Source organism: Poeciliopsis prolifica, unplaced genomic scaffold (genome assembly GCF_027474105.1).
Source record: "Poeciliopsis prolifica strain line A6 unplaced genomic scaffold, Auburn_PproV2 SCAFFOLD038, whole genome shotgun sequence".
NCBI lineage: Eukaryota > Metazoa > Chordata > Actinopteri > Cyprinodontiformes > Poeciliidae > Poeciliopsis > Poeciliopsis prolifica.
In genome coordinates, this window is record NW_026562413.1 from 3,383,749 (window position 1) to 3,626,781 (window position 243,033).

The following is a 243,033-nucleotide window of genomic DNA, read 5'->3' on the forward strand; positions in this document are numbered from 1 at the left end:
ATTGTTAAGTGGGCTTGGATACAGCTAAGAGCCGAGAGCTGGTGTTTAACAGGACTATTAACAGAGAGATGGGAGATCAATACAGCAAGGTAGAGAGGAGGCCCCGTCTCTGTCACCATGATGTGTTATTAGTGCCTGACAGAAGAGCGATCTGGCTTCCTTCCAGTTCCCCGGCTTTGACACGTACTTTGCTCCACAGCAATTATACCAGAAGCCACTCTTTCCTCTTTAAGCTCCAGATTTAAAGCCTGTAAATAACCATTTCATAAATTACAACATACATTAACAAGTGTTGGAGCATGATGGGCTCCCCTAGCATAACAAATAACACCTTTACCTCAGAGATCTTTGCTCTGCCTTTCGAACAACTGCAGTATACAGCTGTGATGCCTCCAAGAACCTGTATAATGCAGATAGTCTCTCTCTCTCCTACGTTCATACTCACAGCCAGGATTTTAATGTCTTTCCCCACCTTTAGGTACCAAATGATGGTACAGTATACCCCAAGGTACCAAGAGGCTTTATATGAATCCTGTTTCTGATAAATACAGCAGGCATCCCAGGAAGCTCAGCTATATTCTCATTCCTGAGCTTAAGCAGGAAAAGCACAAACCTGCTGCTCTGTTTGACTTGTTAGAAGATGTAACCGCTGGCAAGAACTAGTTCACTTTTCACTTGTGCACAGGATTACCTTTAAGTGTTACATTTTTAGAAATTCCTGCAGGATGTCAAGTGAGGTCAAAGAATACTAGCAGGAGGTCACGGTGTGTTACGATTAAACCCTTCAAATAACCCAGTAAAATTATTTAAATGAAACAAAAAAAAAATCTTGAATTTATGCTGAAAATTCACTCTCTTTGAGCATTATGTAACAATATTATAACTTAACATTTTTGCGCTATTTTGATATGTATGCAGAGCCTGAACAACATAATACAACTGTAACATTTTGCAGAGTCCTAATTACAAACCGTCACAGTTAACAAAGATAATATTTACTTTCCCAACCAACAGGCGTCATTTCCACAAGTGCAAAAACTAATTTGATCTTAGTTACAGATCCCCTTTGTCTGCATTTTGTCACGCTATAAGCAAAAACTGTAATATATTTTATTGGGATTTCATGTGATAGGTCATCATGAAGTTTGTCATACATTTGTATTCAAGCCCCTTTACTCTAAAAATCAGTGCAACTATTTTCCTTCAAAAATCACTTAATTTGTTTACCTATTTGTAATTGAATCTTTGCATAAGTACAGCCGTTCTGTGGAACGCTTAGAAAGCAGAACCGAACAAACAACATGATGAAGAACAGAGGAGTCGGATCAGGGATGAAGTTCTTGCAGAATCCAGTTTATCTGAGAATGGAAAGGGCGTGACTCAATGGTAGTCCAACCAAAACATGACCAGCCACCTGCACGAGCAAGGAAAGGATTAATCTGAAACATGCTAAATCAGAGAAGCATCCAAACAGACCAAACTAATTCTGGAACGGCAGCAGGGAAACTCTGTTAACAGAGTTCTTCTGCACGGAACATGTAGAAGAAGATGTTCGATGATCACAAGATGGATGGAGCTCAAAGGAAAGGGGATCCTGGAAGAAAATCAGTAAGAGCGTGTGAAATACTTGAGGGCAACAAGATGGCCCAGTCAACATCCAGACCTAAGACCAATTAACTTGTATTGGCGTAGAACAGTGGGAATAAATTTTGCTCTAGATGTCCAAAGGCAGTGGAGAAACCCATCTGGTTTTTCTTTGGAAAGTACTTCAAAAACCATGTTTGTCATTCTGGTTGATGGTCTATGGCACAAAAACACACATTCAAGTTAACAGTTGTAACATAATAAGTTGTGAAAAAAGTTCAAGGCTTTGAATTCTAATTAAAATAATCAAATGGAACAAAAGGATGAGTCATAAGGAAGGATCAGGAAGGAGTTAACTCTGCATTGTGCTTGAGTTAATCATTTCATCAATAATCTTATTATTGGCACATCATTACAGTAAAAATTGATTTGACATTTACCATTTTGCATTTAATTACATATGCTAAAGGTCCCTCCTGCTTCTTATCATGTGCAAACGAACCCAATTAAGAGAGTCCAACATAATGAAGGCTGGAAGAATAGAAAACCTTAGTGAAAGAAAAATCAGACACACTTCTGGCTGAAGGTTCTATGAAAAAATACATACACTGTTTGTTTCTGATTCTTTTGGTTGCCAAAGCTCGATGTAAGAGCTGCAAAAAGGATGAAACGGAATGGATTTTCTGCTGGTTTCCCTGACTGGATCCTATTGACTTTTCCCAACATGTAAGTTATGGATGTGAGAGGCCTGGGATGATTGTGCCAGTTTCATGTGTCTGTGTTGTTAACGCTGCGGCTCAGACTGCAGCATTGTTTGTTTGGCACATTCCCTCGCACTGCTTTAACCTTTTTGGAGCATTGTACAACTAAATATTTGATATTATTGTTATTTTATTTGTTTATTTTAAGAAAAGTCAAAGTAATTCCTACTCTTTCCATCTTGCCTAGAACAGAGTGCAGCTCCGGTATGAGTTTGTCCTCCAGATGTCTCTGTGAACTCCAGATGCTCTCTGACGCTTTTTCTCCCACAATCATCCCTCTTCATTCCCACTAACAATTAGATAATGAAATATTGATTTTTAGTTAGATTCATATTGATGCTATTAGCTTTGCATTGATAAATTACTGATGCTGGAGGCCAGAGCAGGAAGACATTACTGTGTGTTAATCTGATGGATATACCTGCTTCTTCCTGCTTGGCTCTGATCGTGCTGCCACAGCAGTGGGTTGTTGCTGCATATAAATGTCTTTCATAACAATACCTCCACTAAGCCTAACCTTGGTCCAGCTTTGTTTGATTCAAAGTTTTGTTTTACGAATTTACAGATCGAAAAATTAAAGAAGCAGCTGTTGCTGAATGTTTTATGCTACTGAAAAACTCAAAGGATGTATATTGTGTTCCTGACGTTCGGTAAATGAATTTTTGCTTTTCTATTTTGATTTCTTTTATCCTTTTGCAGGCTTTTGTCTGCATTAACTGATAAAATGCTCCAATCTATTGCTCAAACATGACAGAAATAATTCTTTGAAAATACATGTATTTGTGTTTTACATATGTGTATCAATCACAAAGTATTTTACATTTACTAATGTAAAATACTTAAGTGCACATGGTTGTAAAGTGTAAGAAAATTGTGCACATTTTTCAAGTTACTTTGTAAATAAAAATCAGAAGGTCTGCAATTGTATTATACTTCTAAATAGTATCCAGAGAAACCACATGTTAGTGAATAAATCTTAGTATTAATCCAGCTGTCCTCTGAAAATTTCAGGCATTTGTGAGAGAAAATTACTGAACAAACAGCATCATGAAGATAAAGGAACACAGCGACAGACACCTAAAAATATAAATTGTACGGCACAACTGCAGAACTTCTGAGTCAGAACAAGACAAGAAGAGGTAGTTGGAGAAGAAGCCAAGGGACTCTTGGATACTTTGGAAGAGCTGCAGAGATTCAGGAGTCCACTGGAATAAGAATTAGTGCATGTTAAAAATAGGATTATCAGTTGCGTGATGTGGTCGGTGGAATCTACTTCTTGCCGGAGCTTCATTGATGTTTAAGGATCTTAACCTGAGACGGTGTCACTCCAAAGCTAATTTGTTTAATCAACTCTGATACAGTTTTGTTCCACAAATATTAAAGAGTGCACCAAATACTAGTTGAACTCAAAACATCAAAAATGACTTCCAGCATGGAGGAAAACACTGACTCTTGAACTAAACCTTTTGCTTTTGCACAAATACAAAATGTAGGGAATGGATGGTGACAGCTGTCAGTCCCATCGGCCACCAGAACATCTCCCCACTCAGCTCGGCGACGTGCAGGCGTCTCCCTGTCAGACGGCATATACCACAGCAGCTCCATCCGCTCCGAGTAGCCTGACATTATCTACTCCGAGGCCCTGTGGTCGGCTCCGCGTCGCAGCTCTCTTGCTGGTGGCACAGAGAACATGATCCGTGATGTCTCGCAGGCAGCATAACTGATGCTGTCACTCCACCACGATATAACACAAGTCGCTGGCAAATGCATGGTGACAGGGACATGTGGGCTCACCAGTGGGCTCAGGGCTGCACTTGGATGTGAGTCATGTGTGGCACCATGTCTTATGAGCTCGCCAAGTAGCAACAGCAACTCCAGGTGCTGAACATAATGATGAAATGTACAATTGAAAACTAACTTTGAGGGAGTCAATGTTGATTTGGTTTTGAATAAGTTAAAGGTCGAAAGTTTGCGTTTTTTGCAAAACTGTAGAGCAAGAAGACTCAAATCATAGATGAAGTCCAAGTAAGGGAAAATGGTAAACTCTGAGTGCAACGTGAACTGGAAAGCTTTTGCCTCATTTGTTGAAGTAGTCTGCCATCTGCTGGTGGAAGTAAAACTGCAACAAGGATGAACCTCCTAATCATTACTATTATCTTAACATCTTTCTTTAGCTTATGTAAAAAAGAAAGTATAATCCTCAGTTATTATTAGTAAGTCAGTAATTATTTGTATAATGATTTGATTTTGAAATCAGATTTCTGATTTAAAAACCGTAGAATGTAATGTTACGACATGAACTACAATATGGATATGTGGATAGATCATCAAGTTGACTTTTTTATTTTTAGAAAATATACATATTCAATTATTTTTTGTGTGTTAAATAGACAGAAACAAAAATTTGCTGTTGGGTTATGTTACTAGCACATATAGTACTTTAATCTGGTCATTTAAGAATTTGGCGCAAATGATTAAATGCAGAAGATATTGACATGACATATTTACACTGCATTACAAACACTATTGCATTTGCTCTTCTAATATTACCTAAATAAGGATACACGTATTTATTATAAAACGTACCAAAAACACTGTGTATATAAATCAACATTAATCAATTTTATTCAAATAATTTTACAAACACACTGAAGCTGTTGAAAATATTCCTTCTGATACCAACATAATTTCCTACGAAACATGTTTACAGTCACAAAAATGAAACCACTCGGCTCAATTTCAAGCTTAATGTTTGCAAAAAGTTTGGATTTGTATGAAAAACAGTGGCACGCCATTTCCTGTTGTTCCAGAGAGCGGCCCTCCACAATTTTTGTTTTCTCTACAAATATCAAGTATCTATGGGTTCTTAAATTTCACTTTTGGAAAAGAAAAAGCCCCTGCAGTAAAAGTCAGTTTACAATATTTATCAACAAGGAGAATATATTTTCTGCTAACACTCATTGTAATAATTGTGTGCTCTTTGGATCTCCCAACAATCATACGCTTATGGCTTTATGTCAAATGCATAGACATTTTATCTAACGGAGAAGATAAATGAGATGTACTAAAATGTAAACATACTAGAAGAAACCAGCAAACAGAGTACACATGGAACACAAAAGGGGACTAAAGTGAATTATTAAAAATTAATACATACCCTACTTATTTTTTCAGAAGCTTGACTAGCGGAGGCTTGTAGGAGTCACATCAGTACAAACTGTTTTTCATAACCATTTTTACTTCTAGAAAAATAAATCACAGCATTCAGTCGCTACGTCACATACAAAGTATGAAAGACGACTAGATGTTCACAGAATAAATCTAACTGAAACACAGAGGCAAATACTGCATTTGTAATTTAAATCTGAACGTATAACAGCGGGCACCTTTTTGGACGCTACAGACTAGCTGTATGATGGGCAGCAATCTAAACAGATTGGGTCTAAAAAAAAAAAAGCTTTCATCTTGTTCTGCCTTGTTATCCAGTGAGACTGTAAGCTAATATCACAAAATGGTTAAACACCTTGTTTATAGTGGGTTTTTTTCCTAATTAATGACTGAAAAGAGACCACTTACCTATCTGAAATTAAACTAAAATTATAATTTGTTTTGATGTCTCAATTTTTACACAGAAACCATGCAGTACCACAACTATGCCTCCTCTAAAAGTGAATCATAAACTGGCACATTGAGCCGTACATCCCTCCTCTCATGTCAGAATTTATTTGGTGGACTTTGGTTCAAATCTGAAGTGATGTTAGTTTATCTGTAATTCTGAAAGTGGTAACAATAACAAACTTAGCAAAGATAACAATATTAAAAACAAAAACATTTACAGGAGTTGAAACAACAAAACGAAACATGACGGTGATACACATTGAAAAGTATTACATTTTTGCAGTATGCATGTTTTTCGACGCTTTCATGGTATGCCTTTTCTGTTGTTTTGACAAATCTTTTTTTTACAGTATCACTACAACTAAAGACATCTTCTATGTAGCTACATGACTGAAGCAACACATTTTATTTCCATCTGGACAGGAGCATTATCTCTACAAAGTTTCCAAACACCTCACCATGTGTGCACATCAGCTATCATCATCTAAAGGTTTACCGAGCACAAAAAAAAAAAAAAAACATGCGGAAGACCTCAAATAAAATAACCATGTTGCAAAGTAAAGAGTTGACCTCATTGCTTCCAATAAATTGTGCATTTTTCACTATTACCTCTGCATTTTTGTCTGCTTCCTTCAAAGAACAACATATGTTTTTATTCAGTAGGTAGGATGGTGGCAGCGGAGATGAGCAACAGCAGCAGCACCTCACGTTCCTTTATGCAGAGATCCGGAAGATGGAGTGGAGTGGCTGCTCTTCTGCAGGAGACAGACGGAAAGCTCAGAGGTTACATCACACACACATCTGTGTTGGAATAACTGTAAAGCACAACATTTGAACAACAGCTACTGCTGTTTGGACAAAGACTGCTCCACACTAAGAGCGTGGAGCGTGTGCCCTACGGCCTCAGCCATAGGCATGTCAGTGGTTCTGGAAATTCAGCATACTAATTCTGGACAGGTGCAAGTCATTATACCCTTTCACCACCGTGCATTTTCAACATGACTTTTCAGAGGAAAAGCTCATGTATTTCTACGTTAAGGAAAGTGTTACTTCAAATGAGGCAGCTCTGGAAGTGGGGTTCAAAAATCTAGATGAAGGTGGATGGATTGGCGTTTGGCAGAGTTTGAACTTATTTCTAATTCAAAGCTCGAAACTTAACCTTACACAGGCTATTTATTCCTGAGTACGTCTCCAACATATTAGAGAGTTTTCCTAAGAACTTGCCTAAGAAATTAATTAGGAAATTTCTTAATTAACTGCCTAATTAAGAAAAGACTGTGCAAAAAAGTAGGACCATGGTAAAAAATAAAAAAATGTATCAACTTGCTCTGGGTATGTGTGTGCCTGGTCATTTATTCTGTGTGCCCTGTGATGGACTGGCAACCTGGCTCCTAGTGACCATATGAAGACAAGTGGGTGCAGTTAAATCATGGATAGCTGATCTGAAACATTGAAATGTGACAAAAAATGAAATCTATGAAGGAGAAAAGCTTTCTTTACAATACTGTACATCATATTGTTCTAATATTTAATAATTATTTTTGAAATAATGTTCAGTCTCTCACATTTCCCAAGCCAAAACAAGAAAAAGAGAACTTATTTGTTTATTCATTTGCAATTAAAGTGAAACCTGACCCACCTGTGTGTCAGCATGGTTAGGAGAAATGTCTGCCTTCATGTGGAAGCAAAGGCTGAAAAGTTTGAGACAAACTGATTTAAGGAGGGAGGAGAGGAGAAAGGAAGCAGTTGTAGGTGTCATGACGGTAGGCCTGAGTGACAGGCCTAACTGACACAACATATGGAGACGCCGGGTGAGTTTTACCCCGAGGGGGGACCGACGATGTCTTTTTATTATTTGTTTGCCTCGTCCCTGACAGCCTCCCTTACACATGGTGAAGGAAAGCGGCAGCCAGGTTGCAAGAGCTGACAGCTACGCACACAGACAGAAGTGCGTCTGTAGACACGAGTGTGCACGGGGATGACAGGCTGTACTCGGACAGAGACGAAGCACAGACAGCAGAGCAGGCACACAGTTCTGCTGGAGAGACGTTTGAGGAAATTAGGGATTTCTGTGCTGTTCGCTAACCCAAATCATTAGGATGTCTTAGAAGGCAAACATGTGACACAAAAATGATAACATATCTGATTTATTTTGATACTCCATTATAATCAGTAGTTTAATTTATGATACGTAATGTGGAATCTGACTTTCATCTTAAATAAAAGGAGTGTGTTTTTCAATATCAGCTATTTTCACAATCCCCAACACCCTGCAAGTCTAGATATAACATTCATTTAAGTTAAAAATATTTTATGATATTGAATTTAATAATTTGGACAAGAAATAAGTTCAGTTTACACTGTTGCTTTAAACAGTTCACTGGATCAAAGCATAGATATGTTTTCTCACACTTAAAAAATATCTGAGGGGTGAAAACCACCAGTGCCACTTCAATCTTTCTCAAGTGCCTTATTATTCTAAACACAGTTATTAAGCACTCGTCATCAAATCCACACCAGCCCACATTCTGCATGGTCTGAATGGCCGCAGAGTTGTGCCGCTCTTATGCCAATGCCAGGGTGTTATGTTTTTATACAGTACAGTTCCTAATACAGAATTGGAAAGATATAAGCTGAAGATTTTTTTTAATGAATCATTTTTAAAAGTAAAATTATTTTAAAGAAAAAGTTCTACCTGAATGGTGTGATATTGTGGTCAGACTGAGCACAAAAATGATTCTTGAATACTTTTACAAGTAAAACTGACGTAAAAGCATGTCATCATTTGTCTATTCTATTTTAAATAACAGTTTTATTTTAAAACATTCAAATTTAAGGAGTTTTGTTTAGAAAAAGTGCATAAAACAAGTACCTGTTTGGAAGATTCAGTGGAAGAATGAACTTCATTCCCAAAACTTCCATTCAACTGCAGTGTTGCTGTAAAAGGATTTTAAAACAGCAATTAAACATAAACACTGTATCTCAAATCCTGCATGCTTCAGAAACATGCTGACAAACTACAAGACATTAATAGTGATCTACATACACTAAAGAAACAAAACAAACAAAACAAGTTGTAATATTTTAATATTTTAGCCCAGTGTCTTGCAAAAGTATTTCTATCCCAAATATTATGGTCACATGCCTTGGTCCATTTTACTGGGATTTTGTGTGATGGAACACAAAAAAATGCAATTTTGTTAAGTGGAAGAGAGTTTTGTTCTTCAAAATGTTTTACAAACAAATTCAATTAAATTCAATATAGGGCCATGTCACATCAAATGGTCCGTTATGGCACATCACATATAAAAAACAATTTTTTACAGAAACATAAAATCTCTCCAATCATACCAATATATTTAAAGACATTCTAATTTGATTGTGTTTTCTTTAGTTTAATATTGAAATTGGTCAAAAGTTTTCTATATGAAGAAGTCTAGCAGACTCTACTGGGCCTCTGAATTTTAGCAATCATTCATGTACCAACAATTGATAGTCAGTTGTATTAAGTTGTTAACTTTGCAGCAATTTCACAGATTCGTCATTACTGATTTTGAGCTGTGTTGCCAATAATTGACAAAAAATTCATTCGAGATGTGCAAAGTTGGACACACCTCAAAAGACATGCAGCTGTGACTGTAGCAAAAGGTAGTGCGACAAAGTACTTGGCTGAATACAAATACATAACTTTACAGACTTTTTTGGTAAACCATAGTTGCATGCATTAATTTGTGTTGGCTTATCAAATCTCACTATAATAAACTGAAATTGGTTACTATGACAAATGAGGAAATGAGTGTAAATAGTTGTAGACACAGTATATGTTGAATAAATCTGAGCCTTTTTCTTTTACATCTCTCAGTTATTAGTTTGGCTTGTAAGACACTATTTACCTTGTGGATCCAGCCTCGGATCGACATATCCCCAGTGCTGATAAAGAGCTGCCAGCTCAGGGGAACTGTAGCTCTTCAAAAGACTTAAAAGGTCCATCTCCTTAGGGGTGTCTCCTGTTGAGTCACTCTTTCCCTGAGCAAAAAGGTGTGGCTCTAAATATGCTTTTCCATCATGTAGTCCCCACATGTTCATAGCTGCCCAAAGATCAGGGCCTTTCAGACCAGAGGAAAAGTCCCATGATTGCCTTCGGGAGTAGGTTCTGTCTGCTGCTGTGTTAGAAGAAGTTCCACTTTGATTTCTTGCTAACATAAACCCCAAACCCTCCTGGGGTAAGACACCCTCCACAGCAGCTCTATTACCTCTGTGTTTGGGGCTGCTTGAAGTCTGGAAGTTCGAGAGACTCTTGGTGTGCACAGAACTGTTTATTGAAGTAACTTGGGCAATGGAGGCTTTACTTACATTATCTATGACTCGTTTATGTTCGCCAGACTTCCTTTGAGGTTGGATCACAACTTTCCCACGAGAATGTGTTGCATCTGAGGAATGTGAGTCCTTCGGGTGATGCTTGGCCCTTGGGATGCTTGACTGGATTTTTGAGGATGAGACCTTGCTGCTGGTTTGGGCTGTGACACCCGGAGGCTGTGTCCGCTGTGTTCGTGGAGTGGGTAAAGCTGGGCAGTCCTTGCCTTCAAGGAATGGTGGAGGTCCTGTGCGCCTCCATGGAGAAGACCCCGCTTTCAAACTCTTTAAAATGCTAATGCAGGGTGCCCACTTTGGTGCTACAGAGCTGTTGCCATCCACCCTGTGAGTGACACGCTGATGAATCCACAGGACTTCTGGGTAATTGCTAGTGTGCGAGCAGTATAGACACTGATGTTGCACCAGGCCCTCAGTTTTTGCCAGATAATTTGAAGTTTCAAGAGCAACAGAGGATGAAGAAAGGTTAAGAAGACTGAAAGTTTCGCCACCAGTGTGTACCTCCTCTTTCATCTCAATCCCGTTCGAGTTTTCCATCTTAATGTTTTCCTCTCCAAACTTCTGACCAGGAGGGTATGTGTACTGATTCCAATATGGCTGACTGAGCAACACACTCCTGCTCCTGAGGTAGTCCATATATCTCGAAGAACCACTTTCACTGATGTTGCCAGCAGTGGTGCTCTGTTTGCTGCAGGGGGCAAGGCGATGGCTATATAGGTGGGACCTGAGCAGCGAGGAGTCAGCAGTCTGGAAGTCACAGTACTCACAGGAGTAGGACTTTTTATCTGTCAGAAGAAGAAGTTCAAAACAGTTTTATAATAAGCCTAAAATCAAGTCAGTTCCAGAAAACCAATGACTTTAAATTGCCTCCTATTTATGATAAATGGAGGGATTAAACATGTAGAGCCACATATTAGCTTCAAACTTGCAACAAATATTGCATTTGCTTGTTATTTCACTCTGAAAACAGGCTCAAATCCATCTGTGCAATGCTGCAGCAGCTGGTGTAATTCAATTATAAATCCACTAGAGGACTCTATCTACCCCTTCAGTGACAAAAGACTACACCATGGTTGATCAAGTTTTGAAACTTCACCTTGATGAGTGTCCCAATCTAACCTAATCTTACAGAAAGCAGTGTAACAAAAGATATTCCTTTTAAGTAACTGTTCTCATTGCAATTTCAACCTTGTGAACCCATTTCAGGATAGTGTGAGTGTTTTTCTAGGCTCACCTTCGTGCTCTTGGCTCCTGACGTTCTTACTCTGCTTGGATGAGAGTTCTCTGACCTTCTTTGTCTGCAGTGCCTCATAAAACGCTTGACCAAGTCCATTCAAAATGATACGGTCTTTTTGGAAAATCTTTTTTTCTCCACTTCTGCCGTGATTCAGAGAGTTAGGCGTGTGATCATTGCCTGCATCACCCTTCTTCTTCTTGACACTAGAGTTGGAGCTGTCAGTTTGTTTCCTCTTCTTTTCCTGCTTCAGGGGTACATATTCTCCTTTCTCTGTGTCATATGCCACTTCTGCATCAGCCAGCCTCTCCTCCCATCCCAGACATTTTTCAGAGGACTCCACTAGTCGTCCCCTTGTAGCTAACTGCCAGGCTTGGTAACTACAAACTGGGTCGAGCTCTTGAATTCTCCTACCCTGAAAGTTTTCCTCAGGTGGTTCTTTAGAGTCAACACTTTTGAGGTTCAGGAATTCCAAAAAGTGCTTCTTATCAACTTGCAACTCATAGGGCACCTGGTCTTCACTTTTTGGATTTGGGCTCAGTTTATGCAGCTTTTCGTGAACCCGCAATGTCGTGCGGTCTTTGAAGAAGTTCCCGCAGCCGGCGCAGAGCTCGTAGAGGCACTCTTCGTTTATCAGTGATGCTGGGTCCTGAGGAGTCCCATTGATCGTGGCAGGCAGCTCATTGCTTTTACTGCCTTGAAGCTGTGCTTTGACCCGATGAATGTGCATGTGGCTTTGGAGGAACCATGCTTGGCGGAAGCGTCGTCCACAAATGCGGCATCCGTGATCCTGGGAACTGTGATGCAGCTTAATGTGGGATTTAAGGAGCAATACCTGAGGGAAAACTTGGCCGCAAATGATGCAAGAGAAAGGCCCATCTCCAAACTCAGCCCCATTTTTACTTTTAACTTTTTTCTTTGTTACTTTCTTCTTCACCTTTCCATTGATGTGATGAGTTTTGTCAGATGTGCTGATGACTTCAGGGGGGTCAAGAACATCAGGCTCATCTTTCTGTTTCTGATCTTCTTCCACCTCATTGTCTCCAGGGGTTTTGCTGAGTAGGCCCAGTTTATGGCTTCGGATGTGAGCCTTCAGGCTGCCTTTCTGAGCTGTCCGGTGCTCACAGTAGGGACACTTATATGGCTTCTCCCGTGTGTGTCTTCTCATGTGCTGAGAGAGAGAGCTGAGCAGAGGAAAACTACGACCACACACTCCACATGTGTGGCACGTTGTTGCGTCTTCTTCCACTTCTTTTGTGCTTGAAGCTTGTTTTTGTAATGCATCCTCTTTCTCCTCCGTCTCCATTACTTTTTGTGAAGATCTCGCGGGTTAACAGCTGTGTAGTTAATCTGATGACTCTTCAAGGTTTAACCCAGAAAAGTCATTAAGTTCTCAAAGCTGGCGCCTGGAATCTGCAAAAAGTCATTTCTTTAAGGTCCATCCCGACCTCTGAAGAAAGTATGTTCCAGTAATTTACCTGAAAATAAAAGAATATTAATGTTAACAGCCTGGCAGATCTTAAAGTCTGAAGGTGAATACAAATGTCACTTCAGATTTGTGTAGAAGTAACTTGATAAAATGTGCAAATGTTTAAACAGCACTGTTTCCAATGATTATCTTCATCACTAGCATAATCATCACCATAAAGTAAAAAAAGAAAAAATCACAACTGTTTGAAGTTTTAAATAATATGATTTGTGTAAGATTAACATTTGTGGTTCAGAAGTCCCATACACAAACATTTCAACTGTTACAAAACAGTATATAAAAACATTGGTATCACTACATAATAGTTACAGAACAATGTTTTTTCCTGCTTTTGATGTTTGCACTGTATTTAGCTATTTGAATGGCCCTAGGTCAATTCCAACAAGACAAATGTTTCTTTAGTGGCTGACATGCTAAAGCTTATGGACAGTTGTGGGTTGTTTAATATCAAAGAAAGAAATGTCTCCAGAAAATGAGGCTTGATAACAAATTGTTATGCATATATTTAAATGTGACTCTGTCTGTATGATTGGATTGATTTGGTTACATCTTTTCCAGAAAGTGTACAGCTCTATTGTCAGCAAATACACCCAAACAAGGACAAAAGCAATTTTATGCGACTGCATCCAACTGTTACTGGGACAGGATTTTTGTCCCAGAGTAGATGAACGATGCCTGTCTGGACATATTAGAGCGCGGGTCAGTGTCTCAACATGCATGTCTATCAGTCCTTTGGTTTCCTATGCCTAAACTGAGTGTGTGAAGTGAAGCATGAAGAGATGTATTCATTCCTGGCCCAACCAGGATGAACCCTTAGGGGCCATCCACTCTAATTCCCAATCAATAAACCGCTATCAACAAACTTGATTTCAGGAACTCACAGAGTAAAACAGACAGAGTGCTATTTCTGGAGCAGCTGCTGTGAAATGGTGACTTACTCATGAAGACTAACATTAACTTTATTCACTTAGTTTTATTATTTACTAAATGTCTTCATTTCAAAAAATTACAGCATAGAATTGCAAAATCCTCTAATCAGCATCATTATGGTACTCATCAAAAAAGTTCTAACCCCGAAAGGCTGCGTCGACATATATTTTATGCAATTATGAGCATTTGTTGGACTGTTGTAGTCAAAGAAGATACTTTGTGGTGTACAGCCAGCCAGGCAGTCAAAAGAGAAACCTGCTATTGTGTTGGCAGTACCAGAACTGTCACATCGCCTCACGTCTGGCCCTCAGCCCTCATTAGGGGGTCCAGGGCGTTATTGTTAAATGAAAGAGGCCCGGGCCTCTACGTCACTCTCTTCCAATACATGTCTGAGCAAACAGGCGGAACAAAAAAAAAACAACTCTTATTTCAGTTCACAAATGTGAGGGAAAAAAAACAAGATTTGTATTTGTAACTTTGAAGTCTTTTGGCTGTCTTATTATCTGCATCCACAGGTGCATCTGCCTACATGCATGTTGTCATCTATGCTGATCCGCTCACACTGGCATGGGTGGGTGGAGGGGTTCAGAGGGTGTTTTTGGATATGGCAGGTGTTTTGTAGGCAGACGCTACCAGATTAGTGCACAGGCAATGCAGCACACTGTCTATAAGAGCGCTGGGGGGCATGTGCAAGAGAAACTGGAGGGCGGCAATTAAGGATTTAATGTTGAGGCGAATAAAATGAGTTAACACAATGGGGATAAAGTCAGAGGGCTGATGGCAACAGATGGGTATAAACAGGCCATCAGTATGGAGTTAGGCGCCTTGACAGTATAACATAAAGACCTTATGTCTTTATCACAGCAGCCCACATTTACATGTACAAAAAAAAAAGCTCTATTCAACTATCCACTTCCTCTCTTTCCACCCCATAAACATCAAGTGTTCTCTGAAGGATAAAATAGGTAATGCACACAGCAAAACGTGTTGCTTCAGGGCTCAGCTAATTTCTTTTAGAATCCCTTGCTCCCCCTTTTTTTCCTCTCTCTTTTCTTTGGCAGATGAATAGGCATGTCCAGTCAGCTGTCCTCGCATTGATTCATCCTGACGTCCCAACCAGCTCAGCACAAACTCCCTATGGTCAGGGCATGGATGCTGAGAGCCTGTGTGCTGCGATGTGTGTGAAAATATCCGCTATCGGTGGGTCGTATGTTTGTGCACCGCCTGTGTGCCCGGTTGCTGCTGTGGACAGGAAATAGCATCTCCCCTATTCTGCATGACACTCCCAAGAATGAATGAATTATATTTTATAATAAATGTCTCTATTTTATTTAACCCAGGATTGGCATACAAGTGAAAAAAAGATGCACAAGTGTTTGCTAAAATGCCCCCACAATGAGCCTGTCTCAGTGCCTGTGTGTTTGTGCTGAAGTCGTCCAAATATTCACATCCACAAGCCGGTGCCAACATACCCCTGACTGGAGATAGCATGTGACTGTCCTTATGCTAGTGTTCAAAGCCATAGTTGCTCACTGAGCCTCACCTCACATCTACGCTTTGTGTCCAGTAATCCTGCCCGTTTCCACTAACACAGCTGAAGCAACAAACAAAACCAGCACATAAAACAAGAGTGAGTACTTTACTAAAAGCAGTCTCAAGAGTGAAGGTTAGATTTATTTATCCAACTTTAAGCTCCATTTTTTTCAAATTTGGCAAATCCTCTAAACTGCACTCAGTCCACCCTCAGAAGGAAAAGAGCCTGCTTACAGATTTCTTCTCTCTTTTCTTAGCTGATTGCTATTTTGTGATAAAAAATATTTTTCATATGAGTCAGAAAATTCTGATTTGAAGTGATGACATTTATTTATTAATGGAAAAATTTTGAAAGCTGAGTTCAATTTTGCCAGCTAGTCTGGAGGGTTGATACTCGCCAGATTTGTAGACAAAAGAATGACATAAAGAAACATCTCTGACAATAAAAAGAAGGCTAGACTATCCCAAATACCAACACAACAGGACTTGATCTGATGAAATTTAGGAACAATAAATATGAATCTTCCTTGGCAAATAGTTCCAGGATGTCACAAAAGAACCAAGAACAACATCTAAATCCATACTTCACTTGCTTCAGTTATGGTCAATAGTCACAGCTGCTTTATTACAGAGAGAAGACCAAACTGATCTCCATCATCGGGTTTTGTGCTCACAGGCACTACTAATCAAAAAGAACACACTAGCGACTAGCCTGTGTGACATTTGCCCTACTGATCCCCAAGATGTCCCAATACAGTTACTATTAAACAGCATTTCAGGTATTGTAGTCACAAACAGATGGGAGTTCAGTCTCCTACGAGCTGTCAGTTTGTAAGCACTTAGGTCATTCTTGTTGTCGCCAAGAATGACATAACCATTTACTACATTTAGGAAGGAAGTATTTATTACATTGTATTGGTTTAAATAGCTTGATTCATTTAAAAATTAAATCATTGTTTAAGACATCCTTTTTGGATTTACTCAATAAATCTTTGTCTGAAAATAACATTGGATTGAAAAGCTGAACTATAAAAGCACAAACAGAGGAATCCTTTCAGACTCCTGATGCTGTTTATTAAACATACTTCTTTGTTATACCTCAGAGGACTTTATGCCACCGCAGGATTTACATTAAGAATAAATTACACACTAATTTTCTTCTACTAATTAAGAAAATTTTGAAGATAATTGGATGCCCTGAGTTTTATTCAGGGATATTAGAAAAATAATATTGAGTCAAATGCTAACCACTCTTCAGGTTTTTATAAATGCTTTTGTGAACCATCCATCTCTTCTACTTAAAAATCAGGTAATAAAATCTATGAAATAAATAAAAGATTGAGGTTGTAATGGAGCATATTAAAGGTCCAAAATGTGTAAATGTTCTTCCAATGCAGTGTATCTTTTTGGAGTATCAGTTTATGATACCTAGCTGGCCTACTTCAAACTGACTTCTTTCAGATGAAGTGAGTATAAAAATGGTTTCGTCACCAGTTGTGTTCAACATCACATATCTGCACAAGGCCCAAGAACTACAAAAATGCTTCAATAGACTTGGTAATGGCTTAAATTACCAAGTCTATGGGTTAATATCATCATTATACTCAGGTGACATCCTCAAACATTTGAGGATGTCACCTCAAATGTTTGAGGATGTCACCTGAGTATGTCAAATGTTTGACATCCTCAAACATTTGAGGATGTCACCTCAAATAGTAACCTCAGTATAATAATGGATTTTCCTAAGATTTCACCAGGACTTATGGTTTGTACTGCCTTTTTCTTATAAATACATCAAAAGCCTACTAAGCCATAGTAACAAGATGTTTTCTCTGTTCAGTCAGCATCACATTGTACAAAATCCAGGTAAGGATTGTAACATATTTGATAAGCACAACCCAAATTTCCTGATTGCATTTTATTGCTGAAGATATGCTATGTTTCTAGAGTGACTTCCTGTAATTGAAAGGTAACAGTGAAGTAGTAGTCCACTGTTGGTGAACAGCCTAATGTACCTAAAAGATTAGACAGCCATGAGCTCAGCAGTCACAGGCACGGACAAACTTGTGCACACTGGTGCCCATCCCCCTCCTCATGCAGCTCTCCGCTCGGTTACACAACATATATAGGGATTACTCTTCACTGCATGACATGAGCTTCTCCATGAGTGGCCTTTTATCATGGATGCCCCCTTAGTGCATTAAAAGGTATCCATAACAGGACAAAGAAACAACAGAAAATACTCACTGCAAAGGTTAGACCGGATAGCCAAATTTCTGATGCAAGGCAGATTGCAACCTTAGAAATTCACAAAGGACTGGCTCTGAAAGCAGAAAAGAAAAGATGGAAGGATAACTTAGTTAAGGGTATTTTCAAATATTAGAATTCACCTGTGGTGGGTTGAGGGATCCACTGTGGACCCACTGTTTTCTGTGCGTATTGGCTAATGTGGGAGACACTGGAGTATAATCTGCTAGCATTAAGTTGCTCTCTAAAAAAAGCACTCTCGACAGGGATTAGATTATCATGCCAAGGTCAACTCAGACTCACACTGTCTCCCTTTATGTGTCTCTGTCACTCTGGTTTCTGTCTTTTTACAGCATCCCACCCCCAATCCACTACATCCACACACAATCATCTGTGCTCCTATCCTCAGGGAGAAATCTCAAGTCTTTTCATTTAAGGTCATGATGTTAAAAGAGAAATATAGACAACCTGCCAGAGATTAAAATTACAGAATACATCTCACAATGTAAACAGAATTCATCCTTGAACTTATCTATGGCAATAAAAATGGATTGTCGTTTTACAACTTCCCCATTTTTCGACAATATAAGGATTAATCATAATGTAAACATTTAAGTATATTAATAAATCACTTTGTACAAAAACATTTGTCATTAAAGTACCTCTTTTTTTACTCTGAAATAGCAAAGCATTTGCTTACCATCAGTTATGTATATGCATTTCTTATGTCTAGATAATTCAACATAATTCCTATTAATAATGCATTGGGGAAAAATGCACTTTTCTTTTAACATCATAAGATTTAAAGACAAGTGTTTCAGCTGCTCTTCCCAACAACAATTGAGGACAGACAGACAGGAAACTGAACAGCATATTCAGCAAAAAGAGAGGCTCCTCCGATCAACAAAACAATATCAACCATCTAAAATACACTTCTTTTTTTTAAGTGTCCAAATAAAACTCAGTTGCATGCCATTCTGGAAGTGAAGCTGACAAATCAGACCATATATAAATATCACTTTAGCCAGGTCTGATGTTATAGTTTACAAGTAATTTATTCATTTTCGGTTGTTTTTTTTTTTTTTTCTTTAGTTGTGACAGCTCCAGTTTTAACTTAGCTTTTGGAAGTTATTTATGAATGTCTCTTATTCTTGTGTGTTTGATGTTCACCAAGAGATGCTGGCTTTTGCTTTGCAAATTTCTAAATCCTATTAAAGTGTTTATCTTTCTTGTGGCCCAAAATTCAGCTGTATACTGAGATTAACCGTTATTCTGCATGCAAAAGAACATGCAGATTACTAAAAACTGCGGCCTCTGCAACCCGGAATCCCAAACCGAATCCTACAATAGCAATAAATGGAGGAAAACTTCAAAATACAAAAATGCATGATAATTTAAGTACAATTTTTTTTAATACTAAATCTGTTTTCAAATCCTTTAGTATTGCGAATTCAAGTTTCACTGTCTGCTCTTTGACTTCAGCATTTACTTTATTTTTCATTTCTTTTCAGCCTGATATGGTTTTTTTGAACTTTGCTAAAACAAATTTTAAGTTAATACTATATGTTGCAGTGCTGCTTCACACAATTCCTCCATAAATGGAAAAACAAGTCAGTGTCTCGCGCTTGTGTCTTAAGAGGATTAAAATGACTTTAATGCCATTGTACTTGTGATATACAACAAATTGCTCTCACAAAACTCTCAAGTTACAAAGTAAATGCTGATCTGTAAGAACATGTGAGTAATTTCCCAATTTCGCTCATGATTAAAGTAAAGTTTTAGGAAAGGTAAGGTGATAGCTACTCTGCGATTTTACCCAAGAGCAAAAGAATGACAGCTGGCAGAAGGGTCCGGATTAGGTTTCCCATTGGGGTATTGCATCTTTTACACCAGCGTTTCTCTGGACTAGAATGGGCTGATAGTAACCTGATTCCCTCAGACCCATCCAATCTCGTCTCCCTCTGTCTCAATGGGACCAAACAGAAGGGATCTGTGAACGCCTTACTCATCCCTTCCATCTTCCATCTGGACACTATGCCAGTGTTTGAACTCCAGCTCCTCCGCTGGAGACTTAGAGCAAATTCCCCTCCTTTTTTTTCTTTTCCACAAGTCTGCGCATTAACTGTTTTTCAGAAAAGCTAAAAGCCACCAAGCATAAAAACATTTTTTGCAAGATTGAGCAAGTCTTTTTCTTTTTTTCCCAATCTTGTCATTTTCATCAACTGTTTCTAATCTGATACTTCGAAATGCATGTAGATCTTTTTCAGTTCCTCATCAGCACTGACCTTTGCAATTTTTGAACTAATGTAATAAATGAATTATCCGCTCTGTTAGTTTAGTCGGTGCAAATGAGTAGTATTGCACTGATATGTCAAATCTGTATTTGAAGAAATTAATTTATTTATTCTTATTTTACATGTGCCAGTCGCTTAGCTCATTTGGAAAATCAAATCGCTTTTAAAAGGAAACAGGTTAAAGTTGGACATAATGTTGTTAAAATTTCAGAAAAAAGTCAACTGGGAAACATCATTAATTCCTTGAAGAATAGGTGTATGTTGTATGTTGTTGTACACATAATATTTCTTAAGAGTGGCCAGGTTTAGTGGATGGATAAAGAGAAATACATGGCGTCTTCAAACACAAAGCTCTATTTTCTTTTTCCATACTTATCTTGCTCTGAGATACACTTCAATTAAATTCCTGGATAGAAACCTTCCTTTCTAGTTTTATGTTAATTTTTTAAAATTGATTTTTGGTATTTTTCTCTGGATCTATGCTGCATGAGATGTGCTGAGTAAAGTGATTCTTTTGGTTTGTGTATGATGTTTATTATCTTTTTACTGTCTTAAAACAGATGTAGTAAAACAATGAAGTAATAAATTCAGTTACTTTACTTTTATAGCACTGCTATAAAACAGAAGTCAAACCAGGCCACTTTACAGAGAGACTTACCAAGTCAAATTCAATTTTCCATTATTTTCCATAACCCTGATATCAAGAAATGATGGCATCATTCTTATCTGTACAATATTATAATGAATATCACCAATAACCGATAAGTGGTGTGAGTGTTTTTTTGTTTCTTTTCTTTAATCAAGCACTCCCACTTCTGCTTGACACCTGCACAGTGTTCATTTGGTGTCTGTATAATTGGGGAAAACAACTTTCTGATGGGAAATAAGTCATTTGCAAACTTCCTCATGTCAGATACCAGCTCAGTCACAATTTTAATAACAATTAAAACGTACTATGCCAATTACCCCAGGGTGTTTCAGACAAACATCAGAAATATAAATATTTTTTAAAAATCATAAAACACACCAAAAGTAGGAACTGGGAACTTCTAACACCATTTCTGTCTTATAAGTATGGGAAAGGTGTAATAGCATTCCTTCAGTAAGCTAACCAGTAGTGTGCAGCAGGTTTAGAAGGGACAGAACTATTTTATGCTTTGCTCCACACAGTTTAGAGAGAACTCCAGTCACTCTAGCTCCTTCTCTGGAATCTCATTAAAAGGACTTTAAACTATCAGAAGGGTATCAAAATATATCTTTAAAACCTTGCTATACTTTGTCCTGACCATGCCTACCTGATAACAGTGGTTGAGCCACCTTTAAGGAAGGTAGTAAGATTTTTGGAATAATTCAGAATTTGCAAAGCAATATGGAGCCATGTTTAGAATTTAAACAATTGTATTCATATCTTTTTGAGGTCAAACTCCTTGGAATAACAAACTACAGTCTGGCTAGTTTGCCTAATTTTGATATCTTCTGTAAATTAGCGTTAAGTGCAGCCTATAGTTGAACTACAATGCAACTAACTCAAAGGAATATTTTGGTCTGTTTCACCAACTTTTAAATCTACTTTTATTGAAGCTGTCTCCATTAGGATTTCAGCTTTCAGTTAGAATTTTAAAGACTGAGACACAGCTAACTCTTACTTTTAACCTTTTTGCCCAGTATCTATAGCAGCAGTCTAGTCTCAAGCACCATACTGCCAGTTGCTGTTGTCTTCATCTGTTCCTGAAACCAGAATGTTTCAGTCCATTGTCACCAAACAGATCTTGTTCCAAAGTCGAGATGGCCTCACCCCTCACATCCTCCTGTCGCCTGTCTGCACCCTCCCCCTTTGTCCAGCCCCTTCGTCTCCTGACCTAATCTAGATGATTAAATCATTTTTCTTTAACACAAATTTTGTCCCCCTCCCCACAACACAACTCTTGTCTGGTAGTCAGGCAGCACACCCTCCCCTATTGATCGTCATGCTGAGGAGATTACCCTAATAGCTGGGATTACCTCCCCACATGTTGGTCAGCCACATACTGCATGGGAGGAGGGGAGCGCTGGGAATGGTGCATGTTGTGCATGATGTGCAAATTTACTCAGGGGAGGGGAGGAGGAGTAAGAAATGAAAAATCTGGGCCTATTTGTTTATTTCCAGTGAGTAGTGGATTGTAAAAGGCCACAACTAATATAACATCTGGATGTTTTGGGAGTATAAATAAGAGTTTATGCAAGCAATATGTCAGTTTTTACACTCCTATAAAAACTTGTTCTAGAATTCTGTGAAAAAAAGCCTTAAAGCACCAAGAAAAGCAGCAACAGCAATAAACAAAACTGAAACCTTTGTTGTTCTTTTTTGCATTCGATATTAAAGCCAATTAAAACTATATCCATAAATGGATAGCTTATCATTTTTGAATCTAAGTTAAATATCAGTAAATATCTTACCTTCTGTATGTAACTCTCTTTGCATCTTCATTTAGTATAAATCCATATTTGGAGATCCAAGACTAACAGTTAGTCCACATGAAAGTGGAAATCTACCATTGTAAACAAATTCCAACACAAATAAAAAGTAATTTCAAATTATGCAAACTGTTTTTGATGATCACGCTCCACAGTTTGGATATGCAAGTTAATGACATGGGAAATGACATGGGAAATTAAGATACGAGGTAGTGTAACACAAGTGATAATACTGTGTTGAACAGGTAAAGAAAACACATTATGTAAAATGAAAATAAAGCAAAAAATATTGATGGTTTGTAGGTTCATAAAACAGCTGTGACACAAACTTTTGCAAAGTTCAAAGTTTGAAGTTCAAGACATCAGGCTCAAGATGATCTTGGACCCTCTGTGACCTGTCATTAGCTCCAGCCTCTGAGCACAATTGCTCTGGCTTTATGCTAAATAAAGACACCAAGAGAGTTATTTACTGATGCAAAAAAGCCTGACCTAGTCCTTGAAGAAAAAACAAATGGTCAAGAATCCAAAGCAATTATTTTCTGTAGACCATTTACAAACTTGTAAGAGCATCATGACAAGCATTACTTAAGGCGTTTTTACTTTTATGATGAAAAATGCTTATTCAGTTCCAATTGTCGGTCTTCAAATCAGTAAGAATGTCAATAGGATAAAAGTTCCACATTTAGATGAGACCACAAGTACACTTTGAATCCACTGCAGTTGTCATGCCAGGGCACTATATGGCACTGTAATTTCTGCATGTCGTCAAAACATGCATGCACTTTTGACCCTTAGCTTCCACCTCATTTAGAAAACAGTAATCTGCCTATGATGAGCCAAGTCCTCATGATGCTCCATATCACAAGTTGTGTTAAACTGAATAGGTTAAGTGGTGCAAACACAACAATCCTGTTAGCCATTGTTGTTGTAGTCTGCCCGTACATGTACAGTACAAACCCTTCTGTCCTTCCTTTACTTTCACATCTATAGAGCACTTCACACCTCCACAGGGGTGGGTCCCGAAAAGTTAACTCTGACACTTGGTTTAAAAAAAAAACATTGTCAGAGACTCTCCAATCATTTGATGTCTTTGGAGACGTGTAAATCAGCGATTGGATAGCAATTAATTATGATTCCACTGAAAACCGCCTCCGTTTAAACGAGAATGGAGTTGCTGGCTGCAGTTTTTGTTTAATTCAGTCATCCCCAACTGGTACCGGTCCGCAGCCCCGGTACCAGGCCGCGCAAGAAATAATTAAATATTTCTGTTTTATGTATTCTGGAGGATCTTTTATTTTGAAAATCTTTCAACCTTTAATTGAACCCACAAGCAGCAAAAATGAGTAAGAAACAGATCAGATGTCTTTGGAAAGTTTCTTTGCAAAGGGGAAAAAGCTCAGAGAAGAGACAGGAGAATGGATTTATCCCAGTAAATGATTCCCACATTCCAAACCCGCTCTGCATGATATGGTGGCCATCTTGTTAATGAGGTAATGAAGCCTTCAAACTGCTTCGCCATGTAGAGACCACACACCCTGTGCATAAGCAACACTTCGGGTGTCATTGTCTCTCATCACTCCCAGATGGGACGGTCTCGTTGCAGAGAAACAAGCTCAGGGCTCCCATTAGTCATTATCGTAAGTTAAAATTTTCATGAAAGTCAAATGTTTGTTTTTGTGGCGCATCTTTATCTTATTTTGAAGGGATATATAAGGGAGATGGTACCATATTTGTCACATTCAACAGGCTGCGTTCTCGAAACCCCATTGGCTGCAATAATCAGGCCAAGACAATGTAGAATATGCCTGATTTTTAATCGGGCATATTCTACATTGGGGCAAAAAAAAGAGGTTTTAGCTGGAACACCAACATGCAGAAGTATTATCTGACGGTTCCTCGCCCCCAGTCCATGGTAAAAAAAAAAGGTTGGAGACAACTGGTTTAATTTGATAGATGTTACTCTAAAACCAGAAACACCCGCATATTAATTAAATATGGTGAATAACAAAATAGGAATTCAGAATTCATTTTTAAATTATTTACTTTGTCATAGCTGGGGCACAATATCAAACTTTTTAAAACCAAACTTAAGTTCCAAAAGTCAACCAATATGTCGCTTCAGTGCACACGCCTTTTTCACACTAACTGTTCAGTCTTATAAAAAGATCCAAGGAGAATGCAAATTCTCTTTTCTTGTTTTAAAAAGTGAAAATACAATTTTCTAATAACATTTAACTAGATTTAAAAAAAAAAACCCTCACTGATGTCTACAATTTTTGAAGAGGGATCTGGCAAGATAGCGACACAATTTCCAAATGTATTTGTGATAAACTTTCACCTTTTGCATCAATGGTGGACTTTTAGAAAACAGTTAAGAGTTTAATAAAACCACTGAAAAAACAAGAACATTGATCAAAGAATATTAACTGAGTGATTCATGGCAAAAATCTTAAAATATATAGAAAACTTGTCAATTTTGTGATAAATATACTATTTTGGATCACAACCTTTTAAACAAAACTCTAGTATTTCAGGAATTTGAAAATACTATAACTTCATTTCTAAATCTACATGTTTTTGACTGTTTGATAATTATTGCTGAATCCTGAAGACTTTTCACATTGAGAGTACTATAAATAGTATTTCACACTATTAATCAGTTACCAAATAAGAAAAATGCACATTAAGTTGCAGTTGTAAGCCTTCTTGTGTTTGGATGACATTTCAGGGGAGCTAATGCCTTTTAAAAGCATTGTCCCCATCCACGTTTCCCAACATCTTCATTTTGACGTCTACCAACTGTTCAGTGGGTGCATGCCTGCTGGCGGAGTTCAAGTTTAGTTTCTGAAAAGTTCAAGAGGTGAGAGCTTCTCAAAACATCCAGAACCGACAGAGACCAGAGAGAGAGAGGCTGGAGGCCGTTCAGACAGTGCAGAGAAAAGGAATTCCGTTAATCCGCCTCTGATCCGGTACAATGGCAGCCTTGTTGTCTGTCCCGTTTGTGCTCACCTAACACAAGTTCAAGCAGCGTTGAACATGTTCGGCTCATTGCTGGAACAACAAAGACGCTCATAAACGTGTGGTTAATCACCAATTATTCCTGCAACGGCTGTTTGCTAAGATGGGACTTCGCCGAGTGCCGCACTGGTTAACTGACATCCGTAATAGTTAGACGGGATGTTGTAGTTAACTTTCGCCGACACTACCTCTAATAGAAAAGTGTCCCAGCCACCACGTCGTCCTGCGCCTTAAGGAAACACTGTGTTTTGTCAGTTAACTGTCGCCTAGCTTCAGCTCTTACCTCCGGCGGGGGAGTTAACGTCAGGCGGCAGGTTGCTCCTGAAGGAATCCCATCACAGATAAAACAATGGCGAGCTTCCTTCAGCGGATAAACACTTGTCGACAAATCGGAGAGCTGTCTTTCAGCACTGTGCTAATCTCCCCCTCGTCTCCTTCTCTTCTCGCAAGGCTAAAATAAACTTGGGGTGTTATTTAAATCACAGCGGTGCACCTGAACCGCAGTTCCGTCCTCAGGAGGCTCCGCAGCGGCAGCGGCAGACCGTTGTCGTTGGGAGGAGGGTGAAGCTGGAGGGGGAAGGTGGGGGACGTGAGTGACGCGAGAGATAACGTTATTAACGTTAATAACGAGCAACAGTGATATATGCGTGAGCGCGCGGGTCTGTCCCATTCGCTGAGGGGTGAAGGGTGGGCGCGTGCGCGGAGGTTCAGATTAGATTAAGGTAGTTTTAGAACAGCAGTTCCAAAACATGGGGTGGGAATCCCACTGGGGGTCGTCAACCTTCAATTAGGAGGTTATGAATGTGATCCCTAAATAACAAAACAAATTGAAAGAATGTTGAGCACTATTGAAGGTCAACTATGCTACAGTTTATTAAATAATAAAGTTACTTCATGAATAATTTAAACGGTATCAATTATCTCCTACAGTTTTTATTATTATTATTACTATTATTATTATTATTACTATTATTATTATTATTATTATTGTTGTTGTTGTTGTTGTTTTCCTTTTAAGCTTATATTGTTAGGGAGGGACAGGGAGTTCTATTGAAGATCAAGTCATTTCCTATAAAGGTGCCAGATCACAGCAGAGGTAATTTAACCCTCTTTAACAGAAAGTTAAATTAGGTGGCAGGTTTAATTCCTGCTCACAGTCGTTGTGTCAGGATGAGCATACCAGCATCTCACTGAAAGTACAGTAAAAGAAAAACATTTTTAATTTTAAAAAAATATGGCTTTATATTTGAAGAGATTTCAGATAAAGTTCAGGAATGAGTAGAGTTGTATTAGCCCCACCTCTCTAAACGTATAGGCACGTCACGCAAAGACAAGTTTCCTTTGTCTGTTAAATATTATTTAAATACATAAATAAGACCAAAAAAACTGAGTAACATTACAATTATTACATCAGTAAAACATGTGTTTAGCAAAGTTATATTTGCTGAAGTGGACATGTAGATTAAGTTGTATTTTCAATTTCTGGGAGTCTAAAAATTGTTATGGAAGTAAAATATGTAAATGTCAGCAAATATTTTAACAGATGTGTGGGCAGTTCTCAGTGTCTCATTAATCTCAACTCATAACATTCACATACTACACCAGGTACATGCAGAATTATATAGTTCTTCTGGCTATACTGTGGTGTTGGTGTCATTTTGAAGTAACTGGCGGTTGCTTCAGACAACTGTTTATTAGAAAGTAGTTGTAGTTTATTTAGAAGTAGAACAAGTTACATAAGTATGTTAATCTCTTCCACTGCTGTTTTTGTCCAGTCACCTTGTTATCTCCATTGGTTTCTTTAGCTGCCTTGGGTCAGCATTTGGGGGTCTGCTTCAAATTGTTTAATTTTGCCTAATATTTTTTTTTACATTCTGCATTTAACAGTGTGATTTAAAATCAACTAGTGAGCCAGCAATGGCTTCCTTAAACTAATGGTCCTTCTGCTTGCTTTCTGCCTGGCAATCAAACTCAGAAACTCATTCCATTTGAGGAAGCCATTTTTGAGTTTTGTGTATAACCCTAAGATAGCCAGTAGGTGTCACTGTTGTCTATTGAATAATTGAAGTTTAAAGCAGACAGGACCTTTCATTCAGAGAGCAGGTGTTGGATGCCTGAGGAGTTGAGGAGTTTTTCACTGTTGCTGTTCGTTGTGAACTGTTGAGATGAGCTCCAAGTGATTAGATTAACACATCTGGATTAATGGGACCATAAATCATTTAGTTTAATTTGTGTCAACTCCAACATTTCATCAACTCATTCATTTTACGTACAACATTTATTGAAGATGAGCAAAACTTTAAAAAGTCAAATAAAATTCCACCACTTTCACATTTTTTGGTACACAGAATCGACGTTTAAATAGCTAGTTATATTAATATTTGCCATGAGCAACAATTTATGGTTATTAACAGTCAAACTAGACCCAGTAATGTTGTGCCACAGTAGGGTCCAGTTCTCAAAAAGTACTGTTGCCACTTTTTAAGAAAACTCATGCAAATCATTTATTGGATACATTTTTTTGCAATCATCATTGTATGCAGTGTGAATGTTGCTATTGTCGGAGCAGGAATACGTTAAAGCGTTGTTTTTAAGGGAAAAGATTTCTGGCGCCAGAAAGGTCGATCTGACCCGATTTTATCTGGAAAGTACAAAATGTTGGACCAAAACTCGGGTTGGAAAGTACGCTGTTTAGATAGATAAAAACAACTACTATTTTTAATTGACTTGTTTTGCAGTTCTGATATGTAGCAGATGTTTAGATGAGAGGTCACTCAGTCAAAGGGCAGCCAGAATCCTGACGCAAACCGACGTCATTGGAAGCTATAAAAATGTCTGTAGACAAAGAACGGAAAGATTTTGGGGACTTTTGATTTTGAGACTTTGAGATTTGAGAAACTATGTTTTGTACGATGAAGCCGTGGTAGAGTGTGAATAAAATCTCCCGACCCGTCGTGGCTGGCAGTAAGAACTCGTCTCTGTGGTTTATGTTTATCTATATATTTGAGAGTTTTTCGCCTCACAATTCTCCAATACGATTGTTGTATTTTGTAAATTGGTATGCATGTGTGTCTTTGTGAAGTGATGTCGGGCATCTACATGTTTGAATGATCTGCAGAAAGGGAACCTGCTGTTAAACAGCAATTTTGCTGGGCCAGGCCCAATTCTTTTAATATTTTCCTGTTTAAAACAAATAAATTAATTAATAAACAGATTTTGGGGTCACAGACAAGGTACCAGAGAAAAAGGAGTTGCAGAAAACTGTTTTAGATGTTACAGCTGACATCTAAAACATGCCAATTACACATTTGGTGCCGAAACAAATATTACCAAGTTATGATTTAGGTCTGTTTCATCTCACAATTTCTTTAATATTGAAGTGCTGATCATAAAATGGGTCTTCAGGGGCGAAAAAATCTGGTCACTTGTTCGCTCCACTCCGTACAAAACCGTTCTCTGTTTCAACGTCATACTGAGAAATGCACACAACAAACGGTCCTCTCCACAATTTTCTCTATTATTACATTACTTTAAACTATAGGAATGGTCTGATTGAAAAAATGTTAGTTATTCACAAACAGTAACTTTGTAAAGCCTTAGTGTACCTTGAGAACAGTCAGTGGTCTATGCCTTCTTGCAAATAGGCAGAAGAACATGGTACCATCAGGTGTCTGAAAATTGAACTCAGACATGTGAAGGTCTAATTCTCTTTATTTTGGCTTATGTAATTAGATTTTTTTCAATGTGAAGAAGAAAAATGTTTAGGGTGTTTCTTTAAAACAGATCAGCAGGAGTTCCTCAATCAGAACCTTAAAAACATTGACTTTATCACCTGGGACTCCACTGATCTTTTAGAGGTCTAATATCACATCATGTCTTAAATTAATTTCTCTAGATATTCTCACATTTAGCAAATAGACATAGTTTTGCCCATCAAACAAGACAACACGTCTATTGTTGGCAACATGTTTCTGCGGCATGTTGCCGGCAGAAAACTCAGGGAGTGGCATGTTTTCTTCTGTCCATTTATGAAAACTCTGTGCATGCAGACCAGTATAAATCAGACTCTTCACTCTTCCGCCTTTTGCATCCTAATCTCATTTAGTCATTCACTGCTGATGTTCTTTCCACTATCAGTGTTTTATAATGAAGAATCATTTCTGTTGCTCAGTCTAATCTGAAAGCAATGCCTTTCATATAAATAGAGAAAAACAAAATGCAAATCAAATAAAACGTAGAGTTGTTATTCTTTGCTACACTTTGGTTTTTAATGTATTTGAATGTTTAATACTAACAATATTGGTGTCTGTCATGGAGAAAATGTGTAAAGCTTATTAAAGTGGGATTCCACAACGCTAAGATAAAGGTCAAACATATCTAGTGGTTAAAAAAACTCCATATTTATAGAAGTTGTTTCTTTCTTGTTTTTGTGCTTACCCTTCTGTGTTTTCAAGTCTTTAAGGGTTTTAGAAATCACAATATTATTATCAACAACCGTCTTGCTAGAATAACTCTTGGGGATTCGACCAATCTGTTTTGAGTTAATGTAAAAGAACACAATCTCTCAAATACATGCTTTTTTAACTACGGTCTACAAATTTTCAACTAGAAAAATTAGCAATTCCTGCCATAATGTTTTAAGTTGAATATTTTCAGTGAAAATTACAGAGGCATTTGAAGTCAATGGCAGAAGACTTGCAGAAATGTAGGTCATAGGCAGAAGCAGCTGAATAAAGCAAAAGCATGCAAAACACATATAACTAAACCATAGAAGCGGAGTAAAAACTTTCAGTCGATGCAAAAAAATAACACCTGAAGAGTATCAGAAATTTGTGCAGAACACTGTTTACATAACTAAGCAGTAAGGCCAGGACAGTTTATAAGCTAAATGAGCTTAAAAACCAAAGCTAGCTGAGAGTTAGGCCATAATGACATACAGCCTGATATGAAGTCTTTTCGCTACAGGAATTTGAATTTGCTTCAGCTTTGTCGTACAACTTTTAATCATGAAGAGCTAAATTATTTTTGCTTAAATTCTGTGGTGGCTGTTTATTTTTTTATACTCTGTCTGTAACCTCAAAAAGTCTATCAGAGTTCTTTTGGACTAAGGATTGGAAAATGGTTTGAAATTATGGATGGAAAGAGGGTTAGAAGGGTCAGGGATTCTAACCCTCCATCCAGTTCAGCTGGAGTCAGAAGGAGGGTTGGAATTAGGGTCAGAAATTGTTCTGTAATTGAGTTTTGTCATTCCCAAAACTTTGCACTTGAATCTAGACCGATGACACTTTGCAGTGCATTCATTGTCTAACTGCAGGCAAAATACTGCATAGCAAATACAATACATATACTTATAGAATTCAACTGTGCAGGAGAATAAAGCACATGTGGCAAAAGTCTGGTGTTTAAAGAATTAGTTTTATAAAAAGATGCTGTTGGTAATCATGGATGGAAAACAGTACATCAGTGCACTGTTTTTCATCGACTTCCAATGAAGTTGATCGAATTAAAAAGAAATAATAATCATTTGAATTTCTCTCTTAGACCACAACCCACTTCCTCTTTTATTATTATTATTATTATTATTATTATTATTATTATTATTATCTGACTTATTATCTGACTATAATAATAATAGTATTAATAATGCCATATTATAATTTCCTGCAAATAAAAAAGAATTGGATCTTTTCACTATCAGAAGATTCCCCAGTATGGTAACACTGTTTCAAACATACAACTGAAAACTCACAGTACATGCAGTGCAATTCAAATATTTATGTATATATAAAACTTCACTGCATAACAGATAATCTTGTGAAATGAAGTGCATACAGACCAGCACAGCGAACCAGTACTTAAGTATCTGTACATATTTGCTACAGGATATCAATCTAGCTGTGAGTGAAAGAGGTGACGCCTGCCTCATCTTTACTCTCCAACCTTCCCTTGATGTCAAACCATGTAATTGTAGCAATAAATTATGCCTCAAAGAAACCACAGTTTGATAACGCTAAAGATAACCTTCATTCGCAGGTAATTTCGGAACTTCCCTCCAAGTAATACAGTTTCTTGTTTGTTTATGATAGATCCATCTGTCTTGATTTAATCATTATAATATGGTAGTGATTACCAATAGCTTAATCTTCAATTAGCTCCAAATATAGCTAATCACTTCCAATTGAAGTGTTAATGTTTGATTTTGAAAACTAATCGAGATAATAGAACACATTCCACTCATTCCTTTCTATAAAAAATGTAATTATCCCAGACAAAAATAATTTACCCTTCAAATTGACATTTGACAGTTTTTTTTTTTTTTGTTTATTTAACAAGACTGATATGATTGTCGATACTTAAATATTAGTAGGTTCCTACAGTTAATGATCAACCATTTATGAGACCCTTGTTGATTCTTCTCTGGAAGGTGGAGCCTAAAACAAGGGAACAATAAAGATTGTTGTTTTCCGTGTTCTTCAGCAGAGCTCGTAGCGATGACAGTGAGCCCAGCTAAAGGTTTTCCATCATTCATTTCCCAGGTAAGATTTGTCTTGTTTGTGTCATGGAAAATAGCAATAGAAACTACAGGCAGATGTAAAGCTTGTGCTTATGAGGTGCGTCATTTGGTTTACATTCGAATGGAATCCTTCATTTCTAGTCAAATTATTTGAAATAAATGGAAGTTTAAACTGATTCTGAACACTAGATGTGCCGAGGTAACAGATTTATGTCAGTGATTGACTGTGTCTTGCTCAAAGTTGCAAGACTTTTAAATAAAGCCAAAAGATTTAAAACTGGGAGAAATTTAGATAAATAGCTTGATAAATGAAAACTGGATAGATAAATAAATAAGGCAGTAAGTAATGTTAGAGAGTTGCGTTTTTAATTTCAAACAAGAAAAAGACAGAGAAGAAAATTAGAGACAAAAAAAAGCTATAGATTTCAATGATAATATTAATTTAACATCTTCAAGTCAAGAATTCTTTATCTGGCAGACCTTTGAGGAAAACCCATTTGGATTAGTTGGCAGATCTTCTCTTGTTCAAATAATGTGATTATTTTGAAGTTGAACATCATAATCAGTTAATAGAGGATGGATGTTTCTATGTCCTGTGAATTTTTTTAAGCACATATGGTTAAAAATTATACTGAACAAATCTTAAAGTTTTTTTCTGTTAGGCAATGAAATCAACCACAAGACTTTGATCAAAAACAGATACTTTGTTTCTTTCGTTAACATGTGGGCAGCATGATCTGACCCTGTGGCTGACACTTCAGTATAATTTGTTTATCTGACCAAGCTAATCCACTTATTTACTCATAAACTGCTGCGTCTATGATGTAATTATAATTTCCTCTTCCCTTGCAGGAGCAGATGATTGTCATCTAATAAACGTGCAGCCGGAACTTGCCTATCTGATTTGTAGTTGTCTCAGAGAGGGTAAGCGGAAACACCTCCAACTCTGAAAGACCAGGCTACCCTAAAAAAGTGAGTTTTAGAGGTCAAAAACATGTCAAATCCTGATTTGAAGAGGCTCGAGATTTTCTACAACCTCCTGAACAGTTGTAGTTTGGGTGCATTTTGCAACAACTCTCTGCTGTCATTTCACAATTCAAACAATGAGAGTGGGATGGAGAGTCCGGATGATGGAACGCTGAGAGTGTTCATCTCTGTGGTCTACTTCATTGTGGCTACAATTGGAGTGTTGGGCAACTTGCTGGTCATGTTCCTACTTTATTCAACTCACACCATCACCACAGGCACCATCAACTTCTTTGTTTTCAACCTAGCTTTGGCCGACCTGTTGTTTTCTCTTGCCTTACCCTTTTGGGCGGTGGACATTGCTCTGGACTACAGTTGGCCTTTTGGCTTAGCCACATGTAAGGCTGTGTCATTGCTAACTGGACTGAATGTCTTTGCAAGTTGCTTTTTCCTGACAGCTATGAGTCTGACACGCTACTGCTATGTGGCAACAGCTCTCAAACCTGGATCATCCCTGTGCAACAGATCTTGCACCTTCCCGGTAACCACAGCTATCATTTGGGTAGGGGCTCTCGTCGTGGCGGTACCCAGGGCTGTGTTCGCAGACCTCAGCCGTGTGGGCAGTGGAAATGACGCAGCATGCTTGCTCCGCTTCCCAGAAGGCACGGCTTGGCTCGGCATAAACCAACTCCTGCGAGTGGTTCTGGGATTTCTGCTACCCTACACCATCATCATCCTCTCCTACTTGCTCTTGCTGCGATTCCTCTGCAGGCACAAACTGAAAGGCAGCAGCAACACTCGGCGAAAAGCTGACATCTCAAAATCTGTGGCTGTGGTGGTGCTGTCCTTCTGTGCCTGCTGGTTTCCCTACAATATCCTCACTCTCTGGAGCGTCCTGATACAGCTTGACATCATCGATATGAGCAAATCATTCTACACTGCTCAGACATACTTCTTCCCTTTGGCCAACTGTTTAGCTTTCACCAGCAGTTGTTTCAACCCTGTCATCTATTGTCTGGTCAGGAAGGAATACCGCACAGCTCTGCATAATGTTTTCTTCAAGCTGAGTTTGGCCATCATGTCCAAGATGCCCTATGCGCTTAACTCCGAGGAGGGTTTAGGGCAAGGCAGTCAGCTCGGTATTCCTCTCTGCAACGTCTACAGCCAGACGTGCCAAACTGACTCAAGGGGCTACACACCGCTGACAGCACTTCCAGCTGGAACATCACCGCTGTAAAGTCTCAACACAAAGATTCCTCAGTCTTTTTCTGCGATAGTGTGTATTGCTTGTGTTCTGTGGGGACATTAGGAGCAGATAGTATCTTGCCTGCAGCCGCAGTCTGAGACAGAGCCGCACAATTTTGAAAAGCATTGTGAAGTGCACAATTCAGAGACTGAGGTCCAGACAAAAGTCAGGGAGCAAAAACAATCTTTAATACATCTGCAGACGGAGAGCAAGAAATACACTGCATTAGGCACAAATTAGGATCCGCTCTGAGGAACTCAGAGTTGCATAGTTACTTTATTCATCTCTCTTTACTACCGAGGTGGAGACTCAGTCTTCTAAGACCAAACAAAAGAAACAAAGGAAAACATACGAAACCTTGTATGCTCATTCACTGTAGTGTTTACGGGATGTGAAAACTAAACACTTTATCTCCATGCAGGGAAGGCCACGGGAGAAACAACATGTTCCCAGGGTTCAGCGACCCTGGGAAACTTACTTCAGTAGACACATCTTGGTTCATTAGTTTGCACAGCTTTTCCAGCTGCACAGGAAAACACCTTGACTGAGATACAAAAAACGTTAGATTTATATGAAACATAAAGGAACATCATTTAATACGAATAACCCTTCTTCACAGCATCAATTGCAATTATTTTTGAGAATGCACCAAGATCAGTTTTGCTAAATAAGCATTATCCTCAAACTTCTGTTTCTCACTTGTTTTTATGATGATTCCATCAGTCCATGTCCTATCAGGGTTGAGCACTGACTGTCTATGGTTGAAGTGGTGCAGGGCAGAAAAACACAGACAGGAAGTCACCAGAAGTAACCTTCTGCTCCTACCACACACCACACTTTACTACCCAATAGGGTGAAATGCAAAGTTATACATGCGACAGACTGGTGACCTGTCCAGGATGACCCAGAACGTTCGCTGGAGATTGGCGCCAGCACCACTCCTGACTCCACTAGGGACAAGGGCATAGAAGGGTATAGAATAACCACTATTAGTAATACTAGCCAATGAAAATAATGCATGTTTTTGTTTATGTATTCAAAAACATGTCTTGTCTTGAACTGAGACTGTTCAGCTACCTGCAGCAGGTAAGATACTGAATGCTCCATATGAACTCCAAAAAGCCTCCCTTAAAGAAATTCATGCTGTTCTTTTAAGACTTCTGACTGCATGTTGTACTGTTTAACATTTAACTGTTCCTCCTAATGGTCAGTAGTGTCAATATGAGAATGTCAATGTTGATGCAGGTGCTTCTGCATAAAAAAATGAAATGTTTTGACATTTTTCAAAGTTGCATATGCTAAAATATTACCTAAAGAGATTGTGCCAGCATCTTTTCTTTTCTTCTTCTTTGTTATTTGATTTAAAAGAATAAACAATATTTTGTAGTTGTTCTTGATAACGTTTGTGGAAAAAAAATCTTTCCCCTTTTGTATTCTGCAGTTGCAGCAGCTGTTTATGGTTGTGATTATTTCATTTCAGTGTAAAGTGTGCAAATGTTTAATTGAAATCTTACAATAAAAACCAACTGAACGCAACCTGCAATTTGTTCATCGTTTGTGTTTTTTGCCTCACACTTTGTATCAGCAACTTTTGACTCTTTATAGAACAAAACTGGTCAGTCAAATATTATTAAAATGTTGAAATATTAATTGCATTGTATAACTACAGAGCCAAATACATTTTAATTACACATTTGTGTTTTAGTCCTCTGAGACTTTTTTGAAATATTTTAGAACTTTGAAAAAAATCTCAGTCATTATTTGCATTCTCTAGTACACCACAAGATGGTGTGGGTACTCCTTTTTTTCAGTCAGGGAAGATGTGCACTACAAAAGCAATGGCTATTTAGAGCTTTTTCTCAACTTGCATATAATTTTTGTCTGTAATTTTGCATGGTTACATTAGCATTGGTGAATCTGCATTCCTGTTTTTCTTTCTTTTACAAGACAATATGTGTGAATCAATTTTGTATTTATTATTTTTGGTCTTTGTCTCTCTTTTGTGTCCTCTTTTGTCGTAAATGAGCAGGTTGCCTTGGTAACGTTATGGTCGAACCATTTGTGTTTTGTGAATTTTATACATTACTTTGTATTTGTACATTAAGTTTCTTTGTCATAGATTTCTGTGGAATCTGTGCTTATATGTGGATTCCATTTTCAAAACTTTGGCGGTTTTACAATAATGCCGTAGAGACCACAAGTATTTAACTGTACAAATTTTTGTCATGGGACCTATTGACAAGAAATTGTAAGCCAGTTGTAAATAAGCAATTATTCCCAAATGAGAAATATAGTCACAAATAACTCAAATTAGGTTATGGTTATTGAAATGGTTAAAAAAAAATAATGGACTGAATGTGTTGTTTGGGAGTGAGTGTGACTTGACCCATACTTCCATAATGACATAAAAAATATTGAAGGTTCTGGTGATCTCCTTCATGCACATTGATCTTCAGCTCTTTCTAAAGATTTTCAATTAGTCCTGTGATGGACTGAACCAATCTAGATTTCCTGTTTCTACAAGACGCTCTTGACTCCTGGACAACTCTTGAGGCATTTGATTTTTATTATTTTTTTTACTCTTTTACTCTTTACTCTTCAAAACACCTATGAGAAGAACCTGGTGATGGGGTATTTATAGTTAGATGATGTTCTTTCCTCTACCCAAGTTTAGAACTACCTATGGCATCTTTTGCTAAATCAGATCTTTTATTGTCCATCACAAGAATCTTTTTCTGTGCTGTGAATTAGGACAAGGTGCCCAAGTTTATTTCTAGAGAGTTACTATTGTGTAACTCTTACATGCATCCCTTCTACAACACACCTGAATCAAATGAATGCCTCATTACCAGGTCTCTGCAAAGCTGATCAACTAATCAGAATCATGCAGAATCAGGATGCAAAGAGTCTGCAAAGCTCCTGAGCAAAGGAGAAAAGCTCAGGAGCAAAAACTGAATCAGTTTTTGATTCAGATGTGTTGGAGCACATGAGAATGTACACCAAGTAATTCTTAAGTACTAATCTTTGGCACCTCTGAAAGACTATACCAGGCAACATTATTTGTTATCAATAGGGGGCAGAATTGCTTTGAAAACTGTAACACATTTCAGCCAATTTCCTATCTTATTTTCATAATGAAATTTATAAAATTTGTTCAGATGAAACCGTTTTTATATTTTTAGATTTTAATTCTTATGAGAAAATGCAGCACCATTGTTGGGTGTACAGAGATTTTATTCTGAAAAGCCTAAATAACACACATAATGGAGTATGACTGCTGTTGAGGACGAGGAGTAAGATCTATGAAACTGATCCGCCTTCATCCTCTCGCAGCCTGTCAGAGTCCTGGCTGGTGTTCATCTGTTGTCTCTGTGTGGATCTCTGATGGGAAACAGCTGACATCTCATTACTCCTACAGCCACCGAGATGATGTGCCTGAATGCTAAGCCACGTTTGGATGAGTGACTCGTTCTGGCTTTGATTAGCTGCGGCACAGGACAAAGCTGTGAGCTGATAGAGGAAATATGCTTGGTGTAGTTTCCTCACGTTTTCATTCATTACAAAGAGGCTGTTGAGGCTTCCAGGAGTAAAACAAGGAATCACTGGAGGTGTTTTGTTGCTGCAGTGGGATCCAGGTTGTGTTTTAGGGTTGAGTTGGGACCCATCCCTCTTGTAAACAGAAATGAGCAGCCAACACCAACATTACCAGGTTGTGACGGTATTGCAGGAAACATACTTGTTTACTTTTTTGCACAAAATTAGTAAGACCACTTCCAACCAGTGACTTTAGTTACAAAACATAAAAATAGGCACTGACTATGTCTACAGAAAATCCGCCTCTTATGTCCAAAATTTTAAAGCTAAACTTTAAAATTAGTCTAATTTCCCAGTAGATATGATAAAACAGAACACTGCTGACTTTAACCAAATATTTCAATTGGAGTTGACATTCAGACCCAGACAACACAAATGACTGTCTACATGCTGCCTACTGTAACATCTCTTATCTAAAGTCAACCTGAGTACCAGCAACCCTAAAATCGCCCTAAAATATTTTGTACCAAAGATTTTAAAAAATGCACTTTCTACATTCAAATAGAAAACACAGAAAATATAACTTGTACCCATAATGGAAATGCTTAGTATCTGCCTTAACATTTTAATTACTACTCTAGAGAAATGTAGCTCATTATCTACCAATAATTCAACATAAACGCAATCTACTTACATTTATATTGGTTTGATCAGGATTGCTAATGTTGTCATATGGCATAACGGAAGAAAACAGAATCGGATGGCTGCAAATCAGAAACAAAATTAATATCAAAAAGGTGCAATACAAAGATTTTAGAAGAAGTCAAATTACATGTGACATTTGAGCAATTTTGAAACCAGGTAACAGCCTACAGCTAAGGATAGTTAAGAAATGGAGGTAGAAAGGGACAGAATGGCAACAGGCAGATACAAAATAGGGAAATAAATTTGTAAAGGGGCGAAGTTGCCCAGCTCCAGACACTTGTCTTGTGAAACAAGAGATGATCAAGAATTAGGGATTTAATAATTTATTTAAATCACTCAGAAAAAAATCACCTGAAATATGAATACATTCCCTTTGTTCAAAACAAGTCATATCAATCAAGTATACTTACACTAATATTAATTACAAGCGCAATCATACCTACGATTACTACCATTATAAATAAAATTACCAACGTTAAACATCCACCACACAACATCAGGGGTCTGGAGGGTATGGCTTATCAATGGGGCATGGCTTATTTCAAAAGAAACCTCAAGTAAATTAAGGTATTACATCCAGGAGGCCTAATTCAAGTCAAAAATCCCACCAACAATATATTTGTGGCACAGTAGATCAATTGTGCAGAGTAATAGCTGCCAAGAAAAAAATAATTTTTCCACTCCATAATGCTATACATCCATTTTAGAAACATGAATAGGCTGACTGATGTTGTATATTCTTTCTTAAAATATATAAGATAATCTTACTCTGTTAGGTCTTGCTTTGCCGTCAGGAATATGGCAGTTTCTCTCCACCTCCCTTTATCTCAAAAAATTTCATAAATTATCTAAGATTTCACAATTTTGCAAACAAACACTTTTCAATAGAATTCTCCATATAAATTCTTAGAATATATTATTACAGTGGGTCTTTTTTTTTCAGTTATTGTTAAACTTGTATGCCAACTACTGGTCCATCACAATAATGTACATGGAGAGAACAAAGAGTGACTGAAAGTAAAAGGGTTTCATATTCATGGGCATTTGGATTAACCAAAATTCTCATCTGCAAAAAGTCTCTGAATGTTCTGTAGCTATTTGGGCCAATTACTTTTTCAGATTTTTAAAAGCTGACCTGCCATATCAGCCAGACATTTTGACTGAAAATAGTGCTTGCTCAGACCTTACAGATGTGCTTTTGCAGGCTTATGACCTATTCAAATTTTTTATCTCTAGATTAGTGACTAAAGATCAACTTTTTCTGTGTGTATCCTTTTTTGTTAATTTAGTAGAAGTGCTTTGTTTTGTTTCCTCTGTGCTCATCATAACACCTGAGAGTATGACAAATTTGTGGAATGCAAATAATATTAGTTTGACTGTGATGGTAGCGGCACTTAAATATGAGAAATCTCAGAAAGTGTGGAACATCCAGAAATAGCAATAAGCAAGCAATCAAGATCTGAACCTGATTTATTTCCCTATTTGGTTAGTCGTAAAGGTTTAACTAGTTTGTACTTGGGGTAATTTAAAAAAAAAAAAACAAGTTGTTCTAACCAAATAAACAAAAATATTTCCTTACTTTGTATGGTATAAAGCAGACAACTGGCAAGGGCTTTATTTAAGAGATAGCCCATTGCAGCCAACACAGATAAACCTTCAATAATATATAGGCATAACTTTAAATAGTTTATATTTGCTTTCGTTGAAAACATTTCTCACAGACCAAGGATTGCAGCGTCCAGAAAAATAAAAACAGATATGAAATATAATATTTTAGGATACTGTATTGCAATGCAGGCCAAGTAAATAAATAGATACATATTTCAAAAAGAACTTAAAACTGCAATCCAGCATTGATGAAAGCACCACAACTGTTTTGGTTACACAACACAGGCGAGCAAGTATAATAATTGATCATCAATTCCTTCGGAAGAAAAGAAAAACACTCCGCCCGCAACTGTTGTTTCTGGATTGCAGCATTAAGAGTCATCCTAGAATATAAGAATTAGTTTTTGCCACAACTTTAACATGCCTGAGGGCCTACCCTTGATTTGAATACATTTTACATATAAGAATAGATATACATTAAGCTATTTTATACATTTCTGTTAACATAAACATGTAATTTTTTTTATAATTTATCTTGAAGTAAAATGTATTTTTAAAGGCAAGAGGTTAAGATAAAATATATCAACCATGAAATTTGTAATGTAAATGATTCTAATAGAGTTAACCAACACACTGCTTATTAATTCATCACCTGACTACAAAAAGTACATTTAATATACAAAGTTTACAGTTTTTTTTTTTTTTTCCTTTTTCTTTGTATTGGTTTTGTTATGTTTGGGCCCTGTATTACAGACTGTAAGGCAGTCAAATCTTATGCACATATACTACATATCCCTGTTTCTTAGTCTTTTAATGTTTTAATCAGTCAGTTTTTCTCCATCCGTCATGTAGCTTTAATGCAAAAGGCTCAGTGCCACACTCTTCCGAATAAAAACTGGAGGAGCTAGCAGGTTAGCTTAAAAATATGCCTTACAATGATAAAGTTGTCTCAAAGCGTGATAATTGTAGCAAAATCATAGAATTACTGACTTACTTTTTCTTGCCACCAAAACCACATGCAAAATTGTTGCAGATGTATGCGTCAGAGACATTTAAAAACAAACAAACAAACAAAAATGTGAGTATCCCAATGCTTGTTCATGTGTTAGCGGTAAATTTATAGTCAAAGCTATTAACATAAAATCTTATGGCACATTTTCAAAACAGCGTTACAAAGTGACTCGGAGTCAAGCTAGCAGCTACTCTGAGTCAAGCTAGCAGCAACTCTGAGTCAAGCTAGCAGCTACTCTGAGTCAAGCTAGCAGCTACTCAGAGTCAAGCTAGCAGCTACTCGGAGTCAAGCTCGCAGCCTCTCGGAGTCAAGCTATTAGCTACTCGAGTCAAGCTAGCAGGTACTCGGAGTCAAGCTAGCAGCTACTCGGAGTCAAGCTAGCAGCTACTCAAGTCAAGCTAGAAGCTACTCGGAGTTAAGCTAACAGCTACTCGAGTCAAGCTAGCAGCTACTCGGAATCAAGCTAGCAGCTACACGGAGAGTTGTTTGGTTTGGAAGGTGATGGAGTCTGCATCTAATTATAAAAGGGGCTGGGTATAACTACTAAATCTGACACTTAACCTGTCCAAAAAGATTTGAGTATGTGTTTGATTTGATCCATTTCTATGATACTGTGTTAGCTTTACTCTCCCATACTCCAAAGCGAGTCTGTTCTGAAAAATGCATACAACAGTTTTGATACAGAATTCTACATTGTTATCACCCAAACCATTTTTCAAAATACCCAAGGACACACATATGACAAATTTTAATTTGGTTACCATTCAAACCACCTTTGGTTCCAAGACTCCTTACATATGTGCAGCATCTAGGTACTGGATAAAATTGTTACAATACACTTTTACTGTAATGTGTTTAATTGGGCCAAAATGTTCCTTAGAAAAATAGCTATCTGTATCACTGTTTTGAAAAATCACCACGTTGTCATCATGTCCATCACCTTTATAAAATGAGTGCCCCCATTATTAAATGGGTTGAGAATATGTACTAATACATTTTTTTTTACACATTGAAAGTCAAGTTTTAGCAATATCTTCCAAACTTAAAAAGTTAAATCACAGGCCTCGGATTGTACTCAAATCAGCTGATTGTAGAACTTGTCTGGCTTTTTAAGATGAGATGGCTCTCATATAAAGAAGAAAAATAATAAAAAGCAAAATTCTACTAAATCTAAAGTAGAAAATATTTAATGATTCAACAACATGCTTGTTGCTTGCTGAAGGAGTCACCATGAAGGAATATTGTGCCTGGTAAAAGCCTCTTCTACACATTTCATCGTCAGCCACTGAAGTGGGAAGCCTCTTGCAGAAGGGGGGGAAGTAATCTTAAATCCATCTTCATCTCACTGTTTTCCACAACTTCTTCACCACAGTTACAAAAACTCTTTAGGAACAATATTGTCGTTATTGTGGCACTGGCTTATATTTCAACCAAACCGTGCAAAGCATTTGCTGCAAACGTTGGTCCTCTTGCTGAGTTGATTGTCAAGTTCTGTTACAGGCTTAGTTTTAATATGTGCAACAATTTTGAAAATATTTCTTAATGGATAAAGTGGTGAGATGACACCATCGTTGGTCCTTTGTAGGCCGTTGACTCGAGTCAGTCTGCAGGAGCTGTTTTGATCCACCTTCTTAAACCCGAGTGACCATCATGAATTCTGGTCACTTCGGAGCTAGCAGTCAGGATCCAGGGAGGCCCCCATAGACCTGGTTGAGAGACTGCAGAAGACAAAACAGATACAATTACCGTTTTTCCACATTTGCAGCTGAAAGGTGAGAAACATTCAGAATCTTGGTTTCAAGTGAGGTTTTTCTTTTACATTCAGTAAATTTGACAGTCGAATAAGTGTGATGCTAAGACATAACAGCTGGTTGGCTGAACATGTGGGAAACTTCGGGGTCGCCAAGTTCACCCAGGCCGAGTTTTACTGAAACATTTAAGTGTTCCCCTGTACATTTAAATAAAGTTAAGAAGGCTAAATTCAGACAAAAATATCTAAAATTTGAGGTACATAAAGGCCTTTTCTTATGTCGCATCTAAATGTGTGTTACGCTTTTCCATAATGAAAAATTAGATGGGTTATTTCTGACAATGAAAAGAAGCAGAGAGGTCTTCTCTTTTGTTGTCCTAGCATTAATGAGAACTATTCTCCAGTCCACATGATCACCAGATTCCTTCACGTTTCAATATTTTAACTTGACATAAAAATTACCAATTTACTTTTTGGAAAATTTTGGCCTGATAACTTAACCCTTCAACAGAGGCTTAAAGGGCTTAATAGCAAGACTCTGAAGACAGAATGGAATGACATGATGGGGAAATAAATAAACATGGTTTTGATATGACAAGAAATGTGCTGTGATATTATTTTAAAAGGCACATTTCTTAGTTGAGGATAAATACATTAAATCGACAAATAATCCCAAACAGCAGTACATTGATTTTTGCAGGGAGATTGTGTAGGAATATGTTCGGGTAAAGTCTGAGTTCAAACTAGATAACATCACTGAGAAGACTGTACTAATACTAATATAAAAGTTCTTGATGATGTACGTCACACCTCCAGGAATCTGGAAACCCAAAGATTAGCCAGACTTGTGGAGATTCTCAATTCTCTACCTAATACCTTTTCTGATTTTTTGGATTATTTCATGACGTTATGAAAAGGAAGCAGCCTGCGTCAGTGAGGTCTTTAAATCTATCTACATCGAAGCCATTATTTAAGTTTAAAGTTATGTGTGGAAAGTGAGGGTTAAAATAGGATCTAATCTTTATAGGGTGAGTGTTTTAATTTGAAAATGTATTACTGGTAACTTGATATAAAAAAGAGAATTTTAACAGGTCTTAATAAAATGACGGATGATTTTAATTCTACAATACTCTTCTTCTGACAGGACTTTAAACCAAAGATTGGAGGCTAATCCAGCAGAGTCATAATTAAACTCTTTCACCAGACTCCAAATTAGATTGCACAGTTTGGACGTTTAATCTCATCACATTTCATTTATTTTAGGTCTCTGGTGTAAAAACTTCACAGCAGGCCCGGTGCTGAGACGTTTCAGTATTTGGCCGTCTTTCAAGACACAATTTGATCGGTTTGCTTGTGCTCCCTGGAGCTGCAGAGAAGTTGACAGTATATTTCAAGGATAGCAAACGTTTCCTTCGAGTTATTTAAGCACAAACAGCCTCTTCACCTGCGTCACCAATCATCCCACATGGTGCATTCAGCAACTTGAATTGCACTGACGCTGCTGGTGAGTCACAGTTCCTCAGTGATAAATGCATTCCAGAGAATCATAAGCTCTTTGAGGTAAATAATATCTCATTTCTGCTCTAAAGATTTGCTGTTCCTTTGCAATTTTTAGGATTCGTGATTTGTGCTTCTCCCGATCCTTATGCTCACCCACCAAGTGTGTGCAAGATGCGGTGAAATGTTGCTTTTTGATAAGACAAAAAGTGTGGACTGAACAATGGAGGTGGCTGACGTATGTGGAAGCTGCTGCAAGCATCTCAACGTGTGCTGGCTTCTGCAAAAAACGCTTTTGGATGTGATGTAATAATGATTTAGGACATGACTGGTGGTGTAGACACAGGCACTAACCTGGTCTGTGAGGATTCGAGGCTTAATATCAGGAATGGCACCCCCTCTCAGCTCATCTTCCACAGCCATGAGTCTGACAACAGGGAAATAGAAACAAACAGACCGGTAGACAAAAGTAGAGTTATGAAGCCGGTGTTCTTCAGATGTACTGTGAGATTGTGTAGCCATATGATGATATTAAGGTCCTGAAGTGTTCCTAGGCATCCTGTGAGGTGCCCAAAAGTGAATCTAATCTTTGTTTAGGTGCAGAAAATGTAAAATGGAAGACTGAAGTGTATGGTCACTATTATTATTATTGCTATTATTATTGTGATCATTTCTTCCACGTATTAATTTCTATGGTCACAATCAGCCTGTCTAGGTTTAGATAATCTTTATTTTTTACCTAAATTAGAAACTTTGCCACAATTTCAGCTGTATTAGTTGATTCAAACTGATTATTCTGGCTGAAAAAAGCAAAAATCAATTGAAAACCCTTAAAGTGACAAGACTAGACGTTACAGTCTGCTCTTTGAAAGCAGTACATAAGTCAACAACATAAACATACAAACGTCAATGGCAACCAACAAAATATGAAGGTAATTCAAATCATCATGTTGAAAATGAATGAACATGTTATTTTAAAGAAAAACTAAACTGATTTTCTTCAGAATGTTTTTGATAGTGGGATTACTGGGATGTAGAACAAAATGTCACCTTGGCTTTAGGCTACACAAAAATAGTCACAACCCTTGAATTTCAATTTCTGTGTGATAGCCAGCATGAAATAAGCGATTACTGCAAAGTGATAGGAAAATGAAAAGTGGCTTTGCAGAACCAGTTTTAGCTGTAATTCCAGCGTCATGTCTCTCTGCTTTATACCTTTGGAATGTTTTTATTTTTGTCTGGAATATGCATCTAAAAATAAAATATGTCTCGCCACAAAATAATATAGGTGTGGACTTTGACTGGTCCATTCCAAAACATGATCTGGCTTTAGGACACTGGGATTTGTGTCCTAAAGCTGCAAGATGTTACTCTGTTTCAATACAGCTGAATCAAATAAGTTCAGAAGGTAATTCAGCAGTTTGATTCATTGAACCAGGAATGTTTGAGCTGAACTACTCCATTGTAATTCTGCCAGGAAGTCTGGGGTCGTGTTGCCGCTGGAAGGTCACAAGTATTGCACAGTTTTTTCTTCCAAGGCTGCTCAGTATTTATCTAAATCTGTCTTCCAATCACTTTTAACCGGCTCAGCTGAAAGGCAATCAAACCATTTCAGGCCTTTACTGAGTGGCAAAATGAACACAGTTATTGAAAGAATAAGAAGTGTTGATCCCAGTTTTCTACACCTCAGTTATGGACACCAAGTAAAGAAGGTCAAATAAGACCAAAATTACATGAAAAACACTGCGAGCCACACAGAGGACATCAAAATGAAAACTCTGGTCAGAGTTGATGGAAAGGTGGATGGAGCTACAGATTGAATCCTGGAAGAAAACCTGCTAGAGCCTATAAATGACTTGAGACCAGGATGGAGTTCACAACACTAAACATTCAACGAGAGCTACAACGAAATGGTTTCAACTGAACCATATTCAAGTGTTAAAATAGTCCAAAGTTTATATCAAACTCCAGCATAGAACCTATGGCACCTAATATTGTAAGTATTTTGTGTTGCTTTAATACATTAAATCCCAACAAGAAATAATGTTTGTAACTCAATAAACTTAAAAAAAAGTAAATAAATGTTCTAGGGATTTGAATACTTCTCCGATTCAGTGCAACTGCTGAAAACTGCATTTTCATCCAAATGGCGCTGGAGATGATAGACGTCAGCTTATTCCAGCCAGAACCTTGATTCAGCACACAAGTTTTTACAGGTTCATGAAACTCCATCCCTGAGACAAACCTCCACTCCAGCCTCCCTAAAGTTTGCAATCCGTCATTTGCACATGCACACCCCCAAAAAATGAAATGACAGCAAATAAACACATCCTTCCCATAAAGTGCCTTCAGAGTCCATTTTTTCCATCTAATCAAAGATTAGAGGACAAACAGATTCACCGAAGAAGCCGCATCTGAAGCTCGTCGAGCTTTTGGGACTGCTTTGGGAGTTTTGTTGCTGTAAATGCTTTTCGATGACTGTAGCTCAACATTTGGCAACATAATCTGAAACATTCTTGTTGGTAAGCTGGCTGATAGTCCTCAGCCTCTGCGTAAATAGGTTCTTAATGTTCAGCTCTCCACAACAAATTAGCTGAGCCCCTCAATATGTTTCCTCTATAAATGCAGTTCAGTCCAACCAAGACACAAAATTCTTCATACAATTATGAGGTCTTGAGTCAAACCGATACATTCGAAACACATAGAAACTTAAATTCAGTTTAATCAATTATAAACTAAATACCCTTCTTCTTGCTACAGTGCCATGGAAATTTTAACATGAACATTCCTTGTCGTAAATAATTGTTTATGATTTTTGAACTCATTCAATAATCACAAACAATTATTTGCGATTTTGACAAAAAGGCAAAAAAACAGCGGAAATTTGTAAGCCCCAAATATTATTCATTGCATAGTTTTAAAAGAAGCTACATTAATAATCTGTGAGTCAGTAAGTATTATTTCAGTAGCTATTCAAATGGTATTTGAACATTTTAAGGAGATCTGCAATATAAAGTCATGTTCAAGAAATCATGATATGCGTTCAGATTGCCAGATTAAAAGGACTTTTAACACAAATTTAATATCATCGCTTATTTCTGTAGTAAAAATATTTTTTTTCTATGTCTGGCATGACATGTTAATAAATGTAATGTTTTCATTAGCAGTAAGCTGGAATTTGTTACATTTAACAGAATTAAAGGCTTGAATACACCAGTCTGTGTATAATTATGTGTTTCATATAAATTTAGCGACAAAAATAAATATACTTTTCAGGAATATTCTAATTCATCAAACATGATTGCATATTTTTTTAATGTATTTTCAAAACATGACAGCTGGCAATTCTGAAGAGGGAGACGACGCCTTCAGGTTCTCATATTAGCATACGCCAAATCAGAGCTACCCTGCGTTTCTTCATCTCTGCTGACCTCTCCTGGACTGAACACATAACAGCGGCCTTTAATAGGACCTGTCTTCTATTTCCACACAGATTTCTAATAAAAACAAGCTGAATACAACAGCTCATTGCGCTCCACTGCTCCTGCAATGAGAGAGCAGAGATGACCTTCAGCTGCACTGAAGTAGAAAGCAGGAGGCTAGAGTTTCACAAGCTGGCCTTCTCTTCTCCTCTGCCTCTCAACAGGGAACCCTTACATGGCTTCCCCTCTCCTACTGACAGCCACTACAGGTTCAATAAAGGCACTTTAACCACTGATGGTGCTTCTTCCACAATGTCTCTCTCACACACACACACACCTACATTACCGAGCCGTCAGGCATGGATAAAGCGACATCTCCACTCTTTTTCTTTAAAAAAAACTCTAATATCCTGCCATTAACTCACATTTGCATAATTATGCATCTTTTTTGTGTTTTCATACTCTTTAAGTTATGCTTACCTCAATTTTATGTAAATAGAACATTTACATTTTAAAGGTGCAGAGTTTAATTAACAAAGAAGGTTTTGTGTTTTATCTTCTTGCGTGATTATGAGCGGCATTAAAAAGGATTATGTTTCTGCAGGATTAAAAAGAAATCTTATGTTTAACACTCCTCATAGGAGTTAGATATGGATATTTTGTGGATCTTGGCTGCGCCAGACAACGTGCGACACTCACCTGAACAAATGCACGTTTGTTTTGTGAAGCAAACATGACGAAACAGAAGAAACCAGGTATTACTGCCTGCTCAACCTGAAAGCTAATCACCTGCTGATGATGCCTTTGATTTGAGAGTCTTTTTCCAGCTGCTGCTGCTTCAGGCGCCGCTCGCTGTCTTCGAGGCGGTTCTGGTACTGCTGCAGGATCTTGCTGGTCTGCTGCTCCTGGCTCAGAAGCCTCTGCTCGTACTCTTCCAGTTTGCGGTGCGACATCTTCAGCCGCTCCTTCAGAGAGTGAATTTCCTCTTCATATTCCCTCACCTGAAAGGTGAACCAGATATTACAAAACATTGCTTTGGAAAAGTATTCATGCTTCTGAAAAAGGAAGTGTTTACATATGAAAAAGTACGGTACACTTAAAGAATTATAACACATGTACCCATAAAGCATTATGCGGCCATCGCCATGTTTCACTGTGAGGATATTGGTGACATGTTGTTTTCTAATCAATCCCTGTTTTAACTTTCTCTACAACTTTCTTTTTCTGAGATACTGAAATAATGAGATCCTAAAAAGAAAATGCCACACTTTTCCAATTTGCATGTTTGAAGAAATATGTGCTAGATTCATCTTACTTCTAAATTATATGCTACTCTGTATTGACCGGTCACTTAAAATCCCAAGTTTAAACACTTTTGCAACGGTCTATGCATGAAGCTAACGCCTATCTGACTAAAACCCCATAAGGCTCCTCTTTCGTCTCTAATTTCTAAAGTAAAAGTCATTCAAAACACACGTTACTCACATTACTACTGGTCTGAAAAAACAGTTATTTAATCATAAACAATAATAAAACATTCTGACAGGTGAAAAAGCAGCTGACCCTTTCTAGTCGTGACTCATCCATGCTCTTAGAGTACTCTTTCAGCTGGCCCTCGCGGTCTGGCCGTAGGCTCTCGATGTCGGCAGACAGGTGCGGCATGTTGGACACCCAGGCGACCGTCCGCTCGTTCATTCCCTGGCTGTTACCCTGAAACACCAATCAAGAAAAAAAAAATTTTAAAAAGAGATTTCCAATCCTGTTTTTCCTATCAAATATTTTAATCTTCAAGATTTTTTATTGCTTTTGTTTTGGGACTTGCAGTGTTCACCTGTTTGTTTGCGACCGGTTTCAGTAGATGCTGCTGCGGCGGCTGCAGCTGTGACTGCTGAGGCTTCTTGGTGCTTTTTGTGGGCGTGTCTGTGGACTCGTCTGCAGCTGCTGCCGGAGCCTGGTTTTCTTTAGCGGAGCTCGTCTGGTAGGGCAGCCCTGGAGCCGGACTGTCAGTAACCGACAGCTGCCCGTCCTGCTGTGGCGGCGGCTGCTGTTGCTGCTGCTGTGTCGCTTGCTTCGATGGGCGGGACTTTGGCTGACTGCCGCTGAAGCTTGCATCCGAGGAGTTGAGGAGGAGGTTCCTGCTCTGCGGACGAGCTTTTGGAGGCGTGGCAGTGGCAGGCGTGTTGATGGAGCGCTGGGACTTGAGGTGCTGAGCAGCGATGGATGACTGGCGGGACGGATGAACCGTCGTCGGAGGTGTAGCCAGGGAAGCAGGAGTGCCTGTGCCGGTGCCTGTCTGAGATGTGACTCCCATCAGATGATGCTGTTGCAGAGACTCCTGAGAGGGAAATGGACGCAAAAAAACCCCAAAGAAAACAGTAATGAGTCTATTTTGAGAGGAGTGTTCATTTTTGTTGCTGTGGTCATGAATTCCTCCATACAGCCATAACCAAAAAATAAATAAAAAAATAGGACAACCTACAACAACCTGAGTGCTTTCTAACATATTAACTGAAAAAAAATAAAAATAAATAATAATAATTATGACATTCTCTATAAAAATGTCATTTTAAAAAGATACATTTTCTGGTAAGTAATAAATTAAGCCACTTAAAATGACTGCAACCAAACATAGGTCTCTGAGTTTTGAAGGTTTCCCTTGTTAAATCTCAGACATTAAGTTTACAATTGAAATGCGAGTGAGATCCAACGAAGAGCTGATCATTGAAAAAGAAGAATCTAGCGGCTGATTATTACTTTAAAGAAGCATCTAAATAATTTGAAAACGGTCTGCAAGTGGAGGAAATCTGAAACAGCCCCACTTTGCAGTTGCTGCTCCAAGCAAGTTCGCCCTGACAGCAGACCACAAGATGCTAAAAGACATCTCCAATAACAAAGGGTTACTGTCGATGTGAAAGTTCTTTCCTTTACAAAGAGAAAACTTTGCTTCCTAAAAGAAAAAAAAAAAAACATTAGGACCAAAGTGATATTTAATGTTTAAAGGTATGTCCCATTTTTTTCAAAATTTATCTTTAATGTGAGGGATGGAGCAGTTTTGCTTCAAAACCCTACAGTCAGTTCATCGCTTCTGTGTATCTTTTTTTAAGTGTAAAAGTGTTATAAATACTTCCACCAGACGGAGCAACATAATTCAAAATTCAAGATCTTTCACCTGCTTATAAGCTGCTTACACCTTAAGGTGCCTCCGACTGAGACCCTCCATCTGTTCCACAATCACAGTTGACGACAACTGGGTCAGCAGATGCTCATGGAGACGCAACCTTTTTGATTTTTTTTTTCTAATTTAAGATGACGATACTTCAGAATGATCTCTGTTTTGCTCTCATATGTGTGTAAATGCAAAGGAATTTGCAAGTTTAGTTTTGATTTGCATCCTAAATAACTGCAATCATTTGTGACGGATGGATAGATTAATCATTAATTCTTAAAGCTCTTTCCTGAATGCACCATCTGTATAAATAAGCAGGTGGCCTGTGATGTTTGTTCCATTAAAGCCCACACTGCGGGACAGAAATAGCTCAAGACGACACGACAGCATCATTAAGCACCGTAATTTTACATCCACGCCTCATAGTAAGCTTATCAGCCTGACGGATCAACGGCCCGATTGCACACCGACTGATCCTCAGCCGCAGGGTTCATTTAAACATGCATCAGAAAACACACGCTTCTCTTGACCCCATCAAGCAGTCTAATTAAAGCCGAAACGTTTTCAGACTGAAACTTCTCTGTCTTTCCTCTTCAGTGGAGGCGCTGCACCACATCTGCAGAACACGCGTGGCTAAGAAAGATAATGATAATGCAGCATCAGCAGCTCTGACAGCGTCATCCGCCCGGTTGGCCGACAGCTAATAACCAGAACTGTTAAAACGAGGACGCGCAGTGCAGCGGCTGTGAAGCACTCTCCCAGAGCCCAGATGAGGCGGGCACGGGACATACATCTGGATTCAGAGGGCAGCACAACGAGAGCCTCTTACTTTACAGTAGGATTTGCTTATTATGCTGCTCAACCAGAGGTCCTCGATCAAACATTTCATGTGGTTGCTGCAGATTTCAGTCACTCACATTTAAGCTGACTTATTCTGTAATTAATAAATGCCAAATTATGCAACAGAAAGCCACAAAAATTCTCACATCTCTATAAGCATATTACAATGATTCCAGAAGAGATGCCACACTGATCCGTTTAAGCAGCTTGCTTTTCTTTTTTTAGATTGGAGTAGATTTGTGGAGATAAAATGAGCTAATTAAAGCTGACTAAAACAACATGCAAAAATAGGTACCCTATTAACAACCCCAAACATTTAGTGGATAGTGTAAAACAACATTTTAAATGATGTAACTGGATTGTTAACTGCAGTGCTTCTTTGTGTTTTCATTGATTTAACTTGACCAAAAAAACTCAGTCGAAAATAAAGCACGTTATGACCAAAAAATGTAAAACATGCATGAAAACATGTTTTGAATGGAAGCAGAACCATTGATACATTTAGCACAGTTCATCAGGCACATGTTCGACTATTTTTGGCTCATCACAGAAACAATTTTGGGACCGTTTTGTATGAAATAGATGAGTCATATATTGGTGCAGCTCAGCAGATCATACAAAAAAAACACTTTACAATTTTCCCATGAAAAAAAGGACATTTCACATATTTGCTGACTCTGAAAACAGTTATTTACAGAGACAATATAAAAATATTTATATTGACAATTTACATACATTACTGTAACATCACAATGGTTTTAAGCAGGTTATAAGCCCAGAAGACTGGAATATCAAGGCAAGAAAAATGCAGCAGCTGCTTGAAGGGACCATTCAAACATTCAGGGGCCCCTAGTAATTTAATTTAATTTAATTTAATTTAATTTAATTTAATTAATTGTAACACAGACCATATATCTGAACCTGTAGCCTCATTTATAGAGGATGTCGATGTTAAAATATTTTACTTAATGCATTCAGCTGAGAAAGAAAAATACATTTAGGATTTAATTAGGAAGTTTACTTTGTAAAAGTTTAAAGAATCATCTTGATAATTTGATTGTTGTGTTACCATGGCTACAACATGCTGTAACGTTTGTGTTTGATTTGGGTTTGTTCACAAATACATCACAGCAAATATCCAATCAAACTATTGAATTAAATGTAAGCATTTTAACGTCGACAGTTAAGTAGTTAACTTGTAATAAATGATTAAAGCTGGATGCAGACGCTTATTCACAGCGTCAAACCATCATTCTGCATGTGTGAAACCAGTGGAGCGGCTCCTACCTGCACCTGCAGAGACAGCTGGTGCCAGGCGTAGTCGTTCTGATTCTGCCGGGTGAAGTCATCGCTGTAGCTGTGCGAATGTACGATGCTGGGCTGCACCAGGCTGCTCTGCGACTGCAGGGCAGAAAGGTCCTCGCTGCGGGAGAAAGCGCTGTTGCCAAAGGCAGGCGGGTAGTCGGGGTGGCCGTTCTCAGCCTCCGGGGTGAGGAGCAGCGGAGGAGGGGCGGCGGCTGGAGGAGGGACCTGGGACTGAGCCGGGGAGTTCTGGGCAGCCAGATGGAATAGAGGATTCTGGAAAGAAAGCGGGAAATGCATCGCTGCAGCTGCCTGCTGCTGCTGCTGGGAGATGGATTCTGTTGGGGCCCCTACGTGGCCCATCTGGCTCAGTCTGAGGCCAGAGCCGGACGACCCTGGGGGCAAGTGGCCCCCCATACGAAGCGGGGCGCCCAGGTTCCCGAAGCTGTGGCCGAGGCCAGCAATGGAGGCCTGAGAGGAAGCTAACATGTCTCCGACGGAGTTCAGGTTCGAGATGCTGTTCATTCGGGAGTCCTGAAGGTCCATCATGGAGACACTTTTGTTGACACTGTGGACCTGAGAGAGAAACAAAATGAATGTTCACTTTTTTATCTGCATCAGAGACACTTATTTATATGAACCTTTCAACAAAATAATAGACACAAATATTTACAAATGAGATATTTTGTGGTAGGATTGTAATGACAGTGAAAGTGGCAATGAAAACTATTTATTACTTTTCACCTAAAGAAGTGTAATTTGTGTCTACACCTGGATTTGATCCTATTTTAAAATTTATTGAAAACATTTTCATATTTTCACAAAAATATGAAAACATTTTCATGAAAAGATTTTGTTCTCCACTGAATTAACAGTGGAGAAAATACTTAAATGAACTAACTTCTTTAAAAACATCATTATAAGGAATTTAAATCAAATTTCTTACAAGAAATTGACAATGGCAGATGATAAGTTTCAAACTTCAACTTCAAGACCCTTGCTTGTGAATTAAAATCATAGGACTATATTTTTTTAAATTTTAGTAAATTCAATTTCATTTTCTCCTGATTAGGCTCAATTCTAAACCCAATGAAATAAATTTTGGTTTCATGTAACATGAACCCAAAGTAGGGACGCAGACATTGTGAGTACATTAATATTTATTGAAACTTCACTCTTTCCCATGTTTTAAAAATTAATAAATGAAAACAAAAACAGTATTTCTTAATTTCAAACAAATCCTAACTTTTAGTCAAATAATTCTTGCTACAAAATACCATTTACTATTATTTTTCTCCTTCAAATTGGGCCATTAAACTTAGTGAATCGCTGAAATGCTTTTCCCCCCTAAAACTTTATAATCTGTAGAGAAAACAGCAATTAAAACAGGTAACAGAGCTGGTTACCAACAGTGCTCTGTTGAAACCTCTTGGGCTTAATTTAGTTCTTCATTTGGAAAGTAAACTGCTGCCTGGCAATTTTTTTCTCACACTGTTCTCTTGTTTCTAAATGAGGAGCTGTTCTTGATAAATGTATTTCATCAAGATTTTATGTGGCACACCAACCACTTGTAGTTGTGTTACTTGGCGCCACTTTTCTCCAATGCTTCTCTACAGTGTGAACAAAACAGGGCGTCGCCCCACTTCATATGGAGCAGACAGGCGGATAAGCGACAGGAAGGTTTGGAGTGGTCATGGTGACCTGGATGGTAAGCAATCATTCGTTAATTGATTGAGTCATTGACTGGCTGATTCATTGATTGCAGGAGAGCTTTAATTAGGTCAGAAGCCTGGAGGTCTATGACTCTGCTAAAAGAAACACTGAGATCCAAAACCTGGCTTTGGCGATCTGTCGACAGGATGTTTATTAGTCATCCACTGCAAAAATCTGATCGCCATGGAAGGATGAGTCCCATTTGAAGCAGTTAAATGTTAAAGTTTAAAGTTAAAGTGAAAGGAGGGTTTTGTGTTGGTCATTCACTAAAATGCGCTGATGTCTGTTGTGTGGTAGCAAAATGTGAAAATGTTCAAACAATATGAATGTTTTAGCAAGTCACAACGCCTCAGCGGCCATGAGAAATGTGGAAACTTTCTTTTCAAATGCAATCAGAGATTTTTTTTAAAAATCAATGAGGCTAGCCAGATTAAAACACGGCAAAGATCTGGATGACATTTAACTTTAAAAAATAAATAAATAACATCGACTTTCAATGACTTCTCAATGTCAACTGTTTTTTTTTAATCTTTTGTAATGTAGCATGTGTGAAATTGAGCACATCACGCCATTGAGTTGAAAAAACACCATCACACACTCTACCTTCGGATCGGGTTCTGTGATGTCCGAGCTGCTGGTGCAGTACGCAGGGCTGGATCGAGCCAGAGGTGGGCGGGTGACGTAGAACACCTCCCTGGACGAAGAGCGGAGGTCTCGCTCGGCCTGACGCCGCATGTTCAGATTGGAGGAGAGGGATTCTACAGCTGAGACTCCGGTCGTGGGCGACGGGAGACGCGAGATGTCTATCGAGCTGCAGACGGGCAGAAGAAGAGACTATACTGTGGAAGGATGTCCCTCAGCTCTGATGGATTATGTGCAGCCTGATGTTAGTCACTTATTTTGGGACTGAGGCTGAAGAATTGCTTGGTTTTGATCCCACACACTCGTCTGTGAGCCATCGATGTATGTGCGATTATATAACAAGTGCCTAATCGGGTTCCTACACAATTTTTCATGCAAAATATTTTCACACATTCAAAACCCAACTGTCTAAAGTTCTCAGTACTTGATATTTATTTCACTATGATTAAATGGCAAATATTTCTGCAGACGGAGGAAGGCTTTCATATGGAAAAACATCTGAAAAAAAGGAAGAACGCAAGGAATAAAGGAAAGAACAGATCATTGGAAGGAAGAGAAGTAGGCCACAAAAAAGAAGTGAAGGAAGGAAAGAAAAATGCATGAAGAGAAGGATAAAATAATAAGAAACAATACAAAAACAATAGACCTTCGCAGCGCTTTGCTGCTCGGGCCTAATGAAACACAAGAAAGAAAAAAGGAGTGAATTAAAACAGGAAGAAATACACAAGGAAAAAGAGAAAGAAGAAGTACACAAAGAAGGGTAGAAGGCAAGGAAGACGACAAAGGAGATAAAATTGAATTTCACTTAGTTATCACGGTAGAAGCCATTTGTTTGTTAAAACTTAATCAAATGTATTTGTCCTATTTAACGTTCGTTGTGACGTTTACTGCAAACGAACGACGTGATTAGTCCAAGTTTGTCGTTTATTGAACGTTCAGAAACTCCAGCGGCTGTCATGAACCACAGCAAAGGTCAACAACGGTGAAACAACCCGAACAGGAGACCCACTCAGAACCACTCAGAACCACTCGCACCTTTTTACTCTCTCTCTTGTTGAAAGCACACCCGTTGCCGCGGCAACCGCCTGCGCCCCGCCGGCCCAGCAGAGATTGCGCTACAAACGTAACATTCAGCCGGTTACGATTTCAGGTTTCCAGGCCTGATATTTATTTCTCGATTATTAAAAAGCCCCTCATGAACACAGCGGTGGTTTAGCTAATTTAAACTCCGGCTCGTTTTTGAGTCGCCTTTTGTTTGTTAATGGAACCGAAACGCACTGAATTGCGCAACACCTAGTTGAAACAATAATTACTCAGATTATTAATTTTAATATTTTTTTTATTCATTTTTTATCATTATTATTTTTCTTTAATGAACAATAATTATCCAAACATTTTGGATCTTGGTGAATATTTTTGTTAAGCCTGTCAGAAGAGGAAGTGCTGATCTCAGCGTCCTGGCGGCGTTCAGTTTGTCAGCTACTGCCGAGATCGACTCAAAACCTTCCCGATATGAGCCCCTTGCTCTAAATGATCTCCTTTATTATTGTTATTAAAACCCAGTCCAGTGCAGAAATTGTCTCCTGACAATCCTGGAGAACTTAAAAAAAGAAAACAAAAAGAAAAAAAATCTAAATCAAGGTGAGAAAAACTCTGGGAAAACAGATGGTGCTGGCAATTAGGGAATGATGAACCACTCTGAAAGCCGGTTGAGGTGCATTAGCATTAGCATCACGGGCTTTTAGAAATACACCAGGGTTGTAATGAGCTGCTGAACTCTCACTTCCTGTGTACACTTGGCCTTTTTATGAGTCCCTGTTAATAACACCCTTGTGGAGCTGTAAATCCTCTCTTTATGCAGCCTAGGTGCACATTTGCAATCACAGCCATGCACCGGGTCTTTATAGAGCCACAGCGGGGACCAATCCTGCTGGCGCTTTGTTCTATTCGGGGACATGCAAATGCAAGTTTTGTGCCCAGAAGTAATGACAACAGAAAATGTGGAAAAACGACAGGGGGCCATGAGAAGATACCTGTTTAAATCACGCATCATAAGGCTTTGGAAATCAGAGGACATAAGGCGATTGAAGGATGGGCGGGAGAAGAGTCTGTCCTTCGGTCTCTCCGGTTGGTGGTTTGTGGGCATGTGGAGCTGCGGATTCCTCAGGGCAACGCTGATGTCGTTCAGCAGCCGCGGCAGGGGTCCGAGTTTCAGGATTGCGTCCTGCAGGGAGATTTTTAAGTAAAAAAACAAGAAAATACACTCCTTAACCTTTTGTTGGAGCTACAAACATAAACAAGCAGAACCAGAAAAGAATAAGTTAATACAATGCTGTTATCAGTTCGAGAAACAGGTCTAAGAAGAAGGATATTTTTATTTGCTCAATGCAATAAACAAGAATTCAAATTCTTCATTCAGTGAGCTTTTACATTCTGAGCCATTTTATTTTATTTTTCAAGCAAACATGGAACAGTGGTGAGCCTTCACAGGTGTGGCCGGACTGATAATAAAATTGGACCCACCTTACTGAGCTGTCCCATGACTTCCCACAGCAAGCTGTGCAGCATGGACAGCTCCCTGCCAAGGTCAATGTAGCCCTCAAAGCCTCCGGCGTTTCCTCCAGTGTCCATGTTGGAGATCTCATAGAGGAACTGCTGCATGGAGCCCCACTCCATCTCCAGGAACTCGTTCATGAAGTACATGTATTCCTCCTTGGGTCCGAATCTGAAAATGTGATAATTAGAAGAGCAGTGAAGAAATAAAAGGGACATCACATTGCATAAACGTTCATAACTATATAAAGAAATTATTGACTTTGACTTGTAAGTTAGTTTTGTCCTATTTCAAGTGTCCCGAGATATTTGTACTAGAAATTAAACAGAAATACATTCTGAGATTTTGTGTTTTTGGTGGATGGACAGGTGTTTCAGAGTCTTTATTTCTGTTAATTATGATGATTTTCCACTAACATAACATTTAGGATTGGAATATTACATCAGAGTAAAAAACAAAAAAAATTAAAAAACAAAAATGTGAACTTAATGAAAAGTCTGTTTAATACCTGCCAATAAGTTGCTGCTGTCAAATGTGACTTTTACTTGCATTTACTTAACTTTCTTTGGATAAAAATACTTTCAGGAGTATTTTTACTGCGGCATAAATTTGGACTTTTACTTGAGTAATATAATGACAGAGTTTCGCTGCTCTTGAGCAACATTTTCAGCTGCTCTGCCTGCCTCATCAAAATGAGCCTCGCTATTGGTGAATAAATAATCCTAAAGTAATTAGATATACATCTCAGAGAATTCAAATCTCTGACATGTAATTAGATTAAGGACTGCCACCATCCTGAGTTTAGGAAGAGACCAAAAACATTCATGAAGCCCAAAGTCTTGCTTGGCGAGCCATCAGATTACCTCGAGCCTCCTCCAGTTGTGCTGGAAACACCCAGGCATTTCTAACCTGGTGCTTTTGTTCTTGTTTGTTCGTCCTCTCACCTCCCAGGTGGACGGGACAGACAGAGGCTAGTTCTGATTCTGCTGGAGTGAGTTTCTCCTTCTACCCCCCTCTCCGTATTGCCGCGCGCCCTCAGGATGAGATATTAAATCGAAAGGATGATTCACACAATCCCTCCTCTTTCAAACTGCCGTTTCATAATTATACTAAATAAATACATTAATTGAGGCTTTTTCTAACTGAAGAGGCTCACAAATGAATTTGATGAGACTGCATTTGGCTGGATCTCAATCAGGTTTATTTACTTTATTTATTATCTACAGATTAATTTGTTTTAAATTAGAAAAATCATTTAAACTAAACTGAGCAGAGTTCAACTGAATGTTGGATTTGACTCCAAAAGAAACATATTCACATCTACATGCTGCATTATATATAGTACTGCAGAGTACTGCAGTACCAATGACATTGCAGTGGCTTTATTTCAGAACTGCTTGGACATAAAGGTGTTTTAAGGACCTTTAAAGCAAATGTGGGATGAGTATAAAATAGGCAGCATTGTCAAAAGTATTTGACCCCATATGAGTTTTATTTCTTTTTACTTTATTAAGTATCAAACAAAGATAACCAGAGGAAAATGGAAAGGGGAGTTTTCAATGAGGATTTCATGTATTTGTGGTAAAAATTGGTCACAACCAATAAGGCCATAATTGAAAAAATAGCATTGTTAAAATTAAAGACTGTAACCTAGTAAGTCCCTGCTCCGCAGAACACAAATCAATTAAGTAGGACCTGTCTGATAACATGAAGTAGGTAAAAAGATATAAAAATATAAAAAGTAGAAAAAGAAAGAAGCAAGTCATAAACAGATTTTAAAGAAAATGAAAAACCAGATCACAAAACAAGTTGCTGGCATCTGTCTGGAAAAGTTCACCAAGTCATTTTTAAGGCTTTGTGACTCCAGTAAACCACAAGGAGAGCCATTTTCCACAAATGGAGAAAATGTGGAACATTTCCCAGAAGTGAAATCTTTTTGACGTTATGTATCCAGTTATATAATATAACAGTTCAGAAGAATAACATCATAGTAACAGTCAAGCATGGTAGTGTGATAATCTGATCCCGCTTTGCTGCTTCCTAACCTGGATGTCTTTTTAGTATTATCTAAATCATGAAATCTTCCCTGAGACAGCAAATCCTGAAGTACATCCACAAAGATTCACATCATACCCAACAGTCTTGCATCTGAAGGGCTCAAAAACCCTCAAATGTGGCTCACTCAAAACGAAATCTTCTGAAAAGTTGGCCAAATTTCCTCCACAGTGATATAAAACACTGTTATTATAAACACTTGATGCAGCTGCTGCATCGAGTCAGTTATCAGTTATTTATAATACAATAACTTTATTGACTTGGTTTGGATAGTTTTTCTCTGTGACTAAATAAACTCATTATCATAACATAACATAAACTGAATAAATCGGGGCAATAACTTCTTACACTGTACCCTTAAAATCAAATTTTGTTTCGTGTACATCCAGTTAAGCACAATAAGATAAGTGTGAGGAGAAGTTTTGATGTTCTTCGACTGAGTTGGATAAATCCTTCTGATGACGTGCAACTAAAGCACAATAAACACATCAGTGTTCTCGTTTTAATCAGAGTGTCAGTAAAGAGAGCAAACTGAAAGAAATGTGTCACTGCAGAGAGGCTCTGAGCTCACTGCGTGTGAGTAACAGCTTAAACCCTCGCAGGCAAAACCGCAATCCTCTATTTCGGCGAGGTTAGGCCATCCCACCCGACAGGAGCGCCGAGCGTCTGCGGGTCTAAAAATGAACCGCGTCGAATCAGCGCAGCAGAGCCGAGGAGACTCACTTGGTGAAGCTGGCCAGGTTCTGCATCACCTTGGCGATGAGCGTGAGCGTGCGGGACGTGCGCTCGGCCGGGTACTCCTGCATCAGGTTGAACAGGGACGGTGACATGATGGCTGGGCACATGAAGCGCAGGAACAGGGAGGAGCTGATGAGGCTGTCGGCGAGATCCTCTCTTCCTCGCTCGGCGCATCTGGCTCTCCAAGAGGCAAAAACCTCCTTCAGCTCCCGGGGAAAGATGCTGAAACAAGAACATTGTTCTTATTACAGCAGCTGTCAGGGAGAACAGCGAGGCGGAAATGCCAGGAGACTGAAAGTTATAGAAAGTTACCCAAGCATATTACTCTCTTCAAAGAGGAAATGTTTCTCTTGAATACTTCTTTTTTTTTTCTTTCTACAGTGAAGTCTTGTGCTGTTGTTTTTCATACCTCTTTGTTACACAGATGAACGATTTCACTTGAAATCAAACACTTCTTAACCTTATCTTGAAACATGCAACATCAAAACAGCATCCTGTGTGTTTAATCAGTGTTACTCCAACTGAAGTAAAAGCAATTGTTATAAAAACCATTAATCTGAACACACGTAGAGGAAAAAGCTGTAATTTTGCAATTTATCAAAATATGTGGAACTGAAACCATTGTTGAATGTACACTTGATCGAAGTGAACGTAAAGCCAGTAAAAGTTGAATTGTTGAGAGTGCAGCACATGGCCACGGAGTCTTGAAATGCATATAATCATAAATTCATCCTCAATAATGAATACGGGATAAGAACTGACCAGAGGGAGTTGATGATCTTGCAGAGTAAAAGCTCGCAGCACATCCGGAGGTTGGCTTGGTGGTCAGCGAGGACTGATGGTGGGACACGCATTGGGTCCACCTCACAGTTCTCCTCAGACTCATATAAGGCTCGAATAAAATCACCTGGAAAGTGGACAACACAGATCTGGGACTTAGAGGAAACTCCTGAACATGCCAAGAGGCTAAAAAATATGCCTGGTAAGGAATGCCTGATCGTGCCTAAAGAGTTAGGGGGCAAAAGTTGAAGAATGACAAAAATGGCAATGTCTGGGTGATGGTCTTGATTGAAGTAAATCCTTCTTTTATTCAATGACTCTGACTCGGAGTCTCCTCACATTGGCATTCTTTAAAGGCGACACGAACCCCACTGTTTACACTTCAAGAGCAAAACGCATTGGTTTTTAAAGAAGGTTTTGATATCATTTGAATTTATGTAAAAGATCACCCATAAAGTACTAACAAGTGCACAATACACCTCAGTGTAAAAACAGCTCATTGCATTTCTCCTGCATGTCAAATTCTGTCTTCATAAATCTTTCCTTAACAACCAGGGGAGTCCAGGCCTGTCCAGCTTGCATGGAAAAATGCCATCAACTCCAGCCAAAAATCATCATTAATGCTCTTTCTTCCTCTTCTCACCTGATAGATATACTGAGGATGAACAGAGATGGGTATGCTAGGATTTATATATATTATTACTAAGGCTAACTCAGTTCGAAACAAGGCTTATTGTTAGGGCTAGTAAAACGTAGCAGTGCTTTTACTTTGAAAATTAAAGTTGAAAGTAACCATCTCATTTTTGGTCATTTTTAAATGAGATATTTCTAACACCAGAGCTACTGGAGGTCTTACCTATAGCTTCTTTGAGGTATCTGTGACCTATTAGTTTGAGGTACTCTTCCACAGCCTTTGTAGCGAGTGTGTTTTCCCGAAAGATCAAATGTTCGCGGTCCATGAATCGATCTACCTCGCACATCGCCATGTCTGAAAGAAACTCCTACAGGGAGACACAATGTGAAGTTCACTAAAACAGAAAAGTTGCAAGTAAGGGAAGTTTATAGACTCATTAATCTCAAAGGTAATTTAGTTAGAGAAAAATATACTTTAAGAATAAAAACATTGCAAAAACAATTTATGAGTAATATTAAAACATAACTATTTCATTGAGAATGCTAATTTCTAAAAAATAAAATATACCTATTTATAAGAAAAGTTGCAGTAAACAGTAATGTTTAAAGGAATAAATTTGTTGATTTGTTAATAAACTGTCTTTTCAACAATATTTGCTAAAAACAGCCCAAATATTTGGTTGGTTCTTTAGTTACCTTTGTTTTCCCTGTGCTCTGAAGAATGTGCACCAGAGCAAACGCCACCTCCTCTTTACTCTTCACGCTCAGCAGCGGCTCCAGCACCGCGCACAGTGTTCGGTAGTTGTTGGTGATGTACTCAGCAAACTCCTTGTACAGCTCCATGGGGAGAATATTCATAGTCTGGTAGCGTGACTTGACACGCAGCGAAGCATTGATCACTTTGGCACTTCCAACGCCGCCACTTTTGGCTAAAACGCTGGACTGTATCACCGGGTACCACTGCTCAACAAACTGCCGGCCCGTGATGCTGGATATTGGGATGCTGACAAGGCCGATGTATGTGCTTTTCTCCTAATTTGCAGACAAGATGCTTTTTAACCCTGATGTGCTTTGTATTTTTTCAGATCCGACATATAAAAAGCACTGAAACGTAATGCTTACCTTGCGCCTCTTTTTATCTGTCTCTTTGTAGAGGTGCAAACGAAGGCTACGAATGGTTGGCAAATTGTTAAACTCAAAATGTTCCCCCCAGAAGACCGTGTCGGTGCGGGGTTTGCTGGTGGTGCGCGCGTACAGCATGTCGTCCAGACAAAGCTCGCAGTAGTAGCGTTTCTTAGCTGGAAGATCTCGGGCCTCAATTATCCACAACTTGAGCACATTCTCCACCCGCCTGCTGTTGTCCTGAAAAGAGTGCTATAACTGCGTTAAACAACCCAGGAGGCTTAAATGTTAAATGGACACAAAAAGTAAATAAATCCACTGAGAATACCTTGTTTGGTTTGACCGCTCGCTGCAGATTCTCAATCCATTTGTCTCTTTCAGAAGCCGATCGGCAGGCAAAACACTTTGTCCCTGAATTGGTGGTTACCTGAAGACCAAGCAATATTTATGACACTGATGTCTTTGCGACTCATCTGTTTTTCCAATCCACGTTGTGAGATTCAGAAACACATAGGGGTAAAGATGCAGATTGCAACTAAATTAAAATACTCCCTGGAGGACAGACAGGCTTATTAGTTTTCACTTCAGTTCTTTTCTTTTTATCCTCCCCTGATTATAGAAAGTGTAAACCAATTTTTTTGGCTCCTAAGAGGCTTAAGTGAAATCTGTATATCTCTTGAGTGAAATGCAGCTGTTCTGCTGAACTAAAAATAGTATGAAAAGCCACTCTTACCTCGGGGACAAGCACAAATGTGGTAAGAGCACTTAGAGGGGAAAGAGCTGATCTAGAATAGAAATTCTCTAAAACTAATTTTTGAGATTAATGAAACCTATTGCTTGTTCAATACCGGCCCCTAAACTGATCACAAAGTCAAAAAAATACATCATAAACTGAACTTTACTGCATTGTGCTGCATCTAGGCTGCACGGTTGCACAGTGTCAGCATCGTTGCCTTGCAGTAAGAAGGAGCTTGAATCCCAGTCAGAGGCCTTTGTTAATGGCATTTTGAAATTGTTGCTTCTCTGGCTTCCTCCCACAGTCCATAAATATGCACGTTAGATTAATTAAGCACTTTAATTAGCCCGAGGGGATCTGTATTATCCTGTGATGGATTGGCAACCTGTAAATAACCCCAAAACGTCACGCATTTAGTAGGCGTGGGGGATGAATTACACTTGATTTAAATATGTTTATTTTATAACAAAGATTACATAAAAACACAAACCCCCCCAAACCTGCAAGTTTGAGCCTTAATCTTTAAATATCTGGGCTCGACAAAACTCGTAACTCCAATAATCTGTTTCATTATATTTGCTCTAATTAACTAATGAACTGTATTTATCGAAAGCTCCAGAGAAAAATGAAGAGGCTGTGCAGTCGTAGCTCAAATGTTACATAATTTCAGCTGGAAAAAAAAAATAAATAAAAAGTGACAGGCAGGCAAAAACACAGAAAAGGAAAAGGTTGAAGAGATTAACACACCTCAAAGCAATACTCTTGTCCTAAAATGCTAGAGTGGACAGGCTTGATAATGGCATCTTCATCCAGAACTAGGTCTAAAGCCTCTGCAGCACTGCTGGGGGAAAGGAGGGACTCATGGGAGTGGGATTCTTTGAAGCTTTGCATCAAGCGAGTCCTGGTGAGAAAAGGAGACATCGACTTGTCTTCAGAATTCATATGGATGCTTTTACAACATGAGTCACAGCAGAGGAAAATCATTGAGTGTTGGTGTGTATTTCAGAAAATTTCACAGAACCTGCTGATTTATTTTACCACTTGCAAACACATGCAAAAATGTATGTTTCGAATGTTGCATCAGTTAATCGCGGATGACATTAAAAAAGGAAAAATAAACTCATCATTGCTCTGAACGGCCTGGGATTTATATGAACATTACTTTACCACTATCCTACAAATCCTTAAAAAATATATATTAACACCTCACACGACATTCACAACCTTTAGCATATTTCATTAGGTTTTAGGATCAAAAAGTAAAGATTGTTTTTCTGCAATAACAATGTGTCCATCTGTACCTCTGAACTTTAACATCTTAAAAACTAAAATAAACAGGCTGTGGGGAGAAAACACAAAGACATAGGGAGTGATTAACAAATGAACAATCTTATTCTGCCATAGACTGAAAGTTATAGTTTCTGATATTGCACACATTGATATTAAAATGATCCAAGTGATTAAATATATTGTGCCACTTTAGGACAGGCTAATTACAAAACAGTTATTTTGTTGTTTGGGCAGTCAAACCAAACAACAAAATAAGAAATAAAGCGATGTATGGTGTGGTATGAAATGTTGGAGAAAATGAACAATAACGTTTAACTGCAGCCTCAGTGTGTGTGCTTGTTTGTCCTTGGCAAGTTGTGTCAGACGTCCTTTATTCACTTGTGCTTGGTTTTAAAATTGCTCCATATTCTCAGCAGGACAATGTAGTTTTTCAGCATCATAAAAAGGCTGTGGAGCAGCAGAATCATAACAAAGACACCTTGATTTCACACAGAATATGACACAACTGCAGGATGCCCTGATGGGTAAGAGGTGTCCTGAGGTAAGCCTGCACTATAACAGGCAGAATGAGTTATTGTTGTGGCTGATGCTTAGTGCAAGAAAATAGCCCGCAGTGGTTGCTACTGTGCTGATGGTTGGAAAACACACTTCTCTGATTTCCTTTCCCCCCTTTCTCTTCTAAGGGCAAACGAAATGTTTGGATTTTAGCTAATAGTAGCTCTGAAAAAAAGGGGGAAAAAACAGCATTGAACTGAAAGGTTAGTTACCACGACTAGTCTGGTGTGTATGCTCATCTTTTTTTAAAAATGATGCCCGAGCGGGACAATTATAACCATTGAATCGACTCGCATGCCTAGAAAGGCCGTTCCACGATTAAATAGTCAATAATCCAAAAGTAGTATACAATGAAGTTTGCAGGTGCACTCAGAGAAATAGATCTTAGCTTTGGAGTTCTGATCTTTGCTTTTAGTTGATGAAACTAAACTTAAAGTGTTTATTTATTGACCATTTTTTTATTTGGACAAAAAAGGGGTAAACTTACAAAGCTGAGAACAAAATCCCAAATGTGAGGGTGGCAGCATTATGTTGCTGAGCTGTTTGCTGCAGGAGGGACCGGTGCACTTCACCAAATAGATGGCATCGAGAGAAAATATCTTTTTGTGGAAATACTGAAGCAACATCTCATAGAGAGCTGCAGCTTTCATGCAAACTGGTCTTCCAAATGAGGAATGATGCCTCATTGTCCAGTTTGTTGCACAGGGGCTTCAGGAAAATAAACTCAGTGTTTGATCATTTCAAAAGCTTGATTTTAGTTCCATAAAAAAAAAATTGAAAAAATAAAATACTGCAGAAAGGAATAAGCCAAGATCTCAGCAAACTGTTCTGAGAAAAAGGGAATTTATTAAAAAAAGCAAATATAAATAATTTTGGTAATTCAAACTGACCTAAAACAGGAAAAGGGCAAGTCTGATGTTGGGGTCTAAATAAAAAAAGCGTGAGTGTTCTTTAATATAACATCGTCATTTTGTAAATCCATATTCACTCTTGGAGTTAAAAACTAACATCCAGGTAAGTTTAGGTATTTTAACGTGATGTTTCGGAAATCCTCTTTTGTCATGCATTTTATGTTGAACTGGTTCTACAGTCAAGCCTGGCATCTTCTCTTCAACGCAGAGAGACATTTCTGTGCTCTTTTAAAGTGGACACTTTGTCATCATTTTGTTGAAGCTTGATTTAGAAGTTGTACTGGTGCACAGAAGATATATGGCAAGGTACATGCCTTGAAAAAACTGGTCTGATCTCTGAGGTGGAAGTGGATGCACAAGGACGAACCAAGCGGAAGACAATAAACCTTATTGTTGAGAAAGGATGGGAGTGGTGTCATTTCACTGACCCCCGAATCATTTCAGGGTCAGGTGAATCTAATTGAAATTCAATTCCATCTCACACAGACTACGATAAGGGAATGTTTTCTCCCTCATCTTGTTTTCTTATTCGAAAATGTTGAAATTTAAGTTGGGTTATTTAAAAAAAAAAAAAGGCAGGAGGACTGACAGAAACGAACACAAATACCTGATAAAACAGTTGATAAATACGCAGATTTAATGCCGATCATCACCGAATAATAATGACCGCCGCGCATAAAAAGTGCTCTGATAAAATCAACAGACTTTGGCAGCCGAGCCGGAGCAGCTGCGTCGGAAAGCTCGAGTGTGAAGTTGGATGCCGAGGGCTTACAGGAAAGTCAACTTAACGCTGCAGAGTGAATTAAGCGTGTGTGGGCAGGACTCAAAGCGAGCTGTGCGGGCAGCTGTCTGAGGCAGCGGTGAGAGGGGCGCGCCGACCTAAACCCCAACATCATTTAGCTTTCGCTCACGGGCTCCATCCCTGCTGCCCCCACACAATCCGCCGGGTTAATTTATGATTTATTTCGATGTCTGAAACATTGCATTTTAGCACACGAGGTTTTCCCACATCCTCTGCTAAATGACACTTTCCTCGTTTTCCCATGTCGGACATCCACACCAGAACCCAAATAAGTCTGCAAAGCGCCTCCCGCTGTGACGGGAAAGTGTGCCGTCAGCGATACATTTTTACTCCCTCTTGACATTCTTGAATTTCTCCATGTGGGCTTCGTGACTGGATTGTGTGAAGGTTGCATAAAATTTTGAAGCGCCAGATCCAGCTGAGGATGTGACCCCCGCCCCCCAACCAACACACACACACACACACAACCCCCCACACACACACGCACACAGACACACAAACAAAACAGGAGAAGAAGCCTGTCATGAGACGCTCCAAAGCTGCTGCATCCCGACAAAATGTAAAAAAAAGAAAAAGGGCTAAATAAATAAATAAAAGTCTCTCAGACAAGATAAATGTAAGCATGTGGTGAAAACAATCCCTCTGGCATCACAAGAGCTTCACTTTGTTTCTATTATTTTAACTAAATTAAATTTCATTTTGAAAGCATAACTGATTAAAATTCTTTTATCAAGAAAAAATGTATCTCAGTTGCATATAAAAGTATTTAACCGCCCCACTGGAAACTAGTTTTAGTTGCACATGTAGTTCAGATCTTTGCAATTAAAAAAATGACAAAAGAGTTGCTTAAATAGTTTGAGATTTTGTCCATACTGCAAAAGACGTTTAGCGAGACCTTATGGCGGCAGTCACCGAGGTTTCAAATTCAACCAAAAAACTATGAGATAAAGGCAACAACAGCAGCTGACTTGTTGTGAGTAAGTCAGCTACAACTTGCTCACAACTCTACAAATGAGCAACAACTTTACAGAAACGAGTGATTCATTCTTTTCTGTAAAGGAATGAAACAAAACCTGAACTTTTCACGCCTATGGATCAGTAGTATGCCGGGATGAAGACGAATAAAGCTTACATTGAACAGAATTACAACCCTAGAGTAAAACACATTGATGTGGGATTTCTCTTCTTCCCCTGGTACCGGTAGCCTGCAGTGAGTGTAAAGCAAACGGATTCAACAAGAATCCCGCGGTTCCCAAGCTTATCTCAGAGTTCACCAAGGCCCGGATTCAGAAAACGTTCTGTGTTGCTTTCATTGTCGTTTTACTTAAACTCTACTGAAAATCTCTGGTGGGATTGGAAAAAGGTTGCGGCAGCACGGAAACTGAGGAATATAAATGAACTGAAGTCCATTCACTAGTGAGCTTAGATTCCTCAGGGATCCTGCCAGACTTTGCAGTCCAGGTATGAATCACATTTGCAGCAGGTCAAAGGAACCAAAGGTTCACACACACAAAGGAAAAGTTGATGTAAGAGCCCTTTTGGGCTTTAAATATGCTGATCTTGATGGAGTTGAATAATTTTGAGGCCGGTATTTAAATTTGACATTTTGAGTTGAATTGGAAAAAAGCATTTGTACAATTAGTCCAGTGCTTCTTGTTTTATTTATTTTTTTGGATCTAGCATGTATATTTCGAAACCTAACAATTTTAGGTGTGAATGTTGCCTCTCAAAAGTATTAACATTTTGACTATTGACTTTGACTAAGCCAGAAGTGAAGGGAATGTTTTCAAAAAAACCTCAGAAACCTGTATGAGTTTTTTGTTGTTTTTTTTTTGTTTTTTTGTTTGTTTGTTTCTACAAGCCAAACTTGTAAAGCTTGCAAATTTTTCACAGTTTCGGGGCTTTCGCTTCACGTCCTACCTCTCCTGGTCAGCACTACGAAACCGGGGCAGAATCATCTGTTTGAAGCTGCTGGTCCGGTCCAGCTTCGGCTGGCTTTTCGCCCTCTTGATGGAGCCCTTCAGCCTCCGATTGAGAAAACTCTAAAGATTAAACACAACAACAACAAAAAAAACACCAAAAGATCCCATAAACAGCTCAATGAATCTGTACCAATAACGCTCATCCTGGTGTTTCTGCTGAACTCACCGGCTGCCTGAAGGGCTGAGGGGTCGTGTTAGGAGGAGTCTCCATACTCGACTGCCTTACAGAGGCAAAACTTGCCCTGCGGGATTGGTCTACAAGAGGACAATGTCATGAAAAAGGAAGCAAGGAAAACAGTCATGAATAAGATTTACATTGTCTGACAAATCAGTTGTGCTCTTTCATGTTCTACATTATATTAAGAATAAATCTTATTTATAAAGGAAGGTGTTAAGATGCCACATATTTTAAGTCTGACAGTCATTGTCAACTTGATTGCAAGATTTCAGTGCGTTTTTATGGTCTGTTAGACCTCTTTGTTTTCAATCTTTGTTGAAGTGCATGACGTTTGATTATTGCTAATGAAAGTTGATCACTGACTACTACATTGTTCATTAAAAATAAAGCGTCCGTTTACATACAAAATACAAATACAAAGTAAATAAATATATGTATTTCAACAATTTCAAAATACATAAAAAAGCATTTTCAAGTTGCTGCAACTAGCCATTTTAGCAAAGCTGAGTTAAATTTTAGGAACCACACAGCTTTAATTTATGCCAGAACTTTACAATGACAAAAGCATCCAAATTGTTCTGACAACATAAAGTTGGCCAACAAATCCCAAAGGAACACATCACAGCCACAACTAAAACAGATAAGACAGAGAGGATGAGACAGCTTTTATTGCCATTCTATGCACAAGGCGGGCGGTACAAAGAAATTTTCTTGGCAGCATTCTGAAATACAACAAAAACACACAGTGACAGAGTGGATTGAATATAAACATTTACATTTGTGGTACAACCATTTCAGAGAAAAACAATAAATCAAGTCAACAGTCGGACATGTGGTGGTGGTGTGATGGTCTGGGGCTGCGGTGCAGCTTCAGGACTCCAGCGACACAAAAAAGCGGTCAAAAGGTGCTTGCACATATCGACTGTGAGAAAATGATCAACGTTTGGCCGAGGAAATGTTTTGAACTGCACAACTTAGTGTAAAATTATGCAAAGGAAAAGTTGATGTAAGAGAAATACTGAAGGTGAAGCACACAGTCTGTGATGACTCATCTCGATAGCTTTAGTCTGTCCTTATGCTTGCACAAACTCAGCAACATGGTGATGGATTTATGAAAGTATGAGCAACTATCTACAGAAAATCTCAGCTGACGCTTTCTCTGTATGGCCAAGAAAGATGATGTCAACGTAAACCTAAATGAGGAGGGTGCAAACCCTGTTCACATATAACTATTTTTTCCCTTTTACGCTGTCTAAAGGCTGAGCTAAGCAGGAATTTAAAGATAACCGTACAGCGGTGAGTAGTTCTTACCCTTACTAAGGTAAAATATGTTATTATTATACTGTGAACTTTAAGATCACTTTAAAATGCTGCTTCTTTCACACACCCATTGTGAAACATGGCATTTGAACACATCAGAAACAGTTTTCCTCTCATAATGTCAAGTATAAATAAAGGCACAAGTCTTAATAAATGTGAGATGACAATAATTCCTGGACCTAACACTGCCTATTGTCCTCTCTTCCCAGGTTCATATCTGACAGTAAATTCTTAAGATGTTTGAAAAGTAATAACGTTTCCACCAGAAAAACATTTAAAAACTGTAAAATAAATAAAAGTCCATTATGTCACTTTAAAAAGCTCTTTCAGCATCATTCTAAATATCTGAGAGGAATCCAGGAAGGGAAACAGCTTAACTACACAAACACAGACAGTTTTTTCAACAGAAATATTAATACCATGTTTTTATTTATGACACAATGCCCCTATTGCTGACCTCTGGTTAGCCAAAACAGTGGTTTTCAAAGGGAATAGGAATGACAAAAAAAATACAAAATAAAAAATATATAATCTAATACAGTTTTTTAAAATCAGAAAATATAATTTGTTTTTAATCATTATTATAAAGTTTTTCTTAAAACAACTTTTTGAAATGTTATTTGCCAAGCTCATCTCGTCTGATTGGTTGAAAATTCCTTTACCACTGTAGCTCCTCAATCTGGTGAGGCAAAAGCAAAAAAAGAGCAGAAATAGAAGAAAAAGAGAGAAAGAAAGAACCTTTCAACAGCCCTGCTGGAGGACTGACATGAAAAAAATCAGAAAGAATGGGGCAGCATTTATGCTAAACACATGTAATAATTATTGAATAGTAAATAAAAGTGAGGAAAAGAAACACAGCATTTGTCATCTACTTTAGGTTGGCAGGCAAGTTTTAAATAAACGATTTCTTGATTTAACAGTCAGTATCAAACCAGAAAATGTGATTAAACAGTTTAAGTTGTGGTTTAACACAGCAGTCAATTTTATTTATATATAACACTAACTTGGTCACAATTACTGGGAAACTACAAATATTTCAGAGGGCCTTCAGCTTAACTAACGTAGAGCTAATTGACTGAACAGAATGGATGTCACTTAATCTGCAGTTCAAGATTTATTTATAAATTTATTAAATTTGCCATGAAACACAAATAAGCCTATTAAGTACAAATGTGAGTATAAGCTCAAATTCTTATAAAGAAACATATTTGCTTAATTCCTGCAGTTTCACACCTGGATTATTCTGGTTATGTAATAAAACGTGCAGATTCATCTGTAATGTGTCGGGGGGGTTTCTGCTTTTTTTAAATCTAGACGCAGGTCTGATGTTTTTCACTCCTCAGTTCTATTTTCGGCAGTGACTGATCTGTTGGGTTTTTTTTTTTTTAGAGCTTGGCCATTACCCTGAGGAGCTCTTTCATCCTTTTTTTTAATTTTTTTTTTTTTTTTTTTGCAAAGAGAATCAAGACACGCCGTCATCCTATGAGTTTGATTTCCTCGCTCTCAGTGCTTGTAAGTAGGCTACTCTCCAGGTTCTATTCTGAATCGCAGATAATTGTTTGGTACCCATGGAAACAACTCCAAGGGCTTCTGCTTGAAGTGTAAAAGATATTGGCACAAAAAAAAAAAAACTGCACAGCAACGATGACAGAGAAACACCAAGCAGCACGGCGCGAACAGTTGCATTTCTTCAAATCAGATGTGAAGAAAAGGAGTCTATCAGGGGCTCTGAGGGGCAATCGCCCTCGGCTGGGGGAAAGACTTCAGATTTCTGAGAGTGTTCACATGGAGCTGAATCACAACACAGCAAATCGATCGAAAGACCTTGCGGGGAAAAAAAAAAATAAGTTTTGCATGCATCTACAGCAATGATGCTCGCAATGAGGATGGATTAAAGTAAACGTGACATTAGAACACATGGACGTGTTCGATCGGGCCATTCTGCATGTAAATTGCTCTCAAGACGGAGCATGTGGGAGGCAACAGCCTCTAGCTAACTATGATACAGAGAGAGAAAGACGGAGAGAGAAAGACTAAGAGTGGGCGTTAAAGAAACATAGTCAACCTTTATCATATCTATTAATAAATGTAGGGAAACTTTGCATTTTTGACTCTTTTGTGCCTAAAATAGTGCAACAGATATTGATTCCACAGTTTTTAATAGGATAGAAGACATAAGAACTTTAGCTACTATGATATAAAGTCCAAGAAATTACTTTTGATGCATTGTAATTAGGATTCATACGTAGCAGGATAATAATGTGATTGAGTTTTTAAATTTAGGCACAAGTGCCTTGCAAAAGTATTCATATTGTTTAATCTCGTAGCCTCACATAAAACAGCTGAGTCCAGAAACATGCAAAAGGCCCAAAGGTAACTTTGGAGTAGCTGCAGTGAGCTACAGCTCAGGTGAGCGAATATTTTGATTGGAAAACTTTTACCTGTGAACTCCCCAAAATCTTGGCGCTTTCCAGCAAATATCGAGTTATTACGGTAATTTCACCCCCTGCAGTGGCAGGGAGTGCAATTAATCTGAGGGGCAAATTGTAAAAATAACTTAGTAGATTTTGAACGTTCTGATTTTCATGGGTAACTGGGCAAATATATTTAATCACAATTAAAATAAGCAAAAATATCCACATTTGAAGCAAGTCATACAGGGTTAAACTGAATTTAAGTTAATTGAATTTAAACAAGAATGCGGAACATAAACTTGTTAGATTAAATCATACTGTTAAAAAGTAATTTACACAACTCAACATCAAACATTCAATAGAGGCTCAAAGTCAAACAGATAAAGAGCCAAACCAAAGATTACTGTATATCTGGTAGGTTCTGATCTAAAATATGTTGCAATTCCTGTGGAGGAGGCAGAAATGTTATTTGAACTTTAATTTGGGTAAAGCATCTGGACATTCTTAAACTATTTTAAAGTTAAATGTTTGATTCAAAAAGGCAACTTTCGTTTGTAATGCTTTCAGGCAGACAGAACCTGTTAATCTTATCATATACACATATGCATCATTTATATGTAATAATTTTAAAATTGGTCGAAGTTCTATGTTGTACAATTACAGGTCTTTATGCAAATATGCCTGTGTAAAAATGTATTCTTTTAGCAACTTCAGAGGCGCTAAAAGCTGCAATAACATGCAAAGTTGATTTTCCAATTATTTGAATCCCTAGAGAACTTTTCCCACAAAAACTGGCATATTAAGATGAACCAAATATGATATTTAGAGAGTGTCAGTATAGAGGACTGGGGTTTTTTAACTACAAAAGTAGCAAAGGAAGTCCCTGTTCTCAGGCCTTATTAAAAACAAGTCCCAAGATTCAATGTGATCAAGTTTTCACACAAATTGTAGAAGCTGTTAACCTTCTCTGACTGTTTCATTTGCTCACAGTGCTATCAGAGTTTTGGGTTCTCTGGAGAAAACTGCAAAAATGAAATTCTGGCCCAAATTCCCTGAGAAAAACAGACCAGTTTCAGCAGGTTGGGTTATTACAGACAAAATGCAACGAGATGTCTCCATTTCAGCAAAGTGCAGTCATTCATGATATGTCTTTTATTCCAAAAGACTAAAGAATAATACTTAGATAAATGCTATTAAGGTAATGGATCTTAGTAAGAGTGAAATAAACTTGATTGTGGCTGCCTGATTTGTTGAATGGTGTATTTCCAGTCACAGGCCACAAACATGGGATCTCAGTGTGACTGGTCTGGACAACAACAGGCCTCCAGTGACTCAGACTGCCCTGTTGGGGCAGATACTGCATTCCTGTCATATGGAAGTGTCTGTAATTGCCATATTTCATCTATGGCAATTACACACTTCATGACAGCAGATAACCGGCAATTATGGGAAAACAATTTGCTCTTGTTCTGATAGCTCCAATCCGCAATGTAGGTCAATTAGGTTACCTTAAAATATATTTTCTATCCGTCTACAGTTGGGAAAGTAGGTTTTGAATTCAAATTACAGAGCAAAAATAGTTAACAGCCGAACCCGATTTTGTCAGTAAACAGATTTTATGATGACGTGAAATTGAAGCCAGATGTTGATAATGACCCGAGTGAAAACCCACTCAGGAACAAAAACAAATACATCTATAAATTTGTATTAAATGAAAAGAGTTTCCTTCCTTTACCTCAGGAACATTGCCAGATTTAGAAATATCTTACCTACCTACTAAAACTGCCCACATATAGTGACTCCCATATAACTTAGCCACATGCTGAGTTTGCGCGACAGCTAAGAATTTTGAGGGTTTTTTTTTTTTTTTCCCCAATTTCTGCTAAATTATGTTGGATTTTCTGTTTGTTTTTGATGAGATTTGCCAGCAGCACCCACCTCTTGGATGTTTGACAAATTTTCCTCTGGGAACTAAACGCCTACTGGAGACCACGATTGAACACGCTTTCTCCGTACCCATTTCTTATCCACGAATAGACTGAATTGTAATTCATTGCAATAATAAGTATTAAAACATTGCTTTAAAATAGTGCAAATATTATATACCTTTCCAGGTGAATTGTGCCCCTCTTAAGCTCTATAATACAGACTTAAGCTCTGTAATACAAAACAAACCACAAGTCTTATGCTGTAATTATTTATTAAAGAAAAATTAAGCCAAAATAGATTTTGTGATAACTAATTTAAACCTCAAATTCACGCTAAACAGCCGAAGCTTTAGAATTGAAAGGAGGTCAAATAACGTAATAAAAATCACTGTAGAGAATTTTTTTTTTTATGCTTTGTAATTATGTTACATTATGGATTTTACCTGAATAGCTCTACTGGATATTAGGTTCTCAATAACTAACATAGTAATTAAACACTAAAATGTGTAATTATTTGCAACAGCTTGAGCAGGTTTGAATATTGCTGTACAATGAGCAAGTGTGTGACACATCAAGTAAATATCATTTCATTTATTTTCTACTCTTTAGTTAATGATCACTGAAAATAGCAATGGCTGGGAAACATCTGCACACACCTGGACGCAGTTTGTTAACTTAACTTTGCTTGAAGACTAGTCACGATTTGAAGATCCTACTTCTAACGGGTTACATTTGGATTTATTATGATGCTGAAGCTTTGGCTAGACATGTAAAAAAAAAGGCTGAAGATTACCCGTCTGAGCTCTGCCTGTCAAAACTGAGCCGCTTCGAATCTGAATGCCTCACTGCAAGCCATATTTTTAGACCAAGTTGGCCCATTCAAAGTGACAACTTGTTTGAGTGGATAGTCACTGCAGGTATCCAAATAAATGTGCTTAAGCAGAGTAAAAAGTGTTATACATTCACTTCTGGTGCAGAAGTTTGAGACAGAACTCCACGAAATTTGGACAAAACAAAGAATAAAAGTGTTTTCCACTTGTGTGGGATTTTTGTCCTGAACTCCAGTCTTGAATAACTCAGACAAAAGTGGCTGTTCTCCAGATTAAAATCAGCAATCTTTTCAATTTAAAACCACCAAATAGGTCAAATGTGCTGAGAGTTAAAACCACGCCATGAACAGAGCTGTCCAAACAATCAGCATGACTGACAGGAGGAAAACCGCCCGGCAACCACTTAGTGGCTCTTTGACAGGCCGGCAGCAACACTGCAGGGGGTTTTAGTATGAGCTGCGATTTACAAAACACAGACTGAAATCGCGAATGCCAAACGCGCTGTAACCGTTCAGAGGAAGAAGTGCGATGGGATTGCGTCTTGCTGAGCATTTTAGATTCGAAGAAAATAAACCCTCATAGGGTAACAAACCCGTAATGTGAAGAGGCAAACGTTGACATAAAAACATCCTAACGCTCCAGTTTCATGATAATCATCTTCCAAAACAAAGCACAGAGGTGCAATAGTGTGACGAGGTGAAACATAAAACTGTCACGTAGTTTCAAAGGACCATGAACTCTTGGAAATACCACGAGATGTTTATGAAAACTTTGGAGGATTTTAGCAGCAAATGGAAAATAGATCACTTCAACACTTTAGCAGAATAAGGATGCCAAACAAAAGTGGTTCACTATGAAATAATAAACCTTTTTTTAAAGGTTAGGCTGAGTTTGCAGACCTTTGTCCAGTAGAAAGCTTACAAGATGAGATGAGTATAATAAAGGGACACAATATTCTAAAAAGAAAACTCAAAATAGATTGTGAAAGTAGGATTGGTCAATGACCCTAACTCTGGGATTTTTAAAGAAAGTAAAGTGGACAATTATGTTTACGTAAATAAAAAAAACAAAATAAATAAAAAAAAGGTCCACCTCTGGCTGTAGTCAGAGCCACTCCGGTGCTATGTTTAGAAACATCACTGTAACGAGGTAAATGCACACTGCACAGAAGAGGCAGAGTGGTGGGATTTAAAAGAAGTGGTGGGTGGCAGGGTTCAGGAAAGGGGGGCACTGTGGGCGGGAGAGATCCACAGGAAAAAAAATAAAAAATGCAATCAGTCTGAATCCCGACAAGCTCACAAACACACACAAAAAAAAAAAATTTGGACTTGCAGCGTTTTGTGACCAGCAGCAGCTACGGTGAAAATCCTCAACAGCAGCCTAAATAAATAAGCAGAACTCGTTTTCCATCATGTGTGTTTTTTCAGCATTCCTGCCTCCGAAGGGGAGTGTGGCCTCGTTACCATAGGAACATGTTGTGCACCGCTCTCCATCAAACTACCTTCGTTTCCACTAACGTATTTAGAAGCGTCATTACTGTGCTTGTGAATGGACGGATCCAAATGAAATGACGAGCGTTCGGCAGAAGTGACTCTACAGATGCAGCAGATGTGGGAGCCAATGTTCGTTTTGGAGGAGGAACCTCAAAACTAGAAGCAGCAGCAGATCGACACGCATCTCTGTGTGTCAGACTGTCACACAGAGATGAGCATTTAAAAGTGGATGAGGAAATAGACAACACATGAAATAATAAACCACTCAACAGTGCATGAAACCTTCTCCATAAATAAGCAATGCATTTATTTAAATAAACATTTTGTCCCATCATTTAATTTTTGTCTGAAAAACGAAAGGCCAAGGCGAGTTTTACGCCTCCCTCCTCACGTCCTCCTCTCTTCATTTAAAAAAAAAAAATTATTTAATAAATTTGATTAATAAACCAGGACATTAACGCTCCATAACGTTCATTTTTTAACTCATTTTTTTTCTCATCTAGCAACGTGGAAGTGAACCAACAAATATAATCACATTTCACCTCGGCCATCATTATGGTACAATATCGAATGTTGTATTAAATACTCATAACAGATATGCTAACATTAGCATGCAAATTACAGTGTGAATCATGGGGAGCAGAAAGGAACAGAAAGGATGAAGTGAACACCCAGAAACAGTTTTATTATTACTGTAAGTAATTGTGTCGTTTGTTGTTGCCCCCTCCCCCAGGTGGCGCCACCGGCATTCAGATTCTTAAACTCTGGCGCGAGTTAGAAGTTTGACATCCATCCTGCTGTATTATGTCACTGAAAAGCAGCTCAGACAAGGTAAATTCACAGAGCAGCTGGAAGCAAACAAACAGTCTCTAGTTTGTTTCTGCCTTTCGTTTTTTTAACTGTTATTTTAATGTTTTGATATTCAAAAACAACAGGTTTATGCGCTGTGTTGACTGTCCTGGAGCCAATTGAAGAAGACGTTTTAATCCACGGATGGGAGAAGGAAGACTTGGAGTGTATCAAAGAGAATGTAAAAAGGGAATGGCACCATCTAACCCAGAGGATGGCAACATAAAACAGAAGGAGTCTGTCAGTGTGAGGCTCAGAGGAAACTTGATGCTCCAGTGGAGGACAGGGAAGAGGGTGGGGGAAAAAAAAAAAAAAAAAACTTCAATGCACAATAGGATTTTTTCTGAAAAAAAAAAAGGATTGAAAAGTCATGACATGAAAAGTAAAAGTCATACGGGCATTAAAAACCTTTCACCACAGAAAACAGAGCAAACAGCAGCCTTGCGAATACATACAAAAACACAGATAACAGAGAAAGAAAAAAGCCTCAGCGGACCACAAGGCACGGACTGGAGGACGAGGCTGGGCAACGACACAAAGCTGACAGGAGCAGAGAAGCAGACGGGTTCGTGTCTGGACTGACTCACTTGGCGTCAAAACTCCCGGTCCACCACAGCAAACCTCCGCTTGACCAACCAAGCCAAACTGACCTTGATGCGGCAGCCACGTCTTTGAAGAAGTGTCCATGCAGCTATACGGCACAGACACAAGTAGAGTTCGCACTTTCAGTTGTAATGAACCAACGACCTCAACAGTCACATAGATATTAGGCAAAAAAAATAAATAACACATAAAATGTGAGTAAAATCTTTTTTTTTTTTTAAATGCACTTTTGAGCCTTGGCAGATTATATTTTGCTATCACAAACTTCAATGTGTTTTAATGGAACGTCATCAATAAAAGTGGGAGGAGAATGATAAATGTTTTCATACTTTTTTACATTCAAAGTCTTTTACGAATCTGAAATGTGCATTTGCTTTCACTACCCTTTACTCTGATACTCCTAAATAATAATAAAAAACAAAGTATAAAGCACCAGTAAACAAATGTTTATAAAAAGTGATCGGAGCCGATTACCTCAGAGGCTGTCAGACTCGGTTGCAGGTTACCGGTCCCCATTTCAACACACCAAGCTAAATGTCTGATTACCTCTTCAGCATCCAATCAAGCTCAACACAGTCCTGCTAATGACTCCATTATTAGATTCAAGTGTGTTAAAGCAGAGAAACATCTTCACTGGAAACATGAACTGCTTCTCCAGGGATCTCAGACTTCAGTCACATTCCTGCAACTTTTTGGTGCATTCCTGCTCAAAAACACACCTGAATCAAGTGTCTGATTTACAGACCAGATCATCGTTCATTCATTTCACTCAGATGTCGGAACCGGCATGCATATGAAAGTAGAAAAATGGTAGCTTTGAGTGGCCGGAGTTGGAGAAGCAAGACGTATGCAGGCCGTGAGAGTAAATCAAGGTTCTGAACACTTCTGTAGATTAAATATTAATCACACTTCACTTCTTTTTAAGGTTTAAGATCAGTTTTTTTTTACCATTTGTAATTGGGCAATCAAACTGAATGAATTTTAGAGCGCTTATTTTACTCAGATACATCTGAACAAAGAAATGAGAGAAACTAAAAAGTGTGCAGGAGGAAATATTGCATAAAGAGACCAACAGAGAATCTGTGACAACCTGAGAATTGATGTCTGAACTTCAGCTGTTTTGCAAAACAAAACTTCTTAAACTCCTCAGTGCATGTTTTTATTTTCCTTCCTCTTTGTTGTTAAGCACATTGTTGTCTCACATATAATTTTCTAAATGCATTGACGTTTGTGATTGTAAAATAACAAAATATGGAAATGTAACTTTTTGCGATAAGCCTATGCTTATCTGAGTGAGTTAAATGAAATAACATACGAGAGGTACAATCAGTCCTGATTGCACTCTGAAACATCATGTTTTTTTACATGCAGCCTTTTATAGTTGCCCTTTCCAAACTAAATGTCACCAAGCTACTCAACCACAAGCTGCTACCATGATTAATTGATAAGCATTCCTACAGACACATCAACGTTTTGAGATTCCCTTCTAGTCATGTTAGCAGGTGCTGGAAAACACTTTGCTTTGAATTTTCTCTTATATCTGTTGTAATATTTGCTTTGAAAACAGTTAATCAAAATGCAATATTCTTCTCTTTGCCTACAGAGAAATCCAAAACCAGGATCAATTCATTAGATGCTGAATATTTCTTGTGTCTAGAGTGTTTTTGCAAAATGCAGGAGACTTTGATCTCTAAACAGCACTGAGTGAAATTGTTTTATTTGACCAGAAGTGTCTGAAATAGCTTTGAGCTTTTGGGTGGGAACATTTCAGAGGTGAAATTCTCAGATATCAGTGTAAAGTAGTTCAGCTTTTCTAACATCCAATTGGGACTTGGATCAATATCTTGTCAGTTGAGAAAGTGTGATTACTAACCCATAAATTCTAACAATTCTCCGCCGAGTTCAGCATTTTGTGCACCAATTAAAGGCTTACCAGTTTTCATTACTTATTTTTATGTTGTATTGAATCAATTACAAGCATGCTGCATTCAGAACAAACCTAGACAGTAACAAAGTCTTTTAAAATCGGCCGATAAAAAATAACAAACAACCTGAGAAAGGTGTAGGTCACGTCAGCGCTGGACCATTTCGAAAAAGATTTCTGTCATGGGAGATTTGTATCTGTATTCCTCTGTCTTTTTAGAAGGACATGGACAGAAAGTTCTCCAGACCCAAAATAAAATGGACCATTTGGACTGTTATCGTCAACAGGTCTAAATGCCAATCTTTGTGGGAATACATCAGAGCCCTAAGGGAAGCTATTCTGTCACTCTTTGCTGAAAGACAAACTGCATTCTCTTTAAAACGGCTGTTACCAGGAATATCCACACATATTTCATTGCAGATGACATGTTGGCGTATTTTTTTTTCATATCACAACAGCACAGCTTCAAAAATAAAGAACTACATGGGTGACGCTGTCCTAAGTTGTTCCTTCCACAGAAAGGATTTTTGTAAGTAAAACATTCTAAATCACCTTATTTTATTGCACATATCAAAACCATGAAAGGGAAAATGAGAGAGTAAAAAATATTTTACAAGACATTTCTACCAGCAGATCTTTGGGGAAAATATTTGGGAGAAATTTCACCATCATCTTAGTCAAGACTTTGCAGACCTATTATTTAAAATCTGAAGTACATTAGCAAACAATTGAAGCTCCTGTGAAGTACTTTAGGAAAATGGGCACAAATCAATGAAATAAAGTTTTTTATTGCTTAGGTTATTCAAATTCAATGTATTTATTTTTTTACATATTTACATCAGAAAATGAGAACTGTGTTTAAGTGGAAAACTTTTTGGCTTTTGCTCATGCTTTGTCATTCTTTTTGTAGTCTGAATATTCATTTTGATCACAGCGTGTTGCATCTTTAAATGTCTAGTTACTTTGATGATTCAATGCACACATCTGCACTGCAACTGAGAAGCTTTCACTTAAACTTAATGAACACTTTTTGTTTGTTTGTTTTTGCAGCTCCAGTGCAGATTCTGCACTTGACAATGAGAGGCGAACGTTCTCCAGGGAAACAGTGGAAAAGAGGCAAAGTTCTGACTGAAATCTACATCGTGACGTTTACGAACACGCCAGGTTTACCTTCTACACATGTGTCTGTGCTCAACTAGATCTTATAATATGGTCTTACATTTAGCTGGAACAACCTGATGCTGTCCTGAACATTCAATGAATTTAGAAATGATTCAGAAATGTTGTGCTTTAAGAGGCCCGTCTGAAAGTAACACTTTAAAACGAGCCATAATTAGTCACCACTTAACATGACGAACATGGTAAACCCGATACAATGATTAAATGTTGAAAACTTTGCATGTGAATTAGCTTAAGCTCAGCCTTTACCAATAATAAGACATTGTTTACAGTTTTGCTTCTCGCTCTTGTCCAAGGAATGTAATTGAGGAAGTAATAGATTATGTTCCTTGTTGGTGGAAAAGTGAAAAATGGCCACACATTCTCCAAAGTCCACTCTGATTGGCTCTCAGCAACCTCATGATGACTCCTTCTCTACTGAAGATGTAGCCGACTTCTCGGAGTCAAACAGAGAGAAACGCAAGCAGCAAAAGTCCACAAAATAGTTCCAACATCCAGCAGCCTGCGGCGGACAAAGAGCCACTATCATTAGATCGGTACAAACAGCTGCAGTGGGATTTATTTCTCCGTCACGCAGGCTGAGAATCAGACGTCAGAATCACAGGTCAAGATGTTGAATCTGGACAATAAGACTCAGATCAAAGTAAGGTTTCTTCTGACTCTCCACCTCAAATTGACATTTTCTATGAACCCCTTATTCTCCAGAGAGGCCTGTAAAACCTTTTTTTTTTTTTTTGCTTAAAAATAAATTCCCTTCATCAAAAAATATGACGACAAAAGAAATCTTTTGTGTTTTTCTGTTGTTTTGTGTCATTTTTTAAATGCTGATGGGAGGTGAAATAAAGCTTTGATGCAAGAGGAAAGAATTTGAGCAAACTCCAGGAGAGAAAGTTGTTCAAATAGGTTTAAATTTTATTTTTAGAGGAAATTTAAGCAGACCGACAGACCCTTTCTGCTCTTGGCAGAGCGATAAAGCTCTGTCCATGCGTTACACTGACAGTGGCTGAAGAAGGAGAGAATTATGTCGGAAACTCAGTGCTGGAGGAAAGTCAACGCTTTGCCGGCTGTCAGACTCTCAGATGACAACTGCGACAGAGACGCAAGCAGTCCAGATTCTCAACAGTTTGCGACGAACTGGGAGAAATTAATAGATGTCGGTGATTCACGCCTTTTTATTACAGCTCAACCAACAAAATCACCAAGGCATGCTGACAGCTGCTTCATGAGGGAGAGGAAGAGCAATCAGGAGTTATCCTGTTCCATTAAAAGAAATTACTGATGTTTCATTAACAAAAGTACTTTTTCCTTCTGGGTTTTTTTTGTTTTGTTTTGTTTTGTTTTTAGGTTAAGATGGGAAAGCCCACTGTGTGCAACACAATGGGCCATGAAGATTGTGGCCATCCAGAAAACCCAAACATTAGCTGCATGTGACGCCTGCTGAGACGGAGGAACTCTGTCACGGCAGAGTTTCAATAATTCACTGAATAGATATCAGCAGTAATATCCATCCACTGACGCAAGAAGCTGTTCTGCTTGAACATTTTCGAAATCGATGGCTCATTCATTTTTTTACCCATGTGCTGCCAGGATGCATTTTGACAACAAGCTTCCTGCTGGACAACTAAAACAATCCTGAAAACATTTTGTTGTTTTGTGTGAGTCAGCTTTTCCACTAATTATACAGCTGACGGAGGCCCCCTGTGGAGCCTACAGGTGTCAGCGGAGCCCCCCGAGAAAGCCAATTAGTCAACTTTAAGCATCAAGAAATAAGAACGCCCCTAGCATTACAGCAGATACGTAAACAGGTGCAATACAACAGTGGAGCGCCCACAACTTTTCAATTGATGAACCGGTCGTTCGCAGTCCATGGGCGCAAGTTTATTTCCTGGGCTAACTAGTTGCCAGCAAACTGTACTTGTCTCTCGATGGAGAGCAAAATATGTAGCATTTTAAAAGAAACATGTTGCTGAGAAAAATTCAGCAATATTTAATTTTAAGAAATAATTCTAGAGTTTGTCCTTGTACAAGTAATAACTTAATGGTTCTTGATTTCAAGGTCTTTTCAAGGTCTTTTCATCCACATTCAACAAAACAACTGTCTGTCAAATTAATAATTATTATGCTCCCAGCAATTTGATTTTTTTTTCCATTTGTTCTTTGTTACAGTAAAATTGTCAAGCAGATAATATGCTAAAATACTTAATTCAAGATCATTTCTTTGGGTCACCCTCCAGATCTTTGAGAGATGAAGATGCAGCAACATCATCACATCATCCCATTTCAACTAAAACTGTTGAAATTCCCAAATGTCTGATCTGTTTTTGCTCGAGAAGATAACCTTTGCTTCATAATGCATGACGCCAAAGCACCGACACCCTCTCAGGTGTGGCATTGAATATTTTCATAAAAGTAAAAAAGGTTAAAAACAATTTAAACTTAAACCGAAATGTGGAGATCACAGCACAAGCTGTGAGAATTTGCCAGGTAGGCAAGTAGAGAATTACCCTCTGAAAATACATAACTACATGAAACCAAGCATGTCCAGAAGTTGTGGCCTGAAGTCAGCCAGAGCTTCATGAGTTACAGACATTAGTTGCACTAAAATAGCCCACGCTGACTTGCTAACGCTGGTGTTAGCATGCTAGTGCTAAGGTAAGTGGTCACGGTGAAATTATGATGAAATACATTTTACAACTGAACAGCGCATGGCCATTTCCTCTTCTAACTTCCTGCGCCAGCTTACTGTACTGCAGTATGAACACTAATATGTATGTAAACAGAAAATAAATCTATTTGTGTTAACCATGAAATATACTTTTTTAATTTCTCCATAGCAAATAGCTAACAAATGATGTTATTGTTCTGGTGATCATTTAAAATCACAAGTTAGTCGTACTTTACTTGAAATGTTCCTAATGGGCAGCAACAGATCCTCCTGCAACCTTAATACACAAACACGAGAGCTTATACCAGTCAGCTGTTTTGAACTGTTGTTACATGTGATATTATAGGGTTTTATGTGTTTAATCGACAACAGAAGGCTTCTAAAATAAAAAGCTGCAGCCTGAAGACTTCTGTACAACAGAAAATAATGTTATTGTAAGCTGAACGGCTGGGAAAGCAGGAAAAAAAAAGCAGCTGCTGGGCATTTCTATACAGCTCTCGGCGGTTTCTTTTCTGCACTGACCTGTAGTCTGAGACCATCTACCTACGCTGTCCACATACAGGCTGGAAAGGTTTAACACCTTCCTTAGAGCTGCTGATTTCAACACTCCCTAAACACTTCACAGTGAGACCAAGCATCACTGCTTGCCACTTCTTCTTTTTTTTTCCTTTCCTTACTACACCCACGTTTGTTGGCACTTACCCAAAAATACAGGACTTTCTGGAGAAGAAATCAGAACATCTGGGAGTGCAGGCTGGATCCAGGTGGGTCTCCAGGGCACTTGGTGTAAGAGGAGCGTTGCGAGGCTTAATTCCTTCTCGGTGCGCTGAAGGAATCAGATTGCGAAGGCATTACAGAGATGGTGATCCAGGTATGATCTCTGAAAGCTTGACGTTCTTCAATCATCAGGACAATTCGTTGGGTCTCACTGCAGCCTCACCTGTGCTGCCGAGTGTCCAGAGGTGTTTCTGTTAAAGAATGAAGGCTCCTGAGGGAGGAAGGATGGGGGAGTGGAAAGAAAGAAATGAAACTGAGGCTGTGACTGGGATCCCTTTCGCCTCCAGATCAGTCCATCACTGAAGCCACAGCTTGCCAGTCAGCGGCGGTTCGGCTGCTCTCCTCTGCTTCTCCTTCCTCTCCTCCTCCTCCTCCACTCTCTGCAACGCAATCCCAACGCAGCTCGCTCGGTAATGGACACAATCACCCCTTTTTGTCATCTTAATTGTTTGATCTGGGCGCACGAGACTCCAAACTGCCCCTCTGTCTCTGGATAATAATCTGATCACAGCAGCATCAGCAGCAGCAGCAGCAGCAGCAGCAGCATCAGCCTGGTTCACCGTTTCTCTCGCACCTTCGCGCTTCAAAACGGCAGGGAGCCGGAACTCGTGCCAGTTACATTAAACTGAATGTTACCAATCAGATGATGATGATGATGATGATTATGATGATTGCGGGGTTTGCCGATAACTCTGAGCTGCAGACAGCCCCGCTGCTGCTCCCTGCGCGCTCCAGCCCCTCAAAAAGCGTCCAAAAATTAAATACGGAGAATATTCACAGAGGAAACGCGCAGCGAGAAATTCAGAGGAAATCGCATTCACGCACGCATTAGTAGTTTTGCTGTTGTTGTTGTTGTTTGTCTAAATCGTGATTCTTTCTTCTACCTCCGGATGATGGTTGAATTTTGGCAAGCGTCTGCGGTTGGCACGCACCGACGTCCCCATGATCCAAAAAAAAAAAAAGAAAAAGAAAAAACGAGCTGCAATAAAGAAGCGGCTTGAATCTCGATGTTAGTTGACGCCGAACTGGCCTTTTGAGCGCCGCAGTCGCACCTAATTTAGATTGAACGGCGGAGCTTGGAGAGGAGGGGGAAGAGGGAAAAAACACACTGCTCGGTGCGCGGAGCAGAGAAGTCTCTTCCCCCGGAGGGTGGAGACAGCGAGCAGGAACCGTGCAACGCCTCCAAGCGGAACCGAGTCCGCCCGACTCGGAACCAGCTGTAGAGAGGTTTGCAATCATCCTCAGGGCGCAACAAACGCTGATGATAGAAAAAGAAGACAGGCGCATTAGGAAAACCAGTGAAAAGTTCCTCCAGTTGTTTTTTTGTTATTCATTTTTGGTGATCATGACATGAAGTTAATAAAAACCCGGCGATACATTTTATTAGAAACATTGCATTAAAACAATTAAATGATGCTTTTTTAATACAGAAATGCCATGGCCAATGGATGGCAGAAGGCCAGCAGATTGTCACTGAAACCCTCCACAAGGAGGAGAGGTCACGGAAGGACACGTGGAAAGTTGCGTGGAAGGAGAAAGTTTGGAAAAGAAAAAAAAATCATCTGCCACTTTATTAGTATTGTTGTTGTTGTTGTTGTTGTTGTATAGGTGGTGGTATTGCAAGTTGTATTAGCTATTTTATTATTAGGCTGTTTTTAAATTAAACATTTTCATTATATAATTTGAATTAAAATGATTTTTTTTCTACCATCGTTATTATTTAATGGAGGTTTTACTCATGCGTTAGTTTTTCATTTCATACTTAACTGATGATGATGATGATGATGATGATGATGATGATGATGATGATGATGATGATGATGATGATGATGATGATGGGCTACAATTATGTTTTCAATGAGTTTGATGCACACCCACAAATAATTACATAAAATATCATTATAAAATATTCTAACAGAAGTAAATTCTTAAAACAGATCTCTCTGTGTGAAAAAAAAAATTTATTTTATTTTTTTATGATAAAACACCCCATCATTAATATCAAAACCAGAATCCATCTGGTTTTTAATAAACTGGTGTTTTAGTTCTGCGAAACCTGAAACTTGCTCAGATTTTCTCGTAAGCTCCAACAAGTCGACGCCACCGGCAGCCTAAAAGTTTACTTGAGACAAAATGGGAAATAACTGGACAAAAACAACCCGTTGTGTGTCAGTAGGCACTTCTGATTTCTGATAACAAGATCCCCAAGGAGCTGGGAAGCTCCAGGCTCGCAGTGTTAAAAAAAAAAAAGAAAAAACAGATTTGTCATGAGTTCATCTCGTGTTTGTTATTTAGGAAAGTGGACTCAGATGCAGGACTACAGCATTTAGCATCAGTGTTCACTTTCAGATTAATTTAAAGTGCAGTGATGTGCTGTTTATGTGCAGTAAACTCCACTGAGATTACAGGGATGGAGAGGCTGGTCAGAGAGGGGAGGGATGGATCTAAATCTTTCTCCAAAACAGAAACTAAATAAAAACCTCCAGCAACTCCTGACGTGTTCAGGCTGTGATGGAAGTTAACCATCGACACCAGAGCTACGAATAAATGGTGTCAGACCAAAGAATACACAAAGTCCAGATCAAATCAGAACATATAGCAGCTTTTGAAATTTGATTCTCTCTATGCAACGTGACCGATCTTCAGGTATTTTGCAAAGAAAATGGTCAAAACTTCACTAGCTGTAATGTCACTGAAAGCTGGATTGACAAGCCAAACTACACTTTTCAAATTTAGCCTTCCACTTTACAATTATGCCACACTGTCTGTCTGTCTGTCAGTGCCCAAAATATGCAATGAAGTTGGTGGTTCATATCATAAATATTCAGACAAAATCTAAATATTTCGCTATCAATTCAGATTGTTGATGTGAGAGTAGAGAAGCAGGTTCCAGTCTCTGCAGAGGCAGAGTGCAGAACCAGCAACAGGCACGTCTTCATAAATCAGACAAAACTGGCGAGAAATGTGGGGAGGGGATTATCCTTAAGTCTGTTGCAGCTGGGAACCCAGAATGTCCAGTATCTGAGTGAAATGAAAGTGACCAGAGGATAAAGCACTAGATTTTGAAGTCTGTGCTCAGTGTGTGCAACAATATTCTCATATTCAGCACTTCTATTTAGAAAACCAGTTCCTGGATCCACAACTCTTTATTTAAAGACGCGCGACATGAAATGTTCCTTTAACCTCAAGGAGAGAAAATAATGTGAAGTTGCACCAGTCTAAGTTAAATGAAGTGGGACTTTGCTGTTTCATTCGCGCATTAACTGCAGTAAAAACACAACACAAAAGCCCATTTAGACCCAGCAAATGCAAGGCTTCTTTTAAATAAAGACCACTAAGGACATGTTTTCACATCTTTGCTAAAAAGGATGAGCTTGGACTGAAAAATGTAAATATGTCACTTTTTGCAGTTCAAAGAATCCCAGCAGCCCAAACACAGACTGCTAATGAATAATCTGTTGGTGACTCATTTTGAAAAGTCTAATGGGTTTCTGTTCTCATCACCGAAAGAACAAAGCTGTCCATTTAGGTCCAGATGTGAGGAGGCAGCAGCAATTGTTCTGTTGTCGATTCCGACATCCGCTATGTAAACACGTTACATAAATACCAGCCAGTGATTGTCATATCTTCAGGATGTCAGAGATCATTTTGTGGGTATATGTAAAGATGGTGTTATATAAATCCCTGGAAACCAATTTGCGACCCCATTAGGGCATTTTATTTTATTTTATTTAACCACATTTATATCACAAACAAAATGTGACCGACAATTATGGACGTGAGACAATAATGAGATTCCTTGTTTGTGAATGGTTGGGAAGGTTTGAATGATTTGAAGTTGAATCTAGAGAAAATAAAATAAAATTAACAAATTCAAATCTGTGAATTGGAGAGCTGATATTAATAGAAAGCCCATGTGAAAAGTCAGTGTATTTTAACTCTACCGTCTTGTTTGTTTCATATAAATCACAAAGCAAAAATCATTTAGACACTATATAAAAATGTAATTAAACTGCAAAATATACAAATTATCTCTGTTATATTTCACCTATTTATTTTTTGGGGGGGTTTAAACATGTGAAAATAGAAATAGTCTATTTCCAGGCGAGATCAAACACAACAGGCATTCATCCTTTATTGCAGTGGCACAATGTCTCGTCAGAAAACGGAGAAGAAATATTATGCTACTTTATACAAATTTGAATATGTAGGGGAAAAGCTCATGCTAAGAAATTGCTCTGAAAAAAATTAATAAATTTCCTTTTCATAGAGATCAACTGTTTATTTTTTCTTACATAAATAAAAATACAGACTGGCTTTAATTACAAAACTGTACTTTCACATTTCTATTGGGTAAATCTGTGAGGCAAAGGCTTGATTCCCTTACAATGGAAAAGACAGGAAAGCAGGGATTTAAAAAAAAAAAGTGTGTTTGACGTAAGAAATCAGGAAATAATTAGAAAACTGCTTCTTACTTAAATATCCCTGCCTCTACCGTCAAACTAAAAATATAAAACTGGCGAGTTCGGTAGAGGTCTTATGTTTATTTTGCCACCGTCCAAAGAAAGAACTAGTTTAATCCAAGCATGACAATATGCTGCAAAACTCACTTTTAAAAAGCTGCCGCAAAGTGTCTTATTCTGGAGTAAAATATGAATTTGTTGTAAGGCTCTTTTTTTTTCTTTCTTTTTTTACACATCTCAAAGGCTGCAATAAACGTAGAGATCTCTCTGAATGGAAAAAACTTTGAAAAACAGATCAAATATCAAATATTTTCACATATTCGAAAAGACAAGGAAAAGAAAAGGAGATGTGCACGTATTATTATTATTATTATTATTATTATTATTATTATTATTATTATTATTATTATTATCATTGTTATTATTATTATTATTATTATTATTGCATTGAACACTAAAAATGTAAATCTATCTTGGGACACTCGACTGCTTGATTTAAACTGCACCATCAAGAGCAAACTGGAAATGAGACACCCTTACTCTTTTCACTCACAGTTCTCACTCAGTCACCATCAATGTGCACACACTGAAAAATCTCCATGGAAACTGATAAAAGAATAGCCTTTGTGCAAAATGGAAAGGACTGACAAATCACAGGACAACTTGGGTCGTCAACAAGGAACAAACCAGTGAAATAAACCTGGGAAAAAAAATAAAAATGCATTTCAGGATGTTTGTCTGGAGATTTAAGGGGAAATGTGACAGCATTTCCACACAGTTAACTCTTACGTCGCAGTTGTGATGTTGCATTAGCGTTTCTAATGAAACTGCTCGTTTTAATCTTGCTCATGTCAATCTTTTCCCAGCGTAGTCTCACGTTTACTGCAGCTGCGATGGATCGACCTCTGAGTAAATATGAAGGACTGAAAGTTGCACGAATGTTGCAGATAGCAGAACAGAGAGGGTGGGCAACAGAGGATGGGGGGGGGATGGCTAGAGGACACAGAGAAGGAGTACAGCACGGAGTACACCACCTACACTCCTCTCCATGGCAACTGCCACACTAGAAAGAGCCATAATGCAGCTCGCTCTCTTCCTTTTCTGCAAACTGTTCATTTAGTGCCATATGCAGGGTGCAGTATGTGGGAGACAAAGCATTCGGCGTCCTGTTTGCAGGAGAGGATTAGAGGAATGTGAAAAGCATCTATAACACACACAAAAAACCCCACCACAGACTGAATGTTTGAATGCATGTATGCATATGAATGCATATGAATGCATATGAATGCATATGAGTGCATATGAATGCGTTCGTCGCTCCAGCAGAGACGCTGGCACAGCTTGACGCCGAATTCGTCGTCAGGCACTTGAAGGGACGGCTTGTTATTTTTGAATCAAGACGTTTGGTCTTTTTTATCCCTCAGCAAAGCAAGTGACAAAGTGTGTGGGAGGCAGCTGCTTTCAAATAACCGGTGTTGAGGTTGCCGGAGTTTAAAAGGCATAATAAAATCTTCCATTTTCAGCCCCCCTCCCTCAGTGCAGTCCATGTTTGTTGGAACAAGTGCAATGTGACACCACAATAACACAGTTTGGTGTAATAGTTCCTCTGGTGTCTGATATGTGTCAGCATTCAGCTAATATAGCCTGGTGTGATGCACTCCTGTGAAGAATGAACGGTAGTGACACAAAGCATGCAGTGTACTTACAACGTGAGCTAAAATATATTTATAAATTTAGTAAAACTCAAACATCCAACTTTAATTGGAGCCACATCCTGATCTGGATTGATTATTTTGTCCCTGGATAGTTTTCTGTTTGTATCTGAGCAGAAAAGATTTGTTTTACTTTCCAGTAAAATCACATGAAAGTTCCACGTCCTTCATGAGTCAAACTGCAGGAAACTGTGTGAACGCAGTAAAGCTCAAACCATGTTAAACACCTGCAAGCTGGAGCGACGACTCCTCCTTGACTTAACATGAAAAAAAGCAACAGAAAACCTTCCCAAGATGCAGCCAACACAAAGGTTTTTTTTATTATTATTCTTTTTATTTCCTCTGCCTTAATGCCAGCTGCCTCCATCAATAACCACTATTGCTGAGAGAGGAAATAAAAGCAGGAGTTTTTGGCAGTTAACAGGCGCTGAGTATCTAGAGTGTTAAAATTAAAAAACAACAGCAGTAATATTAAAGTAGCTGCTGCTGCCCATCAATCTGGGCCCGTTAATGCACCAACTGAAGTCCAAATCCATCTGAAGTCCAGCTTTCTGGAGGAAAAAAAAAAAGAAAAAAGTTTCCAATTTGAAAACATTTGAAGCAGTTACCAATGTCCTCCGGGACGGTTGAGGATATTAAGAGCAATAACAGAGGGGAAGAGAAGGAGCTCCACTCCAAACTCTACAGACCTCAGTAAAACACTGAGTTAAAGTCAATGCGACTAAAAAAGAAAAAAGTTAGATCTCTCTGAGAAGAATCTAATAACAACAACTGGCATTGTTCTTCTTTGTAAAGCTGGAACGAGATTCCTTGGAGTGATGAAACTAAATCTAAAAACATTTAGCTATATGGAAAACGCACCGTGCAAACGGGAACGCTTTCAGGTGGAGGATTTGCGATGAATCAAATGTGAATTTAAACCAGACTCTTTCTGTCTGAAAGTGCCATTTGCTAAATGACAGAAAGAGGAACGTCAGAAGCATCTATAATCTCAGATTATAGATGAAAAAGTTAGGTTTTCATCAAGACACCCCAAACATAGCAGCAAATTTACACCACAGTGGCTGTAAATACAAAATAGCTAGCAAAAATATCAAATAAATAATGACATCATGATCAAACTGCCTGCCTGGTGAGCCAAAAAGCAAACCTCCTAATTTACAAAGCTAAAGTCTTTCTACAAGTTTGTAATCTCTATAATCTTGGATCATTAGGTCTGTGATAACTGTGTAAAATCCACAGCAAATGTTTAACTTAATCCAAAGTTAAGTCATCATCAAAACAGTCGAAGTGGATTCTGATGATTTTGACAGCAGCATCAGTTCGGGACTAATGAACATTTGACGACAAGTTACTACTTCTCTCTGATGCAAAAAAAAGATTACAGAATAAAGAACAAATGTCTTCAAGACCAACTTTCTTTGACAGCCAAAGCTGGTCTGGATGGTCAAAAAGCTGCTGGAGTGATTCTTGGTCTTGAGAGGTCAAAGGTGAAGCAGTTCTGAAATCACGCTGAGGGGAAACTTTCTTGCTCGGTTGTTGTACACTGAGAGCAAAAATAGAAAAGCTAATGTGAAGCCCCTGAGGGATGAGCACAGCTCTATTGTTCAGGACTGAAGCGCAGGCAATTATCTGCTATTAACCATAAAGCAAGCACATTTTAAGAATGTTTGCTCGCTGTCTGCTTCATTTAAATGCAGAGTTCTGCGGGGCAATACAGCGAGCGGTGAGACTTTAATGAAAAATCTTTTCCTATCGCGCTAAAACACTCAGAAAGAAGAAAGGTAAAAAATATCGCAAGCAGTATTATCCTTGTATCTTTAAAGGGGATGTATTACGTGAAATCAACTTCTTTTGAGCTTTATATCATGTTACATTCCTGGAGTTTTGTCTTGATTTTGTTCATGCATGTTTAACAAAATCTCCGTGAATCTCCTGTGGAAATCATTCCGGTGTTCCTAAACGTCGGCTTTGCTTTCATTTCAGACTTGATTTTCAAAATAAAAACTCTCCAGGGTTTTAGTTGGAAGACTGGCTGACTTCAGTCGCAAACTGCAGAATAAATTGTTTGAAGACGCATAATTCAAACAACTGATAGCATGTTTGTTTGGTGTTTCATCAGTTGTTACAGCTGTTACACCGTATTTGATCTGCTTTACGCTCCAAACATATTTCCAATCCGTTGTTTACATAGAACTTGAGGAACTTAGGCATTCATATGCATGCTGTAGATTGCAAATGTTTGTCTTCACACAGAAGGCTGAGAAAAATACTCTGCAAGGTGTTTACATGTCATGTGATCCTGTTTTTTGTTGGGTTTTTTTAAATCCAGATCCTGCGTGGAATTGGATGATAGAAAGGTGGAAGACTGTTACTATTTCCTATTATCAGTCCATCACAGGGCAGCACAAGAGACATACGGGACAAAAAACATGCACACACGCACTTTGAGCCAAGGCTAATTTGAAGATCAGTTAACCTGTCATGTTCTCAGACTGAGGGAGGAAGCTGGAGAACCTCGAGAGAACACGAAAACTCGGGATTTGAACCCAGGACCTTTTGGTTTAAGAAACCAGTGCTGACCACTATAAAGCATAGTCAAGTTAGCAATGAAACAGATTTAACTTGAGATCAAAACTGTTAAATTTCCTAAACGTGCACATCCAAATTCATTCAAAGAAAAACAATTAACTCACACTTTCAACTATTTATTTTTTTTCTCAGTTATCCCACTTTCTCAAGTACAAAATAGTTACATGTAAAAAAAGGTGAAATTTTAAGTCAAGCAGCCTTCAAGTTGTGGGTGTGCAGACAAATGAAACTGAAATTTATGAAAACAAACTGTAATCATTTTTATGTCAAAATTATAGACTTTTCCAGACTGAGCTTTCCAAAGGCAGCAAGGAAGGAAATAAGAAAGATACAAGGAATGCAAGAAGGAAAGAGATACAAGGAAGAACACAAATAAGAAACGATGGAGATGAGCAAACAAGACCCAAAGCTAGAATGAAATACACAGAATAGGGAAGGAAGTCAGGACGTGCATGTATTTTTTCATACATATCTAAACGTTGAAAACAATTAAATACAATTCCAGACTTTTCCAAACTCTGTTGGAACTTTGTGCGCTGTTCTTAGCCGCTCATGCCTGAATATCATCAATGAAATGTACTTTTTCTACAGAGATCCGTTAAGGTAACTTTTGCACAGCGGAGAAATAAAAGCAACAGCTTTATTGAGTCAAAGTTGTGCTTCGGTCCAGGCGGCGCGTTCCACTGTGTGAAGACAGTTTCAATTCTGCTCAGACATGAAACATAGAAAACAAACCTTAAACCCACTGAAAGCAAAACAAGGACACTATGTGGCAAATCCACTTTGCTTGACAACCATTTTCTGACGGATTCCCTTCATGGAAGAGGAGTCGCCTCCCGCGCTTCCCGCTGAGCTGCTCGGAAACCCGTGAGCCGCCACGTATTTGCGGTACGCCTCTCGGATGATGCGGAAGGCTCGCGCGTTGGCGTAGGGAATGTCCGTGACCGGGTCCCGGTACAGCGCCGCCTTGTGCGTGACGGGGCAGATCTCCTGAATGGGAATCTGAGGGCCGGGCTGGGCGGCGGGAGGGAAGACTGCCTCGAAGGCTTCGTCGTCGCTGAACGTTATGTAAGTCCGGGAGCACAGTCCTCCGGTGGGCTGCTGGGACGGCGTGGTGGGATTCTGCGGCGCCGTCTGAGAGACATCCTGATCCAGCCTGTGGAAAACGAGATTACATTGATTAGAATCAATAGATGCTGTATGCACTTTATTTATAAAGACTAGGATTTACTTTAATTTTTTTTTTTTTTTATCTCTTGCTTTGATGAAATCCCAACAGATACCTCTACAGGAGATTTAAAAAAATAAAAAAAAAGAAAAAAGAATTAAATCTTCTTACTACATTGCATAACAGCTAAACATGATATAATGTTTTGGCATACGTTAATCTAGAAGAGATTAAATATTTATGGAGCAGATTATACTTGATGCAGACAAATAAATGCATATATTAAAAAGGAGTCGCCTTTATGTCTGCAAATCCACTTCAGAGGTCATCAGAGTCAGACTGATGGCCACACTTACCCCTCCACGTCGACATTTTCTTCTTTAAGGAGCGGGTGAGAGACCAGGGGCATCAGGACCGAATGGTAGCGGATGGTCGGCCCCTCGAAGCGACGCTTCTTGTGGACCTGTTTCTTCTTGTCTGCTTCTAGACGCTCGTAGTTCTCTACAATGAGAAACCGGAAACACTTTAGGATTCGGACTGTAGGCAAAACGCCTGAGAAAATGAGTTTGTTGGGTGGAAGAAAAACATTTAGTTTATAACAAATATGCATCACAAACAGGGATCGCAGGGAGCTTAAGAGGACTGTGAAACAAAGCCCACTCAAGAGTCAGGGGGAAATTTACCAGGCTGGACTGTAGTTACGTTAAAAGCCACCACAACAGCGTATCTAGAGCTTGGACTAAAACCGTTGAGCCAGACATGAGTCTGACAATATGAGCTCATGAGAAAAAGGACCAAACTGTTGCTCAGTGGTCCAAGGAACTATTTTCAGAAAAAAAGTAAAGTTCAATGTAGCATTTTGAATATTTGCTCTTATTAAAGTCCAGAGCAGATTGGTAGGTTTATATAAGCTGATGCTTCAGCCTTTACTGTTCGTCTGAATATACTTCATATCTTTATTTTAAGAAGACTTTTATTTTTTTTTTTATTCAAGAACTATCACTCCTTTTGTCGAATCATATTATTTTAATTCACTTCATTTCTAGCAGGGAAAGTACTGAATTTAACATTTTCATCAACTGTAAATAATAATCATCAAAATTAACAGATGTAAAGACTTTAATTTTATGTCACTTTGTGTGCCATAAATGTGTAGGACTTTCACTTTTTAAAGTTAATTATTGGAAGAAATTTACTTTCACTTAAATTCTCATTTACTGAGATGCACATGGAGCATTTGCTTCAATGCAACACAAAGGAATATTTCAATATAATGTATTAAGCAGCGTCTCTGCTGTCATTATTTTCATCTATTCGCATTGCTGCTCCTGCAGAGTTTGAAAAGGTTCTCACCCAGCGACCGAATGTTGACCTCAGCTGTGATTTTAGCCTCTGCCAGCAGCTCCTCCTGGGTCAAAGGTCGGTCCCGGTGAGCGCCTCTCCGTCTCCTAGGAGCATCCTGACGCTCCTGTAGGCGAAGGTTGGTCTTCCTGGTGTGTTCACTGGTGGACTGTCGCACCGATTTCCGAGCTACAGAACACCAGAGACATCATTTAATTACAAACCCAAAACTGACCCATTGAAGCAATTCTCATACAATAATCAGGTGCTTATTATAATTATTTGCGGAATTATTACTTTCTGGGATTATTTACTAAAATAACTTGGATTATTAAACATAATTTGAGGGGAAGAAAATCATTTTTGCAACTTACGTTCAGCAAAATCGTGAAATTCTTGAGGAATCCTCCTTTTGAGCTCCACTTTGGTTTTCTCTGTCCTCTTCTGCTCCTCATTGGGTTTTTTAGGTTTGGGTTTTGCCACCTTTATAGGTTCCTTGGAATAAATATATACCATACTAATTACTAACACCCAGATGTAAAACAGAACACACTCCATATCTGCTTGCGGTTTCACCTGTATATAGTGGAGAAGATGTCCCTGCAGATGATAGTGATGGCTGATAGTGGCATTTGCGCCATGCTGTTAAAATCCTGATCTAGAGCAGGCTCCTCATTTTGTTGCACTAGTGCCTGTTTTCTATATACTCCTATTTTTTTTCACAGCAATCTGTTGAAGATCTCAAAGAGATGCTGTAACATTTGGTGGAATCTCATTCGTAATGGACCACAATGAAATTATAGTTAATTTAATTAATCACATGAGCAACACATATACATGAGGCAAAAAATACTGTTTTATATTCAACTTATTCTTTTAGACTATGTTAGTGCTCGTAAAAATGTGAGGAGAAATGTTTGTTTTGAAAATGCTTTCAGAATGTTTAATTTGTAACCAACTTAAATGGCTTACAGGCTTAACGCTGAAAGCTTCTAAAATACCTTGTAAGCTTTTGTGACGACCCGACTCTTCCTCCGTGGAGCATCTTCCTCCTGGTCGCTGTCGGGCTCCTCACCCTCGTCGATATCGAAGTCGCTGTCCACCTCATCCTCTGTGTCCGAGTGCTCTCCGTGATATTCATCATCTCCCGATTCCTGAGGGGCAAACAAATGGGGCCCTTCACATAACATGATGAGAAGTGATGGATGAGAATTTAAAATAACGTTTCTCGATCAGGTTAGTTAAGCTTCTCCAAGGTTTAAGGCGATGGCACAATTAAAATGTGGTCAAAAGTAATGTTCAATAAATGATTAGCAAAGGAAAAAACAACAGATTTTCAATAAGCAACTCATGATTCATAAATCATGAAAAGCATTGTTGTTTAAACACTGATGTCTGCGCTGCTATAACTTTATGTACAAATAAATTATTGACTATCTTCATACATTCATGAGGCTCAAAACTAGTTAAAATTTATACTTTCATGTTTTTATGCTCCATCTTGCATATCTGTTTAATTATCTGTGGAAATAAATGTTATTTATATAAACAGACTATGAATCAGTTGTTACTTTCCCTATAGTCTCTTACACTCTCATATAGGAAGGAAACAAAATTAGTTGCATTTGTTTCAAACACAAACTATTTTAAAAGTGCCTCAGTTAGATGTTTACTTCCCGTAACTGGGTACTTCTAAACTATGATGTATTTATCTCTTTTTTTTTTTTCTTTTTTTGGTATAATTGCTTACATCGTTGAAGCCTCCGTATGTCGTTTTGTAGAACTCATCCTCTTCTTCAGCGTCCAGGAGTTTGGACATGCGGTTTCCCGCAGTCTTCCTCGGTTCGCGTCCAACTGCCAGGCTCATAGCTCCGAGCAATGCTAACCCACCTTAGCTTCTGTTTGTGCTGCTTGCTAACACACAGTGCGGTCGTTTTGCTTTGATAAACTACACTAATCTTTTTGTGGCCATGTTTATTTTTATGATATACTACCACCCTACGTCCACCTCACCAAATATTATATTATATTCGATTTATTCAATAGACAAACTCTTTCGAACAGGATGCTAACTGCTAACCTCAACCGTAGTAGCAGAAACGTTTTACTTCCGGGACACTCTGTGTACGTCAGGCCTACCGGATCATGGAATTTTCAAAATAAAGGAACTTTGGACCTTGCTGATTTATTTTCTAATTCAAAATATTAGAATATGCGCTACGACGAGGCTCGTTCGTCAAATAAACAAATAAAACTTCTAAGCAGTTAGTAAGCATACTTTGTAGTGGAACGTTTACATGTCTTTAAATGTCTTTATCATAGTAAATATAAATGTGCTATAAATATCTTCAGTACTGTTTTCGTATAATAGCGGATAATCATCATAATAGACAGAAATAAAGACTTAAAGTTGTCAGTTTGTGTGTAATTAATCTATATAAAATGTTTAATTTAGTAAAATATTTATTAAAATAAATGTATACTTTTCAATAATGTTTTGATTTGTTGAATGGGTCTGTTCTGACGTTGTGTTGCGACTAAAATGATATGAAAATGTAAATGCAGTAGTTTCATGATTGATTCCCTTTATTACCTTAGTAAGTGTAATAAATAAAGTCACTGTGGCTTTGAATATCAAAAGAGAAATATTAAAAAAAACAATTTATGCCATTTGCATCTTTGCAGTTTTTTGTAACTTAAAAACTTGCACAGCAGGTTACCTATTTAAATCTAACCCCATGGTATCCAGAAGTTTAAAAATATTGCCAGATGAGATTTATTTACTTATTTACTGTGCTGAACTCCAAAACGTTCGCTGCAAAATATCTTATGAAAATGTTGAAATAAAAATGTACATTTTTTATAATATTTACTGTTCATTCAACCTTCACTGCAAGATACTTTTTTTAGCTCCTCTGTTCTGGAGGCGTCTGTTGAACGTTACTCTGGAAACAACTCGCCTCTTCTCTCTAAGCCCTTTGCTCGACACTGTCAGAGTTACTGTATTGTCATGGCAACAACATCACTTTTCCAACATCAGAAGAAACAAAAGCTGCCAGGAATATGGGCTGTGGTTGTGGTGGTAAATGAAAAGCATCACCAGTCAGTTGTTAAAAGCTTTATTTTCACAAACACATGTACGTCATTAACGAAGCGTTTCTGTCTTCACAGCATGTGCAACTAGCTCCACTCTCTGGCGGATGCCTCTGATCACTGCTGTAGTAAACATGTCCTGAAAATGGGAGCAGAAATTGAAAGTTGCAAGCTCAGAGCCGATGCAGAGCAAAGCAACGTCTTCTTTCCCACAGTACTCACTCTGAAACTCAAATGTCCATCAGTGGAAATAGACCCAAATCAATATTTTTCAATGTAGAGTCATTGCAATTCATGCAGGTATTAAAAAGAAATATTGTTCCATAAACATGTCGAATAATGTACAATGCATGTGACAATATTTAAAAAAACAAACCGTAATCATTGAGAAATACCATAACCTTAATATAAGGTTATCCAAGATCTAAAAAGAATCACAAGTTACATTATTGGCCATTATATCCCTCCATTAAAGAACAGGCAAAAACACAAGTAAGCAAACTATAGTGTTAGTTAATCTGGCAAGTCTATTCTCTTGTCGTTTCTTTTCCTTCTTTGACAGCCTATATAATTATTTGGTAAATAGTAAATATGTGTGAAAAACCTTAAAAATTTCTTATAAATTTCTCTTACTGCAGCACCATTTCACAGTTCCAGTTCTAAATGTTTAACTTTGACTATAAGTATTTGTATGATTAGGCACAGTTTTGTAGCCATTTTCCTGACTTATTAATATTAACATAAGTGATTCATTTGAATGACATGTTTCCCTGTGTTTCCCATTTTTAAAGGCAGCTAAGACAAATCCACATCTGTTTTATAGCATATTCTTACAAACAGAATTCATAGATGAGAAGTTAATCAGCATTATTAAATTTTTATAATTCTGAAAAGGTAAGTAAGGCATACTTTACATAAGTATCCTTTAAGTAAAACATACTTAAAGGATGCTTTAAGAAAAGGATGCATTAAAAGACTTGCTGTTCATTTTATAGTAGTTGCATAAAATACACAAACTGCAGGATCCAGTGATACGTGAGAATCAACTAAAATGGCTCTTTAACAGCTGAAACCAGAAGTTTACTTACTCTGAATAAAAAGACTATTTTCTGTCTCACTGTCTGGAGTTAAATCAGACCAAACATTGTTTGTTTGAGGTCAGTTAGAATGAGAAAAATGATGTCTACGGGCTAAAAAACTGCAATATGTCATTTCTTGCATTCATTAAACTTGTCAGACACTGCTAAAAGTACCTGGCAGTTAGTACAAGGTAATCATTCCTTACATTAAATCCAAACATTTTAGGTAGTCAAACGCATTTTATTTGTTCTCATCCTGCCATGCTTTATGCTAAATATTTTTTTTCGGACTCATATGAGTTTCATGGTGAACCTGCTCGTCTCCATGTAGTTTGACGTCCCCGTGTTGCTGTTGGACATGGCGCTGCGTGGCACATAGGCGATCGTTGCTGTGTGCTTGATTTGCCCCTTTCCTTTGCTCCAGAAGAACATGAAAACGAAGCACACCGACACTGAGCCGAAGAATGAGACGAATCCGATGGTTGCTGCTATCAGAAGAGTCTTCACATCAAACGGGAGCTTCTCATCTCCATCCACTCCAGGGGGAGCGGAAGGAAAGGCGGGCCAGCCTTTAAGACGATAGTGTTTTTTAGGAGATGATGGCAAGGCTTGGACATGAAGGCTGACGCGCAGGCTTTCATTTCCCGCTGCATTGGACGCCACGCAGATATAAGTGCCGCTATCATGTGGCTGAGCGTAGCGCACCTCCAGGGAGCCGTTGGAGAGGGCCCGTATCCTGCCAACAGGCGAAACCTGCCTTAGCTGGGGATTAAGCCAGCTGACAGATGGCTGGGGGTCACCTTCTGAGCTGCAGTGAAACACCACAGAGTGTCCTTGATTCACTCTCACATCTTGGGGCCTCCGGTCCACAATCCGAGCCTGCCGGCAGGTGAGCAGGCTCGGTAGTTCGTCATCGGAGAACTCCAAAAAATTCCAGCCCTGCAGCTGAGCGGAAGTCATGCAGGTCGGCAGAAACCCGCCAAAGTTCACATAGGGCCGCCTTCGAGCCACCCAAAGCAGGCGGCAGTCACATGTGAGAGGGTTGTTGTCGAGCCCCAGGCTTTTTAAGGTGACCACTGAATGGAAAGACCCTGCCTCGAGAGTAGTGAGAAGATTTTGTGAAACATTCAGCACACTTAAATATCCCAAACCTTTAAATGCTCCAGTTTCGATGCTTGCCAGTGAGCCACCGACGAGATGAAACTCTTGGAGCCGGAGTAAGTCTCCAAGCAGGTTCCCATGGATGTAGGTAATAGGGTTGAAAGAAAGGTCAATGGACACGAGGTAAACAAGGTGATGCAAAGCAGTGTATGGAACCTCTCTAAGGTTGCAGTGCTTGATGGATAAGGACGTAAGATTGAGGCCGAACAGACTGTTTCCTGACAGAGTCTCCAGCCTGGGGAAATATGCAACGACGAGCTCTTTTAGGTGCAGCAGAGGGTAGAAAGAGTAATTTGGCAGTAAGTTGAGATCCAGCTGGTGAATCTGAAGGCTTTTTAACCCACTCAGCTGAGTGAGCGCCTTGGTTGGCACAGCAGTGAGGTTAGAGCCGTCAAGATCCAGCCTCTGTAGGCTACTCAATCCAGCGAAGGCTTGATTAGATATAAACACAAAGTCGTTCTTGTCTGCTAGGAAAACCTGCAGAGATCCTAAGTCTGTGAAAGTAAAGTCTAAGAGGACAAGAATCTTATTGCTGCTTATATCTAGCAACTGCAAGTTCATCAAACCGGCAAACACTCCCACAGAGATAATCCTGAGGTGATTGCGAGAAAGACGCAGCGTGAGCAGATTCTGCAGGCCAATGAAGGCTTCCACTTCAACCAACACCAATAGATTGTCACTTAAATCGAGGTGTAAAAGCTGAGTTAGTTTGTGAAACTGCTGATTCACCAGAGTCTTGATCGTGTTGTGGGTTAGGTTGAGCAGCTCGGCATCTTGGGGAAGACCGTCAGGCACGGCACTGAACTGAGCACCGGAGCAGTTTGCCTCCAGAGCAGCGGCGTTGCAGCGACAGGATGGTGGACACAGCCAGAGGGATTCGGACAGCAGCGCCACCCCTGCAGCCAGCAGGTACACAGCCCTCCAGTACAAACACAGGTGGGCTGCAGTCCCCTTAAACATCTGGAGACCTGCCTGTATGTGAGAGGAAAAGACAGTGACACCTGTTTAATTCATGTCAGAATGAAAATACATCTTCTTTACCCTTTAAGGTGTCGGAGACGAGATATTGATAATTTCTTCGTGACTAAAAAAAGAAATTATGTAAAAGACGTGTAAATAAGGGTCACTAAGTTTATTTTTTTTCCAAATTTCCACAATTTTTCTGGTATATTTAAGCACAATACTGATCTTTAATCTCTGACAACTAACTTTTTACACTAAATAGGGACTACAGTCAATTTAGATTTTTCTTGAAGACTTACAAAGCTGTGGAAAAACTTCTTGTCACCTTATGGATTTCTTGTGCTTCTGCTTTCCGTCAAAGTAAATGTCACATTTCTGTTTTAAATTATCAAACTAATTTTACATAAAACAAATATAACTGCCAAAAAAAAACATTTAAAACTGATTCTAATTATTAAACTAAACTACCGAAACATTCTAATCTGACTCACCCATCCCATGTTAAGATTAGCACAAACATAGTGAAGATCTTGGCTAATATTCTGTGAACTGACAAAAAAAAGGGGGGATTGGAGGCATCCTGTTATATCTGATGTAAAACAAACACATCATTTAAAGATAAAAAAAAAGCCACTCCAACAGACTAGCATGGTAGTTGCGGTATGATGATCAGGGGGTGTTTTGCTGATTCAGGATCTCATTCATGTTTGATGGCTGAAATCCTGAAGGAATATGTGCGGACATCAGTTTGTGATCTTCAGCTCAACCAGATTCTGTTTATGCTGCAAGAAAATGACCCAGAGTACAAATGCAAGTCTGACCCTGAATGGTTCAAAACATAAGCAAAACAACAAAATGAAGATTTTGTTGTCGTCTCAATTGGCCGAGACGTTGTTGGGGCTTCAGTCGTTCAGAGCTGCTGTGGTATTATGTAAAAAAGGTGATTCATCCTTAAAACTGTGGTTGCCAGTTTTGCTGAATCTAAGTAAGTTGGCCAAAATTCCTCCACAACGTTAAAATGACTAATTTACAAACATGCAGTCTTGAGGGTTAGGAGGGTTTCTTACCCATTGATATATCTCATCATTATTTGAAATCTCTTTTGTTCCAACTCTGTTTATTTTCATCAAATATTGAAGTTTGGTTCATGATCTGAAACATGCAATGGGCAGAAAGGCAAGAAGGAGGGGAACATTTAGGATGGGGGGTGAATTTAACAGCACTGTGTTTATGAAGTCAGCTTTATTAAATTACAAGCAGGAAACAAACCAGAAAGAAATAAAGAAGAACTCAAGATTCCTGCAAAGTACTGCATGATCTTTCCATGCATGTACCAACAGTAAGATTTTATAGGAAGCTGCTACTTTGATCATCATAACACATTCAACAAGAAAATAAAGCACTTCATGCTGAGAGTGACACATTTTATGTTTGTCATTAATTAATCACTGAAAAACGCAGGTAATTTTACTCTTAAAAACCCTTTGACAGCTGAGGGGTATTGAAACAGTTTTCCTGTTTACCTTCGGTCCTTAAGGAGCTGCGGTTAAAAAGAAGTAGAAGACAAAAGAGTAAAATGAAAAGTGGAGATATATTATGCATTTTTATTTGTAAATTCCAGGATTCAACATGAGAAAGATGACCTAAGGAAGTCACTAAATATTCTGTCGTGCTGAAGGGAGATAACAAAAGCCTCAAGTCAAAGTAGATTAAAAAAATAATAATAATAGTTTTTGCTACAACTGATGGTGGCGAGGTAACCTTAGCAACACGGATTGAGGCTGCAGTCCAAAGGACGGTTTTATTTTAGCTTGACAGCTCGTGCAGGATTTATAAGAAAGAGAAAACAGTAAAACAAAGAGCAGGCTGTAAAGCCAGTGTGCTCTTGTTTGATGTGTGCAGTGATAAAGAGAGTCGACCGGCGCCACAGGAGGCTTCACATCGAGCCTCTGTTTCACCTCTTTAGCCATCATTTCATCTCTTCAAATCTTTCAGTGCTTTTGTGAGCTTTTTTTTTCTTTTCTTATTTATCTGTGATGCATATGCTAATGTCGCAGCTTGAGAGTTTGCGCTGGCATTTCTCAGTGCTCTTCACTGCGAAGAGCTTTGTTAGTTTTTAAAGTTTGCGATTTAAACAAAACCCATGTTCTCTGCATTGTTGTAGCACTTAATTAGCATATCAGTTTTAGGTTTAGCTGCAAAATTTAATCAGCACACTGACGGTTTTAGCAGAGGCACCGGTGTACTTTAGAGCTCTTCTAAAAACTGTTTAATTTATCATCAGAAAAATTGAACATTGAGGTTTAGTTGCAGTGAAGAGCACTCAGTGGCCTTAGAAAATGTAGACCACAGTCAGCATATTATCTTATCATTGTGATTTTAGAACAACAATAGGCCATAAAAAGTAACTTTTCCATCATTTAATACAGCACTTATGTATAATGAGAGAAAATTAAGGACATATTTCAAAGCTCGTACTTTGTTGAAGCACTTTTTCATTTCATTTCAGCATTCAGTTAAGGAATCGATCAACATCCCACCTCCTGACTTGGCAAGGTTTGCAGTTCTACCCGGCGAATTTTCTCCAAATCGGTCAAGTTACAATGATTTGTCTCATCCAAAACCCACTTCAGCTGTCGAGCCGAGAAGTTTGTTTTGACAGAAAAATAATTCTTTCTTCATAGTCCAGATTACAGGAGATTATTATCATATATACATAAACGGCTGTCATCTGAAACTCCTGCAGCTTTGTCAATGTTGCTGTCTGCCTGTCAGCCCATCTTGTCATTTCCTCCGGTTTGGAGAAACATCCCCTTTCTGTAATGTTTCTGTTGCGTTCTTTTCTCAAATTAGTCTTATAGCCATGCATAATTCTGTGCATTTTGTACTACTGCTCTGACTGATATCTTTGTAAAACTGACATCTTTTCTATTCTTTTGCAGCCTTGCTACAAGTGCAGCTGACCTCTACTTCATCTGATTTATCATGACTGATAAGTGTGGGCTGAATAATACTGACTATTGAAACTGTTGTACTTCGACAAGGTGTTGATGCATTTGTTGTCTGATATTTTCTCTCGAACTGTACAGAATAATAACTGCTTGTAAAAAGTCTCTAAGTAATTTATTCCAGTGAAATCTCCAGCAAAAACCTCTGATGTGAACAGAGATAATTCACAGACACTGTCATGCCACCAGTGCAGAGCTTGCTGGAAATTAGATGTGGTTGCATCTTCTCCAACAGTGACGACTTTTGGATAATTATCCTTTGCTCAGTTTTGTCAAAAATCACTGAACTGTGCAACAAATCAAATGATATCTTCCAAAAGCAAAATCTTTCAATTCTCCAGGTGCAATTCAGGTGATCTCAGTGTAATTATTATTGTAACAGTTTTACTGGTTAAAGTTGTAAAGGCAGGGTTCTATAATCACAAAGTTATAGTTTAATGGATGTAGAGAAGGAATCTTAAATTTTTTAGGACAAACAAATGTCTGTTTTTATGGGTTTTCCAATGAAAGCCCCTTATTGCTCAACAAACCTTTCAAAAGAAATCTGAGCTTATAAAGGTTAAAAAGCAGAATATTTTGTCACAGTTCAAAAATACTTAAACATATATAGAGTCACAGTGGTAGTTAGGAAAGAGTTGTATTGCATAAAACATAAAATATGTTTTATGTCATGTTACTTCATGACGTCATTTATCCACAATCAATGCAAAAAACACCTGTGTTGACTTTTTTTTATTCAGACATTAATCCCTATTGTCTGAGTTAAAGAGTCTAAAAAATACCCTTCATGGGATATAATCCTCTTGACGTAAAATGTCGCGTTAATGCGGTGATAGTTGTGGGCTGAAGTTTGGAGCAGAGATCGTGGCTTTATTATTCCTAGAACTATAATCATATAACAGATAAATATGTGCCATAATATCAGGAAAGCCTGTTTGAGGTTCTAACATTTCTTTCCTCGACCTCTGAATCCTCCTAAACTCTTTTCATTTATTTATTTATACATGGTCGGGCAATTGCAAAACCCACCAGCAGGGGGCAGAATAAGTAGAAGCTTGTATGCGAGTTTATTTCAACAGCTGAGATGATCTGGTACTGGGAAAAACGCCCAGTTTCTGTCACACACACCCACACACACACACACACACGCACACAGTGAGTTATCCCTCTTGTCTGTGAGTGTGATTATTCCGTGTGAGCACGAAAACAACAACAATCTCTTTAAAAGCTGAACAGAGCCGTCAGATATAGCAAACTGACTGCAGGTGTGACGGAGTTCAGCTCATCAGAAAATGTGTGACTTGCTGGTAAAAATCTCTTTAAGCTGCCAGAAAAAAAAAGAAGAAAGAAAGAAAAAGACAGAAGCAAAAACAAGTGACACATAAAGTCTGATCTGTGTTGGCAGCTCCGCTCAAAACTTCCAGTGCTGCACAGAGCACACCAGAAGAAGAGACAGGAGAGGAATGGGAAATTCTTTCTAAGCTTTTGCAGAAATAATAATGCATCTCAAAGGACATAACGGACATTTTACCTCTCGCGTAAATTTCTCTTCCTTGTGCAATGCACCTTCCTCCAAATGCATTAGTTTAAAATCTGTGCTGCTTCTTTTGTCTTCGAAGATTTTCTCCAGGAAGCTGGAGTAGTCCAGATAATGTTTGCAGTTCGGATGAAGCACCTGATGATGATGATGATGATGATGATGATGATGATGATGATGATGGCAGCAGCTCTGCACATCTCAGAGACCATTCCACAGTTTGAAAATGTGTTTACTGTTGCTGTAGTTTCTAACATAAATCACAAGGATTTTTGGAGTAAAGAAAAGAAAAAAAAATCAAACATGGCAACTCACCTTTTCTTCAAATCGAACTGCTTGTCATTCTCGTCGCTCACTTTTCCAACGCAAATCTCTTTCCTTGCTATTGTTGTCTGTGGCGAGCATGAGCAGAGGTGATTCAGCCAAGTGAAACACGCAGTTTAAGAGAGCAAACACGCGAGGAGCAACGAGAAAGCTCCCTCCTCCTCCTCCCTGCCCCCCCACTGCGAGAACGCAAACTCCCGAGGAAGCGTGATGCTGCAGCTCGGGTGCCTCTCCGTCCTCATGGCAACAACAACAACCCGACTGTGGACGTGGAGAGCGTGCAGGGGGATTATATGCACTCGCTGCTGGACTCCCTCCAACACACGGCTCTTGGATGGCAGGATGAAGGTCTGCCCGTCGCTTGGGATGGAGAAGAGTCCGAGCAACAGGCACCTGAGAGCCGACACAAACTTTAGAAAGTTTACAAAATTGATTCAGACTGAAAATTGGGCTTTTTGCAAATGCATTCTGGTTGATCTGAGCTTTTTGGTCGGGCACTAGTAGTTAGTAGTCCATCTACTAACTGAATTGGTGTTGAATGATTTTCAACACCAAATAGGTTTAATAATTTTGTGTGTGTGTGCTGTGCTGAAGGTGGTGGAATGAAGCGAAAATCTTAATATTTAAGAGAGAGAACCTCTTGGAAAATGGGTCCAATCTTTACACACACATAATTATTGAGGCACTTGACTTTTCAATCAAGACCTTGTTAAATTAGACGACATAATCTTTACTCCGGATGTAAGAAACTATGTAAATCCTGTGATGTGAACTGAAGTGGAAGCACTCAGATAACAAATCTGAAAACTGTGATACAGGACGGGCTGTTATTGTTTGATTCTCAACTTCTTCATACTTTATTGTTCCTGGAGCTTCATTTTGCTTTACATGAAGCATAACAAACCAAAACAAAACCAAGAAATATGAACATAATTAGATTTAAAGTTGATAATTGACATCAGCAGACCTGGCAAAGACAAGCAATGTTTTATTTTTGTTTGTTTTGGGGGTTTTTTAAGAGAAAGAAATGATGCTTTGCCTGACTTTCACATTCATATTCCAATCTGCTGAGAAGGAATGAGAGCAGCTCATTTATTTCCTCTTAGAAAAAAATACCGATGAATTTTTCTGCACAGACGCTTTCTCAGTGTCTACCCAAGACATCTGTCTAGATTTCCTTTTATTTATTTATTTTTTTATGTCACATCCACATTCTGAACATTGATACTTATATTTTTCAACTGCACAAATAAATAGCCAGACTGCAAATCTACAATGGCAAATAAAGCTTTGGTGGATTAATGAATTGAGGTCAGCAGCCAGGAGGCAAGTAAATAATCCGAGAAGGGAATCGATTGAGACCAACACAACTCTCAACAATATGCTGTGAGACAGGGAGTCATCTTCAAGGAGAAACCAATCAACTCTTGTTTTTGCAATAAATTGAGATTTGTGCAAACTCTTCATATTGCGTCAAGTGAAAGTCATCTTTGTTTAGACAGGAAAAACGGCTTTAGAGATGGCCACCATGCCTGCATGACGCCATCTTAATGAAGGTGTTAGATCCACCTGTCTCTTCGCTCAGCTGCAGGATCCTGAGGTGCGTTGACGCACAAACTATCTGGGATTTCTGCACAATAAGAGCTTGTGCTGAGTCAGAAACTTACCATCTGCTGCTATACCTCAGGGAACCTGCGCTCATCAGCAAATCTCTTTCCAAACCCGGATTCAGGAAGGGGGAAAGATCAGAGGTGAACTCCTGCAGCAGTCTGAGCCAAATCAAAGTTCGGCGATGCGTAATGTCATGATGACGTTTGTTTCATTACATTTGCTTCCTGTTTGTCTGGTGTTGTGGCTGGATTTCTATGGTACTGTTGAGGACAATAAACAGTGAAGTGAAGCGAATGAAAGGAGAAGTGTGTTGGAGCAAGGTAAGCTGCAGCCAAACAAAAAAAACCAAAATCTGTATTTTAAATCTGAATATATTTCTCACAACTAGTCTTCAGTCTTGCGTTTTAAAGAACAAACTTTCACTTGTTTCTTTTCTCACTGTGACAACACAAGAACGTTCAATGTGCTGTGAGGTAAAGTATAAAAAGAGACGTTTGTGTGTCCAAATGCATTCAAAACCAGTCTTTGTTTCGGCCAACTTCAACTTTTAGAGTTGAAGTTCTCATCGTGATCATAAACACCACATTAATATGAGTAAATAGAGGAAAAATGACCCATTTTCAACTACTTATTTATAAAACCCATCCATCCATTCATTTTCCGGTCACCCTTCTCCCTAACGGGGTCGGGAGGTGCTGGTGCCTATCTTCAGCTGCGTCCCGGGCGAGAGGCGGAGTTCACCCTGGACAGGTCGCCAGTCTGTCGCAATTAATTATTAAACCCTAGAAGAAATTATAAGTCAATTAAGTTCAAGCTCCTGCTGTCTGGATGTGTGGGTGATTAAGCTTGGAAATGGTCGGTTGTTCCAGCCTCAAGTGAAAATTTATCATTTGCAATGAGAAGTCAAACAGCTTAAGTGAACTTGACTAACAATGGCAAGAAGAACGGTCACGTGTTCGATATTATTTTTGCCAAAAATATGAGGTAACACTTTATTCGAAGAGATGTGCATGTGCATTTGTATGATTTTGTAAATAATGACACTTCATGTTCATAGTAGATATTATGTCATGTTTATGACAGTGTCGTGTCAGTGTTAGGATCAGCTCTTCAAATAAAGTGTTACCACATATGTAGATTGTTACAGAAAGTTTGGTTGAAGTGCAACTTCTCAGAGGATATTTCTCAAAAGGCATGTCTGGAATTTACATAAATGTTTTGGGGGGTTGTTATTATATATGCGGGAAATCTTTTTTTATCCATTTAACTCTCCAAAAACACACACACAATTCAAATTCACCATTAGATCTAATGGTCCCAAGTGACTGGATCCAAACCACTTACTGTATTTCTTCTTTTTATACGTCAGCATACAGTATCAGACCATGAGTCAGTGTGCCAGTAAACAGCAGCCTTGCACTAATAAAACTACTAGTTTCCTCTGAATTTCCTTCCTCAACTTCTGCTTTCTCAAGACTTGCTTTTGATTTGCGTGATGATTTGCAATACCTTCATGTTTCTCAGCTGCAGCACTTATACTGGCAGGTTATATTGGGCCAAATGCAGCTGGTAGTAAATGAGATTCACATGACGAGCCACAGATCAGATGTAACAGGAAACAGGACTTCTTCTTTAACAGAGAGTCCGTTTGCTGGGTCTCATTTCTTCTTTGGACGTTAGCAACTCAAGGATTGATCCCGTCGAGGTATGTGCAACCCTGGTTTTGAGTTTGGGGCGATAAAGAGATGAGCTGCTTGGTAAATATAGCGAGCAAATGAAATTATTATGCAGAGATAGGATGGCTAGGAAAGTAGCCTAGACATGCTAGTGAAACCTGTTTTAAGTTCCCCTTTGTGAGCAGATGTAAAAATACACACTTTATCATTTGCAGAAATATTTCACAGTTGTCCTTTATTCTCATAAGTTCATGTGCACCAGCACCAGTGATTGTTTCATTTTGCTTGAGATGCTCCATTTTTAGGTGTTGAATTGTTTATTGGCTTTCTGTCTCAGGTTAATTAAAGTTATGCAAAAACCAGTTTAAATCCAGTTCAAACACGAGAATAGTTTTTAAACACATTGATGTAACTGATGTGAAAAACTGAGCATCATTAATCTGGAACCGTGTATTTCAAAGGTCTGCACTCCCAGGTTTTGTGATAATAAAATAGGACTGCGATGCATTATTTCACAACTTTTTTCATGTTTAGTGTGAAATTCATTCAGCAAATTTCAAAGAAAACAAAAATATGAAAACACGTCAAAAAGTGCAAACGATGTGCTCGCACAAGTGAGCAGAAACTTAGCTGACACTCCACACCATTTGTTTATTGTAGTGAATCTGACTGACTTAAAATAACGTTTGGCTATTTCTATTTGCTAAATTCAAGATTGAAAAGGGAGATTATTTTGTTACTTTTTCAAAAGTGCACACCAGTTTCACTTGTTGCATTTTAAAATGATGACATGAGTCAAACTTTTTGATGGGTCTTTCGCAAACGTCTCCACCTGCTACACTCCTTCTCCTCTTTAAAACTAATGTGGCAGCATAATAAGAGTTATTGTTCATTTGGAGGACCGCCTTGTGCAAAACCCTTCACTTCATGGCTGATGTCCAAACAGGAAACTTTAGTATTTGGTACACTGACCTTTGAGGTGTTGTCTTGAAATGCATTCACATGTGAGCCTGCATTTAACTAAAACGATATGACTTCCTTAACAGATGATTAGAAACCTATGAAGTAATCACCTGTTTTATTTAAGTTTTTAAAAAACCCTCATCTCAATATGCTGACAAATAATTTTCTCAATCCTCGCTTATCCAGACTAGAAAACCAGATTATTTTAATTTAATTCTTAACAACAAGAAAAGTTTTATATGTATATTAATATACAACTTTAGAAAAAATGAAGAGACTGCTGGCGAAATCGAAACCTCCAGGTTTTTCCACCAAATATTGATTTCTGAACTGAGTTAAAATATCAGTATCGTTGTATTAATCTAAATTAATATGAACTTGTTTTCTTTGCATCATTTGAGGTTTGAAAGCACTGTGTCTATTTTGACCATTTCTCATTTTCTTCAAATAAATACAAAATTTTTGCTTTGAATTTCAGAGACATACTGTCAGTACTTCATAGCATAAAATAACAATGTTCATTTTACTCGAACATATGTCTACAAAAAGTAAAAATCAGACAAACTGATCATTTTAAGTGGTTTCTTAATTCTTTTCAGAGCTGTAAATACTGAAAGTTAGCTACAGTTGTACATATTTTTATCAAAATCTGTAATTCTGGGACGCAGTGACAATTTCTTTTCGTGTTAAGAACATAAAATCAGTGGGTAAATTAAGAGAAATCTTCTCACCAATATTGACAACAACACAGTTGATTTATGAGCCATAAAGAGTTATTAATATTAAGTTTCAAAATATCTGATCAGTCAAATAATTCCCCAACTATAAGTCCTTGATGACACCTAACCGTGTAAAATGTTTGTTTTTTCTTCTAGGATGCATGTCTGGTTGAGGGCCGTTTTGCTTCTGGCGGCTGTGATCCTCTGCTGCTCTTCATCGGCCACAAACAGGTTGTGGGACGACTGGAGAACTCAACATGGCAAAGCCTATGACAATCAGGTCTGAGTTAGAAAGAAAAAAAATATTTAAAACATTCAATACATTTCTGGCACAAACGTGCAAACGTGTATGATGCCACCATTTCAGACTGAGCTGAGCTTCAGGAGAACCGTGTGGGAGAAAAACCTGCTGTTGTTGCTCAGACACAACCAGGAGGCTTCAGCAGGAAAACACAGCTTCACTCTGGGACTGAATCACCTCGCTGACATGGTAGGACGAGGGTCCGGAGCCGGGTCCCGCACGTCTGCCTTTCTGAGGCCGAGTAAATGAAGCAGAACAGCAGTGATCTACACAAAACAAATAAGAAATAGTTAGAAAAATATAGTAAAACTCAGCGATAATTAATGGCTAATCAAAAGTCTGCTTTTTCAAGCCATAGACAGCATCTAATCCAGAGGTCATCAACCTTCACAACCCTCAGAGGGTTTGTTTTATCTGCTTAAAAGATGGCGGCAGGACAGACGCATGACTGTTTCAAGCAGAGTAGCTTGTTTTTTGTAAATTTGTTTGGATTTTTCTTTTTAAATAAAGTAAGCCATTTCATTTTTGTATTTAAAAGTTTCGATTACATAATACAGAAAAGCATACAGTTTGCAAACGTTATAAATAATGTTCCTAATACCTGTTATCACTCTTAGGGGTAAAGCTGCGCATACAAATCTTATTAGAATGAGGCTGAAACAGGCAGAAAAAGGAAATTGTAGATTTTTTTTCCACTAATAAAATGAACGATCAAAAATCATAAACAGATATTCAATTATAAAGATGAAGAACCTGAATATGCAGGGTATTTTTTAAAGGATATCACAAGGTGGTTTTCATTTGGCTGGGCAGCCTGAGCAGAAATGCCTGGATGGGTGTAGCATGTCAACGCGCTGCAGGAGTCTGGCTCCAATGTTTAGGACGCTCACACAAGCTTTTGGCTCGCTGTCAGAGGACAGAGCACCGCAGTTACATTGGAAAGTGCCATCACTGTTCAGTAATATCCAGGAATAAAAGAAAACAGAGTGCAGGATGGTATTGAAGAATACAGCCAAAAATCAGAGCAGAGGCGACTTAGACTCCGTTTAGAAATGGGATTGATTTTAATCTTCTTCTTCTTCTTCACACACAAACACAATGAACTGTTTCACAAACACTATAAATGCTCCACCTTGAAAGGTGTCAAAGTCAGAAATGCAAAAAATTCTTCCATCTACACGTTTTTAATATCCATAAACATGAAACTCAATTTAAGCTGTGCAAGCTTTTACAAATAGTTAGAATAGAATAGAATTCAACTTTATTGTCATTGCACTGTCACATGTACAAAGCAACAAAATGTAGTTTGCATCTATCCAGAAGTGCTATACAGGATATAAATATTTATAAACAGTTGTACAAAGATATAAACAGAGAATAATGACGTGCTATAAATGTTTTGTACAAATATAAATATGACAGCTATGTACATATTACATAAATTACACAGATTATACAGAATATACAGGAATATGAAGAATGGATTGTATATATATATATATATATATATATATATATATATATATATATATATATATATATATATATATATATATATATATATATTAGTTGTTTTATAATACAGGATAAGTAATGGCAGATTAGATTTACAGATTATATAAAGATTATATACAGATCGTGTATGTGAGGGGAACAGTCCGGGGATGGGGGGGTACAGTCCTTATAGTTTGTGTCAGGAGGCGTTCAGGAGCGTGACAGCTGTGGGGAAGAAGCTGTGGGGAAGTTCCGGTGCCTGGTGGTTCTGGTCCATAGGCTTCTGTAACATAAGTTGTAATTTGATGTAGGATTTGTTAGTCTTACTTTTTGATCCACTCGTTGTCCCCTGAGTTTGATGTCCTGATTATTTTGACAAACACTATTCTTGTGCTTTGTGTCGTGTTTCTGCTTTAAGACAGCGGAGGAGATTAATGAAAGGCTGAACGGTTTGAAGGTGGAGGAGCCTCTCGATCTCAGGAATGACACGCTCAGAGACGCAAATGACTCGTCGCCTCCCACAAGTGTCGACTGGAGGACAAGCGGACTGGTCGGTCCCGTCAGAAACCAGGTACTGAATGAGATGCTGAAGGGAGACCAGCAAAACCTGGAAGATAGCAGAAGTCTGAATGTCCTTTTTGTTTTTTATTCAGGGCTTGTGTGGCTCATGCTGGGCCTTCAGTGCTCTGGGAGCTCTAGAGGGGCAGATGAAGAAGCGAACGGGCGTCCTCGTGATGCTGAGTCCACAGAACCTGGTGGACTGCAGCGCTAAGGAGGGAAACCTCGGCTGCAGGGGAGGGTACATCACCAAGGCTTTCAGCTACATCATTCACAATGGAGGCGTCGACTCAGAGAGCTCGTACCCTTACGAACATCAGGTCATCCTCTGAATGCTGACGCGGGCCTTTTTTTCTTTCTTCTTCTCATTTTTTATTCTACTCATCAAAAACAGAACATTCTAATGTCCTTTTTTCTCTAAGGAGTCATGTAGTGTCGAGTTTATCTTCAAGACAAAGATCATAAACTAAACAGAGAGCTATGATAACAGCTTGAATCAAAAGATTTTCTACACCTCCACATTTTGCATCTTGTTTGCAGAATGGAAAATGCCGCTACTCGCTCCAAGGCAAGGCGGCTCACTGCTCCAACTTTCACGTCCTTCCCCGGGGGGACGAGTTGTCTCTGCAGGCTGCAGTGGCAGCAGTGGGACCAGTTGCCGTGGCTGTGAACGCCATGCTGCCGTCTTTCCATATGTACAAAGGAGGTGAGGATGCTGACGGCTCTGAAATCAGGACGTTTGCCAGAGCTTGCATTTTCAAGTCAACCTTACTACATTTCAAATCAGATTTACGATGAAATGATTTGAATAAACTTCATAGATAAAACTGCAAATAATGTGCAAGTTTTCTTATTTTATAGTTTGAAGGTGAAAAATCATATCGTTGTGAAAATTACTGATTTTGTTGGTAACTTCCTCCCACATGGCCAGCCCTGGTAAAACTGATTAAAACAAACATTTTTCTCCGACAACACTTCACAAGGTTGTGGAGTACAGAAATGGATTTTTGACTTTTCTTCTGAGTGCAATCTATGTGGTTTCTCTCTTAAGCTCTTCTTTTGAGCTCACACAGGATGTGGGTCTGTGGACTGGGAAGTTCTTGGAAAAGGGTTCGTTTTATGTATGGTGAACTATTTCTGTGTTGATTTAACCAAACGATTTTAGTCATCCAGCTGAAAGAGTCGTTCATCGTCCATTTGCAGTTGTTTGGCAGAGGTGAACATTTTTGATTTAAAATGATCTTGTGTTGCTGAGTTTGTGATGCCATGGACCCTAAAATGGTTCCAAAAGTATTTTGGACTGGCCCGCAGCATCACAGAACCTCCACCAAGTCTTATGTTTGCCCTTTGTTTTACGTCAAACCCGACCTTTTGTTTTTGCTGCTGAAATGCTCACCTTTTGATTTTCAGACGTCACATGTTTATATTTGTGATGGTAGGACAGAAAATAGTTATTTAAAAAAGTAACTATTCAATATTTTTGCTGTATCAAAACGTCATACTCATAACTATTTCAGTTCCTGTTGCTAAATAAATGATTCTTGCAGGTTTATACAACGCGCCTGACTGTAACCCAAAGCTAATCAATCACGCTGTGTTGGTTGTGGGCTACGGCACAGACAGAGGACAGGACTACTGGCTGGTGAAAAACAGGTAGGAATGTTGTCACATTTACTTTTTTTTTAGCATTTGCTGTTTAATAAAATGATATGACGTGATATTTCTGTGGTTTCAGCTGGGGAACGGCTTGGGGAGAAGGAGGATTTATCCGGATTGCCAGGAACGAGAAAAATCTCTGCGGCATTGCGACGTTAGCAGTCTACCCAACGCTGTGAAGTCAACTGAGATTTATTCTGTTTTAATTTTATATTGATGTTTTTTTTTTTAAAGAAGTGCACTGTGCTGTCAGAGCACTACAGAATCTACTAACAACACTGTTGGTTAAAAAGGTTCTGAACTATAATATAGTTTTTAAGGATTCTGTTCTGCTCAGTGCTGCAGGTGGGAGCATTGGGTTCAAATCCTGCACTGGGGTCTTTCTCTTGGTGGTTTGCATGTTTTTCCTCCACATGTGTCGATTTTCTTTACGTATTCCACCTTCCTCCACGTTAGAAAAAACATGTTATGTTAATTGGTCTTTCTAAATGAAAGTACAAGTAGTTGTGTGTATTTGTGATGAACTGGCGACTTGTCCAGGATGTATCCTGCCCACCAGCTCCCCTCAGCCCTGCAAGGACCAGTGGTTGTGGACAATGAGTGGATGTTAGCTTTACATCTAAACTGCTCAAATGCTCTGCAGAGGGAACAGAAACTATTATAAAATTAATATCTGGACCATCAAACTTTACAGATTTGTTTTTACCTTTTCCAAATTCAAATTTTTACTGTTAACACTTTTGTATCAGGAAATGAGAATTTTCCCAACACAGGGCTATTTCTAAGTACAGATAAAATACTACAAAAGGTTGATAGTAAATTCTTGAGTTTTTGAGGAATGTTTTTGTTTTGTTTTGTTTAATTATTCTGCGTACATGGAATTCACAAAAACTAGTCCCTACTGACAAGAAACTTCCCTGTTCGTCTTTATTTATACAAACCCATCAAGTTTAGATCTAGACCGCAATATAATTTATAGAGATTTCATCTAAAGCAAAAACACAAAGTAGCACATTATTGTGAAGTCAAAGTAAACGAATACATTGTTTTTGAAAGATTTTGCGTGAATAAAACTCTGAAAAGTGTACTTCACATTTGCGTTGAGTCATTTCTCTGCCTCCCTGCTCCGCCGTGCCTTCAGAGGGGTTTCAACGATGACCACCAGCATGATCATTTTGACCCTTTTCCTAAACATGACGTGAAGTATATGGTATAATCCCTGCTTATGTTTCAGCAAATCCTCTTTTGACTGGTAGGGTTGTGCTTAAAGAGGAATTAAAAGTACTTGGGGTCTGGTGCAGAAGGCAGGACCTTAAATCCTTTAACAAACTACGAGCTAAACACAAACATTAAAATCTGAAACTGTGTGCAAAAATGATGGGTTTCAACAAACAGATGCGACAACTCTTTTAATGTTTAAATGTCTGGCAAAGGTCACGAACGTCTTTTCTTTTGAATACGATCAAGACGTCCGTCCCTTTCAGTAGGTTAAAAACATGATGGTCAGCTAAATGATTTAGTGTTTGGAACCAGACAAAATAAGCTTGACATTCTTCTTTTAAAAACTGTGCAGTATTTTAATGCAAAAAAAAAAAAAGGTTTTCTTGTTGCATTTTTGGTTCTCAGTGCAAATTGCATTTATGACAAAAATTTTCTAAAACATTTTTCAAAGGTGAAAAGATTTTCAAAAAACACAAAGGAATTGTTTTTGCAATCCGTTTTCAAGAAGTATTTGTATCATAGCGTGATACATTTTCGAAGTAAAAACAAAAAACTTGTGTTTTAAAAACTGCTGTTTTAACTCGATAAATAAAAACCAGATCTGTCTCCATCGTGGGCGGTGACTGAGGACTCGCTCACCATCTCCTCCTCCAACTCTCCAAGGTTGCATTCCCTTCAGAAAAGAATCTTAAAAGGATTCAGTAATAAAACTGTGTGGATTATTTAAAGATAGCTGTAACTGGTGCCTTTTTAATTAATCTTTTTCTAGATTTCCAAAACTATATACATTTTATTTGCATTATTATTCCCTGACTTCTGTCGATTGTAAAATAGTTTTTTTTTATTTTTTTTATCAAATTGACACATCAGTTAATCTAAATGAAACTATTCAGACTTCTATGACTATTTGATGTTCAATTTCCTGTGACTGAATTTTATTCAATCATCACATAACAGCATTATGGCTGTAAAACACAAACCAATCTGTGCTGCAAATAAAGTGACAGACATAAACACGGATGGGTTTTAGATTCACTGGAGCTAATGTGTCTTTTTTTCATCCAAAGTTGTGTATAAAATACTAAATTATAAAAAGAGCAAAATAATATAGAAGTCCTTGGAGCACAGGAAAACCTTCCTCCATCTCATGTTCCTCGGTGGATGATCTGGGATGCATTCACGGCTTGTTTTTGCTGCCACCAAGTGGACAAAAAACGCCTAACAACTAATGTATAATAATTTGCAGATGTGAAGCAAGAGTGGAGATAAATAGATGCCTAGAAAGAGTCCATCACTGACCTGCAACTGCACAGGTCAGTGATGGTTTAATGGTATGAAGTGACCACTTCATACCATTAATTTAAGTTAATTAATTAATTAATTAAATTAATTCTCTTTATGAATTGTACATGCACATTTTCTACAATTTTATTAAGCGTCTAATGTCCTCTGGTTGATTGTTTTGGAGTTTTTTTTCCCCCAAATTGTCTGGTAATAATTGTTAATAATTTGACTTTTATTGCAAAATGCTTATACCTGCTCCTTCATCAGATCTTGACAAGTTTCAGAGTCTGATTTTCACAGTGTTTTGTGGCGTCACATTGACCTCTACACAGTCACATTTGGACCAGCACTGGCAGCTGTGGAAGAGAACCCATAACAAGCTGTACGCTCATCAGGTAACAGATTAGTTTTTACCACCATTTGTTGGAGGTTGAAGAGTTGGGTTGCAGACAGTTATGGGAACAGAATCTGGAAATGATAAATGTCCGTAACTTGGAGACTTTCCTTGGCGTGCACACCGATGAGCTGGGAATGAACCATCTGGGGGATCTGGTGAGTCTTTAGGCGAAAAAGAGTTGATAAACTGGGAGATTCTGACCTTATTTGCAATAATGACTGTTGATGTTAAATCTCTTTTCATGACAAATGCCTTCCAGTGTGTCATCAGCAACAAAGGTATTAGCTCTGATGCTCTTAATTGCATCCTAATGTACTAGATATAATGGCTATGAAAATGTTCTACCAATTGCCATGGCTCGCTCTCACACATTCCTGTATAGGCTTATAACTTCTGATTAAAGTTTGTTATTTCAGTGTTCAGGTCAAAATGTGAGGAAAGGAAGCAGGTTTTGTACAACTTCGATTCCTGTCACGTCTTTCAAGTGTCACTTTTGATGCAATCCTCTGAATAAGTGCATGTGTATTGGAATTGAATGTTTTCCTTTGGAAAGAAGTTCGGCATTGCCATCTTTTATTATGTTCAAATTATGCCTGGGCATTAAAAGTCATGCTGAGCAGAATTCAGCTGAATCATAAAATGGCTCATCTTGAGGTATCACTTACCTTTAAATGCAAATGCAAGACATCATTTTGTTTTTGTTTTTTTTTGGTTTTTTATTTTCAGTATAATTTTTCCTCAAAGAACTGGATAACTGGCACAAATGTGCAAAACCCAGCATGATGAACAAGTCTCACAGAAAATACATACAGCACCTTTTCAGCATCACCAAAATAATCTCAATATCCATGATAATAAATACTATATTTACCAAGATTTTCAGTCTTCATTTACAAAACACAAAGACAACACATAATAGATTTTTTTTTCATATTTAACTTTTTAGAATCGTTTTCTTGAGCTTTTTTTTTCCCACAAAGTCCATACTTTTACATAGAAACATTTACAGTTTCCACACACAATACACTGAATTTTGAAGTGAACTTACATTTAGAGAAGAACCTTTATTAGTTAATAAACAGATCAGAGTCAAACTGAATAAAACACAAATGTAAACTCCTGTTATCCCACAGAAAATGAAGGATTCTCGCTGTTCTCTGCAAATGAGTGTTGTTCCGGGATGGGTTGATTCCTTTTTTTTTCTTTTTTTCGGTAAACAAGTCATTCAGAACCCATTTGAATGTTCATATGAGTTGATCAGACAAATATCATGCCATGAAAACACCTTTAACAGACCACCATAATCAAGGCAAGTAATTCTGGTGTCTATATGCTGCCATAAAACTCAAACCAGAAATAAGTTTTTCATTTGTACATGTATAGATTTTACAGATAGCAACAGTTGGTTACATTTTGGACAGGAGCTTAAACTTTAACAGGAAAACTTTTTAATAAGTCATGGCCTTTCTTTTTGCTTACCTGTCCTCTTTTATTTTATAAACTCAAACAAGTAGGTTCATGTGACGTCTAACTTTTTGTTAATTTATGCATATTTTTGGCTCCCCGTTACTATTGCCTCTTCCCGGCCTTCCCTATCTTGTATATCTGACAAGATTGATGTGTTTCAAGCAGCATCATACTCAGATATTTATTAATAAACAATATGAGTGTCTTGAGGTAACTTGGGTCCAAGCTGTACAAGGAGCACAGTTACCATCGACTGACTGTCACATAAGTTCAACCAACGTTGACCCCAGTTTGATAAAGAACAATCATTGCAAGCAACATACCTATGTCATCATACAACAAAAACACTGCTTCTCTTGCTTTAGACAAAAACAGCTGGCATACAGAACATCCAAGAGATTAGACAATACGATACAAACATGCGTCAAGATCGGCTGCATACAGAAATCTGACGGGTAAAAAAGAAAAAGGATTTTAGCACAGGTGTCACCAAGTCACTACTTTGTAAGTTTTAAGTAAGTTTCGGGTCTTTGTCCTCAAGTCGGGAGCTTGGAATTTCAAGTCGTTTTTTAATTTTTGGCTTGTTTTTTTTTTAATAATGTTCCAATTATGCTAAATGTAAATGATAGACCATGTGTCATCCAGAAACACCCACAGCGTTACGTCCTTACAATTGTACAATTTTTTACTTTCACAGCAATTTCTGAAGGATAGCAAGATACCTGGGTTTTGATTTGTTTTCTAGCAAAATTATACCACTAAGATATTATATCACTTGGAGATGGTATTTCAACGACCATCACACCGCTATTTGAAGAGTTATAACTGTAAAAACAGTACAACACACTGGCTGCAGTAAACACTTGCTTTGTTGTCAATAGTGTTTTTCTCAGCATAGATTGTCTTTAAATATACCCCTACCTGTCAAATTTTGGATTTGGGAATATTTGCATTTTTTCAAGTCAAGTCTCATGTCTTGATTTCAATGAGCCGAGTCCAAGTCATGCGACTCGGGTCCCCACCTCTGGATTTTAGTCACGGTGTTGCCTTGCGTTTAATCAGTCAGGTCATGTCTCTGAAGTCGGCTTCATTTAAGGCCTTTTCAAAGACATTATAATCTATACTGATGGAAAAAATCTAACTAACTAAACGTGTGAACCACCAAGTTTAGTGATTTTGTTTTCCATTCGGTCAGTTTCTATTGAAATAAGCTCCAGTATTCGATTCAATAAACAGCTAGCTTCACTTAGCATTGTAGTTGTAAAAAATAAAATAAAATGTTTTAACTGAGGTTTGTCAAAAAAGCTGGTTTTATGGGAGGTACAAAAGATGCTAAAAAAAAATTAATACATGGAGCATGAAGAACCTCAATGACTTTTTAAGAAATAACTCCTGTCATTTTTATCTGCTGCTTTCACAACTTGCTGTATTAGCTAGCTATGCTACATGGCTAACGCTGGATGCACATGAACTAGCAACAGTTTTTGACCATATGTGAAAGAATAAATGTAGTTTTATAAAGTTACTGAACGTCTGACAGACTTGCACTTCCAGTGCTAATATGTTTGCACCACATTTACTATGCTAAGCTATGCTAACAGAAGTCAGTAGCGGTCTGACTTTGGAATGACATTAAAAATAAACAGTCTGTAGTGTTTATAAGTTTATATTGTGCAGTTATTTCCTTTACTTTAAGCCCTAATCTTTTAAAACGTATTCTTATGTTGTGTTTCAAAGATCATTTAGATTTTGGGCAAGTCCACTTCGCTAATGGAAAAAAAAAAAGTATAAGCTACTGTTGAGTACTTTTATATCAATATAATATATTAATACAACTATAAATAGAAAAAATAGAGGAATTTAAAAACAAGTTTATGAACTACATTTTTTTCTTTACTTTAAAAAATATGTGTAGTAGTAAACAATTATGTGAAAGTAATTATCTTTATTCGTAATAAGAACCTTCTCCTACTTGTTAATTTATTCTTTTAGAAATTCACCTCCTCGTTCTTTTGCAGATTTAATTTCATGCCGCCCGCAACTATAAAATAACAGTACGCTACTAGTAAACACACGTGTACAATTTAGAGGATGTGTTAAGGTCAAAATCTCACACTCACTGATTGTCAGCACACATGATGATGTAAAACGTCAAGACAAACGACGCCAAGAATCAGCAATAAGTTCAATCCGCTTTGTAAGTTGGAGAGCGGTGGAGTGAGCGAATATTTTTCAACAAAAAATTTGTACGGTGAGGAATGACTGAACAGGAGCCCTTAAAATTAACTCATACCTTCCTTATATGCTTTGCTGCCTGTTTTTTTTAGTGTTGGTCCCATTGGTTTAATGAAGTTAAAAGGTGATAAGGCAGGACTTGATCTGATCCCAAGTAGAAACTGCTGCGGTTGTCTGTCTGTCTGTGTCATGTGGCATGCTCTGCACCATGTGCTCAAACATTAGCTAACAGCTTTCCATGCCAAAGAAAGAGCTGCAGCAGTACTAGCTGTTGAATAGTATGACGTTTGAAGCGGCACATCCTGGACTGGTGCGCTCGTAAGTGTCATCCTGAATAGATTTTGGGTTCTGTTTTACTGGAATTTAAAGATGCAGAGTTTTATTTGCAGTTTTAGAACTAATTGTAATCATTTTAATATAATATCACAGTGTGTCTTGATATCTGCAAATCAATCACTGACCTCAAGGACAAAAAAAATCAAATTGGGGAATTATGAACACAATAAGAAACAAAACAACTTCAGAGTAAAACTAACTCGACCTGATTCAGGCCCGGGATTTCCTCCTGAGTCTGAGGACATAAGATGACAAAGAGAGTTGTATTGAATCTTTATGACTACAATAAATCAAAATATAAACACATTCTGCCTACATAGAAACAAGCAGTCAATCAGATCGATGTACATTAACCTTTCTGTGAAGCTAACTCCAAAACCTGATTTTCACCTAAAACAAACATTTCAACCTCGCAGTTGTTCCATCCACAAAAGCTCAAACACAAGTGGCTCCCTTAAAACACACAACTAATGCAGACAAAAAGCACACCACAATGTTCTCCTCTCACACATAAACATTTGACCCAAATCCATCCCTCTCACCCATGAACATCCACACACTGTTACACAACAGGGAGGGTAAACATCGGCTTGACACTGAGGAACCGGATCTAACCAAGAATCCTGTGAAATGCATGTCCGTCTGTCTGAGGAAGTCAGCTTTACTGAAACGTTTTAGTGGGTTTTTGTGGGTAATACCTGCTCCCAGTGGGTCTGGCAGTGATGAGCTGAACTACTTTGACAACAACGAAATAAGTAACAGCTCTGTAAACCAGTCATGGAGATTAAGACACACGAGTAAAGAAGAACGCTGCAATTTCATCTTTCCACCAACAAATGCTTCTTCTTTTCAGTTTTTTCTGCCATTCCACTGTGACCACATCTTAGTACAAACACATATTGAACCACCTTTGTAGGATTAGACTTTTGTAATACCTGTCAGAGCAGCTGAAAATAAGCCACAGGTATTGAGATTTTGTGCAGGTTTTCTAAAAAAAAAAAATAAAAAATGTTGGCTCTTCTTTAATACCTGACATTGAACGATGCGATCCACATTTCAAAGGATTCTGGGCTCACAATAGGGGGGCAGGCAGTCTCTGCTGTTGCTGTGAAACGAACGGGCAGCGCTGAAGCTCTCTGGGATGTTCAGGCCTTTCGCTCTCTCTCTCCCTCCGGCCGAACTCTGCTGCCTGCTGCTGGTCGTCGGCCTCACTGCAACACCTGGCCTCTCGTCTCAGGCAGCTTTGTCGCGAGGAAACTGCCGGCGGCGAGTGCTCCGCCGGCGAATAAGATGGGCACGGCCTTAGTGATGCCCACGAACGACTGGAAGATGCTGATGCCCAGAACAGCTGCCAGTTTGCAGAGGGCGTTCAGGAAACCGAACGCTGTGGTCCTGAAGACAAGAACAGAGAGCAGAGTATTTTAACATAAAGTTTTGTGCAAAAGTCCTAAACCATTCCTCTTTTTGCATCTGAGTATTAATGCTTTCTTGTCATCTCCTTAAAAATCTTTCCTTAGGCTTTCTGAAGGTCATTTCATGATTTCTTCATGTTTTGGTTTTTTTTCTTTGCAGGAGACTTAATGCTTTTTCCCCATCTTCAATCCAGTACCTGCCAATTTTCAGAATATTTTTTTCTTTTCTACATCCATTACTTCTGACCTATGACTCATTCACCCAGAAAAGGCTCCGGTACTGAAATCCTTAACCAGTGACGTTTGTATACATGGCAGAAAATGCTCCAGTTTGGTGTCATAATGATGTAGCATAAAAATCTGTGAAAACTTTTTAGATGTAAAAACACTTACCAAACATCGTTTTAGAATCATAGACTGCTCGTTTTAAGTGTAAAAAACTTCAGGATTTATCCCAACAAAAAAGATTTAAAGCAAATGAATAAGTTTTCACTTCTGGTACCTCAGTCAGAGGGGTTTCCATACTAACTCCGAAGCTGTTTTGTGCTGCTGTTGTGCTACCTTTTATCTGAGGGGTACAGCTCCACCGTTATCACATCCAGGGCGTTCCACGAGGCGATGCTGATACCACCAAACAGACACAAGAGGGCGATCATCCCCGACTCGCTGTTACCGAATATCAAGAAGAAGCAGCTGACGCAGGATATGACGCTAGATCCCGCTGGGGAAGGAGAAAAAAAAAACAGAACTTTGAAATCAATTTTGCAGACATTCCAAATGTAGACATTCAAACTGGATTGCGTTTTCCTACCCAGCATCCTCAAACGGCCGATTTTGTCCATCAAAAGCGCAGACACAATGTTCCCGGGGAGCACAGCTAGTGTGCCAAGGAAGTTGACAAAGTATATCATGTAGGCGTTGTTGAAGTCGTCGCTGAAGTCCAGCATGCAGCCCTCTTTGTTGTGGAGGAACGTGCTGTTGATCAGCTTGCAGTTGATAAACCTGTACTTGAACAAATCTGAGGAGAGAAAGAAGCTGCATAATTTTTGCAACCTCAGAGACTCACATCTAAGGCGAATAAGAACGACTCTTAAAATATTGCAAAAAAATACTTTGGTGCACTCCCTATCACATTTTTTTTTAGTACGGCAAGCAGTAATTTGCATTTTATTTTAAAAAATGGGAATGACTGACTTGTTTTTTGACCTTAGATGAGTCAATAAACTGCCTGTCGTTGCTTAGACAGAAGTTGTTTTAGGGTTTAGAGTACATATGTGGGTTTTTATGGAGCTTTTATCTAAAGTCAGTATCTAACCAGAAGAAGACATCTCTCTCAACTGATTGGATGGAAATCAGAAATCAAGCTCCCCTTTCAAGTCTTGCCACACATTCCCAATTGGGTTTATGCCTGGACTTTAATTAGGCCATTCTAAAACAAAATGCTTTCATCTAAAACCATTCTATTGTCTGTGTAAATTTATGGTGGCCGTCCCACTGGAAAGGGAACCAGCGGGATGGTTCTGGCATCCCTTCAGAACCATCCCGCTCACTTCTGATTCGTTATTTTCATGAACAACCATAGCAACGAAAAGCTGCCATGGTTATGCAGCAGCCAAAAATACCAGAGTAATTTAAAACTACAGTCATCCAGTGCTTAAAAAAAAAAGCTTTTTGGACGAGTGACGGAAATAAAAGCTGTTGTTGGCTTCAAGCGTGAGAGGAAAGAGGTTGCTGCTTTCCCTGAGAAAAATAGGCGTGAATAAATCTGCCACAGCTCAGAATGAAGGGCTACAAAATGTTGGCGAAAGAAGCGTTAGAGGCTCTCAGATGTGATTCCCAGCTTCAACTCTGACACGTTGATTTAGACCTTTGGCAGGAATCAAAACCACGAGCAGAGGACGGTCACAGGGAGTCTGTCTCCGCCCACACGGATAAGTTTGTCTCGTGTTCCCTGTTTGATTGATGCTCTCTGAAGCTCAAAGAGCTGCGTCTCGTCCAATCCCTGTGCTGGATTTGGTTACGATCGGTGCAGCTGAAGAGTAACCCGGGGTAACAAGCATCACAAGGTTTCTGTTGTTGTTTCTCGCTGCTCTTCTTTTTCTGGGTGTTTCACTGTGAAATCGGATGATTTGTTTATGTGTATTAATTTGGAGCAATCTAATTTCCATGGATAAATGTAAACTGTAAATGTAAGTATTTGTTCCCTTTGTGTTTATTTTTTAAAAATCCAGAAAACAATTTACTGACTTGAGTAGAATTGGTCTTCCTCTTGACTTACTGCAATCCTTCTTGTTTGTGTAATATTACATTATTATTATCAGTAATAGTAACATTCCAAATAAATATTTTCTCAGATCTTCTTTTCTATACTAATTTCCATCTTGATGAATTAGAGAAATAAAAAAAAGACACACAGTCTTGTAAAATAGTACGTGTTTTGTTTTGTTTTGTTTTGTTTTGTTTTGTTTTGTTTTGTTTTGCAGGGGAGACTTAAGGGATAAAGACAAAATATCACATTGACATTATAATTACATTACAATAATTACATTATGTTGTCTTGAAGCATGACCGGACAACAGTTTTAACATAAAAACCACACTCCCCACCAAATTCCATTGAACTAATATTTGCTATATTTACCTGTGTTGTAAAACAAGCTGGCGATGAAGGTGCAGTTCCTGAAGAATGTGTGTGTGGAGGTGACGTCCTCAAAGTAGCACTCCTCAAACACTGAGTCTTCAAACACCATGGACTTCATCTTCAGGCTGAGGAACCTGCACAGACAAGCTTTAAATAACTCAGTTGCACTACACTTTTGAATAACTAACTTATATTAGTTATTCCACCTTTAAGAGTTGGACTTTTCAGACAAATGTGTACATTACATTAATTTGACTAAATGTAATGTAGTCAGATTACATTTTGGAAAAAGCATTCACAGCGCGTCAGTGCTCCTATCCCTGTTTTATTATGTTAAATCGTGCACTTTAAGTAGGCTGAATGCATCAAAATGATGATTTTCGCAAAGTTTAAAAGCTTTTGAAATGATTCATAATTGATTTATGATCAGTATAAAAGTTTACACAATGATCCAAAAGCTTTAAATTCTCAATTGTCTTTTTCTTTCTCAGTTTCTGGCAGAAACATAAGAATCTTTGGCCAAGTATTCTCTATGATTTTAGATTATTAGCAGCTGGAAGGATTTTTCTTGATACATTTTTACTTATGGACACTTGCTATGTTGCATAATCAAAGAAACAAGGTGGTTTACAACTGGGAGAGGCTGATGTCCCATTTGGCTACATGTCAGAATAAGAAGAAAGCCCTACTTGTCATTAAAATAGTATCCATCGCGATGGACTTGGTTTTCCAGAGTGAAGTTAAAAGTGACATGCTCCACTCGCTCCTTGGTGAAGGTCTTTGTCCGTGATTCATATTCCTGCTTCTGGATGTACTTGATCATGTCAGGGAACCACACTGTCAGCCCGTAGTAGCTGCAAGGTTTTTTGAAGACAAGACAGATGGAAGATGCACAAAAAATAAGCATGATATATATGAGACACTACATGAACAGTGACGGGTCTCTTCTGTTTACCTGAAAGACATGCTGAACCAAACAGCCATGAGCATAAAGGTGGTCCGTTTGTATTCAGGGCTAAAGCAGGCAAGAATGTTGTTCCGTATCTGCAGCATGTGACGAGAGAAGAAACAAGATTCATTTAAAAGAAATAAAGCCGTATCTCTCTGAAGATAATTTCTAAGCTCTGCATGCTTCTACGAGAGTGAGAACAAATTTTGAGAATCAAAACTGAGTTCCAACCCTCGTTGGTAAGTGTTATTTATTCAGGACGGAGGGTGTAGGCGTCGCATTTAGCAGAGAGTAGGCTGAATGCATCAAAATCTAACAGAACTGTGTCACAGTACTGTGGTTGTGCTGCAGAGTGTGACAAAAAAAAAACAGCCTGGGTTTTAAAAAAGCACATTTTTACCTCTGACAACAGGTTTTACTGACCTGTTGGGAGAGACTCATGATCTTCAGTCTGTAGCGCTGCCAGACGGGGGTGTCTGTGCCAATGTCCACAAACTCATCAACCTGCTTCACAGTCTTTATTGTGGTGACCTTGGAGTAATCAGACACAAGACAGTGAGAGGCTTTCATAGTGGCCAATTTAGGAAATATGTTTGGAAACCTTGCTGGCTTAAGCTTATCTCATAAAAACTAAGTAGAGAGAAAATATTTGCCTCATTAAAATTCTCTCTTTTTTTTTTCTTGTCAAAGTTACATACTTCAGATCTTCACTGACAAAAAGCAGTTTTCAAATGATGGTCTATAGTTTATTAAATGTTAACCATCTTTTTATGTTGATATAATTTGGTACCACACAAATAAAAACCAATTTGATTTGACTGATAAAATAAGATTTAAGCTCCTTACTGTAATCTTAAAGTTCAGTTTCTGAGCCTTCAGAGTCTAGAAGTCAATCAAACTGTATATATGCAAAATATAAATTATATGACACAATACATTTTGAATGTTGCACTATAATGATTCAGGTAAGTGCCGGATTACAAGATGTTTTTCCCAGCCAGCATTTCTGAACTGATGTTTGTTGTCCGTCACCTTTGCGTTTTTTTAACTTTTGTTTTCAGTGATTGCAGCAATTATTTCTCAAGGATACTCACAGTGAACACCTTCTCTGGGTATCCTTTGGCTCTCATGTTTGTGTCATGAACTTGCTTCAGAATCATCCAGCCTTCATCATGCTTCCCATTCTGTTTTGAGAAAGAAATTAAAGACGTGTCACTTCTGACGAAGAAAACTTAAAATGCATCGATATTCCACCAACTTTTTCATCGGTAAAATCTCAAACAAGGTGTGGAGCTCTAAACAGACTGCCTGTCATCTGTTATGCACACCTCTAAGTAGAAGCGTGGGCTCTCAGGCATGGCGTTGAGTGCAGCGATGGCTGCAACAGAAGGAAACGCACAGACCAACACAAACACTCGCCAGCTGTGGAACTGATACGCTGAGCCCATCTGGAAGCTCCACCCTTGGAAGTAAAGACAAATAACAACAAAAGATATTTAACCAAACAAAAACAGGAAAATTTGTTACAACCAAAAGTGAATATAAAGTCAAAACTTGTATTGGTGAGTTAACTTGCTGAAACCCAATATAAATACAAAATATCTTGTCATTATTTGCTCATAGGAGTGAGTTTGAGCACACAAACAGTTTTTGCCAGTGACTGTGTGTAACATGCAATAATTAACCAGATGGTGTTTGGATGAAAATGGATCTCTGCAAAAATACCGCCTACATGTTTTGGATCATTTGGTGAGAGTAAACCAGATTTAGCAGCTCCACATATTTGATGTATGTTCACGTTACTGAGTCACTTGGTTAGTGGGTGTTATAAGTACCTCCATTGTTTGCAATAAATGTGACACTTGCTGAAAAAAACAAGCAATGCTGTTTTTGATTTTGAGTGAAAATGAGGGGTCATAGAGTAGGCTAATTAAACTTGCCTTACAACCACAAAGGGCTACAATGAGTTGAAAACAAGGCAAACCAGGATCCTTGCAAGATTACATAAAAATTATACTAATTTGCAAGTCGTAGTGCAGGCTTTAATCTTCCTTAAGGCCTTTGGGTGAGAAGAATTCTTGCATGTAAAACTAAAACAATTTTAAAAAGAATCACATCTAACAAAATGTTGGCAGAGTAGGGCAGCAGAATAGAGGTAACCTTTATACAAATGTATATATACATTCCTGTGTCTTGATCATTTGTATTTCCATGCTCACCATAGTGTGGGATGATGGCCCAGGCCATGGCGGACGCATAAATTCCTCCAATCATCCAGAACATGCAGAGCCAGCTGAGGTGCTCGCCGCGCTTCTCTTGGGACAGAAATTCAGAGTAGTAGGAGAACACGATGGGGATTGAACCACCAATTCTGTAAAAGTTAGAGTCCAAAGGTCAGCATTGGGGAGTACAGGAAAGTATAAATATTTTGAATTTATTCACTTTATACCCCAAAATGCCAGAATGCATTTTGGGTAGTGGTCCTTATTAACACTGCCACTGTCCTGGGTGTTTTCAGAAATTTTCCTGCTTCATCATATTTGTTTGCGATGAATGGATCAATAATCCATTTCTGCTTAGCTTGCTGACAGATTGAGGAGATATTCCAGCCATTTTAATCAGAAATGTTGCAGCAGGAAGTTATTTAAGACCACCGATATTATCTGGACTAGTGACACAAGACAACAGTGACTGTTGGGCAGTGAGAGTTTGACTCTTATGGTGTTTGTTTTGCTGTCTCATTCTGTACCAAAAAAACCTTCTATTGTTGCTTTAAATCATTCATAGTTGCTATTTATTCCGCTGCCAAGGACACAGACGTTTCTGATTTTGTTTAAAGAGTAAAACTTACCATGACTTCCTGGGCGTCTTTAAAAGGTTACAAATTCTTTTCAACTAATTTACCCTGAGCTGAACATCATCCAATGTTAATTTCCAGTCTGCTCGTAATAAATAACTTTATATGCGGCCTGTTTTGTCATTGACCTTTAGGAGCTTTGTTACTAGCCTTGTTGTACAGGTACATTATTCCCAGTGAGAGTTTTTTGTGGCTCTTTGCGCTAATAAACAAAAAGAGACAAGCAAAAACCTGAAACCCAGGAGCAGCTTGACCTTTAGATGATTGATCTGCCTGGAGCCTCGAAGAATCAATACAAAAATGCTGTTCTTTTTTAGTACATACCAGAATGTATCATTGTTGCTATTTTTCATTTAGAAACTCAAAAAACTAGGAATGAATTGAATATTGAATATTTATTACTGGCTGCCAGTAATAAAGTGGTTAGAGATTTAAAATCAATTCTTCTCTCAGTTGCCTGTCATGTGTAGACACAACAGTTTAAGACCATAGTCATGTCTGATTTATGGAAGAAAAACATTCTTCTAAGCAGCTTTAAAAATGAATGATGAAGAAGATTTTATAGGATTACGAAGTCTGGCTGCTTGGAAGCAAAATATAAAGACATAAGGGATGACTCGAGCTTCTTCTTCTGCCCTGTGTGCTCACTGAGTAGGTTATTGGTTGTAACTCACTGGGAATGATGTTGACCTTTCAATTCACCAGTTCAGTGAAGTGGAAAATACTGGAATAACAATAAAACTCTACATGACAAATACTGTTCTCTTAGGGGATATTGTAAGACAATTTTACATTGATTTGGCGTCATAAACTGGACACCCAAACATCAAAAATACTCTCTAGAGAGAGGAATTCACAAAAAGAGTTAAAGGTGCAATTACCCAACACCTGAGAGGAGGCGGCAAAACAGAAAAGTGCTGTAACCCTGAACGAAGGACGAGAAGAAGGAGAAGATGCTGTTGATGGACAGAGAGATGATGAGGGACTGCCGACGGCCTATCCGGTCCGCCATCGCCCCCCAGAGGAAAGCCCCAACCATCATCCCAAAATACACGATGAGGCCTGTCAGGAGAGCAAACAAAATGTGTTGGCTTTCAACATTTGATGTTTACATACTTGTTTCTATCAGCCAATTCTGAGCAAAATTACTAATTCGCTGTCTTATTAATCTTTGATATTATGTCCTTTACTTGTGTAGTGTTTGATTGCTACCAAGTGTGGTTGGAGCTTATTTCTAAGCTGAATTCTTACACTGGGGTTTATTAAATAAGGGAAGGTATGGATTCAAAACTCATTTGAAAGTAGGTTCTATACATTGAATAATGCTAATATGGTTCTGTAAATGCACTGTAAAAAAAAAAAAGAAGAAACTGAGTTTAAAGATCAACCGGGATTTCAACAAATAGGCCAAGATTTCTTCTTGATTGGGATTTTCAGTTTCAAATGCAGTTTCAAATAATATCATTTGCTGTGAAGTTGTTTGAATCTCTTTCCTGAAGCATCTTACACCAGCAGTTCGAAGGGATACGCCACATTTGAATTTAACAATTGAAATATTTGCCCTTACAAATTTGTTGTTCTGCATCAATTAAATTGCCATAGCTGGCTTGGCAGGAAAACAATCAGTAATATTTGGGAAATTACTTTTTTATCTTGCTCTTGTTCCTTCTCTAGGTTATCTCCCAATATTTTCACAGTGCATAAACCGAGATGGATCTATGGGAATCTATTTTTCAGGAAAGTGTGCGGCATCATTCCTGACAACGTAAGTCTCTAACCCATTAATTATAAATCAAACTAAGACCCCTGACGCAGCTAGAGTTGAAAACTCCCCAAAGACTCTATTGGTTTATGTGGAACCGACTCAAAATAATCAGTACACGTGTGAACAGTGTGATGAAGGAACATGTCGCCAAGCGCAACATTGAGTCACTGAGGTGTTTTAAATAGGACTTGAACAGGTACACTGGTCTCTGACACACAGGAGGACGTTCCCTCAGAAATGATCACCATTAGAGTCTTACCAAGCATGCTTTTGCTGGGCTCAGACAGACACATGTCCTTCTCTGCACTGGGGAGGACAAACCCCACCACGAAGATTTCCACGCCGTCGGCCATCAGTGCCAGCCCCAGCACGAAGTACAGGCTCCACTGGAACTTCCCGTGGCCACATTCCTGTAAGATGGTCTCGTACTGCTGAGCCAGCTCCTCCTGGTCCTTCCGCCTTGCCGCCTCGGACGCCCCGACATCTTTGAACTGCTGAGCCCCGGCTGTTATTGATCCAGGACCTCCGGCCAGGTCGCCTTTCCCAGAATCGGCCCTGGGGATTCCTTGGTACTCCCCCTCGTAGATCTCGTCGTCCTCGTCGTGGCCCTCGGTGGAGTCACTGTGGCCACCCTCATCGTCGTTGGCGGCCTGGCTGTCGCTGCGGTAGTAGCCTCCATCCTGGCTCCCCTGCATAGGGTAGTCATCATCCTCGTCCTCTTCAAAGCGGCTGTAGGACCTCCTGCTGTACTCGTCACTCATCCGATCCACCGAGCGGCCGACTTTCTTTGAGGCCTGCCGCTTGACTTCTTTCGCAATGTCTTTGGCACCTTTTATGAAAGCAGTCCGGTTTTGATAGCCGTCCTCCATTTTAAAGACAATTTAGAAGAAGCAATGGAGGGGAGAGGCCTCTGAAGGTGATGGGGGCTTCCTGTGTTCAGGACAAACCAGGAAGTCTACTCCCAGCTCACTTGATGTACTCCTGAGGAGACACCAGATATAAAGTGAAAAAAGGTTTTACACCACATAATTAAACCGTAGAACAATTGGACCTCTGCATGATTGAGAAGTCCTTCAGATGGCACCAGATTATGAAAACAACATCCCTGGGACTCCTGCAAGTCACCACATCATATCTGGATCAGTTCCAAGAGCCATTTGTAATAAGGGGGAAACCAGCTGCTTTCATAAGCGTGATCAGTGTGGCTTATGCTGATTGCCAAGGCTACTCAGGTTAGCTGAGATACAGGGGGAAAAAAGGCGGGACATTCAGTTTGGCTGTGAGAATCCGGACGAGTTTCCCCAGCACCCAGCTAATTCTGAGATGGGTTAGATCCTGCAGACTTTGTATCTGAATACCGAAGAGGTTAAGAGCTTCTTCTCTTCAAAGCTTTATAGATTACTTGCCTTTGCGTGTTTGCTGTAAGCCTAAGACTGTAGAGTTTTGCGTGGTGCAGCAGTGTGATAAATGTACCTGTACAGTATGAGCCTGCTGCGCCATAAAAATGAAAAAAAAAAAGACTGAGTTGAGTTCTGTAGTTGCATCATTTAGTAGTGTTTTTCATTAGGGCACACAAAATAACACAATCTTGCTTACCGAATACAAATAATTTCTAACACGTTATCTGCACAAAGCAAAATGTGCAAAACTTGTGCTCTGTTGTTACAAATTCAAGTGTAGGTTTAGCTTCTACATGCTAAGCCTACCGTGTAAAGATGATATCTTTGTTCATCCTCAAGCAAAGCTATAAAGTCTGCCTTATCTTAGTTGTGTTTTCCAGATAGAACCACCTTTAGATTAAACCTGATGCTTTCTCGCATCCACACAGTGTCTGCCAAGGTCTTAGCTGTAATTGCAAGCCAAATCATCTGGCCTCAAACAGTACATGGTTTCTGATGGAAATGTTGTGGATTACTCAATTCGAGGTGACAAGCAACGGTGGGGAATTCGAACGAAGCACACTGTGTTGTGATCGTGATCCGTGAAATCTCCAAATCTAGCACTAAAAGACGATTTTCCACACAGTTAAGGAAGAAAACCTGAATAAGTGAGTCAGAGTGAGCCAGTAGCTCGGCTTTGTTTCATCGGTTAAATGTCATGTTTGACAATATTTAATTAGCAGCAGAAAAGCAAAGTAATAAATTTGCCAAAGACGTGTGCAACAGCAAATGAGCCCTGAAATTAAGAAGAAGAAGAAGCTGGCAGTCAGACTCCTGATTCCCCCCCATCTGCTGTGACATCACATCTCCAATAAATGTCGCAGTGTAAAGACCGTTTTTTTAGGGCACCAACTTGTTCTTGCATTTGCTAGATGAGCCCCACATCAATATGTTTATGTACTAGCACACTGAGCCTGGGGTGACTGTGCAATGAGACGAGATGTCACTTTGAATTTGTGCTGCAGCGAACAAGCAGACAGACGATGATGAGATGTCGCTGCACTTTCACCGGTGCTTCAGAAACAAACTCTGACAGGTAATAACAGTCCTGAGAGTGCTTCTCAACAGTAAGCAGGTATACAACACACAATGAACCAGAAGACGCTTTGAAATACTGATGGGACGGCTCCACTGACTTGCCATAAAAACACCTGCTGGCCTCCTCTAATCTATACAATTTCTTCTGTTCATTTAAGTTGCTGGACTCAAATTTGCCGGATATTTTTACAGTTTCTAGTTGATTCTAATTGGTCGGCCTCTTGGCTCAGATCCGACTTTAGAGCAAAATCCACAAATGAGCAAGAGCGTCAAAATCTTGCTCATTTGGAAGTCAAAGTTTTGGAAAATGTCAAAGTTTCTATTAGGTGATGCGAGGTGAAGTTAAGAAATTTTAATGTGGGCCTCCTTCTTCATTATTCAACCAATCAGCATAATGCTGCCACCACCATGCTTTTTAAATTGCAACACTGATCTTACATTTGAAAGCCTCATCTTGGCATCTTCAAGCATGGTTGTTGTTACTGAAAATATGCATTTATGACAAGCCCATCATTTAAAAGACCTCAATGTGACTTGGTTAGAATTAACATAGTACTACTGCTGACTAATGTTAAAAACTCCCAGTTACATCAAATGTTAGAATAAATCTTCCTTAAGGCCTGGGTGAGAAGGATTCTTGCATGTCAATCCAAAGTGCCTCAGGTTTCAAAAGTAACGTTTCTATATCAGTCTCTGTAAAATTATTTCACGAAATCCTGATCAATTTCCTTTGATCGAAGACTGATAGTTTGTGTTGGAGAATTAGACTCTTCAAAAGCTAAGAATGTTGAAACATGGTGGTGGAAGTATCATGCTTCAGTAATGAAAGCTGGAAAATGTCTCAAATTTCTTGCTTTTTTTTTGGCTGTTGAAAATGAAAAAAGATTCTTTTTTTTTTGTTGTTTAAATACACACAACTGAGTGCTGCAGGAAGAGTTGCGAACTAGGTTTTAAAATGATGAACTAAGCTTTTAGTAAGAGGACAATAAAGCCCTGACTTTATTTGCATTAAAGTTTTATGACCTGTGGTTAAAAGCCATATCTAAGCCAGGGAACCAACCAATTTCAAAAATCATCGTCATTTCTTTTTACCAGAATTAAGTCAGAAGCTTTTAAATTGCTAAAAAAAAAAAAGTAACAATAATTTTAAAAAGTATGTGATTTAGATGAAACCTGCAGTACTAATTTCAACCAGTGTACACTGATCTTCTATGTTTCAAACCCCCATGCATTAAAGAAAATCTGCAATCAGCTGAACTGTGTGAACCAAATTTTCCATTTTAGTATTTTGAACATGGTCATTCCATCCTGGAAAGAAAAAATTAACATAAAATGAATACCTTAAAACTAAAACTAATGATAATAATAATAATTTGACATTCATATCGATGGTTGAGTGCTTCATCCCTCATTTTTTCCTCGTGTTTTCCACAAGTCAGACCAACCAGGATGTATCAAGAACTGATTTCACTGTGAAATAAATGACTACTCTACTCTTATGCGAGCTTCTGCGTGTGTGTTGATTTAATTATGTGTTATGTTTCGTCCTGGGCTGCATTTCCAGCCATGAGGCAGCAGATTTCCCTGTCAGCATGACGAGAACAGATCAAAGGAACCCAACCAGGCCTGGTCAGCCAGGCTAAACTGAAGGACTCAAACCTAATAATAACCCCAGATGGACGCAATAATCACACATCCATTATACCAGTTCCTGCACCCAAAAGGTGTCTTACTTGAACAAAATTGGGAGTGCTTTCCTTTAAGCATGCAGAATATTTTATGTGGTCATACAGTTTAATTTTAGTTTAGGAGAAAGAATGCTTAAGGCAGAAATTCAAGTTTCTGGTTCAAGAATTTGGATATTTTGATATATTTCAACTTCTGCGTAATTTGTGTACTGATGGCACTTAACATCTCACTTTAAGAGGTTTAAAATGGGTCAAACAATAAACCTTTTTTTTAATTTTATTTTCATAGTAGCTAATACTAAAGCCTTTATATAAACAAGAACAGCAAGTAGAGATTTGGTTTCAGTGTTATTTTCTTATTTCTGTACTACTGAATATGGCTCAAAAAGAATACATTCTCTTCAGTTTGTATCCCCATTTTGTTCTCAAATGTTGTTTCCCACTTGCAGATCATTTCCTTCAACCATCCATTTCTTCACTATGTACCTATTGACAAACACTTTATTTCTCTTGATGGTAATCTATTGTAGAGATGAATAACTCTGAAAATCCTCCATTTTCAAGTATGAATAGTTTTTCTAGAGTCAATTCCATCCAACTTCTAGATGACCTCATACATCATAATCCATCATCGAATCAAAATACATCTGGTAAAATCCTAGATGTTGGAGTCGGTTTAGCTACTTTTTCTCCCAGTGCACTCCGAGTAGAGCATAGAGAATTACTTTAAGATACCGGTGGACAAAGTGGGTACAAAATGTCCCCAAAACATCTGATTGCAGGAGTGGCGGAAATGTTGTATGTTTCATTATGGCTGACCTTTTAAATGACTTTAAGCCAATTGTGATTTCATCAAGGGGATAATATATGCTGAGAGCAAGCAAAGAGGAAGTTGCTAAAGAAATTGTGTAGTTCGAGACAGAATTGATTTTAAATCACAGTCTGTTTGGAGAGTGTCTCGCTAGTTGTGGGTACATTCAGAAAAGTGCTATAAAAGACAGTTTGAAGCTTGAATAGCTCATAGTGCTTGGATTTGATGTAATGCTCTCTCTCTCCTTTGTGCAGCAAGCAATAATAAAGCTCAGGACTCAGGAGGACTGTCTCAACCATCTTGGGTTTTTCCATTTCAGGTGACGAGAAGAAAGAAATCCACTACAAGAAAAAACTGGAAAAAAGTATCGCCACAAGAGAGAAAGAATACATGTGATAGATAGATAGATAGATAGATAGATAGATAGATAGATAGATAGATAGATAGATAGATAGATAGATAGATAGATAGATAGATAGATAGATAGATAGATAGATAGATAGATAGATAGATAGATAGATAGATAGATAGATAGACAGACAGACAGACAGACAGACAGACAGACAGACAGACAGACAGACAGACAGACAGACAGACAGACAGACAGACAGACAGACAGACAGACAGACAGACAGACAGACACTCAGCTGAGAGAAAAGGAAGAGGAGGAAGGCCTGACGATGATGAGGAGTAATGATAGCTATATTTTTTTCTTCAGACTGACAAGCCTCCATTAGTTTCTCCCTCTTGCTTGTCCTCCATTAAAAAAAACCAATCAATATCAGCTTTATAGTTTCCCTGCAGGGCCGACCAGAACAACCTGTCTTCACATCACGCATCTTATTTATAGTACAGAGATTCCCGTCCGCTGAGTGGAAATAAATCATCTGGACACCTGATAACATCACAAAAGCCAAAGAAAGCGCTAAAAATGTTCCTGAAAGGCTCCACTACCTGCGCTTATATTTATAACAGCAGGATGAAATAAAGAGCAAATATGTGCAACAAGATGTCTGTGTGTACATATATTAATATATAGCTATATATAAAGGCCGCTTACGTCGCTAACAAGGCCAATTTCGCGCCGCTCGAGCGCCAAACGCGGCCAAACATCTCCTGACAGATGCGCTCATTCTGAGAAATCACAGCAGCCCCGTCACGACTTGGATCAGATTCTCTCGATTCACAAAATCGATCCTGATTTCAGCGTGAAGCAAGCCGCTGGTGAGCACGCCCCGTCGCTCTTTTCACATTCTGTCTCAAATGCGTCGAGAAAGAAAGAAAGCGCACACGCAGAGGAGAGGGGGAGAAGTGGGGGTGGGGGTGCCCGCCGCTTCAGGAGGCCACGAGCGACTCAGAGGTTTAATTAGTGTTAAATGGATGCTTACCGTAAATCCCGCAAGCGCCCCTCTCTGCAGCCCGGAGACAGCGAGGAAGAGGATGGAGGAAGCTGTTGCTGTGAGCCGCGTGATGATGCTCCGTGTGTGCGCTCTGGAGAAGGGAGAAGCCCACGCCGTCCACGCACACTCTGTGATGCGCAGGGCTCCCACCTCCGCCCCTCCTCCATTAGAAACCCATCACGAGCGCACTTCATATTCAGTGAAAGGTCTTTCGGCGCAGATGTGCGCAAGATTGCACCTTTTTTTTCCCCCCCCCTTCTTCTTCGTCTTCTTTTTTTTTTTCAAATAATTCGTCTTGATGCATAAAATGTTTTTATACCCGTCTATGTGTGTTCAGCGCATTAACACACACATTTATTTTATTTTAATTTTTTTGCAAACACCATTATCTCCAGACATTAACATCATCGTTGTGTCGACGCGCATGTGCAAGCGCGCCTGACTCCTGTTACCATGCCAACCACTTCGCTGTTCCTCGAGTCTGCACGAGGAAGATGCGCCATGTGAAAAATGTGAACCTCTTCTTCTTCTTCTTCTTCTTCTTCTTCTTCTTCTTCTTCTGGGGACGGAAACATCACATTTCCTTGATGTTGACGGGAAAACCTGCAGCAGCATAATGGCGGAGTTCAAAAAGTTTCAGAAGCTTTTGTTTCCCCAACATTCGCTCCAATTTTGTTGCAAGAATTATTAGTTCATTGATTTCACGCGAGTCTATTTTACTGTTGCGCAACTTTTGGACAATGCCATTAACGGAACATTTGTTTAATTGAGAAGCATGAGCAATTCTTTTACTATTACTCTTAATTGTCCGGAAAAGTGCCAACATTTGAATATTTTTAATATTTAAAAATACTAAAATATTCTAAAAAAAAATGATTGAATGCTTTATTATTAAGCATTCAATCATTATTACCCACAATCGCAGATAGTTGGGACATGACTTATACAGAATATGAAAATTTACAAAATACCCTATTAATATCTTAATTTATCAATCCTTAAATTAGAGTAGAAACTGGGCATCGTTTGGAATTGTAGCGTTTTGATGAAAAGAAATGTTTGCATGTGATAACTTCTGAAACAACTTCTCACTAAATATTTTAATCAGCACAGTTAAGTGTAGTTTGCAAAGTTAAGTGTCGTTGCAAAGTAACTCTGGACACGTTTAATCTTCAGACTTTTAAATGTAGTTTTAATTAACATTTATTTACTCCATGTTGAAGAGATCCATCCAAACATTATATTGCCAAGTTATAGCTGGAAAACAAGGACAATCTAGAAAAATGTACCTTTTATACAACGAATGACTGTGTGATGCTGCTGTGCAAATAAGCTCCCATCTTTCGCAGAGGTTTACGACAGGATTCATGCTGGCATATTTCTTGAATCTATTAAGTTTTTCAGGTAATTTTGTTATAGTACATGGAATCTCAAAACTTGAACGTTAGTCGATGCAACAAAATTTTCAAATTTCAAATGTTTCTATGCACACTTCATACATGAATCTTAAAGGAGCAGTTTTAGGTCGTATCAAATTTTGCACTTTAACGTTCAAATATTCCAGGCTGAACAGAACATCTTTGTATTAAATGTTGAGTATTATACAAAAGAATACAATTAAGATAAACTCTCAATACTGAACTATTAGAAAACATGACGTATTTAATAGAAGTCTAGTCCAGACATTATAAGCCCAACCGCAGCTTCCACTCTTAAAATCATTTGTTCTTTGCTTCATGTCTGGCCCTTTCTGATAATAAAACCATAAATTACTACCTTTATTGTCAACACCTTTCCTTTCTCTCCGTGACCTGGTAAAATGTCACAGCAGGACAACGGTGAATACAACAAGCTCATTAATTCTGTTCTCAGAACCCACAATACTGCCAACAGATTTCTGGAATAAGAGTCTTTAGTTGCTAACCAGATCAAAGATTGCCATAATTACACAGTGGGGTGTGCAATTCATTAATTTAAACCCTAAATGATTGCAAAACAATAAAATAGACAAAAAAACATGTCCACATTTTATATTTAATCATTTCAAACTTGATGAATCTTCACGCTGAGTAATCAGACTTTTGATAAAAGAAAAAATGCAATGATTTTCTTTCTCTAATAGATCAAGAACCAAACAAAAACACCCAAAAAATCCATTTTAGTAAAAATTTATTTGCCAAGTTGCATTCATCTGTACAATGATCAAACAAATATTAAAAAACAAATAAAGAAAACACTAAAGCTACAGGAGTAGCCCTGAACATGTTAAAAAAAAAATTAAAAATTAAAGTTAAACAGCAGCTGCCTCATGCTGTCCACTGTGGATCACGGTGCGCTTAAGGCACCCGAGGAGGGGCGCCTGGGGGCCTGGGTGGCATCGGAGGCGCTCTCTGAAAACCAAAGGGAGGCGGACGAGGAGGACCAGGAGGAGCGGCGCCGTAGCCAGGCGGAGGCATGGGAGGAGGAGGCCCTCTCATACCTGGAGGCACAGGAGGAGCTGAGGGCAACAAAAAGAGGGGTTACAACATGCAGCATTAGGAATTACAGCATTTAAACCACAAACAAGCTGTGGTTCTGATCTGAAGCGCATTTAGACTTTTAGCATTTAGTTTCCATGGTCCTCCACTCTGGAGCAAACTTGCTGAAAACCTGAGATGTGCAGAAACTATTTGCTCTGTAGAATCAGGACCAAAACCTAATTGTTTACTGATGAATTTGATTAAAGCGTCTCACTAATTAACTGTTTGCCTGGCGACTATTGGTGACTGCAGCTTGAGATGGAAGATTAGGTTAACATTTGGTTCTCATTAGACGACGCTTTTAAAAGCTTTAAGAAGTTTGTTTTTTTTCTTTGATTTCCTGTAAAGCAGTTTGGGTTGCCCCACATAAGAAAAAGTCAAACTTGGCTCGCCTTGCCATTAGATTAGGTAATTTATTTATAAAAAATAAAGAAGATGTTTCTAGGCCTGTCACGATAACAGATTTTGCTGGGCAATATATTGTCTCAAAAATTATTGCGATAAACGATAATATTGTTTGAAGACCTTTTTACATTGATTTAATGGAAATTACATAATAATACATGCGATTTCCTGTCACAGATAGATGCACTTTACTTTCAAAAGAACACTTAACACTGGGACTGATACACAAAATAAATAAAACAACCAAAGCCAAAAATAATATAGATTCTTAGTCTCAATTAACAATAAATGTACTTGAATAAAAACTAAACATAAAGCCAAAGTGGAAATAAACACTGCATTCAACCAAAAGAGTGCAGATTATGAAGTCTGTATAGTTTATTGCCCTTCAGTAATCATTAGATTTAAATAGAGAAGAATCCGACTGCCTGATGCAATAGTTCAAACTACAAAATTTTTTACCCTGAACGACAATCTTAGAACGTTCTTCGTTCTAAGATTGTCCCTTGTGTGTTACGGTAGATCTTTGTGGCCGCTCTGATCTAAATCAAGGATTTATCCAGACTGGGAGAGTGACGCAACCTGTTGAATGTGACCGGTAGCCAATCAGAAAGCGCGGATTCTCCTCGTGCTTTCTGAGGGGAAACACGGAGGGAATCCCGAACAGCTGACACGGTGCAACCCGAAGTCCAGCGGACATCGGAAACAACATGAATGTTTATTCAACAGTTCGTGCAAAAAAAATATAACTAACTAGGGGAAGAGTTGGAGCGAAATTTCTACCAGAAAACCCGGTAACTTTTCAGCTGTTCTTTGTTAACGTGACATAAATAGGTGATAATGATTTTCATTCAGTCAGACTGACACTCGCCACATGCATTGCAGGTAGATTGTAGTAAGGAATTGATTAATGCATAGTTTCAAAATTAGTGAACTGGGCTTATTTTGTGTCCATTCTTGGACACAACACGGTTTCGATCGAACCGTTATAGATAGGCTTTCTGTGGCTAATGTGTCTCTCAGGTTTTGATAATGGGTCGACAATCCGCGACATCAGATGGTGCAGCGCGCTGGGCATTACACTAAGGAAATAAGTGGACGAAATCAGTGGAGAGCATCGGAGTTGAGCCATTTTTCATTCAGTGTCATCAACAGTAAGAGATGACACGATATAGCCAATAATTAAAATGAGGTCGATAGTTTTAACTTATCGTGCGATTAATTGACTTATCGTTTATCGCGACAGGCCTAGATGATCCAAAACATTCCTGATGTACGCTGTAGGTTAAGATGCAAGAGCAGCATTCACCCATGGGGTATGGCGCCCGGGGAGGCATGCCCATTGGTGGTGGCGGCATGTTGGGGGGCAGCGGAGCCCTCTGAGCCGATCCTGGAGGAGCAGGAGGTGGAGGCACCATGCCAGGAGGAGCAGGAGGTGGCATGGGCATCTGAGGCATACCTGTGGAACAAAATGAGGAAATAGTTTTCTCTTGATTTCCTTGACAGGGAATGAGAGTTTCAGCTGCATCTGGAAACCCCAAGTTTTACCTGGAGGCATGTTGCCAGGAGGGAACGGTGGCGGTCCAGGTGGAGGTCCTCCGGCAGACACTGGTGGAACACCTCCTGCTGTTGGAGGCATGGCCATAGAAGGTGGCATTGATGGGGGCATCGTTCCAGGAGGGGGAACAGGAGGAAACGCACCATGAGGCGGGAGACCTGTACCGAAAAACAAAATAAAAAGGAGTTAAACTGAATGTTGGACAAATGTTCAACAAAAAAAAAAAAATAGTTCTGCAACACTGAAAAATTCTTTAACTCGACACAAAATTTGTACCTGGAATGGAAATAGCTGTTCCCATTGCAGTGAGGACTGGTGTTGGTGCAGACGGTGGGGGCGGAGCGTCGGCGAACAGCTGGTGCGGCCTGTCGGCCTGGGAGAGCGGGTTCTGTGCAGCCAGCAGTCGCTCTGCAGCCGAACCGTGGCGTTCCCCTTTGGAATCCTTTTTAAATGCGTATGACACCGTAATGGGCCTGTTGCAGAGGTACTGGCCGTTCATGGCCTCGATAGCCGCGTCCGAAGCGTCAAAACTGGCAAAATTGATGAAAGCGTAACCCTTAGAGTTGCCTGTGTCGGGATCTCGCATGATCTTCGGTGTTTGGAGGATCACACCAAACGCACTGAATGTGTCGTAGAGAAGTTTTTCATCGATCTCCGGGTCCAAATTACCGATGAAGATGTTTGCACCGACGTCCAGGTTTTTGTTGTGTGCTGAGGCCTTATTGACCCTAATTGGTTTGCCATAGAGTTTTATCATATTCATGATTTTTATGGCATAATCAGCATCCTCTTCACTAAGAAACTCCACAAAGCCATAACCTGAGAAAAATAACAGTTGCATTTCTTAGTGACTGTCACAAAAACACATCGTTCTTATTTCTGACCAATAAAACTAACTCTGTTCCAAGCAATACATGTTCAAACATCATCGTATGCAGAGTCCAGCCGTGTTGTGAGCTACACTACATACTTTTTAAAACTGCATTTCTCTACTTCAGACACAGAAAGGACACATGCGTCCAGATGCATATGTATGCATGTTTTACTGTCCACTGAGAAAAACAGCCTGTAAGTTGCCGCTGACCTTGATGTTGACCAGTGACCCGGTCTTTGGGCATGTGTGTGTTGACCACAGGACCGGCCTGCAGGAACAGCTCCCACAGTAACGGCTCTGACACCTTCTCATCCAAGCCTCCGACATACACAGTGGCATCTGAAAATTGACAAGAAAAAAATTGCTGCAATTTACACTTTTCACAGAAGAACGGTATTGTATTTAACATCTTGGAAGAGTGTTTATCAGGTTGTACATCTTACATTTTCAATAAGACTCATCTTTCATCGACATAAACCTTTTCTTGCTAATTTGGTTTTGATAACCGCTTTAAGTTTTAGAACATGGCCAATTATATATCTCGGGAAACAAATCCAAAGGGATTTGGAAAAAAAAACAACTAAATGACAATACTACTCATTATGCAAAAGATCTAAATACCAACAGGCATTAGTTAAAAAGAAAGAACTAGTTTTCTTAATCACAAAATTATCTGCTGCTACCGTTTTTACAATACCTTCACAATTTTTTACCACAATACTCGCTGTGCAGTCCGCTTAAAACCAGCTATTTGTTAGGATTAGCAGCTTCGAGGCATTAGTCTCCTATTCAGAATGAAAATTTTGACTTGTAACTTGCTGAAAATATTTCTAACATTCATAATTACATTATTGGCGGTTTATTTTATCCAGCTGGTAAAACAGTGAACAAGAGATCAATACAGTCAATTTACTAAGGCTTATGAGTGGCGCTAAATGCTATGACGTGCTAATTCTCTGAGCTAGCTTTATATGCTAAAAAGCAGCAGTTTGACATTGTCATAACCTGCATTACAACTTACAGTACCATTGTGCTTCTGTTTGATACGACATGTAAATTGCATTTCTTACGTATTAAAAGAAGCTAACTAGCAAAATGCTAAGCTAACAACTCTTCAAACGCTTCCATGTGTTCAAGCGAATGTTTTCCACTAAACGACACTAAAAAAAACACATAGAAATTATATTATGATTTACTCATCAGTACACATCAAAACAAATGAGAGATATTCACCAAAAATATACTTTAAAAGATGCAATTACCTTGATTTCTTTCCGAAATCGGTCCCGCTGCCATGTTGAATGAACCAACGCCGGAGTAGCGTTGAAGACGGAAGCCCCGCCTCTTCCGCTGCTGTGCTTAGAAATTTTCAAAATAAAATATATTAAAATAAAATAAATAAATCATATAGTATACATTGTCATATAATACATTGTTACATCCATACATAACAATGTATTTCCGGTTTGAGATGGATACACAAGTTTATTATTTTAAGATACTAATAAAAATACAACAATTATCCCCATTTTACTCTGTTTACTCCAACATATATGAAGAAGATAGTACAAAACAAACCAAGCCACATTTTTATTATTAACTGATTTAATACATATCGATACAAATCTAGTAAACGTATATAAACACAGAATACAAAAACTTCATATAAAATACACACAATTAGGCTTCAAATAGCTGAATATGAAACGTACAAAAACAAAATCTAAAGCTTCATGCATCAAACCCAAGAGATTAAAAAAGGGTTCATTCATTTATAAAATGTGTAACAACTTCATATTAACAAAAAAATCCTTAAGCATAAAAAGGAAAACTAAAAGGCCTTTGTACGAAGATATTTTGGACTGGCTTGGATATAAGACAACACTTGATGGGGATTTTTATTTTAAAAAACCAAAGTGAATGAAAAGAAAGAAAATCAATATCTCATGTCTTTTAAACAAATCCATTAAAATGTTCTTATACTCATTATAAATCTTTCATATTTTTAATAAATCACTAAAAACCCACGAGACATATATTGTTTAAGCAAATATAAAAACTTACAGAAACAAAGTTACATTAAAACTGGCATATAAAGGGAATTTGGCATATAGAGGTAAATGTGTTCATTTAATTTTAACTATTAAAAAGATCATTTGTAATCCAAAGAAGAATCTTAATAGTCAAAGAAATACTTTTTCTACAAATGCAAACAGGTCAGGCCAAAAAAACTAAGACGACAGGGAGTTTACAATTCAAATAAGAAAATTATATTTAAATTATAATTTCAGTTTTGCCTGAATATGCAAAACAGTATCAACCACATTCTTCCATTTAGGCTAAAGTATGTTTGCTGGTCTCTGGAATTAGGATGGTGTAATGAATTTAACTAAACATTTCAGTGTTTTACAGGTCCCAACAAAAATGTTTCCAATTTTATAAAAAAAAAAAAAACAATCCCAAATGAAGGGAAAACAAAATAAAAACTCCCCTGCCTTTAATGACAGTCAATTGTTCCTTCATGTTTTTAATTTGCCATCTCCAAAAAAAGATTAAGGCAACATGTTTCAGCTGTTGGGGATTTAACCTTTAGGAGCTGAGAATGTGACTCCTTGCGGTTTTAGTTTGCTTTTGGGCCACATTTTTCTTAAACTGGAGCTACGACTTGTCCATTAAACACTTTCCTTGTCAACATCCAGTCTTGGGAGAGTTTGGTTAAAATGTCTTAATCCTTCTAGCTTAGAAATAGTTAAGAAACAAAAGCATGCAAAGAGTTCAACTTCATTCATCATCTGTTGGCTTCAAATGGTTCAAAAAATAAATTCTGCATTAAGTATTTTCAACAAACACACAGAAACAAAAATATATATTCAGGTCCAAGTTGATATTCTGACCTTCCTCATCTATGGCCAAAACATGGTAAAACAATCCATTTTCACCACTGACCTTTTGCTCAGCATTTACAAAGTTGTGCATGCTGTAAAATTATCCATTATTGTGTAACAGAGTTGGTTTGTCAGTCATAAAGTTGATAGCACGCTATAATATACATTCGACTAGTATCAGGGTCACAAATCAGACAAAAACACTCTAAAATAACCACAACCATTCACACACGGAAACACCAAAACACAACAAACACTTCATTCTCTGTATGATCTTTTAAAAACTGAACAGTCAAAGTCAAAAGTACCCAATATATTGTAATTGTAAATTTTCTCAAACGCTAGATATATTGTAATTGTTATTGAGAAAACTACCTTGACAAAGAGATCCTCTCTATGCTTTTGTTTGTGATACTGATCACATATAATGTATAGGGGGGAAAAAACACCCTCAGTCTGGATCTGAGCATCATGTATGTTGGAGTTTATGTGTAATTTAAGACCCTGACATTAAATGATCAACCACAAGGTTTTGCTTGAGTAAATGCTACAAACCCGACTCGGCGTCGCCGTTTGAAATGCTTTAAGGCTTGTCTGAATGATACCACCCTGAACCTTTATCCCTCAAAACAAAGTTACCCTGACCTCTCGATCTCCATTGGGCTGGTCTTCGTCTGCCTTTGTGTAAGACTTGTGGTTGGTGCCAACGTGGTCACTCAACCTCAGCAGGACCACTGCAGCCACTGTTAGAAACTGTTGCCTGCTAAATCTGTTAACTTCCTGTTGCAACACTCAAACTTCCTTCCACACTGGGAGAGGCTGCTCCAGATTGCAATAGGAAACTGTGAATTCAGGGCATGAATTACAAACTCTATCCCAGTGCTTGTGCTCTAAACGAGTAAAAATGTTCAAACTTGGCGGAAGTTTTCTCTGCCCAGCCACCTGAGTGTGAAACACAGTAAAATGAGCTCTTTTCTATAATAATAATAACAATAATAATAATAATAATCAATAATAATTTTATAATAGCTACTCTCTGCATTACATATAAAGTCACACTGTGGCTGTTCAAAGTTGTAACTGTAGTGAATTATTTAACTGCATCTGTAGCAAAGGAGAGATTGGGAAAACAACCTTGCCCTCTGCCATAAAAATTAACTTGAAATTGCTTTTATTTTCTGAAACAGAATTTTAAAACCTCCAACTCATGAAATAATGCAAGATTAAAAACAGTGTCTTTCCCAACAGACTATCCAAAGGAGAAAAAGGGATTTAAAATTCAACTAAATTGAATAATTTTTCACTATTTCACTATAAACATCCATAAAGAAGGTTCAGGGTGGTATCACTGCTACTTGTGACTTTTTCCCATCTGATTTTTTCCTCCCCACCCCTTGGTAATATTCCCTCCATCACATCCAAAACCAGAAACAAATGTAACACAACATACAACAAAGGAGAAAAAAAAAACAAAGAGCCCTGTCCATTCTCTGACGCAATGCCAAGCTTTACAGGCAAATAATAAAAAAAAGCATCCTGTGGTTACTAGGCACAACGAGTTCAGTAACAAGTGTTTTCTTTCATAAACAAAAGCGCGAGCTGAAGCTTGATTTCCTGATCCTCGTCACAAAGCACATCTTAGAAAGTGATCGACACCATTACCAGGCCTCCTTCACCGTGGCGAGGCGGTTGTGTTTCAGTGCGAGGGCAGAGTGGCGGCGTTGGCGGCACTGAGCTGGCCCACAGCCAACATCAGGATGTCCTTCTTTTCTTTGTAAAACCGCAGTTCTCTGCCTGCCAGCCTGGCGTCCTCCAACTCCCGCTCCGTTGAGGCCAGCTCCTGAGCGATGGTTCCCGCCACGCTCTGCTCCCGGTTCACCCAATCCGCCGCCATCTGGGTGCGCATGTCGTCGTCCAAGGCCCGGTGGGAGTAGTGAGCCAGCACCTCCTGCAGGTTTGAGCATTAGAAGGAATTTTTGCGGCTTTAGATGATCTTGGAATACATAATAATCTATGTTTATTTTTTTTATTCTTTTATTTGATGAGGGTCCATCTGAAAACACTGGGGTAGGAGTTTATGAGTTTCTCACTACTTCCTACTCCTTTTCGAGCATGTTGAGATTATTGCGGTACAAACATATGTGTCTTTTGCACTCCTTGATCATGTGTGTGATTTTTATACTTTGATCAATTTCAAAATTAATCACTCTTGTTTTTGTTTAAATCAATAAAAATAATCCACTTCAGCGCAAAAGTCGGCTTTGTAGCAGAAAACCAACCAGTGCAAAGGAGCTCCACCGTTTCTGATTTAAGGAGTGCTTAAAAAATCAGACAAAATTACGCCGAAATATTGTCGAGGGCTTCAGAATGTGTGGTTAATCTGGGACATTTCTGCATATGTTTTTTGGTCCAAATGCAAACGTTTGACCCTGAGTGAATTAGAAACTATTCTGTTTTATTTTTACATTAACAATGTTCAATTAATAATGCAAATGTAGGGTCCTTTATTTGATGTTCACCCTGCTCATACTGTGAGGTTTCTTGTTGCAAACAATTCAAATAATGTACTGAAGTTTGCTGCGCCTGTAAAGTCGTTCAGGCTGAATTTTTTCCCTCTGAACCGTCTAAACTTTCAAAAACCTCCTCTGTCATGTTCATTTTCATCTCTCCAACAACACAACTGCTGTCAATGCTGGGAGAAGTAACCGTGTTACCTGGAACAGTCCCTTCACTTGGACCATGATTTTATGTATAATTTGTCTTGTGTAAAAAAAATAAACAAAAAAAGCCAAGTTACACCACAGCAAAAACCCAGCTGTGTGTAATTGGTGCCATGTGTGAGACGGGTACCTGTCGGGAACACTGTCGCTCTCTCATGGCTTTGAGGCTCCCGTTCCAGTGCAGCAGCTGGAACACAGTCATCAGCTCCTGCAAACAAGCAGGAGTTAGAGGGGAAAAACTTGCTCACCGGGCATTCAGTGCACTGCACACTGAATTCAGATTCCTGCTTTCAACAAGGTGCCCATTTACCAGCTTCAAAGTTTCTTCTTCTACTAAACTGAACGGCGTAAAGTGAGTCTGACTGTAGAGCTTCTGCGTACTTTACAGAAAAGTATCCAGACGTTTCCCAGACTCAGCACAACGGTCCTTTATGTTCGTTTTCAAATAGAAAACACTAAAGTTCATTGAACACAAAAGACAAAAAGGAAGGAATGAAGACAAGACACGAGTAAGGAAGCAAGAAATGAACGACGGACTGGAAGAACGAAGAAATTAAGAAACAAAAGGACACAAGAGGTGATACTCATAATTACTTCAGGAAAAGAAGCAAGCAAAAAAAAACAAAAAAGGGGAGAAGGGGAAAAAGGACAGACACAAGTTTGACTTAAAAATAAGGTCCACAAGGAAGAAAGAAAGGAACTGATGGAAATAATGACAAGGAGGGGAAAAAAGAAAGACACACAGAAAGGAGAGACCAGCGATGGAAGCACTGTTTTCAGGAAGAGCATAAGGAATCAGACGGACAGAAATCAACAAATAAATGAAGAAAAAATAAAGAAACAAACAAATTTTAAAAAATGGAGCAGAAAAGAAAAATACCATTATACACCAGGATGGATAGAATATGGAATAAAACTTGGAAAAACAGATTTTTCCATCCTTAAAATCGTTATCCAGACTTGAAAAAACTGAGATCCCATTATGTCCTTTCCCTAAAAGGAAACCTGAATTATATTGAGGTCTAACATTACCATCTTATCACCATCCATGATGTGTTTCTCTTACCTGGAACTCCAGCATGGACTTTCCTTTGTTGGACTCCAGCATGAAGCGGAACGCCCCGATCCCGGTGTTGGGGTTATCGGCCTCTTCACGGTTCCCCTGCGAACACACAACGACGGTGCAGAATAAATCTATGATGACCCAAAGAAAAATACAATAAAAACACAAAACAATCAAGAGGGAATTTTTCTTTTCAATTCTCATTTTCCATGTTTTGTCCCCGTTGAGGAAACCTTAAATTCAGACTGGCATGGCGGCTGCAGCTCTCTCCGTTTTGAACTTACGTTGAAGGAGGCCAGCGCTTCATTCACGCTCTTCTCAATAAAGTCATCCGTAATCCGACGGGAGGGGTGCTCGTTAAAGACGGAGTTCATGAGGGCGATCTTGGCGGCGCTGCGCCTCGCCTCCGCCTTGGTCGGACAGAACTGTCAAACAGTGAAAGAAAACACGCGGAGTCAGGGCAATAATGAGAGCCAGAGAGACCGAGGCAGAGCAGAGCAGTACCGAGGAGGTTATCCGAAATGCAGCTCATTCCCAGATGTCCCTAAGCAGAAATGTATATACATCTTTAAATCTTTTAATAGCCGGGGAATCAAAGCGCTGGTGTTGCACCTGGAAGCTCCCGAAGCAGCTGCCGCCTGGAAGGCTGACGTAGCAGACGTACGGCGGGCTGTTGGACGGGACCATTTCATAAACGACCAGAGCTCCGTTCCTCAAGTCGGCCCCTCTGGTCAGCTTCATTTGCCAGAACTCCTGCAGAGCTTCCACCACGTTCACTGAGGGGACAGGGAGGACGGAAAAGCTTCATTAAAGCCACTTTGTCCTTATTTCAACTAAGACACAAACACTAAACAGATGGAGGTGACCTCATGAAGGAAACTTCACATCCTCTCCGCTGAAGGGAAAAATGAGTTTGGCTCAGATTTTAATTTTTCATGAACTCATATGAAATGTCTGTCTTAAGTTAGGGAAGGAGTGCAGTAAAACCTGAATTTGAGACACGAACATGGCGCCTTGTAAAAGTATTTCTTTTCTCATTTTCTCACGTCACAACCAGAAACGTCAAGAGTATTTTTATTGAGATTTTAAGACAAAGTAGAGCAGAAGTGTGAAAATGAAGGTCGGTGATGGTAGGGTGGGGGGACCGTCATCCTGTGGGGGCGTTTTTGTTTGTCAGCGACAGAGACGCGAATCAGAGTTGACGTGATGATGGAAGGAGCTAAGAATACAAAAACAACCCTGAATGAAAACTTGAGTCAAAATGGTTTCAATCAAAGCTTTTTCAATAAATAAAGTATGCAGGTAAAACATGGCAAAATGTAAAAAAAAATTTAAAAAAAATCAAGAATGTGAATACTTTTTTAAGAATCTGTAGTTATAAAAGTTAAACTCTGTGGAGATAATTGAACTCCCAGCTCCTGTAACATCGGTGTGTTTTAGTTCTCCAGCTCAACAGAAATCTCTGCTTTCCCAGCCAGAAAACTACAAAGAAAACCAGAAATGTAAATTCCCAAGCTGCAATCCAAATAATATTTTTTATCCTCCCACTGAAGTAGGCTGTAAAACACCCAGCGTACGCTCTCATCTTGTTGTTAGTCGGCCGTAAAATAAAGTTTATGTGCGTTTTGAGATGTTTATAGACTCTCATCCATCCCTGCAACGCCTTCGGGGAGGAGTCTCCAAATCCTAATGGGGCGTGTCCAAAACATGACGCCGGGTTTCAAAGGAGGAAACTTCAGGAAAGAGATGGATTCCTGCGACAGATGGTGTGACCCCCCACCCCGCAGATGAGGAGCCGAACGTCATGGACCGAGTCTGGGATTACTGAACACGAAGGAAGGAACGACAGGAAGCTGAGACGGATCCTTAAGGAGGCTGTGCAAATACTTATTTATGAATGGATGGGTGTTTAAATATCTTCTTAAGGAACTTAAACACTTCCACATCTGGCTCCTGGTGGTTCATCTCAATTTTATGATCGATTACTCTTTTGGACTTTTATGCAGTTTAGTAGCTTGATACATTATCATTCCTGCTTTTTATGATAGGGCCGACTTGACTGTCAACAACTGAAGCTGAGGGTTTTGTGCTGTTGTTTCTGGATGGATGGATGGATGGACGGACGGACGGACGGACGGATGGACGGACGGGACTTTAAGAGAAGGAAATAAAGTAAATAAAAATATGAAAAAACAAAACCTCTTTTTTTCAATGCACTTATCTAGGGCTGAACAAATGAAATTACTTTCAGACTTTTCCGGGCTACATAGCAGCAGCCCCAATTGGCTGTTCTGTGCATCAAACAGGTTCCTATTTATTCAGTCAAGCTCGTCTGTGATTCACATCTTATTCATGTTTCCAGCAGGTGAAGGTCAAACAAAGTGGAGCAGATGGCGATAAGATGAGCGTCCTTTTGTCTGAGCTTTTCCTTAGGAGTAAAAGCGGAAACAAACAGGAAATAAAGTGGGAGAGAGCCACCGAGCAACAGCTACTCTGGAACAACAGGAATACCATAAGGCCAAAAGTTATGAGCACTTTTGTGCTTAAATCAAGCGCTAAAAGACTTTGAACTGAAGGAAGTGTCTCGTCTCCCAGCCAATCCTTTCACAGCAGTCTCATCCTCATGTTGAAGATGTTAAGAAGCCTAAGCGGAATAAAAGGAGGGAGACAAGGCTGTCAGCGGCGGCACACAAGGCCAATCTTTTGGGATTAAATCCTATTAGTGCAGAGTAGAAAGACTTAGAGTGGCTGCAAATGCCAACACTGATTCAGATTTAAGTCAAGTTTAAGTTTAAAAGAGATCTTAATCAATGCTGTTCATGATTTCTGAGAGTTCCTGGACATTTTCAAAGCAGATATCCAAGGAGACCGATCGACCTTTCGTGCGGAGTGGGCTGAAGCAACGAGGGAGTCGGACACCAATTATTTGCATCAAATGACCAGTATCTGCTGTGGAAATAGTTCCTTTAAGCAACAAACGTTTTCCCGTGCTCTATTGTTGTTTTTCTAGATTTCCCCAGACAGCAGCTGTTGGTGCTGGGATCCTACTTTCTGTCTGCAAACTGTTTGGGTTCAGGAGCCTTTCTGTCTGAGTGATTCATCACAGGCTGTACTTACACGACTTAAACAAGAGAGCACGTCTGGTTCTCCTAACGACCACCAGAAAACCTCAGAAACTGCTAATCTACACCGTTTCAAAAGAGCAGCAAAGAGCTAGTCTCCTTGGAAGCAAAACATCCATGCCTCCAAACTTCATGTCAAGTTGTTGCCTAATCCTCCCCCCATACTCAGCCAGCCGAGTTGGGAGCTCTGGGTTTGGACATGTTGGCCCGACATCATCTGCATCTCATCCACATTACAATCGATCTGCTTGTGGTCTGATTTTTTAGTTTTCCACTTCTCAGCCCAAATTGGCACAGATCTGCACCAACCACAGCCCACTAGAACCGCCGCTGGGTCTGATCTGGCCCCGGTTCTGGTGGGCTGCTGCCAGAATGAGGCAGACTTGTGGAAACAGTTGATTTTTCTACCTGGGGAATGTAATGACAAATGGATTACCGTTTACTGTGGGTCAGCAGCGGGAGTTAACCAGAGGCAGATGACCATGAAACACCCTGTTGGGGTTCAGAACAGGAAAGTCTGGTTTTTCTTGTCTGGTGTTCTCGCTCTCCAAACTCTCCAGATTTAAAACTAACAGTCATTAACACCGACGTGATCAGCCTCCCCCTGCTCCCCCTACATAACGTTACCTCTGCCGTAGCCCTGCGTGTGTTTGGCGAAGCTGCGGACCACCGCCTCCACCGCCTCCTTCAGCACCGCCGGGTTCCCCGGGTTGCAGTGGCCGCCGGCCGCCGGCCCCAGCCCGGCTCCCACTCCTCCGTACAGGCTGTGGAGCTGCAGCGGCGGCGGCGGAGGAGGAGGCCCGGACGAGGCGGACAACGAGGCCGGGGAGGGGAGGAGCGGCGCGACAGGGACCGTGACTCCGGGTCGGAGAGAGGAGGAGCGGAGGGTCCCCGTCGGTCCCGCTCCGAAACCGATCCCCGGCTGCAGCCTCTGAGGGCGGATACTGTCCGGGATCATGTTGGATTCCATTGTCCCCACGTAACGTCTGCTAAAGTCCGGCTTCCAGGAGGACGACGGTGCCGATGAAACCCACAGTCGGCACTGAAAATGCGGGATTTGAGGCGTTCGGGGGACAAAGTTCGGCGGGGTTCCTCCAGTCAGCCCTGAAATGAGAAGTTAGAGGTCGCAGAATCGACCCGGAGCGCCGCTCGGCATCCTCACTCTCTGGATTAGGCTGCCGGAGTGTCACTCAAAGACGCGTTCACGGACCCCTCCGACTTTTTGCATTCCTCGTTTCAGTTGACTTTGTTCTGTTTTGTTCCATATAAGAAATCAGACTGTTTTATTCCCCACAAGACTTTTTTGTTTGTTTGTTTTTCTGTTTTTGTTTTTTTAAGAACGAGTATCAAAATGAAAGTTCACTCCAAAAACACAAAATCTTTACTGAGTATTTTTGGTCGAGTTTCTAATGCACATATCTTAGCATGCGTGAAATAAGACAAAACCAATTTACAAGGAGATTGTTTTGTGTCAATAACTCCTTAATATCAATGAAAAATACTAGTCATTAGAAGGGGTGTCAAACTCATTTTCATTTTGGGCCAAATTAAGATAATCAATGTTCTTACAGGGCTGCTTGTGCCAGAATATATTGACAAAACCTGCTAACAAAACTGTTAATATATAAATAAATTCTTAAAATTAAACTATATTGTAAAATCTTTTCAGTCCCTCCAGGATTTTGCAATTGTTTTTGTCGTTTTTTACAATACAAATCAAAGTGTCTGAGGTACTAATTTAGAAATGTTTGTGCTTATGTATGACTTTTTATTGCCCGCAGTATCAATATTATGAATTATAACTTCCCATCAACAAAGGCTGAAGCAGCTGTTCAGTAGAAGAAATACCGCCACCTGCTGGTGGGAGTAAGCAGTCACTTAAGATCCAATGTTTTTTGTTTTTTTTTTACATATTTTTCCCAAAAAAGCTGCATCAAATTCACAATTATGTATTAACTTGGAAAAACTGCAGGAATTTGTTTATTACAAGTTATTTTTATTTTGTTTTTACTGCACTATCATATTTGCACTGGAAACAAGACCACTGATTACTTAAGATTTCAAATGAATACAATTCAGTTTTGTTTAGGTCACAACAAATGTCACCTAGAGACAAACAATTCCAGCTCATGAGCAGTTGTGCATTTTCATGATATTTTATTTTTTCTTAAATTTTGTTGCCATACTTGTTTCAGTTATTTGAAATATGTATTTACTCAACTGATCTTTGTCGATCCTGGCACTCGACAAACAAACTGTGATCCAGTTCAATCCAGATCTTCTACTCCAATCATAGAGCCAAGTTGAAATCCTAGCATCAAAACAGTGGATTTTGGGGTAAGTTGAGCACTAATGCCAATTCATAAACAATTATGTCCTCCTGAATTAAGACTTACACCTTTAGAAATATGTTTCTCTCCAACCTCGACTTTAAAATCCAATATGGTTGCTTTAAGTGTATACGCACGCGGTTTTATTTACAGCCGGACATCGGAGCAGACTGTCCTTCCTTTGTTTTCCACATACATTGTGCGAGAAAGCATCGAAAGATTTTTATGTCAGGCTTGAGGAGAAACCTCGACTTTTGTGAATGTCGTTCTCATCCAACCGTCTTTGGTCGTTTTCAATGTTTTCCGCGGCCCCTGAACGCAGCACCAGAGAGTCGGAGGAAAATCTCAGGCCAAGAAATCTGAGCCTCCCCTTGTTCTCCTCTGGCAGCAACTGTGAACAACCTACAGTGTGGCTTCGCGGCTCCGCAGCCCGAAGCATGTGATTAAACTGGGAAACAAAGCAACATGGTTTTACTCCATAAAGGTCAAAAATACTACAGGTTTCTTCTGCAAACCAATAAAATCTGTCTGAAGCAACTGGAGGTAACTGTGGACCACCTACTAGAAGAGGAAACAGGACCTCCACTTGTGCTTCCTACAAAAAAGAAGAAAAAAAAAAAAAGATTACAACGTTCTGCATCTTGGGTAATTATTCATCCTCTCAGTGGTTTGGGGAGAGGCCCAGAAGAGGAACAAGAGATTAAATCTTCTCCAAGATGCTCCAACATTAAAGGAAAGATTTCAACTCAGCTCTTAACACAAAACATTTTAGGTTTAAAACGAAGAAGCTACATCTCTGTTGTAACTCATCCAGTTTTCTTCAGGGAGTTGTAATAGGTGTTGCAGTGGTCTGTGTAGCAGCAGACCTGGAAAGGCCTCTGACTGAAGTCACCCATATAGAGAATATTCGGGGTTGTCCATAATTGCAAGCACTCAATGGTGTTTAGTTGAGGTTATGTTCGGTAAATTCACAGAAAGTTGTGCGAGATTGTGGAAAGAAAAAGAGCAGTTTTCCTAAACATCCCACAAACGAAAAAATCTTAAACATGTGGGGTGCAAGCACTTTAAATTCAGGCAAAATGAATCGCTCTCAGAAGTCAGCGTGTTGATGAATAAAGTCCAGCTGTGTGTAATTGAATCATGACACACCTCTCAGATCTTTAACGGACATTTATTTCATTTTATTTATTACAAAATGTGAAATCAGTTAAGAGTTGTGAATACATTTGAAATATTAACGTAGATTTACTGGAGAAGAGAAACCAAGCGTCAGCCGATCGTACAACCCCATCAGAAATAAATCATCTTCCTGTTGACACTAAACAATCTGTGGAAAACAGGACAAAGTTTTCATCACAAACGGACGCTGGTCCTGTTTCCACACAATATATCAGGACTTATCTCAGCGTGATAAACCTTTATGCTTTTTCCGACACGTGTTTGCTTGTGAGTCTCTCCAGGTCAAAGATGAGTCCAGAGCCCGGGACAAACTCAAGCCCTGATTTTAACGTCTTGTCATGATGACACCAATATCTCAGCTGATATAACTGCATCTTGTAGTGCTATTTTTTTTTTTTTTTATTTCTGGTCTGACCACCTCTTTTCTGTTCACGCTTTAATCAGGTCAAGGCCGCCTCACATGCCTTGCATTACAACCGAGGAGATCCTTCTGTCTCCAGAGCTCTTTAGGAGCTAATGTTTTCAAGAGACAAAAACAGCCGAAGCCTTTTCCACTTCCAACGACACAGCCAGGCATGCAGGAGTGGTGGTGAGCAGCCCCCCCCCAAAGCCCCTACCCAGACCCCATGAATAATATCAGGCTGCAAACATGCTCCTCGTTCCCACATCTGGTTTCAATCAAAGCAGAAATCAGATTCTTGAAACTTCACCACATTTCTTTTTCTTTTCTCCCCCCCAACAGAAGAATAGGAGCTCAAGATGGTTGGGGTACTATAACAGCTTGCGCTGTGTGGGCCTTTCTCACATAATTTGATCTGAACACGAGTTGATTTTCTTTAAACCTGTAGCGTGAGTGGAGAACAGCCAACAGCAGCTATGGGACAGTAAAGATCGGTTTGTCGTAATTCAGATGTAAGAATCTTACATCAGAATCTGTGAGATTATTTTAACTGTAAACACTTTGTGGAAACCAAGAGGAGGCTGATGGATTTGTAAACGTCTGGTAGGTTAATTTGCAGTATTTGAGTTCAGTGGAAGCGTTTTTGGCAACGCTTTCCTGTGAGATCATCATGGGAAAATAATCAAAAGGAATCAGCCAAGATATGAAGATGAGGTTGTGGATTTCCAAAAGTCTGGTTCATCGCCGCGTTCAATTTCCAGATGTCTGAAGGTGTCATGATGATTTGTTTAAGTAACTCTAAACAAGTGTACACAGCATGGGGATGTCCAGCTATTACAACACTCCGAATGGAGGCGGCGTCTGTGTCCGAGAGATGAACATTTTTTGATGTGAACTTTGAGAATCAACACCCGAATAAAAAAGCATCTTGTGAAAACGCCACCTTAAAGCTGTGTGTGATAGATGAGCTATTCATTAAATTCACTGGTGACCTATTACTCAATTTCCTTATTGAAGCTATGAATCAATGATAAAAAAAAAGTATCTTCTTTGTGCCAAAAGGTCAAAAGTCTGCAAACCCATGCAATGGTTAAAGTGGAAAATGATCTGCAGCTGTTTACAACTGAATTAGGCCGCTATGGCCATAAGTCACCACAAGGGGGTTCTCCATCCCAATCTCTAAAGCTCTAAATGCTAGAGTATATATATATATATATATATATATATATATATATATATATATATATATATATATATATATATATATATATATATATATATATATAGTGACTAGTTTAGTCAACGAATTTATTCAGGTTTGACTTAACTTTTACTTCATTTTCTCCACAATCAATTCATTTTAGCACATTAATCTAAAAATATATATAAAAGGGTTTTTTCCAGAATTCAAATGTTTTCTGGTAAAAACATTTGAATTCAAAGTAGTTTTTCTTTTGTTTTGTAACCGAGCCAAGGGAACTTTACAGCTCGACAAAATCAACACAGCGTCAGAGAAGCACAAAATAAAAAACGAGATATTCTGTCACTTATCAGAGAAGTTTCCAAAGTGTCCGTACATTCTCCCTGATGATTCTGGGTTGAATTTAATCTAATATAAGATAAGACTTGTGCAGAATGTTACTCAGCACAGGGACTGCTGGACTTCTGGTCCATTTTGGCCGGGCTTGGCACACTTTGCAGGAAGAGTCAGAACTGAGAGTACCCAGTTTCCTCTTTATCCGTTTATGTCATCCAATCAGCTTCACAGGGCGAGGGAGCCGCATCGGGACGCCGCGATATAATAGGTGTGAGAGTCCAGCAGAGAGGCACCATCTGGTCCAAACACCAGCAGAACAGGTGAGTCTCACTTCTCCTCCTTTAACTTTTTGCTACTATGATACAAATATATATGTATAGATTTTTTCACGTTTAGGTGTTGCAGCAATGAAGATTTAAATTCCCCCATTCGGTCTCATTAGATATTTCTCAGAGCTTTTTGGAAAGAAGGATACATGTTCTCCTAAAGGAGCTGTGCAGGTTTAAAGCTAAAATCTATTTTGTGTGGGGGTTTTTTTTAATAGAACTTTTAGGGTCACACCATCAAACTCAAACAAAACATGGGAACCACAAACCTCTGCAAAACTTTTGTTTACAAGTTTGAGTAAGACGCGTCTCAAAATATTTGTCTTGCAGCTGTGAGGCAAGAAACCCGACGGACATTTCAGGGAGGTTTTGTCCGTGACTCGTCTGACTAAAGCCACAAGAATCTTTTCTTGACACAGGCTTGTCTAAAGGTAAACACTTAGTGTTGCTTTTAAATTTATACTTCCTGGAGGTTCACAGAGAACTTGCACAGTATTACAAATACAGCAGAAGATGGCTTCTTTATGCAACATGCAGACGCTTACAGACTTTACAGTTTGATATCAAAGCTGACCAAAATGTTCCCTTTCAGGTTAGCCAAGATTACCAACATGATTTAAATGCCAGAATAATTCAACATTAGAAGTTCCTTAGCATTTGGTAAACTGACTCAAAACAGGAACGTTTTAATCTGATTTCATGTCTGTGAGGAATTAAATGTTTTTTGTGGTTTCACCCAAAGGCGTGTATACAGTTATTTGTTGCTAAAACCGCAGACATGCTATTCTAATTTATGGTGTTTGGGTTTTTTTAATTCTAGGTCTAATCAAATCAGCAGCCATGAAACAGTTTCAGGTTGCAGTCCTCCTTGCTCTTACTCTGACACATGGTAAATATCAGTTTTTCATATTTAGAAATACTTCGCCCTCCATATTTATTGGCACTACTGTTAAAGATGTGGTTAAATCAAAGTCAAGAAATAGCAACATAATTCTTCTGAAACAAATGTGAGCATCCCTGGGGTGAAGCTATTTTGTGCAGGTTCATTAGTGACAGATGATTCAACTGCTTTTCAAAAACTGAAACACAGTTCTTTTGGGGGGTTTTCTAACCAAAATGTGCTTTTGGGGAGTGTGAGTAGCTGAAGGACGATGCAAAATAAAGAGGGGACATTGATAAAAAAATAAAAGTCTTACTTTCTGGCTCTCTTCTGCAGGAAGCTTTGCTGAAGATGGAGTCAGTCGGATGAGACAGTACATCGAGAACATGAAGGCTAAAATCAGTCAAGACATTCATGAGTTTGTGAACAAGCCAGAGCTGAAGGAACACACCGAGTGAGTAAAAACAATCCGACCCGTCACCTCATAACTTATGCCAAATACTGAACGTGTTAGATTTGCATTTAATCTGTTGAACATTATTATTCCTCCCTGAACCAAAATGTAAGACAGGCGCAGATCTTCTTTGCGAGTGATCACTAATTTACCTGGGACACATTTCTTCATTCGTTGTGCGATAATTAAGCTCCGGCAAACCGCAAAAATGATGCTCTGTTCATGTCTCAGGTTGTTCGTGGAGGACAAACAAACGGAGCTTGAGCTCCTGGGCGTGAAGATCCAGGATCAGCTGCGGGACATGGAGGATGGTTTCAAACCCCTGACTGAAACCATGAAGGACAAAGTGGACCCGTTAATCGCCGGCGTGCAGCAAAAGATGGAGTCCGTCCTGCAGATGCTGGAGGAGCACGTCAACCACAGCAGGCAAAAAAACCCGACTGATCAACACCTTTCTCATCACAGGCGTTGAATTGTATCAGGCACATTTATGATCCTATTGACACATTTAAAACTATTAAAAAAGTATGAAACATTACTTCTACATGTGTATTTTGTGGATTCTATTAACGATTTCTCTGATCTGCTTCGCAAAACGGGGAAGACAAGAGAACATAGCAGGTGGATTACTTTAGAACTTTTATTCAAGCAAGCAAAAAGTAAAGGGAACTTTCACAATAACAGGCTTCGGAAGCTCAAACGTTCAAACATTTAAAAGGGGTAAAATAGCAGAAAAGAATGCTTCCACTTACATTTCTCGTATATTTCTCCTCTAAAATGTCTCAAACTGATTATTTTTTGTTTTTAGGTTTTTTTTTCCTCTTTTTTTGCTTTTTTTTTTAGCTCGGAAAAGCAGGCCTGGTGTTACAGGACTGGCTGGAGACTTGTTTCCATCGTTTGCTTTTTTTTTTAAACTTTGTATTTAACATCTTTTACTTTGTTTTGCTTATTTTTTAAACATTTTTTTTTTAAACCCTTCTGTGCGTGACGCTCGTCTCAAGGCTGCCGTCTCCTGTGGAGGAGGGAGAACGATTTGCAGTTAGACCCATAAAGCGTTCAGCATGAGAGCAGCGACAAATCTTAGACGTGTACCTTGGGCTCAAACACTTGGGACAACAGCTGAGTTAGTCACAGTCTTCTGAGCGGCCTCCTTGGCCTGATGCGCCTGCAGCACAGCCACAGCCTCATCCACCTGCACAGATATTTGTGTTTGACATCAGTGAAACCCCAGCAGCACGATCCTATTTTATAGAGTGACTTATATGTAGCAACACAAACGTAATTGTAAACTTTTTTCCAGTTTTTCCTATTATTTTCCTTCAAGTTGATACTTTAACTCAACCTCTGTATTGTAGCTCTGGCTGGATGTTTAAACTAGTTGAGCTGCTGGAAGATAAACTTGCCGCCGTCTTTTACATGTTTTCTTCCAGGTCGTATTTAGACTTCAAGAAAACAGAAGCCCATAAAAACTATGCATCTTCTGTGTTGCTACGTCAAGTAAAATCGTAACAAAATCCATAAAGAATTTGTGCCTTAAAAGTAGGACGAAATTAAACTTTCTTAAAGGAAATTAATACTTTTGCAACTCTCATATTTATGATGATTATGTCACAGCAGTGAAGTTCTGTTGAAAACAGCTGTTTGTATCAGAAAACCTATGCAGTTTACCTTGGAGCGGAGAGACTCTGGGGACTCCAGCATGTGAAGCAGCTCTGAGTTGTCGATCTCCAGCAGCATGCCAGTAATCTTGCCTGCCAGGCTGGCATGCATGTTCTGGATCAGTGGGAACAGACGCTCACCTATGAGAGAGACGGAGAGGGTTTAGAAACAAAGGCCATTAACCCCCGGTGATACTCTGGGACGTGTTTAGCACGTAGAAACGACAGCATCCGCTTTGAATGCCGTCAGTAAAGCCCACCCAGCATCTGCTTCTGTTCCTGCGGCGGAGCGGCGGCCAGCATGGAGGCGGTCAGAGGCTCCTGTCCCTGAACATGGACCGCAGGCTGAGTGGTGAGAGACACACGGTTATCACAGGCATAGCTGTACTCTCCACTGTCACTACAGAGATGGCAGCAGCCTTACCTGCTGCAGATTGACCTGTGGCTGGGAGGAGATGTGCTGCTGAGGGTTGCGGACTCCTGCGGCGTACTTGTACTGAGGAACTCCACGCACTGGAGCAGTTGTTGCTGTGGCTGCGGCAGGCGGTCGGGGAGCCACGGTCTGAGTAGCTGCAGGAGGAGCCAAACAGAGAGAATCAGTAAGATACTGAACATGAGCAGAAATATTACCAAACGGGTTTGTGCCGACTAGACTGACCGACGCGTTGGGTGGACATCATGCGAGGGACCTGATTTGTGGGCCGCAAGGTGCTGAAGGTCTGAGGGCGTGGCGCTGACGCACGCATGGCACCGGTCATGTTCTGAAAGTCTGAGAGACACAACCACGATTAGCGAACCGTGAGACAGACAATCGGGCCCAGGTAAGGTTTTTTTGAAAACGCTCACGTTGAGGTCGGACCCCCTGGGTCGTCCAGCGTGGGCTCGGCCGCAGCTGAGCCATCTGGCCCGCAGCGGGGTAGTAGGCGGCGCGGTTCTGTGCCTGAGGTATGGCAGCCATGAAGTAGCCAGAGGGCGGGGCCGGCTGATAGGGGTTGATGACGGGATTTGGCACGGCGCGGACGCTGGCCATGCGCTGCATGTACTGGTTGGTCAGGTGGGCTTGGCGCTCCTCTTTCCTCTGAGCCAGAGCCACGTACAGCGGCTTGGTGGCCACGATGCGCCCGTTCATCTCTGTCACGGCTTTGGTCGCCTCCTCCGGGGACGAGAAGCAGACAAAACCGAAGCCTTTGCTGCGGCCGCCTTCCATCATGACCTAGTAGAGAAAGAATCAAACGTGAATCTCCGGAAGAGATCCTCAGCTCATTTCAGTTTTGAGGAGAAAGGTTAAAGGTCGAACCTTGGCACTGGTTATGGTGCCGAATGGGGAGAACTCCTTCCGCAGGCGTTCATCATCAATCCCATCATCAAGGTTTTTAACATACAAGTTGACACCCTGTCAATAAAAGCAAATATTTTGAAAACAAAAGCAGTTCAGCAATAATAAACAACAGGTTGAATGTAAAATTCCTGTCTGCAGCACATCTTTGTCCCCAAAACCCAAGGTAAAGGGAAGTGGGGCCCATGAGCTGAAGAGTTGCTGTTGCAGCCATTTTGGCCAGTGGACCCAACTGCAGAGGGAGCACTGAATTTGACAAAGCTGCAGTTTCTTTCCGTGAGTAAGACGGCATCTGATCCTGGAAGTGTTTATGCTCACCTGGTAGCGAGTCATACGGTCTTGTTTCATCTGCTCAAATTTGCGCTTCAGCTCCGTCTGTCGTTCCACCTTTTTCTGAGCGCGGCCGACGTAGATGGGCTTCCCATTCAGGTCCTTTCCGTTCATTTCATCCACTGCCTGATATTAGAAAAAATGTGGCAAAAATTACATAAAAAAAAAAAAGGATCCAGCTGCGTGCGGTTACTATACCATGTTCCAAATTATTATGCATAATTGGATTTAAATGTCACAAAGATTTTATTTTTTGTTGTGCTATTAAATTTATAGAGGGTATTGTGTGAAAGGTATGAAAACATTTCATATTTAATGAAAGCTGAAGCGATATCATTGTACCGTGAAGAGATTTGTAGCTGGTTCAGAACAAAGATGGGTTTGTACAGATAAAGGCATAATGAGGAAGGTTTCTATTAGACAAGTTCATCGGATTAAGAGAGCTGTTGTTTAAATGCCCTTACAAAACAGCAAACAGTTATTTGATCTGCTGGAGCCTCTGGAACCTCAAGGTGGAGGATCCTCCAGAGGCTTGCGGCGCATGAACCGACTATTTGGCCACCCCTAACCAGAGATCACAAGCAGAAACGGTTGCAGAGGGCCCAAGTGTAATGAAGATTCATTTTCAAACAGACTTGTTCACTGATGACTGCTGTGCAACCCTGGATGGTCCAGATGGACGCAGTAGTGGATTGGTGGTGGATGGCCACCACGTCCCAACAGGGTTGTGACGTCAGCAAGGAGGAGGCGGAGTCATTTTTTGAGCCAAAATTATGGGGAGAGAATCATTTTGGACGGCCCCTTCAGAGTCCCTGAAGGTGTGAAAATGACCTCAGCAAAGTATATGGACTTTCTGACTGATCACTTTCTTTCATGGTTCAAAAAGAAGATCCGTACCTTCAGTAGCAAAATCATGCATGACAATGCACCATCTCATGCTGCAAGGAATACCACTGTGTCATTGGCTGCTATGGGCATAAAAGGGGAGAAACTCATGGTGTGGTCACCATCCTCCTCTGACCTCTGACCCTATTGAGAACCTTTGGAGTTTCCTCAAGCAGAAGATCTGAGGGTGGAATGCAGCTCATATCAAAACAGCAGCTCTGGGGAGATATTCTGCAGAAACTATCCACAAACTCACAAGTTCAATGGATGCAAGAATTGTGCAGGTGATATCAAAGGACTCCTGTGTTAACATGTAACTGTGATTGTCGAGATGTTTTTGATTGAAATGTACATGATTTTGATTTTAGTACATGTGACCACTTAATGCTGCACATTTAAAAAATGACTGCAGTTCTTTCCATAAAATGTTTAGAAAATTGGCTGTGCATAATAATTTGGAACAGTGTATTTTGAGTTTTCTGTTTTTGGAAAAAATGCTGGTCTCATGGGGAGCTTTTTTCAGTAATGTTTGATTTATAATTTTCAAGTCATAGTTCATGACTTGAAAATTAGACTGACCATCATTGGCATCAACCATTTAAGAAAATATCACTTGCATAATAATTTGGAACGCGGTATAAAAACAAGAGTCGTGTTTGTCTCAAGTCAAACCTTCTGCGCGTCTTCGTGTCTTTCAAAGCTGACGAAGCCAAAGCCTCTGGACTTTCCGCTGTCATCTGTCATGACCCGGGTACTCAGCGCATTTCCTGAGCAGCAAACGCAATAAGGTTGTCGACCAAAACTCCTGTATTCTCAGTAGCATCTTCAAAGAGCAGTTAGAAAACTGGACTGACCGTATTTACTGAAGAGCTCTCTCAATTTCTCGTCGTCCATATCGTCACCAAAGTTTTTGATGTAAACATTAGTAAACTCTTTTGCCCGGGCGCCCAACTCAGCCTCGCGCTCCTTACGAGATTTGAAACGGCCAACGAACCTATGGGGGGGGAAAAATATATTTAGAGGAACTAACTAAATGTTGGTCTGTTGATGAAATTAAATCATATTTCCAACATAGTGGAATCAAGACAGTTGTCTCTCGACCGCCTGCTTTTTGTGGTCAATAAAGCTCCTGGCACAGTTCTGGCTGAATATTTACAAACAGGACTGAAACCAAAGAACACTGTACCAGCTGTGAAGCATGGTAGTGGCAGCGGTATGCTGAGGGTCCATGGCTCTGGTTGGAATAATGAGGACAATATTCAAACCTCCTTTCCATTTTGCCTTAAAAATGAGTGATCAAAAGAGACGGAAATTCAAACATGGATCAAACTAATCCAGGAATGGATTAAGGAGACTAAAATTAGGAAAAGTAGGAATAAAATCAGTCTAGACAAGTGTAGAAATGTATGGACTGAGAATCACTTTCTCTGAATAAATTAGTGGCTAATTTTTGGGTTGACTGACAACTCAAAATTATTTTTCCTCAGAAACATTTGTATTTATTCTGTACCACTAAGTAAGTGATAGAATTAAAGCAGGTAGACTAAAATTAATTCAGGCTTCTGCACATTAACAAACTCAAGCAACTAGTCAGTCAAATGGACTGAAAAAACTGAAAAGGGCAGCAGAGAGACAACAAATTTTATAAATAAATGGATCCCATTTATAAAGTGCCATTTCCAGCATTACAAAATTAAAGCATGTTATTATTTATGCATCAATGAACAAAAAGGCAGAGTATTCAGAATATTAAATGTGATGAAGCTGAACTGGGTGTAAACAGAAACAGGTCTCAGTTCTGTCAAAATAATCTATTTCTGTTCTACCTTTCAGTGTTTTAAATGTATAAATGACTAAAATACGGGTTTTTTTAATTATGTAATTGTTGTCTTTTAATTTTTTATTCCACAGAACTCTGGTGGCTTGTTTTAAAATAGCTTCATGAGTAAAGTTAATCTGACTTGCTTTGAAAGTTTGTCGTGCTACATTTTGTTCATTTGAAAATTCCCATACCTGAAATTATTTTTGGCTTTTAAACCCAAACATGATCTGATAAACATTTAGAACCTGGTTTAATATGGAGCAGTCAAACCGATTATGCGCCATGATTAGTTTTAAAGAGGAGCAGAGACGGAGCCAGGCAATGACGGGAGCTGAACAGACTCCCAGTTCTCCCAATGAGAGCGAGTCACAGCCAGGATTGTGCCAGAAGCTTGTTGATGTCTCCAAAAGTTCAGAGCCACTTAAAAACATCCACTTACACTTTTCTGTCATTGAGCAGCATGCCGTTCATTTTTTCAATGGCTCGTTCAGCAGCTTCCTGAGTCTCAAAATGCACAAAGCCGTAGCCTTTAGAGCCATTCTCATCACAAACCACCTGAGACAGAGAGGACATGTGCTGCTTGAAGTTACACACATATACACACACATGCTGAAACAAACATGAACCAGTTAGAGCACACCTGGCAACATCAGTCATGGCCACCATGAGCACCAACCTTTTCTCTTTACACCATTTTACCATACCAGAGTAAAAAGCAACATTCTGATGCGTTAGTGTTGTGATTGAGTATTAACTTGAAATCTAGAAAACACTCACATCAAACAGCTTCATGGCTGAACATGACCAGCTGAAAACGTGGCATGCTACAACCAGAGAGACACTAAACAAAGAAAGCGACGCTTTACCTTGCAGGACAGGATGTTCCCGAAAGCAGAGAAGGTGTCATAAAGAGCCTTGTTGTCAATCGACTTGTCAAGATTCTTGATGAAGATGTTTCCCACGCCACTTTTTCTCAGAGACGGATCACGCTGCGACCACATGATGCGTACAGGCCGCCCTTTGATCACGTCGAAGTTCATGGTGTCTAAAGCGCGCTCAGCTAAAAGAGGACACAGATATTTTACTCATTTGACACTTAATATACACTGCATGAACTAGTCACTGATGCAATGTTAAATTCAGAAAAGAAAGCGTTAACGTGTGGTAGGGAATGTTTCTACTTCCAAACTGATCTGAAAAACAAGTTTTAAAGATTTAATAAGTTTTGACAGAACTCAAATATGCTCAAGGAACAACAACTTGTCCTAATCTGTTTGTTAGGCGTGCCACTGGCCTCTTTTCCCCCCTCTTAGAAATTTCACAAAAATGACAGAAAACAAGCTTAACAGTTGCGTCAAGGGCTTAACTAAAACTGCGACTAGAGCAAATATTTCAACACGAAAAAGAGGGAGCGGTAGTTTAAAACTTCTCTGGTCAGCCTAACTCATCAGACTGCAGGCTGGAAATATTTTGCTTACTCGTTTCCATTTTACAGCATTCTGGCAATCACATGACGCAGTTTAATTTGGACTTACTTGAAGCTTTATTTCCGTATCTCAAAATATGACATCCGGTTGTGATCCCTTATAATTAAGCCCACAGCGAGGTCAAGGTTATAACCTGTACATCCCCATTGCACTCCTCAGCTGACACTATTTGCTAACATGTAGCATTAAAATCAGAAATCCCCTTGAAATGCTTATACAAAATGCCGATGAGGGAAAATTGCCAACTCTCAAATAACATCAACATCCTTTGTTTGGCACAGTTCGACCAGACCCAACAGCATTGCATCACGTTACCGCCGACCTCCGGCCAGGGTTCACAGCGCTCTGTGGTCCTCAACGCACACTGCCCTGCATGTTTTAGATGTTTCCATTCAGCACACCTGATTTTGATTGGTTAAAGCAGGGAAATATGTGACACACTGATAGCCTAGCTAAAAACAAGGCCAAAATCCGTCAAACTGAACTGTTGTGGATTTCTAGTTATCCAACCACAACATTTGGAAATTATTCTACTTTTCCTAATTTTCTTTTATTAAAACTGTGTTTGTTGAAGTGTTTCCATTTCTATTCTTTTTTTTTTTTAAAGAACAAAAAAAGTGCCTTACTTTAACGTTTTGGCTGAGAAAACTGGGCACCTGTCTTTTGAATTTTGCACCCAGGAGAGCAGGGTTGTGGGTGTTAATATTTCAAACATTTATTTCATGTTTGTATGAAGCATAAAAGAATGCCAAATTTATAATTTACAAAATAATGCGATGTCATCCAATCTAGCAGCGCTGGCATTAAGTCATTTATTCAGCGAGTTTTAAATGATTTAGGTCAATAAAAATGCTTACAAACCAAACTTTTTGATTTTGTTTTACCTGCTCAATAATAATCTAAACACACACAATGAAATGAACTGAGTAATCAGGGGTGTTTTTTTTTTTTTTCTGAAAAATAATCTATTCATCATTGTGGAGCAGAATTTTTTCTATTTGCCTTACTAAACAAATCATTGTTTATTGTTGTGGTCTGAATTTCTTTTAGTCTATTCCCAGCTACAAGAACGGGACAAAAATAAATGAATCAACTGTAGACATTTTTGGATTCCCCATGCTCTCAACTACCTGTGGTCATAGATTTAAATACATTTTAAAACCTGATCAAATGTAATAGTTCTCTATACTATTTATACCGACTCATTCTTACGTTAATTTGCCCCTGAAAGAGTTTATTGTACTCGAGCGTTGTTTAAAAACTTCAAGTCTTCCCGTGGTAGATTACACGGAATCAATTTTAACAGCTCTGTGTGAAAACACAGGCACGGGGAGCAAAAGGGCAAAACAGGCGCACCCTCTTATCACCAACATGCAGAAAATGCTTTCTTAAAGAGCACACATCAAACCCCTATGAAAAAAATGACTTGTTTTAGTGAAGCAGCAGTGACATTTTTACCCTTTTTTTCATACAGACAGAAGTCCATTCAACAACTTAAAACTGCTGGCAATCACTTTGTGAGGATTGGAAGGTAAATTTGTCAGCACTACAGTTGGGGTGCTGCCCGGACAGGACAGATAAAGAGCCCTTTTTGGCAGCCAGCAGGGTCCCCTTCACTTTGCTGAGGTGGGCAGGGCAGGCAGGATGTGGCGCTGCTCTGCTACGCCAGTGGACCAGAGCCCACCGCAGTCACATGTAGTTCACACCGCCTGGCCCCCTCTCTCTGACTGACAGCCCCTTTAAAGCACATGACTGCATTTATTAAGACATTTTTATCTGAATGGTTTAGTCAGATCCGACTTACCGTCCGCCGGCTGTTGGAAATTGACATAGGCGTATCCGAGGGAACGCCGGGTGATCATGTCCCTACAGACCCGAATCGAGAGGATGGCTCCGGCTGGGCTGAATTTCTCATACAGCATGGCCTCGGTCACATCTGGATGCAGGTCCCCGACATACAGGGAGGCCATGGGATAACTGGGAGCGCTGGGGTTCATCCTTGTTTCTCTCCTCCTCGAGACTAGCGGTTATAAACGGACTACGCTTGAGTTTGTTAACGGGAAAGAAGACGGGGGGGCGGTGGGGTGGAAAGTTGCTAACGGTCGGTATCGTCGGTAGGACCTTTGATGCCGAATTGTAAACGTTATACAACCGTTAACTTGTCAGTTGGGAGTCAAAACGTCTAATTCAAGTGTTTTAAAACGACACAACGTCGACTTCAGTTCGAGTTAATAGACCCTTTAAAATTTGACAAACGAAAAAGGGGGGGGGAAAGCTAACGAATGAAAAAAAAAAAAATCCGACACGTTGGGTACGTTACCGTCAGTCCTCGACCGTCTTTACTCCCTCTTCACTGACTTGTTACAAAAAGAAAGAAAAAGATTTTTTATATATATTTTTTTTATGTTTTGAAATTTTTTTTGTATTTTTATTTTTTTTTATAGAATGTGTGATGAGCGAGCTCAGAGCACACACGCACTCACACAGCACTGACAGCCGGGGTTGAAGGGAAGGAAGCGGAGGGGAGGCTGTTTGACTATATATCGACGTTTGCGTCACACAAATGGACCAATCATCACGCAGTATCGCAGAGGAGGAAAGGGGCGTTATCCAGGAGGGTCGGCACGATGATGATGGTGGCGGAATCCTGAAAAACGTGTTTAAAGGGCGAATACTAACTTACCGTTACGCCAACACTGACCTGGTGTAAACTGAAACTGAATAAATGATTGAATACTTATCGGTTCTTTGTGAATGTCAACTAATACATAATCTCCCAAATGTTTAGAGGACTTAAAACTATTCATTTCGGAACCTCTCATTCTATTTCAAGTCTTTTTTTTTTATAAACCAAGACCTAAGACTCTAATCTCAAATTTGAATGAAGATTGAGTCAACATACAAATATCAGAGTACCTTGTAAAAGTATTTATTGTCCAAAACTTTATTAATTTTATTCTTTTACAGCAACAACTTTCAGTGAATACACTATGCAGTATTTATTCACTGTATAATAAATACTGTACAGTGTATGGCACCTGTGGTACCATAGATTCCTCCTATGGTATCGTTTTCCTACCACAGGAGGAAAGTGTTCAAAGGGTGAATACTAGTGTGACAAGAATTTGTATTCAGCCTCCTTTGTTTTAATACCCCAAAATAAAATGTCATCAATAATCCCTCAGAAGTCTATAAATAGACACTTAAATTTTAATCTCAAGATGCATGTAATTCTGTGAGAAGCTTTTGGAAAATATTACTGCGCTAATAGCATCACAAAGACCGAAGAATGTAGCAGACAGGTCAAGGATAAAGATGTGGATAAATTTAAAGAAAAATTAGGTCATAAAACAATATTACAGGCTTTGTCATAAAGATTTTTTGTTGTTGTTAAATTTACAGATGGTATTGTGCATCAGAGCTCTTTGAGTTACAATAATTTCAGCAAGCTGGGTTAATTAGTTTGTCTGGTGAGCTCAATTAAAGAAAATCTACTGGAGGAGGATGTTCCACATTATTAAGCAGGCCACAGGTTCCAGGGAGAGAAAGAATCTCTGCTGACGAAAACCATCTGATAGTGTAGTGCCGTATAACAAGGTATGGAAACATTAGATACTTAAAAACTGCAGCGTTATTGTACTGTGAAAAGATTTGTGGCTGATTCAAAACAAAGATGGGTTTGTACAGATAAAGGCATAATGAGCAAGGTTAGACAAATTCATCAGGTGAAGAGAGAAGCTATTTAAATGCCCTTACAAAGCAGCAAACCGTTATTTGATCTGCTGATGCCTCTGGAACCACAACGTATATAATCAATCAGAAAATGATGCTAGATTTTGAGTAATAACATTTGGAGAGAGAGCACAAATCTGCTTATGCAGGCTGTTAAAAGCAAATAAACATTTCTAGACCATATTTGCTATAGAACACGATATACATTTATCCTTAAATATAAAGTCATCAGGTATTTACATAGAATGATTGTCTTTCCTGCAAATGCATGCAGTATTTTCTCCAGTCTTTCGACATCCGCAGCAATAATCACCAGAGGGCAGCATTGTTGGTGAAAACCAACCACCTGTCAAACTGAATCTGCCTTCAGCGTCCTGTTTAAGTTATTCATTGCAGCAGGATTTGTTTCCGTAAAAAGCTTTTTTTTCCCCCCGGTGCTGTTGAGGTAAAGGCAATTTATAAAAGCGGTTATAAATGTAAATGTATCTGGCACAGATGTAAAAAGTTGATTCAATACAGAAAAAGCACCACAAGACTCAGTTTGAATGCTTTAATTCCACTTACATGAAAGCACAAAACCAAATAATCCACTCATTGTGTAACTTGCAAGTTCTGTATCCTGTATCCCACCTTTTCTTTTAAACCAAAATACTGTAATTAGAAGAAACTGGCACTCCTTTGTAACTACGAAATGGCTTTTAATGAAGCTTTCTACAACAATTTCTATGCTCACTTTTTACTCCACATCATGATTTACTCCCATAAAAAAGGTAAATATGTTAAAACACCAGGGTAAAGCTAAATACTAAACCAAAACTGCCAGTTTTGAAACATGCCTAGCCCCCACACCACACTACTGAGAACCACATGCATTCTCCAGGAGTCTAAGGGAATAAAATACAGAAAATTAAAATAGAAAAGAATACCTGAATAGAAAACGAGTAGAAAGCCACATAAAAGCGCATGGCAAAAAGTATCCTGTGCACCGCTGAAGAGTTAAAATATCAAAAGGTTACAGTATTGAGCCATTTTTAATCAAGTCGTTGTTGTCTTAGGCTGTTAACTTTTATGTGGTATGCAAAACTGCAGGAAATCAAAGATTACACATTTCACTGTTGATAAGAGGTTGCTTAACAAATGGACCAAAGTGTAAGTGGTTGTCCAAACAGAAAACACTTCGTGAAACATGTACCATCCATTAACACACTACACAGGACACCAACAGGGCGGGATGGATGCAAGCACTACGGAGACGGAGCTTCACCTGTCATAGTGTACAATCACTGCTTACTGTCAGATGGAACATTTTACAGCGGTTTCAGAGAAAGTTTAGTGGACCAAAGTGTCACAAAGGTTGTTTAGTTCAAGTAAAAACATAGAAATTGTCCAGAGAGACAAATTAGAGGTTGTCATGTTTGTTTTTCTGCAACAGCAGCAGCTTGCTACACTGATAAATGTTACAGATCATTGGGGCAGACCTAGAGGAGGGACCTAAAGTTTACAAAACAAAAATACACAGGTTGACAGAATAATAATAATGTTCAAAAGGAAATCAAGTCTATTCCATTCTTTTCTCTGTGGAGGTGCTCACACAATAACCACACACTCACTCAAGCACGCTCACATGCATACACACACTTCAATGCATCTGCACACACATCCTGTAGTTTTACACACTGTCAGTGGAGTGTAAACATACATCTCTGTGCATGTATGTGCACACACGCGCACACACACAACGAAGCACACAACTTAGGCTGGTGAGAGGTAAAAAATGTGTTGTTTTTTTTTTCTCCCGTTGTCTCTGTAGTTCAGTTCTCAGCTGGCGGCTCTTGCTCAGTCTCCTTTCCTTCCTCCTCTCCCTCTCCCTGCGCGTCCGACATCCACAGCTGCAACGAGGCGCCAGAGGAATGCAGGGTTGAGCACAGTTGATCAAAATCAGCTTTTACAGAGCAAACACATTAATAAACACTACTTTGTCATATTGTGTGACTTTACAACCACAACCTTCGATTTAATTGGGAACAGACTAACACAAAGTAGAACACAATTGCAAAGTTAAGAGCTTGAGATAAGGTTTCAAAAATAAGATGTTACTCTGATATCCCAAAATAAAGAACAAACTGAATCATGAACCAGTAACTTGGACAGGTCAGGTAGAAAGAAGTGGAGAAGTTTAATGGAGTTATAATACAACCTACCAAAACACATGAGCAATGATCAATTCATCATGCAGTATTACTGCTCTCATATAAACAATGGGAAATGCTAACAACCCCAATGATAAGTTTAATATGGAGCTAACCAGACGCAATCATGTAGTTTATCGCTACAATAACTCAATATTCATCTGGTAACTTTAAAAAAAAAAAAAAAGGCAAATTCTCCAATGCTTTGCTGAGAAAGTCCTGGAAAGGACAGCCATTAATCAAGTAAGCAGTTAAGAGGCGTGCAGAATCTCAAGAGGAATTGCAGAAATCAACAACTAATGAAGGAGAATCAGTCAACAGCACATATAAAGCTCAGACCCAAAAAAACACGCAAACTGGCCTGCATGCAAAACATTTGCAGAAAACCTCCACTACACGTCTTCCTGAGCACAGTATCCTTACAGTGAAATATGGTATGGCAGCATCTTGCTGTGGGGATTCTTTTCAGAAGCATATCAGACAATGCGAAAGATGGTTTGAGCTAAATTCAAGGTAATCCAAGTAAGAAAAAATAAAATAAAATAAAATTTTAAAAAAAATTACTAGAACCTAGCACAATAATATAACCAAGCAGAATGATTGAGAGTAAAGCATCATCATTGATGTATAAGAATGGCCCAGTCAAAGTTCTGATCTAATTCCAAATAATCACCTGTTTCCATTTTACAATTATACTCTACATTGTGTTGTTCGACCAAATACAAAATACACAGAAGTTTTAATGTGGCAAATGATCAAAGGGTGTAAATACTTTTACATATAGATCAACATGATGCGAGTCACTCACTGTCAGATTGTCACGGAGCAGCTGCATGATCAAGGTGCTGTCTTTGTAGGAGTCGCTGTTGAGAGTGTCCAGCATGGCTATGGCTTCGTCAAAGGCCTGCAGGAGACAGGAGGGGCATATTCAGTGGCTTAATAGGGAAACTAAATATAGTACAACGTCTCAAATTTTTCCAAGACTGCTCAAACACAAGATTGGTAGTAGTGTGTGAAGTCAACATGCATAAAACAGAAGACAAACTTTTTGAGATTTTAGTTCACCATTCGCTCTTCAGACTTTCACATACAAAGTGAATTCAGTTTGTTGTGATGATAGTTCATGTTTTCTATTCTTGTTTCAGAATATTTTATGATCACTGGTGCTGCCAGAACTACAAAGCTGGAATTACAGAACCTTTATTCACCGTTTCAGGAAAGAACAGCATGTTGTTCATTTCATACTTCCACTTAAATTTACAGTTTTGAGTAAATTTAGTAGGTTGGTTTGTTGCCTGTGGCTTCCACTGGTCATGAAACATGATGCTCAGGTTGGTTTTCGATTCTGCAGTGTCCTAAAATCAGTCACCAAGAGCCACTGTCCTGTGTGTTTTAGACGTGTTTTCTGGTTCAGCACACCTGAACCCAAAGAGTGGGACAATAGGTCCTTTCTGCAGAACTTGATCTCATGTTGAGGAGGTAACCTGGTAATTCTAATCAACCTTGCTGGATTAGGGACACAACCACAACAAGCTCATGAAGCAACGCTGCTCTAAGGGCAAAAAAAAAAGCAGGAATGTTTTCAGTATGTAATCTTTAAATGCATGTTTATCTATTCGTGGATATTCTGTTAATGACTCGACCTAAATGAGCTGGACAAAAATGCAACTTCTGATGAGAAAATTGAAAGGCACATCTATATAAATATAAAAAGCCTTTTTTAAAAGCAGACCAGAGATTCAGACGGGTTTTTTTTTCAATTAAATGTTTTTTTTTCTCCCATAATAACAGAAAATGTTAAAAGTAAATTCTTCACTTTTTCAGATATTAAACCTAATAATGAACTCCCGTTTATTAACTTGTTCAAGTAACTTTAGCAACACATTATTAGTGTCATTTTAAATTGATCACTGAGGATATTATCAGAGCTTGGACTCATGTCAGCAGAGGTTCTCCACAGACAGAACTGTCAGGATGCTTATAAAAACATAACTTGAGTAAGAAACGGCATGAGGTTCAGCATACTCTGGAATAAAAAAATGATTTCATATAAAAATATTGGAATTTTAAACCTTCATTTGTCAATGTTTGAAATTCCAGTTCCAAATTAAACATGGAGACGCGGTGCCATCAAGCTTGGCTTAAAGAACATTATCATGTCTTTCTTATGTTCACTTCCTCTCACTTTAGTAGAAAATGAAGCAAAAGTGCTGTTGTTCCACATCTATGTTTTTCTCCGCAAAATGTAGTTAATCCTTTTTTGTTTGTAATACATTAAAATAGCTGCATGTCCATTGAGTCAACATCTTTCCAAGCAAATGCTTTAAGTGTGAGTCATGTAAGCAGCAGTTCTCAACATTAGCTTTTAAAAACCCACTGGTAAGTTGGTTAAATTAAACTAAAACTGGACTGTGGTTGGAGAGAGGATTGTTACCGATTTGGCCAGTTGGCAGGCCTTATCAGGCGAGTTGACGATCTCGTAGTAGAAAACAGAAAAGTTGAGTGCGAGGCCCAGACGGATAGGATGTGTGGGAGGCATTTCTTTGATGCTGATATCCAATGCCTTCTGGTAGGCCTCTTGTGAGTTGTTGATGATGGCTACGTGAAAGAAGATGATTAATCAAGTGAGAATACACGTGTTCAAAGGAAGTAAAATACATAAAAGGATATTTAAAAGAAAAAGCATGATATTAAATCCAGACAGCTTTCTAAATTCATTGTAAAAGTAGCTTTCTAAAGAAAATCCTCATATCCTTCAAACTGATGTATTTTTTCCCCTGTTATTTGTTTGGACTTAAGCATTTGTGAATACATAGCTGATTTATAAATTCACTATTGTTTTGCTTCATTACCTGCAACTTATTTTAAAACAGAGGTCTTAAACTGTAATCCTTGGGTACTGGAGTCCTGCACCTTTTTTTACAGGTTTCTGATGCTGCACATCTAAATAAAATCAATTAGGTCATCAGCAGAACTTTGTAGAACTTGAATGAAGACTGAGAAAGTAAATTAACTTTTTGATTCATGTATGCTAGACCTGTAGTGTTTCCAAATGTTGCAGATTGGAGTTTGAGACCTCAAAACTATCCAACACATCTTGGACCTTCTTTTATGATAAAAAAAAAAGTACTGGTAAAATTCTGAAATACAAAGCCCCATTTTAATTGATACGTGGCGGAGTTTTCCACCAAACTGCCACTACAGGTTTCCACTGCCAAGTATTGGCTTGGAACGTTGATCTGTCTCCATCAGCACCAAACTGATGCCAGGGGAAAGAACTGGAGGTGAGCTCATGGAAACCAACAGCTAATCAAAATATAAGTGAAAAATGAGTAAGTTAATGACTTTGGGGCCTTTTGTTTCACAAAAATTTATGCGATTTGTGTTTTTCAACTTTGTACCGAAGCTCTCTAGATACCTTTAAAGCTTACTTTAGAAGCCTTGGAACCAGTTAAGAACTGGCTGATAAAAAAAGGCCAGTGTCTCATTAGAAAAAAAAAACAATGATTAAAACATAATAAAGCCAGATTGGAGAAATACAGATCAATGACTGAACAGAGTTTGCACCCAACCAAAAGGGATCGTTTTAGATTTACAGACATAATAATAATCCATTCCTTTCACACTTTATGGGTGATTTTCATACAAGTTGTTTTCTGAAATGAACACAGTTCAAATTGCAATAGGAAATTCGCAATAAATCCTGGCGATTAAAAACAACCAACAGTATGGTGCCGCTCTCTGCAGCAGCCCATCCCTGCACTACAGCTGACAGATGTAGATCAAGGACAAAGAGAATGTCAGTATTCTGCCCACAAACACCTGAAACACACCAAGTCTTCACAATATGGAGGATTTACAGGATCTCTGATCAGAACACATTCATCCCATGAAGCTAACAAATGAGCTACAGATCATCACACAGAAACTGACAGCAAACTTGCCATATTCAAAATAAGTTTCTTCAATGAAAATGAAATATTTACAGTCTAAATCAGTTACAGGTTTTAGCACAAGGATAAATATAAAGCAATGCATGAAGTTGTGTTTTGCTTACTTTCCTTGTCTTCTCCAGTTGCCACCTCAGCCAAGTATCGGTAGTAATCTCCCTTCATCTTCAGGTAGAAGACTTTGCTGTCAGCGGGCGTAGCTTTGGGGATGAGATGTTTGTCGAGTAAATCCTGCAGGGTAAAAGGCAAAACTTTAAATGCAATTGTATAGCAAACCCTGAAAATAAAAACTTTGAAAATATGAATTAAATAAAGCACTTTCACATTTTCACAGCTTCTTAAAAGCAGAGAAGTAATATTAAAAACACACTGACAAAAAGAGCCGTTTGAGTTAAGCCCACTCACACAGGTAGGCACAACTTTCTAGTGAAATAATAATTTTTATAAGATAGAATTTGGAATGAAATTAGTCACATGTTCAGCTCCCCTTGAGACAATGGTTTGTAGAACCACCTTTAGCTGCAAGTCTTTTGGAACATGATACCACCAGCTTTTCAAGTTTAGAGAATAAAAGCCTATTTTTTGCATAGTAGCTTAAGCTCAAACAATCCTTGCCATGTTCAAGTATTCTTACATATCAATCCCATTGTCCTTTACTATCCTGAATGTCCTCACTGTTTTCCATGACCTTTAAGATCTTGGTCACTCAGAACTATATCAGTTGTAGCCATAAAGCTCAGTGACGATCTATCCAAGAGGGCGGTAATATAATTGGAAAGATGAGCTTTATTGCATGACACCAAAAACCTCGCAGTCAAATACAGTTCCTACAAGCAGTCCGTAACGATTACTTTTTCCCCCAGGATTGAATTGTATCAGCTTCATTTAAGCCCCTACAGCCTCGTTATTAACCCTCATCCCTACAGCATGATGCTGCCACCATAGGTGATGATGTGTAGTTAATTTTAATCAAACCCCCTTCTTTCACATGCTTGCTGTGTTCTCTTGTGGTAAACCTCTCTCTTCTTTAAAAGATATTTCATTTATTTAGAGGACTGATAGTAAAAAGAGCTTAAGAATGCAAGTAAAGGTTTTCAGATAAAATGTTAAAAATCAGTCCTTTACCTTTCACTTCAAAAGTATGAAATACTTTGTATTTAAGTATCAAAGGATACAATAATTTGTGGTTATGACTTGACAAAATTTGAAACAAGTTTAACAAGATTTTTACAATGCAATGTAAATGTACACAAAACATCTACATAAAGATATTTGATAAAAACAGAATAAATTTACAGCACAAACCCCATCACAATATCCCTGCCAGTAATAAAAATTAGCTGGTCTTCAAAGACACACTGACCAATGGAGCCTAAAGTATAATCCTGACAGGTTTAGAAGAAAGTATTTAATTTAAAAAGAAACTGTAAAGCCTTGTGAGGCACTTCTTGGGATAAAACATGCTGGACTTCTCTCTTTATTCTAGACTCCTATATCATTATGTTTAAGTACCACATGCAGCCAGTAGATGTCACCACAGTGTCCAATGAAGAGCCCCTTCCTGCTACTGCTCTACATGTTAATTGTTGGCATAGCTCAAAATGATCTGAAAACTGAAAAAAATTGCAGTGCTGAGATAATCCTGGTTGCTTGAAGTCTTTGAAAACCTGATAAGCAACACACCAAGTAATCCCAGCAATCTATTTATCTTCAAATCGCATACAAGTAAATCTCTGAATCGCTAACTTTCCAATAGTTCAATCAGAAACCTGCTTCTGGTTTCTTTCCACCACCCTCTTTAATCTTCTCTTACCAAAACTTCCTTGCAGATGTCATTCAGTTCCTTCTCAATTTTCTCCCTGTACTCCTTTGCCAGTGCAGTCTTGGTGCTGTCTGACTTCTGCTCCATGCTGGAGACCACCCTCCATGAGGACCTCCTGGCTCCCACCACGTTCTTGTAGGCCACCGAGAGCAGGTTGCGCTCCTCGTTGTTGAGCTCCGAGCCCTCCTCAGTGACAGCCTTCATGGCTGCGGCCATGTCGTCGTAGCGCTCGGCCTGCTCGGCCAGTTTGGCCTTCTGTACCTGCTCTCCCTTGTCTGCCATGGCTTCTGTGCAGCGCGACGAAGGTAGGACAGAGAAGAGGAAGTTGGGGTCAAACAGGAACAAGAGGTGAGGGCTGGATTTGATGCATGAACTAACTTTTACATTTAACTACAATAACGTAAACAAATTTTCTTTGCGAAACAAATTATTCATTACCAAAATCTGTCACATGATGCACAGCAGCTAAATGCACTGGGAGACAGTGAAGGATATTTCTATTCCGTTCTTAAATTAGTTGATATTGGCTCCAAACCCTTCAATGTTTCACTCTGTGAGTAAAACTGCTTCTTAGTTCATTCTTGTTATTATTCACACTGAATCACATGCTTTATCTTCTCACAGATTGATTTACACGAGGATGCAGAGATGCAATAAGCCGTTTAAAATAGGAAAGTGCATTTCTTTATTAAAATAGAGGTAAATTCTGGCTGCTGCTGGTCAATTTTCAGCATCAACCACACAGTTTTTGTCACATTATACTTCAATTTCTGAGCATAGAAAAATGAAACTTTCCAAAGGACATCAATTTGTACATACACACTTTCCCTTAGCTTTTAGCCTCTGTCCAAATATATTGGATTTGCAGATGTTGGCATCTCCAAATATTTAGTAGCCTTCTTTTAGCCAGCTGATTTGCAGTGCTCAGCAACCAGCAGGGCAGAGGCAATGCTTCTTTACTCTATGCACCATATTGCCACAGAATACCCTGATCATTCAAGTGTTTACTTTGGCATCTCAGTACACAAACTTTCAACTGCAGGAGTGACGTGACGGAAAATCTTAGCGGTTACCATCTAAAAAAGCATGCCTAAAGCCTGCAAACCACCAACACACGCAGACTGCTGTTTCAAGGTCAGTAATGCTCACCAAGCTACTCGGCAATATAAGAATAATAACTGCTTTCCTCTTGAATCAAGAAAACCTTGTTTTTACAGACACAACAAATATAAATACCTATATTTGTTGGTTTTTCTCTTAGATCAAAGGGTTTTTTTGTACAAAGTTAGTAAAAGCTTTGAAAAAAGATTTGTTTCTGTCTGATCAGTTATTACAGATAACCAACATGGCAGAGAGAAAACTTTCGTCTGAATGCATTATGAAAGTAGCCGGCATACTATACCAGTGTCATTTTAGCCATCCAATATGTGACCAATCGACTTCTTTAGCAAAGTCAGTATGAAAAGCATACAGTCCACTATAGAGGTTAAACAATGCAATACAAGAATGGAGTGTATGAGTCTCTATAGGGGCTTAGCTGGAAGACAAAATATTAAATCCAACACTGGACAAGAATAACAAATGCAGTAAGCCAAACGCCATGCAAGTCCTTCTGCCCTGGCAACATGGTAACTAATGTGGATGACCAGGATGTTTCTTTCAATAAATTTCAGATTCCTTGTGTTATATAAGAGGCTACAAAGCTATGAGTCATCCCAGCTTCATAAAAAGATTAAATCAAACGACCATTAAACGTGAAGAATTCCCAGCACACACCTGCGCCCTTTCTGAAGAATGTCGCCCACCCAATTTTACCTCACACACACACACACACACACTGAGGTCGAACCATGTCCGACAAAGATTAGTGATGCCTTTCATAAATATGTTCAGTGCGTAACGATGCTTCGCGTAGAGAAAATAGGAATAATGTCACTGAACGCGTTTAACGGGGAGATGTTTAAAGGAGCCTAGCTTACTTCAGTTCACAGTGAACGCCCTTTTTCGCCTTCCGGAAAACAACGGAGCTGCTGGCTTTGCTCCTATTAACCGTCCGGTTTCAAGTCGCTTCATTCACAAATGCGTATTCGACACACCCACAAGCTACCCTCTTAAAAAAAAAGGGAGAGAGCGAGAGAGAGAGGCGAATACAAGAATGGACACGTTAACGAGCAGCAGATTGGCGCTGCTCATTCAGCAGACGCCGAACAAACAATGACTGGGCAGCGGAGCATCAATGACTTCCACCTACACCCCAGACAAAAAAAAAAAAAAAACGGCGACCAACGTGGAGCCCACAGCGACTTCATGACGTGCGGAGGGAATTCAACGAAGTCTTGGGAAACGCACATCAGCAGTAAAAAACGAACATTAGATGGAGGACTGACCTGTGGATGTCTTTAAACGGTGTCGCTCCTGATGCCACGGCCGCACAGCTGATGTTCTCTCCCGCTCATCCACGGGGTTTCCCTCCAATCAAACGCACAGCAGCAGGGTCTCACCGGGACGGATGACGTCAGGCCCATGTTGCTAGGTAACCAAATTTACAGGCAATTTTTTTTTTACCGCCTTTTGACCAATCGGAAATCTTTTTAGCTGAACTTCCTCTTTTTTTTTGTCTAAATAAAAAATATATATTGAAGGGAGATATTACACGCCCAAGTCTTTACAATATATTTCTAAGTAATAAATATTTAACAAAAATTTCTTATTCTCCTTTCAGTCTTTGTTAGCAAATAATGCCTGGGTTTTTTTCTTTCTCATTCACAGCAATGAAAAAACTGTTTACGTGGATATAAAGACGTAAATGGAGGAAAGAGACTTTGTGACAGAACCTTACTATGAATAATAATAAATAAAAACGGAATATAACTTAGAAAATGTTTTAGTTTAAACAATAATAACAGTAGCCTATAGAAAATGTAAAAAGTATGATTGTGATACTTGATATCATAATAATGTCATATTCTGAGCGTAAATGTAAAAGGGCCTAAGTCAGAATAAATTAAATTCTGACTAATTCTGACTAATTTGTCTGACTAATGAAAGATTTAGATACATTTAAAGCAAAGACATAGAACATAGGACAAACACTCCAGATAATGTTAAATGTTTTATAATATTTAAAAAATGTGCTATTTGTAAAAACTGAAGGCATCCAGAAAAGTATCGTGTTGGCCTGATCTACCTACTATTACTCAGACAGACTATCTTTATTCAAAAGCTGCTTGGAAGAAGCAGTGTTGATGTAGGACTGACCTGTGACAAAATCTAAGAAACAAAATGTAACCTAAATACTTTTTGCCCTCCCTACACACAGAATGGCAAGGAGAACTATTTCCCCTAGGACATACCTCTTTGTTTTCTTTATTTGTGCTTAATGGTTCTCAATATCCTAAAAATGGTTTTCTGACACTTTCCAGACTGGTTTCTTTCATGTTCTCAAATTTCTACCAAATAGAGAAATTAGGGAAATCAGGAAAGGGTAAAAGAGCTCTCTTTTTGATATCTTTTACCCTACTTCTTGTTGTCAGACAAGTTCATTGAGTGGTTTCTTGATTCTTTGTAAAAGCTTAAATTCAACCCCATGGCTACTAAAACTAAACTGTAAAATATCTGAGTTAATAACAGTCAACCTCTAACTGTTGACACAACACTTGTGAAGTGGGTCAAAAAAGAAAAGAAAAAAAAAACTAAAATTCAGAAAAAGGTACAAGACAGAAAATGCATAGAAAAAAAAGCTCTATTTGAAAGGAAAATAATGTTTCTCTATGTTCTGCTACACAATCAAACTTCTACATTCCATTTTAGGGCTTAGAAAATCAAATTCTATTGCATAGTATGTGTAAGAATGGTTTTCCCCTTTTAGCCCTATGGGAATCTATTGTTCCCTGACAGTCATGCCTGGGTTTTGAGGGGAACATAGGGCGTAATCATAGACACAGATCCTCTCTGTCAGAGTAGTAAAATAGTGAGGAAGTCTCAGAGTCATCAGCTGGGCCCCTGACTGGGTCAATGACTGATCCAACCTCAAGAAGTGAGACTCAACAGCGCAATAGTGATTTGTACTTTGGTTTTCCGAAGGGCGTGTCCTGGATTTTGAGGTTTGCTGAGGCAGGCAAGAAGTAGCTGGAAAATGACTAATGCTCCTCTGACATTGAAACAAGGTCATTCAAAAACAACACACAGAGGAATAATGTTGCCAATATGGAGCAGAATGTCTCCACAGATTGAGTTGCTTTTCTCAAAAATGAAGAGCACTAGCAGATTTTTGGTTTCATTACGACCACAGCTCAGACAAGGATCGCTGGCTGAAAATAGGTGCCCTATAGCCAAGGGAGAATTGTTTCACCTAATTATGCCAGCTATTTTAATATTTTTATCCACATTGCCCTCCCTCCAAACCCCCTGACTCCATCCTGCTTGAACACAAATTACCCTCAGGCCTTTTTTCTCCACGTTTGTGTGAATGACCAGGTGTGGCATTCTTTCATTCACGAGTTTATAGACAGGAAGGAAGGAAGTGGATTATGCTTGAAACAATGCAGGCAGTGATTCACAGAGTCGAGTCACTCAAACATTTAAAGCCACAGGCAGCGTAGCTTTCACCCTGTTTATTTGTTTCTTATACTGAGTCATCAGAAGGAAGGAGTTTTGAAGCCAAATAATTATGTACAATCTCTTGAAACGATGTCTTCACCTTGATCCCATTCACATTTTATGACTTCAGTGTTAAAATAAAAAAAAAATTTCACAAAAGTAATCTGATAAGTTTACGTATTTGTTTTACGTATTTAACAGATTGCAGAACCACATTTTGGTGCAATATCAGCTAACAACTTTGCACAAAGAAACTGACTTTTTTTACTCGGCTCTAATGTTCAAAGTAAGTGAAGATTTGAGATGATCAATCTTCAAGTCTTGCTACCTATTCTCAATTGGATTTATGTCTGGACTTTGACTGGGCCATTCTAAGATAGAAGTCATTTCACCAAAATCATTTAATTGTGTCTATGGCTGCATGTTTGAGTTTTTTTTTTTTTTTTGTCCTGGTTAAAGGTGAACCTCCACCACAATATCAAATTTGTTGCGGATTCTAACATACTTATGTTGAAGTTTGCCTTGCTCTACCTTCCCATCATCTCTGATCACATGATGAAAATACCATGTTTCACTGTCTCAGAGGGATTTGAAAACAGTTCAAAAAGTTGAATTTTGTTTACATGTGGGTAGAGAACTAGAAAACTGGCAAAAACCAGTTGTTGGCAGCAGCCTGTAAAAAGCTCTGGCAGAGTGGAGCTTTTCTGAACAGATCGTTTATGCTGCAGGTCGTGCCAGTGATTCCAGGCTCTCCTGGTCTGCAGCTGTGGCCTCAGCATGTTATTATAATTAAAGACGAGGAGAAATACACATCTTATACCAATCACCTTCTACTGCTACTGTTCCCTCATCCACTACATTTTTTTCTCCACAACCACGTCTCAAATGTCTGCTGTGCCCCCTACATTAGCCTGTTTAACAGATTACATTTCACCCCATTATAGTCAATTATTGTCCAATGTCAAGAGTTTAATGTTTTGAGACAATATTTAAACCTTTTATTAGCTGGCCTGATTAATTTGGTGTCACATTGAGAGGCGATAGAAAACCTAACATATTCATTTGAAAATGTCAGCCTATTAGAGAAACTTCATTGTGGCAACCTTTTGCATTTTTCTCCGTCGGTCAAGATCATGAATGCAGTGCTGGTCACTCTTCCCTGATGAATCTAATAATTAACAAACAAGGACAAAGATGGAAAGCCGTTTCAAACCCAACGTCTTCTTGCTGCCAACTGAATCAATGACTCAAGATAGAAGCTTGATGGATGCAAAAAGTGTTTGCTAAGGGTGATTCAGGCAATAGTTAAGGCAGAATAAGTATGCATTTCCATATTATTTTTCCTTGTGTTGATTGGAGAAACACCCACATTAATGAGCACTGTATAAATAAATCATTAACATGCAATTAATAAGTTCTGCCAGCGATGAACAAATGCAACCATTTGGCCAGATCTGTAAAAAAAAAGAAAAAGAAGCAAACAGCAGATATATAACAAAGTGAGTTTTAATAAAATGGTATGATACATTATTGGAGCATACATTCATTTTACAGGCACATTAATCTTGCCGGCAGTCTCCAATATAATTTCACTTCCTAACAATCTGTGTAGCAGCTTGGGCAGCTGGCCAAGTTTCACATTTTACAACCAAACATGAAATTCTGATTAGCTGAATGAAAGATTGCAGTACAGCAGGGCACACAGAGCTGTTGGAGGAATTACAGTGTGCAGGCCTCCGTTTGAGTAAAACACTCCCAAGTACAATTAAAATAAACTAGGTCACTTTTGACAGCAGCAAAGACAAACATCTGAATTTTCCACCCGAGCCAAATCCATTTTGCTTTGTTAGGACAGTCACTTTATCTCATCTGGGATGCAACGGGCAACAATTTATTGATCCTTAAAAGAGATACACGTACAAAACACGAAAGGCAGTGAGTCTGGGCTCATTGATCGTACACGTCTGCGTCGGCCCTGAAGTCAAAACCACGGTTGGATTGAGTCGTGCGTGTATTTAAACACAAGCTACACACAGGTAGCAGTAGACTGCATGAGGCTTTCATGTTGGGTACATTAAATCATTCTTTGCTGTCATGTTCAGAGCCTGATCAGCGCCTTCATCTTCAGTGTGGTTCATCCAAGTCGTTTACGCTTCCACGCCCTCCAACTCTGGGGGCAGAGGGGATTTGGGGTGCTTGCTCTCGAAGTGCTGCTTGAAGGTTTTTGGGTCGGGCATCTGGGACTGTGGGAAGACGATCAAAAATTAAGCTCATATTACGGAAAAGTTGGTTACAGCAGGTAAAAACTACATATTTTAGGTACTTTTTTTGCATACAAGACCATTAATGGTCTTAGTACAACTGATGTATTAGGACTCTCAGGTATTCTGGGAAGGATCTTCAGTTAAGATCTAAAGCGAGAGCTAAAATTGATGCTTTGTTTTGTTTTGGAACGAACAGTCCTTCTAAAGATTTAAGGGCAGCTTAGAGTGTTGATGTTCCTAAAACAAACTCACATCTTGGTCAATGTGTTTCACAAGCTATAAAGTCACCAGTAACAAGTGCAACATAAAGAAAGTTATAACATAAATCATCCAATTAGGAAAATTAGCATAATAAGAGCTAAAATATTCTGCTGAACTGAGACAGAAGACCTGACAATAGAGACAGTAATCAAACGATCAGCAGTCAGTTCAGCTCTAACATTCAACACATAGACAGGCTGTTCCACCACTAAGAACAGTCCGTCATCTCCACTTTACAGCTGTAACCTGGGAGTGGCTAACGGCAACTGATTTGTGGACCTTGAAGATCTGAAAAGAGACTAAGGGTTCAAAAGTCCAGATAAATACGGTGGCGTCATACCATTAGGACTCGAACTGGACCCTCCATGAACAAGAAGACAGTTCAGAAAGTATGTGTACAGGTAACTTTGCTTTACCCCTGTCTGAATTAAATGTAGCCTATGAATATAATTTGCTTGACTGATTGACATAATCCCCTCTGGTGCCAGACATACCTTGCAAACACTGCAAGTGAACACTAGCGCTGCCTTGGCTGCCGTCTTCTGATCGTGACCCTTGGACTTTTTCATTTCTGCCTGCTTCTTGGCATTTTTCTGCTGCGATTGAATTTTCTGGTGCCCGCGTGCCATGCTAGGGAAAACACAGAGGAAGGAGGAAGAAACGGCTCAAATAAGGGTGGAAAAATCATAAAGAACCAAAAAACCTGTGCGCAGAGTCAAAGCGGGAAGAGCTGAGCGACTGAGTAAACATTAGCATGATCCTAATACAGGGCGATCGGTGTACGCTAACAGGCTGGTTTCTGTAACAAATCTGAAAAGTAAAACGTGCTAACACCTCTTTTTTTTCTCATTCATGGTTCTGTTAAAACTGTATGTTTTGATGTTGCAGCTGCACAGTGTTGAACAGTTACAAAAACAAAAGATTGACCTTATCACGGTACATCTTGTTTTGGCTTCTGCGCCGCCTGGAAACCACGGCGGTGAACCTGCACCCATGTCGAGCAAATATAAATACTACTTCACCTTGACAAGATGTTTTTTTTATTTTAAACTATAAACAGTTGTTTTAAATTGCACAAATAGAAGGAACATGTTTGTCTGGTTGAACATTTATAAACCACTGAATTTTGTGAATAGGTGATATAAGAAGAACAGGTTCTGGCTTGTCCTGTGAGACATTACTTTGCAGGAATGCTCAGTGAAATCAGATAAGCCAGTTATTCCCATCCGACTTGCTCACAGAGGAGGTAAGCCTGTTAGTTTCTCCCTTGATAACCGCTCTCGGAGTTTTAGGATGTTGGTCTGAAAAAAAAAAAAAAAAAGAAGAAAAAAAGAACCAAACTGCAGAGGGAGGTGGACCGTATCAGCTTACATTTACTTAGGCTTTAGGATTTGAGGACCATCATCAAAGAAAATGGATTATTTCCTTGAAAAGCCACATTACTTTGCTACGATTCCTTCAGTTTCATTATTCTCTCACCGCTTAATATTTCTGCAAATGTCCTAAACTGCTCTGGTAATATTTTAATCTTCATAGACTTTACTAATTTCCTGTCCAGTCCTTGAACCGAACCATAGCAGCACATTATCCAGTGCGTGCTAAATAAATGAAATAAAATAGGACAAGTTATCCCTTTGTGTTTTGGAGCCATTTTTAGTAAGAAGGACTGCACAGTGTGGAAGTTGGTAGCACTGTTGCCTTGCAGCAAGAAGGTCCTGGGTTCAAATCCCACCCTGGCTCCTTGGAGTTTTAATGTTCTCCCTGGGTACTCCAGCTTCCTCTCACAGTCTAAAAATATGCACATTAAGTTAATTGGTCCTTTTAATTGCCTTTAAAAGAACTGGTTTATTTTTAAAAAATTACAATAAAGCTTACAATTTTTGAAAACCCAAAATGTAGCTTCTCAGAAAATTTATGTATGTACATGTACTGCTCGTGTATTCACGCTGGACATCAAGCAAACTGAATTATATGCCTGCTGCTTCTGCATCGTGCTTTTGCAAAGTTTTTCCGTTGTATAAACTTTCCATTAAAATACCTGAATACTCTGAGCCCGTCTCTTCTGCAAGAATCTCGTCGCTCTGCTGATGGGAGCAGTCAATGTCAGTTTTACGCAAGAGTGTGTAGCCTTAACATGACATTTCTACACTCAAAATCCCTTTTTGTCATCCAGACATCCATTGTTCATACTGTTTATATTGTTCACAACTTGCTCACTATCATTAAGGTGCCCTCTCCAGCAGTCGTCAGAGGCGGGGCACACACTTGAGAGGTTGCTTGACAGGCCAAGCAAAACAACAGTAGTACCAACCCTGCAGGTCTTATGTAATATGACACCCATCTGATTTCCACTGAACTGTTTACTTTTCTTTAAATAAAAGAAACACTTAAAATACAAAATTATGTGTGTGATGAATCTAAATGATAAGGTAAGGACTAAGGTAAACTTAGTCCAGAAACTAAATTTCACTAGTTTCTGGACTCTAAAATTACTTTATAGTTTTTCAATTCCATTCTAATTTCCTGATATGTACAAGAAAAAAAACACGCATCCTGCATTCATAACCCTCTTTTGAGTCATGCATTATGCAGACTGGAAATCCTTTAAAAACACGGGGACTTCTGCAGGTTTAGTCAGCATGAACATAGATTACCCAGTCTGCTTCATAACTTCTATTATTAGCCTTCTTGGCTGACTTAAGACCTTGTACAAAACCAAAGTTACATAGTTTGACTTTCTGTTGCTTATTTAATCAAGTACTGCAAGTACTTCCTCGGTCATAACGGGGTGGTTTCGGGTGTCTTATATTTCCAGGAGTTAACTATTTAGCATTCAGATGGGGACTTAGCAAGCACTAGCTAACTAATAGTCGTGTTTATTCATAAGCAGGCAACAACACGTTTCCAGCAACAACGCATTTAGCTTCTGAGAGCTGTTGTGGACCTAAAATACCTCGAAGTTAACGCCTTTTATATTTGTGTCGGTGTTAAACCGAGCTGTTAGCAGTGTCAGTTATTAGCTTCATGTGTGAAAACCTGGTTAACCACATGGAGATTTGACAGGACTCAAACCTGCCGTTAGCCATTAGCACGATCATCCTAGCACTAAAAGCCGTGATTATTTATAAAGAAAAAACACCTTACCTCACAAATATAGACGTACCTGTCGTTTGTAACTCAGAAATGTGACAGCTGCTGATTTCCCAGAGGCAAGAAGTAAACGTCAGTGCTGCGTTTAAAGACTCTCGCAAGACTCAGGAATGTCGACATTCACTCGTTCTACAACTTGTGATCTCACGAGAGAAATAAGAATAAAAAAGATTTCATAGAAGCTTATTTTCTCTCAAAATGATAAAATCGTCAAAACTATTCTCAGTAAAGCATCTCATGAATGTGATTCATAACAGAGATTCGATAATGTTGTTCTTCCTATGTTTTAAAGAGACAGTGAAAGCAGCGGAAAGTCCTCCGATGGAAATCGCCTTCCTGGGAACAGTTACATCGGTGAGGCAATGCTGCCTCCTAGTGGTAGAGTTTGGTTGTTTATACTAGATTCTGTACAAGAGTACCTTCATATTATAATAGCTATATTTCCATTTTTTCTGTCCTTCTGTTTCTTTTGTTTTGTCATTTTTTCCCCTCTTGAATGTGTAGCGATTCCTTCCGAACTATTTTTTCAACAGTGTTTGCTGGAGTATAAATAAATTAACAAATACATTTATAAATAAGACTTAATTAAAAACTTAAAAATCAACATCTTTTTTGCCAGCGGAGTACAACAAATATTCCAATATATTCCTATCATATTACTTTTTCTGATAAAGAAACTAATATGTAGTTAAATATTCTTATTTTATAAAAAAAATCTCACATTATAAACATCTATAATTTGTCTTTCACGGATATTTTCTAAACTCTAGAAATGATCAAAAATAGTGCTTCTATTTTAAGCATCACACACTATTTGTTTCTTTATTGGGGTAATTTATCAGTCAGAGCTCCACAGTCTTCTGTTTTTTTGGTGCTTTATAAAAATATTAATACCGGGAGAACTTGGAAGAAAAATGTTTGGATTCTACTGGCTTAGATCAAAGCGTTCTCTTCCATTAGATTGGCCTAGTCAAAGTCCGGACTTGATTTCAATTTAGGATGCTTTGCAGCCAGTCTGAGAGAGTGGGGGATATTTCGCAAAGAAGAATCAGGCACTATACGTAGCTGGTGGAGGTATACCCCTCAAAAATACTTGCAGTTCAAATTGCAGCGATGTATGGTTCTACAAAGATTGACTCAGGTGAGCTGAATAAAATAGCAACATTACAGTATCAATGTTTTTATGTGCTACAAACCTTTGAATGTCTGAATGTCTTGAATGAGACTGAAACATCTGAGCTTCCCGGGAACAACATTAGAGGGCAGCAGCGCCGGTCGACTACTGGCACAGCAAGTTGAAACTGACACTGATGGACCCCTAATATTGGAAAACCTCAATAACAAAACAGTCTTGTTCCAGGTAGGACTGGTAACCTTTGTTTTGAATGGCAGCAGCACAAACTGGACATAATGCAGCTCAGAGGACTACATTAGATTTTTATCTCATCCATCTGTGTGACTGTGGTTTTGGCCTGTGAGTGGGAACAGTGGAGCTCTTCATCATCTCTGCATTTGACTAAATTCAGCTAATATGTAAATAAAGCCCAGCTCCAGTTGTCACACGGGTCGGACAGAAGCAACCTGTCTGGATAAACATCAGAAATACTCTCTCAGGATATATTCGTATGATTTTTTTTTATTTATCTGAGGCCAATTACATGGAGCTTCCTGACAGATAGGTGTCAAGACTTCCTTACAGGAGAAATCTTATCATTGTGAGAAAACTCCCTCACCTGGCTCCTTGTTCTCCCCTCTCCCCCTCCACCTTTCTGCTTTTTCTCTCCTTTTGTCAACGTGGGGGCAAATATCTCTCAGGAGAGAAGGATGTGATTATGCTTTAAAGAACAGAGCCAAAAGTGGAAAAAAAAAGAAAGGAGGAAAGGGGTGGAAAAATGACAAAAGCCGCACATTGCTCAGGTTCCCCCTCCACCACCACCCGGCAGGATGTTGTGCAGGGACTTGCTTGCTTACAGGTTTGGGGTGGGGTTGTCCAGCCTTAGGGCCTGTGTGAAAACAAATCTCGCAGGTGTCAGCTATTGAGTGGTGGAGGAGAATATTATCTGACTGGCCTTTGTGGTTATGAATGAGCAGGGGCTTGCCGCAGACAAGCAAATTCTTTATCAATCCCTCCACCTCCTTTTTGATTCCAAGTTGGAGCCGTTTTGAGAGTTTTACAGAAGGCCACAGAGGCACCAAACAGTGCTGAATGTGACCTCCCTGCTTCTCTGCAGGCTGTTGAAGGAAGAGGAAGTCGGATTTCATCTTCCCCATCAGCCACTTCCTCTCTCTCTTTCTCTTTCGTGCTCCCGCTTTCCCTTTTTTTTTTTTTTTTTAACCCCAAACCAACAGGTTTTGCCACAGTTTGCTGCTGCAACATGCCACAATGCCGCCCGACCAGTCAGGCTGTACACAAGCCTTCAGAGGTCTGGCTGTGATGAGTGCTGCGCCCACGTGGAGGGGAAGAAACGCAACAAAAATAACGATCAAACCCTGTGGATCTGAGTGGACGACCTCTGAGCGGTTTGGTGTCATTAGTGAGAGGGCGAACCGTTCCTCCAGGGGGAGAAAAAGTTAATTCCTTACCTCAGCACACTCACAGTCGGTGAAAGAGAGGGAGAGGTGAGGTTTTAGGTCAGTCAGACGTGGGCTGGTGGGACAGAGGCTGATTGTGAAGATGATGACAGCTCACCGACAGCAGCGGCGCTCTGATTTTTTTGTGCAAGCCGGGGACTGTTTGTGGTTGAAGTCAGCAGGGTTTGAATCTAACAGACAGGGGCAACACAAATTGACGCATCTATAATATTAAAAACGAATTTTATGTATTCAATCAATTTTAGAACACATCAAATTTTGGGAGATTTTTTAAAGTGTGGTTCTGTTGAGATGTTGCAAGCAGTTAATGGCTTATTTGTTCTGCATGATGTGAAAAAAATTACACACAATGTGTTAAAATTCACCATCACGAACTGCAATATGTTTGATGGAGATTTCATGCAATCGCCATACAAAGAGTGAGCAAGTCGTGGAAGAAATATGAAACTTTTTTTTTAAATGTCTTCCTTGAGAAATAATTCATCCCCAGTCAGATTGGATCAAGAATGTAACATGAACAGAAGTTTTAAAGTCTGGAGAAGGATTCTCAATTGGACCCAGGCCTAGACTTTGACTAGACCATTCTAACATGTGAACTCTTTCATCTAGCCCCATTGTAGATTGCTCCTCCAAATGTATTCAGGCGATCGGTGGTGCACTGCTATGTGATGAATATGTAATGTTAAAATGATAATAGTTACAATAAACCGCTACATTAATGATTAAAAAAGCACACATTTATTTATTACTATTACTACACAAGACTGCTTATTCATAGAAAACGTATTTTTACTCTTAGAAAAAATATAACTTCAGCAAGAAATGAACAAAACTTGAGTTATGATGGTGTTGCTAAACCAAATATCACTAGATAGGTCATTTTATTTCTGAGAATCCTTGTTGCGATCTGATCTTCGCTTGGTGTTTATTCATAATCAAATGTCACGATCTTCATCTCAGGTTCTTATTTTCCTCTCTCTGAGCGAACTCTCCGCCCAGCCGCTACACATCACAGACGTCTCCGCCTCAGCTGTGAGTTTCTGAAACACATAGATGCAGAAACCTAATCCTGGCCAAGTCCAGACAAGCTGCTCCCACCGTGAAAAACTCCTGGTATGTAGGATACACCTTTCACCTCTGTCACGGAGCGAGCCTCACACTCACACACTCCCACTCGAGGAAAGGTAGTCAGAGGCCTCGTGGCCCTTCACTCTGCCTGTAACAGCTTGTTCGGGGGACCCTCTCCCTCTTTTAGCTGTCCTGTCGCCACATGGCAGGCGGACATTCCTGCAGACGTAGGTGATGCAGGGAAAGGAGGAGATAAGGGGGAAAGATTAACTGTATTTTGATTTTGCATAGCAATGCTTCTCTGTTTTTTTCTCCTTCCAAAGAACAGTTAACAATGCATCTCAGTATTTATGCATACCAGCAAAGCCAATGAGGGGGAAAGAAAACCTAAACCAGACTCAGTCACTTCTGTTCATTCTTCAGGGCCAGCTCAGACAAACCGAGCAGAAGGAAACAAGTCATCTCAAATATTTTTTCAACGGTTAGTTTTTTTTTAAAGCAACAACATAAAACTAATATGAAGAGAAGATGGACTACACCACTAATTATCTATATGCACTAAAAGATTTAGCATTCATCATTAATACTGCATAGGATTATATGCAGTGTTTCTCAAAATGAGGGTCGGGGGCACGCTTGTGATCAGCAAAAAAAAAAAGGTTGTGGTGCTGAGAAAACTTTCAAATATGAAATTGTGTTTTAAAATTAAACATAAAGGCATACATAAAAATGAAGGCCGCAGTAATGCAGATCCAAAGCCAAACAATATTTTAGTAAGACTGCGACAGACTGGCGACCTGTCCTGGGTGACCCCGCCTCTCGTCCGGGATGTTAGCTGGAGATGGACACCAGCACCTCCCGGTTCATCCATTTCTTACAAGGGTGTAAGAAAATGGATGAATGGATTTTAAACACATCTGTTTCCAATCTGTTTTTAAAATGTAGTTATTAGTGAATTCATGTGCATATATATATATATATATATAAACAGTTAACAATGTTAACAGTTAACAATATACATATTGTTAACTGTTAATAATCCTCCTTCATGCATGCTCAACACTTAATACTGTTTTTCAGTAGCAAGTTTCAAAATGTTTTTTTGGTCCATTTATGTAAAAAAAAAAAAAAAAAAGTCTGAATAGATGTAGAGCATCTGTGCACAACAATTTTCATCTTGCTTCATATTCTTAATCATATTTAAGTCTGGAATTTGACTAGGCCATTCTGACATATGATTGTGGTGTGAGAGGCTTTTGTATTCCTGTATAATCCATCTTCCCATCAACTCTGACCAACGTTCTGAAGAAGACTGACCCCTCATCATGATGCAGCCATCACCATGTTTCACTGTGGAGATTATGTTAAAAACATCATCGTTTTTTTTTTGTTACGCATAACGTTTTGCATATTGGCCAAAAGGTTATACTTTGGTCTTATCACAAAGAACATCTTAAACATTTTCATATTTTCTGTGCTCTCTACATGAGTTGTGGCAAAATGCAAATGTGACTTCTTATTGCGATGTTTAACAATATCTGCCTTCTTAGCAGGCTTCCAGAAAAATCAAGTTGTTTTAGCAAAAATAAATCCATAAAATTCATAAGAAAAGACTTCAACTCAGGTGAATATGCACAATCTTATAGTGGCACCTCAAAACCAAACACCAAAATAGAATTCAGAGATCGAAAAGTGACACTATTACGAAAACACAAGCATCGCACATATAAATAAAAGTAAATGAGCAAACAAATAATTAAATATACATTTAACAAGCTATTGGAAGCTTGCATTTCTTCATGATTGCCGACAGGAAGTAGATATTTTAGTTATTTCTGGAATAGTTGCTTTTGCATCTTTGTTGAGAGCAATTTACCTTCTAACTGTTTTATTTCTAATAAGTAATTTCCAGCAAAGTTTCTGACAGGAAACTGAATCGGTTTAAACTAGAAAACTACAAAATAAGGTTAAGCAGAGATAAAACTCAAAAAGTTGGACGGCGCGGTTTCCTTCTCTTTGTCTGTGTTGTTGAGCTCTCTTTGGCTCGGTGCCGCAGAAAGAAAAGAACCCCACCTGTATTTATCTAGCAATCCGCTCTAATACACACACACAAACACGCACATAAAGAGCTCAGGTGCTCTGGAAAGCAAATTGGACAAGGGAGGATAGTGATCATCTGCAGAGCATGCAAACATGCACAACTCCTGCTGACGGTTAAACTGAATGTAAAACATAATTTTGTGTATTTCCATACAACAGAGGACGAAGGCATTCATAAGCAAAAATCTGTCTTTTTATCACACAAACATTTTTTAGAATGAAAAATGGCTGCATTTTACTGGATTTCAGATTATCGTGCAATCCTGTACCTTTTGTAGAGGATTGCTATCATCAAATCCATTAAATCCAGTAAGGATCACCATCTGACTTGATCTTTATTTTAGATCAAAAAGGACTGAAATCTTAAATTTAGCATAAGTAATTACAAATAATTGAACCCCTCCTCAGTTGTTCCTCCCTGCATCGCACAGACACACATTCGTTCCCTGTTTGCTCAGTCAGGGTAATCCCAAGCACTGGGATCTCCTCACACAATAGCTTCATTACGAGGACAATGGCATTGTGTAAGCTAATGACAGGGCTCCTGCGTGCCTGCCTGGGGTCGACTCTGAAGCTGCCTAAAAATCACACAGGGCAGCCATTCAAAAAAAAAATCTGAGGGTTAAAAGGTGAAGTCAGTAGATGTGAACCAAGTAAGTTGATCTTATTAGACAAACAACCTTTTCTTATTACCATTAAGATTTCTGTTAATGAACACAGGCAATTATCACATTTTATTCTTTCACAAAATCAAAATAGTTGAACTTTACCCCTTTCCCAATGTGCATTTGTTACAATACAAATACAAAAACAAATATATTTATAATGAAAGGTAATTTTCCAGGACCTGTTCTTTTTTTTCTTGATTGTATTTTAGCCTTTCTTTTTCTTTTATTTAACTTGAATTGTTTTCTATTTGAATCTTTTTGTTGTTCTGCTGTGAAGCAGTCTCAGTTTTACTTACATGCATAAAATGTGCTTGTTTATCTAATTGCCTACATGTGTGCAAATGGAGGGTATTTTTTACAGGAAATTGAAGTAGTTTGTACAGAGAAGAGCCAGAAACTGAGCCAGAATGTCTTTTATTGTGCTCGCAGGTGAGCTATCCCGCCCCCTTAGCCGATAACCAGTCAGAGCTCCGCTTCGCTCAGCATCAGCCAATCAGGAGCCGACTCCAGAACTCACCTTCAATTTCTCCCAGTGAAAGAATTTCGTGTAAAGCGGACATTAAAAAGGCAAATATCCGAGCGCATGGCAGCAGGATGCTTGTCGATGTTTGTTCTAAAATGCCCGCAAATTGAAGAAGAGACGAAGCAAAGCTATTGGTCCAGGTGGGAAGGACTTTTTCTTTTCTTTTTTTTTCCACCTGGCAGGTAGAGGAGGACAGGAGCGGGGAGGGGAGAGCCCGTCCCGGAGAGGGGCAGGGAGAAAAGACGCGGGGCGAGAAAAGTCGACTTACCTGTAGCCCAACTTCTGGCAAACTCACTCTGCGAGCTGCTCCGACTTGAAAGTCCAGTTTCACCAGGAAGAAGCGCAGAGGAAGCAAAAATATGTCACAGGAGACAGACAAGTAAGTGACCGAGCCCGAGCAGAGGCGCTTCGATGGGTTCTGGACGGAGAGACGCTTGTTGTCCAGTTGTAGCTTTTGAGGGCTCGCGGGGCCAAATAAAGCGCGTCACTCACTGGTCATAACGTCACCTGCCGTGGATATTTATTCCGAACAGGTTCTGACGAGCTCAGGTCCGGGCCGAAGCTTTCCACGCCAATATCTGGAGCCGTGGATTTCATTAGAGCGGAATTCGCCATTTTTGACTGATGGGGGGGAAAGCCAGTCAAAGTGGCAGGACAAATTTTAAAACGTTCTTTTATTTCTAGATTGTATCATTTTTTTTCGATAAACCTTCAGATTCATAAATATATATATATATCTGTTTCTCTTTACTGCTTCTAAAATATTTCTTGAGTGTCTATATATAGAGGCCTACACATATATTTATATATTTATACTCTTTTGTGTTTTATTCGCAAATTCTTCATAAAATATTTGGTGGTTGCTGATTAGAAACTGAAGCCGAATTTCAGTCTTTAATTTAGATAGCTATAATAAACATTTTTAACTTCAAATTCAGAAATTGTAGCCTTATTCATGATTTATTAAACTGTTAGTAGCATGACATAATGCTATAAAAAATCTATTTTAAATATGGCTTGTAACTTCAATAAAACTTCAGTTATAGTACATTTATTTTTTTTTCTTTTTGGGCACTTCATAGTGAAATCTTTCAAATTAATTAATCTATTGTTTTTGTCTTTATTATTCTGTTATGTTCAGTTTTTCAGGGCAGGTGTCAGTCACTGTTTTGACAGGCAGTGGTTAACAGTTTCTGCAAAAATCCAATGTGGTGGAATTGAAAGATAATAATCGGTTTTACACTAATGTTTAGTCGTTGGAGTGCAGTAACTTCAGTCATGGAGAACCTGGCGAAGCGACAAGAACAAGACTGATGAATCTAAAATCGCTTAAAAAATGTGTTTGCTGAGAAAAGAAGAAAGAAAAATCTGATTGTGGAACGTAATATATAAGCCAAAAAGTAAAGGTGTTACACAAAGTAACTGCTTTTAATATTTTTCTCCTACAGTAAATATAATTGACGATGGGTTTTCTTCAGTTTTTTGAGACAATTTCAAATTTCACGGCCATTTTACATTACTGATTAATCTTTATTTGTGTTGCAGCTATTAGAGTAATGAAAGTGTACATGTCGGCACTGTTTATTGTACATATTCAAGTTGACTCACTCAGAGCTTTATCCTCTGATTGGCTGAGCCCAGAGAGATGTTGTGGCAACACCTTGTGTGTTTGACTACTCTGTGATCTCCACTTAAGTGGGACTAAAGAGCGCCAAGGCAAACACATACATACGCATACATACACGCCCAATGGCAGCTATAGATTACACGCTGATCTTTGAAATCTTGTGAAATCGATCATTGATATGAAGACTTTCAATAATATCAAAAGGAGAGTAAACAAAGGAGCTAAAAGCAGCAGTGAATCAATAAAAACGGTTGGATTTACCTTCTTCCAGTAAGCGTTTGGTGGTGGTCGTTCCCAATGAGAGCTCTTTCCCTGCCGTGCGGCGCGCCTACACCAGCGAGGACGAGGCGTGGAGGTCGTACCTGGAGAACCCGCTGACGGCTGCCACCAAGGCCATGATGAGCATCAATGGGGACGAGGACAGTGCCAATGCCCTGGGGCTGCTGTACGACTACTACAAGGTGCAGGTCTCAGTGTGGAGGATGGTGGCGGCTGTGTCCTAGCACATCATTTTAGTGATTTATATAGTTCAGTTCACCAAAAAAAAAAAAAAAACGCCATTTCAAAGTGCTTTGCAATACAAACATCTCTATAATATACAGTAATATAGAATCCAAATGGATCCAAATTCAAATCAGTCCAATTTAATCAACTTCTGTTGTCAAATTCTTTTCCAAAGTCCAATTCAATTCAAACATAGTCAGGTAAATCACTCAATTCTTATAAAAAGTTGTCAGTGCAGTGAATTATTTTTGCAGCAATTCCCAAACCAAAACAAGCATGTGGTGACAGTAGAGAACAACAACACCAAACATGATTTCTAGGTTTTCTATTTCGCTACACCTCATCAGCAAATAGAAGCCTATAGTAAACAATAAGGCTTGTGACATACAGGAAAACCTTAAATGTAAGCAGACTGGTAAAATACAATCAGATTCATCAGTCAACTTCATAAAAACATGCCTCTACTTTAAAGAAACTACATTGCTTTTCAGGCAAAAAGGAATAACTTGAGTTGAGTAAATTGTGTTGTTTATTATAGATGCTTAACTGGAGTGGTACAGTTAAGCATCTGGTCAAGTACCTCTGAAGTATTTGCTTGTCTCTAAACTGTTTGTCGCGTTATGAGCAAAATCCCTCAACACAATGTATATGCTTGTCTTTTTTTTAGACTAGAAAATATAAAAATGTGACCTTTTTGCCCCTGGATCCCAGATTTTGCCTAAAGACATTCAAACTTCAACATTTGATTGGGTTGTTTCGGATCACCTCCGATCATATAATGACGTTTTAGGACATACTGGTCCAAATCATAATATCATTATTTACAGACAAAAATTAACTTGCATACGTTTCAGTCTAGTTTTGGCCAAAATGCAATATAGTCAAAAACAGCTCAACTGATTTAATCGAATCTAGAAATCCATCCTGTGGCAACAGTGGATAGGAAGAAATCCTTTTTAGAAGGAAGAAACCTCCAGTGGTTAAGTTGACAGTTCAGATGCTAAAAACACAGTCGCACTGGTTCAGGAGTAGTTTCTATTTTCTACATTTACAGATTACTAAGTGGACCTTTGTTCACTTTTCATTTTCACATTTCATTGTGTTTTCTATCCAAGGAGAAGGTTGGGGGGGAATTTAATCTGGGATGGGTAGCATCTTAAGATGGATAAAGATTCACAGAAAACAATAAAATGTGACGATTTCGATATGAAGACGATCTTTTCCCGTTCTCACTTTGCTTCCCGTTTAACATTAAAGCAAAAAGGGAATATCGGAAGAGTCAGAACTCACTCAGGCAATTAAACTTGAATCTCGCACATAAACTATTTATCATTAATTTGGTCACGATTACATTCTTATTGCAAGAGTTTCTTTCCTTCGGCAAGAAATCATACAAAGCGATTAAAAATCCTTCAGAAAGTCAACTTGTTGTTAACAGGAAACAAGGCTAGTATGTTCTGCTGTTGATATTTCTCCTCCTTTCAGGTGCCCAAAGAAAAGAGAGTTTTGGCAATCCCCAAAGTTGCTGAAATTCCTGAAGACCCGGAGAAAAGGTTAGTACATTTAAGTTTCGCAAAAGCCAAGGATTTGCTGTCAAACCCTTCACCTCAGTAATGATAATAATACAAGTACAAGCCAACAGTGACATATAAAATAGCTTAATATAAAAGCGCTCTGTTTTTCTAAGAACAAGTAGATCTTAAAGATTGTAGCCAAATTAAAGAAAAAATGTCACAGATCAGTGAGTTTTGTTTTTGAATTAAAAGTCTGGCATCTGTTCTGAGACAAATATGAAGTACCAAATCCTGCTACCTGCACTGAAAAAGTTGAAAAATATTGAAAATCTTTGTCATCTGTAATTATTTTTATTGCTTATGACAAGGTAACATGTCATTCTTTATTTAAAAAGTTTTAGTTGAACTTTTTAATACATTTTATAATAAAAAATAACTTAAAGATCAGTGACATCAGGTCGTATTTATTTGTCATTTTTTGACATGCTAGGTTTGCTTCACTAGGTATAACTATAAACCTATATTATTAACTAAATTCGACAAAGGCGCTAAATTAATCTCTGCTGCTAAATCAATCAAAATTTACCCTTCAAATAGACAGGTGCTTATTAGTTTCACCTGCTGCTCTATTTTTCATCTTCTTTTTCTTGGTAAATTTCTCAGACACGGAGGACTGAAACTAAACATCCATTCATTCCTAAACAGCAGAAAAAACATTGACTACGCATTGAGTAATTTTTACAAAAGTTTCCCTTTCTGTAATTTTCTGCTTTTGCAGTTTGGCTCATTGTTAACCAAAAGGAGTGTGTTATTTATGTTCATCATATTTAAATAAGTGATCCCGATTTAGTCTTATAGTGCTTGTTGAGCTGTGACTGTGACTCAGTGGGTAGAGTAGTGAGCTTGCATTTGGAAAGTTGAGTGTTTGATTTTAGCTTCCTTTTACAACATGTCAGTATTCCTCTGGGCAACACCCGTTATCCCGTGTTGCATGCTGATCTTCATATTGAAATGTGAGCTTTAGAGTGACTGGTGAAGGCGGCTTTAGTGACTAGATTAGAAAAGCTGTACATAAATTCAATCCATTGAAACTCCCCAGACTAAGTTAATTCATTATGTACAAAATTTTCCTGGTTTTTTTTTTTTTCACTTAGGGTTTCCAAATTAATTAATTAATCTGCTAAATGCCAGAATAATGAGACATGTTAGTTAAATGGAGACACATCTGTGGATGGATTTTAAGGCAACATCTCAAACACACTGCTTCGAAGTGCGTCGACAAAATCCATTATTGCTTAAGGATCGTTAAAAAAAAAATCCCAGAATGTGTTTTGGTGCAAAATGTGCACAGCCACCCAAACAAAAGCAAAAAACCTTGTAAAAGAGCACCAAGTTCAGTGGAGACCTGGCCTGAAAAGCCACTCAGAGAGGAAGAAGCCATTCCTCTGACAGCAACATAAAAGGACTGATTACAGTTTGTAAAAACACTCAAGAACCCAGAGCTCAGCTTTTAGAGACCGGTCCTATTTGACCCTAATGACCACTGCCTGTTGGAGGGTCCAAGGCTGAGATGGTGTTACTGTTTCTCTGCATAAGAAAATGCAAAATCATATGATATAAGATAATGTAAGTCATTTATTCCATCTCCACAAAGAACAAAAGAAGAAGAAAAACATTTCAGTCACAACACAAGAGATTTTTTTTTCCGATTTATAGGTGTAAAATGGAGCGGTTTGCCATTAAAAAAAACCCTGCTCCATATTTCAGCTTCAGGCAATAACATTTACAACAAACCTTTAACTTTTAGACATTGTGCCAGCCCCTCCTTTTTTTATATAAATTTGATGATTTCTTTCTGTTATTGTTGCTCGACTCAGAAGAAAAGAACTCCATAAACCAATTTTAACCCTTGATTTTTCTTTTCTTTTTTTTTTTTCTCAGGCCAGTGTTGCCAAACAACCCCACCAGCCAAAATGACACAGAAACCCTGGACAACCGTGTCCAGGTCCTAAAATCCGTCCCGGTCAATCTCTCACTCGGCACCGACCACCAGGATCCCAAGCTGTGCAGCTCAACGGGGAGGCCCCAGCGGACGGAGACCCTCCAGCCATGGCCGTGGTCAAAGCTGAGGTGTACGCGCCCGTCTTCATGGCGGGACCCGGCCTCCACTACCGGGTGGAAGGAGAGGAGCGGGTGGTCTACGAGCAGAGTCCGTACGAAGTGACCACCGTCAGCCACACCTCATACGTGAAAGAGGACCAGCAGAGTCCGCCTGACAGCCCGTACGAGGAGGAGACAGACGGGGTGAGAGAGAAACAAATATAACAAACACTGCAGATACTCAGAATGAAGCGATATGACATCGTAAGTCTGTATGGTTTCACAAGATCCCAGTATTTATACCTGAATTAAAAACAAAAATGTTTTAATTCTCTTTGATACTGCTGCTAAAAAATGTACATATCCATTAGTACTTTTATAAATATTGATATTTATAGGATTTATTTTTCTTTTTTGATTTTAATTCATACAGAATGAATGTATCTTACAAAGACAGCAGTAGTTTTTAGTTGAAGATTAAAATATAAATTTTTGTAGAAGTGATGGTGGCATTTCTATAGTTTCTACTGGAATCTAGTAAAAATCACTTTAAACTGCAATATAAAATGTTATCTGTTTCGAAATCTTATAAATATTTTGTTTTTAAATTGGTTTACATTGAAACCGCAAACATATTCTTACCCAATCTGTTAAGCATCTTGTAACAGTACTTTTGAAACAATGTTACCTTAATAAGAGCGCTGCTGTTTTTCCTAATTGACACACCACAAAAGTTTGTAAATAGCCAAATTTGTCTTTACTGTAAGGGCCAGAAACAGGTGTGGGAGGGGCAGCACTGCACTCCACTCTGTTTCAAGCAGCTGGGGAAAAAAAACTTCAGTATGTTCTCCTGCTACAAAACGTCTCTGAAGCTGAGAAAAGATATTTCAACAAATATTTGTTTTAGGTTTTTGCACCACAGTATACTTTTGGTAGCAGTACGTAGGGGAAAATTGCAACGATGTTGCATGATGCAACTCTTGCATGTGGTGAAGCCTGATGATTTAATTGAAATCCCAAAACCTTGATATCGATCTATAACATCTTAATGACGGAAATCTATAATGCTCATTTTAATATGAGCTGTATCAAAAATGTCACGTTGGAAACTGATCCAAAAGGAGAAATAAATTAGCCATACAAAGAATATACAGGTAAGAAACCTGCTGATGATTTGCATAAGTGTGAATTTTTACATGTAGGTAGAGGTTAAACATTAGATATGTTAATTATCTGTTTCCTTTTGCCTCTGTTGCTCTCAGGTCTGTTCATGAGAAAACCTCTGTGGTGGAGTTACTGTTTTTGTTTCATTTGCTGCATTGTTTGTTGAGTTCCTCTCAAGCTGACTGAATTTTTCAGGGCTGATTTCCTCTTTCTGTGTGTTTTTCTTTGTTTGCCTGCATTTTGAACAGAAGTACCACTCACCTTCCTCTCTCGCTACAGACGACTTCTTATTTCATCAGGAGGGAGCGTAAGTCCCTGCACCTTACTATTGTAGAACAGAGAAATCTATAAGTAAAGTGTTACAGCCAGTATTTAAACCTGCACCTCTGAAAATGATCCATAAAGGCACACATGATTGAGCTGAGTTGTTGTCATCCTGTCTTGTTATTCATCATCACAAATCTTTGTTGATGTGTGTGTGCAGTGGCAGCTTTCAGTATACGTTGGACGCCACTCGCTCGCTGCGCCAGAAACAAGGCGAGGGGCCCATGACTTACCTAAATAAAGGCCAGTTTTACGCCGTGACGCTCAGCGAGCTCAGTGCCAACAAGCGCCTCCGTCACCCCATCAGCAAAGTCCGGGTGAGTGGCTCACTTCCTTTCCATGAAGTTCTTCATACACTAATTCAAAGGTGGCCAACCAGGCAAAGACCAAGAGCCACGTGTTTTTTACCAAGTTACCACAAAGAGCCACATCATATGCATGGGTACACATGAACATCAACCCATCCCTTCCTCATACTCACATACTTTTGCTCAGCCAGATTTATTGTAAATTTCACACACTATTTTAACACTACAAAGACCACAGGCCAGACATTTTCAACAATGAACACTGTGCACTTTCTCATGCAAACAAACTCTGTTTAACCAAATAAACAAACAATAATAGAATAATTTACAATACATTTTTCCTTTTATTATGTGCTTTACATGTGTTATTTAATGGAGTGAGCTGAAGTGGCGCTGAAGGTTTGAAGCCTTAAAATGCGACAAGGACACCTGACATATAAGGCAGAATGGCTTTCAACTACGTTCAACAAAAAAATATTAATTCTCCCACTCTGTCAAAAACGTCCTGTGTTCATCTTCATATTTTTGTTTTCCTGTGCATTTTTTCCCTGCCATTTTGAGCGCGAAAGGTTTACTCAAATGATTTTACTCTTACTTAAAAACTGCGCATTTGACGGAAATACCGTATTGAACTCAAGCGAAGCGAAACTTGGATATTATAGCGACCCTACAGTATGTGCTAAATGTTACTGGATGTTACGCTGTTTAGAGATTTCAGCTAGAGTGTATGATTTCCCACTGTCCGCGAATGCATCAGGATGGATGAGAGAGCGAGGGGATAGGGGAGTGAGCGGTGAGCGGAGGTTAGGGTGAGAGCAGACGTACTCTTGCAGAGTAAGGCTGCAAGAGAAACAAAGACTGTTTTTGGTTTGTGTTGCTTTGGCGTGCTTACGGCCAACTGTAATGGCGTGCTGCTGTTGTCAATAAATGACGGTTCATTTGACTACTTCTCGTCATTATTGCACATCTGGCAGAATGCGACTATATGAACGTAAGAGCCGCATGGAACCGGTCAAGGAGTCGCATGCGGCTCGCGAGCCGCGGGTTGGCCATCCCTGCACTACCTGATAATTGACATAATCTGTAATGTCATGTTTTTGTTTTAAAAAAAGACTGTCCTTTTCCCTCCGTATCTGCAGGAGATAACTGGCATCAAAGGGTTTTGCTTTGCTTGCTCTGGTCAACTCTTTTGAATATTTAAGCTCCTTTTGTGTTCAGAGCCTGCAGCTTTGCAGCTTTTATCTTTTCTCTTGCTGCAGGCAGTTGTCTTCGGCACAAATGCTCAAAAACTCTCACCGAAGATTTGTAGGCAGTCGAGGAATATAGTGAGTTGTATCGTTGAAATCCAGAAAACAGAAAGCCAGATGTGTGCTGCAGAACATTTTGCATTCTTACACTGACGTCAGGTTTAGTCAGATGCACTAAGACGATTCTTTAATAAAAATGTATCTCAATATTGGCTCTCAGATAACGGCTCTGGAAGAAACTAAGAGCCCACTGCACTGAGCCCCGTTGAAAACCTCATTGTTATTCCAGCAATGATTTCTGAACTCTTTATTAGTTTTGCTGTTTCTAAATAAATATCAACTTGTTTTTGTTGCATTATTTGAGGTCTGAAAGCACTGCAGCTTTTTCATTATTTTGACCACTTTTCATTTTCTGCAAATAAATACCAAATGCTCGCTTGGAATTTCAGAGACATTTTGTCAGTAGTTCATAGAATAAAAGAACAATGTTCATGTTACTCAAACATATACCTATAAAAAATCATTCATTCATTCATCATTTTGAATCAGTTTAATATTTTGAAACTGAAAAGAGGTCCATGTCCAGTAAGGTTTTTTTTATTTAGTGTTGTTTCTGCCATAAATAATAATGATACCAAAGTGGCCTGTCACAGCACGATAGAATCAATATGAGACTTGATCGGGTTGATTAAAAAAGTTCATCTTACTTCCAGTGAGAAAAAAATCATGTTGGTGTGATTGAAATATTATTTGAACCTGAAACCACCAGAGGTGTGAGTAATTTTGGGCTTAACGGGATCAAATTTTATGGCTCATTAATTAGATTATGGATTTTGATTAACAGGATTAACAGTTAATATAGCAAATAAGACAGGAACTCCAAACATGTTGAATAAAGAACGCAAATCAGTTCAAGGATAGTTTACTTTCTTTCTCTGCTTTTTGGATAATGTTCACTCAAGCTGTGTTAATAAGGCATTTTTATTAACAATTTTTTGTCTCCTAAGGTAATATTTTTAGCCTAGCGTGAGCTCTAGGTGGAAAACATATTCATTTTTCCTGAAGCACGCACCGGTGCAGCGGGCGTATAAAAGACACCAGAAATAAAAGTTAATATTACCACTCTATTTGAAGTGATGGAAATGAGCAATGACATGACATCTGTCATTAAAATAAAAAGCTTCAGGTGTCTTTCAGACTATTATGTGGATGGTGATACATAGTTGGCATGACAGCTTGACATTAGAGTGAGGATGCAACCTCTTATTTGCACAGCAGAGCTGGTTTAAATTAGCATTTATGTGTGAACAGCCCATTAAACTGCAGCGCTTTGACTTTGTCATCATCAGATTGTTGTACCTCATGAATGCTTTCTTCCACAGCAACTTGACTCATAAATCTCTTATCCGTGATGGATGCCAAGGTGTCGTAATGCCCTGAGTAACAACTAAAGTCTGACATTATCTCAGAGTGATCATTTATGTAGACATATTCTTCCCTTGTTCTGCTTCTCAGAGTGTAATCATGGTGGTGTTCAGCGAGGACAAGAACCGAGACGAGCAGCTCAAATACTGGAAGTACTGGCATTCGCGGCAACACACGGCCAAACAGCGGGTCCTCGACATCGGTAAGATTTTTAAAACATTTTAAGCGAAATGTTTAAAAATGGTATTCATAGTAGCTGAACAACTTAAGTGCTTTTTTGCACAGAATATAGTTACTTTTATTATTGTCAGTATGCAATACTGAAATGTTTGAAAAGGCATAAAGGAATGGGAATGTGAACATTTAAAAGCTAAAAATCTGAAAAAACTCTGTTTATACATGATGATATGAACCTTATTTTTGATTTTCCACATCAAAATAAATGTAATTGCTTTTCTCTTATCCTTCCCATCATTTTTTTAGTTCTGGATTTAAAAGTGGAAACGCGATTCTTGAACTTGGTTGAGTTGAGGCGCTTCTTTGGAGAAATAAAAACGCATATCATAAAACCCAAATTTGTGAATGACTTGTATTCAGATGTCCATGATGTCACAAAATCTGAGTCTCAAAATGTTATAGAGCAACATGAATAGATGATCCATCAAACTAAACCATCAAACCCTAAGAAGGAATGTGAAGAGTGTAGGAATGCTCTATCCAGCCATCTGACAAGGAGTTTTACTTGAGCATCACTATATTTGGAAAAGAAAAACATGATATCGAGTTAAAAGATCTTTAAGCTCTAGCGGTTTAAACATTTTAAAACCTTCCCTGATGTGCTGACTGAGAGGCAGAATGACACATTTATATTGTCAGAAGTGCTGGAGTGTGTTCAGTAAGTAAACAAAGCAATACCAAACAGAGGGCCAACGAGCCTCCACCCAGCTGCCCACCATCATCCACCATCAGACAGTGGATCAGGTTGACCTACAATGCACACACATACACACTCGCACCAATAAATGTTTCAACGTGAATGTGTTGCAGCATAAACCCTCTAATCTTCCTGACATTACCCAGGTGATTGATCTTAATGCTCGTCTGTTCCAAACATGACAAGCCAAACTTTCTTTTTCACACCACTTCCCACGGGCGTACATGCGCCGATCTGAAAGGCGCTCAATCGCCGCTCTGTGACATTTGCTTTCCCTTTAAGCTCGGCTGGAGCATTTGAATCTTAACCGTCTGTCCTACGCCTTGTTGAGTGAACGCATGTGAGACGCTCTGAGGCAGTTCGGGTGACAAGCTTGGGCCTGCTGGGTAGGCAAAGATTCAGAGGTATGTGGGAGACTTTGGGTCTGGATGCAGACAAACAGACACTTACACACCTCCATGCAGCTTGTTGGGACAGGGAGAGGAATGTTAGCCACACTGTTACCTCAACTGGTCCTGGTCTGTTGAAAGTAATTTTTTCTTCAGTGTAGATTTTCATCTTAATTCTCATGTTTACACCAACCAAGGTGAGTCACAATCAGCCTTCAATTCACACGCGTCTTTAGATCTCCAGGTACATTTGAAGCCTTTCGTGGGAGCGAAACACGAATTGAAGTGAAAAACTAAAACTAAAATCTCCTGTAATGGTGGTGTTTGTTTGCAGTTTTTAGTTATACCAAAATTCTTGGACAGATCACAACTTAACTTGTCAGAGTAAATCCTAATTGTTTTTGGTGATTAGCTGACTTTACCGTTTCAAAGTGGTGAACTATGGCGGTATTAGAGTTTTTGCAGTGATTCAAAAAATATTAGTCAGGGTCATACATAAACGTAAAAAGTAAATGTGCTTCTTTACGCAGTGTTTTTTGAAAGAGATGGTTTCACCGTACTTATGCACAAAGAAAACAGAATAATCAACAATTTGTGAAAGATTTACATTGGTAAATCTTTGTAGAATATGTAGGAATGTAACTTAACATGAAAATGAGGTAAAAAGAAAGAAAAAAGTGAAGACTCCATGAGGTCTATTAATTTGTTAATGAGTTTGATAAGCTAATCAAGACCATCAGTAAATATCTTAGGTTAATTTATGCATCTGGGTTTTTCTGAAGTGGCTGTAAAAAGTCTTGTCTCGACAGCTACAAAAATACTAATTTCTGTAGTGGGCAACAATCTATAACTCTCCGCTCTCCAAAAAACTCCAAAACATTTCTTTGTAGCACATCCAAAATTGTCAGTGGTTCACCTCAAAGATAACAGTCTTTCCTTCATCAAGTGAGTGTAAAAGAGAAAATAAAATGCATGTTTTGGCATAGATAAGTGAGATTCCTCATTGTAATGGAGTTTTAGATTAGTCTGAGGTTGATTTTTGATGCATAAGGGTTCTTGAAGAAATAAAGCCAAACTAAAGTAATCTGTTGATGTGATCTCCAAAGGCATGAAAAGTTCAACTCTTTGTTATTGACTTAGGTTATGCTTAGATCATGATTTTTTGTTAAGTTGCATAATTAAGTAGTTTTGTTCAGTTATTATTAACTCTACTGTAAAACATTTGAACTCTGTTGCCTTTTAATTAGCTTGTTAATCTTACTAAAGTATAAAATTATGTCTCTAGCTTCCCTTCAAATATTCATCACACAACTACACCGTGTTCCAAATTATTATCCAAATTGGATTTAAGTGTCATAAAGATTTCATTTTTTGTTGTTCTATTATATTTATAGCTGGTATTGTGTGTCACAGCTCTTTGAATCACTGTAATTAATTTCAGAGAGCTGGGTTGATTAGTTTGTCTCGTGAGTTCAACAAAAAAAAATCTACTTAAGGATGTTCCACATTATTGAGCAGGCCACAGGTTTCAAGCAATATGGGAAAGAAAAAGAATCTCTGCTGACGAAAATCATCAGAGAGTATAGTGTCATATGACAAGGTATGAAAACATTAGATATTTAACAAAAACTGAAGCGATATCATTGTACCGTGAAGAGATTTGTGGCTGGTTCAGAACAAAGATGGGTTTGTACAGATAAAGGCATAATGAGGAAGGTTTCTATTAGACAAGTTCATCGGATTAAGAGAGCTGTTGTTTAAATGCCCTTACAAAACAGCAAACAGTTATTTGATCTGCTGGAGCCTCTGGAACCTCAAGGTGGAGGATCCTCCAGAGGCTTGCGGCGCATGAACCGACTATTTGGCCACCCCTAACCAGAGATCACAAGCAGAAACGGTTGCAGAGGGCCCAAGTGTAATGAAGATTCATTTTCAAACAGACTTGTTCACTGATGACTGCTGTGCAACCCTGGATGGTCCAGATGGACGCAGTAGTGGATTGGTGGTGGATGGCCACCACGTCCCAACAGGGTTGTGACGTCAGCAAGGAGGAGGCGGAGTCATTTTTTGAGCCAAAATTATGGGGAGAGAATCATTTTGGACGGCCCCTTCAGAGTCCCTGAAGGTGTGAAAATGACCTCAGCAAAGTATATGGACTTTCTGACTGATCACTTTGGATGCAGGAATTGTGCAGGTGATATCAAAGAACTCCTGTGTTAACATGTAACTGTGATTGTCAAGATGTTTTTGATTGAAATAGCTTTTGATTTTAGTACATGTGACCACTTAATGCTGCACATTTAAAAAATGACTGCAGTTCTTTTCATAAAATGTTTGGAAAATCTGCTGTGCATAATTTGGAACAGTGTATTTTGAGTTTTTATTTTTGAAAAAAAAAAAAAAGGTTTTCTCATGGGGAGCTTTGTTCAGTAAAATTAGATTTATACTATAATAGTTCATGACTTGAAAATTGTACTGACCATCATTGGCATCAACCATTTAGAAATTCTGAGAAAATATCACTTGCGAAATAATTTGGAACGCGGTGTACTATGAGGAAGTGTAATCTCTCTTTTTTTAGAACAAATCCCCCAGGTGTCCTTTTTAATGTTTTTGCAAGTGTAATGAGACTGTTTTTATGTTCGTGTGTGAGGAACAGACACAGATCAGACACATCAACAGCACAACCCACAGGGCATAAATATTTTTCCATTATATCAACAGACGCGGTTGCGGAAACGTAACTGCACACAAAGTTTCTGAAAAATTGTTCCCTAAGAGACCACCTGTGTACGACAATGCTGTAAAAGTGAATTATAGCTGGATGGAAAGTAAAGAAAAGCTGGTATGAATAGAGGTTGAGACAAGGCGCATCTTACCCCGGGGCTGCTTCAGAGAATGGGTCATTTGAATGAGGTTATTTACTTGGGGGTGTTCGCACAGGAAGGCGTGCTGCAACCTGCCCTGCTGCTTTGTGCACCTGCTCAGAGACCAGGAAGTGTTGATGCGATGGCGGTTAGGATAATGGAGGACCTCACTAATAGATATTTGGACAATGGTCACATTAAACTAACTTGTTGTCAAACAGTAAAAGCAAATCTTAGCGGATTCCTCCCACAATCAGCAGTTTTAATTGGTAATTTATTATTATTCATTCAAAAGGTTTTCTTCTGTTTGTGTATTCAGACTAACTTTGGTGTGTATTTTTTTATTTATTTCAAAATTAGCATTTCAAATATCCGTCTTCTCTCCAAAAGGAAAATAGCAGAGCAGCAAGTTTGCAAAGTTGCATGTGAAGGAATCACAAGACTTGTGAAACTATGTCCTTTGTACAAATGAGACCAAAGTAGAGGTATCTGGTTAAAAAACAAGAATATATAAGCTTATATCAGCTGTCAAGCATGGTGGTGGAAGGATGATATCCAGGGCTTGTTTTGGATACCTTGAAGTCGCTTTCAATGTAGACCTTAGTGAAAAGTATTTGTGAATCAAATATATGAAACCTTACCTGTCTGCCCATATAGCTGTCTGGCTTTCTTTTCTAGAAATTAAGCTAAGATTAGTTCGCTCTAGTTGACATTAAGTAGCTTATACATAGCTTAGTATCTGCTAGCTAGTTGACGTAGAGTTTAAGCTTATCTTACTCTTGGTAAGCTAGTTAGCGAGTCTTTCTTTTCCTGAGTTGAAGGTTATCTTCTCTTAGCTGACTCATCAAGATTATAGACTTATCTATTTCTAGCTAACGTATCCAGAAAGCAATTTCATACTATGCTAACAAACCTTTATAGAATTGAAGCTGATGTCAGACAGCCTAGCTAGCTAGGCTATGCCTAAATTTATAATAAGATAGCTAAGTTATGTTATCTAAAACTTTGACTATGTTATGCACTAAAAGAGATAGCAAGCTTATCTGGAGCTCGAGCTTATTTTATGTCAGCTTGCAATGTTAGCGAGAATTCACTATCTTCAACTCTGCCTTATATAGCTCGGGATTAACTAACCAGCTAGCTTAGAGTTAAAGTTCACTGTAGCTTAACACAGAGATCTAGCATTTCGTATAACAGCTGAAGAGGCTCTGAAAATGAAAGCAAGTCCCTCCCAAAAGCAGTCCTGCTTTTATTTACGCACATATATTTATCTATTTGTAGGTTTGTTTGTTTGTTTCTTTATCATGTTCCTTTGATTGGGCGCTTGGCCAAAGAGCATTCTTATTATGGCCCCAATTTTCATCTCCCATACTTGTGGTCAGAGGTCAACCTAAAGCAAACCGAAACACTGATCTGGCTGCCCTTTTATGCCCCAGTTGAATAGTCTTTCTTTACATCTTTTCAGGCCCTTTGAAGCCAGACTCTGTTTACTCAAGCAGATAAGGCCTTATGTCCTAAAACCGAAGCGTGCCACATGATTGCTTATCTTAACAATAGCTACCAGTTCTTGCTTTTATTGACCAATTTGTTGGGTCAATGCCGGAAAGCTGGGAATAAATTCAAAATTTGCATTGCAAGACATAAACTATGTACTGTTTTTATTAAACAGCTGATTACAAGGAGAGCTTCAACACAATCGGGAATATTGAGGAAATCGCCTACAATGCCATCTCCTTCACCTGGGATGTGAATGAAGAGGCCAAGGTACGGAGGAGTTATGTTACTGTATTTTTTTCCCCGTTCTCTTTTGTTTTGCATGCAGGAATTAAATGTCATCGTAATTTTCCCAGAAACCAGTTTACTCTATTTACTCTCACTAGAGGCGTGTTGTGGATGTGAAAAAGTAGCTCAACAGGTTTTTTTCTTTTTCATTTTTATGTTGTGCTGATTCAGATGTTGGCAAACAAATGCTCTTACTTGACAAATTAACCGGTTTTTCAAAAGTGATGCAACCGTCTGACCCGTAGACACCGCAAATGCTTAAGAGCTTACTGTCATATTTCATATTAAATCCTATAATGCTGCAATCAGTCAAGATCTGAGCACCGACGGCCGTATCTCCCTCTAGCTGGCACGTTTTCAGCTGGGTGTCATAAAGCCGATGGGCAGAGCTGCCTACATTTGCTCTGTTTGTTCTCTGTTTCTGTGAAGCCCACTCCTTTGTGACCACTCCTTAAATGCAGCTCCGTCAGTGTTTAAACTTCAGAGTGCCCCCAAGAGCCAACACACACCAGCGCCCATCCCCACCCTCTCTTGTTTGTTTTGCCCTCATTTCTGAGGGACATGAGGTGTGCGTTTGGTCTGTTTATGTGCACTGTGTGTCAAGAGACTTTTTTATTGCAAAAGCGTAGGCAACGACGAGAAAGAAAGAAATCAAAGCCAATGCTTCAGACTATTTCTGACTTGCTCTATTTGTCAGATATTTATGTGCAGCGTCTGTTCAGAGAAATGTCATCCCAGCACACTTTACAAAACAAGAACATCTTGTCAAAAGGACAAATTCCAGTTAGATCCGTATTATAAAATGCTGTGGTAAAGCCTAGTTTATTACTCCAGGTTTTCTGTCCAAATAAACCAAGTTGGTTGAATTTTTTTTTTTTCTGAACAAGCATGTGGCGACAGTGGACAGTTGATTCCAGTGACTAAAAGCAAAAACTGTTCACTGGACACAATGTTCCCCATGCACACACCAAGTCATACATTGTTGATTTTTACTCAGGACAAATTGCTAGAGCTATTTGTTGATTAAATAGTTCATTTTACACAAAATATAACAATACAGAAGTGAAAAGAAAAGAATACATAGTTTTGCATTTTTGGCAAAAACGTATACAATTTTTGAGCGGCTCAAAAATGTGGCATTGACATTGAAAAAGAGTCTGACAAAATCAAAGCTACCCATGGTAATTCTGGAGGAGCTGCTGAGACCCACATGGCAGTTTGGAGAATCTGTCTCCAAGGTGAAACATGGTGGTGGCAGCATTATTCTGTGGAGATAACCTGCTATAAGCTGCAAAAGACTTAAGATTGGGGTTGTATATCACATTCTAGTAGACCAAAGACCCTAAACATGCAGCCAAAGATGAAATAGACAGCTTAAATGATAGCACACTTATGTATCAAAGTGGTCTAGTCAAAGTTGAGAGTTAAATCTAAATGAAAAGACATAAAAAGTGATGTTCACAAATGTTATTTTGTCGAATCTGCCCGAAATGGAGACATTTTCAGTTTCTTTACTGAATGTAGTGGGAGCTTGCTTACCTTTTGCATTTATCACGTTTTGATTTTTATCTGCTGAGGTTCATGCGAAGCAAAAGGAATTTGGTTTGCGTGGCTTTGGAGAATGAAACAAAAAAAGGCCCATGAAGATTTTTGTAGACCAGAACAGGTGAAGGTTTGGATCAGAAGGCTGCATGTTCCTGACAAAGAAAACTTCAGTAGGTTTTATATGTGTGAGTGTTGAAGCCGGATCTGCTCATCTTGCTCTGTCGTCTTCAGATCTTCATCACCGTCAACTGTCTGAGCACAGACTTCTCCTCCCAGAAGGGGGTGAAGGGTCTTCCTCTGATGATCCAGATCGACACGTACAGCTACAACAACCGCAGCAACAAGCCGCTCCACAGGGCGTACTCCCAGATCAAGGTCTTCTGTGACAAGGTGACCAAACACTTGCTGCACTATTGTTAACATCTGCAGGAACACGTCACTCAATCCTGCTTTGTTATAAAAGCTGTAAAAAGATTCATATATTTTTCTGGTGGTAACATATCAAATGTAAAATGTATCTAATCGTCCTTCTTACTGTGAATTATTGCAATATGGTTTGTTAATCAAGTGCAAGTTTAGGTGAGTTGCTATTTTCTCAGAGCCATTTTCTGGTTTTTAAAGAACAATATGCACGTATCTTATTTTAATTCCCTTTAAAATAAAATATTTTTACCATTTTGAACAGTGGCCAAGAAAAAGAAATCCTGTCTCTGATGATACAGGTCTGGAAAAAATTAAGAGACCAATTAAAATGATTAGTTTATCTGACTTTACTCCTTACAGGTAAATGTTTGAGTAAAATAAACATTGTTCTTTTATTCCATGAACTACTGACAAAATGTCTCTGAAATGCCAAGCAAAATTGATTTATTTGCAGAAAATGAGAAATGGTGTCAATAACAAAAAGACCTCAAGTAGTGCAAAAAAAAAAACCAAGTTTATATTAATTTATAAACAATGTTAATGTTTTAACTCAATAAGAGTTCAGAGATCAATATTTGATGGAATAACCATCAGGTTTTCAATGATGCGCTCACTGCAGTTCATAAATGTACTCAAGTCAAAAGCTGGATTTGACTTTTTTCTCAGTGTGTGTTTACACAACCACAATAAAATCTGATATTATTTATAATTCTTTACCTATTTATAATTTTTATGATTCACCGTGCTGATTTTATTTATTTACTATATTTATTTATTTTTTATTTTTGTAAATAATTCAACAGACTCTCAAATGGGTGAGATGCAACAAAAATACATATTTGTTTTAAGCCTTCTCTCACATCCTGAAGATGCAGTGCAGGTGAACATGCAGGATGCTGCAGACCTGTAGTTTGCTGGACTCTAGTGGTGACAACAGGAACTGCAGCCATATCCTGTAGAGCGAAAATTAACAACTTGTGGATTATCATAAAAAACAGATTAAATGTTCAAAGTGTCTCTGCTGACACCAGAACAGTTGTCAGGATTTGCCGTTAGTGTTTCTTTTTGTTTGTTCGGTGACTATAAGTGCATCATTACCTGCAGTTTTCAGAGCGAAGAGGCTGAATCCTGACGTCAGTCTTCCCTCTAGTGGTCAAAGCAAGCCTGTGCATAAATAACATGTTTTTCTAGCTACTCTTGCAGACTTGGATTGTTTTTACTGCCTGACTATTTTTTTTTTTCTCCAGGGAGCTGAGAGAAAAATAAGAGATGAAGAGAGGAAATTGCTGCGCAAGAAGTCGAAAGGTATTGCAAATTTAAAATGAAAATGAAACAAAAATAAAGAGAAACTGAAATGATTTGTATCATGGAAGCAGAAATAGAGTGCTCTTTTTACGGTTTATGGCTACAAGTATACTTATTTTTGTTTTAACAGTAAACAAGGACCGGGTCAGTTATTATGAGTGAAGTGCTTCGTTTTTCTGTCTGTTTAGGGAAAGATGGCGGAGTCGGGGTCATAACTATTCCCAAAAAGTCCGACATCACTTTCTTCAAGACCATCACGGACTTGGAGGCCCAGCCGGTCCTCTTCATCCCGGACGTTCACTTTGGTAACCTGCAGAGGGCTGGACAGGTAGGCGCCCTGTTCAACAAAACCTCTGAGCCGAAATTTGACTTTTCAGATTTGTAATATTAAAATGTTTCAAAAACTAGGAGCTACATCTACTGTGAAGGTGCAAAGAGAAGGACAGGGAAACCACAAGCCAAAGAAATTATAAAGTTGTTTTTCTGTACTTCAAATGTTCCTGCAGCAAGCATTTGGATACAATCTAGAAAAGTCTAGAAATGTCTTTAATCATATTGCAGATCTGGATACGTTCGCATGGAAACACGATGGATTTTCCACACTTTCTCCCTCGTTCCATTTCCTAAAATGCAAAAGTTTCCATTTCTGAATGTGCAGACATTTTTGAGTTGTTTTATGTTTGAATAACATCTTTCGTCTTGGTTTTGTCAAATCGAATGATTGATTTCAACATTTGATCCTTTTTGTGTTTAAAGAACCTGCAGTGATTTGATACCAGAAATATTCAGTTTCACTGCGTTTTTGTCCTCAAAGCAACTTTATATTTGGGTTTCAAAGTGACTCCATTAAACTGGATAAATGCCCAACAAAACAGAATCTTTACAAACAGAATAAAAGTGGTAAAATTGAAAGGATCAGTACTTGTAGAATAATCCATTATAGATGTGGAAAATGTCAGTGTGCCACATTTTGAGTTGGAGGCGAAATGAGGCCTCCATCATTCCAGATCCTAGAAAAAAGTAGAAAATAAATTTCTAAATAAAAAATATATATGAGATCTGTTTCTAGAAACTGTCTCCTGCTTTTATTTCTATTCAAAATTCTGTCTTTGTGTTAATCTGTCACATTAAATTCCAACAAAATGCATCAGAGTTTAAGCTTGCGATGCAACAACGTGAAAAAAGACGATCCGTAGTTTTATGTTTGGTAAAAACAGTTTTATTGTCCTGATTCTATATTAAATATTAAAGCATTTTGCGTAGCGCTTTGAGTTTCACCTCTAACTCTTAATTTGTGCCTAGGTGTTTACGTTCAACGCAGAAGAGATCGACAGAGAAGGGTGAGTGGAAAACAGGAAGCCGCGCCGCATAGAACATCTCGGGATTATGATTTCTTCTTGTTGTTGTTGTTGTTTTGAGGAGCGTGTTGGTGAAGAGGATGTTCAGGCCGTCTGATGAAGACCTGTGTCCGTCACCGCACAAACAGAGCCGGGAGGAGACGCACAAACGAGGTAACACAGCCCACGTCGAACTGACGTGAAAAAGAAAAAATGCTGTTTTAATCTGTATTGGGTTTGTTTTATCCCTTAATTATTTTAACCAATTAAGGGTAAAAGCAATAGGTGGTTTGCTTTCAGTCACATCTGGCAAGCGATATCAAATTATTTAGCTAAATCCAGTGTTGTTTGCTTGGACTTAAGGAATAGCAAACACTTTTGTTTTGAGTCGGCACAATTGGCAGCAGCGGCGTTCTCCCACGAGGAACGAAGCAGCTGTCCCTGAACTGCACACGTCCTTTTTTATCCCCAGAGCTCCATGGGAATAAAACTTGGCACTCGATGTTCATCCTTGTCTAAAAAGCACAGCTTGTTCCAGAAGAATGCTGGTCTGGGTCATATTTCATAATTACGTGTGGAAAATGCCAAAATAACCGCCTGAGGTTATTTGTGATTCCGGTCTTCTTATTGTGCAAGTGAGGAAACGTTGAGATCCTTGAGGCTTCGTGAAAAACGAGAGAGAATTGTGAAACTGTGGCATGACCAGTCAGGTTGTATCAGCTTCCTGCTGTCTCGGCTTTGCAGTGCTGCTGTACGTCAGGAAGGAGACGGACGAAGTGTTCGACGCTCTGATGCTGAAGTCTCCGACCCTCAGAGGACTGATGGACGCTGTGAGCGCCGCCTTTCTGTCCGCAGGCGTCAAACACAGAATATTATTTGGTCTTCACGCGCTCCTCTATGTTTTTCCTCAACAGATATCAGAGAAGTATGGCGTGCCCACAGAGAGGATAGCCAAAGTGTACAAGAAAAGTAAAAAAGGGTGAGTTGGTACTAAAGCAGAACTGTTTCAGGTCCAGAAATGTTCAGATTTAGGCTTAAATTAATAATCAAACACGACCAAAGGTCACAATTTTGGTTGTGTTTTGACTTATGATTTTGAGAAAACTCCTATTAGGTTTGAAACAGTTATCCCTTCACAATAAAATCTTTATTATTGCACAAAAGATGGATCCTGCCAAAATTGACAATAAATGTAGAAATAAATAAATTGTTGCATAATAAAAAAACCCCCAAAGAAAACAAGGGGAAAATAATAACGTTTGTGAATAAATGGATAAAGGAGAGAATTAAATATTACAGGAGGTAATATATCAAAGTATGATAAAGTAAATAAAATATACAAAATAAGTACAAAATATGGGGGGGAAGGTAGAAAAAAATATTTAAATCTAAAGGAAACAAATAAAACACTGAGACATAAAATAAAATGGAACATTAATTTATGTTATAATGTGAAATCGAATCAAAATGAGTTGAAGGTATTGAGTACAGTATTTGGTACATTTATTACTTTATCAAGCCATTTTTTTATTTCTAAATTTACTGACAAGTTTGGCAGGATCTGTCCTCCATAAGTGGGATGGATTTCAATTTCTGTAATGAAAGAAATTATAACGTTCTGGGTCTTGCAGATACTTTTATTATCTAATATTCGTTGAAAAAGTTCATAAATTATCTACAAAAAAGAAAAACTTAAGATCTAAATTTTGGATTCAGTATTGAATATTTTCTATTATTCATGTTTTTGGGGGCAGAATCCTGGTGAACATGGACGACAACATCGTCGAGCACTACTCCAACGAAGACACTTTCATCCTCAGCATCGAGAGCAGCGCCGACGCCTTCAAGGTCATCCTGACGGAGATCTGACGGTCGGCCCTCGGCGCCTGCAGGAGAAACGTCTGATGAGTCGATGGACTTTACTTCAAACCTCTGAATCCCCTGATTCTCACACTACACTTACCTCTATGAAGCATTTTCTATTTCCTATGCAGGATGACAAAAAAAAAAAAACACGTTCTTGTGAATTGATAGAAGAAACGCTGGACTCCACTCCCACAAACTTTGGTTTTGCTGAATATTTTTACTGTATAAACTCTTTGTATAAAATAATTTTGTACAGACGCGTCGTTGCCAAATGTCACATCAGAAGTAGCCACTTAAATATGTCTGGTGTGTGTGTGTGTGTGTATGTAGCCGCAGCTTTAATTTACTTAGTTGATTCCAAGTACGACTTAGCAGCTTTTTTTTTTCTGCATGCCAACCTTTGTTTTTGCTAGAAGTGTCATTATTTATTATTATTTTTTGTATTTCTATACAGATATGATCCAAGAATTTCAAGTAAATTTCTTCAAAATCAAAGTAAATGAATTTTAGAACGGTTTGATGCTCTCGTCTTTCAGCCACGTGGTAAAAGCTGAATTTTATTCTGTATGGTTTTTAAAACATACGAATGAAATATTTCATTTGTAAATGGAGATGTAATATAAGTACAGCTGTTTTGAGAATATAATAAAAAAAACCCAGAAATGTCATTTTTCAAATAGGCAATAGCAAGAAATAAAAATAATTTCTACTCATATAGTGGTGTGAAAAAATATAAATTACTTTTTGTTTTTAAATAATGCTTGCTGTTATTAATCAGATTTTTTAAAAGTTTGTCTGGGTCTGAATTTACTAATTATTATTTTTAAAAAATGTCATTAAAAACTTGACGGTAGCTCTAGGGTCCTGTGACGCCTCACATGAGGTCAGGTAAGTCCAGTAACTTTTATTTCCTAAAATTAAACAATTCAAAAACTAGATATTTTACAAACTGATTATCTTTGACATTAAAACCTGATACTGTGAAAACATTTCAGTGCAATAAAAAAAGTTTCAAGCCTCGGCGTAAAATGCTGAAACTGTTTTTATATTTTTACCAAACAAAAAAAATCCAGTTTTATACATTTGTATTACAAAAAGAGCTGCAAAATAAATCCTTACTCCTCAGTTTTCCTTTTATTTGAACAAAATGGACATCCTACACAGAATACATGACGCAAATCACCCATACAAAATCTAGAAAATTATACACTTTTTTTTTCTCCTTTTTGTTCAACAATTGAACCGTACAGAATAAATGGATACAATACTGTGCTTTTTCTTCTTTCATTTAATTCTGCTATATTTGGCACTTGACCACAGGATGCAATTGAAATGAAATAGAGGTGGAAGTACCTGATTTTCTTGATGAAAGGAGCAGAACTACAAACGTTATTACAGTTGAATTTTTCTTTTTTAATCTTCACCCAATAGTTACATTTCAACATGCGAATACAGCAGTTTCTCATATCAGCAGGGCAGTGAAAGAATCCTGATGGAAGAAGTGAAATGTTCACAGTGAGATCTGCTCTTGCAATCAGTTTTCACTCTGTGGAAAAGTTAAAAATACGACTGCTGGCATTTTACTCAGACAAAATCTGAACGTGAACATCATCACTCGTACAGAAGATTTTCGCTCTTTTTTTGTAGCTTTCTTGCACAGAAAATTTAATTCAATTCAACATTTCTTTCCTTGTGAGGGGAAATTAATTTCCTTAAAACTAATTGTGACAAAGCCAAACGTGCAAAAACACCTGGTTCTCTCCTTTTGCTCAAAACATGTCTAGCATAAATATGCGTGAATACACTGTACAAGTTTCTTAACATATTTGTCAAGTAAAAGAAGTTAAAATATCTGTCACATTCCAGTATTTTAAGCATAAAATTGAAAGTGTAATCTTGCGCTGCAGCAAAACGCTGCAACGTTAACGTCAGAATAAAATGAGAACATACTATATATCCATATATCTTATTTTTTTTTCTCCTTTCACACTTACACTGCGGTTGCAGAGAAACAATCGCAGCTCGGTTTATGCGTAACGTAGTCGCTCTCCAGAGACCATGCAGGTACACTCAGCGCGTCACGCAGAATCAATCAAAAAAAAATCAAATAAAAAATCTTTCAAAAAAAAAATAATACAGTACATAAAAATCATATTCAACATTTAAAACAATGATTCCCAGATCTTGTGACTGAATGACTGCTCTGTAGCCCCAGACCGACATGCTTCATTTCCCCCAGTGTTGACAGTGAGCTGCATCGCAATACTTGGTAAAGATCTGTGCGTCGCCACTCGGCAAACCGGGTCAAGTCACACGGATAAAACCAACGTCGTTCTCTTTAAATAGGAAATCCTGCTTTTAAAAATAAAATAAAAAAATAAACGGGTAAAAACGCACTTGAATTTGCTTCAGCGTACCTCCTGGATGAGCTGCGTCGTCCCTGCCGACTGTGATCTCGCAGCGCAGGGAAAACCTTCTCCATTTCAACGAGTCTTTGATGGTCATTTCAGTCCTTCAAGTCAAATCTGTACCGCAGATCAGACCCGCGTTTGTGCAGAACCTTTGACCGAACACAGAGGCCCGTGAACAGTGTGTGAAAGACTATTTACAGACGTATATATTGTGCTTCGGCACAGCATGCGTCTGTGTGTTCATGCGCCTCTCTATAGGTCAAAGTATTACATTTCAAAAGTCTCAGGTGGGTCAAATGGGAGCCATTTTGAAAATGTGCTAATGTATCAGTCCAGTTTCCTACTGCCCAGCACTGCTGGGGTCACACTGCAGCAGTCGCACGATGGACGGGTCGTTCTTTGCTCCCTCCACAAACTCCTCCAGGGACAGTTTACCTGAAACAAAGAACATTTCATGTCATTCAAAACAGGTTTTGTCTCAAGAATGCTCAAGTTAGAGTTGAGGACTCTGAGCAGCCTTACCGTCTCGATTTGTGTCCATCTGCCTGAAGATTTTGTCAGTGCGCTTCTCGGGTGTGGATTCGTCTTCTGGCATTTTCATCACAGAGGAGACCATCTTGTAAATGGCCTGAAAAAAAAAAACATCAATAAGTATTGATTTTGATGTTTTCAGAGATTCTTTACCCAATCTGACTTATTTTGAGATATTTTACCCATTAACAACTGGAAAAATACCTCCTGGTCATTTTCACTTTAAATAATGCAGAGAATCGTGGACAATAAGGGAGATTCGTATTCTGATTGATGATATGCAAACATTTGGAGCTGTGACAAAGTACAGACACAGAGGGACAAAAAAACAAAAATAGCATAGTTTTTTTAAAAAGAACCAAAAAAATCAAGAGGTATGAAGATTTCTATATGGCATTGTAAACAGTTTTATTTAATCTTTCCAGTTTTGTTTGGCATCGCTGTAAAAACTATTTCTGTCTTATTCTAAATGCTTATTAAATCTTGCTGAAGTGTTGTGGAGATTTAAAAAAAACAAACACATTTTCACTTCAGACATCAACTAGAAATAAAGAAAACTAACTTGGAAAACGGAATTACGCAGTCTGCTTGATGTAGCTCTACGTTGTGTGATGAAACAACATGTGTAGAGGATTGTGTGTGTGTGTGTGTGTGTGTGTGTGTGTGTGTGTGTGTGTGTGTGTGTGTGTGTGTGTGTGTGTGTGTGTGTGTGTGTGTGTGTGTGTGTGACGCACAGTGAGGAATCTAAAGTGTCCCACTCATTAAAACACAGAACTTGATTTAGCTGCATGTGAAGAGCGCACAGTGAAATCAACTCTCCTCCAGGTGAGTCTAATTCAGAGAAATCTGAGAACCAGAAAGGAATTGATATTTGCCACTATGACACAGAACAGAAGAGATGATGATGAATATTTCAGTAGGGTTGCAAAATTCAAATGGAAAGTTGGAAAAAACAAAATGTAAATACAAACGGACTGCCTTTTCCAGGGAATTTAAATATAATCAGATGCATATTTTTGAAAAAAAGACTATTCATAAATGTACGTAAATATCTATTTTAGGAGATTTGTAGTAATTTTGAAAAGAACCATCATTTTACCAGTACGTTTAGGATTAAAACAAAAACAGAGGATGCATTTTTTTTTCTTCTGTCAGATGGAAAATTGTGTGCAATTTAGAAAATCCAGGAGGTAATGACAAGAAAAACATATAGAAGCAATTTATTGGACCTTTTTGTCAAAATTCTTTGTAGAAATTCAAAGCAAACGTTGCAGGAACAAAATGAAAAAGTGTTAAAAAAAAAACAAAAAAGAACAATATTACAATATTGTTATATCAATATTGTAATCATCATTTTGTACTTTATATTTTTCATCCATAGTTATTGTTTAAGGTCCAAAAAGCCACTTGTGGTTCCGGAGCTGCATGTTGGAGGCCACAGGACCAAACATTTAAAATTACTCAAAAGTTAATGCAAACTTTTCAGTTTGGAATATCTCCAATATTCAAAGAGCTTAACTTTTTTTTCCTAGCTTTACATCACAAATATTCAAATGACATTTTGACTTCGAAGAGCCTTGAGGCGAGGAAGCAAAATGTAGCAGCATTTAAAGACGAACAAAAACGCCTGACAAAAAAATCTTACCGTTACAATCTCCAACATCTCCGCCTTGCTGATGTATCCGTTCCCGTCCAGGTCGTACATGCTGAACGCCCACTTCAGCTTCTGGTCCAGCCGGCCGCGGGACGTGACGCTCAGGGCGATGATGAACTCCCTGAAGTCTATAGTCCCGTCGGCGTTGGCGTCGAACGTGCGGAAGACGTGCTCGGCGAACTTTGAGGCGTCTCCGTACGGGAAGAAGTTGGCGTAGATCTTCTTGAACTCCTCCATGTTGAGGGCGCCGCTGGGGCAGTCCCGCAGGAAGCCCTTGTACCACTCGGTGATCTCGTGCTCGGTGAAGTCCGTGTTCTCCATCAGGTCCTGCATGACGTCCGGGCGGAGTTTGCTGTTCTGTTTGCCCATGGCTGCTTGTTTTGGAGGAGCTTCTGGAGGTGAGGGGCAGCGGCGCTTTGGACTGCTGGACAAGACACAAGAGAATGTTAATAATCGCATGAAAACGAGAGCGAGCGGAAAAAATAGAGACAGAAATGAAAACAATTGTAAATGTTCACACAAAAATATTAAAGCATATATATAAATATATATATATAAATTTAAATAAAAATTAAGTGAACACGCCCTGCCTAAATGCTAATGGTCAACACCATCAGAGAGGAAGTTGTTACTGAGGGAAGGAGATTCACAATCGGATTTCCAAAACTGAAGCACAACAGTGTGAGCAACTTCAACAAGGCGAGAAAAAGCTTTTAAAATTCATTTGTTTCTGATTCTCACCACTTTAATTGTTTCAACTATATTAACAGGCAGGATAATTATCCGCAGTATAAAAAAAATTAAGAAAACACGTTGCACTCGTACTCTAAAAGGTTTCTAAACCTTTTACCAGCCTTTTTGCCAAGCTGAATAATTAGAAAATGAAGACAAAATAAGCATTATAATATCCTCCTTTATATGTAATTCCAAAATGCAAAAGCATATCACAACAGAAATGAACAATACGCAAGATAAAGGAGAAACGGAGACCACCGAATGCTTGCAGGGAGCAGAACCCATGTAGATGCACCAACCACACCTGTTGATAACCACGCGCCTGATAATGCGCCTCTGCAAGCATCTCTGCAGATGCAACTCACATTTCCTGCAAGAACTTTGAGGCTCGTTGTCGAAGCAGCTTTTCAGCCTTGCTAATATTTGTTGAGCTGTAAAATTTATGACAGATTCAAGGAACTGACAGGTTCAGTGAAAGATCGTAAACTATTTTTTTGGAAACAAGATCTTTTACAGGAAGAAAATAAGAAAAAAACGTCTTCTGTAAAGCTAAAGATTATGGCAGCTAAAAGCAGCAATAGCAGGTTAAAACTAAGAATAACTTATTCTAAGCACTTCACATTAGAGACTTCAGTTGATGGTTTTCTTTCTTTAAAAAAGTAACAAATGTCAAAGTAGTGCCTTTGTTAAAAAAGTACAGACTCAAAAAGAAGGAAGAAACTGATTTAATTTACATTAGGCTTCATTGTAGGGCTTTGGAAAACTACTATTAATGAACTATTAATTACTATTAATGTTTTTATCAAACTCGTATTAGTGTTGTGCCTGTGAGACACTGATGAATATTTTTAGCATTTTAAATCACATCCTAATCATCGTTGGAAAATACATCTGGCCACACATGCTGTGTTTTTTTGTGTTTTTTTAAAGTAACTCTGTTCTGCAAACGTTCCAATCAAAGTACACTGAGAATTACTAGTAACATTTAGGAGAGCAATGCAGTAAATAGTACAGCAGGGAGCGCTAACGAGTAAAGAAATGTGGTATATAAAGTTGTAACCATGGACACAATAATTTATTCAGCATTAGTTGCTATGGTTACAATGTTTTTGCCCCATAAAAACAGTAAAAACTACTCATTTGTTGAATTTTATTTCGTTTTGTGCTATAACATCTTAAACGAGCTCTTGTTAATGGAAGTGCGATAAAATATTCACAACCAAGACGCTGGTGTGACAGCATTAAACAACAAGCCAGTTAGTTCTACGTCTATTGAGGGGTACCTCAAGGCTCCATCTTGGGTTCAATCTCATTCTCATTGAAGCCTACTTCTATTGAGCCATTTTTTTCACAAAGCAGCTGAAACATATACTTTGATTTGTTTCCGCTATGATGATAATATCTATGCATAAATCTCTGTACCACAGCAAGAGAGATGTGTAAAAACATGAATGGGGAGACAAATCTTTTAATCTGTGATTACTGCTATTCGTTTTAATAGAAATCTTGGTATGGTTTTAGATGACACTTTGGAATTTATTATGCTAATAAATAAATGCTTTTGCTATTCTTTGTTCTCTGCTGTTTTTAAATACAAGTATTGACTTAACTAATCTACTTATTTGCTTAATATTCCGTTGATAATGACTTTTCAGGCTGAAACCGAACAACCAACCAAGCAAGAACACACTCGTATGGAAAGTTTTGGACTGCGAGAGGAAGACAGAAGAACCTTTAAAAGCACAAAGAAAACACACAGACTTCATATAGAAAGATGTCGGACTGGGATTCAAACCCAGAACCTCCTTCCTGCAAGAACAGCCAACCACTCCACCGTACAGCAGACTCAACGCATTTCCACGACAGGCCTCAAAGTTGGATTTTATTTAGGACCAGTGTTATGCTTGTTTCTTATTCATGCACTTTTCATTTCAAGTTATTCTCCATCTGAACCACCACTTCCATTACATTTGCATTTTAATTGCTTCATAGATTGTGGTGCATAATGATGGTTTCTGAGGCAAAGGAGAAACAACAAGCAGCGCAGTCATTCTTGTTACCACAGTCAGATAAAAATAAAAATAAAAACTTTACAGAATGCTTTCGACTCACATTAGAAATTAATAACGCTTCCTGGAAAGCCTAATAGCTTATTCAGTTGTTTGCTTTTAGTTTTAATCGAAAACACGCAGCATCCATCCAGTCCTACTGTTTACAAGATGACTAAAATGTTTTGCCCGCTATTATTATAAACAAGACTGATAAGGTTAATTAGTACCACTCCTGAGAGTTTTGTCAAAACAGCAAGAGCTACAAAATTAGCTAATGGGATGTGTTTTTAAGGTCAATATTTGCTTTACCAACAATTCAGCAACTAGAAAAATTCAATAACAGTTCTGTAATGTGAAAATCTTTCATTTCAACCCCTTACTAGAGAGAGAAAGAGCACTTTTGGCAAGATAAAGAAATGCTTTCAACCTCAGCCTGATTAGAGTAGTTAATGTAGATGCTTTCCAAATAGGATTGCAATTATACACAAGACAAAAAAAGAAACTGCTTTCAGTTTTTCTCGTCATCTTTGTACACATCTTTGAAAAACAAGACAAGAAACTGGAAACTGAAGCAATTTCAATGATATCCTTCTTGAGAGATGTTTTAAGATAAACAACAATTATGCAAATCTATATTTTCTTTATACTAGTAAATAATTTTGGTTTAACTTCACATTTCTGGCAAGAATAAATAAACTACCAGACTACCCAATGACCAAATGAGGAGTTTCAAATGTTCTTGGATCTCCATTAGAGATTAATTGATCAAAGCTTTTGACCTTCTGACGTTAGGATTTGCAAGAACTGCAAGATAAGAACAGCAATGAACATGAATACCGCTTTCCAACCATAAGGAGTCCATTTAATGAGATAAGACAGGAATAAATGAACGCAGGTTATATAGGCACATGAAAGAATAAATAAAGTTTTACACTAGCAATTAGCATGACTAGTATGACTACATTTCTAGCATTATATGAATTTCCCAAAGAAAATACATTGTTTCCTTAACTGAGATTTCTAAAAGTTTGCCATCATTCCTACTTTTAGCAGGATCCAAAAAAGACAGACTCCAAACTTAAAAGATAAAATCAAGAAAATGTTTTCTGCAATAAGTCTTGCTCTCCCTTGCTCTTTCAGTCAGAAACATCTCACCATGTATTTTTTTTTTTTATGTTTCTGTTTTAATTTGCTTTTTTCTCCTCAGTGTTTCTGACTTCCTTTATAATCCTATCTGCAATGAAAGGGTTTGGTATTTCTGTTAAAACTGTTTTTTCCACAGATAAATGGTAAAAAAAAAACAAAAAAAAAAACTACCTCTTCTTAATTCAGAAATAGTTTCCATAATGAAGATTAAGTTTCACTTATGGTGCTTTTACTGACAGGTAAAAGATTGGATTTTCCAGTTTTCAACAGGCTAAAAATCTGCACAACCCACTCATCTTTCTATGTTCTGTTTGCATGCAACTCCTGCAAATCCCTTTACAACAACATTCTGATGTGCGGAAATTAAAGTAATTAAGATTTCCAACCAAAATACTATCTAATAAGTGTATTTAATCCAATATTTTGTTTGTGAAAGTGTTTTTCACTTTGGTGAGCTGAAACAGACAAAAACAATTGTGTGCCCAATTATCATGTTTCAACCGAGTGTCTGCAGCGACGACATTCCCATTGGCTGATTATCTTTGTTTATTTTAAAACAAGATGACGGGGTGAGAACTCAGGCCTGCATCGAACATCCCATCAGCCAGTCACCCTAAGATCTCCTCTATTTCTGACTCCGTGAGATCACCGGCCACAATTAACCGTTAAGGCTCTTACCTGCTGCTCCTGGCAGACTGGAGCCCACAAGCTTACATAAGCGGGGCTTTGACAAGTGCTAAGTTCACGTGGTGTGGGCAGATTCTCGCTCAAGCATCCCAGGAGGCCTGGACAAGTGACTGAAAGCTAGTTCAACCTTCTGAGCTGAGAACAGGCCAGAGATAGAGCTGCTGACCTCAGCTAAAGCAGTCAGAGTGGATCTGAGCAGAACAGGCCAACACTTTCAGTTTCTTGGAGTCCAAGACAGAACTTACCAGAAATCAACAATGCAATCTGTTCTCTCAAACATCTGATGTTTAATGCATGTTTTTCAATAGAAAACTTGACACTTAACTTTTTTTTTTTTTTTTGCATTTTTAATATTGTATTAAGCCTAATGTGTTTCTGAACACATCAATTATGATCTTGAAACACATATCTTTCTGTTTCCATTTGATTAACAATGTTTCCCACCATCATTAAACTTTGGTTTGGGGAAGTTCAACTTGACTGATCATATTTACTAAATGTAAAATTAAATAATGTCAAGGTTTATCCCAGGTTACTATAAGCCTGGCAGACCACCAGGCTTCACTTGCGTCCCCACCAGGCTTAAACATTTTTAAACTCCAAAACACAGCGAGTCGCTGGATGAATGACCGCCCAGCGCCACAACCGCCGGGCGAAGCAAGTTTCCTGAGGGAAACCTCGAATTTATTTGAACTCGAAAAGTGCTTCCGTGTGCCTATATAACCGGGCCTATATAACCGGGCAACTTCAACACTTCTACTGAACACTTAAGACACCTGAAAAATCTACATTTTGTCTCCAGATTCCCAAAGAAAGGAAGCAAATTCATAAATAAAAATACTAATTATGGCTTAAGAAGTAAATCCTAATTTAGGCATCACAGATTTACTTATTGTTCTTATTTTAAACTCCAAAGTTCATCAAAGAAGCTATTTCGCAAATTTACAGACCAGAATAATGTAACTTTTTACTTTTATAATAACACATAAATCGATTATTGCATTCTTTTAAAAATAATATTTTTTTTTACTGACTAAATCTGGAGACTGTGATTTCATACAGTTGTTCCTAAGAAATGTTGCTAGAATAAAGACATACTTGCTCAGTACTGTTGTTCAAACAGAGATAAGATGAGCAGCTGGGGTCTCTCTAGTGTACTTAAGTTCGTCTGTTCTTCGTCTCAGAACATCTTGTTGCCCACTTATGTAACATACACAGGTCTCCATTTATATCCTGCAGGTAAGCTTCGACGCAAGAGTCCAGCAGATAATCCAAGAACAGAGGGAGATGAAGGAAGCTGTCTGAGAGCCAAAAGGACTGAAAAGTACCAGATTACTGACCATATGAATGAGGCGCCCACTTGAGGAGTGATGCATCTTTCATCAGGCTTACTACATCAATTTTACTTAAAACAGTAAAAAAAAAAAAAAAACGACGACTTTTCATCTCTGCAGTAATAACATTTCCAAATCAGAAGTAGCCATCAGACCAGATCAAATATAAAAACTACAACTAATGTTTCTGCTGAAATTAAAACATATTATATAGTTCTGTTTAAACCTGTCACAAAAAGCAGTAAATCAATTAATTGCATAAAAACTTGAAATGAGCTCAATAAAATCCATTTGAATGATTGTTTTTCTTGTCTGACTGGACAGCAGCAGGTTTCTGGTGCATTGGTCTCAACTAGTCCCTTTCTTGAAGGGACATTTTATTTAGAGATTTGAATATTCAATTTATTTTGGATAATTAAAATTTCTTCTAGGTTCAACGTTAAATGCACTGTAGAAATTAAAGCATATTGATCTAGTAGAGGCTGTACTAGCATTATTATGTCATTATCCAATTGTATCACTTGAAAATGGCTCAAAACATTATTGTTTTTTGCAATAATGTCTGGAACAATTTATCATCCAGCAAGATGTGTTATTGCTACAGGCCTAGTTCTGCAACAAAACAAACACACTCAGTCTGATTGCTGATTTAATCAGCAGTTCTGCTTTGTCTTTGTCTGCTAGTGAACAATTACTGCAGATTGGAAGCAACATTTGTTTTGTGTTGTTAGAGAAGAATCATTCAATTTAGTCCCAAAACACTGGGCTATGCCAAGTCTGATCAGCAGGTTAAATACAGAAAAATCTGGAGTGTTTGTTTTTTTTTTTAACTCTTCTTCTATTCATAAAATGCGAATTACGAACACCTGCTGTATAAACCAACATTTTGTCTCTAATGACCTGAAGAAATAAAAATAAGGAAAATAATTGATCTTGTCATTCCTTCATTTTTATTTGGATTCAAAATTAAAATAATATTATTGCTATATCTTACTTCTTGTACCGTTTCTCCTTGTTAACATTGTTGCAGATGACGAAAACTGAGTCGAGCTCGAAAGTGGAGCCTTTACCGTTTTAGTCAAACCATTAGCACCAGTCAAGTTAAAGTTAAATGCCATGCCAAGAGACAGAAACTAGTGCACATGAACCACTTTTACCCTAAAAACCACAAATTTGATCTCTCTATGGTTTAATCTACGTGCATGCAAAGAACTTAGGATGCATGTACCTCTTTAATTCAAACTGACTAATTCGAAAGATGAAATGTTCACACTTGGTAAAGCTTAATAATTTGGGAGAAATGTTAAAGGCTTTAAAAACTGCACCTGTCTCAGAAAAATAAAAAAAAATTAAAATACACAAGCTCTTGACTGCAAATGCGGCCCATTTGCAATCAAGCTGCCATATAAAGCAGCTGCCGCCCAGCATAACTTTTGGAGCAGGGAGCGCTCACGTTACAAGCACCGTGGCGGTGTGTGTTCACTGCAGCGGCTCCTTGAATGTCTGGGTGCAACTCAATCTGCCGTGTTATTTAGTGTGAGGTCAGAAAGAGACCGCTGTTGGTCTGAGCTGTACCACAGAGTGGTTCAAGAAATGGTCCTGTGAAAGCTTTCAGTTCATCAAACAACAAAAGTCAACTAAACCAAGTTGGGAGTAAAGCGAAAAGATTTTAAGTCCAATTTAATTCTTCAAACCTGCATGGTTTGATAAAGGTAAATAAAAACTTCCACTCACAGTTAATTGGTTCCATGCAAGAGAATAGAAATGCAATCAATCGGTCGGCCAGAGATTACAACAAACATTTTGAATTTTGTCCTTGTGGTCATTAAATGCATCAGAATCCACAGCTTATACTTTCATGCTAGCTCTCTCAAGGACCCGCAAGCTCATTTTTCTCTTTCAGCCTTTTTAGTTTGTAGAAAATTAAAAGGTTGAAATCAAAATTGCTATCAGCCAGGAAGAAGCCCAATGGTACATCCCTAATTTGAAGTCAAATCGAACTGAAAAAAAATTGCTAAACTACTAATTGCATCCAGTTAGACAGAAAATAATTGCAAACTGTGGATTTCTGCAGAAGAAATCCACAGTTTGTGGCAGGACTATCGACTAATGCTCTCTTCTTGAGCAAAAATGACACATTTCTGAAGGTGTTTTTGATACCACGTATTTACTGCTAAATATACAAAAGTGGTAAACTCTTCCTCCCGCAGGTGCTTATTAAAGCCAACCCTTCGTAGCCCATTTAAAACCGCGATTAAAATACTTGTGAATCACCATAAAAACCCCATACTATTTAATAATAAATAGTATGTTTTAATTACAGACTTTCATTTTTATCTTTTATTATTTGTCAGTTTTTAAAAGAAAGGGGGAAAAAAATGGCATCTCCTCTTTGTACGCGAAACCCAAGGGAGAAATTTCATCATAATTCAGCACACATCAGCTCCCATTGTGAGACGGAGAGCTCTTTGCGTCAAGGCGCTGCAGAAAACCACAATCATGACACTGAAGCCATTATGAGGAGCGGATGAGAACAAGATAAAAAAATGCCACTGACGGCAGAGAGAGACGGAGGGAAGAGCTGCAAAACAGACTGAGCATTGGACAAACACTCAGAGAAAATTGTTGCTGATTATATGTGGAGAGCACCGCTCATTTTTCCCTGAATGTCGAAACAAAAGCCAGCAGAGATGGAAATGTCAATGTGACAACTGAACGTCTCCCATTCCTCTCTGTCACCGTTATTTCCTGCAGTGCATGAGGAAAAGAACATGCAGTTACCTATCAAAAACATTCTGTATCTTTCTGTTCCTCACTCACTCCATCTACTTTTTTTTTTCTTTCTCTTTTAAGTACTAATTCAATTCAAAACCCGCCGACTGCCTCATCGACGGGCCAAACTACAGGCCGAGCCGCCCTCCACTGTGGTCAGATCCGGCCCAAAACAAATGGAAAACACACCCGAGCAGGCAAAAATAGAACATCTGTTCAAATTTAGCAAACTTCTGTCGGAGATCCGCATCTTGAAATGTTTAGAGAAAAGCCTCAACACCTCAGTGTTAATCCAGCTCAAATTGCTGGACTACTAAAATTAAATCCATAAAAATCCAGATGCCACACAGCTGTGTTTGCTGAGGTTTCTCTTTTGTTTGTTTCCTCTGTCCAACAGAGCATCTTCCTTTTTATTTCCTGCAGCTAAGTGTTTGTTTCATCAGGATGACTAAACCTCCTCTTTTGACACTAACATTTATGTGTCTATTTCAGTGTCTATTAACACCCCCAGGAATGCATTACAGGGTCTGACAGAGGAAGTTCGACCATAAATCATATAACATACTGGCTAGACTTCCCACTGTGTGAATAAAAGTACTCCAGCTTCACAGTATTTACACAGTATTTAAAACAAAATCAATATATCACATAATCTGACTTGAATCCATAAAAACTGTCTGCACATATCTTTATTTATTTTTGTTTTTTTAAATAGACTCATCCACCTGGCCAGCAGTGCACAGTAAAGCACAAAACGGAGCTGCAGTATGATGCCTCTTTCCAAAACCGTGGCCAATATGATGGCTTTGCTGGCACCTTGCTGGAAGAACTGTAAACTTTAAGACTTCTTCACAGCAGTACAGCTTTTCAGTTTGATGTTATGACTTAAAATAAAAAAAAATAAAAAATAATGTTTAGCTCTTTAAACTTCCAAGTAAGAAAATAAATAAATACAATGTCTCGTTAAGTCCAAAATCTAAGTAGAAAAGTCATAAAGCTCCAAACAACCTTTAATTCAAAATTTAATATAACTGCCTTTTAAAAAAGCTTTAATAATAGCTAAAGAAAAAAGATCAAGTTTATAAACTGCAACGGACAAAAGAAGCTCAAATGCCATTCTTGGTACTTGTAGCACAGACAAGAACCAAGACTTCAAATAAAAACATAAGGAAGGTCTGTATTGTTCAAATCAATCCAAAATGATTTGATTGTTTCAATCAAATCATTTATGATTAAGTTGATTGTTTCAATCAAATCATTGATTGTTGATTTGATTGAAACATTCAAATTATTTTAGTTAATATTTCTTAACACATTTTACCAGCACTTACTAGATTTCTAAACAATTTGAAAACAAATTTTGACAAAAAAAAAAAACTTTATCCCAGATTTTAGGCGATTGAAATGTTCTCTCTATCCTAATTTCTAACCTACAGAAAGATTTTTGATCCTAGTATATTTTAATTTACGCTTTCGTGAACATACCTAGTAGAGTCTGATAAGCCTCAAGTCACCTGAAGAAAAAACATTTTCTCATTTCAGATGTTGAGAATTTAAAATTTAAAAAAGAAATACAACATGAACTTTTGTTTCCAACAGCATGCACTCTGGTATTGCTTTTATAGTCAAACTATACTTTGTCTAATGAGATATCTTGACTCTAAAAACAGTTACAAGTCAAATAAGTGACATTTATTCAAACCACATAAAAAGTAAAACATTCTAATACGATGTAAGTTTGTAGGCTTCCAGCAGTCTTAGTAATATCATTTGAAAAGTCTCCACCATTCTTATATAAAACTCCAATGAAATTTTGCTAATTTTTCTAAAAGCTGCAAAGCCTCACATTGTGAGGCAATCCCAAGCTCTCTACTTGTCTCCACAAATCTCCAATTTAAAAAAACAACACCTCACAAATACAATCTCACAACACTAGAGAATAATCTGCAATCAGATTGAATCTCTCTTGTGCAGACACCTTCTTCTATTTGAATCCTGCTCCTTGTGCTCAAAATGTTGTGCTCTCAAAAGGTCACAGATACAGTCATTTCATGAAAATGTGCAGAGAAAACAGACCTGAGAGAAAAGCTTGCAGCCCCACAGAGGAAGTTGAAGTGCAAGACACAGGAGTCAAAAAGGAGCCACAAATATTGGTGCATTAAATCTGAGCACAGAAAGATAACTTTGGGCACACTTTTTTGAGTGTGAGAGCAACATTTTAAGTGAGAGAGGTGCAATATAAGAGATGCATGCTCAACAAAAAAAAAAATCCCCCAAATGTCTGACATTCATTTGTATGAATGACTCCCTGTTTCAGCTTACAATAGCTTGGGGAGTGAAAACAGAGTGATTGCTCCATCTCTATTGACCGAATGCACACACAAGTTACCAGACACATTCATTTGCAGGAGAGCAAACATTTCCACGGGCTTGTCAAGGTGAAACAAGTGCAGTAAAAGCTGCCTTCTTTCTCCTGCTTTATTCTACTGACTCGACTGATGGGCTATTCGCTGAAACGAGATACTCACTCAAGCTTTGTGCGGTCTCCACTTCCTGTGTTCACGCTTTTAGTGCAAATACAGCGAACACCTCTGAGAACTTCTCTGGAGGTTCGTTAAGGATAAAAAAGGACCAGCCTCATCCGATTAGAAATGTAGGTGAAGCCTGATCAACCGTTAGTGTAATAATGCTGCTGCTGCTGCTGCTGCTGCTGCAGGGCAAAGTTATGGAAGAAACTGTCAAGTGTTGTTTCTAAAAAAAAAAACATAAAGTTACCTCGACGGCTTAACAGTGATGGAAAGTCACAGAAGAGAGTATTGTTTGGGTTGTAAGCTCATTTCAACTGCTTTGAGAAGGAATGAAAGTATCAGGAAGAGGGGACACTCAGTAAAGAGGGAAGGGAAGGACGGGGACGTTAGCCCACAACATACCTCGCTTTTTCAGTTGGCGTGGAGGGTTTCTTCTTTTTTTTAAAAAAGCCTCCTTAATAGTCCATTAACCTCGAGTCGGGGAGCGGTGGTGGAGTCGGAGGAACCGGTAGCTGAAGCCGCACAGGCGCTGTAACTCTCAGCTGCTGCTCTCCGTCCAAACTCCGAAGCGAGGCTGACTGTTTTCTCAACCGCCGCTCACTCAGACTCCGCTCAGCCCCGCTGCTCCTCACAGCGGCGTCACGTGGGACCGCGGCGACCAATGGGAGGCGGCGTTGTCCTGGCAACAGGAGTCGGCACATGAATGGCGATTAGCTTGAGAAGTTTCCCTTCCACAGAAAGTTGTTGGGGTTTTTCTGTCATATAATCTCTGTTTTAGAAGGGAAACGTTACAAATGCCCTGTCATGATTGGGAGATACAGAAGATATTGTCATTGTGACTTTAAGGGTTTTTGGAAGCTGAAATTCTAATCTTTTAGAATTTATGATTTTATCATAATTCGTACTAAGAATTTGAAAGTGGAAATTATGATGTTAGAGATTTAGTTTGACTTTTTGAGAGCCAACAGTTCTCAAAAAGTAGGATCAAATATTACATTTTGCATCTCATTGGGACATTGTGATTCAAGAAAAGCATGTAATCATCATATCACTGTTGACTATTGAATAATTAATTCAGTTGCAATTAACCCTCATTTTATCCTCACGTCGCTTTGTGTCCGCCACACTCTCTGAACTTTAGCATGGTCACTGAAATCTTTATGAGGTGAGGGTCTAAAGGTCAGTGACATTTAATCCATCGGGCCAAATACTGTTGGCTTCTCGACCTTGAACGCATCACACTTTCATTCTAATAGCAAAATAGATCATTCATTCCAGTTGTCCTATGTGGCTACGTTTTGCAGAAGATTATGTTTCCATGTCGTAAAGCTCTGGTTCATATGATCAGAGTCGATGTCTGTGGCAATAATAGCAGGCAGTGTTAGGCAATATATATATATATGTAAGCAAATTTTTGGCATGCAAATTCTAACTCTGCCCAATGATGCTAAAGTCTCCTCTTCTAAAGTCTGTTATATCTCTTTTTATGTTGTTTTTGTTTCTACCAGAGAATTTCATCTGCACATTAGGATGGTAATAGACGAAGTGATACTAATTGAAAATCATCTGTGATAATATTCATAATAATATGCTAGATTTGCACCCCATCATACTAATATTGTTCAATACTTTTTTACACTTTAGTTTTGCATGTATCCTGAACGTCTTAGTAAAATCATTAGTTTCAGTCAGTCCAACGTCACAATTTCAATCATTTGCATGAAAAGGATTCGTCACGATCTTAGAAATGAGCTTACTTATTTCTGAGTAGTGCACTCTGCTGCTGCCGTTAATGATGATGAAGATGAGCGAGCTTACTGATGATGACCACCATGTGGCCAGTGTTGCCCTGTACAGGTGTTCCTCTGCAGGCACATTGAGAGGCTGCATGCTTTGGCTAAGATGATTAGTGGAAGTCAAAGCCATGCTGAGCCTATTCTGTTGCTGTTCCAAGGAGCGTTTTGTTAAGGGCTACTGGAGGTACGCCGAGAACCTCTCCCTCCCCCTGTGTTAGAAAAACCCTGATCACATACAGGTAGAGCTGATCCAAACCATGTAAAAAGTTTCAGTTCCAGTGAATCTTACAGATATGTGAGTCTGTATGAGTTGAATCACGTCTTCAATGGCTCCTAATAGGAAAGTAATGATAAACCATAATTTAAAAGGCTTTATATCTAATGCAAGAGCAAAATATTGTAAAAATAGTGGTAGAAATGAGATTGCATTCAGTTTTCTGAGTGTGTAAAATTAAGAATAGCACCTGCAAATCCATGTCAGTCAGTTAAAACAGAGGAATGGAAGACATGCATCTCTGAAGGATTTTAATACATTTTTATGTGCTAGACAGCACAAACTGGTGCACAACACTGAAGTGCTAGCATGACGCATGGCTTTTAACATGTTTTTACAAATAAAATTGACAAAAAAAAAAAGTCCAGTGTGTTTGTATTGCTCCTTTTACTGTGACTGTCCCAATATAAAATCCAGGAGAATGTGTTTCGGTTAAACTGAACTTTCCAGCCTGCATGCAATACACTAGAGACCTGCACACCACCATGCTAACTGGGAACATGGAGGGTAGCCTTATACTTTTCCCTGAATGTCCCAAGGAAAGTTCGGACCTAAATCAATTTGAGAGACTCTGGAAAGTCTTGTACACAGCCTGTCTTGAACAATTATTTTCTCAGGATTGGTGACTGATTATGAAATGCTTGTGCTACACTTTTCAGGTTTGCTTTGCGTTGCCTTGTTGCATTAATTGCGTATTGCTGCAACCTCATACAATACGATGAGGTTGCAACATCTATGTGAAAAGGTTATAGGGTGTGAAAGTTTGATTATAGTTCAAATTTAAGGCAATATTTCTAAAAAATCATGTTTAAAAACTGTTTCTTTGATTGGGTTAAATACATGTGACAAGTCTGCATTTGTATGTTGCAGTAAAATGATTCAATTCTTTTTCAGGAAGCTTGAACAAGTGGACAGTCCTACTATTCACTACTAACAGAGGTGAGAGCTCATCGGTTAGTTGGACCCTGAGGGAAAGTCCCTGAGTGAGTGCTGCAACCTCTGACTAATAGGTTTGCATAACATTGATTTGATTGGCTCTCCCGGTGAAGAATAAACCCCAACTCTACACAGCTCTGTATGTGTCCCACACACACATACAGAGCCGCGAGGCCTGGTGTGTCGCAGCTCAGTCTTTAAACTGGACAGCCCATGGCTCTGCACGGGCTCTGCCATTAGGTAACAGCAGATTTAGAGGCGAGGCCGGGTGGCAGGTAAAGATTGGAGAAGCCACTGAGCTGGACGGGTCGAGAGCCATCAATCTCCTCCCGATGATAATCTGTTGCCTAATCAGACAGAGCCAACCTCTGCTGGAGAGGAGAGAAGAGTTTTGAGGTGAGCTAAGTTCTCAAGCAGCCCTCCCCATGTGGGAACACTATGATCTTATGGGAGGGAAAGCCATTCGTGGCAAACGTCACATGTCAGTGTGCGAAATTCATGAGCAGCACTCATGAACGTGAAGCAACAGCTGCAAGTCAGAAAACCAGGGGAATTTGCTAATCATCAACACTACAAGCAAAGAGCAATGCATTTCTTCACCAATCACAAATAGAGACCTTATGCTACTTTGTGCACCTCTGCTTTAATGATAAGTCAACCATAATCAGTACAAATAAGCAGTTTGATATCATTGTGTTTTACATACTAGATCGATCATCAAACTTTCCGGCTTACAAATAAAACGTAAAAGTAAGTTGCATTCAGCAGTGAAGCATTCACTGCTGTTCACTGCCAGATGAGTTATATATTTTACTTTTTAACAGAAACAGAGGGGTCTGAGGTGTACTAACAAACAATCAACCACACCTTTGCATCATCACCGCCATCTTTAGTATTCCTGTCAGCCTCTTTGGTCTATGTCCCTCCAATATTTTCGTAAATGGTAAAAAAATAAAAGCTTTTTAAAATGTTTTTGTTGTTTTAATGTTTTTCTTGTCATGAAACTTTTCTCGCATGAACAGCACCTTGAAAAAGTCCCTCCTTCTTCCACCTCCAAACCGACTTAAACGCACGCAACTGTCAGAGACGCTGGTGTTGATGAAGTACAGTGAAACCACATAAAGCACACACCCTCGTCTCCCTATTCACAGCAGCAAGCAGGGGAAGCTTGCAGCGCTGCACACAAATAAAAGCAATGTGAAACTTCAGACCACAATTGACTGTTAAGTTGTATTTATTAATATCTGGTTCTTGTACGCCCTTGGACCCGCTATGGTTGCCCTGGGCATCTGCCTATATGATCCATGTAAATCATTACCTGTTTGAATATTTTTTTATAAAATGTGTCAAGGAACAAAATCTAAATATGTATTTATGTAGAACACGACAAAGAAAATGACTGCAAAACAAGCATGTAGTCATACATTGTTTCAGTGTATTTGACAAACTAGACTTGTTGCAAGATTTTGAAGAACAGAACATTTTATGTTTAAACATTACATGTAAAAATATGAAGTTATGATATGTTGAAATATTTATCTAATGGTTGAGGAGATAAAAAGAGACTATTTAGATGCAAGCTTCTGTTCATCCTCTATTGGCAAATGTTCTCTGTTGAGTCCTGAAACTGAAAACGGATAAAGCTTAGTGGGCCAGACAACACACTACATTATCAGTATATAAAGCATGTTGCACTTGTTTTATTGTTATTTTCATCTGCTCAGACGGTGCATGAGAGGTAGGCTTTTAAGCTGAGTCAGGATGGGCCTGCAGACTCACGTCAGCAGACTATTACAGTTTGTTCAAGGACTATCACAGCCGGTGCCACATTGTGACGCCACAAGGTAAGATTTAAGAGCAGCGCGCATAAGATTTTTGATCCTGAAATGTGAGCAAAATTCTCACATTTCAAATGATGGAGTGCTTCTTGAGGCAGACATGTTCCTTTTAAACACAAACTCAATTTTTCCCTCCAGATGTGGCACAGTAACTCTTACTTTATTACATCTCTGCATTGATTGAAAATACAGTGTAATAAAGCAGAGACAGAATTCTTGCATGTACTTGATGATGAGTCAGCTGTTTGCTAAAACAACCACTGCTGTTGGATGCTGGAGCAGATGGAGGCTTGGCTGGAGATCAGAAGTGGCTTAATGAGGGAACTGAACGACTCCTGGCCAGTCCAGGTTTACAGCCTTCGTCACGGGGCATGTCATCTCAAGGCGAGGAGATACTTAAAGCGCTGAAATAGAAGGTGAGGGCAAGTGAGGTGGAGGGAGGCAGCGGGAGAGAGGAGGAAAGATGGAGACAAGTGAAGAGCAGAAGTGAGGTGGAGCGATTATGTAACAGTTAAAAGCAGGTAAGCCATCGATCAGCCTTCCCTAATGCTCCCGCACATGGACCAACACGGAGGGAGTCGCATCAAAACCGACTCCTCGGTCGTATTACCACCTTCTGAACACAATGCAGTCAGAATCAGTACATGCAACACTTGGTAAAAGAATGGAGGGTTCAGTCCTGCAACGGCTCCTCTGACCCATTATGGAGCCTCTGTGTGACTCATAAAACACCAAGCAAGTGTTGATTGTACTGACAATGTACAGAAATCAAGTTTAATTCTCACATCTAAACGTCTATTTTTGCCATGCTTTGATTTTCAATCAACTTTTATTGAGGATACAGCATAAGAGTTATTGATCTGAC

The 243,033-nt window shown here is 38.8% G+C and overlaps 15 protein-coding genes and 1 non-coding gene across 28 annotated transcripts; 4 read left to right on the forward strand and 12 right to left on the reverse strand.

The window, feature by feature from the left end:
* Positions 1 to 4,944: 4,944 nt before the first annotated feature.
* LOC129375143 (zinc finger protein 516-like) lies at positions 4,945 to 26,111 on the reverse strand. 2 transcript variants are annotated; one of them, XM_055054033.1, is made up of 6 exons: positions 25,817 to 26,111; positions 17,768 to 17,843; positions 11,569 to 13,046; positions 9,857 to 11,119; positions 8,836 to 8,900; positions 4,945 to 6,718 (listed from the first exon to the last, which is right to left on the reverse strand). In XM_055054033.1, exons 3-6 carry the CDS (start codon positions 12,872 to 12,874, stop codon positions 6,668 to 6,670), a joined length of 2,685 nt encoding a protein of 894 aa, XP_054910008.1. In that variant the 5' UTR covers positions 12,875 to 13,046; positions 17,768 to 17,843; positions 25,817 to 26,111; the 3' UTR covers positions 4,945 to 6,667. The 2 variants fall into 2 exon arrangements, with proteins under 2 accessions (XP_054910008.1, XP_054910009.1); XM_055054034.1 differs by lacking the exon at positions 17,768 to 17,843.
* A 2,350-nt stretch (positions 26,112 to 28,461) lies between these two features.
* Positions 28,462 to 35,694, forward strand: LOC129375094 (relaxin-3 receptor 1-like). Its single transcript, XM_055053925.1, has 3 exons — positions 28,462 to 28,497; positions 31,958 to 32,069; positions 32,900 to 35,694. Exon 3 carries the CDS (start codon positions 33,042 to 33,044, stop codon positions 34,248 to 34,250), a length of 1,209 nt encoding a protein of 402 aa, XP_054909900.1. The 5' UTR covers positions 28,462 to 28,497; positions 31,958 to 32,069; positions 32,900 to 33,041; the 3' UTR covers positions 34,251 to 35,694.
* Positions 35,695 to 40,264: 4,570 nt separating this feature from the next.
* Positions 40,265 to 86,876, reverse strand: syngap1a (synaptic Ras GTPase activating protein 1a). 5 transcript variants are annotated; one of them, XM_055053806.1, is made up of 21 exons: positions 85,932 to 86,876; positions 85,694 to 85,817; positions 79,208 to 79,311; positions 69,775 to 69,863; positions 69,547 to 69,668; positions 64,816 to 64,969; positions 63,661 to 63,759; positions 63,333 to 63,584; positions 62,907 to 63,242; positions 62,434 to 62,578; positions 61,560 to 61,704; positions 60,783 to 61,019; positions 57,974 to 58,175; positions 57,484 to 57,674; positions 55,412 to 55,619; positions 53,081 to 53,671; positions 49,619 to 50,122; positions 49,351 to 49,497; positions 48,577 to 48,788; positions 44,720 to 44,792; positions 40,265 to 42,836 (listed from the first exon to the last, which is right to left on the reverse strand). In XM_055053806.1, exons 3-21 carry the CDS (start codon positions 79,305 to 79,307, stop codon positions 42,798 to 42,800), a joined length of 3,846 nt encoding a protein of 1,281 aa, XP_054909781.1. In that variant the 5' UTR covers positions 79,308 to 79,311; positions 85,694 to 85,817; positions 85,932 to 86,876; the 3' UTR covers positions 40,265 to 42,797. The 5 variants fall into 5 exon arrangements, with proteins under 5 accessions (XP_054909781.1, XP_054909783.1, XP_054909780.1 ...); XM_055053808.1 differs by having other exon boundaries at positions 63,333 to 63,572; positions 85,694 to 86,876; XM_055053805.1 differs by having other exon boundaries at positions 85,694 to 86,876.
* A 7,759-nt stretch (positions 86,877 to 94,635) lies between these two features.
* vps72a (vacuolar protein sorting 72 homolog a) lies at positions 94,636 to 99,152 on the reverse strand. Its single transcript, XM_055053627.1, has 6 exons — positions 98,795 to 99,152; positions 98,046 to 98,198; positions 97,419 to 97,539; positions 97,057 to 97,233; positions 96,060 to 96,204; positions 94,636 to 95,691 (listed from the first exon to the last, which is right to left on the reverse strand). The coding sequence occupies exons 1-6, from the start codon at positions 98,909 to 98,911 to the stop codon at positions 95,301 to 95,303; spliced, it is 1,104 nt and encodes a 367-aa protein (XP_054909602.1). The 5' UTR covers positions 98,912 to 99,152; the 3' UTR covers positions 94,636 to 95,300.
* Positions 99,153 to 100,147: 995 nt separating this feature from the next.
* On the reverse strand, positions 100,148 to 108,448 carry LOC129374934 (leucine-rich repeat and immunoglobulin-like domain-containing nogo receptor-interacting protein 1). Its single transcript, XM_055053630.1, has 2 exons — positions 108,201 to 108,448; positions 100,148 to 103,349 (listed from the first exon to the last, which is right to left on the reverse strand). The coding sequence occupies exon 2, from the start codon at positions 103,335 to 103,337 to the stop codon at positions 101,508 to 101,510; it is 1,830 nt and encodes a 609-aa protein (XP_054909605.1). The 5' UTR covers positions 103,338 to 103,349; positions 108,201 to 108,448; the 3' UTR covers positions 100,148 to 101,507.
* Positions 108,449 to 110,052: 1,604 nt separating this feature from the next.
* Positions 110,053 to 118,255, forward strand: ctss1 (cathepsin S, ortholog 1). 2 transcript variants are annotated; one of them, XM_055054106.1, is made up of 8 exons: positions 110,053 to 110,140; positions 113,335 to 113,458; positions 113,546 to 113,668; positions 115,392 to 115,544; positions 115,627 to 115,851; positions 116,072 to 116,237; positions 117,079 to 117,184; positions 117,267 to 118,255. In XM_055054106.1, exons 2-8 carry the CDS (start codon positions 113,336 to 113,338, stop codon positions 117,364 to 117,366), a joined length of 996 nt encoding a protein of 331 aa, XP_054910081.1. In that variant the 5' UTR covers positions 110,053 to 110,140; position 113,335; the 3' UTR covers positions 117,367 to 118,255. The 2 variants fall into 2 exon arrangements, with proteins under 2 accessions (XP_054910081.1, XP_054910080.1); XM_055054105.1 differs by lacking the exon at positions 110,053 to 110,140 and adding an exon at positions 111,440 to 111,525.
* A 2,987-nt stretch (positions 118,256 to 121,242) lies between these two features.
* On the reverse strand, positions 121,243 to 140,256 carry LOC129375048 (synaptic vesicle glycoprotein 2A-like). The gene is made up of 13 exons (XM_055053859.1): positions 140,115 to 140,256; positions 134,010 to 134,731; positions 132,867 to 133,047; positions 131,348 to 131,499; positions 130,457 to 130,590; positions 130,223 to 130,312; positions 129,552 to 129,659; positions 129,135 to 129,223; positions 128,869 to 129,033; positions 128,180 to 128,313; positions 126,351 to 126,557; positions 126,101 to 126,260; positions 121,243 to 125,519 (listed from the first exon to the last, which is right to left on the reverse strand). Exons 2-13 carry the CDS (start codon positions 134,617 to 134,619, stop codon positions 125,336 to 125,338), a joined length of 2,214 nt encoding a protein of 737 aa, XP_054909834.1. The 5' UTR covers positions 134,620 to 134,731; positions 140,115 to 140,256; the 3' UTR covers positions 121,243 to 125,335.
* A 2,022-nt stretch (positions 140,257 to 142,278) lies between these two features.
* On the reverse strand, positions 142,279 to 146,812 carry sf3b4 (splicing factor 3b, subunit 4). The gene is made up of 6 exons (XM_055053635.1): positions 146,745 to 146,812; positions 145,693 to 145,821; positions 144,885 to 145,427; positions 144,599 to 144,766; positions 144,360 to 144,509; positions 142,279 to 142,623 (listed from the first exon to the last, which is right to left on the reverse strand). Exons 1-6 carry the CDS (start codon positions 146,776 to 146,778, stop codon positions 142,463 to 142,465), a joined length of 1,185 nt encoding a protein of 394 aa, XP_054909610.1. The 5' UTR covers positions 146,779 to 146,812; the 3' UTR covers positions 142,279 to 142,462.
* Positions 146,813 to 146,987: 175 nt separating this feature from the next.
* Positions 146,988 to 156,515, reverse strand: lix1l (limb and CNS expressed 1 like). Its single transcript, XM_055054051.1, has 6 exons — positions 155,900 to 156,515; positions 152,763 to 152,926; positions 152,435 to 152,575; positions 152,154 to 152,249; positions 151,218 to 151,295; positions 146,988 to 150,315 (listed from the first exon to the last, which is right to left on the reverse strand). Exons 1-6 carry the CDS (start codon positions 156,240 to 156,242, stop codon positions 150,064 to 150,066), a joined length of 1,074 nt encoding a protein of 357 aa, XP_054910026.1. The 5' UTR covers positions 156,243 to 156,515; the 3' UTR covers positions 146,988 to 150,063.
* Positions 156,516 to 157,381: 866 nt separating this feature from the next.
* On the forward strand, positions 157,382 to 162,916 carry LOC129375105 (type-4 ice-structuring protein-like). 2 transcript variants are annotated; one of them, XM_055053936.1, is made up of 6 exons: positions 157,382 to 157,609; positions 160,942 to 161,038; positions 161,375 to 161,475; positions 161,865 to 161,933; positions 162,261 to 162,378; positions 162,610 to 162,916. In XM_055053936.1, exons 4-6 carry the CDS (start codon positions 161,885 to 161,887, stop codon positions 162,848 to 162,850), a joined length of 408 nt encoding a protein of 135 aa, XP_054909911.1. In that variant the 5' UTR covers positions 157,382 to 157,609; positions 160,942 to 161,038; positions 161,375 to 161,475; positions 161,865 to 161,884; the 3' UTR covers positions 162,851 to 162,916. The 2 variants fall into 2 exon arrangements, 1 of the variants encoding a protein (XP_054909911.1); XR_008607599.1 differs by lacking the exons at positions 161,865 to 161,933; positions 162,610 to 162,916 and having other exon boundaries at positions 157,388 to 157,609; positions 162,261 to 162,355.
* Positions 162,917 to 163,004: 88 nt separating this feature from the next.
* Positions 163,005 to 172,408, reverse strand: LOC129375013 (polyadenylate-binding protein 1). 2 transcript variants are annotated; one of them, XM_055053789.1, is made up of 14 exons: positions 172,217 to 172,408; positions 169,276 to 169,469; positions 168,849 to 168,964; positions 167,442 to 167,581; positions 167,260 to 167,354; positions 165,691 to 165,828; positions 165,334 to 165,429; positions 164,883 to 165,249; positions 164,695 to 164,805; positions 164,461 to 164,606; positions 164,297 to 164,381; positions 164,047 to 164,177; positions 163,471 to 163,570; positions 163,005 to 163,390 (listed from the first exon to the last, which is right to left on the reverse strand). In XM_055053789.1, exons 2-13 carry the CDS (start codon positions 169,447 to 169,449, stop codon positions 163,478 to 163,480), a joined length of 1,692 nt encoding a protein of 563 aa, XP_054909764.1. In that variant the 5' UTR covers positions 169,450 to 169,469; positions 172,217 to 172,408; the 3' UTR covers positions 163,005 to 163,390; positions 163,471 to 163,477. The 2 variants fall into 2 exon arrangements, with proteins under 2 accessions (XP_054909764.1, XP_054909763.1); XM_055053788.1 differs by lacking the exon at positions 172,217 to 172,408 and adding an exon at positions 171,701 to 172,193.
* LOC129375202 (small nucleolar RNA SNORA5) lies at positions 165,502 to 165,638 on the reverse strand. The gene has a single exon (XR_008607608.1). It is a non-coding gene; the product is annotated as a small nucleolar RNA SNORA5 (small nucleolar RNA).
* Positions 172,409 to 174,164: 1,756 nt separating the features above from the next.
* LOC129375014 (14-3-3 protein beta/alpha-B-like) lies at positions 174,165 to 184,089 on the reverse strand. 2 transcript variants are annotated; one of them, XM_055053790.1, is made up of 6 exons: positions 183,977 to 184,089; positions 181,581 to 181,876; positions 179,875 to 179,998; positions 178,252 to 178,415; positions 176,626 to 176,721; positions 174,165 to 175,517 (listed from the first exon to the last, which is right to left on the reverse strand). In XM_055053790.1, exons 2-6 carry the CDS (start codon positions 181,869 to 181,871, stop codon positions 175,440 to 175,442), a joined length of 753 nt encoding a protein of 250 aa, XP_054909765.1. In that variant the 5' UTR covers positions 181,872 to 181,876; positions 183,977 to 184,089; the 3' UTR covers positions 174,165 to 175,439. The 2 variants fall into 2 exon arrangements, with proteins under 2 accessions (XP_054909765.1, XP_054909766.1); XM_055053791.1 differs by lacking the exon at positions 183,977 to 184,089 and adding an exon at positions 183,569 to 183,698.
* Positions 184,090 to 187,676: 3,587 nt separating this feature from the next.
* Positions 187,677 to 191,986, reverse strand: znf706 (zinc finger protein 706). 3 transcript variants are annotated; one of them, XM_055053764.1, is made up of 4 exons: positions 191,858 to 191,946; positions 189,641 to 189,698; positions 189,208 to 189,343; positions 187,677 to 188,431 (listed from the first exon to the last, which is right to left on the reverse strand). In XM_055053764.1, exons 3-4 carry the CDS (start codon positions 189,340 to 189,342, stop codon positions 188,336 to 188,338), a joined length of 231 nt encoding a protein of 76 aa, XP_054909739.1. In that variant the 5' UTR covers position 189,343; positions 189,641 to 189,698; positions 191,858 to 191,946; the 3' UTR covers positions 187,677 to 188,335. The 3 variants fall into 3 exon arrangements, with proteins under 3 accessions (XP_054909739.1, XP_054909738.1, XP_054909737.1); XM_055053763.1 differs by lacking the exon at positions 189,641 to 189,698 and having other exon boundaries at positions 191,877 to 191,986; XM_055053762.1 differs by lacking the exon at positions 189,641 to 189,698 and having other exon boundaries at positions 191,858 to 191,961.
* Positions 191,987 to 198,781: 6,795 nt separating this feature from the next.
* On the forward strand, positions 198,782 to 222,188 carry grhl2b (grainyhead-like transcription factor 2b). Its single transcript, XM_055053758.1, is given in 17 exon segments — positions 198,782 to 199,193; positions 200,713 to 200,902; positions 202,431 to 202,498; positions 204,401 to 204,507; positions 204,510 to 204,763; positions 205,972 to 206,030; positions 206,208 to 206,364; positions 209,118 to 209,229; positions 214,887 to 214,981; positions 216,776 to 216,934; positions 218,215 to 218,272; positions 218,461 to 218,600; positions 219,575 to 219,612; positions 219,692 to 219,783; positions 220,354 to 220,439; positions 220,524 to 220,588; positions 221,364 to 222,188. Coding segments are annotated over 17 exon segments (1,815 nt in total). The 5' UTR covers positions 198,782 to 199,173; the 3' UTR covers positions 221,479 to 222,188.
* Positions 222,189 to 223,594: 1,406 nt separating this feature from the next.
* On the reverse strand, positions 223,595 to 237,972 carry LOC129375002 (neurocalcin-delta B). 2 transcript variants are annotated; one of them, XM_055053761.1, is made up of 4 exons: positions 237,727 to 237,972; positions 226,063 to 226,492; positions 224,409 to 224,514; positions 223,595 to 224,321 (listed from the first exon to the last, which is right to left on the reverse strand). In XM_055053761.1, the coding sequence occupies exons 2-4, from the start codon at positions 226,438 to 226,440 to the stop codon at positions 224,227 to 224,229; spliced, it is 579 nt and encodes a 192-aa protein (XP_054909736.1). In that variant the 5' UTR covers positions 226,441 to 226,492; positions 237,727 to 237,972; the 3' UTR covers positions 223,595 to 224,226. The 2 variants fall into 2 exon arrangements, with proteins under 2 accessions (XP_054909736.1, XP_054909735.1); XM_055053760.1 differs by having other exon boundaries at positions 226,063 to 226,495.
* Between the last annotated feature and the right edge of the window lie 5,061 nt (positions 237,973 to 243,033).

What these genes read in the sequence shown, in the direction of transcription:
- LOC129375143 (XM_055054034.1), bottom strand. Translation starts at nt 12,874, where the DNA reads ATGGAGACGGAGGAGAAAGAGGATGCATTACAAAAACAAGCTTCAAGC. An exon ending in CAGGAGCCAAGAGCACGAAG is followed by an intron (nt 11,120 to 11,568) that starts GTGAGCCTAGAA and finishes TTCTTCTGACAG; the next exon opens with ATAAAAAGTCCTACTCCTGT. An exon ending in CCACTGAATCTTCCAAACAG is followed by an intron (nt 6,719 to 8,835) that starts GTACTTGTTTTA and finishes TGTCTCCTGCAG; the next exon opens with AAGAGCAGCCACTCCACTCC.
- LOC129375094 (XM_055053925.1), top strand. Translation starts at nt 33,042, where the DNA reads ATGTCAAATCCTGATTTGAAGAGGCTCGAGATTTTCTACAACCTCCTG.
- syngap1a (XM_055053806.1), bottom strand. Translation starts at nt 79,307, where the DNA reads ATGGACACTTCTTCAAAGACGTGGCTGCCGCATCAAGGTCAGTTTGGC. An exon ending in GACAAGAGTATTGCTTTGAG is followed by an intron (nt 63,760 to 64,815) that starts GTGTGTTAATCT and finishes CTTGGTCTTCAG; the next exon opens with GTAACCACCAATTCAGGGAC. An exon ending in AACCGGTCGCAAACAAACAG is followed by an intron (nt 49,498 to 49,618) that starts GTGAACACTGCA and finishes TTGGTGTTTCAG; the next exon opens with GGTAACAGCCAGGGAATGAA.
- vps72a (XM_055053627.1), bottom strand. Translation starts at nt 98,911, where the DNA reads ATGAGCCTGGCAGTTGGACGCGAACCGAGGAAGACTGCGGGAAACCGC. An exon ending in GGTCAACATTCGGTCGCTGG is followed by an intron (nt 96,205 to 97,056) that starts GTGAGAACCTTT and finishes TTCTCATTGTAG; the next exon opens with AGAACTACGAGCGTCTAGAA. An exon ending in GAAAATGTCGACGTGGAGGG is followed by an intron (nt 95,692 to 96,059) that starts GTAAGTGTGGCC and finishes CGTTTTCCACAG; the next exon opens with GCTGGATCAGGATGTCTCTC.
- LOC129374934 (XM_055053630.1), bottom strand. Translation starts at nt 103,337, where the DNA reads ATGTTTAAGGGGACTGCAGCCCACCTGTGTTTGTACTGGAGGGCTGTG.
- ctss1 (XM_055054106.1), top strand. Translation starts at nt 113,336, where the DNA reads ATGCATGTCTGGTTGAGGGCCGTTTTGCTTCTGGCGGCTGTGATCCTC. An exon ending in TTTCCATATGTACAAAGGAG is followed by an intron (nt 116,238 to 117,078) that starts GTGAGGATGCTG and finishes TGATTCTTGCAG; the next exon opens with GTTTATACAACGCGCCTGAC. An exon ending in TACTGGCTGGTGAAAAACAG is followed by an intron (nt 117,185 to 117,266) that starts GTAGGAATGTTG and finishes CTGTGGTTTCAG; the next exon opens with CTGGGGAACGGCTTGGGGAG.
- LOC129375048 (XM_055053859.1), bottom strand. Translation starts at nt 134,619, where the DNA reads ATGGAGGACGGCTATCAAAACCGGACTGCTTTCATAAAAGGTGCCAAA. An exon ending in TCATGAGTCTCTCCCAACAG is followed by an intron (nt 129,224 to 129,551) that starts GTCAGTAAAACC and finishes CACATGCTGCAG; the next exon opens with ATACGGAACAACATTCTTGC. An exon ending in CAGCTTGTTTTACAACACAG is followed by an intron (nt 126,558 to 128,179) that starts GTAAATATAGCA and finishes TTCTCTCCTCAG; the next exon opens with ATTTGTTCAAGTACAGGTTT.
- sf3b4 (XM_055053635.1), bottom strand. Translation starts at nt 146,778, where the DNA reads ATGGCAGCGGGACCGATTTCGGAAAGAAATCAAG. An exon ending in GGTCACTGGTCAACATCAAG is followed by an intron (nt 145,428 to 145,692) that starts GTCAGCGGCAAC and finishes TATTTTTCTCAG; the next exon opens with GTTATGGCTTTGTGGAGTTT. An exon ending in AACAGCTATTTCCATTCCAG is followed by an intron (nt 144,767 to 144,884) that starts GTACAAATTTTG and finishes TTTTCGGTACAG; the next exon opens with GTCTCCCGCCTCATGGTGCG.
- lix1l (XM_055054051.1), bottom strand. Translation starts at nt 156,242, where the DNA reads ATGGAATCCAACATGATCCCGGACAGTATCCGCCCTCAGAGGCTGCAG. An exon ending in CACGCAGGGCTACGGCAGAG is followed by an intron (nt 152,927 to 155,899) that starts GTAACGTTATGT and finishes CTGTCCCCTCAG; the next exon opens with TGAACGTGGTGGAAGCTCTG. An exon ending in AAGCGCTGGCCTCCTTCAAC is followed by an intron (nt 152,250 to 152,434) that starts GTAAGTTCAAAA and finishes GTGTGTTCGCAG; the next exon opens with GGGAACCGTGAAGAGGCCGA.
- LOC129375105 (XM_055053936.1), top strand. Translation starts at nt 161,885, where the DNA reads ATGAAACAGTTTCAGGTTGCAGTCCTCCTTGCTCTTACTCTGACACAT. An exon ending in TGCTCTTACTCTGACACATG is followed by an intron (nt 161,934 to 162,260) that starts GTAAATATCAGT and finishes TCTCTTCTGCAG; the next exon opens with GAAGCTTTGCTGAAGATGGA. An exon ending in GAGCTGAAGGAACACACCGA is followed by an intron (nt 162,379 to 162,609) that starts GTGAGTAAAAAC and finishes TTCATGTCTCAG; the next exon opens with GTTGTTCGTGGAGGACAAAC.
- LOC129375013 (XM_055053788.1), bottom strand. Translation starts at nt 171,893, where the DNA reads ATGAACCCCAGCGCTCCCAGTTATCCCATGGCCTCCCTGTATGTCGGG. An exon ending in ACCGTATGACTCGCTACCAG is followed by an intron (nt 165,430 to 165,690) that starts GTGAGCATAAAC and finishes TTTTATTGACAG; the next exon opens with GGTGTCAACTTGTATGTTAA. An exon ending in CAGAGTCTCTCCGCTCCAAG is followed by an intron (nt 163,571 to 164,046) that starts GTAAACTGCATA and finishes ATATCTGTGCAG; the next exon opens with GTGGATGAGGCTGTGGCTGT.
- LOC129375014 (XM_055053790.1), bottom strand. Translation starts at nt 181,871, where the DNA reads ATGGCAGACAAGGGAGAGCAGGTACAGAAGGCCAAACTGGCCGAGCAG. An exon ending in AACTGGAGAAGACAAGGAAA is followed by an intron (nt 178,416 to 179,874) that starts GTAAGCAAAACA and finishes TCTTTCACGTAG; the next exon opens with CCATCATCAACAACTCACAA. An exon ending in CCTGCCAACTGGCCAAATCG is followed by an intron (nt 176,722 to 178,251) that starts GTAACAATCCTC and finishes TGTCTCCTGCAG; the next exon opens with GCCTTTGACGAAGCCATAGC.
- znf706 (XM_055053763.1), bottom strand. Translation starts at nt 189,342, where the DNA reads ATGGCACGCGGGCACCAGAAAATTCAATCGCAGCAGAAAAATGCCAAG. An exon ending in TCACTTGCAGTGTTTGCAAG is followed by an intron (nt 188,432 to 189,207) that starts GTATGTCTGGCA and finishes GTCTTCCCACAG; the next exon opens with TCCCAGATGCCCGACCCAAA.
- LOC129375002 (XM_055053761.1), bottom strand. Translation starts at nt 226,440, where the DNA reads ATGGGCAAACAGAACAGCAAACTCCGCCCGGACGTCATGCAGGACCTG. An exon ending in AGATGTTGGAGATTGTAACG is followed by an intron (nt 224,515 to 226,062) that starts GTAAGATTTTTT and finishes TTTTTTTTTCAG; the next exon opens with GCCATTTACAAGATGGTCTC. An exon ending in GATGGACACAAATCGAGACG is followed by an intron (nt 224,322 to 224,408) that starts GTAAGGCTGCTC and finishes TCTTTGTTTCAG; the next exon opens with GTAAACTGTCCCTGGAGGAG.